The sequence below is a fragment of the Equus asinus genome, unplaced genomic scaffold (genome assembly GCF_041296235.1).
Source record: "Equus asinus isolate D_3611 breed Donkey unplaced genomic scaffold, EquAss-T2T_v2 contig_197, whole genome shotgun sequence".
NCBI lineage: Eukaryota > Metazoa > Chordata > Mammalia > Perissodactyla > Equidae > Equus > Equus asinus.
Genome location: NW_027224846.1, coordinates 1,607,993 through 1,896,350, shown reverse-complemented (window position 1 = coordinate 1,896,350; position 288,358 = coordinate 1,607,993). Strand labels below are relative to the sequence as shown.

At 41.6% G+C, this 288,358-nt stretch overlaps 2 protein-coding genes, 3 long non-coding RNA genes and 2 pseudogenes across 6 annotated transcripts; 4 read left to right on the top strand and 3 right to left on the bottom strand.

The window, feature by feature from the left end:
* The first annotated feature begins 13,096 nt into the window (after positions 1 to 13,096).
* On the top strand, positions 13,097 to 34,260 carry LOC139043296 (uncharacterized). Its single transcript, XR_011500387.1, has 3 exons — positions 13,097 to 13,236; positions 14,484 to 14,609; positions 34,124 to 34,260. It is a non-coding gene; the product is annotated as an uncharacterized lncRNA (long non-coding RNA).
* Positions 34,261 to 45,204: 10,944 nt separating this feature from the next.
* On the top strand, positions 45,205 to 47,966 carry LOC139043294 (ral guanine nucleotide dissociation stimulator-like). The gene is made up of 6 exons (XM_070503526.1): positions 45,205 to 45,400; positions 45,844 to 45,918; positions 46,505 to 46,537; positions 46,912 to 47,033; positions 47,239 to 47,330; positions 47,665 to 47,966. The coding sequence occupies exons 2-6, from the start codon at positions 45,901 to 45,903 to the stop codon at positions 47,724 to 47,726; spliced, it is 327 nt and encodes a 108-aa protein (XP_070359627.1). The 5' UTR covers positions 45,205 to 45,400; positions 45,844 to 45,900; the 3' UTR covers positions 47,727 to 47,966.
* Positions 47,967 to 62,989: 15,023 nt separating this feature from the next.
* On the bottom strand, positions 62,990 to 105,064 carry LOC139043291 (sodium/hydrogen exchanger 9B2-like; annotated as a pseudogene).
* Positions 105,065 to 119,365: 14,301 nt separating this feature from the next.
* LOC139043292 (dehydrogenase/reductase SDR family member 6-like) lies at positions 119,366 to 146,988 on the bottom strand. The gene is given in 11 exon segments (XM_070503525.1): positions 119,366 to 120,013; positions 122,579 to 122,671; positions 123,249 to 123,307; positions 126,957 to 127,070; positions 135,259 to 135,319; positions 140,933 to 141,041; positions 142,758 to 142,825; positions 142,827 to 142,855; positions 144,636 to 144,714; positions 145,577 to 145,668; positions 145,909 to 146,988. Coding segments are annotated over 10 exon segments (738 nt in total). The 5' UTR covers positions 145,649 to 145,668; positions 145,909 to 146,988; the 3' UTR covers positions 119,366 to 119,959.
* Positions 146,989 to 148,144: 1,156 nt separating this feature from the next.
* LOC139043293 (uncharacterized) lies at positions 148,145 to 198,292 on the top strand. The gene is made up of 4 exons (XR_011500386.1): positions 148,145 to 148,721; positions 195,547 to 195,702; positions 196,335 to 196,508; positions 197,547 to 198,292. It is a non-coding gene; the product is annotated as an uncharacterized lncRNA (long non-coding RNA).
* LOC139043290 (centromere-associated protein E-like) lies at positions 154,969 to 234,717 on the bottom strand (annotated as a pseudogene).
* Positions 234,718 to 284,318: 49,601 nt separating this feature from the next.
* Positions 284,319 to 285,698, top strand: LOC139043302 (uncharacterized). Of its 2 annotated transcripts, none has more exons than XR_011500391.1 (3): positions 284,319 to 284,511; positions 285,026 to 285,254; positions 285,554 to 285,698. It is a non-coding gene; the product is annotated as an uncharacterized lncRNA (long non-coding RNA). The 2 variants fall into 2 exon arrangements; XR_011500390.1 differs by having other exon boundaries at positions 285,550 to 285,698.
* The last annotated feature ends 2,660 nt before the right edge of the window (positions 285,699 to 288,358 follow it).

The window sequence follows — 288,358 nt, the reverse complement described above, 5'->3', positions numbered from 1 at the left end:
GTGTCATGTCCTCCCTTTGCCTGCCCGCATTCCCTCGCTGAGTCTGATGAATCTATCTTGGCCGCAGACACCCAATCCTTTCCCTCCCATGTGAGAGGGTTTACCAGTAATGACAGCTCCTTTCTTTCCCTGTCTTCTCCCTCATCCACAGCTTCACCATCATCTCTACCCAAAAGGAAGGTACACTTCAAGCCCACCCCTCTCATGTACCCTCCCTCGACTGCAGGAGGTCTCTGTTCAAACAAATCCCTCTATGTATCTTTGCTTCTCTGGCATTGTTTTTTTTTTATAGCAAGTCTGGTCCTGACTGCCCCTAAGGTCCCCAGGACTCATGATTGTCAAATCATCCTTTAAAGTCTGAGCAAGATCAGCTCCACCAACAATAGTTTCAGGTGGGGCCAGCCCCATGGTCAAGTGGTTAAGTTTGCACACTCCGCTTTGGTGGCCCAGCGTTTCACCGGTTTGGATCCCGGGCGCGGACATGGCTCATTCATGGACATCCATGTGTGCGTGTGTGTGTGTGTGCTGATATAGAGAGAAAGGGGAGGGAGGGAGCGGAGACAGAGAGAAAGTGGAGAGATATCGAAAATGGGTCAAAATACTAATGGGTACACCTGGATAAAGGGTATATGGTTGTTTACCATCCATGCAACTTTTCCACAAGTTTATCTTTAAATAAATACATTTTATAAATGGACCATTGGCTGTTGTCCCAAATTTTGCCTAACCTTTGAAATTTCTGGCTTTGATTCCCGCACCTGCCATCGCTAGCCTACCCAGACCCCAGAAGTGTGCAGTGGTGACTTTAAAACAGTTGTCGCAGGTTCTGTCCCAGGCAAGAAACCCTGGATCCTCTTTGCACATTTAAAGTGTGCTAACATTTCAACAGGGTTTCACAAAATACTGGAAAAGAGCATCCCCCCCAATTTTTTTTTAAAAAATTATACATAATATAAAACAAGAACCAAAGGAAAGAACAAAATATTCAACATGTGTACAGCATGAAACCCTTAATTTCTTCCTTATCTGGTGCCACTGGGTCGTCCGTCTTCTGGGGTTTTGTGGTGTGAGTTGGTTTGCCGGCACTGCCTCTGCTCTGCTAGTCAGTTACCACTCCTGCACCGGATTTCCGTCTTCAAAAATTGTGTTGACATCTTTTGTCATATCTTCTCCCCTTCTTGTCATCCTCAAGGGCCTTATTCTTTTTAAATCCTTTACTTGTTTTAGCAGCTTTATTGAAATATAGTTCACATACCATACAACTTCCCCATTTAAAGTGTACAATTCCATGATTTTTAGTGTATTCACAGATGGGTAACCATCACCACAGTCAATTTTAAAGCATTTTCATGACTTCAAAAAGAAACTTCATAACCTTTAGCTGTCATTCCCCTGTCCTCTCATCCCCCCAGCCCTAAGCAACCACTAGTCTACTTCCTCTCTCTCTAGATTTCCCTGTTGTGGACATTTCATATGAATGGAATCATATGAGGTTATTTGTGACTGGCCTCTTTCACTTCTGCATAATGTTGTCAGGGTTTGTGCATATTGTAGCATGTATCAGTACTTTTTATTGCCAAAAAATATTACATTGTGTGGATATACCGTAATTTATTTACCCATTCGTCAGTTGATGGACGTTTAGGTTGTTTCCGTCTTTTGACCGTTATGAATAATACTGCTATGGACATTTGTGTACAAGTTCTTGTGTGGACATATGTTTTCATTTCTCTTGAGTGTATAGCTAGAAGTGGAATTTCTAGGTAATATGGTAATTCTGTGTTTAACTTTTGAGGAACTGCCAGATGGTTTTCCAAAACAGCTGCACCATTTTTCATACCCACCAGCAGCATAGAAGGGTTTCAGTTTCTCGGCCTTCAAACACTTGCTATTATCTAACTTTTTGATTCTAGCCATCCTGTGTGTGAAGTGCTATCTCACAGTGGTTTTGATTTGCATTTCCCTGGTGACTAATGATGTGGAGCATCTTTTCATGTAATATTTTACTTTTGGGGAAGGAGAGGAGATAAAAAAGTGTTTGATCTCCTGTGTTTAACTCATCATACAGTAGCTCGTTTTAAATGTATTACAGGAAAGAAACTTTCTTCTAAATCTTTGAAAGCACTTGCATGGTGATGTGAAGTCCTTATCACATGTACAGTTTTCTCCTTCTGTGCTCTCTACGTGCTGCAGTCACTGTGTGACTGAGGGACTGCAACACCGTGCACTGCATTTGCTTAGGAAGATTCCTTTCTGCGTGGGGTGGAGGGAGGAGTTAACTCAGTGACTTCTCAGGCTTGACTACAGGGCTGAGCAGAACTGATGGCCAGAGCATCTGAAGCTCAGTGCGTTTCCTCCCCATGGCTCTGTCCATCTGTTTTGGGTCAGTGAGCTCCACAGGTAGTAAATGTCAAAGAAACGTGAGAGCTGTGACATGGGCACAAAGCATACACCTGAGAGACGGATGGCAGGATGTTCCCATGGGCTTTTGCCCCTTAACCGTACTGTAGGAGACGGGCCGTATCACACGTGCCAGATGATAACTGTGAAAGTGGGGTAAGGGGTACCTGGGAAGTCCCACTGCTCTTGTGCATGTTTAAACATTTCTGTAATAGAAAGCTTAAAATAATGAAAGAAGCTGGGTGTCTCCTAAAGAGAGGGAGGGGACGAGAGGATACCTGGCAAGGGGGCTCAGTCCGTCAAGACGAGGGTTTAGCTCTCTCAATAAGGACATTTCAGGAAGTGTAATCATTGAGGTTAGGAAGGAAACCTCTTTTCATATAACAGGAAAGAAGGAAAGGAGGAACGGGAAAAGGTTTTTGTGAAGGTTTATTGACGGAAAGTTCCTGTCTCCTGACTTCTAGTTCCTCTGTGATCAGTGGTCCAGCACATCTACTAAGCAAATGGAGACAGCCTAAATTTGAGGAAAGTGAAGGAGATTTGAAATAAATTTGAGTGTCCCTGGAGAGAGAATGGAATAAGGAAACAGCGACCTAAGCTCCATTTGTCTTGTTCTCATGTTAGTAAGCATGGGATAATTCTTTGTGGAATGAGTGAGTGATTTCCAGCTAGTGCTGGGGCTGAATTTACTGTGGCATCGGTAGACTCCATTGTGAGATTTAATCCAATAGTGATCAGTTAGTTATAGGAAGGCATTTCTGGGAAAGGCAGAGAGATGGGATTTTGCCAGACAGGCAGGATTAAAAGGGATTGGATGGGGCCCATTAGTAGCGGAGCTTTTTAAATGTTGGTTAGCTGACAGACCATCGAGTCTACCCCGGAGAGGGAGGAAATGTAAACAAGAGCTTGACCGACAGACAAGGAGTAAGTGGAAAAATGAAGGGCCTGGAGTTGAAAAGTTAACAAGGGGCATATGAATCAGAAGAATGAGAGACGAGGCCAAGGGGTGGAATGTCCGACTGTAATAATCTGGATGGCTGAAGTGTTCCTGGTGATAAGCTCTGCAGTGTGGCAGTAACTACACTGGAATGGAAGTAAAGGACCCTAAGGTGAGATGATGTAGAAACTGAGAGGCTGGTCTTTGGCTGGTCTATCCACATCGATGGTAGAGCCCTCCATGGCCGCCTCACCTCTTCAAGTCTCCTGCCCTGGGCCCCATCCCCCTCCCAGGACCTCCACAGAATCTGCATTCTTTCTTTGACCTCAAGTTTCAGACATTGTGGGTTCAATGGCATAACTCTGGACAAGAAGATACAAGTGTGGAGTGAGAGAGGCTGTAGTGGACACCGGTTTTGTTTTTGGTTTTTGTTTTAACACCTAGCATTCACAAGCCTTTCTGGGAAAACTACCTCCAGTGCCCTCTGGGATACTCACCCCATTTGTGTGGTGTGTGTGTGTGTGCGCGCGTGCGTGTTCGGTTTTGTTACAATAGTTACCATTATACTTGTATCTTTTCTAATGTCCTCAAATTCCTTTCCCTTACTCGGAGTCTTATTTCGTTTGTCACCTATATCTTGACCCCCTCTTATTACTTATAGAACAATCATTTTATTCTATTTTTCCCTTTTTCTCCTCCCTTCCATTTTTAAAATCATGTTGTTTTTAGAAAACAAAATTGGTATTTTATTTTTCCACCCTTGTAGCCATCTTTATTTTACTTAGACGTCTACAACTTAATGTATTTAACGCTCACCATCATAATGCTGTTTGAATTTTGCCCCAGTTGACACTCAGCCAATTTTTGAGTCCCAGTCTGTCTAAGTGGAGTTGCCTTTCCTCCAAACCCCTATTGTAAGGGTGGGTATGTGTGCAGTCCATGGTGAGACCCCCATATATCTGTAACCTGGTGCACAGTCTGGGACTCACCTCTGGTTCATGAGCTGCAGGTGTTCTGGGGGAGACCAGCCATGGCTCCACCAAGGCCGTGAATATCAGAGGCGGCACTTCCATCCTGATAGGTGAACTGTACACACTAAGGGCAAGATCTTGTATATTCCTATTAAGCATAGATGGAAGGAAGGCAGCAAGATCACCTTCCCCAAAGAGGGGGATGCCATGCCTGATGACCTCCCTGCAGATATTGTTTAGTATTCAAAGAACAGCCCAGTGCCTTTTTGGAATAAGGCATCAGTGTGCTGTGCAGTGCCTGGATCAGCCTCAAGGTGGTGATGCCTGGATCAGATTGAGGAGGGGGCAGGGGGAACAGGACAGGGTCACCATATGGATGATGAGGCATAAAGCTTTGTTCTACCAGCAAGGTCCTCCTTTCCCCTCTTCATTTTTTCTTCCCTCCTCGCTTACTCCAAGTCATCTTTTCCTCACTCTCCGCTTTATTTTATCCTGGGAGGTAGGTGGCTACCTGGTCAACATTGTTACTACTGGCAGCTGAGTGATGCTTTTGCTCTGCAACAAAATATCATTTGGCAGTCTGAAGAAATACCTACAGAGGGGAACCACTTCCCCCAGGTGCCTTTCCAGTAGGGAAACCTCAATGTAAAGTTTAAAGTATTCTTCCCTAACACATTAATATGACTCGCATGACAGATTCTTAAGCCGCGTCTGTGCTGTTCCTAGCCCCTCCCCCACCAGCCCAGGATCCACTGCAGCAATACCCTCCCCCACCCCCCAAATCCCATTCAGGGTTCACCCACCTGTGGGGTCCTCTGGTCACTGACCTCTAAATCATGATGAAGCCACTGTTTTTTCTTCATTGTTGTTTTATGAATTGCATACCTATTCTTGACCCTCTTCGGATAGAGAACACCTGTCTTCCCTACTCTCTGAAGGATGTAAAACATTCAGTGAGCGGAAGGTGTGAGCTGCTCTACACTTTCGTTAAGGCTAAGCGAAGAGGCAGGAGGCAGAGCCCACCTCCTCAAACTTCATCAGGGAGGAAATGGGCTTTTGGGGGCACGTGATATCTCTTTGTCAACAAGAGCTCCAGAGCACTGGTGACCTTTTAGAAGCCAGAGGAAGCAATCAGTAAGAGCTGAACTCACTCCTCCTTTTCCCTAAGCACAAGCCCTGAGTTACCTGAAACCCATGCCCCCAACACAGGACACAGAAAAGACATCACTATTATTAGAGAATCATTTATTGGGGAGAATTAATATTCTCCACAAGAAGGAATTATTTTGCGGTGGGAAATTTTCCGCTCTCGAAACGCTGGAAAAGCGTTTTCTGTTGACATAGAGACGGATCCCTAAACATAGTGCCTTTAGCAGTGGTGAGAACAGCTGGAGGCCCCTGGGCCGGCTTGACGCCTGCAGGTGGAGCTTGGATGGGGCACATGCTCCCTGCGGGGCACAGATAAGGGACGCTTCTGATCCAATAGCTGATCTTTAAACGCCATGACTTTCTGAGGGTGTCTGTTCTGGTCCCTGATCCGTCTAGAACATGTAGGATAATTCTGGCCAGCAAAGACAACTTCTTGGTGGCGGGACTTGGTGCTTGGCACTTTACAGGAGGGAGCCCTGTAGTTGGAAGGATGTCCCTGGACGGGCTCTGCCTGGGCCTGCTCTTCTGCCTTCTGGTCAGTTTTCACAAACTTCCTCAGGGAAGGAAGGGGCTCTTGAGGGCGGGTGACCTCTGCTGCACACCGCTGCCCCAGTTTCTCCACTGGGAACTTCCCAGGGACCGTCCTGGTCTTCTGAGCCGTGGTGGTCCCAGTAACGGCAGCTCTCCCTTTAACCAGGCCTCTGCTCTGTGCAGATGATATGGGGCTGCCCTTTTCCTGGGGATGTTCTTGGTTTTTGCCTTTTGTCCCAGGACGAAGCCATTGAAAAATGTGGTTCATCTTTTTTCTGAACAGACTTTCAGGAGGCGGCTGTGCTTTCTGTGATGAGGTCTGGGAAGACTTGCTCCCAAGCGTCTCCTCTGATGCTGTGATCTGAGTAGGGAAACTCTTTCTTGTAGGTTGGGATGTCCCCAACCCTGCATCCCCTCCACCAAGCTCTTCTTTGTTGCTGCCCGGAGGGCTCACTCTCATTGTAGCTGGTGGGAATTTCTTATCCTCGTACCTCTTTCGGTCTTTCTTAGGGACCCAAGGCTCCTGCCGCTGCTGCCTGCTGATCCCAGTGTCCTCCAGATGGACATGCAGCACCTGGGAAGCTCCCATGTCCACACTGGAGACACCGTGGGCATGAGTCAGTGAGGCCTTGTAAGTCAAGCTCTCTGAGGCAGGGGACCTGTCAGTGTGTTGGCCTTGGACCTGGCTCTGATTCCTCTTCTCTAGTTTCGACTTTAATTCCCTAAACAGATGTTCCTTAAGATCCGATGACTTCGGGTCTTGGGGAGCTTGTCTTTTTGGTGCAGGGCTTTCAATGGTCCCAGTAATTTCTATTTTACTGTGATTCTCACGTATCCTTTGGGAGCTTCCTGGCTTGCTGGTTGTCAACACATTAGCAGTTTTTGACTGCAGAGCGTTGAGCTCCTTGGCCCTGAATATGTCCCTGGCCGTGCTGTGCACGGAAAAGGGTTCCGACTTCATCTTTTTGCCCTGTCGCCCTTCTCTTCTATCACTGGGACTCACTCTCTCATCCTTTGTCTCATGTTTGGCACCAGCTTGCCTTGCAGGCAGCTCTGGGGGGCATCTGTTGCCTAGCTGAGTAAATTTCTGACTCGCTTTGCCTGTGATGCCACACGTGACAGGCAGATGAGTCTGCCTGGCACCCTTACTCCTCTGAACAACCTCTGCAATCTCTTGGTTGATACCAGAGGGTGATTATCTCGGCACCCCTTGTCCTTGCCTGCCCATAGGTGAAGTAGCAGGGCAAAGACGATCCAGGACCAGGGCTGAATTTGTTGTTTCTGCTTTTTCTTGAAGAACAGATTTAGAGCTTCCTCTATGGGGCTCGAAGCCCTCGGATTTGGAGTCCACTTCCAAAGTTGGGTTATTTGAGGGGGGACAGTAGAAATAGGTCAAGGACTGGGATGCAGCATCTTCCAATTTAAACGCCTGTATGGATTCAAGGACCCTGCAGGGAAGGCCCCACTCCATTCTCATACGAAAGCTTTTAATATGGGTTTCCATCATCTGTTGCGCACTGGAATCAATGAAGCAAAGCTCCTGGAAGGTATTCAGGGAGGAGTCCCCACCCACTGAAGGAGGCAAACTCCTCTGTGTTATTTGGGTGCGGGATTTGTCAGAAAGCAGCAATGTCTGCTTGCTGGCATGCCATGAACTGCGCACCGTCCCAGGGAGCCGAGCCTCACTGATTTCCTCAAACTTCTTGCTCAAATGTGCTTTCAGGACATTTTCAAGTTGTTTCTGATCTAGACTTTCCTCCAAGGCCCTTGAATTTTTCCCTGACAGACTTGCCACGTGACTATTTAGGTCTTTCTCAGAGTCATATGCCGGATCCTTATCTGAAGAGCTCTCTGGGTCACTCAACAGATGAGCTTTTGGGCCGTTCTCTGGGCCATGCCCCTGATCCTTCCCCATCTCCTTCTCTACCTGAAGCAGTTCTGAACCCCTCTCATTGAAGCTTTTGGACTGGCTCAATCCAACATTTAGATCTTTGTTCACCGAGATCCGTGAGAGTCCACGATTGCTCTCTGCCTTAGTTATCTCTGAGAAATCTCTTGGAGGCATCATCAGTGACAGACACTCACAGATCCTGCGGGGCAGGCCCCACCGGTGTTGGATGAGCCTCTTTCGAAGGTGATGTTCCAGTTTCTTCCTCAGCTCATCACTGAGAGGAAACTCTACGGGAAGGATGGAGATGGAGGCATGGGCCTGGGAGGCCCGATGGTAAGGAAAGTTGGGAGCTGAAGAACAAAATTCTTCCTGAGATCTTTGGACTACAGAGGGGGAACCCCACAAACTTTCCTGTTGCTTCTGCAACACTTTCCATTCCAGCTGTTGAATTTCAGATGAGGTGAGAGACTCTGATTCATCCTGGGGTCTATGGTGACACACTCCACAGATCCTTATCTGGGGTAGAGGACCAGATGGTAGGATTGGGAGTGGGGATTTAAGGTGGGCCTGGGACTTGACCTGAGTGAGAGGTAGGGGCTGGGATTGGGGCAGGGTTTGAGGCAAGGGTTGGGGCTGGATCTCAGGCAAGGATGGAGGTGGGCGCTGGAGAGGTACTGGGGATTCTTGGCCCATGGAGGCATTTGAGATGGTATTGAAAAGGAAGATTGTGGTGCAGTCACTTGAGTCACGGATAGCAGAGGGCAAGGACTCGCTGTGCAGAGATGGGAGACCCCAGAAGAGCTGCATACATTTTTCCTGTAAATGGTCCTCCCAGATTTTAGGATATGGGGGCTGCTCATGCATGTGCAGCTCCTTTGGTTTGCCTGCACTGCTCCAAAAAGGAAGGGAGAATGCTGAGTCACACTCATCAGCATTTGACTCTAGCATTTTCCCCGAAGGATTTAGTTGGTAGTCTGGCCTAAGCTTTTTTGGAAAAGAACCCTTCTCCTTCTCCTTTTCCTTCCACATCAGGAAATCCCTCCTCTTTCGGACTTGTCTCTCCAGGAGTGAAAGGACATGAGGGCTGAGAAATGAGAGGTTACCAGGCTCTATAAGGTTAGCTGTAGGGTGTCTCTCCAGAGAGGACTCTGAAGAATGGAGGGCAAGAAACTCTCGATTAAAATCACATGGTGCCAAGGTGGAAGGTGCTAAGAACAAGTCTTTGGCAGAAGCTTGCCACCAGGATAATTCTGAAATTGACAGGCTTGAATGGTCAGTGCCTCTGACTGTTGGGACATAAGTGGACAACCCACCAGGGCTATCTGGAGATGAGTTCTCTGGAACAGACTTCAATAAGATGGAAACCGATTTAGATTGAGTCACAGTTAAAGGGTGGTCTGTCGGTGGTGAGACAGACAGCCTTGGTGGTGTGTGATGACAAGCCAGTGAATCAGTGGGATTGATTATCTGGGACAAATTTGGTAAGGGGTTAATATCTTGGGAAAGGGTGCGGTCAAGAGAGAAGATCGTATTCAGAGACAGAGTGGCCTCTGGTTGGAGAATAGGACCCGTTGCCTGGGTGTCATGTGGTGGCAGAGGGGGAAGGGCAAGGGGTTGGGGTGGGGAACGGTCTGCTGGGAATTTGGACTCCAAGGGAGGAAAAGGCTCTGGTGGCATAGAGTGACCCGGTGGTGAGGGTGAAAGAAAGTCAGCTAAGGGTGTCATTGGGTTAGGTGAGAGGACGGAGGGGGGCGGTGGGGAAGGGTCAGGTGGAGGGGATGGTGTTAGGTCTCCTGGAGGGACTTCTGAGAAGGCAGAGGACAGAGTGAATGATGACTCAGTCCCAGAAGCTGTGGAAGCCAGAGAGGACACAGAGGCGTTATCATCTTCCAGGTCCTCCAGGAGCCGATTGATCTCAGCAGTTGTGCTATTACACACCTCACAGGAGGGGTCTGGGCATAGTAGTTGACGAAAGCGGGTGGTATCGAGAGGCCGGCCTAGGGGCCTGCGGGAGACAGGAAGTAGAAAACTGTAGCCCGGACCAGAACAAGGAAAGGAGGACCTGCTGGCCTGTCAGGGGAGGGGCCACCTGAAGCCTGCTGCCCCTTCACAATGCCCCACGTCTATGACTTCACCATACACTCAGCAGCCCTCACCCCAAGGCCTTCATTCACATACCCACTCCTATGGCAAACCCCTCCCATGACTACTGCAGGCTGTACTGAATCCCTGGAATTGCAGAGAACATGTCAAAGAGGGATCAGGAAAGAAAAGACTAGTCACCTTTTCAGAATAGAAATTAGCCTCCTTTTCTCCTCTGTTTCCCTCTGGTAATTTCTCCAACCTGGGAAACCAGAAGAGTGAATTACATGTAATAAAGGCAGAAGCATAGGTGTTACACAGGAGTCCCTTTAGGGGAGACCCTTGGGATATTAACGGGCTGTTAACTCTGAAAGCCCCAAGAACCAGTAGATGTGGTCAAACGGTCAATGATAATATTAATAAGGTTCACATGTGTTTGTTGCTTCATTTATAAAGTACTGTCACATACATTATCCCATGGGATGTTCAAAACCACCATGTGAGGAACATAGGTCAATGGTTACCTCGAGGAGTCTGATCATCCAGGAAGTCAACGTAGTTTCTACAAGGTCAGGAGACAGAAGTTCTGACTCTTGACGTCTCCCACGGCCACCCACTGGGCAACACCCATTGTCCAGGCCCATCACTGCTTCATGCCCAGAGCTGGGCAGAGCAGGAATCTGAGAAATGTCTCGGGTTCTGACTACCTTCCCATGAGCCTTTCCTCTGAGGCCTCTATCTTCTGAGAGGGACTCTATCTAGCGACTGACATCCTCAGAGACCATGGACCTGGGACCTCATGGAGAGGACAGGAAGGGTCACCCTTGGAGAGCTCAGGTGGGATAGGTGGAACCTTACCACTTGATGTTCCACCTCTTCTTCTCCTCTTGGCTCTGCCCTGACGCTGAGAACAAAAAGAAAAGAATGAGGAGCGAGGACTTAGTTGGCTTGCTCCTCTCTCTAGGAAACTCAGATATTCATCCAAGATTAATGTCACTCTCCATTTTTATTACTAGCACTTTGTGTTCTTTCCCTTTCTGAATTTCTAAAGGTGATAAGATACTTTCAATTTTTCCTTCTTTGAAAAACTCGAAGGAGGATTTTTGGCTAGAGTCCACACTTGATATTCTCAGTCAGAAGTCCTCTGCTCAAGGAAGGCATAGACTCTGAGGCCCACAGTCACATCTGTGCTTCCTCAGATAGGACCCTGTATCCTGGGACAGAGCTCACACTCCAGTGTCTGCTCAGAGGCTCAGCCCTGCTCTCCTGATCTGCCCAATACAAAGGACAGTTTGGTCGAATGACGCCCGACATGGGAACGTGACTCATGATCCAGTGTTGGGAACAGTGTTCTCCTACACAGATCCCAAACTCTCTAAATAACCTAATGCAGGGCCGTGAAATCAGTGATGGGATTTTATCCAGGAATCCTCCACCACACCCAGATGGTCTGTGAGTTTTAAATGGGAAACAGTCCCAGCTGAACCCCTAGTCCTGCCTGGCCTATTCCCCTAGAAGGATGATGTTCTATCCTCTATTCAGACTTGCCATCTTAGGAGTCTCTCTGGACCAACTCATTTAAAAATGTGGGACTAGAAATGGAAACAACAATAAAAAATCCCTGTTGGTGGCTTGCCCAGGGATCCTTACCTTTTGGTAGATTTTGGTTTTCCAGAAGGTTGGTAAAGATGGAATCCCCACCAGGAAGCACAGGAACAGAAGAAGCAACCACAACCCACACACGATGGTGAGGTTGTGGTCACTATCTAAGAATGTTGAGCAGATGCTCAACAACAACTCAATATGGCTATTCAGAAATGAGAGAACATTCCATTGACTGAACTCCATTTTCTGAATCGCAAGGCTGCCTGAGGCAACTGAGCTCTGAGAGTGTCCACACTTGCCTATAATCCCAGGCCTGCATCACAGAGCACTGAAGAGTCACAAAGGGTTTCAGAGGGTGGGGGAGGGGACATGAAGAGGGTGTGCCCATGGCCCCTTCCCCCCACCAGCCCAGCTGATCTCTCCATCCATCCTGGGCCCTCCAGGTCCCTCTGCCCTACCCTGCCATCCTATTTTCCAACTCTGTCCGTTCATCATATCATACAATTACATTAATGGAATTTTCTGCCTGTTCCACCTGTACTCCAGATATTGCCTGGGCCCCCTTGACTGTTTGGAGAGCTTGACTTTGGTTTCACCAATTCCACTGCCTCGAAAGTCTGAAATGCTCCCTGGAATTTTTGCTAGTACCCAGACATTTACACTCAGAATCATATATGTCCTCAAATCCATCTTTCCTTTAGAATGTTTTTGCCTTACATGAACCCTGATATAGAACTTAAAGTTCTTTACTCATTTGGTTTTGTGAATGTTGAATAACAAATTTTAGTTTCTTGCTTCAGTCAGCCTTTACCGTCTTCAGCCAGTGGGGCTGGCTCAAATAATTGAAATGAATAATTCATTATTCAACATTCACAAGACTAAAATCAGTACGGGCATACCTCACTTAATGAAAGGGACATGTTTTGAGAAATGCATCATTAGGCACTTTCACTGTTGTGTGAACATCACACAGTGTACTTACACAAACCTAAGTGGTAGAGCCTACTACACACCCAGGCTATGTGGTGCTACCCGTATGGGACCACTCTCATGTATGTGGTCCATTAGTGACCGAAACATCGTTAATATTGTTACATGGTGCGTGACTGTGGTGGATGACAATGACAAAATGGAGTACCATTTTCAAGGCTTCTAAAATGGAGCTGGGAGGCCATTAAGGAAGTGGGGCTTATGCTTGTACACCACATCCACCACCAGACGTTAACTGAACTTTTGAGCTTTACCTGACAGCAGAGGTCACATCTTGAAGTATTTCCTCATTCCAAGAAGGGGCAGTCTGCCTAGGACCAACTATGTTCTGGCAAGTCAGCTCACCCCATGCCAGAACCAGTCATTAACTGTTCACTGTAGACCTTTGTAAGCCTGTGTCCTTTCCTTTTATATACCCCTGCCTCCTTTGTCTTCCTAGGAGCACATTTGAGCTTCTACTCGAATCTACATCTCCTGAATTGCAATTCTTGAGACCCCAAATAAACTTTTTGGTTCTTTTGCAGTTTATGCCTCTTATTTGCTGACTTTACGTGGTGACAGAAGTGGGATCCCTAGCTACTGACCTTCAATTCTGGTGCCACTTCACAGACACAAGCAAGGTGCCTGCAAAGAATCTTTTGTGCTCTGTCGTCTCCTCCTGGTGGCTCTGGTTCCTGGTGGTAAGTCCTCCTGGGCCTGGACCACCCATTTTTGGTAGAGGTCCAGACTCTTTATGTAGGCGTCCTTTGATACTGGTTCTGGCCATCCTTCCATTGTCAGCTTTGTTAGAAACTTCTGTTTCTTTCACTCCTTTTCTGGGCCTTTGATCCTTTGGTAAGTTCATACAAATGAGAAGTCCATTTTCTAAGAGGACCACCGAAGAACAGCCCCACTCTGGGACTCCTGCTGGTTTTGTCTTTAAAGAATACAGACCTTCTACATGTAGATTTCTGTCCCACTGGGCTCAGATTACTCAGGGTGATTTAAAGCTTCGCTGGCCTAAATGGGGCTCCTTTGAAATACCTAAATTGGTTTATCTGTGCACTCAATTGGAAAAAGCCTATCAAACCAAACAAATAAAATGGGAAACTTTTTAAAATTGGTATCTTGAGGCCTCTAAATGAAACACTGAAAAGGACACTTCCTTGCAAGCCATAACAATGTCATAACTAAGAATTTCAAATGATTAAATGTAAATGCCATCGATAAAAGAATATTAACTCCTCCTGTATTTGTCAGGGTTCTCTGGAGAACCAAGGAGATTATCTATATATATATAATATATATTAATATTGATATATAATAGAATATATAATCCATTGTATCTATATTTAAATTCATTTATTTAGTTCTATAAATTACATATATACACATAAAATTTATATATAAAAGAAACTTTGGCCTCGCCCCTAACTGCCTAAAAGAATTTAAGACAGAAGGCCTGTTCCAGGAAGGAGCTGTCAACGTAGGGAACTCTAGATGTGGTAGAGAAGAAGGTACCTAGCCGGGCCCATTTTACACAAGTTCTCTCTCATTTGTTTAGAGATGGCCCAGCAAACATTTGGTTTCCTGTCTCCTTGTGAATCGGCTTCCTCCTCTTTGAAGTCCCAAACCATGACCCCCAACCCCGCGACTTTGTAAAATATCTAAACCCTAACCATAGAGCTGGCAGACACGCTGTAGACTGAGCAGCAGCATGAAGACCAGGGTCAACCTGATGACATTGTGGGTGGGACTACTGGCTGTTTGTCCACATCCTTGTCCTGGGTGCCCAGGAAGGCAGTCACCCAGCAACTTGCAGTGAGGTGTGGCGTGTGACTATGTTTCAGCCAATGCAATGGGAGTGGAAGTGGTGTGTGCCATTTCCAGGTTGGAACTTTTGAAAGCAGGTGTGTCTTCTCCGTGTTCCTTCTTTCTCCTTGTGCAGATTGGTTGCAGACAATGATACAGGCATCAGGAATGGCAGAGCCAAGAGACGGGAATTCATGGGTGACTGACACACCCTGTGGAAGAGAACCACCTGCCCAACACGAAACCCACCTTGGCCTGTAAGGTAATCACACATAAATTTCTACTCTCTGGTTATTCTTTTTCGGGATCTGCTTGTTATTTTCTTAACTATTATGGAAATATTTCAAATATGCAGAAGAGTACATAGTATGACCTCTATCTCCGGCCCCAATACCCAGAAAGAACAGACGTTAAATTCTGCCCTATTTGCTTCCGATGTTGCATTCATTTGCTGGGGCTGCCATGACAAAATACCACACGTAGGGTGGCTTAAACAATAGAAATTTATTTTCTCACGGTTCTGGAGGCTGAAGTTCAAGATCAAGGCGTTGGCCGGTATAGTCTCTTCTGAGGCCTCTCTCCCCGGCCGCTTCTCCCTGTGTCCTCAGACGGTCTTCCCTCTGTGTGTGTCTGAGTTCTAATCTTCTCTTCTTACGTGACTATCAGTCACATTGGATTGGAGCCTACCCATGTGACCTCACTTTACCTTAATTACCTCTTTAGAGGCCCTCTCTCCAAATACAGCCCTATTTTGAGGTCCTGGAGTTAGGACTTCAACATATGAATTTTCAGGGACATGATTCAGCCCACAACAATATCTCTGTTTTTAAGAAGCAAAATGTTGCCGTCACACCTAAAATTCACATTTCCATCCCGTTCTCCTCCCTCCCTCATCATAGGTATCAATATCCTAAAATTAATTACATTCTTTATGATTCCAAGAATATCCATGTGCATGGCTCCATTAACAAAAGATTACATTTTTATGCAGAGTCAAGACATACATGTGTATGTCTCCGTTAACAAATTCTTACATTGTTATGCACTTAAAAAATGTACAGGAACAGCATCACACTGCACATGTCCTTCTTTGATTGGCTTTGGGCTATAAATGGGGAAGGAAAAACAGCAGCCGAGGGTAAGAGAATAAATAAACGGCTTATGCATAAAAACCCAAAAGGACAGATTTCCAAGAGCATCCAGGTTGGTGACCACGTGCAGGTTCTGGGAGAGTGGTTACCTGGAGAGGGCGTGGAAGCTCAGTGCCCTTTCCCCATGTCTTGCCCTGTGCGTCTGTTCCATCGAGCTATTCCCGAGTCATATCCTTTTCTAATAAACAGGTAATCTAGTAAGTAAGAGGTTTCTCTGAGTTCTGTGAGCCACCCTAGCAAATTCGTCGAACCGGAGTAGAGAGTCTTGGGAACCTCCTACTGACAGCCAGTTGCTCAGAAGCATAGGCGACAACCTAGACTTGCTGTTGGCACCTGCAGTGGGGGCAGTCTTGTGGGGCTGAACCCTTAACCTGTGGGGTGTGATGCTGTCTCTGGGTACATAGTGTCAGAATCGAGTTGAGTTGTAGGACACCCAGCTGGTGTCCCAAGAATTGCTTGTTGGTGGGGGGGACTCCCCCGACCCACAACCCCACACACATTGGAATTGGTACCAGAACCTAGGAACAAACTGTGAAAGATAAGCATCTTAGCTTGGGTTCCCATAACAAAATGCCATAGCGTGGGTGACTTAAACAACAGAAATTTATTTTCTCACCATTCTGGGGGCTGGAAGCCTGAGAGCAGGATGCCAGCATGGTCAGGTTCTGGCGAGGGCTCTCTCCTCAGCTTGCATAAGGTCCCCTTCTCACTGAGTCCTCAGATGGTGGGGTGTGTGTATGCGTGTGAAGAAACAGAAAGAGAGATCTCTTCCACTTCTGATGAGGCCGCAGTCCTATCTGATTTAGGTTCCACCATTATGACTTCATTTTCACCATAATTACTTCCTAAAGACCTTGTGTCTGGACATGGTCACAAGGGGGGTCAGGGCTTCCATATATGAATGGTGGGGAGAGAGAATTCAGTCCATAGCAATAAATAAAGAGCAAATAAATAGAAACAAAGGTTTGGCATTTCTCTTTCTCATTTCCTTTCTTCCTGACTTTACTGTCTTGCTCTTTGTCTAGCTTCTTGAACAAGTAGCTCATTGGTTTCTAATTTTTCTTTTTAGATACGTATGTTGAAGGTATCTTTCTTCTAAGTATTGTTTAATTCCATCCACCAGATTTTGTCATGTAGTGCTTTCAGCTATAAATATTTCCTGAGTTCCATATGAGATCCCTTTCAATGCAAGGTTCTATAAGTTCCCAGCCATTATTATTATTTTCTCATCTGTCGCTCCTTTTACAAGTATGTAATGTTCCTCCTTGTCACCATGTTGGTTTTGTCTGGAGCTTTACCTCCAGATTTCTATAGATATGCTTTTTTATTGACAGGTAAAGGACAAAATGAGGAAATATTTTTGCTATATATAAGCATGGTATCTGTCTACACTCCTGGGACAGTGTAGACTTCTAATCTGTCACTTATCCACCTTTGTGAAAAGGAATTCTAATATTGGCTCACTGAAGTCATTTTGGTCAACAGCACAGGAAATTGGTAATATGTATGTGTGGGGACCTGGAAATGGCCACCCCAAGATATGTCTCTTTGGCATCAGGATTATTTGAGGCTGATTGCTTTTGAGAAACTGGGACAGGGAAGGAGGAATGGAACTTGCCCTTTGTTAGGGCACATTTACATTTGTAAGGTAAATCTCTATCTGTAAAAGTTGCCTCCCTCCCTGTACCAGGAAGAAGAAAGGAGATGACCTTCTCTCTAAAAACTCTTAATCAATACCAAAGGCAAGGACTTAAATCTGCATTTTATTGTGCTAGTCTGGTAACCTCCTGTAACTGACTTTCCTCCCCCTCCCAACGTTGGCATTTCTTAAGGATTAAGCATCTTTCCTTAGGCTAGGAACTGATTGCTGAGCTCACCTGTGACCGCCCAGCTCCAGACAATCGACTTGAGTCCTGCTATGCCCACTGAGATAGCAGACCCACTACCTGCTGTGTCCATCAAGTGCCGACAGGGCAATCTTGTGACTATTGTGGGAGGGACATTTCAATCACATGTGAAACACCCCATTTGGCGGTATATAACCACTATGTGCACCCCACTTCTTTGGTGCCCTTTCTTCCTTCGGGAAGAAAGGCACCGGGCCACGGTTCCTCATAAAGCTTTGTCCAATTTTCTCTTGCTTTTCTGTCTCATGTGAATTTAATTCGTTCTCCAGCCAGACGAACCCACATTTGGGAAGAGGAAATGTCTTCCTCCCCTACATATGTTTTCACCAGTCAGATAGTCCATGTTGTGCTGTATTCACAACAAACTCCTAAGTCTCAGCTAAAAATAACCAAGGTTTATTTCTCGAACATGCTCCATGTCATCAGGAGCTGGCTCTGTATTATCCTTGCTCAGTCTGGAGGATTGAGTAGATGGCAGCTAAAAGATGCTCGATCCAACTTCTTGCACAACTGCCAGGCAGGAAAAACACACTCCTACTGTTTGCCAAAGGTTTGTCTGGAAGAGACAGCCTCATTTTTGCTCAAGTTTCATTTGCCAAAGGCTCACAAAGTCACATTTGACTTTAAGGGGCCAAGAAGATACATCCCTTCTGTGTGCCAGAGAAGAGCCGACAATATTTGGTGAACGGCAGTAATAATAACTATACACTGTGCTCTATTGTGTCTTCCAAAGCTTATTTTTGCTTTTTGTTTGTTGATTTTTTCAAAAATTCCCTTCAGTTATGTGAGTTACCGTAAATCCTTCTAGTCAATTTCTTTAATAAGAAAACTGAAGTTAGCCAGAGTTAGCTTCTTTTGCTTAAAAAAAAAAACAACGGTCTAACGCATTAGACTTTGCGTTATAAATGTTACTGAGCAGCTTAGGAAAATGAACTTCAGTTTACACCTTGGGCTGGTCTTCAAGAAAGGGTACACACTGATTTTTGAAGGATAAGGTTTTAATAGGAAAAGAAGCAGGGCATGGCATGAGCCAATATTTAGATCCGAATAATTATTGGTGACTGCAGCATGTCAGGCAGGGAGCCAGCTGTTTTTGCATATGCTCTCTAAGTCAATTTTAATTCTTTATAAGAACAATATGAGGTGACTCTTACTATTCATCACTTATATATGCAGAAACTGAGGGTCAGGGAGGTGAAATGACCTGTGCAAAAGTCACTTAACTAGCAAATGATGGCTTTGTTTCAAGTCCATCATCTGATCAGGCAGAGGTGAAAGAGAAGAATGCAATGTGTGTTTTTGGGTAGTGGGTACTGTTCGGTTTGGCAGGACTGTGGGATACATGAAAGGCGGAGGGGCCCTTGAGTGCTAAGGCAGAGAGTTGGAGTCTATCAGGTAGGCAGTGAGAGGAAGGTTTCCGCATCAGAGAGGGCACTGGTGGAGCCATGCCTCAGAAACATTGATCTGCTATTGTCCTCTACGATGAAGAGAAATGAGGCACGCTGGAGGCCTGGAGACCAGTTGGAGGAGCATTGTAAAAACTCACATAGGCCTGAATGGGCATGGGTGTTGGCAATGGAAAAAGAAAAAAGTATTCTATCGAGTCTCCAGACGCCCAGGAAATTGCTGAACGAAGTCTGAGTTCTCCCTATGTAGATAGCTCATACTTTTCATTATAGATTTCTCAAGAACTTGCTCCCAGGAGAAACCCTGGATGGAGAACAAAACAGGTAAGTGCCCAAGTGAGAAATCTACAAAGCTCCTCTCCCCCAAAATCACCTCTTCCCCATCTGGCATGTCTGGTTCTGGCATGTCTTGCAGGTGGTCAGTCATGTCCATCACCTGGTTTCGGTGTGTGCGACACCTGTATCTGGTGTATCCGGCAGGTGTTTCTCACAAGACTTGTAGGTGGTTCAGACGTGTCCAGAAGGTGGTTCTCGCGTGTCGGGCACCTGGTTACAGTGTGCCTGGCATGTGGTTCAGGATTCTCCATCTAGTGGTTCAGGCTGGTCTAACAGGTGGTTCAGGTGTGTCCAGCCGCTGTTTCAGCTGTTTCTGGAACCTGGTTCTGGCCTGTGCTGGACCTGTTTCTGGTGTATCCATCATATGGATCTGGCATGTCCAGCACAGTGTTTGGGCGTGTTCAGCAGGTGGCTTCAGCGTACTGGGCGCCTGGTTCCATCGTATCTGACCGTTGGTTCCGTGGTGTCTGGCAGGTAGTTCCTGTGTGTCTGGCATATGGTTCCAGTATGTTCTGAAGGTGGTTCCGGCGTGTCCGACTGGTGGCTACCATGTGTCCGGAACCTGATTCCTTTGTGTGTGGTTGGTGCGTTCAGTGTGTCCAGGTGTTGGTTCCGGCGTATTTGACAGTTGGTTCCCGCATGCCTGGCGGGGGATTCCAGGCTGTCTGGCAGGCTGCTCTGGCCTTTTCTGGAAATTGGTTCTGGCGTATCCAGGACCTGGTTCCGGTTTATCCAGCAGGTGATTTTGGCATGTCCGGCAGGTTGTGCTGGCGTGTTAGGCTGGTGGTTCCGGCTTGTCTGGCAGGTGTTTGTGGCATGGCCAGCACCTGGTTCTGGCGTATTCGGGAGGTGGTTTCAGTGTATCTGGCACATGGTCTCGGCATATCCAACAGGTGGTTGCGAAGTGTGTGACAGGTGGTTCCTGTGTGTCTGGCATGTGGTTCTGGTACGTTCGGAAGATGGTTCCAGCATGTCCTTTGGGTGCTTCTGACATGTCTGCAAGGTGGTTCTGGCGTGTCAGTGTCATGGTTCCAGTGTGTCCGGTGGGTGGTTCCAGGTGGTTCTGGCGTGTCTGGTGGGTGCTTCTGGTGTGTATGGCGGGTCATTCAGGCATGTCTGTATGGTGGTTCCAGAGTGTGCGGCAGGTGCTTCTGGCATGTCTGTTGGCTTTTTCCGGCTTCTAAGGGGCCTGGTTCCAGTGTATCCGGCAGGTGATTTTGGCTTGTCCAGAAGGTGGTTCCAGCGAGTGAAGCAGGTGGTTCAGGCGTGTCCAGCAGGTGGTTCATGTCTGTCAGTGATGTGGTTCCGGCATTTCCAGCACATGGTTCTGGCACTCTGAGAGATGGTTCTTTCATGCCCGTCATGTGATTCTGGAGTGTCCATCAAGTGGTTCTTGTGTATCCGGCAGGTGATTTTGGCGTTTGAGTCAGATGGTTCTGGTGTGTCCTGCAGGTGCTTCTGGCACGTTTTGGACCTGATTCTCACATCTGCGATGGGTGGTTCCACCGTTTCCAGATGATGCTTCTGAAGTGTCCAACAGTTGGTTCCAGCATTTAAGGCAGGTGGGTCACACAAGTCCCGCCCGAATCATTCGGCTGAGGCACGAATGATTGTCCTTCCACATGCTTAGGAGGAGAGAGACAATAGGATTTTAACCAACCACTCTTTGGAAGTTAAGAAAAACTCGCTTTCCACAGTGCTCTTACAGCATACTGGCAACCTCTCATGCCGCCCTTGTGCATGGGTGGAGAGAGTGTTCACAAAGCAGCTATGGAAGAAAGGCCAAGTTTGCTCAGCAGAGTCCTACATTGCCCTAAAATTGCAAGGCACGAAACACTGCCTCCAACCCTCAAGGGGAGATGAGCAATAATCCATCTTGCTTCCAGCTCTTTAGGAAGCTGAGAAAGAACTCACTTGCCACACTGTTCTTATAGTGTACCTTGAACATCTCATACAAAGGCACCTGAAATGCTGTTTATTTGGAGCCCTTAACTCATTGCTTTAGAACTTCTGCTTTTGGGGCATTTCCATCTTGCCAACCCGGCTCAGACAAAATGCCTACATCTTCTCCTTAAGCAAGGAGGCTGAGGCCCGAATGATTGTGCATCCACATGCTTAGGAGGAGAGAGACAATAGGCTTTTAACCAACTGCTTTTGTGCACTGGAGGAGAGAGTGTCAGAAAGCACCTATGGAAGAAAGGCCCCTTTGCTCTCAGCCGTGCCCTACATTGCTCTAGAGGTGGAAGGCACAAAGCACTGCCTCCATCCCTCAAGGGGAGACAAGACACAAACCATCTTGCTTCCAGCTCTTTAGGAAGCTGAGAAAGAAGTCGCTTTCCACAGTGCTCTTATAGCATATTGGGAACCTCTCATACACAGGCAGCTGAACGCCATTTCCTCCCAGCCCTTAACTCGCTGCTTTAGAACTTCTGCTTCTGCCACATTTCCCTCTTGCCAACCCGGCTCAGGGGTAATGGCTACATCTTCCCCTTAAGCAAGGGGGCCAAGGCCCGAATGATTGTGATTCCACAAGCTTAGGAGGATAGAGACAAGAGGCTTTTAACCAACTGTCCTTGTGCATTCGTCGAGAGAGTGTCAGAAAGCCCCTATGTCAGAAAGGCCCATTTGCTCTCAACCATGCCCTATATTGCTTGAGAGGTGGACGGCACAAAGCACTGCCTCCATCCCTCAAGCGGAGACAAGCCACAAACTGTCTTGCTTCCAGTTCTTTAGGAAGCTGAGAAAGAACTCACCTGCTGGATATGCTTGAACCAGGCACCTTAGAGGCTGGAAAAACCCGACAGTCATGCCGAAAGCACCCGCCGAACACTCTGGAACCACCACACAGACATCCCATAATGACCCAGCAGACTCACCGGAAGCACCCACCGGACACACCAGATCCACCTGGAACCACCCACTGGACACACTGGAAACATGAGTCTGACACACCAGAACCAACTTCCAGACATGCTGGAAGCACCTAACGGACAGGCCGGAACCATCTTCTGAACCTACCAGAACCACATGCCACACACTTCGGAACCACCTGTTGGATATCCCAGAACCAAGTACCAGATACACTGAAACCACCTCCCAAATATGCCAGAACCAGGTGCCAGACACGCCACAAACACCTGCCACACAAGCTGGAACCACCATCCTAACACGCCAGAACAACCGGCTGGATACGCCAAAATCACCTGCCAGATACACCGGAACCAGGTCCTGGATACGCCAGTACCAATTTCTGGAAAAGGCTGGAAAATCTGCCAGACACGCCAGAATCACCCACCGGACATGTGGGAACTAATTGCAAGACAGGCCGGAACCAAAGCCAGGACACTCTGAAAGCATCAACCGGACAGGATGGAATCAGGTCCCAGACACACTGTTGCAACCTGCTGAACATGCCGGAACCACCTTTCGAATGTACCAGAACCATATGCCAGACACACAGGAACCACCTGCCAGACACCATGGAACCAACTGTGAGATACACCGGAACCAGGCTCCCAGTATGCTGAAGCCACCTACCGAATATGCCAGAACCATGTGCCAGCCACGCTGGAACCATGTGACGGATACACCAGAAACAGGTCCAGCACAGGCCAGAACCAGGTGCCGGACACGCCTGAAACAGCTGCTGGACACACCTGAAACACCTGCTAGACCAGCTTGAACCACTTGACAGACAGTCTGGAACCACATGCTGGGCACACCAGAATCAGGTGCCCGACATGCCAGAACCACCTGCTGGACACGCCTGAAGCACCTGCCAGTCTTGTGAGAACCACCTGCCAAGAACTCCAGAAACAGGTGTTGTACACGCCAAAACCAGGTGCTGGACATGAATGAACCACCTTAAAGAAATGCCAGAACCAAGTCCCAGACACGAGTGAGTCACCTGCAAGACATGCCAGAACCAGGTGCCTGACATGCTGGAACCACCTGCCGCTCACGTCGAAATCACCTGCCGGATACGCCGGAACCATGTGCTGCACAGGCGGGAATCACGTACCAGACATGCCGGGACCACCTGTTGGATATGCCAGAACCAGGTGCCTGATTCACTGAAACTACCTGCCGGGCACACAAGAACCAGGTGTCAGACAGGCCTCGACAACCGACAGGGCACGTTGAAATCACCTGCATGATACCCCGTAACCATGTGCCAGAGAGAATGGGACCACCTGCCGGACACACCGGAGCCACCTCTCAGATATGCCAGAACCACATGTTGGACACGCCGGAACCATCTCCCGGACAGACCTGAACCACCTGCTGGACACGCCAAAATCACCTGCCTGATACGCTGGAACCAGGCACCTTGGGTGCTGGAAAAACCTGGTAGACATGCCGTAACCACCCGCCACACACTCTGGAACCACCACACAGACATGCCAGAACGACCCGCCAGACACACTGGAAGCACCCACCAGACAAGCCAGAACCACCTGGAACCAAATGACGGACATGCTGGGACCATGACTCTGACACGCCAGAACCAACTCCCGCACATGCCTGAAGCACCCAACGGTCACGCCTGAGCCATCTTCCGAACGTACTAGAACCACATGCTAGACACTTCGGAACCACCTGCCAGACACTTCGGAACCACCTGTTGGATGTGCCGCACCCAGGTACCAGATACTCTGAAACCACCTGCCGTATACGCCAGAATCAGGTGCCAGACATGCCACAAACACCTGCCACGGAGGCCGGAACCATCAGCGTAACACATTGGAACAACCTGCTGGACACGCCAAAATCTCCTGCCGGATACACCAGAACCAGGTCCTGGGTACACCAGAAGCAATTTCTGGAAAAGGCGGGAACAACCTGCCGGACACACCGGAATCACCCCTGGACATGCGGGAACCAACGGCCAGACATGCTGGAACCAACACCTGGACACTCTGAAAGTACCAACCGCACACGATGGAATCAGGTCCTGGACACATGGTAGCCGCCAGACGGACATGCTGGAACCACATTCAGAGCGTACCGGAACCACATGCCAGACACGCAGGAACCACCTGCCAGAAACCATGGAACCCACTGTCAGATACGCCGGAACCAGGCACCCAGTACGCTGAAGCCACCTGCCGAATATGCCAGAACCATGTGCCAGCCACGCTGGAACCATGTGATGGATACACCAGAAACAGGTACAGCAGAAGCCAGAACCAGGTGCCTGAAATGCCAGAACCACCTGCTTGACACAGCTGAACCACCTGTCAGTCTTGTGAGAACCACTTGCCGGATACACCAGACGCAGGTGTCGCACATGCCAAAACCAGGTGCCAGACACATCTGAACCACCTGCCAGTCTTGTGAGTACCACCTGCCAGATACACCAGACACAGGTGTCGCACATGCCAAAACCAGGTGCCGACATGACGGAACCACCTGCAAAACATGCCAGAACCAGGTGCTGGACATGCTGGAACCACCTGCCGGAGACGTCGAAATCCCCTGCCGGATACGCCGGAACCACATGTCACATGTGCTGGAATCGCCTACCAGACATGCCGGGACCACCTGTTGGATACGCCGGAACCAGGTGCCTGATTCACTGAAACTACCTGCCGGACACGCCAGAATCAGGTGTCGGACACGCATGGAAAACACACAGGATATGTCGAAATCACCTGCATGATATCCCATAACAATGTGCCAGAAAATAAAGTACCTAGGATGTGTGAAATCCTATTGAGGCATATTCATATAATGCATTTATTATCATCTTTCTCACTTTTTCTGTTTTATTGTTATAATTTTTTTTTTTTGAGGAAGATTAGCCCTGACTAACATCTACCACCAATCCTCCTCTTTTTGCTGAGGAAGACTGGCCCTGTGCTAACATCCATGCCCATCTTCCTCTACATTATATGTGGGACTCCTGCCACAAAATGGCTTGATGAATGGTGCATAGGTCTGCACCCAGGATCTGAACCGGCAAACTCCAGGCCACTGAAGGAGAACACGCAAACCTAACCACTGTGCAACCAGGCCGGCCCCAAGTTTTCTGTTTTTTTAAAGCAATTTCAATTCTTGCATTTGTTTCACCAGCAGTGGTATCATCATCTTGGACAGTTTCCTCCAGAGTCACAGTATCTAAAATTTGGAGCATTTCTGTTGCTTGTTTGGATAAGTGATGTCAGAATGTCTAGTAAATCTTCCCTAGGAGAACTGTCTAAAAGACGTCTCAATTTAGCAACTGCAGGGACATGTATATTCAACATTTCAATCGATAGTAGTTCATTTTTGTAGAACTCTTCTGATAATTCTCCCAGCTTCTCTTTAGTTTTACAGGTGTTGAAAAATCCCTCAAGTCAGTCCAACAGTTCCACTTTAACAGCAGGATATGACTTCTCTTTTAAATCTGTACCATCTGCAAACAGCACAGGCGTGTGGTCAACAAAAGTGAGTGGGAATTGGGCTGGGTACTGCCCACAATCTGAACCATCAGTGCCGCGGCCCCAATCCTGTGCAGTGGTGGCAGATCCTGAGTATTGCTGGCCAGGTAGGTCATGCTGGGGATGAGACTTAGGATGGGGCTCTGCAGCCCTCGAGCAGGCAGCTCCACACCAGCTGCCAGTTGCAAGTCCAGTCCACACTGGGTGCACATGGGGGAGCTTGGAAGCAGGAAGCCATCTGGGTGAGCAGCAGCAGGAAGTGGCTGAAGAAAAATTATGGGAAGATGAGGGGAGAAAATGTATAATAAATAAAGCTTGCCTTGTTATGCAGATAAATCTCTCAGTTAAAAAACTCTCTAGGGGTTGGCCTGATGGTTCACTGGTTAAGTGCGCACGTTCCACTTTGGTGGCCTGGGGTTTGCCGGTTCTGATCCCAGGTGCAGACATGGCACTACTTGGCACGCCAGGCTGTGGCAGGTGTCCCACATATAAAGCAGAGGAAGATGGGCGTGGATGCTAGCTCAGGGCCAGTCTTCCTCAGCAAAAAGAGGAGGATTGGCAGCAGTTAGCTCAGGGCTAATCTTCCTAAAAAAAAAAAAAAAATTCTGTAGGGGCTGGCCTGGTGGCACACGGGTTAAATTCACACATTCTGCTTTGATGGCCTGGGGTTCACCAGTTCAGATCCCAGGTGCGGACCTACACAACACTTATTGAGCCATGCTGTGGCAGGCATCCCACGTATAAAGTAGAGGAGGATGGGCACGGATGTTAGCTCAGGGCCAATCTTTTTAAGCAAAAAGAGGAGGGTTGGTGGGGAATGTTAGCTCAGGGCTAATCTTCCTCAAAAAAAAAATTCTCTAAGAGTCATTCTCTTTCTGGTGCAGATGCTTTTACTAATGGAAATTTCCTTTAGAAACATAAATTTCCTTTCCAAAGAGGAAGTCTATCCTTCATTTAAAGCAGTCAAGGTGGAGATCAAGAGTTTTTCCTGCATCTGCTGGCTCTCGATTGCTTTTGGCTCCAAATAATTTGTATGTCAAAGTACCATACTTTGGGCATCTTCAGCATTCCTTCAAGAAGAAACAACTTGTTCTTGGAAGTCTCTGTCTCCTCCCCAACCCAGATGCACTCAAGCTGTTAGAGGCCAACAGCAAACAGGGTTCTGCCTCAAGAAGCTTTGGGGAAGCCTCTTCACCCTCAAAGGCCTGAGACACACGAGAGGGATAGATCACTGCAGGTTCTTCAGCCATTGAAAATAATATAAACAGTTCCATTCTCATAAATTTAACAACTTGAAAACAAGGAACAACTTACCAAAAATTTCAAACTAACAAAACTCAACCAAGATGATAGTATTTTCCTCAATCGGGCGCTGCTAGCCAAGCTTTTTGCCACAAAACTCAAGACTTGGATTCATGCGACACACCTGAAGAAAGCACAAACTCTGGGGGGAACTGCACATCATTTGGTGACTTAAAAATAAAGATTTCTCCAAATGGAAGCAGACAGTATCTGATGCGAAGGTTTCCAAGGTGTCTGGACCAGGTCTGTTGGAAGTTTGTCTGCCAAACCTTTGAGGATGACATGACACTTCAGATCATCTCCAATGCCTATGATCTTGATAACATGCAAACTTCAGGTAAAAAGTGCCAGAGAGTTCTCCCTCCTCTCACTCCGTGTTCCTCAAATGTGGCCACAATAGGTTTCCAATCTGTGTGTTTTTCCTCCAACCTGGGACATGACTCCCAGAGAAGCTCCTTCCTGGCCTCGAGGGACGAGAGGCTACTGAAAGTGGAAAAATCTGACTGCAGATCAACAGTGCTTTCAGAGAAAGATGGCAATCAAAATGGGGACATGTGAAAGTTAATAAACGGAAACGTAGTTGAAATAGTGTTGGAAGGCTAATAGAGGGAGTTCTCATGCCCTATGTCAAAGGCGCAGTGCAACAGGAAGAATAAACACATCCTCTTCCTGACCAGTCAGAAACTAACCCAAGGAGAGACTGTCACAACTCTGCCGATGAAAAGCCACTGCCCTCAAGACTGTGTCCAATAGCCCCCACAGTTTTCCCCACTCTGAGATAAAAGAGCTTCTCCTCTCTTCCTTGCTGGGTGCTCCTGCATGGCTTGCCATGGTTGCACACTCCAAATGGCTATTCTTTGCTAATCCCAGATAAACCAATTTTTGCCAGAGAAATAACTGGCTGTCTATTTGTTTAAGGGCAAGACTTGTTAATAGGCAAGAGATGGAGAGAAAACATTTGATACAATCCAACTCCTGTTTGTCATAAAATTTTCTAGCAAGTTTGAAATAGATGGAAACTACTTTCACTTGTTGAAGGTCGTCTACAGAAAATGCACAGTTGACTTCATGCTTAACAGGGAAAGACTAAATGATTCTCCCCACAATAAGGAACACGGAAAGGAATACCACTTTCACTACTCTTATTCAACAAAATACTGAAGCTTCTGGCAATAACAGAAGTAAAGGAAATAAAAGCCATAGAGTTTAGAAAGGAAAAAATGTAACCATTCCTAGTTTCATTGTTGTCTGTGTAAAAAAACTCTGGGAATCTACAAAAAAAAAAAATCAGAACTAATACATGAGTACAAAAAGTTCACCAAGTACAAAGTACAAGATCAACACACAAAAGACAATTTTATTTCTACAACTAATGATGAACCTGCAGATGATAAACTTGAAAATGCTGTATTATTTAGAACCACTCCGAAGAACATGAAATATTCAGGCATAAATTCAAGAACATGTGTACAGGATCTGATGCTGAAAATTATAAAATACCGATTACAGTGATTAAAGAAGATGCAAATAAATTGAGAGCCTTACTATTGTCAAAGACAAATGCAGCAGAAATTAGTTAAAGTGGTGAAAGCAGATTTTATTCAGTAACAGCTGACAGAAGCTGAGCTGCGCTCAGATTTGTACGGAGGTGAATCTAGAATTTTAAAGACGGAATGAAGGAGCAGGGTTCAGGGGCTCAGTAGAGTCAAAGAAGTAAAAAAGTACAAAGGTTGGTCAGTGTAACTGTGATTAGACCCACTGTGTTCGTTACTTTGCAGTTATCAAAGTTAGGATTCTATCCTCACTCAGAAGTTGAGAGAAAGAGGCTCTATCTGTCTTAATGATCGTATTTCAAAGGAGTGGCTCTTAGGTCCTTTAGAGAATTGTGAGAGATACATATCTACAGTTGTAAGCCCTCTTTAGTAAATACTCTAAGAAGGGGGATCAGAGGCCTATAATTGGGTGTTGACTAAAATAAATAGAAAATTTTTCTGTCAGCTTTGAGCTCTCAGGAAGGCATTTTAATGGTGGGCTGGAGTCATTCCGGTTACACAGACTTATGCAGCTAGAAGCCACGCCAGAGTTTGGTTGAGTCTCCTCCTGGTGTGGGGGTTTGGAAGGAGTTGTTATGTGCTGAGAATTCTGCAGTCCTCACCATGTTACTGGATAGAATAATGAGGACAGGTCTCAATTATCCCCAAATTGATCTATAGGTCTAATATTATTCTAATAAAAATTCCACCACAGTTTGTAGACAGAGACACCTTTTTCTAAAATTTATATAGAAAGGCACATAGCTGAGAGTAGCTAAAACAATCATGACAGGAAGAATAATGCGGCAGTAAACACTTTAACAATATTTAGTATTGCCTTGTACATACTGTAATCACAGCATCATCATTTTCATTGTAGGACAGCTACATAAATCAATGGAACAGAGTAGAGAATCCAGAAATGGACCACAGAGTTATACCCTAGTGATCTCTGACACCAAGAGTGAACCTTAATGTAAATTATGGACTTTGAGTGATAATGATGTGCCTATGTATGTTCATCAATTGTGAAAAGTATACTACTCTGATGAGGGGTATTGACAACAGAAAGGTTATGCATATGTGGGGGCAGGGACTATATGAGAACACTGTGTATTTCATTAAATTTTGCTGTAAACGTAAAACTGCTCTAAAAAATAACATCCATTGATTTTTTAATAGGCAATGCAAGAATACCTTGTAGTGATAAAACTGGTCATTATTTTAGCTGTGATGGATACAGAAACTTGCACATCTGATAAAATTGTACAGAACTAAATACACAGGAACAAATTAGTACAAGTGAAACTGGAGAAATCTGAATAAGATAGTGGATTGCATCAATGCCAACAAGCTGGCTGTGGTATCGTCCTATAGTTTTGCAGAATGTTATCATTGTAAGGAACTGGGTAAAGTGTACACTGGAACTTTTGGAGTTATTCCTTACAGCAGTGTAGAATCTACAATGATCACACTATAAATTTCAATTAAAAATAGTTGGCAAATGGAAAGTCAGTCTATGTTTTAAGTTAGGAAGTTTCATTAAATGGTCAGTCCCATTACTTTATAAATTGAATACAATGCCAATAAAAATTTTAACGAGCTTTTCTGTTGAGTTAGATAAATGATCCTACATGGAAAAAATAAACGCATAAGCTAAGCTAGGAAAATATGGACCAGGAAGAACTCTGAGGGAGGAGCTGCTCTATCACACGTTAAAAATATTGCAGAGACTGTAATGCGACAGGAGAGGATTGTCGCATGCACAAGAAGAGGACAGAAGGGAAAGGGAGGGAAGAGGGTGGCAGAGGTCAGGGGAGTGGGGGAGGGGTGGCCTGATTGGAATTTGTTGACACGGGGAAGCTGGAGCTCACTAAGTAGAAGGCAGGCATCCTATGTGATGGTTTAGGGAGCACATGTGGCTTTCTCTGGCGGTCCTGTGTTGAAAGCAGAACGAGAGTTTTGGAAACTGGCAGTTACTGACCAAGTGCTGACTGTTCTGTGCTGAATGCTGCAGGGGCTCTGATTTGGCTTCTTTGGATGTTTGCTTCCCACGTTGGGGGTCAGAGTTATACTGTCATATATGATCTGTCCTTTGTCCATTTGTATATTCAGTCTCAAAAAAACAGTTGGTGCACAAATTCATCAGTTAGCTCGTCATTAAAAAATAGTCTCTTGGAAAGTTAAACCTTCGAAAGTTAAAAAGATGAAAATGGTAAAAAGATGAAAGATGCCAAATAAGTTTTATAGATAAATATGAAGAAATTGAATAAGAATCTCAAAATAAAATGTCCAGCAGTTAAGTGTATTTACTTGAGAATATATCATGCAAACTATGTTTCAGTAGAGTGTCATTTTTATTATCAGCATAGGAGAAAAGATGAGTTATGGAAGGGATTCTGCTCATGCTCAGTTATTTCCTTTACTTAACATTAAATCTTGAATAAAGTATAATGTCAAGCTGACTCATTTACTCCTTCATTTTAAAAGCTGAAGACTATTTCCTTGGTTTTTAAATAATGAGGTGTAAAGGAGGGGGTGAGGTGTTGAAAATAACTTCCACTGAGATTGACAGTAGCAATTGCTCTTGATTTTTTTGAGAGTCGTGGGGTCACCCATCAAAGCAGGAATGCTATTTATGTTCAGAAATTAAGAATCTGAATTTTATTAGAAATTTTGACTTTTATGCACCCTCAAAAAGTAAACTTAGGAATTTATTTGAATTTTTAGCTCTGTTGAGGTATGAGTAATAGACAAAAAATGCACACGTTTTCTATATGTGTATTGATTAGTTTGGACATATGCATACACCCATCATATCATCCCCACAACCAAGTGCTGAACACATCCATGACCTCCAAAACTTTCCTTGTGATTTTTGTGTGTTTTTTTAAGCTTAGGAATTTCATGGATTTTAACCTAATGCTCAGATAAAAGAGGGAGAAGATGAGGTGTACGTTGTTTCATTGTGGTACCTTAAGACATAGACTTTCAACATACACATGACTTCTGGAAAGCAACATTTATTACTTTCACAATGAAATATTTTCTCCTATTTCCTTCAAATATATGGCCTTCTTATTCTACCCCCCACCCACTTCCTTTTTGAGTAGGGACTCAGGAGAAATTTCCAATGGTACTAACAAACAGGGTCCAAGGGGTGGCTGCCCCTCAGCCCTGCAGGCTTTTCCCTTGTGAGAAGCGACCACTTTGCACATGTGTGAGCCAGTGTGGAACAGGACAGAGTATGTCTGCAGACTGGTTCAGCCTGCTGAGCCCCTTTGCTGCTTCTAACCTATGGCCACGAAAAAGGCTAAATGGAGGGAAATTAAACTTTGATGTGTTGATGATTGAAAAGGAAAGTGCCTTGCTCTCTAAGGGATAAAGTCATTTGGAGGAAAATCAAATAACTATCATAGTTATTTTTTCCTATCTTATTTTTCCGCTGAAGCCACTAGATATTTCAATCTTTCTGACTTCCTAACAGAATCCAGTAGTACTTTCCTTTTCTAAGGCCAATGAACTGTTATGTAAGGGGCTTCTCTTGCTTTTTCCAAACCCTCCTGGGATTCTGTTTATCTACTGTTCGTTTTTCACCCCCTGCTTTTCAGATTGCTTTGTTCACTGTCCTTGTCAAATAAATGTGGCTCATTAAAATAAGCAGCATTAATATGTATCTCTTTCACTGCATTTTATCTAATACATATGCTGAAGATTTTCTGTATTCTGCATGTGAATCCTTTGTTGAATATTGGAACTGGGACAATCTCTTCGCATCCTGTGACTTGCAAATTCCCTCTTGTAATGTGTCTTATGATGAACCGAAAGCCTAAATTTTAGTGAATCCCAGTTTACCGATATTTCTTGTATGGAGAGTGTGTGTGTGTCTTCTTTGAGAAGTTTTTTCTACCCTGTGGTCCCGAGGATGTTTTCTTATGTTGTCTTCTAGAAGTTTCATTATTTTACCTTTCCCCTTTAGGTCAAAGTGTCCAGGAATTGAGTTTTGTGTGTTGTGAGGGTAGGGCTCAAGGTTTCCTTTACATCCATATGCCCGTCTCTATGAGTAATAACAGGCAGCATTGGGACAGGTGGACACAAGCCTGGGAGTTAGGGGTCCTGTATTCTCAGCCTTACCCTCCCTTTAAAGCACCCTCTGAACGTGGGCAGGTGACTTTCCCAGTTCTCCCTCCTCTCAGACTCCTTCCTTCCTCTCTTCCTCCTATCCTTCATTCCTCCCTCCCTCGCTCCCTCCATTCTTTCCTTCCTTCCTTCCATCTATCCACCCGAGCATCTGTCCAGGTATCAATCTGTCCAACTGTCCTCCTGCCTGTTCGCCGGTTTGTCCTTCTTCTCTCCTTCCATCCTCTTTCCTCCCATGTCTCAACTTCTCTTCCTTGTCTTTGTTCTTCCTGCTTTCCCTGTGACCCTCCATTTGTCCGCTCTTCCTCTGTCCATCCAGGTATCCCCTCTATCTGTGCCTCTACCTGTCTCTTTGTTGTGTCTCTCTCTTCTTCAAGCACACTGTCTCTCTTGGGTTCATCTCACTCACAGGCTCGAACATCCCGCTACTCACACAATCCCTCCTTCTGTCACTCACATTTATGGCTCACCTGTGAATGGTTGTCCTGGGACAGCCACTGTTGGAGTGCAGATGAGCCTGTGGGGCTTCACCCACTGTATGGGGTCTCTGTGTCTCCCAGACGACAGCCCTTTCCACAGCTCCTGAGCTGGGCAGCATGTTCCTGCCTACTTCCTCATTGCTTGAGCAACCAGAAGCCACCACAGGCCTAGGGGGCCCCTCTTCCTTCCCCAGAGGAGCTCTCTAGCCCCACACCTCAACTGACCAATTCTTACTGGGCAGCTGGGAAGCCGAGGTGTGCAATTCTGCTTTGAGGGCAAGCATGCTGATCACAAGGATTATACCAATATTTCAATCTGACGCAGCCCTCAGAGAGCCCCTGGTCTTGTGAAAGTCACAGAAAATTCTAATACAAGGTGGGATGTTTTGAGGAGAAGCACCTGGCATCCTTTGGGTGGGAAGAGCTCTCTGGAGGGAGTTTTGCCCAATTGGGGTCTTTAAGAAGGAGTAGGAGTTATATAGGGAAATAAGGTGTGGAGCGTGTTCCTGGCAGAGGAAATTGCATGAGCAATGGCCCTGTAGGCAAAAACAGCATAGTGTACGGGAGAAGTGACAGGAATTTGGTTTGCCTGAAGCACAAAGCCTAACTCAGAGTGAATGCATCAATGAGGCTGAAGAGTCAGCAGGAGCCAGATGTGCAAGGGCTTTGAGTGCCAGGTCAAGAAGTTTGAACTTAACCCTGAAGGCCTTAGGGAGCCATGGGTGATGCTAGAGCAGGAGTGTTCTAGTGAGATCTTCATTTCAGAAAAATGCTTCTAATGTTCAAGGCAGAGAACATCCTTTAGACAATGCATCCAGTGAGCATGTTAGGGTGTTGGTTCCGGTGAGAAAAGATAAGACCTACCTGGGACGTGAATGAACAGAAGGAATGCATTGAGGAGCAATCTGTAGGTGCAGTTGGTGTTACCGGAAGGGGAGGGAGGAGGAGCTGAGAGATATGCTGGCTTCAACTTGGATGAGCGCAGCATTGAGTGGTGGTTCCACTGGGAGCAAAGGCAACAGATGATACTGAGTTCAGGCTTCTGATCTGGTCTCAGCCCAGCTCTCAGTGATGGCCATCTCTCTCCCTCTCTTCTTGCAGCCAAGGGGCACGACCTGAAGGCCCTCACACTCAACTCCACCATCTCCAACATCCAGTATTTGACAGACATGAGCAAGAGCTCAGCCACATTGAACTCCACTGAGAGAGTCCTGCAGCACCTGATGAGACCCTGGTGCCAGCAGCTCCCGGCAGGATGAGTCCCAGCCAGGAGCACCCCACCTGCTGTCTCTCCTGCTCGTCCTCCTCCTGCCTCCTCCCCTGCTTGGATCCTTGTTCAAGAAGAGCAGCCTGGGCCCCTTGTCTTGGGCTGTAGACTGATCTCCCTCAGGGAAGTCCCTTTTCTGAGCATTTGAGAGTCATGAACACTTTTGGTGACCACCCCAATTATCACTCTTCCCACTGACTGCCAATTTGCTCCTCCCTCCCTCTGGCCCCCATTATCAGAGGATTCAGGACATCTCTCTAGAGTCCCCACATTCCTCTTTCCCCGGGCCTGCGGAGGAGGGGCAGCCTCCAGCATGGAAGCTGTCTGCACCTACCACCCTGACCCCATGGCTCATGATGGAGAATGTGACAGAGACCCCATGTGACAGAGAGCAGCATTCCTGGGTGCGGAACCAGCTGATCCACCATGTGACCCCGAGGGGCCTCTACTCCCTGGTCAGGGACAGCCTTTTTGTCGGTGGTGAGTGCTCGTGCTGAGCTGGATTGACAGTGATCGTTACTTATGCCTGTTCTGCTTTATTTCCTCTCTAACACGTCAGCCCAGGTTCTGAGTGGGGGACACAGAAACCACATATGTAAAAAGTTTCAACTTACAAACGGAGACTATGTAAATGGATTTGTTGATCCCAATAAAAAAAAAATGTGAACTATCTCACTATTAATTTTTATATAGATTGCCTGGACAAATGGTAATATCTTGGTTATAATGGGTTTAAATATCCCATTAAAAATTAGTTTCACTTGTTTATTTTTACTTTTTTAAATGTCAGTATTTAAAAAAAGTTTAAATTTCATTAGATAGAGTGTGAAATTCTACTGTTGGACAGCACTGTTCAAGACGTGAAAATAAAGCCCAGAGAAAGTGGTTAGGGACAACTTTTCCAAGGAAAGGAGTCAATCTGACCCACGTGGCAAGATGCAGACAACAGTCTCATACACACACACACACACACACACTTAGAAAGCAAGACCAACATCATCATAGAGTTGAACCACTACTTCTCAAGTGGCAAGAGCTTGCAGTCCTACATTGCTCTAAGTGGACGAACCTCAGGAAAGGAGCCAGGAGTCAAGAAAATTTACCAACCAGGAAGATCTAAAACCAGAGAGTAAAGGTCAGGATCTTTGGTGAAGTTCCCAGCAGTGGATTCTGTTAGAGACTCAATACATTAGCGAGAACTTTGCAAGAAGCGTTGTTACAGAACTCACCTATCCTTTCCTATGTAAAAGTACACAAGTTTCGTAAAGAATACTAGCTCCTGCCAATCAACGAAAAGATGGTAGAACACGAATATCGCCCTTGTAAATCACTCCTGGATTAGTGAGCCAGTCAGGGAACAGATGACAGTGCATTGCGCTGGACCTCATTAGGCTGATTCTGACTTCATGACCATCCTGTGGATTGTCTCATGCCAGGAACTCTAAAACATGCTGTCCCCACCACTCTTTTGCCACCAAGGTCCACCAACCAGACCTTGCTGACAAATGCCCTGGCTGGGCCCCTTCTGACCACACCTGGAGGACTCTCCACAAATCCTACTCCGTCACGGCGCTCTTCCACCTGCCACTGGCCAGGGAGGCATTTCCTCCAAGGCTGACACTCTGTGTGCCCAGCTCTGGGAATGACACGTCTCCCTCAAGTGAAGAAAAGGATCTGAGTTCAGAGCCTGTGGGCTGCAGCCATTAGGACAAGGCCTGGGGTTTGCTGTCAGACAGAAGAGAACCTGTGGTGGGTGTGGGTCCCAGGGTTCAAGAAGCCCCCGTGATTCCTGGATAGAATCCCAGAAGACGATGCAGGACGGAGGAGGGATGCTTGGGTGTGATTGTGCTTGGGAATGTCCATAGGGAGGCGGATTTGCCATTGGTAATGCCTTCAACAGGGTTGTTCATTCATCGATTCATCCTGTCTCAGGGAGTGCTGTCTACATCCTTCCAGCCCCTAGTCTCCCGTCTGGAGCAAACAGACAGCGTCAGAAGAACATTTACATTTCATTTGTAATGTATGCGTACAGGGCATGCAATGTGCTGGATGTTGCAAGTGTTTTGAAACATTAACTCCTTTAGCACTCTCCATATCCTCACAAATTAGGTACGCTTATCCTTCGTGCCAACAACAGATGAAGAAACTGAGGCACCAATGAGGTAAGTACTTTGCCCTCTACCAATATCTAGGAAGTGATTGAGGTGGAATTTGAACATAAGTTGTGGCTCCATATTCTCTGCTCTTAACCATGTTCTTTGCTCCCTATGACTTCACACCATGAAGACGTTGGCTCAGTGTATCCATTTTCTTGTTACACCCGGTAGCCCCACTCTTTGATCTCTGTCTGAAAAAGATGCTATTCGCATCAAAACTGTTGCACATACACAACCAAAATGACTTCTCCCCATATCCCATGTCCTGGAAAATACATAGAGAACATTTCAAAACATTTCTTGCCCAGGCTGGGAGTGCTTCTGGGAAATCCCACTGTTCCTGTAAGAAGCCAAGGGCAGGCTGGGAGCTGTGTCTTAGGGGAAAGGTGAGATCAGGAGATACTATGGGGTTACAAAATGGATGGGGGACCTCAGCAGGAATTGACTTCAGGATCTGGTGGTGTTTCAAGCTGGGTGCTAATTTTCTGGCTTTGGGTGTAGGGGCTGGTGCCGCATTCCAGGGAGAGGCCAGTCTCCCTGTGTTCTTGGGGAAACCAGACCCTTGAAAGCAAGGGAATGAGAATTTCCTTTCACGATGGACTTGGGAGGGGAAACATTCAGCCCAGAAGAGACAGTCATGATCCTGAGGAAACCAGAAGAAGCTGCCTCCTCGTCCGCCAAGCAGAAAGCCCTCCTTCATGGACTCACTTTATCCAGATGAGACCAAGAAGGAGGACATCATGAGATGCCCTTGCAGGTGGGAGACCTGTGACAGTGGAGCCTGTGCCTGGGAGGCTCTGAAAGGCATCATAGGGGTGACATTTGCTGTCAGCAGGGTGCCAGATGAGAGGCACGCCCGCTTGTGTCTGGGAACAGTTTGAGTGTCAGGGAGAAGGCACCGCTGGCGCAGAGGCTCACAGGAAGAAGTGGGTCTGACCAATGTCCGAAAGAGGGCAGTGTAGCTGGAAGGAGCCTGAGAAGAGAGAGGAGGGTAGATGGGGACAGGCAGGGCCAGAGGGCAGGAACTGGCAGACTGTGCTTTTCCCGTCGCTCTCTGATGACACTGCTCTAAGACATTGCACCTAGAAAATACAAATCCTTAACATCTCACAAATTCTGTGTGCCAGGAATGGGGCACAGCTTAGCTGGGTGCCTCCGCCTCAAGGTCTCTGTGAAGCAGGGGCTGCGGCTATATTGCGGCTCGACTTGTGGAGGGTTTGCTCCCAAGTTCACTCACATGCATGCTGACGGGGTTTGTTTGGACTGAAAGTCTGAGTTCCTGCCTGTCTGTTGGCCAATCATTCCCTCCGTTCTCTCCTATGGAACATCTTCATAGGGCAACTGAAAACATGCACACTTGCTCCCCCAGTTCCAGAGATATAAGATGCAGAGAGAGAGAGAGATGGAAACAGAAGGAGGGAAAGACGGAGGGGACTAAAGCCAATGAGTAAGAAGGAAGGGCCAGGCTTTTTGTTCTTAACCCTGGGTTGCAGGCCATCCCATCACCTTGGCTGCATTCTATTCAGAAGGCAGTTCCTGACCACTTGTGGTTCCACAAGGACGTGCACAGCAGAAGACAGTGAGCACCAGGAGCCATAGTGGAGGCTGCCCACTACATAGGCCGACACGAGGCACTTGGGTCTGATTCTAAGTCAAACAGGAGACCTTGCAAGGTTTCATGCCAGTGAATGGAAGTATCTGAATTTCCCCTAATTTCCACCTCTTAAAGGTGCAGACCTGGAAATGAGGCCCAGAGGGGCAGTGACTTTCTCAAGGTCACAGAGCTGGAACCCAGTCCTGTTTTGAGGGGTACTCCACACTACATCCCACCCCTTCTTGTCATTCTTTCATCTCTAAGTGTGTGCATCAGACACATGCAAACCAGACCACAGGTGTTGTTGCTATTGTCTCTTCTACACCTGAGGACGTCCCGAGGGAGATATTTCTGGCCTCGTCCCCATTGTGCAGGTTGGGTGATTGAGGAGGCCCTGGGAGGCCCATTGGCATTTCCAGGACACAGAGCTTGTAGGAAAAAAGAGGTCGGAACTCAGCTGCATGTCCTCAAGCTGGAACCCTGGTTCCATCTCAAGGTCCTGTGTTGGGATCTGTGCTGGCTATTTGTGTACAGTTCTGGAGGTGACATGGGCAAGGAGGGTGAGCAGCCAAGATCCCAGAGAGGTTTTCGGTGGGTGTGATTGAAGAAGGCGCCCAGGTAAGGGAAACTTGAGGAAGTGACCTCACTTCCTTGGAGACAGACCCCAACAGAACTTAGCACACTGGTCTCCAGGCGCCCACATTCTAGACATAGCATCCTATTGAGCCCACTTGAGTGGCGACACTGAAGACAAGAGGATGTTCTCCTGCTGTCTCCCGAGTTGTGGAGGCTCTGGCTTCAGGAAAGCCAAGAAAAAGAGCCTTTTCAGTCACTATAGACACTGGCTTGGCCCTCACCTGCACCGCCTCTGTCCAACTGGCAGGAGGAGCACTCAGGTAACACAGGGAAAGCCAACCGGGTTAGGCCACAACTGGATGCCACCCGCACAACAATTTGAGCCTCCTTGTGTGTCGGAGGGGAGTGAGAGATGGGCGGCGGTGCTGAGCGGGGACCCACACTGGGCAGGAGCCATTTGCTCGGTGTTGGAAGCCTGGCAGTGTGTCGTGTCCCCAGCCTAGGTGGTGGCTAGCAGGATGGGAGAGTGGGTGCTGGGAACCAAGCTCCTCTACCCATAGGTTAGTCCCGAGCCATCCAGGTGTCATCTCATTCCCTCCCTGGCTAGAGGTCTATGCAGATGCTGCTCGGTACCTGATCTGTGCTGGGGTTTCCTCCTGTGGCCAAGTCGAGGCATGCCCCTCAGGCCTCCCGGCCCGGCTCTCGGGCACTGTCTTTGCAGAGCTGCACGCAGGAGGTGGTGGAAGAGCTGACGGATGGCTTCGGGTACTCCATCTCCCTGGACAGGGACCAGCTGCACCGCGCCACCATCAATAACCAGGGCTGCTCTGAGGTGAGAGTGGGCACGGAGGGGTCTTCCCACCCAGGCCCCTGAGATGACCAGGGCCGGCCCAGAATCCAACCTCAAACTGCCGTTCTCCTGGGACCCTAACAGGGCTGTCCCCCATGAGTGTCCCACAGTCCCATTCCCAAAGGAATCTGGACTTCCGCTCCTCCCCACCAGCTGCATAGGAGGAGGGTAGGAGGGCACTCTTTGCATTTTCCTAGGAAGATTAGAGAAAACGTTGATGTCGTTGTCACTTCCCAATAGGCCCTGAGTATCTTTGAATTTCGCCTTTTTTGGAAAATGAAACCTCGATAACAAGGGTCTCCAAACTCCCTTTAATGTAAAAGAAATAACCATCAGCGTGTTTGAAAGTCAAAGGGATTCTCAGAACGTGTCACTGCCCTGTACACTGTTTCCAGACCTGGGAGGGGTGAGGTGGCCACATAACATTTCCCTCCAGGTCAGGGTCTGATAAAGCCTCAGGCAGTTACAGGGGATGTCCCTCAGCCCTCACTTTGGGCGGTTCTCAGTTCTGAGCCACAGGACCTAGAGAAGCCACTTGGCATGCCTAAGCCTCTGTTCTCCTCTCTAGAGAGGGGTGTCTGTTGAGGATTCACTGGGCTGGTGCTCTGCACAGACGGAGGTCTGTTGTCCCTCAGCGAGCAAATGGCCTTGAGGGAGATCAATGTGGAATCCTTCGCAGGACCAAAGTCAGATTGTGCTTTGAGAGCCCAGAACTTTGCTGAGTTGGGACCCCTGTCTCTCCTGTCGCACACGTCTGGGAGGGGCTAGGAGTTCCTGGGTCAGCTGCAGACCCTGATAACGCTGGTGGTTGGCAGTGGTGACCCTGACTCTGTGTCCCTCCTCGTCCCACCCAGAGTGAAGATGAGTCCACTCTGTCTGTCACTGAGGCCTGCAGGATGCGTGCCCTCCGGGCAGGCATGATGCAGAGGCTCTCAGAGACTGTGCTGCCAGCCTTCCCCAGCAGAGTCCTCTGCAGTGTCATCACCTCCCTCTGCAGCTACTCAGGCTCCAGCACAGCCCACCAGGTGCTGGACCAGCTGTTTCCCAGGTGACTGCCCGCCTCCTCCTCAGCACAGTGGTGACTCTGCCCACTGCCAGCTGTGTGTCTTGCCTTGGGAATGTCACTGCATCTCTCTGAGCCTGAGTTGGCTCCTCTGAAACGTGGGGTGGGAGAGGATGAACTTGCTAGGCTTCTCCCAGGGATGAATGGGATCAGCCCTCCAGGTGCTGCCCTGGTGCCCGGCTCTGCAGAGAGGGTGGTGGGCCATGCTGTGGTTGCTGGTGGTGATTATTTCTCTGTCCCCCACGGAAAGTAGTCTTCCTCTCCCTTCACTGGCTTGTGGCTTTTTGAGTTTGGAAAAGCACCTGGAGAGCACCCTGTCAAGGAGTTTGAGATGCCATCCAGCTGGTCCTGGTGCTTGTCCTTGGTGTAGCCACTTAGGGATCTCTAGGGCCACAGAGGGGCCACAGGCCCACTCAGACACCCGGGGTGGTTCTGGTTGGAGGTCATTCAACAATGTCTATGAAGGACCTACTCTGAGCAGGACTTCTGGACACACTAAGTGTCACTCAGTGACTGAAGCAGACAGCCTCCCTGGCCCTCCCCTCTAATCTGAGAGTCAGACAGTCACACTTGACAGCATTCACAGGTCCCATCTACCCTCCATCCCAGGCGATGCCCTCATCCCCTTTGGGACACATGGAGGCAGCTTGGCCCATTGCGTGCGGGATGCTGGAGGACAGGACCACCTCCCAAAGTGAGTGGTCTTTGGGTCGAGAAGGAGGGCCTCCTGTCTCTAGCAAACAGGGTGTGGGGAGAGGATGGAGGCTGTGGCCGGGTCAGGCCTGGGAGAACCCTGCATCTCACCCATCTTTTGATCCCCATGGGAGGGCTGAGTTCTGGTGGCTTCCACTCCGGCAGGACTGGACTCAAAGAGAGCTGTGCATGGGTCCCAGGCCCCTTGAGAATTGGAAGGGAGGCTGGGCTGCGTTGTCCCCAAGAGACCCACTCCCAGAAGAGTCCCAGCCCCTCCTGCCTCCCTTTCTCCACATCCACACCTTGTGAGCACCACCGCCAGGTCCATAGTAGGAGGTGTGTGAGCAAGCTGCTCCCAAATCTGCTGGAGTCTTCATTCCAGTGGCCCACATTCATGCAGGGCTTGGGTGGGCTCTGTCCAGACCCTTGGGGAGGAGAGTATCGGTGGGAACAAGAGACTCTCACAGACTCTGTGTTCAGCCTGCTGGATGAGCAGGCCTGCCACAGCCAGGACAGCCAGCCAGGGCTCAGGGCTGGGATGGGGCCCTCCTCTGGAGGGGGAGGGTCTGGCAAAGGGGCGCAGATGCTAACAAGAGTGCCTTGGGAGGACGGTGTTTAAGGAAAGGCCAGGCCACTGACTCTCTGGCCCATCTGCCTCCACGCAGTGCTATCTATTTCCTGCTGGGAACTTGGCTGGGCCAAGGGCAGGATTGCAGGGAGCCCCTGCGGTTTCCCTCTTGGACCCTGCAGCTGGCCACTCTGCACATCAGCTTTGGTGGCTCCCACGTGGAGGGCCATGCCTACCTTCTGCCAGGCCACCTGGAGCATCTCAAGGCCATTGAGGCCGAACGGAAAGGTGAGGGGACTGGAGTCTGGGAAGACTGTCTGTGTTGAGGTTCATGGGCTAGCGTTCCCTTAGAGGCAGTGGAGCCCTTCCTATCTTTGGAAAGGCACAGAAACTGTCAGGTGTGTGGGTGCAACTTTCTCTTTATCCTGCTCCAGAGCCAGCTCCAAAGCTCCTGCCACTTCCAAAGCCAGAGCCAGTGCCAGCCCCCGGGTTGGAGCCAGCTGCACCTCCAGTCTCACCACGTGTGGTAGAGCTGGAGCCAGCAGCCCCTGAGTCGGCCACTCCAGGACCAGAGCAAGGGCCACCATTAGAGGCAGCCCCAGAGCCCAGCTGCCCCCGGGCCGTGACCACCGAGGACCAGCTGCGGGAGGAGAAGCTGAACATCTTGGACTTCCCTCCCCAGCTGGTGGCAGAGCAGCTGACGAGGATGGCTGCGGTGAGCAGAGGAGCTCACGGGGCGGGTGTCCCCTGCCTTCCCGGTGCCATGAGCCGCCCCACACCTGCCATTCCCTGCTCGGGATTCCGATGATCTGGGTCCAAATCCCTGCTCCCTCCCTTATCAACACTGTGACCTGGGCAGCTTTCTTTCTCCCCAAGCCTTCACTGTCCCCTAGAGAACAGAGGACAGTAGAGATGGACACTCAGAGCACCTGCTGTACAGGGTGGCTGTGCCGGTGAATGAGGTGGGAGAGAGTGGAAGGTGGGCAGAGTCTGGCCCTTTGGTGGGGGATGGGCACTCACTGAAGTGCTGCCAGGTCCTTGGGTGGATCCCCCATCTGTGCAGGTGGCCCGGACAGCCTCAGCACTTAGCAGGAAGGTGATGTGTATTGACTCCAGTGGAGACAGTCAAACAAAGCCGGGGGTTGTCCCTGCCTCAGGGGGAATGTGCATGGGAATGGGGAGTGGGACCTCAGGGGCACTGGGATGGGTGGATGATGGCCCTTCTGGTGGGCATGTGTGGGCTGCCTTCTGGAGCTTGGAGGAAGTGAGACGGGGCTGGGAGCAAATGTCCCCTCCCTTCCCCACAGTACTGTGTCCGGGGTCATCCTGGACTGGGTGCATTCAGTGGACACAGACAAAACCCAGGGACTCCCACAAGCCTCAGGCCACATGCTCTGCTTCCTGAGCTCCAGTTCTGATCTCAGCCTGCTGGGCCTATGGGGGAATGTGGACGCCGAGCTAGGGTGCGGCAGGACCGGGTGACACTCCGAATTTTCTGCAGGAGCTGTTCAAGACGTTGGTGCCCGCCCACTGCCTCGGCTCCATCTGGTCCGAGTGCGACAACAGGGAACGAGAGTACCTGGCACCCACTGTCCGTGACAGTGTGATGCACGACAACACCGTGGCCAATTGCATCCTCGTCACCTGCCTTGGGGACCCCAGCATGACAGCGCGGGACAGGGCCAGGGTGGTTGAGCTGTGGATCAGGGTGGCTGAGGTAAGCCTTGGCACGCTCTGTCTGGATGCGTGGGAATTGCCTCTTGTTTCTCAGCTCTCAGGATTGAAGTCTGGGGTCTTAGTCCCTGGACTGTCCCTTGACCCTCATGCCAGGGCCACGTTGACCTTGACTTGAGGTCCCAGTGGGGACAAGCTCACTTCCTCCCTTGTGTTGAGCTACAAATCCTTGTGCTTGGCAGTGTTACTCATCGGGTGGCAGGTGTGCCCTCCCTGGCTTCCCTGGGCATGTGTCTCCTCCAGGACAGGGGAAGTCCGTGAGGGGACAGAAACCAGAGGCAGCAGAGCTTCAGCTCCCCCTCACGGCTCCATCTCTTCGCTTCCCCAGGAGTGTCGAGGCCTCGGGAACTTCTGTTCCCTCCACACAATCCTTTCTGCCCTGCAGAGCCCTGCCATTGCCCGTCTCCAAGACACCTGGGGACAAGTTTCCAGGTGGGTAGTGGGTGGTCTGCTCTCCAGCCAAACACCATGAGGGTGAGGTGGCCCAGGCAGCCTGATTTGGGCCGGCATGTCCCCCAAAGTCAGGTGAGACCACCTGGGAGACAGCGAACGCCGGGCACAGGGACTGACCTGGGTGCTGGGTCTCTGAGTCTCTCAGCGCCCTTAAGCCAGCAGTTCCGTCCCAGGGATTCATTTCCTTCCAGACCAGATCCTGGCTTGAGCCCAGGTGGAGATTCTCAGGTGTTTCCTTTGCAGCAACAGAAGCCTCTATGCAGCTGAAACCAACACTGTTCCAAAGAGATCTGTTTGGGACATCTGGGAATGGAGGCCCCAAGGGACAAGAGGAGAGGCCCCTCCGCAGTCCCATGGGGACCTTAGAGCTCAGAACACCCCAGTGAAATCCCTCATCCAGGCCCCAGGCAGTTTGGATCTGCTGGGTTCTCAAACAAATGGGATTTGCCTTCAAGCATCCCACAGTTTTTCTTGCTTGCTTGCTTTCTTTCTTTCCCCACCCCGCAGGGAGAGTTCTCGAACCTGGAAGAAGTGGGTCAGGAGAGAGAAACGCGTGAGCAGGGAGCTGCTAGTGCAGGTAACCTGGAGGCTGGAGATCTGGAAGGAGGCCAGAAGGAGAGGGGAGGGGAGCATCCTGAGGGGATCCTAGGAGGTGAGGCTATGGCAAGGCTTGGCCCAGGCTGGGTGTCAGACAGCCCTGTGAGGGTGGGGCAGGCCGGGGCCACTCGGCCAGGTCCCCCAAGACACCCTGCCCTCCCCCTCCCTGTCTGTTCAGCTGGGGTCTGGACGCACCCCTGGAGTCCAGAGGTGGGGGCCGTGGTCAGATTTGGAGCCAGGGCTGGGGTGAAGGCAGCGGGGACAGGGCCTGTAGCTGGCACGGGGAGCAGCCTCTCCCAGTGTGTCCTTGAGCCAGTCACTGCCCCTCTGGGGGCCTCCGTCTCCTCTTCTGGGAAGTGGAGGGAACTGATCAGTAGTGCAGACCTCCCAGCGAGGTGCTACCATCCAAGGGAGGACAGGAACGCAAGGAGATTTGTGCCGGCTCCTCCTCGAGAGGTGAGGGGAGAGCAGTGATGACACACAGATGACTCTGAGTGCTCAGGAGACTCCTGGAAGCAGGTGACATTCTCCTCACACTTTTCAGCTGAGGAAAGAGGGCCAGGGAGGCCTGGGCAGGCCCAAGGTCACACAGGGCTGAGTCCTGGAGCTGGGACTGGTCTAGAATCAGAGCACCCTGGAGGTGGGAGCAGCAGAGGCAGCAGGGGACTGGAGCCGATGGCCAGGGTCTGAGATCAGGGGCCTTGGGGGACATGCGGAGGGGAGTATGGGCGCACTGACCCTGTCCTCGGCCCCGACAGGAGGCGACCTCCGTGTTAAAGACTGCAGAGAGGGCCCGCCAGGGAGCCCAGGAGAGGCAGCGGCAGCAGGTGAGGGTGACTGTGGGGGAGGGGCCTAGGAGTCAGAGGAGAGGGGGCTCCCCCTCCCAGCTGGAGACCTCCCTCAGGAGAGGGGCCTTCCTCCTCAGGCGAATCTGCTGTGGCTGCCAAGCATGACGGGCCTGCAGTGGCAGTGAGCAGGAGGAGGCCTGGAAGGGCTGGCAGCAGGGCAGATTTGGGGTGGGGAAGGGCAGGGGCCACTGCCCCTGGGAGGGGCCAACAGCCAGCCCTGGGACTTGACTGATGGAGTTTGGTGTTCCTGGCGGGGAGCGGGGGAGGGAATTGTGTGTGTTGGGGTGTCCCGAGGATCCTAGGCTGCTCTGTGTGGGAGCATGGGGTGGGCAGGAGGCTGGGCTGAGGGGTTTCAGGGGAAGGTTCATGGGGGCACCTGAGAGCGGGAGCTCATCACCATGCCCATCCCGATGGCGGCACAGGGTGTCGTCCCCTCCCTGGTGACGTTCTTCCATTCCCTGGAGCTGCTGGACGTTACGATGGAGGATTATGTGGAGGTGAGTGAGCCCGGAGGTGGGTCCTGGGGCTCAGGCTCCTGAGGGTGGGGAGGAGAGAGTCCTGTCCTGAGCCCTGAGCTCTCTGCGTTTGGCAAAGGTCCTCTCAGCAGGGCCTCCAGCCTCATGTGGGAGTTGGGGTGTCAGGCCCATCTCCCCAGTGGGTGATGCAGGCTCTGCATAAGCCACCGTCCAGGTTCCCTGGGCTGCTGAGGCTCAGAGCTGCCTGACTGTGTGGCCGCAGGAGGTGGTGTCTGAGCTGGACTCAGCGTCTCCCTCTGGCCCTGCCAGTGAGGGAAGAGAAGTCGGGCCCCTCCCAGTCAGGAAGCACATCAGAGGCTGAGCTGTCCCTTCCTGCCTGAGGCCTGAGTCTCCCCACGTGTCATCAGAGAGGGTTGGGTCACAAGGTCTGTTGCCTCAGTTGCTCTGCGCCCCCTGCTCTGGAGCCCAGAGACTGGCCCAGGTCCAAGTCCGGGCTCTGGATGGGCCTGCCCACTGGCAGTAGTGCAACATTGCAAGAGGTGTGGACGGGGGCTAGTGCTGGCCCCAGGGGGCTGTTTCTGATGGACTGCGGCTGTCTGCTTTCCAGGGCAATGTGCTCAACTGTCGGAAATGGAATGAGGTAAGCGGCTGCGGCCTCCCGGTGGGGAGGGTGGGGGTTGGAAATCAGAGACCCCCCCCGCAGTGGGCAGGACCCCCTCTGGCCCAATCCCCAGGGTGGAACATTTATTTGCCCACTTCGATATACAGAGCTAGGGATCCTATGGCATTGGCGGGTGGGGGAAGGGCTGGCATCAAAGACTCCTTCCTGGAGGAGGAGCTATTTTGGGCCAAGTGTGAGAGCAGGCAAGCTCTGACTGGAATCGCAGGGAGGGAGGGCTCCCAAGTGGGCAAAGGCCCCAGACTGGCCCCTTGCCCCCTTCCTCACCCCCTCCACGAGCCCTGCAGGGTCCCCCACTCAGGCCCTGTGGGCATCCTGTGCTTGCTCTGTCCTAGCAATTCAAACTGATGGACGAGATCGAGCTGCTCCAGGAGGCTGCAAATCTGTACACCGTGCAGCCCGACGAGCACTTTGGGGCCTGGTTCCAGGCCGTGGAGCCCCTGAGCAAGGAGGAGAGGTGAGTCGGGTCAGGAGTTGGGGGAGGGCAGGGCAGCCTCTCTCTGCTGACCAGCTCCAGAGCCCATGGCCGTTGCTCCATGGTCAGCCCCTGATCTGACTGCATGGCGACCCCTGGGGCCCTTCGACCCCAGCTGCTGGCAGGCTCCAGGACGCACATGTGATGTGTGGCTCCTGAGAGCTCCCAGCTCCGCTCTGTCCCGTAGCTACAGCCTGTCCTGCCAGCTGGAGCCCCGATACCACTGGGTCAGAAAGATTCGACTCTTCTTCAAAGGCAAGAAGAACCGCTCAGGCCAGAGTGAGTGTCCAGACCGGCAGTGGCTGAAACCATGGGCTCAGGAAACATTCAGGCTGAGCGTGGGCCTGGGGAGGCAGACAGCTGGCCCTGGGTTCCAGCTCCACTGCTGAGCAGTCCCGTCCTGGGCGATTGCACTCACGTTTCTGGGACTGGTTTCCTCCTCTGTGAAGTGGGTGACGCTAAATATCAGCCCCTGTGTCAGGGACAGATGGGGTGCTGTTGGCTGACTGAGCACTGAGCACAGGGCTGGAGCACAGAGCGCAGTGGGGGCCGGGATGCGGTGTGCACTGTGGTTCCAGGGCAGGCCGCTCAGGAAATGCCTCTCTTTCTCCAGACACCAGACCCCCAACCAAGGGCCCAGTGGTGGTGGTCGATGACCCTCCTGAGACCAGCTGAGCTACAGCGGGGACACAGCGTTGATACTCAGGGTGCACAGGGCCACCTCCCCTGATTCTGATGAGGAGAACTTTGTGATCCGTTTCTTGGGGTCCCCTGTTGGCCACGAGGGAAGGCACCAACCCCTCTTCCCCCTCCCCCCTTTTGCCCAGCACCTATTTCCCTATTTGGCGGGGCCATATTTTGTTGTCAATGGTAAATGCTCCGTTTGAGTATTATATTAAATTGTTGCTTCTTTCTAATCCTGGGAGTGGAGGTGTGAGTCTTTCGCTCGCAGCGCTCATGGAAACCAGATCCAGAAACTCACATTCCTCCTCGAATTTAGAAATCTCCCAGAGTGAGCGGCTCAGTTTATGTGGAGAAGGGAGAAGTGCCAGTCCACTCCCTGGCTACTGAAGGACGTGCCCAAGTGCCCCTCCCGCCGAGAACAGGATCATTGCAGTGTGGTTCACCCTGTCCAGGAGCAGAGAGGGCCCCTCCGACCTCTTGGGACTAAGCGGTTGGAGGCGTTTTCTCAGGCAGAGCCACAACCACTAAGCTGGGCGTGTCTGTCAAACTAGCATGTGCCTGTCCCTAGCACACGTCCTGCCCAGGACAGTGGCTGCCTTTCGACACTCTGCCGGAAGAGGGAACATTTTCCCGGTTTCTCTTGCACACAGATTAGGACCTTGTTTTCTGATTCAGTCTCCGCAATGGCTTCAGCTCTAAGTGGGGAAAATACCGTCAAAAGCTCAAAACGTGCACATAGAGAGGACGAGGCCAGAGGAAGGTCCTGTGGACATGGACCATGGGCAGGCAGGACTCTTCCTTCTCGGGCCCACTAGGGGCTCCCTGTTCACCTCTGACCTAGACTGGATCCCCCTGGGCTTCTGGTCCCTGACTCCGAATACCATTTCCTGCTTGTTGCCTATCCAAGGGGAAAGCTGTGGGATGCAGCTTTTAGGGCCTCAGCCAGGTCTCCCTCCAGAAACCTAGTGCTCCCAACAATCTGTTCCAGAAAATATAACCAGAGACAACACTTTCCAACTCATCTTATGAGCCCAGCAGTACCCTAAAAGCAAAACTAGAGTTTAAAAGTAGGGAAAACTTGAGAACAGCAAGTATCAGAAATGAGCAATTACTGTCTTCTACAAATATTAGAAAACTGAAGCCAACAATGTAAAACAATCATACACCAGGACAAAGAGGAAATTTATTCAGGTATGCAAGGTTGTATCAGCATTCCAAAATCAAATCAATGTGCATCAATTCTGTGTTTGTGAGGCTGTATTCCTTTGAAGTCTTTGGAACTGTTGCTGTCTTTCAGACAAGTCTGAGTTTACATCAAAGGACATCAACTAAAAACAACTACAGTATAAATCTTTTAACAAATGAATTTGAGAGTCATACCCACAAACAGAATATTCTTTATAAAGAGCATTCAAACTAGATCTATTTTTTCTTTTTTAAGATAATGACTAGCTGGCATTATTGTTCAATCAGAAAAATACAACTCTGGGCAAAACTACTATTCCAATTCAAATAGACTTTGCTACTGTTAAAATTCCTATAGTATTTGGTGTTTGTTCTCAATAATCAGATATTATCTTGAATTTATATTCTTTTCAAGTGCCTAGATCTTGTTTCCACAATAAAATGGCATTCCACGGTTCAGAGTATGCTTTATATTATTCTCTTTCCCTTAGCACCAAACACATTGGTTTTTCTCACCTATAGAACAGTTGCCAACAACTTACCCAGAATCTGTTTTCCAAAACATGGCACAAACTATCTTGTCAGCTTTCTCTTGAGTTCTCTGGACCCTGCATTTCAGTCAATTAAACTGTTACATGTTCTCCCACGCATTATTTGTTTTCTTTTATTTGCTCAGAATACCTTCCCACCGCATCTCTTCTTTGTAAATGATATCTGTCTATCGCTTGAGGGTCACTCCAAGGAAAGCTTCCTGCAGGTGTACCACCAAACTGGCAGTCGTCTTCCCCTTTGGAATTCTTACATCATTTTGTCACTTGCTCTGTCTTCCTTCTCCCTCTGCTTGTCCCTTCTTGGTCTTCTTTACAGGCTTCTTTTCCTCTGTCCATTCCTCAATGCGCACTGAAATGTTAGACTTCCTCGGCATTCTGCCCTATGCCCTCTTCTCTTCTTGCTCTCCATACATTTCTTAAGCAATGTATTTCACTCCTGTGGCTCTAATGGTGACCAGTATGCTAATGAGCCTGGCCTAGAGAAGCTCTCTTGAGATTCTGACTAGCATATTTAACTATTCATTGGATATCTCTACCTGATTGTCTTTACAAGTATCTTAAGCTCAACATACGCACAACTGAATTCAAGACCTTTCCCCACCAAACCTATTCCTTCTTCAGAGAATTTCCTGTCTTAGAGATTGGAGCCACCATCTACCTAGTTGCTCAAACTAGAAACCGAGGAGTCATTCCTTCTATGGACTACCCCTCCTTGCTGACATCCACTGAGTTACTCGATCATGTTAAATCAGGCTCCTAAATATTTAAAAACTTTGTCCATCTCTCTCCATATAAATTGCCATTATTTCAGTCCAGGCCATAAGCACCTTTCCCCCAAAACACCATAAGGGCCTCCAGTCTTGGTCCTCCCCAGTGTAATTTCCACAATCCAGAGTAATCTTCTAAAATGTAGGGCAATTATGAGAACTTCCTGCTTAATATTCATCAATGGCTTCCCATAGAAGAAAAATGTCCAAATTCCTTAAACATAGCTTACAGAGCCCTCTGTAATAAGGGCTAACCTTGTCCCTGCCTATCTCTTCATTCTTCACTTGACATTCTAAACTTCAGGCATATGAAATTTCAGTTCTTCAAACTTGCCATGCATCACATCTCTGAGACTTTACATTCTGTATGCTGCCTTCTAACCCCACACCCCTGCTTTTTGCTCAGCAAACTCTATGTCAGTGTAAGAAGTCCTTCTTGTGGAAGCTCTCTTCACTTTGCATTCTTTTTTTTTTTTTTTTGGGGGGGGTGAGGAAGATTGGCCCTGAGCCAATATCTGTTGCCAATCTTCCTCTTTTTGCTTGAAGAAGATTGCCACTGAGCTAACATCTGTGCCAGTCTTCCTGTATTTTGTATCTGGGATGCTGCCACACCATGGTTTGATGAGCAGTGTATAGGTCCATGCCTGGGATCCGAACTTGTGAACCCCAGGCCACCGAAGGGGAGTGTGCAAACTTAAGCATTATGCCACCTGGCCGGCCCCCAGGATGCATCCTTATCATAGCATCTACCCCTTCTCACAGCATCCACCTTACTACTGTAATTGCTTGTTTAACTATTATCATTCTTTTATTTGACAAATATTCACTGAGAGTCCGCTATGTCACTGGTACTGCATTCTCCTCTGCATATAGAATTTAGTCAATTCAGGGTATTGTGTAAGCACATAAGGTATGTGGGAGACGGTCCAAGAAATGTCTCTTAATGACTTGCATTTCCATCTATTTCCCTACCAGTTTAAATTTCATAATCATTTCCGAGTTCTTTGAATTACCTAACACAGTGGATGGTAGATAAATATCTAATCTCATTAACTGTTGGATTTTAAACATATACAAACAATTTTTGCATTGTAAGAGGACTGCACCCAGCCATTACTTTCTACCTAGCAGAGTTTTTCTTTGATATCACTTTGGATATAATGGAGTGTAAACACTTAGGCAAACTTCTGCAGTGAAAAACGTGAGCCTCAGTATCAGAACAGTGTAATAATGCTGCCGCTTACTAGGCTGTGCCCATGGCCAAGAGCCTTAACCCCTCTGAGCCTCAGTTTCCTCATCTGAAAAAGTTAGTTACAAAGTCAAATGAGATATGAGAAAATAAAAGCATAGCACAAAATGTAAAGGGCTATCCAAATGCCATTATTACGATTGTTATTAGAGTGAACACAGATCAGGCCTCCCTGTCACTGGTCATCCCAGCTCTACAGGCAACGAGATTTCCAAATCTCATCCTTCACCTTCCCTTTATCATTTAAGAGGTAGGCTTCTGTACTTTAATAAACACATATTGATGGAAATGGTTAAAAAAAAAACACCCCACAACACCAGGAAAACCAAGCCAAAAAATTTAACAAGTAAATATTAAAGGGACAAGAGAGACAGAAGCACCAGCCTATGAAGTCTAGAATTTGGATATATGGACCAAAAAAAATCAGGCCACAATTACTTTTTTATTTTTATATTAACTAGAAGGGTAAGTGGCACAAAAGAGTAATGATCTGAATCACTTCTCAGTAAAATGGTAACCCACTGAGCTGCAAAGTCAGGAGATTGGGTTCAAGAACTAGTTTAGCTACGAACCTAACCACTAATCCCCAGGCAGTCTACCCACCCCACACTCTGGTCTTTCAGCTCCTGATCTCCTTGGCTCCTATCATCTTTTTTTCCACCCTATCTCAGCCACACACTCAGAAGGCCACAAATATCAAATGGCCACTCCATCGAGCCCAGCGATGCTACCATGCTCCTCTAGTATTACTATATACTGAATGTTTGTGTCTTCTCAAAATCCTTAGGCTGAAATCCTAACCCCCAACGTGATGGTGTTAGAAGGTGGGGCCTTTGGGAGGTGATTATGTGATGAGGGCAGAGCCCTCACGAATGGGATTAAGGCTCTTATTAAAAGAGACCCTGAGAGCTCCCTTGCCCCTTTTGGCCATCCATGGACCAGGAATTGGGCCCTCAGCAGACAGCAAATAGGCTGGCACCTTGATCTTGGACTTCCTAGCCTTTCGAACTGTGAGAAATAAATTTCTGTTGTTTAGGGGCCAGCCCCAGGGTTGAGTGGTTCGGTTCGTGTGCTCCACTTCAGTGGCCTGGGGTTTGCCAGTTTGGATCCGGGGTGTGGACCTATGATCAGGCCGTGCTGTGGCAGCATCCCACATAGAAGAACTAGAATGACCTACGACTAGCATATACAACTATGTCCTGGGGCTGTGGGGAGGAAAAAAGATAAAAGGAGGAAGACTGGCAACAGATGTTAGCTCAGGACCAATCTTCCTCACCAAAAAAGTATACTTAGAGAAAAAAAAATTCTTAAATTTCTGTTGTTTTATAAGCCTATGGTATTTTTATAACAGCGTCCCAGACTAAGACAAGTATGATTGCCTTCTGTCCTCCCAATGATTATTTTCTACTTTCCCTTTGCCCCTTAAACTGCCTACCCAAACATCCCTAGTCTCCTCTTACTGATCATGCTCATAATTCATTGAGAAAAAGTGAATCAATATCAGGCAGAAACTCTCTCACCTTCTAATCACTGAATCTACCCATCCACCTGCATCTCTACTTATACTCATTACCTTTCTTCCTATTACTGTAAATTTTATGTTCATATTTCTAAGCCAATACTTCATACAAGTTCTTTGGATCCTATTCCTTCTTGTTTCCTCAAAGACTTTACTCCTCTAATATACACATTCTCTGTTATACTATAATTTTTCCCCCTCTCTACTGGATCGTTCCCATCAGCCTTTTTATCCCCATCTTTAAGACCCTAATTTGACCCCACATATTCCTCTGTTACCTCCGTTTCTCAACTCTTCATAGTAAAGTATCTTGAGAAGTCTGTGCTATGTCCATTTCTTCACGTCACGTTTCGTCTTCATTGTGCTTGTCAGAGCACATCACCATATGTTGCCAAAATCCAATGGTCAGATCTCTTTATTTACGTGACTCTTCAGCATGTTTCAATACCATTGGCCATGCTTTGTTGTCTTGGCTTTTAAGTCATCATACTCTTCAGGTTTTCTTCACCAGATACTCCTTCTCCATCTCCTTTGGTTGCTTCTTTTCCTCGGCGTTACCTCTGATCATTGGAATACTCTACAAACACACTTTCTCTAGGTAGTTTTTCCTACATGCTGATGACTCTCAACTTTTATCTTTCGTCCCTTACACAGAACTCGACTCCCAAATTACTTTAGATTTCTAATAAGCACATCAAACTTAAGGTGAGCAAAACAAGAATATACCCCCCCCCACACACACACACACACACTATTTCTTCCCTAGTCTTTTCCATTTGGTAAAGGGCACAACCATCCACTCAAGCTCAAGATGAAAATCAGGAGCTCCCCTTTTTTTTCTCACCTCTATATTTAAAACATCATCAAGTCTGTAGGCTCTGCCTCCAAATCTATCTCACAGCCATCTACTTCCTACCGCTTTAGCCCAAGCTACTGTCCTTCCTTCCCTCCTGGATTACTGCAAGTGTCTTCTGCTACTAATCTGCTCCCCATCCCTATGACCCATTCACATGACAGGTGGAACAAACCTTTTCATAAAGTAATCAGATTACTCCCTTCCGAAACACTCTGTACTAGTTTCTCATCACACTTTACATACATTCCAAATGTATACCATGGGTATATTGCCATGGCTGATTCAGAGCACTACCTGATTTCGCCCCTCCCTATCTCTTCATGCTTATCCTGTACCGCTGTCTCTACATTCCAGCTACAGCGGTCTTTATGATGTTCCTTGAAAGAGTCAAGCTCTTTCATACCTTACGGCTTTTGCAATTGAAGTTCCCTTTACCTGAAATCCTCTGGCCCCAAATATTTCTGTGGCTGGCTTTTTTTAAAGATTTTTTAATTTTTTCCTTTTTCTCCCCAAAGCCCCCCGGTACATAGTTGTGTATTCTTCGTTGTGGGTTCTTCTAGTTGTGGCATGTGGGACGCTGCCTCAGCGTGGTCTGATGAGCAGTGCCATGTCCACGCCCAGGATTCGAACTAACGAAACACTGGGCCGCCTGCTGCGGAGTGCGCGAACTTAACCACTCGGCCACGGGGCCAGCCCCTGTGGCTGGCTTTTTTATATCACTGAGGCCAGCACAAATGTCAGCTCCTCAGAGAGGCCTTCCCTAACCAATCAATCTAAAGTAACCCCTCCCCTAGTCTTTCTCACTTCACACGGTTTTACTTCTTCACTGCACTCACCATTATCAACACTTCCTTGTTCATATATTACCTGTTTATTTTCTATCTTTGTTCACCAGAATTTAACCTCCATGAGAACAGGAATCTTACCAGTCTTCCTTACCGTTGTATTCACAACGCTTGGCAAAGCAGTAGATTCCTTAAAAAGATGTGACATATGCCCATCTCTGAGCAAGTCACTCAACTTCTCTGACTCATATTTGTGGGGCTACTATTGCTAGACTTAGCTCTGGGTGTCGGGATTACAAAGGTGAATAAGGCATGGCTCCTTGAGAATCTTATCCATTTATCTCTTCAACAAATATATACTGAATGCATATTTTACTATGTTCCAGGTCCTGTTCAATGTCATTATGTAGTTCCCTCTTCAGTAAAATGGAGTTTTGTTAACTAACTCTATCTCACAGAGTGTATAAACAGGATGAGTATGAAAATTATGCACAAAAAGAGGACTGCTATCAAAATGTTACCTTATATATTACTATCCCTGCACCTGCCTCTTTCTTTTTGTCTGGTAATGGGCAGGAGCTTATGACAAGAGAGAATCAACTGACAGAAACACAAGTATAAATTCTGGTACTCATAGAAAGTAACAAATATGAATAGCATTTCATAGGTTTTCATAATGTGCCAAACGACTAAGACGTTTGGCGCATTAATGTTTTAGATGTGATAGTAATCTGTTAATTTTCTGCATTTGTATTGCACAAATAACAGTTCTATTTACCTCCCTGCGAAAAACCAGGGAGTAGGGTGTGGCCTCCCTCAGTGCCACCGGGCCAATCGCCCTCTCCATCACTGCGTCTGATCTGTCACAGACTACAGGGCACACTTGGAGGGCGTCAGGGGCCTGGCGTGGGCCTGCAGAGCTCTTGGGCGGCCTCCTAAATGATGCGCCTGACACACGGTGCATGTGCAACAGCTGTCCCATCCTCTAAACGCACTGAGCTACAGCGCGGTCCACTGTGAGAAAGCCAACACCGGGAGCGGGGCAGGGTGAAGGAGCACGGAGGAGCGCTCTCCCTGCATCAGCAGCCAATCCTGGGCCACGTCTCCAGTCACAGGCGCGCGTGAAGGCTCCTGTGCAGGTATTCACTATTTGTACAACAGGCTGCGCTGAATAAAATGGATTGTGCGGTCTGGACTGACAGACCCGCTTTTTTCTTACTTGTGAGTACCTGTAAGACGAGAGAGAGGAGGCAGCGAACAGGAGCAGCGATGCGAGGGACGCGAGGGCGTGAAGGACCGAGTCGGGGGAGAGGAGGGGTCCGCGGCTGTGCCCCGCGTCGTGGGGAGAAGACGGGCGCTCCCTCGAATGGAGGGGGAGCGGCGTTCCCGCGGCCGCCGGAAGGGACCAGCGCGGGGGACGAGGCGCTGGTGCCCCGGGGCCTGGAAAGGGGCAGTGTCGAGAAAAATGGACCCTACCTACAATTCCTTTAGCATCCCCCGCCGCCCCAGGAGCGGCCCTGGCACCCAGCAACCGCCGCGGAGACCGCGCGCCGCTCTGGCAGAAGCCGCCAGGAGCGGACCTCTGCGAGGGTCACGGGGCCAGGCTGAAGGCCGCGGGCGCGGCGGGGGCGGCGGGGCGGGGCGGGGCGGGTGGCGGCGGCGGGGCGGGGGCGGGGCCTGAGCGGGCGGGCCGGCCTGCGGGGCAGGGGGCAGGGGGCAGGGGTCGGGGGTCGGGGGTCGGGGGCGGGGCCTGAGGGTGCAGGCCGGTGGGGGCGGGGCGGGGCTGGCGGCGGCGGCGCCTTCCAGTGGCTTGGCGGCCACCTCGGCCTGCGGAGGCCTGGGTTCCAGGATCACCTGGGACCGCCTGATGTGTTTTCAGTCTTTTCTGACTATTGACCTACTGGGTTATACAAGTCCAGGGACAGAGTTGACGTCACAGAGCCCGTTAGCCAAAAAACAGCGCCAGGGGCTGCACGTGCCAGAAGTAATTTATCAAAACTCAGATCGTATTTCCCCTTAAATCAGCTTAAGTATAGTGCAATCGTAAAAGGGCATAGTCTGTGGGGTCATGACCGTCAGGGTTCAAAGTTCAGCGCTGCCACTTTTTAGCTATGGGACCACCGGCAATTACATGATCTCTTTGAGCTTCGGTTTTCTCACTGTAAAGGATGTGGTGGTGAGAATAAATGAATTGATACCTGGCAAGTGTCTGGAATAGGGCTTGGTACAAAGTAAACACAATATCCTGTTATCAGTATAGAACCTTTGGCTTTTCCCCCCTCACAAAATAACCTTCATAGGAAACAAATGAAAGCAGAACTGCTCTGGTTGAAGGTGGGCCCAGAAGCCTTGATTTCTCAATCCCAAAGGTTGTCTATAAGGTTCCTCCAAGCTTCCTAAAATATAGACAAAAACAACTATTATGGGAGAATATCCAAACTTCTTAGAAGGACAAACTGCTCTTTTGTATCTAATTTTTCTTGTGATAATCCGAACTTTTCCTCCTGCAGACAGTACTCCTTTTTGCCTCTGTGTTTTTTCTAGTTTGTCTATCGGCAGTGTTCTCTTTCTCCTTTTCCTATTTATCACTTAAGATCTGATTCAGATTACAACTCTTTCTTGGGTGACAATGAGAAATTCTCTTTTCATTGTAACCCCCTCCCACCTTCAGCATGGTGTAGACATCTCAGCAAAGATGGAAAGTTATTTTCCTCCTTGTTTTAGAAGAGTAGACAAAGTCTTTTGTGCTTATAGGGTTAAACGCTTTGTTCTCATGGTAGGGAAAGGGAAAGCAGGTAGATCCCCAAGGATACTGGGAGGAAGGACCTTTGAGAGAAGTCCGATGACCTCCAGGGCACGGCTCTGTGCCTCAGATGCAGTGGACTGCTGGAGGTGAAGTGCTTCCGGGTCCATCTAAAGAAGTGAAGGGCACATCAACAAATGGCGTTTTGGAATTCTCACCAGGTCAGAGGGCTCAGGCCAGATTTGAGTTAGTCAACTAACACTTGTGATGTTACTTGCTCCCAAAATGGCATGAAGCAATTCCCACCTGCTACGGAGAACTACAGAAATTATTCATATAGAAATACGTTCAGAAATGTTTAAAAAATAATGTCCTTCATTTATTTAAGGACAATGTGATGAACATCTAATAATGGATTAAACAACATCTAAAGAAACATCTGATATTTTTTCTCGTAAAAAATTAACAGCAACTTAAAAATAATTAAATTGTTTATATTAGCATCAATGCCATTGAAAGCAAAAAACTTCTGAGGAACAAGGAGAACCTTATTCATGACAGCAGTTTTCAATAAATTTAATATGATGAAAATAGTTTTTTTTTTTAAAGATTGGCACCTGAGCTAACAACTGTTGCCGATCTTTTTTTTTTTTCCCCTGCTTTATCTCCCCAAATCCCCCCTGGTACATAGGTGTATATCTTAGTTGCAGGTCCTTCTAGTTGTGGAGTTTGAGACGCCGCCTCAATGTGGCCTGACGAGCAGTGCCATGTCTGCGCCCAGGATCCAAACCAGCGAAACCCTGGGCCACCGCAGCAGAGCACGCAAACTTAACCACTCAGCCACGGGGCCGGCCCCAAAAATAGTTTTTAAAATATCTTCTATATAAATGGTTCTGTACTTCTGAAAGCACTTCAATAAAAATAGAAATTTGGCTAATGATATATTTGGTATGAATTAAGTGCCAATCTTCTCTTCCAGTCTTACCTCTCACTAATTCTATCAACCTTAAGTGTCAATCATTTACTATATCCTAAGCTTTACTGTTTTTAAACTTTGCTAATATACTGGCCCTCCACCTACTTAACCCTTTCTTCACCTTACTCCCTAATATTAACCCACCAATGCAAACCATAGCCACCCTTGAAGGTCCAATTCAAGTGTCATCTCCTTTAAGAAGTTCCCCTCACTCAGACTCTGAATCCTTCCTTTGGATTACAGCTATTTGTACATATTTTATTTTCTTGTAAGGTTCTTGGAGGCAAGTATCATGTCTCATTCATATTTGTATTCCCCACAGGGTCAATCTCCCAACTAGAATACAAGTTCCACCAAACAGAGCCCTTGACTATCATGTTCATCACTGTATTCCCCAGCAACCATAATGCCTGGCACATAGTAGGCATGTTATGAGAATATTTCGAGTGAGTGAATGAATGGATTTTAAAACATAAGCTCCATGAAGGCAGGGATTTGTCTGTTTTATTCATTGCAAAGTGAATATTTGAATATTACCAGGTGAATAAATGATTTTTTTGGAAAGCTTAGCATTCATTATAGACAACAAAAATTCTTCAATCTATATATCTTCACGGAACTCAAATATAAAGTATTTATGTTACCTTTCACCCAACTAATTCAGTGGATGATATATCTTTCTGAAAATAAGACACCTCCCAAAACTGTAAGAGCAAAATTTAAAAGAATCATAAAATGGGTGTTTACATTAAGAGTAGTTTCAGTTTTCTTCTTTGCACTTTTCTGTGTTCTAAATTTTCTGCAATGGAAATATATTATTTTGTAATCAGAAAAAAATAATATTATTTTTAAAGAATGTAATGGATGAGATCATTTGCAAATCTATGGCTGAGGAAATTTTGAGGACACTCAAATCTCATCAGGGTTATTTGGAGTTAATACTTAAAGAGCTGAAACTTAGTCTGCTTAAAAAAAAAAAGAGCTTCTCAGAGGGAAGATGGATGACACCAGCCCTAGGAGAAAAGGGCACTGAAGAACAAGAATTTATTCTGTTTATCTAGCACCATCCTTGGAACTCTGACACCCCTGCTGTGGACTGAATTGTGTCGCAGCAAATTCTAACCTCCAGTGTGATGGTATTTAGAGGTAGGGCCTTTGGGAGGTGACTAGGTTTAGACGAGTCTTGAGGGTGGGGCTCTCATGATGGGATTAGTGTCTTATAAGAAGAGACCAGAGAGGCTGCACACTCTGCCCCAAACCCCTCTATTTCCCCACCATGTGAGGACACAGGGAGAGGAGGCTATCGGCAAGCCAGGAAGAGAGCCCTCATCAGAGCTTAATCGTGCTGGCACCCTCCTGTTGGACTTCAAGTGTCTAGAACTGTGAGAAAGTCAACGTCTGCTGTTTAAGCCCCTCCGTCTATGGTGTTTTGCTGTAGTAGCCCGCGCTGACTGAGACAGATGAAGCAGTCTAAGATCTGAACTCTTAAGTGGCAAGGAGTTTTCTGATACTGGAAGAGGATCTCCTGATTTGGTCAACAAACATTTATTAAATGCCTACTGTGTTCCATGCCCTGTGCAAAGTGCTGAGGATTCAAAGATGACCAAGGCAAGGCTCCCACCCCTAAGGGGCTGATTTAATAGGAGACAAACCTGTAAAAAAAAAAAAAAAACTGAAAAAAGGTTCTAAGTCCTCTGACAGAAGTGTGTGTAGGGTACATACAGCCTTCTTTCAGGCACCCAGAGGTTAAAGTAACCCTTTCTATCTGTGGTTGGGGTGGAGTAAATTAGCTTGGTGGGAGTCAACACTCTGTATCAAGTTAACTCTGAGTTCACCAACCAAGTCAAGAACTGTGACTTAGGATGTGGTGATGAACCTGAGACTTCACACGGTGAGCCCTGCAGAGGCCAGTACTGGACAGAGTCACAGAGATTTAGACAGTGGCCATCCACCGAGGAGAGGGAGGAAAGAGCTTGCTGCCTGCTGTGCAAAATGGAACACGCTATCGGCAGGGGCTTAGTGGGCTCTTCAACTATTTCTTCACACTGAAGTTCCATTTCTGATACTTCTTTGGGGACTTGGATATTTATAATAACATTCTCATTTACTTATACTAACTGTACTTTGTATAAGTTAGTAAGTATTCAAAGCCTGGTACTTAAACTACTGGTGAAGGTGGGAACGAGCGCTAACTGCTGTGCCCTTCGGTCTCACGTGCCCTTTGCTGTCCAGGTCCTCATCGTCCCCCATGTCCCAGCCGAGGCCACCCCCTGGATTAGCTGGGGGCTCCTGCTGCGAGCTCCCTAGCACTCCTGTACTTCTTGCCTCACAGCACTTATCACACCATTCTTCAATCTCTTGTTTAATTGTCTCTCTCTTCTATCAGACTGTCAGATCCTTAAGGACACGAACAATATTAGTCTTAATAATGTGCCTGGGTCACCAAAGCCCTTTAGTAAGTATTTGTTGAATGGATCTAGTTTCAGAGTCTGTGAAAGTGGAGGACCAGACGAGCATTCGGTTTATGGTACCACCAAGGGGCACCTAACCAACGAAGTGCAGTTTGAAACATCTGTCTGAACTTCGGCATGAATTAACCCAGTCCAAACTGACAGCACAAACACTAAGGGAATATATTACCATGGAGTAACCAGTGTCAGGCTGACATAAAAATTAAGCCTGTTAAGGCTTCATATTGTGTTAGCTTAATAAGAATTAAGCTAGTTTTGGACAGGGGTGAAAGTCATGGTGGCAGTGGCTGGAATGGTAGTCTAATGACGAGAGGAGTGGACAGGCTATATGCAGATCAGCTTGGTGGGATCAGAAGATTCTAATTCATTCATTTAATACGTATTTAATATCTCCTTCAAGATTAGCTTCAACTTCAAATTCTAGATTAAAGAGTTTAGATGGGAAGTGATAAGTAATAAACGCTTCAGGTATACAGCATGATAAAAGGTGTAAACTGTATTTAAACATGATTATTCTAGCAACTAGGCAGGAGTTGACCTAGACTAAAGAGAAACTTACGGGTGATACACAAAAGCCAAGATGGTCTGTTGAATAAGTGGGATAAAATATGACCTATGCAGATAAGCCTTTCTTCTAATATCATCTCTGTTGTCATGTCACAACGTCTGAAATTCCTGCCACAGAAGTCAGTTTTTTGGTCAAAGGTACTATCTTTAGAAAGCCCTTGTTAACATGCAAGAACATGCTACTAAGTGATGGTAACACCCAATACAATGGTACCTCTGACTCCCAAATCTGATCTTTCCATCTTCATAGGAATGTGAATGTTTATTGACAGACACTTCTCAGCTTCCTCATAGCTGGGTGTGGTTATCACCAATAGAAGGTAAGAGAAGAGATGTGTCTAACTTCCTCACAACTTTCTTAAAAATAAATTGCTTGCCTTGGACTTTCTTTTTTCCTTCTTCCTGAAGGCTAGAAAGGAGACATGGGAGAGATCTACTTCCAACCTGTGTCCTAAGCTAGGGCGTGGCGGAACATCAAGACAGAAGGACACAAATCGGGGCTGGCCTGGTGACGCAGCGGTTAAGTTCGCACATTCCACTTTGGCGGCCCCAGGGTTCGCTGGTTCGGATCCTGGGTGCGGACATGGCACCACTTGGCAAGCCATGCTGTGGCAGGCGTCCCACATATAAAGTAGAGGAAGATGGGCACAGATGTTAGCTCAGGGCCAGCCTTCCTCAGCAAAAAGAGTAGGATTGGCAGCAGATGTTAGCTAATCTTCCTCCGAAAAAAAAAAGGACACAAATCTCAGTAGACCTCATGAGCAGAGTAACCCTGTCAGCATCGACCAGGCAGCCAGTTTCATGAGAGGTAAATAAATTTCCATTTTCTTTTAAGTACTGTATTTCTTGTTTCTTCATTATAGCAGCTTAACTTACCCTGATTAATATGATATTCTTGAGAGTGGCATAGATTTGAAAATTGGCTCTCTGTCACCTAGAGAACAGGAAGAGCCTGAAGACGTGGGTCACAAGAAACAACTAAGAAAGGGCTAGACCAGGGCACGTCTTAGCGGGAGGCAAACTCAGAGGGGCCACTGAAGTGGGGGACTCTGTGGAGCCAGGCAGGAAGTTGAATGAGGGCTTTTGTCATCCAAATAGGTGCAAGAGGAAGAGCCAATGAAGATACTTTGTGTACATAAAAATTTTGGTGGGGCCAATCAGTTACAATACTTCACAGAAAGGTAGTAAGAGGGGCAGAAATGGAGAAGAGGCAGATTAACAGGGAAAGCGAGGGGAGAAACTGATGAGAGATTACAATGTATTTAAAAAGAAAAGAGGATCCAAAAACAACTCAAGGCATGAGAGGCTAGGTGGCCACGCATCATAAAACTGTGGCGGCAACAGTCACTCAGAGCGAGCTGTTGGCCAGCAGAACGCCACACCGAACTCGGTCTTTCCCCTGTTAATCTGATATCGTGGTAGTACATTAAAGAGTATTTCTCCCCACACAGATTAAGATAATGATGGAGTGTTTGAAGCAAAAAGAAGAAGATAGAGAAATCAGGCTAGAAATGTAGAACATTACCACCTACATGGAAAGGGTAATGGCTGAAAATGCTGTTTAAAGAAATAACCACACTTTAAGTTCTGTTACATTTTAAGCTTAAATATTATATATTTCAATATCTATCTTGATAAAAGCAGCCTCTGGTACAGCTTTCTAATCATATATTTAGCATTCTCTCTTTTCACCTCTAAACTTCTTCAGAGGGCTCTCCTCGAACTTCTCCATCATTATTTTGATGTGCAGCTTTCTGGAGAAGCCTGGGGCCCAGCAAACCAATGAGGAGACTTCCAATTGGGGCTGTGATGAGGATGGACAAAAATGCCACTGTCAACACATCCATTCCATATTCTTCTAATTGTTTCTCTCCATGTGACCTTGCTGTGTCCAAGGCCACGGATCCTATTGCAGCCTGTAAAAGTTTAATGGTAAAGTTGGACACAGGCATATAAGACAGGCACATAGAAAAAAGGTGAATTATTTTATCATTTGCAAAAACAAACTGCTTGTTCTTTTGTTCAACTAAGAAAGTTCTTTCTTTCAAAGTGTACTGCAATTGGTTTTGGTATTCTGAAAATTCTCCTGCCCTGGCATGGGGAAGGGATGGTGATTCATATGTACTTAGTTGCAGAAGGCAGGGTTACAAAAATATCAGGCAAATATATTTCAAAACACAAGGTAAATACAGCCTCATGATATAATTGACTATAAGACGATTCTGTATGCTAAATTCCTTATGAGTAAAGAAAGTCACTGGTCATCTCACTCTTTTATCTTCAGGAATCTGGAATTAAAAAAGAACAAGATGAAAAAGTGCAGTGAGCCCTGTGGCCGAGTGGTTAAGTTTGCATATTCCACTTCAGCGGCTGAGAGTTTTGCTAGTTTGGGGGTGGACATGGTACCGCTCATCAGGCCATGCTGAGGCGGCGTCCCACATAGCGCAACCAGAGGCACTCACAACTAGAATGTACAACTGTGTACTGAGGGGCTTTGGGGAGAAGAAGAAGAAGAAAAAAGAAGATTGGCAGCAGATGTTAGCTCAGATACCAATCTTTTAAAAAAAGTGTAGTGATACTTACTGGAAGATGGCAAAGTTTTAAATGAAAAAACATAAGAATATGTATTGCTATAGAGCTAAACTAATTGTTAAACATAAAGAAACCTGAAAGTGGTAGGCACTGTCAAAACTTGAAGGTAATCTTATTAGGTATTTGGTGAACTCTTTGCCTTAGGTCTTGGTGAAATGTTTTATTTAAAATTTGTCTACTGGGAAGTATTATGAAAACCTTCATTTTCTTTTAGAGGCAAAATGCCATATTAGTGCACTTGGGAAAATAATATATTAATCAATCTGGTTATTCCCTTATTCCACAAAACACAACAATGTTGTCCTCTAGGACAATGAATCAGAAGAGAGAATGCTGGTGTGGATGAGACACAATGGCAGAGACTACTAATTGCCCACAAATATCTGAATGCCCCTTTTCCCTTCTAAACTAGAACTCCTGAGTGTTAGCTGGTCACATTGCTGTCCAAACCAAGACTTTTTTTCATCCTTCTTTGCAACTAGATGAAGCTATATATCTAAGTTCTGGCCACTGAGAGGTGAGCAGAAGTGATAAATGCTACTTTTGGATTGTTCCCTGAAGAGAAATGGACACTTGCACATCATTCTTTTTCCCCTTCCCCCTGATGAGAAATGGTGAACTGATGGAAGGCACATGCTGAGGACAGTGTCACCCTGCCAGCTCTGGAGTGTCCATGCTGGACTGCTGGTGGGAGAGAAGGAAAAATCTATCTCACTTAGTCCCTGTATGTGAGGGCTCTTTGTTATTTCAGGTTCCTTGTACCATAACTAATTCAACATTTCAAGAATTCTTGGCAAGAACTGCACTCATTACAATGTATATTTCTCTTTCAGTTCTCCGTTGTGTGTGTATGTTTTGAGGTTTGTAGGTATGCTGATTTAAAATATATTGTGATTTAAAATATATTTCTTACAGCAGGTCATGGACCAAAAAGTTTGAAGAACACTAATATGGAAAAAAACATACAAGAAAGTCTTGTTTCTTAGGCAGTGGCAAAAGAAGAAAAAAGAAAATTCCATACAATACTTGCTTCACAGTACATACATTATTCACCACATCCAAGATAATTTCTCCTTATTATAAATTTGCTTTGACAGCAGGAAAGTGCTGTCTTTCAAATTTTAACCTTTAGAAACAAATCTTTCAAACCAAAGCTACTAGAGTAATTATTTTGATAGTTACCTAATAAAGTTACCAGAAGTAGTGTAGAAGCTGGAGACACTGAGGGAGAAACTATTCCACTTATTGTACCATATAAACCTCACAGTATTCTTAGCCATTATGTCCCAGACATCTTTCAAAGTCTGATGAAAAAAAAACTTCTCTGGGATAATGCCCAAACCTATAGCCACACCAAATCTGGCATATAGTTACAGAGCATACACAACCCTCAAAGTTTCCTAAATTAAAAATATCTGATTTTCATCTCATGAAATAGAAATTTACATATTTAAATAATTGCAAAATAATCAAGGATGCAACAGTTAAATCTTGTTTGCTATAATTAGTCTGAAAATATACAATACAATCAGGGCTATTTGCAACAAATGATAATCTATACAGTTCTAATTTAATTAGCAATTATAGGTATTCTACCAAATGCATGGTCAATAATTTCAAGCACCTGTTAGTGCCTTGTTAGAGTGCACAAATTTTGGGTCATGTGATTGAGACAACTGACAGGAAGTACAGCTAGTTTGAAAAATTTAATATTAACTAATAATCTAGGAAATCAATAAAGCATTTTCTGAGTTGTTTCTCAATAAATCTTTCTCCATTATATATAAAGACCGAGGTTGAGCATAACTGATCATCAATCATATTGACAGTGAAGTATTTCCAAACACTAACATGGGCCGCGCTATTTCTGTTTCACTCTCTTCTTAGAAGACATCAAAACGAAAAATCTCTAGGTGATTCAGAGAGCTCTGACTGATGAAAATTCAAACTCTTCCCTCCCTCTACTACTGCTTTCTAGTAACATAGGGATTTATTGGATTTTCAGTTGTACCCTGGAGATCTAAAGAAATTTAAATGAGCCATCATATTAAAGGAATCAGCATACCAAAAATAAAACTTTTAGAGTAGATTAGTAAAAATTCTTTTCATAAATCAAACTTTAGTTACTTTTGTTCACCAAATTTGGACAAGCCCTCTTATTCAAAATTTTAAGGGATCATATTGAAATAGGAGTTAAGATCCATCATTACCTGGACTGTGGCCTTTGGAAGCCATGCAAATGAAATAAATATCTTTTCCTTTATGTTAAAACCAGCAAAACACACCATCAGAAATGTAGTCAAAATTCGTATCAGTACTGCAATACCCAGGGTGGCAACACAAAGGCCTGTAAGAAATACTCAATTTTTAGACATAACGAAATACTGGGGAAGAAATGGAATCTCCTGATTATTGATTCAAAATTCTATCAACAGAAATAATCTAAAAACATTAAAAAATTAAAAAGACAAAAATGATTAGGCATAATTTGTCAAAACATCAATATTAAGGATCAATCAGACCATTTGTTTAAAAGAAGGTATTTGCCCTAAATTAAAGCCAGAAATTAACTAAATATATTTGAATTTCCACAAAGGAGATTTGAATGTTATTTATCTTATGCTTTATAGCAAGAACCACACTTTTTCCCATGTGTTTATTTAACAAGAATTTATTAAACTATACGCATAACAGAATTTGGACTAGGTTCTGATACCCAAACACGCATAACGTACAGACTTTGCCTCCATGAACTCCAAAGTCAGAGGAAGACAGAAACATAAAGAACCAAAAGGTGAGTGCAGTGTAAATATACCGGTAAGAGGGCGCAGAAGAGAAAAAACTTAATATTTTCATCAAAGTGGTTGAGAATTCTTTACAGAGGATAAGACCAGAGGTGATATTCAAAATATTTATCAGCAAGTATGGAGGCAATCAGGCAGTCAGAAGAGAGCTGGCTGGGCACTGACCAGTCAGAATAGACACTGGCTTCTACACCTGTTTCCCCATACTGGTGTGTGCACTGACTGCCCATCACCCTGGCTGATGTGTACAGCTACTTCGTTCAGTCCTTCAGAATCCTTTGCTGATAAAGGTAAGTTCATTCTGATTTGCAAAATAAGAGATTGTGACTAGGGCAAGGCAAGCTACCGGACCTGAGAAAGGCAAAGCTAAGGTGAGTACTAGGTAATAGGGTGGTTTTTGAAAAAGTAACATTTGTTGAGTTCTTGCTCTGTGCTAGGTTCTGTATTAAGCTTTAAATGCATCTCTTTACTTAATCTTTACAACCTGTGGAGTAATTATTCTCACTTTACAGTTGAAAAAAAATGAAGATCAGAAAGGATAAATAACTTTCTCAAGTTCAAGAGGCTGGTAAAACACCAGACAGACATTGCTTGATGCTCTATTGTGAATCTGCAACATGGTTTCTTTATGAAAAGGTTCTGTGGCTCTTTATTGGAGGGTATTTTTCCCAGCGTGGTAGATTTTCAAAAGTATTTGTTGCCTTAAGTACAAGATACAAAAGGGACGATCCCATTCCCAGGAGGGAGCAGTCTGGGGAGGATGATGAGGAAGCCTTGGACACACTGAGCCTCAAGTTTTGTGGGATTTACAAGTGGTGATGTCCAAGCAGCAACTGGCTATGTTGAATTCGAGATAAAGATTTTGCAATTACATAGTTTATAATCGAAGCCACTGAGTTTAGCTGAGCTCAGAGAAATGATACCCAGCGTGAAGTGTAGAAATCTTTTGAAAGAACTTGGAGGAAGAGCAGCACTTAAGCCATATATAGTGTAAAGGAAGACTCAGAGGGCACTGGAAAATGTAAAAATTCAACGTAAAAAGTGTTGTAAAGAGGTCAATAGCGTCCAATGCTGCTGAGAGATCAAGTCAAGTCAAGACTAACACGTATTTCGTGTATCCAGCAATACGACCGTGGTGAGGGCGGGGCTGGTTGTGGAATGGGGCAGAAGCTGGGCTGAAATGTTCTGAGGGAGGGCATGAGAGTTGAAATGGAAAAGGGGGACACAGTTACCTCTTTAGAAAAGTTTGAAAAGAGGAAGAGAGAGAGAGAGTGGTAGGTGAGGGGGGAAGTGAAATGAAGAAGGGATATATATATATATATATGTATATATATTTATTCAAATTTTGACTGTGGTAAAATACACGTAAAATTTACCATCTTAACAATTTTTAAGTGTACAGTTCAGCAGCATTAAGTTAAACACACACATTTTTGTGCAACCAATCTCCAGAACATTTTCATCTTGCAAAGCTGAAACTCTACACCCATTAAACAGCAAGTCCCCATTTCCCCGCCTAAACCCTGGCAGCCACCGCTCTCCTTTCTGTCCTTATGAATTTGACTCCTCTGGATGCCTCACAGGAGTGGGATCATGCGGGATTTGTCTTTCTGTAACTGGCTTATCTTACCCAGTGTAATGTCCTCAGGTTCATCTATGTTGTCACATGCGTCAGAATAGAAAGATACTATTTTAAGATAGGAGAGATTAAAATCTGTTTCAATTCTGCAGAAGAGAAAGCTGTGACAAGGATATCTGAAGATGTGTCAGAAAATGGGGAGACTCTGTGTGAGATCTAGAAGGAGGTGGCAGGGATGGGATCCCTAGTATGGACGGAATAATACTGTGATGCAAGAAAAGAAGGAAATAATGAGTACAGGTCTTTCTTGATGTACGATGGGGTTACATCCTGATAAACCAATCATAAGTTGAAAGTCAACTTTAAGTCAAAATATTGTAAGTCAAAAATACACTTTGGGCTGGCCTGGTGGCATAGTGGTTAAGTTCGCACCTGCCGCTTCAGCAGCCCAGGGTTCCCAGGCTTGGATCCCAGGTGTGGACCTAGCACCGCTCTCAAGTCATGCCGTGGCGGTATCCCACATACAAATTAGAAGAAGACTGGCACAGGTGTTAGCTCAGCGACAATCTTCCTCAAGCAAAAAGAGGAAGATTGGCAACAGATGTTAGCTCAGGGCCAATCTTCCTCACCAAAAGAAAGAAAGAAAGAAAGAAAAAGAAAAAAATGCATTTAATACACCTAACCTACCAAATATCATACCTTAGCCTAGCCTACCTTAAATGTACTAGGAACACTTACATTAGCCTACAGTTAGGCAATCATCCAATACAAAGCCTATTTGATAATAAAATGTTCACTATCTTATGTAATTTCTTGAATACTTACTGAAACTGAGAAACAGAAAGGGTAGAAGTGTATGGGTCGTTTGCCCTCATGATCCTGTGGTGACTAGAGCTGCAGCTCACTGGCGGCTGCCCAGCATCTCGAGAAAGGATCATATGGCATATCGCTAGCCGGGGAAAAGATCAAAATTCAAAATTCGAAGTATGGTTTCTAATGACTGCATATCACTTTCATACCATGGTAAAGTCAAAAAATCCTAAGTCAAACCATCGTCAGTCGGGGACCATCTGTATACGTGTACAAATTAATTTTTGAGTATGGTACTAAAAGTCAACAGTTTTAATATGATGGCTTTTGAATGTATGAATGAATAAAAGAATGAATGAACAAACATTTCTATCCCATGGATACATATTATAGAACTGCCTAATTATCTTTAAAATTCTGGCCCTTGATCAGGACAAGCCTAGATGAACATTCTTATCGTTGGAAAAAAATTTTAAGGCCTGCATTTTCTTGATAGTAGTTAAGAGCGACACTTTTCTTTACAAGCAACAATATTTAAGGCATAAAATTTACTGTCTTAGATTGACAAACATTCTTTTCTAACCAACTGCTTAAAAGATCAGTATTAACTTTTTATATAATTGTGACAATGGGAACCACCAAATATAAACCTACTACAGATACTACAACTGAATATAAAAAGTTGATTTTAGCAAAAACACTACTTTGAAATTCTCACCCACAGTTTCTGGTCTGAGAGATGCAATAGATACCTCTGCTCCAATCAGTCCAAAGAGAAGGGGCTGGAAGATATCCCAGGCCACTGCAATAATCTTTTCAACCTCTGCCTAAAAGAAACACACATACACATACAGGGATTTTTATTATGTGAAGTTAGAAGATCTAAGAATTTTACTAATTTGAAATCTGAGTCAATTTGACCTGAGATAGGCTTTATCTATGTGGCATCTATAAATAAGAAGGTAGCTAGAATACAGCAAAAAATTGCATAAAGATACTTCTAACAGTTAAGGTATTACATAAGGTGCGTTGGTGTTGGTTTGCAAAAGGATGTTAACTATAAAGAATCTCATCAAGTCATCTCAGGAGGACTTCGACTTCTGAATACATGATGTGTGTGTCCATAATACTTAGTATTACTTTATAGTTAATTTTCACTCAACAATATGATTAAAAGATCTTGTAATATTTATACATATATCTAGAAATGCACCTTATTGCTGCATAATAATGTATGATATGGAAGTACCATAGTTTATTCAACCATTTCTTTATTAATAGACCTTTAAGTTGTTTCCAATTTTATTTTATTATAAAAGAATACTGTTTATGACTATCTCAAATCATGCACAAAAATAAAATTCCGGTATAGTGAAGTGCTGTGCCAGTTATTAACTTACTGCCCCTCGGCTCCAAATCCTCCTTTCAATTGTTGCTCTGCAGAAGATGGAGCCAGGGGCTGGCCCAGTGGCCGAGTAGTTAAGTTCGCGCGCTCTGCTTTGGCGGCCGCGGGTTTCGCCAGTTCGAATTCTGGATGTGGACGTGGCGCTGCTCAACAAGCCATGCTGGGGTGGCATCCCGCATGCCACAACTGGAAGGACCCACAACTAAAAACACACAACTATGTACCGGGGGGCTTGGGAAAAATAAAATCTCAAAAAAAAAAAAAAAAGAAGATGGAGCTGGACCCTTTTAAGTCTTTCCCCTTTGCTAGCTGGACCATATTAAATTTTGCCACTAGAGGGCGCCCAAGAGCTACTCCAAGAGGAAGGCGCTCGTCTGGTTCGGTGGCTCCTCCTAGCAGGATGCTTCCGCACCGGGTCCTGCAGCCCGGGTGGCTTCTCCAGAGCCAGGCTCCTAGGGTGTATGGCGGCCAGCAGCACTCAGCGGTCAGCAGCTGCCCCCAGCCTCCTCCTCGGGTGATTTCATAGCCAACTGCCCTGGGCAACATACCACCCCATACACCTTTAGAGGGTAGATTTCCAGCAACTTCTGCAGGCAGGGTACCATGGTGACTTCTCTGCCATCCAGTGAACCAAGGCTCTAACAAGGCTTGGATTCTCAGCCCTGGGTGCCGAAGTAGGTGGGGTGGGGTGGGGAGGTGGAAGCGGATGCTGCATCTCAGCCCTAGGGGTTTATAGCTGCTATTCCTATATTCTTTAGGGGCCTCTTTACATCTTACAAGACAATCCCTAGTATGGTTAATAATAAGCTTTCCCTATTCCAGTTACTATATGGTTTCTCATTCCTTCTAAGACCCTAATTGATATAAGTACTAACTTTATAACACACAATACAAAAACCCTTGGAAAAGATTGACATAATTGACTAGAATAAAACGAAAATATTTTGTGGCAAAAGAAACCATAAAAAAGGATAGGTGACAAACCAGGGGAAAATATCTGTACTATGTGTAACAGAATAAGGAGCAATATCCAATCAATAAGAAACAGACATAGAACCTAATCGAAAAATGGGCAAGGCATACGCACAAGTAATTTGTACCAGAAGAAACACAAGGGCCAAAAAACATGAGATACTAAAACTCAGTAATCAGAGAAACACAAATTAAAATGATATACCATATATTTTTTTGGGGGGGGGAGCCATCATATTGGAAAAAAACACTAAAAAGTTTTAATAATGTCTAGTATTTATAAGACTGTAAGGAAACTCAGCAATTGGTAGGAGAGCAAATTGATAATGCTTTTTTTGTAGGGCAATTTAGCAGTACCCTTAACAGTGTCTAAGAATTTACATTTAACAGATTTTTTCAATCAACTAATAAGAATCTATGTTTTTGAACGACATTTTAACATTTTTTTACCATTTTTACACATCTAAGGATCTATACTTTCATTTACGTACTCAGCAGTTTGACAAAGGAGGATTACCTCGTTTCCCTATTTTCTTAATTTTTGTTATTTCTGGTATGTTTATTAAGGTGAAGATTCTATTTCCTCTTAGTTTATAAATGTTTAAAGACACCGTATATGAGGGGTTGGTTGATTTATTTATATAGTTCTATTCCTATATCATTATAAAGTTATGTTTTCACATCGTAAGGAATCAGATCATGACTGAGGTTCAAATTCTGCCACACACCAACTGCAAGCCACTCGCCTCTCAGCACCTAATTTTCCTCATTTGTAAAATGAGAGGTTTACATTAGATAACGTCCAAGATCCTTTATCACTTAATGACAGTGAATCGTCTGCCAAACTAAGGTCCAGATGCCACCCTTCTACATATCTTTAAATTTTACTTTTTAATTTAGTTTTTAGAGTATATCATAGCTAAAGTTCAGACTTTAGCTGATATCCATAGTTGTAAAGAACAAAAATCAACTCCATTAATTTTAGGTTACTTAGCCTTCTGTTGCCATGACTAATGGCTTAACAGAAGTCCTCGAAAGTATTTCATGTACTGAGAACTCCAATGAAAGCAGAGGCATATTGAGTTTTCTCTATCAAATTGTTTTTATTTCTAAACTTGGACAAAGGCCACAATTTGGTTTTTTTTTTTTCTCGCTGAGGAAGATTCGCCCTGAGCCAACATCAGTTGCCAGTCTTCCTCTATTTTGTATGTGAGCTGCTGTCACAGCATGGCCACTGATAGACAAGTGGTGTACATCTGCGCCTGGGAACTGAACCCAGACCACCAAAGCGGAGCATGCTGAACTTAATCACTAGACCACCAGGGCTGGCCCCACGATTTGGTTTTTGATTGTAATACTGTAGACTAATTTAATATCAGACATGGCCCTATATATTGTAAAACTTAAAGATGAGAGAGGAGCCACAATGTACCTTCTTGTGGGTTTTTTTGTAACTTCAAAACTAAAATGAATCTGTTTATAAAGAAAATAGAGGGGCTGGCCCCGTGGTGTGGTAGTTAAGTTTGGCACACTCCACTTTGGTGGCCCAGGTTTGCAGGTTCAGATCCCAGGCGTGGACCTACACCATTCATCAGCCATGCTGTGGTGGTGACCCACATACAAAGTAGAGGAAGACTGGTGCAGATGTTAGCTCAGTGACAATCTTCCCCAAGCAAAAATAAAAAGAAGATTGGCAATGGATATTAGCTCAGGGTGAATCTTCCTCAGGAAAAAAAAAAGAAAGAAAAAGGAGTCATCAAATAGGCTAAGTACAAAAGAAGACATGAGTTCAGAGGAATGAAGACTGTGGTGTCCACTGAAAGTTAAGGCCACTTTACCTATCTGTATGCACCATTAGTAAGAATCTTCAACAATGGAAATCACTTTCCATTATGGACAAAAAGAGAAAGTTAAGAGAAACAGAAGTTTCATCATGAGTTAAATATCTACTTAAGCTGACACTTCTCTTCTTAGAGAGAAGATTTCAAGATTCAGAAGATTGAAAATATATCAAGAAAAACATCCTGTAGCTGTTAAAGTCATCAGAAGAAGCACTGCATTTGAAAACAGATGAAAAATATAGATGAAAAAGGCCTTAAAAAAGTGAGTGCATTTGAATACAATAATGGCAAGATTACAAGGAAAACCAAGCAGGAAAGTATGAGATAATGTCAGAAAACTACAGGCGCAAACAAAATTTTATAAAATATTGTAGCTTGTCAAAGCATAATTCAACAACAATATAGCTACAGCACTGAGTTTACAAGTGTTTTATTTCCATTTTCCCACATAATAGCCACAATAATTCTTTAGTGATTATTATTATTTTTCTCAGTGTACAGTTGAGGAAACTGAGTATTAGAGAAGGTAAGTGACTTGCTTGGGATTACACATCTAGACAGTAGAATCTCTGGGACTGGAATCCCAATTTCCATAGATTAAATTTTATGCTCTTTTTATTACATTGTGCTGCTCAGAGATAGTCATAAAAATTATTAGTGTGTTCTGACTAAGCACTTTGCCTTATATAGATTATTTCACTTAATCCTCCACTCTACGAAGTTGTTGCTATTATCATTCCCCACTTGAGAGATATGGAAATCGAAGACTGAGAAGTCAGATACTTTGTACATGGGCATACAGCTACTCAGGTGTAGGGCTGAGCTTAATCCAGGAAGTCTGAGTGCTCAGACCCTATGCTACACCATGGAACAAGGAGGAAAAGCAGTCCAAAACCTGGACTCATTGATTTGGTGCCTCCAGAAGTAGGGACTTGCCTGAGTACTAAATTAGAAAAGATATGGAGAGTGTCTGCCATATAAGTGATTCAATGAAGGTTTTTTTACCCTGTCTTTAGGAAATCATTTTCATATACTCAAACAGTGTGTTTTCATCCTGGCTCTGCCACTTATTAGCTTGGTGACCTTAGGCACTCTATCTACTATCTCTAGGCCTTGGTATCCTCATTTGTAAAATGGGTCTCATATCTACCTCTCAAGGTTATTGCAAAGAATAAATGAGATAACATAGGTAAGATTTCACTAGGAAAGGAATCTTTAAGAAAAAATAAACTGAGGAAAGGTCATAATAAGAGATTGATAGATCGGACCACGTGAAACTATAAGATATTTGTGTGTTAAAAATGAACAATAAAAAAAGGCACAAAGGGCTAATATCATATATATAATCAGTACATTCAACTTTAGGAGATAATGGACAAAAAACCTATCAAAGAAAAAGAAAAAATACAAATAGCTAAATATATGAAAAAGCATTCAATTTTATTGTTAAGCAAGGAGGCATAAAACAAAAAAGATACCACTTTTGACTATCAGTAAGGATAAAAATTAAAAACAATAATATTCTAAGGCAGTGTTTCACAAAGTGTGGTCCCCAGGGAAGCAGCATCAGCATCACCTGGTAACTGATCAGAAGTACACATTCTCAGGCCCCACCGTAGTCTAACTAAATCAGAAATTCGGGAGTGGGGTCCACAAGTCCAATTTAACAAGACTTCCAGGTGGTGCTAAAGTTGGATAAACATTATTCTAAGCTGATGACGATGTAATGATATAGGTACCTCACATATTACTGGTGGAAAAGTAAATGGATACAACTCTAGAAAGCAACCAGTTTGGTAATACGTGTCAAAAACCTAAAAATGTTCATGTTATTTGACCCAAAAAATTTAGCATTAAGAATCTGCCCTAAGGAAACGATATTGGATTTCAGCATAATTTAAAATAGCAGAGACTGGTTTTAAAAAGCTTATGGTGCATCCACGTGTGTGTGTGTGTGTGTGTGTGTGTGTAAAGAGACATACATAGGAGATTAACCAGAGGTAAATATGAAAAAAAAAGCTGTCAGTTCTCTCTCCGGGTTTTGGGATTACATTGATCTTCTATGTAATCAGCCAGGCTGCTGGCAATTCAGGCAAAGTTATGGCAAATGCAGAAAAACAGATGATTTGTTTGGTTTATAACGGTCTTTTCTACATGACTCACATCCTCGTTTTCTGAAGAATCGTGTAACCGGAACTGGCCGGGCCCCCTCCCTTGTCTTCTGCGCGAGTGGCTCACGTCCACTTGCGGTGGGCACCCGTCTTCCCCTCGACGTCTGTTGCTAAAACTACTCTTTTATGATCTATTCCAAATGATATGGTTCCTTTTCACTGTTTATTTTTTTATCCTATCATTTATTAATTTACAAACAATCTGAAATTGCAAAGTTTGGAAGTATAATGTTTTTAATACACTTGCTATATGTTATTCGAATAGATGTCGAAACATAAAAACGTGCCCTGCACAATGATGGTATATTCTGGTCACTTTGGAGTCGATAAACCTGAGTTAAATCCCAGTGCCACTTTCTAATTTTGTGACCTTGGACATGTTATTTAAGTCCTTCTGACTTACAGTCTCTATAAAATGTAAATGGTAATATTTTTTCAAAGGTTTTTTTGATGAGAATAAATGAGAATATCCCCTCACTGGCTAGCACAGGGCCATACGGAGTGGCAATAAAAATTGATTAATTCTCTTCCCTCTTTTCACCCATGACAGTATAATATAATGAGTTGGTTGTAATTTTTGAAGACTTTTAAACAAGTGACAACAGAAAGCATTTACCTATAAAATTCAATTTGAAGAAACTTACTACAAGCATATTTGAGAATTTTCCTGTTGAATAAATGAAAGGAAATAAACCAAAATAGTTTACAGAGCTGTTGGCTTTAGGTGGAGAAATTACAAATCATTTTTTCTTTCCTTTTATCTGACTTTTAAAAAATTTTTCAAAGTTCTACAATAAGCATATACCGCTTTCATACTCAGAAATCAAATAAACTTTATTCTAAACAATATTCTCTTTGGTAATTTATTTTTTTAAATGCTAAAAAAGGTTACCATTCAAAAGTGAAGGGACAGTTTGTAAAATGCTAATGTCAGGCAAGCTCCCAGATGCTCGACAAGGGTCACAGTGCACACACAGTGGCATGCCTTCACGGAGTGAAGACTGCGAGCTCTGTCCCGGACAAGGGGGCCAGAGTGCTCCGAGAGCAGTGCGCTGGTCAGCAGCCCAGGCAGGATGGAAGGCACTCAGCAGTGAGCGCTCAGCGAGGAGCCAGGGAGCTGAGATCAGACCCGAGACTGAACAGCAATGTGTGATCACCTGCCTCGGCCTGCAAGGAAAGTGAAGCCACGGAAAAGCAAATTTTGACAAGAGCAAATGTTTACAAGAGATGAGGGATGATAAGAGGACCCAATTTATACTGGGAAGTTTATGTTTTAGCTTTCCTCTTGTCAGATGTTAAGTTACGTGAAATCACAAAGGAGAATTTAATAATACGGGTGCTGCTAAGGAAAAAAAAGTAGACCTGAAATAAGCCTTACAGCCAAGCCTCCCCAGGAGGACGCAGCAGCCCTGGGCCCATGCAGTGCCTGCAGCAGGGCTCTGCAGAGCCTTGCTCCTTGCCTGCAAAGCCCAATCCACTGCGGCCTGCTTTCCTGGGGCCTCAGTCCCTTATCTACACAAGGCTCCAGGCAGCCCCACCAATCCACCCTCCTCTACAGCAAAGGGATGCCCAACTGCACATGTCTTGCCTCCCGAGAGTGAAAGCCTCCAACGGAGTGCCATGTGCCCACAGTGAAGCCCTGCCTCTACAGACCTCTGCAGAGACCGCTCACCTGCAGGGCACTGCACACCCAACCTCAGGACTGATAATCAACATATATTTTTCATGTAGTATTATTTTAAGCTGAATTATTTTCAACAGTTGTCTTTGGTTTTCCCAAATGATATATGTGTATTTAGTTTAGGTCACCCACATCTAATTTCTTCATGAAGCAGAATAGTATATGATCCTCTCAAGTTCAAATCCATAAAAATGTACCTTGAAATTAAATAAATGGCAACCAGCTAATTTCCATAATACACATAAAGGAAATGAATAATTTTAATGATCTTGAAAGTCAGTAAGAAAAACAGACAATCGTAAAAAATGGGCACAGGCTTTTGAATAAACTGGCTAGTAAATATATGACAAGATGATTAGCTCCACTTGTAAAGAAATACAAATCAGATCAATAATGAGAAACATTTTTCACCTGTCAGATTAGCAAAATATCTAAAGATTGAAAGTACACAGATCAGAAAAACAGATCCTTTCACAAACTGTTGGTGGGAATATAAATTGGTACTGCTGTTTAAGAGGGCAACTCAAGGGGCTGGCTGCATGGCTGAGTGGTTAAGTTCGTGCACTCTGCTTTGGCGGCCTGGGTTCACCAGTTTGGATCCTGGGCACAGACCTACTACACACCGTTTGTCAGGCCATGTTGTGGCGGCGTCCCACATAGAAGAACTAGAATGACCTACAACTAGGATATACAACTACGTACTGGGGCTTTGGGGAGGAAAAAAAGAGGAAGATTGGCAATAGCTGTTAGCTCAGGGCCAATCTTCCTCACCAAAAAATTTTTAAAAAGCATACGTTAAAAAAAGGGCAAATTGATACTATCAAAAGTATCAATGTGCATACTCTTTCATAGAGAAATCCTATTTCTAGAAATTAATCCTATAGATACACTCAAAGATATGCTATATTTTGTTGATTTTAAGAAACACACTTTTTCATTTCTGAAATTAGGAAGTGATGTCATAGTTTAATTGGCAGCATTCTTTTTCTCTCTTGGTGGCATGTAAAATAATGGTGCTTCTTAGACTTGATAGTGTCTTAGTGGTATATGCAAGGATATTTTATTGATGCACTTTTTGTCTTGGCAGAAAATTAGAAACAATTTAAATGTCTGTTAAATTAAATTTAGGCAGGAAACTGGTTAAATAAAGTACAGTACAGCTATACAATGCAATACTCTGCAACCCTTACAAAGAATAAGGGAGGCATCATGGAAATATGACCATGATACATTTTAAGTAAAAACATCAAGTTATAGATTGGTATGTAACAGGAAAAAAGGAAGTGTATGTGTGCATTTGGGCATACATTTGTATATGTACAGAAAATAGCTCTTATGATTAATTTTATTAACTTGATATTATGAAAGTATCTGGAAAAAACTAATCTAATCAGAAAGTAGTCATGAGAAGAAGAACTTAAAATGAAATTCACCTTTTCACTGCTCCATCCCATGCCTGCAAGGAAAGCCATGAGCAACGTACACAGTCCTCCTGACCCAGGGAAACCAAGATACACACTGCTGAACACCGACAGCACAGACAGCCCCAAAACAAGGCACTCCCGCTTCCATACAAGTTTGTCCTTGAGGAGAAAAAACGTGGATTAGCTCAATTATTTCATAGAACTGATTTTTAATTATTGATTTTTCCATATTCAGGACTTAGTAGAAAATAAAAATGTCTGTATCTGTGCACATAAATGCATGACATAACATTTACTTTCTTTTCCTTAACAAAAGTAGAGTTAGCATGTGTACAAACGCAGCTTCCCCGTTCAGGAACCTCAGTGAGCCTCCTCTGAAGTCATTGACGCAGAAGTCCGCAGGGCTGAACGGAGCAGCAGAAAAGAGTGTGTGGGCTTTGGAAGTGGACAAATTAGGGTTAAAATGCAAGCTCTTTCCCACCATTGGCTATGCAGTGGCCATATTACTTAGCCTCTCCAAGCTTTGTTTCCTCCTCCTTGAAAGCAGTTACATCATGGGGTTTTTGTGAAGCTTAAAGATATGATATCTCTATTATTTTTAGGTTCTCTATTTACTCTTTAATGTGATGCTCTCCAGTTCTTCTTTCTAAATCTTTGAATACCAAGAAACTCTAGGTGGCTGTAGACTGAGAGGAGTCTGTGGTGTTGATTTTTAAAATCTAAGCAATGTGCTCCTCTCTTTCGTTACTTGTCCCTGTTCAGCCTTTAAACTTCTTGATTGCTTTAGAAGGCAGCAGGTCCTTAGAAGGGTTCGACTGGAAGCGCACAGGCCCTGGCAGTGGATGAACTGAGTTCATACCCAGCTCTACGGCGTTCTAGCTACGTGACCTTGTTTAAGTCATCTCTCCCTGAGCCTCAGCAGTGAAATGGTCATATTAAAGGTATTCTCTTCATGGGTTATTGTGTGGATTGCACTAGATCAGCGCTTCCCAACAGAACGATCAGTGATGCTGGAAATTTCTATGTCTGTACTGTCTCTGGAAATGTCCTGTGTCTGCTGGAGCTGCATGTAGATAGTCGCTGCCCTGATGAGCACAGCGGGACTTTACTCAACTCACCTGTCATTTTATACACAGTAAGCAACAAAATGTAAGCCATCATTTTTCTTTGTACTTTGTTGCATAATTAGAAAATCCTTGAATTTTCTTTTATGCATTCATAAAATCTTTTACAGACTATTTTACTTGGAGTTTTTTTGCAGCACAATAAAAATTCAAATCAACATACATTCTGATAATGCAAACATTAATTTTCTTAATTAAAGTTTTACTTCAGTTAAGATTTGAATTCCATTCAAAATGCTCTGAAATCTCAAAATAACACCAATTCTTTTAGAAAAGAAAAGGTTTTTATATGTTTACCTATCAGAAGAGACTAAAGAGGGTAAAGGAAAACAAACAAGCCTTTGTTTCTCATTAAGAATCACTATGTACAGTAAAGAACTTCAATCTACTCGGTGAGAAAGAGACTATATTTTAATGAAATGTTAAGGTCTATCTATTTGATAGTATTAGAATCTAAGGTATTTTGACACTAAAACCGTGGGCCCAAAGAACCATTTTATATCTTGATTTAGTTGAGTATTATGAATAATAATAAAAATAAAAAATAAATTAATTAAAAAAATAAGACTTGCGGGGCTGGCTGGGTGGCGCAGTGGTTAAGCTCGCACGTTCCATTTCGGCGGCCCATGGTTGGCCAGTTCGGATCCCAGGTGCAACCTATGCACTGCTTGTCCAGCCATGCTGTGGCAGGCGTCCCACATATAAAGTAGAGGAAGATGGGTACGGATGTTAGCTCAGGGCCAGTGTTCCTCAGCAAAAAGAGGAGGATTGGCAGCAGATGTTAGCTCAGGGCTAATCTTTCCTCAAAAAAATGAAAATAAAAATAAGACTTGCATATCCTATTAGTTTGGAATTCATGTTATTTGTTTTACAGTGCAAGCTGAAGTGTACAGAATATAAATAGGAGAAGAAAATCCCAGGACTGCATTAACATCTTCAAGGTTTAGCTGTCTTCCTAAGCCTCACAGACAGCACTGACAGAGCAGCAAGCAGTTTTAAAATGGGGGTCATTTGCTAAATCACGTCCTTCACATGGCTCTGAGGGAGTGTTCCAGAATGTTTTCCCGTGACATTTTAGAGCACGACTTTCCCACAGATGGTTTCCTTTACCTGGTCACTGCTTGGGAAGTACTGAATAAAAAATCCAAGAAGAGCCCCAGCTGCCACACCAATTACTACCTCCAAAATGCCTCTGAGGACATTAAAAACCGTGGAACCTTAGACACACATAAAAAAAAATCTTCAGTCAGAACTCTAAATCCATAAATACAAAGACTTTACTTCAATCATCACACAAAGCATCTGATTACACAGAAGGAAAAGTTTACAGATATTTCCTGCTCTCCACAGTCTTAAATATATGTGACTTAAAGTGTCTAATAAAATGGGCCTATCTTATAAGAAAGGTATGCATTATTAGAGATAAACTTCAAAATAGGCATAAACTATGATTTGTGCACTTTTTTGTACATTTACTTCAAAAAACTTTACCTAAAGGGCCTAAGAAAATATGAAAGATAAAATTCATGATTCAGAGCTAATTGGTATGATATGCATAGGCTGGGTGAGTAGACTGATCTAGTTTTCAAACAGCCATTTAATAGCCTGATTTTTTTTTGTGTGAGGAAGGTTGACCCTGACCTAACATCCGTTGCCAATCTTCCTCTTTTTACTTGAGGAAGATTGTCGCCGAGCTAACATCTGTGCCAGTCTTCCTCTATTTTATGTGGGACACCGCCACAGCATGGCTTGAAGAGCAGCGCTATGTCCGTGCCTGGGATCTGAACCCACGAATCCTGGGCCACTAAGGCAGAGCACACGAACTTAAACCATTACCCCACAGGGCTGGCCCTACGAGCCTGATTTTAAAATAACAAATGTACACTGATTTTAGTAGGTTTGATATGTATAGAATACAGGAACTTAATTTGAGAATTAAAATCAAGAATCTTTTCTTACTATGATGAGTGTAAAGGACTCATTCCTTCTTGAATGTTTATTCTAAAAGCAAACTGAAAACAAATTATTTTTGAAATTGCTCTTAGAAGAATCTTTATTTCTTACTCAGCTTCTTTGAAATAATAGAGAGGTAAGTAGAACCAATATTTTCCCCCATATCATACAGAACTTAGGAAACTTTAATTAAAAAAACTTTGTGAACACATTGTGCAGAAAATTATATTAAAGTTGCTCAAAGGGGCCGGCCCAGTGGTGCAATGGTTAAGTTCACACATTACGCTTTGGCGGCTAGGGTTTGGCAGTTTGGATCCCGGGTGCAGACATGGCACCACTTGGCAAGCCATGCTGTGGTAGGCGTCCCACATATAAAGTAGAGGAAGATGGGCAAGGATGTTAGCTCAGGGCCAGCCTTCCTCAGCAAAAAAGGGGATTGGCAGCAGATGTTAGCTCAGGGCTAATCTTCCTCAAAAAAAAAAAAAGTTGTTCAACACATAAAGCCCTTCTTCACACACTATTCTAAGAAAAAATGTACTAACTAGTTATTGTGGGTTTTTGTCATTGTGGTTTAGAGTACACAATATGTCACCCCAAATATGCCACTGGGGCATAAGGATTATTCTGAGTTGAAGGCAATTGAGAAGAAGCAGATATAAGAAAAGCTCTCTGCCCTCTCACTATTTGCCCAAAAGCAGGACATACATTCATAAAGGTGTCCCCTCTCCTTTTTACCAGGAAGGACAGAAGTTAATCACTGAGACAACTTGGGACACTTATGGGCCCTTATCAGCCCCAAGACAGCACCAGAGGAATTCACATCACAAACTTTGCTAAAACAAGCCCTTATCTACCGTTAGGTCCCCATATGTTTCTTTTCCCACAATTTGCTGCCTCTAGAAGCTCAAAGCTCCTTTATCTTGTGCTTCTCCACATAATTATTGTTCTTTGCTAAAATGCTGAACAAGCCCAAATTCTGACCGCTCCTTTGACTTACTCATCTTTGAGGTCTTGTGTAAGCACAATGCACACGTTAATAAACTGTTTTTCTCTTGTTAGTCTGTCTCTTGTCAGTCTGATTACAGGGCCCCAGTCAACGAACCTGGTGTGGGAAACGGTTTTTCCTCCCCTACAGTTTCAATTATCTCTTGTATTTAAAAAAATGATTACCTCTGTAGTAGTTTTATTTAGCTAGGACAGCTCTCTATTAGGTAATAGTGTGACTGTCAAAAACATTTATCTGTGATAATAGTATACGTTGCAAGATATTACAGTAAATAATTTACTATAAATGTGTAGAAAGTAACTAACCACTTTCAGTCTCCCGTATAGTAAGATTGTTTAAAAGAAAAAAAGACTTCTTGGGCCCCACCTCTGAAAATTCTGATGCAGTAAGTCTGGCCGGGCCTGGGATCCACATTTTAAAGAGGCTCCAGGTAGCTCCTATCCAGATGGTCTAAGGACTGCATTTAGTAGGGCAGGGCAGAGGGTACAGAGTATTGTCAAGTAGGAAGGTTCTTCAGGCTAGCCCCACCCCCACCCCCACCCCTCAGATTATGAAAACCCCAGCAGCCGCTCCCCACGGCCCTCCCTACCCTGCTCCTGTGTGATTTTAATGCAAACTCTGTTGCTCTAAAGCTGTGGTTTCCATTCCCAAAGATTATGATTTAAGTGGCCTAAGGTAGGGCCCACATATGAGTATTTTTAAAAAGTTCCCAGGTAATTATAGTGTGCAGCTGAGGCTGAGAACTATTGTTTTAAAGGTGTATACCAGGAAGCAGGGAGAATGTACGATTGGACAGGTACAGTAGAGTTAAAATAGAGACAAGGGTGTAGATTCGACCTAATTGGTAATAGAGAATCCTTGCTGGTGCTTGAACAAGAAAGTAAGACTATCAAAACAATGCTTTGAGAAGATTAATTCACCAGTGATACACGGTGGGGACTAGACGTAAGGCAACTTCAGGGTGTGGGAAGAGGTGAAGTACTAGGTAATTGGCATACGTCAAATATAGTCATAAAATGGGAGGATAACCATGGGGCAGAGAGACTGAGAACACAAGACTTTCTAAGGTGTGTTCCCACTAAATAATCTGAAGCTAAACTTAGCCCACAATTACATTTTGTCAATAATATGAAATTGCAAATCTTATCTTCCAGTCTTGGAAACAGATTAAAAAGTGAACTTAAATGTGTGCTGTCCCAAAGGATAATAAAGGTGTTGAATAACAGTAGGGAAAAAATGCCTTAAGTTCCTGTTTTATTACTACTTAAAACAAAATATGTCTGTATCAGACAGTTATTAAGTATTAATAAGATACACATTAAAATAATTATTTCCCCTAAAATGTTAAAGACGAGAGAACAGAAACTGTCCCTCCCACTTGGACTACTTTGTCCTTTGTGCTCACTGAAACACCTGCTCACCCTCTGTGCGCAGTCTCGAAGGCTGACCCTCCCGGGTGGCTGCATGCAGAAGCTGTTCTCCTTCTTTCGACTTTGCTCTTTTGAAGCCCCCTCACGCACCTACCACAGTACTTGAGCATTTTATATTTAGAGGGTGAAGGGAGTAAAGACAAGAAGCCACTGGTTTCTCCTTAGGTATAGAACTAACTCTTGGAGTTGCTTTTTCTATTTTAATTTGCCTTAATCAATTATCAAGGAAATATGCCACACTCACAACATCATATCTATGTCGCTAGAGCATAAGAGAACAGCACACATGAACTGATCAGTTTACCTGTGGAAAAGGCCATGCCCAAGCACGTGTTGAAGCCAGTGGTGGCCAGAATGTCATCAAAGCTGCCAGCAGCCATGAGTAAGGTCGGGACACCTTTTCCAACACCATAGCCCCCTTCCTGCAAAAGGAGCATTGAAGGCACCACCACAGCTGGAGACACAGCACCTAAGACAAAACTAAGCAGGCAGCACTTTAAATATTTATGATAGCATCTTCTTCATTATTACTATTATTAGTGAAATTATAATAACCTCCACTCTTTCAGAGGTTACACTTTAGACAATTACAGTCTTTCAAAGGCAGTGAAGTCCCAAACAGAAACACACGCACAGCTACAAGTTCTACAGAACACTTCTTCTGAGCGTGGCCATGGACAACTTGCGTTGGGACTACGCAGCCTGTCTGAAATCTGTGTTTACGGCTGGTCTGGGAGACCTAATGGGGTGAGGCCCCAGGAATCTGCCTTCTATCTAAACAAAACATCCACGGCATGAGGTTTGAAAAACACGGCCATGGACTTTTTGGATTGGAATCCAGTGATGCGAGGCCTTCTATCAGGACCTGGCATGTAAAAATCAGACAACAGATTAGAAGAGGAAGGCCATAGTGACAGTAACAGTGACACTGATAACGGCAGCAGTAGGATAGCAGAAAGCATTTATGAAGCTCACTATGTACCTAACACCATTTTAAGCACTTCACATATATTAACTAATTTAATCCTCACAACCACCCTATGAGGTAGCTACAATCATTATCTTTGTTTTGCAAATGAGGAAATGGAGGCACAAAGAGATTAGGTAATTTGCCGAAGATCATATACTGGAAAGTCAGAGCCGAGATTTAAATCTAGGCAGTATAGCTCGAGAGTGTTAACCGTGAGAAGTAAGTAGTTCTTACTTCTTGCCTACTTATCAGCACCAAATTATTATTATTTTTTTTAAAGATTGGCACCTGTGCTAACATCTGTTGCCAATCTTTTCTTTTTTCTCCCCAAAGCCCCCCAGTACATAGTTGTAGACTGTAGTTGTGAGTGCCTCAGGCTGTGCTATATGGGACGCCAATGCCACCTCAACATGAGCCGTGGGGCTGGCCCCAACACCAAATTCTTACCAAGTACTTTCATATTTATTTACTTCTTATGGCTCTTAAATCTTAGAAGAAGGAACCGGGGGCTGTCCCAGTGGCATAGTGGTTAAGTTCATGTGCTCTGCTTCGGCGGCCCAGAGTTTGCTGGTTCAGATCCTGGTGTGGACCTATATACTGCTCATCAAGCCATGCTGTGGTGGCATCCCACATAGAAGAACTAGAAGGATTTACAACTAGGATATACAACTATATACTGGGCCTTTGGGGAGAAAAAAAAAGAAAAGAGGAAGCTTGGGAACAGATGTTAGCTCAGGGCCAATCTTCCTCACCAAAAAAAAAAGAAGAAGAAGAAGAAGAAGAAGAAAGAACTAACAGCAGGAGGAAAATACAGCAGAACAGATAATCATAAGAGCCTGGTGAAAGGAGGAGGAGGCCTGTGCTAGGTGTGGATCACCGTTGAGCATTCGTTATCCTTTGTATGGACTTTGAGGAGAGATCTGGCATCTCTCACTGGCATGGAATCAGGCATAATAAAAGTCTATTACTTCCTCAATAGTTTAAATTATTATAAAACTGTCAAAGTTAGCACCTACAAAGACATACACTATATTTTGAAGTTATAATGTTTATATGCTGGTATATTAATAGTCATAATATTATGCTGGAATATCTGTATTGTATTTTCTGATGTCCTTACGAAAATATTATGCATTCACTTGTATAGCGTCAGAGAAAGTCCTAAATGTCCGTGTGTATTTTCATACGACAAAGAAAAATCATTACCCCAGTATAAATCCCCATTGCCACGGCAAACCCATTAGGAAGTGGGCAAGAAGAGCAGATGAGCATGCCTCCACAAGACAGGGACCCATGGCTAATCTTACACAGACACCCTTCAGCTTCCTCAGGGCCTGAAATATAAAAATAGACATACGAAATAACCCTCTAAAGACACACAGAGAGAATGACATTAAATGCTTTTTCTTCAGTGTTCAGACTGTCTGGATCATCCATCATGAATTTTCCAGGTAATGAGTTTTATTTAACAAACATTTCAGTGTTCTAAGTGTTTTAGAGTTGGCTTATTAGTCCTCATAGCAACCTATGACACAGGGGATAATATTATCATCATTGTTTAGATTTTCTCATCCAAAAAGGCACAAGTTAAAGCTGTTCTCCAAGATCATGAAATTAGTGAGTGGTGGAGCTTGGTTTGAGCTCGGCCAGGCTGCTTTCAGAGTCTGTGCTCATAACCTCCACACTAGCTGATCTAACCGTCTCGGTGTTGGCCATATGTATAATTTGTGGCCCCAGAATGAACCGGATGTAAAGGCAATCCTCAAGAACATTCATTCCTGCTTTCAAAAGCAAACACGAAAAAAGCACACTTTGAGACTCATTCTGTATGCTAGGCAGTTTTCTGAGCCAGCATAGTTAGTCCTAAACACTCGTATAGGGCTTTCCACACCAAAAATATGATGTCTTCTCTCTCACAACCCTTATTTATAACTACGGCCTGTATCTCTGTCAGAGAAAAGGGGAGCCTTTATTCTTGGTGCTGTCCCTAGATAGACAGTAACTCCACCTTTCTCCAAGAGAGAGTATGGGAACATCTTTTGGGGACAGTCCTGTATGAAATAAATTTCATTCTGTCGTTCTGAATGCTGTGCAAAGTGTCCACATCCATTTCCTAAAGCTCAGTCATTCTAAATACTTGCAATATTGGAAGAACAAAATTCCAAGTCAATAATTAGAAATTTATACTTCAATACCTGTGGATCAAGCCCAAGGCCAGCACGAACCAACATGACAGATAGTGCTATGCTTCTCAAAGCGGAAGACCACTTCTGCTTGATCTGTACGTTATCATTGATGACAGGGATATTTCTGATGAGAAACCCAGCAAGCAGCATGCCTGGGATGGAGAAATCAAACAAATCTTTAGTTTTCAAATACAGAAAATATTTTCAGTACTTTAAATGTAGAAGAGACTATCCCAGGATTATAATCCCAGGAACCACTTCTTTTATGCTTAGTCCTTAGATGAAATTATGTCAAACTTTTAATGAAAAAAAAAATTACAGGAGCTAAGAAAAGGCTTTAATATGCAGATAAAAATGAAAGATTAGAATAATTAATAATTCATTAATAATTGAACCTGAAAGAGAGAAACAGGATGTAGTATTTGGGTAGAAAGTATGATCAAATTCTGAATATAAAATGTTTTAATACAAGGCCCAATTCAGTCATCTCTTTGTATGCAAACAGCAGAAAGATTCTAAAATTATTTACCATGCCAGATTACTTGAAATATCAATACCTATATGGGCTCTATTTTACCTATTTTCAAACCAGATAATTTAATAAAAAACATATAACCTGCTTTGCAAAGGCTTAGAAGTGAGTTATCATGAAATAGACATTGTTCTGTCATGTCAGCTGGTGGCTCTTCTTTCCTTCAGCCATTCAACATTTATCAAATGCCTTCGGTACTTTCGACACTATAGTAGGTATTAGAGATATTGCAATGAACAAAGGCTCAGTACTATCCCTCAACAAGCTTTCAGTCTATGGGGGCAACCTCAATTTTATGGAAGCATGAGGAGGCCTTATACAAGCTGAGACAAGGAAGGGTGAGTCAGCAGGGGCCAAAGAAGGGGAAGGGGAATGAAGAAGGGGCTGGAGAAGTTGAGAAGTTTCTGGGAGAAATAACAGTTTCTTCCAAGGTATGAAGGGAAAGTGTGACACATTCTGGGAACTGCAAGTAGTTGAGTGTGCCTGAGGAAGCCGGGTAGTTTGTCAGAGAATCCTGCCCTCCCTGATACCACATGCCCAGATAGGGGAAGGATTTCTCCTCAGAGACTGCAAGCCGTCCACACTCCGTTCTTCTCCAGCAGGACTCTTTTCTTACCACGTCCTTATATGGACCACACTTCAAAGGACTAAATAAATTTACTAACTTTGGGTTGTTTTATATGTAAGCTATAAGAATAGAGATGAATTACAAGTATAGCTTTTTGTGACTTGTTCCAGACACCATTAGGCAAGGAAGCATCTCTTCCAGGCATTTCTCATTGCTGCCATTTAATCTAGAAGAAGTTATGAATTCTGCAGTCATGATCTTTCTAGAATTTTTGAAAGTAAGAACCAGCCTACAATAGCTGTTTTTAAAAGAATAATAATATATTTGCTCATGATAAAATTAAACCATGACAGACAATGTAAAGTGACCAGTACATGTCCTACCCCAAGTGCAACTTTCCAGCTTCATTCCCCAAAGGTTTCCACTGTCCAGAGTTTTCTGTGCCCTTCCAGAAAGTTTCTCTACCTATTAAAGCATGCTTCTCTGTGTGTGTGTACGTGTGCTCTTTTGCACTGGACACAAATGAGAGCATGTTTAAATACCATTGTATAATCTGTTTCTTTTCCACTTAATAATATATCGTGGACATATTCCCAATGATGCACATATATATTTGCCTTGTTTTTTTTAATAGTTGGAATAGTTTCTCGTTGTGTGGAAGTACCATAATTTTTGGACTAAGTAAGGGACTTGAAGGAACTTTCCAGACTTTTCATTACAAACAGTGCTGAAATGAGCACAGTATTTATTAACTGCATGCCAGACCCTTACTCTACCCTGGTAATGCAGAGGCGAGCTACACCAACATGGGCCTTGTCCACATAGAGCTTACATATTTGTAGGTTTGTGCAAGTATATCCATAGGATAATTCTTAGCAGTGGAAATGTTAGGCTCCAGGGTACAGTGTATATCATTTTTATAGATATTAATGAATTACCAGCCAAAAATGCTGCACTAACCTTACATTTCATTAATTTGTCAACAGTTCTTTACTGAAACTTAAAATGTGAATCTAAACCAGCCCTAAATTGATTATAGCATACAACTACCTGAAATCAAAAGGAATAATAGTCTAATAAGAACTCACAAATATGTAGGAGTTTCTTTTGGAGTTTTGGAGGGGATGAAGGAGCATTTTTCATTTCTGAGATGAATGTACAAACAATTTCCCTGAGACAGTTCTGTTTGCCGATGGCCTCCGTTGATGTGGCCACCTGACTGTGATTAGGAAGGCGCCCCCTCTGGCCTCTGAGCCCCTGGGGGGGCCTTTCCCTTGGGTGTGGAGAAAAGAATACCTTCTTTGATAAGGAGTATTCTTCTTTCCTCCTTAATTTCTATTACGGAAATTTTTTAAAACATGCAAAAATTATCAATACATGGCCAATCTTATTTCATCTACTCTCAAGTTATTTTGAAGCAAATCATTATTGAAAAAAATTTCCAGCAACCCAGACCATCAGCAAAGGAAACAGTGTCCTAGGAAAGTTGTTTTCACATTCATTTTTGGAATAAAAAATGCTCCTTCATCCTCCATCTCTGGCAATTATTTCAATGAATTTTTAAAAATATGGAATACGCAATCACCACACGTGTCTGCCTTAACAAGTCTTCTTTATGGATTCAGATAATGTTTCAGTTTTAGATACTGGCCCTAATACGCTAAGAGCCAGTAAACTTCTGTCACAAGCGTACCACTATAGAAAGGGATGGTAAGACACATTACGTACGTGACTTTTAAGAATGATTTCAGTGACCTCAGGAGATTTCATGTAATCACAAAGCCCAAGGATTTATCATTTTGCAACATGTGTATTTTGCTTGTTGCAATAACAGGCATGGAGTGGAAAAGAGAAGGATGAGGTGTAAAGGGCCTTTTCATGGCGTCTAGAACAGTAGTCCTCAACTTAGGTTGCATATTAGAATCACCTGGGGAGCTTTTAAAAATTCTGATACCCAGGGCTACTCCATTCAATTAGTTCAGAATCTCTGGGGTGGGTCCCAGGCATCAGCTTTTTAAAAAATTTCCCAGATGATTCCTACGTGCAGCCAGGTTTGAAAACTTATGATTTTTCTGTGGAAAGTGTGGTCTTTGAGCTTATTAGAAAGGCAGAATCTCAGGCCTCACCCCAGACCTACTGAATTAGAGTCTGCATTTTAACAAGATCCAAGGTCATTCTCTGGATAATAAAGTGTGAGAAGCTCTGACTTAGATGCAGGGGTTAGTAAACATTTTCTGTAAAGGGCCATACAAGAAACACTGCAGGCTTTGTGGGCCACATGGTGTCTGTTATAAGTTCTCAGCCCTGCCACTGTAGTATAAAAGCAGCCACAGACAATATGTAAATGAATGAGCATGAGTGTGCTCCAATAAGATCTTATTTACAAGAAGAGATGGTTTGCCAACCCTTTATCATAGCACACAGGCATATTTAGAAACAGCCCCCCTTTTGTTTTTTGGTGAGGAAGATTTGCCCTGAGCTAACATCTGTGCCAAGCTTCCCCTATTTTGTATGTGGGACGCCACCACAGCATAGCTGACAAGGGTGTAGTCCACAGCCAGGACCGGAACCCACGAACCTGGGCCACTGAAGCAGAGTGCACGGAACTCAACCACTACACCACCGGGCTGGCCTAGAAACAACCCATTGTCATAATAATTCAATTAAAAACTTTAACAAAAAGCACCCATGATAAACAATATGAATTAAGTGAAATAACTTGAATTTTACCTAAATTGAAAAATATATTGAGAAACAGTGTAGAGTAAGATGTAAATAATTCTACTTCTTTTTACATTTAGTTTCAATTGCTCACCACAAATTCACAAGAAAATAATTTTGGTCTATGTTAACCAATCCTGAGGTCCTCACTAATAGAAAAAAATTTTTACTTAGGAAATGTGTGTGTGTGGGGGGGTCTGGCCCTGTGGCTGAGTGGTTAAGTTCATGCACTCTGCTTTGGCAGCCCAGGGTCTCACTGGTTCGCATCCTGTGCACTGACCTAGCACCGCTCATCAGGCCATGCTGAGGTGGTGTCCCACATAGAGGAACTGGAAGAACCGACAACTGGAATATACAACTATGTACTGGGGGGCCTTGAGGAGAAGAAGAAATAAAAAAAAAAAGAAGATTGGCAACAGATGTTAGCCGAGGGCCAATCTTTTGAAATAAAAAAAGGAGATGTGTGCAAATATGCATGTGTAAAAGGTACATGGTTTTTAAATAAAACTTAATGATTTATAAATCTGTGAGAAAGGGACACAAAATGTCTTTTGTGGTATACTGAAAGTAGTACACTGAAATTTTGTAATATGGAATTTTTAAAAGAAACATTAAAGATATAATACCTAGTTTTAAGACTAATTTTTACGTGTCGTATCTGCACAGTTCTCATGGCCTCTGGAAGAATAGTTTTGTAATACATGTTGGAACTTCACTCGTTTGTCAATGATGTGAGTGACTGACAACATATTAAGCCCTGGGCTGCAGCATTTGCTGATTTCTGTATTACAGATACTTCTACCAGGGCTGATGTTAACCTACCAACCTGACGTCATTGAACGTGGAGCTGGGAACAGATGGGCAGTGACACACCGTGATATAGTATTTCCATAATCTCAAGAGGAGAGATAAGAGGAAAATGTAGTAAAATAATTAAGAAGTGATTGGTTTTGAGTATTGCTCTTGTGTTTAATGCAAGTTATTTAATTGTAAGTATATATAATTTAATTTTCAAATTGCTGTTTACCAACTGGCTCATAAAACTCATCACAATTTAACAATCAGCTTTAAGGGCCAGCACAGCAAATACAGAAATAGTTTATTCCTTTATTTCCCAAACTACTATTTTAAAAATATGATTTACTCTGAAGGACACAGGAAGTGTTTGGTACTTACCAAGAAGAGGAGGCAGTGGAGGCAACGTAGGTAACTTAATGAGCCCCAAAAGTTTCCCTCCAAAGATGGCACAATAGAACAGGATTATAATTCCAAATAGGTTTCCTCCAGGAAGACATTCACTGCCAGTAATTGACCACACTACAGCCCACAGAAGAACAAGGATGGTAACTGAAATAAACCAGGAAAACTTCTATCAATAAGTTGTCATATGTCGGTTTTGATATAATCTAAAAGTTTTTAAAAATAAATACTGAATACACATACAAATATTTACAACCATGTGTAAGTTTTGAAGAACACCAGTGATATGAACAACTGGGTAATTACCAACCATCTGAAGAAATAGGATACTACCAGTGCCTTGAAGGCACCTCTGTGTTCCTCTTAATCCCATCCCCCATCGCCTTCCACACTGCTACAACTACTACCTTGAACTTTTTTTCTTTTTACCATTCCCTTATTATTCTTTTTAATTTTACTATAAATATATCAGTAGTTAATAAAAAGAGAAACAATCACTATCTTTAACCTCTTCACAGGAGCATGAGAATACTTGAACAACCACACTCCCCTATTTTAGCTCTGCCTTGAATTAAACATTAGCATTGTTTCTCTTCTATGTTGACGTTTGTTTAGAATTACTCAGATACTTACCTTTTTGGGGGGGCCATCATTCATTGTGGCACCTCAAACCTTTCCTCTGGGACAATCATCTGGTTACCTGAAGTATTTGCTTTAGTAGAGGCATTTCTGTTAGAATGCAAAATATGTTTCCCTGTTTCAAAAACCTTGTGTTCTACAAAATCAGACACTGAAAACAAAAAGACTTATGGGAAAAACAGAGTTGGAGCAGACGACCCAAAACTCAAAACTCAAAACTTGTGACCAAAGCACTAAAAAACAGTAACAATTCTAATACAGTATCAGCACAGTTAAATCTCTACTGACATCGCATCTAAAGTCAGTCTCTTCTTTGCAGACTTAAACCCTGGAACCACACTTCCTTTTTCCCGAGATGTAGAATCTTGAGGGCATTTGCTTTAAATAGAGAGCAGCTCCATCAAAATCTTATGCAGATTGTAGCTTATTCATCAAACAAAGGTTTGTTTGTTTTTAACTGAGGGAAAAGTGTTGGCAGCTTCTTCACCTGTACTGTCAGCTTCTTCATCCACGTGTGGTTTCATTAGATAGCTTAACATTGTGGGAAGTTTAAAAAGTCTTTGAAGCCCCTAAACCAGCAACTAACTGCCCAAAAAGAACGCACTTTCACAGAGATTTCAGCTTTTTAAAAGGTCCTCAAGTTGATAAGGCTTTATCTTTAATTGTAAGAAAACATCTATCTGATTTTTGTTTTCAATTCACTTTGTATTCACTTGCTATTGCTTGATGATGAAAAATACTAAGGTGACAGGAAAAATTATGTACAAAAATGCAAATTCCATCTGGCACTCACACAATTCCCTATTTACCATCGCATAAGAGCTAATTGATGGTACAGAAACTCTCTGTAGCAAAGCATGTTATGTTTCTCATAAGGCTCTGTTGGTAGTAAAGTCTTAGTTTTGTCTGAAATTATCTTCATTTTCATTCTTAAGACAGAGTTTTTCTGCATATACAATTCTAGGTTGAGAGTTACTTTCTCTCAGGTCCTTGAAAATATTACTCTTTGGCTTTCTGGCTTTCATTGCTGCTTTTACGTCTAATTTCTGCTTTTTTAGGGAATTCTTTTTCTTTGGCTGTTTTTAAGATCTTTTCCTTTTCTTTGGTTTTCTGCAATTTCAGTTTGATGTATTTAGGTATGACTTCCTTTCTGTTTGCTTGGGATTTAAGTTTTTCACTAATTCTGGAAAATTCTCAGTCTTCATTTCTTCAAATATTTCCTCTTCCCCATTCTCTATTCTCTTTTTCTGGAACTAAGATCAGACAGTCATACTCTTCTCCATGTTGCTAGCCCTCATTTTCACATTTTCCATCTTTGTGTGAACTGCATTCTAGATAATCTCTTCAGATCTCTTACTAGTTCACCAATTCTCTTGTCACTTAACCCACTGCTTCATCTATCCACTGAGTTTTACATTTCAATTACTGTACTATATCTTTCATTTCTAGAAATTCGACTTGGTCGTTAGCAAAATGTTTGTTTATTTTTTAAAAATAGTTCCTTGTTTTGTACTTATATTTGCTATCTCCTCTTTAATTTCTTTACAGATACCAAAAATATTTTCTATTCTATTTTCTGATAATGCAAATTTTTGAAATCTCTGTTTCCTTGTGCATGTTGTGATCTTTTAAAATTTGTTGTGACAGTGACCTCTTCCTTGGAACTTTACCTTTGGGGATTGTTGGAGCCTTAGGTTGAATGTGAGTTTTCCTGGATCGGATCTGCATTTGCTTCTACCATGTGCTTAGAAGCTTCCAATCTGGGATCACTTTTAGATATATTTTCAGCTTGTGTTTTTTATGTGAATTTGGAGCACAGATCAGCATGGAGTTACACATTTTTAGTGGGACGCTCCTCTCCCCCAGCCAGCACCATAGTTGAGATAGGTGTGGGTGCAGGCCCCATCTGCAGCTGCCACGCTGGGCTCCAGCTTTGTGTGGGTGAGGGAGGATGAATGCTCCTGAGACTTCTGCCCACCTGGACCAGCTCCAGCGCAGCCCCCTATGCTCTCAGGGCCTCAGAATGACTCTCAAGCTCACAGGTGTTTTGCAGAAGCCTCCAGGGTGAAGGCCAGCTTGAGTGCATATTTATCTCCTCTGCTCAGTTTGGTTTTGGTGTCCAATGACTTCCTGTTTTCTTCACAGAAAAAAGGTACATTTAAAAAGACTTAAAATACTGTTTTCATCTTGGCATAAGTGAGAGAATTGTTCACTGAATCTTGTCTACCATACTGCTAGAGACTGAATCTAATGCCCCAGTTTTTACATCCTCACAGAATTCTTCCTGATTTTCTAGGCTTATGATGATGTTACAATGAAATAAATAACTTAAGGCCTTCAGTATTTTCCAGTTGGCTATAGGGGCTGAAATTTCTATACAGTATTGAAGGTATAATGGGAAAGTAGGAATTACCAGCTACTAAATTTTACTGTATCACAGCATGAACCTGATTTTATACTAAATTCAGCAAGGTAGTTTTCTACTTCAAGACCACTTTTAAAAAAAATCTCTAATTTTCCTTTCCTCTCCCATACTCAAAATTCAGTTCTAAATACACAGTAAATATATGTGTATAAGGTTTCTCTAAATCATCTTTAATTTAGTTAATAATTTACTTCTCATTTATGATTTTGGAAAATCATTTTTTCACATGTAAGATTGACTTCTTAAGACAAATACTTATGTATTCTGAATGGGCACAGGAAGGAGTACAGGAAAAAGCCCTCTTGTGAGCCTCAGGAACAGAAGTACAGAAAACAAGAGAAGAGGCGCTCACACACGTGAGTCCACTTCTCAGGCAGCTGATGGACAACGATTACAGAACTCAAAACAGTGAGTCTCCAGACCACATCGTTCATTTACACCTTTCCTATGTCAATCTGTATCAGTTTTCCTGTAAATGTTTTAACTAGAAATGTGCCATAATTTGAAGGGTAAAAGTTTAAAAAAATAATAAAAAGGACAGAAAAGGTATTAAATTATCTGTTGCCTTATGAACTAGTGTACATTTTGGAACCTGGTTTTCTCCATGTGTTTTAAATAAAGTTTGAGATTTTTTTCTCATGCTAGTTTAGAAAATTAACTAATTTCAGTAAAAACATATCCAGAGTCTAAAGTATAACATACCATTGTTCCAGTTGAGAATGGTAAAATGTCTTTCATTTTCATTTCGTGAGCTTCAGAGCGTACATACACACACAGGTACATTCACACACTTCTTTTTTGAACAAAAAACAGCATTACTGAATCTGAACATCCATTTATTAATCAAATTGATATCAGCTTAATGTTTGGCTGCCTCCAAAGACCAAATCCATTCCTAAAAGACAAATATACCCCAACTCTAACAATATCCCAAATTGTGCTGAGATAAATTCTCAAGGAAAAATCTTCCAAATATTTTGTTTTTTTAAAATTGAGATTCGTAATAGTTTGCATCATTGTGAAATTTCAGTTGTACATTATTTCTTGTCTGTCACCACATAAGTGCTTCCCTTCATCTCGTGCCCACCCTCCAGACCCCTTCCCCTGGTAACCACTGAACTATTTTCTTTGTCCGTGTGTTTGTTTATGTTCTGCATATAAGTGAAATCATATGGTGTTTGTCTTTCTTAGTCTGGCTTATTTCGCTTAGCAAATAATACCCTGCAGGTCCATCCATGTTGTTGCAAATGGGAAGATTTTGTCTTTTTATGGCTTAGTAGTATTCCATTGTATATATGTACCACATCTTCTTTATCCAGTCATTGGTCGTTGGGCACTTGGATTGTTTCCATGTTTGGCTATTGTGCATAGCGCTGCAATGAACACAGGGGTGCATATGTTACTTTGGATTGTTGATTTCAAGTTGTTTGGGTAGATACCCAGTAGTGGCATAGCTGGGTCACATGGTAGTTCTATTTTTAGTTTTTTGAGGAATCTCCATACTGTCTTGCATAGTGGCTGCACCAGTTTGCATTCCCGCCAGCAGTGGATGAGGGTTCCCTTCTCTCTACATCCTGTCCAACATTTGTTGTTTTTGGTCTTGGCAATTACAGCCATTCTGACTGGTGTAAGGAGATATCTCATTGTAGTTTTGATTTGTATTTCCCTAACAATTAGTGATGTTGAGCGTCTTTTCACGTGCCTGTTGGCCATCTGTATATCTACCTTTGAAAATGTCTGTTCATATCCTCTGCCCACTTTTTGATCGGGTTGTTTGTTTTTGTTGAGGTGTGTGAGTTCTTTATGTACTTTGGATATCAACCCCTTGTTTGATAAATGATTTGCAAATATTTTCTCCTAGTTGGTGGGTTGTCTTTTCATTTTGTTGATGGTTTCCTTTGCTTTGTAGAAGCTTTTTAGTCTGATGTAGTCCCATTTGTTACCTTTTTCTTTTGTTCCCCTTACCCGAGTAGACACGGTATTCAAAAAGATGTGGCTAAGACCAAAGTCAAAGAGTGTACTGCCTGTTTTTTCTTGTAGGGGTTTTACGGTTTCAGTTCTTACATTCAAATCTTTAATCCATTTGGGGTTAATTTTTGTGTGTGGTGAAAGATAATGGTCTACTTTCATTCTCTTGCATGTAGCTGTCCAGTTTTCCCAACACCATTTATTGAAGAGACTTTCCTTTCTCCATTCTTTGCTCCTTTGTCAAAGATTAACTGTCCATAGATGTGTGGTTTTATTTCTGGGCTTTCAATTTTGATCCATTGATCTGTTTGTTTTGGTGCCACTACCACGCTGTTTTGATTACTGTAGCTTTGTAGTATGTTTTAAAGTCAGGGTTGTGATACCTCCAGCTTTGTTCTTTTTTCTCAGGATTGCTTTGGCTATTTGGGGTCTTTTGTTGTTTCATATAAATTTTTGAATTCTTTGTTCTATTTTTGTGAAGAATGTCATTGGGATTCTGATTGGGATTGCACTGAATCTGTAGATTGCTTTAGGTAGTATGGACATTTTGACTATGTTTCTTCTTCCAACCCATGTGCATGGAAAATCTTTCCATTTCTTTACATCTTCCTCAATTTCTTTCAGTAATGACTTATAGTTTTCAGTGTACACATCTTTCACCTACTTGGTTAAGTTTATTTCTAGGTATTTTATTCTTTTTCTTGCAGCTGTAAATGGGATTGTATTCTTGATTTCTTTTCCTGCTAGTTCATTGTTAGCGTATAGGAATGCAACTGATTTTTTAAAATTGATTTTGTACCCTGCAACTTTGCTGTAGTTGTTGATTATTTCTAGGAGTTTTCTGGTGGATTCTTTAGGGTTTTCTATATATAGAATCACATCATCTACAAATAGTGAAAGTTTCACTTCTTCCTTTCCAATTTGGATTCCTTTTCTTTTTCTTGCCTAACTGCTCTGGCCAAAACCTCCAGTAATATGTGGAATAAGAGTGGTGAGAGTGGGCACCATTGTCTCGTTCCTGTTCTCAGAGGAATGTCTTTCAGTTTTTCCCCATTGAGTATGATGTTGGCTGTGGGTTTGTCATATATGGCCTTTATTATGTTGAGGTAATTTCCTTTAATACCCATTTTATTGAGAGTTTTTATCATAAATGGATGTTGGCTCTTGTGAAATGCTTTCTCTGCATCTATTGAGATGATCATGTGATTTTTATTCCTCATTTTGTTAATGTGGTGTATCACACTGATTGATTCATGGATGTTGAAGCATCCCTGCATCCCTGGAATGAATCCCACTTGATCATGGTGTATGATTCTTTTAATGTATTGCTGTATTCAGTTTGCCAATATTTTGTTGAGGATTTTTGCATCTAAGTTCATCAGTGATATTGGCATGTAGTTTTCCTTCTTCGTGTTGTCTTTGTCTGGTTTTGGTATCAGGGTAATGTTGGCCTCACAGAATGTGTTAGGAAATGTTCCCTCTTCTTCAATTTTTCAGAATAGTTTGAGGAGAATAGGTACTAAATCTTCTTTGAATGTTTGGTACAATTCTCCAGAGAAGCCATCTGGTCTTGGACTTTTGTTTTTTGGGAAGTTTATGATTACTCTTTCAAGCTCTGTACTTGTGATTGGTCTGTTCAGATTCTGTTTCTTATTGATTCAGTTTTGGGAGGTTATATGAGTATAGGAATCCATCCATTTCTTCTAGGTTATCAAATTTGTGGGCATACAGTTTTTCACAATAGTCTCTTATAATCCTTTGTATTTCTGCCGTATCTGTTGTAATTTCTCTTTCATTTCTAATTTTATTTATTTGAGCCTTCTCTCTTTTTTTCTTGTTGAGTCTGGCTAAGGTTCTGTCAATTTTGTTTATCTGCTCAAAGAACCAGCTGTTAGATTCATCAATCCTTTTTACTGCTTTTTTAGTCTATATTTCATTTATTTCTGCTTTGATGTTTATTATTTCCCTCCTTCTGCCGACTTTGGGCTTTATCTGTTCTTCTTTTTCTAGCTCTGTTAGCTGTATGTTAAGATTACTTATTTGAGATTTTTCTTGCTTGTTGAAGTGGGCCTGTGTTGCTATGAATTTCCCTCTCATGACTGCTTTTGCTGCATCCCATAAGAATTGGTATGTTGTATTTTCATTTTCATTTGTCTCCAGTTATTTTTTAATTTCCTCTTTGATTTCTTCAATGATCCAATGGTTGTTCAATAGCATGTCCACATATTTCCGACTTTCCCAGTTTTGTTCTTGTGGTTGATTTCTAGCTTCCTAGCATTGTGGTCAGAAAAGATGGTTGGGATGATTTCAATCTTCTTGAATTTATTGAGGCTGCCTTGCTATCCAACATATGGTCTATCTTTGAGAATGTTCCATGGGCACTTGAGAAGAACGTATATTCCGCTGTTTTTGGATGGAATGCTCTATATATGTCCATTAACTCCATCTGGTCAAGTGTTTCATTTAAATCTGCAATTTCCTTGTTGAATTTCTGTCTGGATGATCTGTCCCTTGAAGTAAGTGTGGTGCTGCGGTCCCCTACTGTGATTGTGTTGCTCTTAATTTCTCCCTGTAGGTCTGTTAATAATCGCTTTATGTACTTTGGTGACCCTGTGCTAGGTGCATATATATTAATAAGTGTTATGTCCTCTCGATGGAATTTCCCTTTTATCGTTAAATACTGCCCCTCCTTGTCTCTCATTGTCTTTTTTAACTTGAAGTCTGCCTTGTCTGATAAAAAGTATGGCAACCCCTGCTTTCTTTTGTTGGCCATTAGCTTGAAGTATTGTCTTCCATCCCTTCACTCTAAGCCTATGTTTGTCTTTGTAGCTGAGGTGCGTTTCCTGGAGGCAGCATATTGTTGGGTCTTGTTTTTTAATCCATCCAGCTACTCTATGTCTTTTGATTGGAGAGTTCAGTCTATTTACATTTAGAGAGATTATTGTTATATGAGGGCTTAATGCTGCCATTTTATCTCGTTTTCTAGTTGTTCTATGATTCCACTGTTTCTCTTCCTTTGCATTTCTGACTGCCATTTCATTTTGTTGGTTTTCCAAGAGGGATTTCTCAGTTCTCTCTCTTTGTGAATTGTGGTTTTGCTCTGATTTTTTTGTTTAGTGGTTACCGTGAGGATTGTATGAAAGATATTGGAGATGAGACAGTCCATTTTCTCATAGCCTCTTATCGCCATTAACCTAAGCAAGTTCCTTCCATTTCCTCTCCCCTTCTGGGTAATTGCTGTTACACAATGTTCTGTTTTTAATTTCCTGAGTTTGTGGCTAAGTTGAAGTGTTTATCATTGCTTCTGATGCTTTCTTTCCCTTTCTCTTTTAAGTTGTAATTGAGTCTTTACCTTCCTATTCTGGTAGAGAGCTGCAGGTTTCTGATCATGTCTGTCTATTTACCTTCTTGCTCAGAGCTTTGTAGACCTTCGCCTTTTTGTTGCCAGTGTGAGGGCATCTTTAATTATTTCTTGTAGGGGAGGTCTGGTGGCAGTGAACTCCCTCAGCTTTTGTTCATCCGGGAAAGCTTTCACTTCTCTATTGTATCTGAGGAAAAGTTTTGCTGGATAGAGTATTCTTGGCTGAAAGTTTTTGTCTTTCAGTATTTTGAATATATTATTCCATTCTCTCCTAGCCTGTGAGGTTTCTGCTGAGAAATCTGCTGAAAGCCTGACGGGGCTTCCTCTGTAGGTTATCTTCTTGTACCTTGCTGCTCCTAATATTCTTTGTTTATCCCAAACTTTTGCCGTTTTTACTATTATATGCCTTGGAGAGGGTCTTTTCACATTGATAAAGTTGCGCATACGATTAACTTCGTTTATCTGTAAATCTGAAACCATCCCCATGTTTGGGAAGTTCTCAGCAATTATTTCTTTGAATAAGCTCTCTGCTTCTTTCTCCCTCCCTTCTCCCTCTGGGATACCTATAATCCTTATGTTGCTTTTCCTAATTGAGTCAGATATTTCTTGAAGAATTCCTTCATTTTGAAAAAATCTTAGTTCTGTCTCCTCCTCCACCTGTAGAATTTTTACATTTTTATCCTCAAGAAGACTAATTCTTTCCTCCATAAGATCAATTCTATTTCTTAATGATTCTAGATTATTATTTGTGTTTTTCATATCCAGAATTTCTGCTTGATTTTTTTTATAGTTTTAATCTCTTTGGTGAAGAGATCCATTTTGTTGCTGGGCTCCTTGAACTGTCTTTCTGTGTTTTCTTGTAAATCGTTGAGTTTCCTTATGATGGCTATTTTGAATTCTCGGTCATTTAGCTTGTATATTTCTGTATCTTCCATGTTGGTTTCTGGAGAATTGTCATTTTCCTCCTGGTCTGAATTGTTGCTGCAGTTTCTCATGGTGTTTGATGAACTAATCTTTTGTTGTGGCATTTGTGGTATTCTTAGGATGCAGATTCCCCCTGTTACCGCTAGCGGGGAGCAGGAGTAGTGTTTCTGGCCGTACCCCATCTGCTGGAAGCTGTGGGGGTATTATGGGTGCTTGCCCCAGCCTGGGATGCATTCAGGCACTTGTGTGGACTGTCCTTGTCAGGCGGGGCTTCCTCACTAGGCTAGGGCCACTCTTTGGTGCCTCAGGGGCACTCTGAGCTCCCCCTCTCCACCGGAAAGTGATCACCAGTGGGCTCAAAGCTACCTCACCTATTCCCACAGCTGCCTGGGACATGTTCCCTCTTTGGGAGCACTCATGTGTGCCTGGAAGTGTTTGTCCCAGCACAAAAATCTGCTGAGGTCCCTTATGATCCACAGTCCGTGGTGCTACTGAGCTTGGTGGGCAGGGCTTCCAGGCAGAGACCTGAGCTATGGCTGCTCCTTGACAGCCCTGGGGCATGGTGGGCTCCCCCTCCCCGCCAGGAAAGTAAGTGCATGTGGGTTCAAAGCTGCCACACCTATTCCCACAGTTGCCTGGACTGGTTACCTCTTTGGGAGCACAGCTGCACTGTGAGCATTCATGCACACCTGCGAAGTATTTGCCCCAGCTTGGAAATCTGCTGAGGTCCCTGTTTACGATCTGCAGTCCGTGGGGCTGCTGAGCTTGGTGGTCAGGGCTTCCCTGCTGGGACCTGGGCTATGGCTGCTCCTTTACCGCACAGGGGTGTGGTGGGCTCCCTCTCTCCACTGGGAGATCAACCACGAGTGCAGGCTAAGGGTTACCGCCGCCTCCTCTTATGGTTGCCCTGCTGCGTGTTCCCACTTTCCAGGTGCTTGCACCAGGTTGGAGTGTTCGTGTTGCATGCACAGGGTTAGCGGGGAGAACAGGGTGTGCTCACCTGTCTCCATCACTTCCTGGGGGGCCAGTCCACCCACCCTCAGATTTATAGCTGCGTGTGTCTCTCAGGCATCCTGTTGTGCTGTGTGGGTTTCCTCTGTTGGTCAGTAAGTGTCCATTTAGTTATAACTCAAAAGGGAGAGCGAGGAAGGGACTAGCTCACTCAGCCATATTGCTGACGTCACTCCTCCCAAATGTTTTAAGTAATAGCAGCTCTATGGGAATAAATTGAATTGCAAACGAGGATTCTTCCTTATAAAATGATGTGACATTTGGAAGTGTAGCTGTGTTGGCTTAAACCTTAGTTGCATTACTTAACAGTAATAACAACCAACATTTATGTAATGCTTTTCTGTTTACAACTGATTTCTCAATCACTTTTCTCATTGGAGGTCTAACATAATCCTGTGAGATTACTCTGACGCAGAAGAGGAAAAGGTCCTTGATCTCTGCTCTTTTCCTCTTTCTGACAGCTGGAATGGTGGTGACCACAGTGCTCTTGGAAGCCCTCCATGTTGAAGATGGTGGAGCTTTTCAGCCTGGGCCCCTAGTGACTGTGTGGAGTAAAGACACATACCATTGTGAATTGTTCACCCAGTAATTTTTTTTTTTCTTTTAAGAAGGGAAGCCCACCCGTTTCTACTCTCCCCTTTTTTTCTTTAAGATTTTATTTTTCCTTTTTCTCCCCAAAGCCTCCTGGTACATAGTTGTGTATTTTTAGTTGTAGGTCCTTCTAATTGTGGCATGTGGGACGCCGCTCAGTGTGGCTTGATGAGTGGTGCCATGTCTGCGCCCAGGATCTGAACTGGTGAAACCCTGGGCCACCAAAGTGGGGCTTGCCAACTTAACCTCTCGGCCATGGGGCCGACCCCTCTTTTTTTTTTAAATATGGTTTTAAGGTATCCTTTTTTTGGTGAGAAAGATTGGCCCTGAGCTACCATCTGTTGCCAATCTTCCTCTTTTTTCTTGTTTTTTTCCTCCTCAAAGCCCCAGTACGTAGTTGTATATCCTAGTTGAAGATCTTTCTAGTTCTGCTGTGTGGGACGCTGCCTCAGCATGGCTGGATGAGGGGTGCTACGTCTGCACCCACGATCCGAATGGTGAAACCCTGGGCTGCTGAAAGGGAGCATGTGAACTTAACCAGTACACCACCTGGCTGACCCCACCTAGTAGTTTTTATGTGTGAGAGAAATAAACTTCTTTTTGTCCTTTAAACCATATTATTTGAAATCTTTCATTATATGACAACTTCATCTTTTACCATCTTTCTGAATTCACCCGTACCATTTACATACCATTTGTTATCACTCTATCCAGTAAACCATGTGGAGGCAAGCAAATGTTTGTCTCAGTCTTTGCAAATGAGTTGATTCAGTTGGTGTTTCCTGCAGCCTTTTTTCACTGCTACTCAATAGGTTACTTCCTTCTGTTGGTTCATTTCCCTCTGTACCTTTGAGGTTCATAACTGTCTCCTCCTGTGTTTAAAGCAATTAAAAAAATACTTAAAACTGTATATTTGCTGTCCATTTTTATACTCACTGAGCCACCACATCACGAATAAAATTTCCATTATTAGAATTAAGGGTAACAGTTCATAGGGGAAATATACAGCTTCATTTCTAGCTAATCAGCTACTGCTTGGAACAAGAACTCTCTTAGGGGTGTTTACCACTGAGCCACTATTGTAGCATTATAAATGCCTGAGTCACATACAATGTCATTACATTTGCAATACTGTTTAAAAATTAGCCTATTTAAGATATGATTCAAAGCAATAGTTGGTAAATATATCAAAGTGGTTCAGAAAAAAAATAACTATCTGTGATGAAAAACAATTCACATTCATTCATCTACTTAAATTTAAGCAATAAAAACAGAGAGGGAAGAAACCAGAAGCATTCTAGGGTTTAGGCTGCGAACACAAAGCATTTCACAGGCTCTCTATTTCTGCAGTTTTATGTAGGGCTAGCTGCTAAAATGACTGGGAAAATTGGTAGTCACACCTACTGTACAAGCTTGGGGATTAAGAATGGGAGAATTGTTAACTGAGTGACAGAGAACAAAGAGGACACGTTGCTATCATAGATTTGGAAGTCCCTTCCTTAAGGAAATGGTTGAGACGGTCTACACTTGATCACAGATTTACCTGGGTTTCTTGATCCGTAGAGGCTATGTTATTCATCTCTGTGGATGGTGCCAAATCTTCATGTTCAATTGTCTTATCTTCATTCTCCATGATTGATAATTAAGAGTAAGATGATAGAGGGAAAAGGAACAAGATCTGTTCTGAAGGAGAAACAGTATAGATATAGAATAGCAATTTGGGATTTAAATAAATGAATCAGACAGCAATTTGAGCCATTTAAAGGAATGAATTGTACTTATTTTTCCCCTTAGAACTCTGAATGGCTAAGATATTTTAGATTATTCTTAACTTTCAATTGCTAATCTTTTCTTTGATTACAATATATTATCCTATTGCTTATCTACCTTTTTATCTCTCTTAAAAAAGCCCTTGTTGACCATCGTATGTTCATGATTTCTCTCCCATCCTGTTTTTTGAGTTATACTTTACACATTCCAGGCAATATTACTGTTAAATTGTCCTCTGTAATGGGCCAACTTGATGAAGCAGGAAAGCTCCAGGTAATTTTCCAATGTTGATAGAGGAAATGAGTCACCAAAGAGAAATCTATGGACTCCATCATTTTCAGAGAAACCAGAGTCACTAATTCCTGCCCGGCTCTTATTTCTGAATTAAAGTAAAAAAATACAACATTGATTGAGTAGCCACAATGTCTTAGACACTATAAGTGCTATGGTAGTCTCCTGCTGGTTATTATGGGTAACTCAAAGATTGCCAAAACACATTCTTTGTTTTCCATAGGCTTATGGTATGCCAGGAAACATAAACTTATACCAAGTAACTAAAAACTTGTAGGGCAGACCTACAAGGTTGGCTTCGTAAACACCCACTTCAACCTTTTCTCCCCTGGCTGCCCAGGGTATAGAGGCTGAAAAGCCACATAATCCAATTCTTAGCCATGTTTGCAGCTAGAGGTAGCCATGTGTCCCAGCTCTATGTAATGAGACATAAGTGGGAGTCCCTGGGAAGGGCTTTCATTCCCAAATAATAAGGGAAGGACTTTTGAGAATCATACTGTTTACTTTTCACCTCTAACATTTCCCTTTCTCCTTCCTTGGATGCAGATACACTACCTGGGGGACAGCAGCCCTCTTTCCACCAAGAGAATAAAAAGCCTTATACCAAAGAGAGTACAGAAGTGGAGTGGGTTCCCTGATGACATCCTTGAGTTGCTGCATCAGTCTTGGGCTGCCAAGCTTTGAGGTAATGGTTTAAACCACTATTAGTCAAGTTTTCTTTTTACTAGTAACCAAAGTTATTCCTAATGCAACATGTATGATGAATATTATAGTAGAGGTACAAACTACAAACCTAGGTAAGACCAAAGGAAAAATTATGTAAGATAAGGGAAAATCTAATTCAACACATATTTAAGTGCCTAATATGTGCCAGGCACTATGCTAGGCCATAAAGACAAAGATTAATTAGACAGGACTCCTGCCTCAAGGAATCATTTTCTGTTTAACAAAGTGCCAAGATGTTTGAATTTAAAATTTCAAAGAAAATTATATCCTTTCCACCACGACCACCATCACCACCATTTTTCTTCCTTACAAAACACAGTGTTAGCCAGAAAGGCATCTCAAAGAACCTTCAGCTTGATTTTTATTATGTATAATAAACATATGCATATATGATGACATATTATATATATGTATATATAATTTTTTGAATTAAAAAACTTACTCCAAAATTTAGACTCATAATGAGAAAGAACAGCATTTTGACAGGAAAATGTTGGGCTCAGAAAACCCTTGTCTTAAGGGCATAGAAGCATGAAAGCCAGTGGGGTGTGAGGGAAACTTTGCTGCTCCCACTTTGCATGTAGGAGGAGGCTGAGAGTAACGGGGGAGGAGGGTAGAGATTTGGAATATCACGTCCAAAACCATGGGGCTTGGCCTTTACCCTCTGTAGAGAATGACCCTTCATCTCAGAGTAAGTGACCAGGTCTGCTGGCTCTGGAGTTGGACAAACCTGAGTCTGAAGTTCAGCTCCATCATATACCAAATCGCTTAGCCTCTTTCTAACTAATTCCTTATCTACAAAATGGAGACGAGTAGTTCCAACCATGCACACGATAAGCATCCAACAGTGTTGGTTATAAGCCACTCATATTCCTTCTCTCTAATTATCATAAATCTCTAAGAATCCTTCTGCTTTTCCTATTAACCTTGAAGAATTTATTACTTAAGCCCATTGATTTTCTTTGACCATATTTTTTACTTCTTTCTGTCAAGGCCAGCTTCTTGATTAGGTGGATGTAACACTCACCACTGTCATTTCTTCACCTTTTTCTTTAGTAGAATTACATAGAAACTCTTGGGCAGCGCCACTAGAACTACCTCCACCAAATTCTCAAAATCAGCCAATTATGCTACTTACGAAGAGTATTTTTAAACAGCCAACAAGTACAACTGATTATTTCTAGTAGAGATAAACTATTAACTAAAATGAAGCCTTTGAGAATTTATTTTATTAATGTTATTCTGGTCCTTTTTAACATAAATGATCAAAACTTGGTGTGTTGCACAGTATATGATATTTGTGGAAATACATAGTTTTGTGTTTCAAAAAAATTTCCCTATTCTCCCCTAAACTCCACCATGAATGCTAAACTACTTATCTGCAATCAGAGCAGTATTACAAAGAGGAAAGGTAAAATAAAATGCCAGTCTTTTAGTAAGTCCAGTAAAGCAACTTACACCTGCTCAGCTTTGTTTATTCTCTGCTGTTTTCATTTCCAAAAGAACACGTAAGCTATCGTCAGAAACCCACTTAAATTTAGAAAAATCACAAAAATGTAACTTTTACTTAAAGCAACTGTGTTCATGGCATTTACTGTTCATAGTCATTGGATCTTAAAATTACAATAGTATATCACCTATTAAGAAAGCAGTTTTGGCAAAGAAATCAGAAAATATGCAGAAATGACTTTTTTTTAAAGACTGGCACCTGAGCTACCAACTGTTGCCAATCTTTTTTTTTTTTCTGCTTTTTAACTCCCCAGATTCCCCCCAGTATACAGTTGTATATTTTAGTTGTGGGTCCTTCTAGTTGCAGCATGTGGGACGCTGCCTCAGCGTGGCCTGATGAGCGGTGCCATGTCTGCACCCAGGATCTGAACCAGCGAAACCCTGGGCCGCCGAAGCAGAGCGTGTGAACTTAACCACTCGGCCACAGGGCTGGCCCCCAGAAATGACTTTTGAAGGGCCAAAAGAAATGTGATGAAATCCATTAAAAAGTAGAAAGTTTATACCCCTTACTCAGAGAGAGGCTCTCCAGTCCTCATTCAGAGCCCATTAACTCTTATTTTGAAAACAACTCTAATGACTCTGCTCATCTGGTTTCCAAACCCTCAGAAGATAAGACGTTATAAACTAAAACAAACGAATGAAGAGATTGTAAAGAAGCAAACTGACAACAGCACGAGTGACAGCTGACAGTGAAAGAGATGGAAAAGAGCAATCTAGGTGTACAAAACGTGGGGATAAATGTCTTTTCCACAGGAGTATTTACAGTTTTGTCCTGCCAAGTGTCTCTTCCCCTCCTTTTTTGGCAACAGCACACTAATTTTCTCTTGTGGAATCCACAGCTCCCCTAGTCTCCATCCATGGTTCATGTGAGGCTCACGTCATCCTCACCTCCCCAACCCCCTACTGCACCAATGTTCCAGAGAGGGGGACAGGCCTAGACAATGAGGAGCTCCTTCCCTGGTCACACTGACTGTTCTAGGCATGAGCAAGTGACTCATACCTGGCTAATGAGAGTCAGCTTTATGGTGTTTCCTGGAATCACTGGGAAAGAGCTTGCTTTCTTTTAGAGTTGCTAAGCCCAGACTTGCTGTTGACAATCTTTGTGACATATAAGAAAAGCCTTCCAAAGAATGATCATAGAGCAAAGCAGATTCTGAATATGCAAAGAGAGAGAGAGAGAGAGAGCTCCAGATTAATACTCATATTGTTGGTACACCTAGAAGCAGCTCCTTTCAGTTAGATGAGCCAATTAATTCCTCACCAGTTCGAGCTGGGTTCCTGTCACTTGCCACCAAATGCATCCTTCATAAGAACCTTCATACCTGAACTGCCCTGAAAGATCCCCAGTATTATAAGAGATGTTTAGAAAGGTGATTCTACATCTCCAAGAAAAAGAAAAGAAAAGAAAAGAAAATGATGTGGAGATATTTTCTGTTATTAAAGGCATTAAAATATATAATACAATTTAGAGATTTTCTTTAAAGAGAATGTTAAAATAAGCAAAAATCTGGTATTCAATAAAATAGGTGTCAGTTATCCAAAAAATAAATTTAAGTGAAATGCTCTTTTTTTAAACAATGTTGGTTAAATAAAATACTCTAGTTAATGGACCTTAATTATTTTTTCATTGTGTTCACGGAAGACTTTTGAAGTCCTCAGTCCCAGGGAAGGTTTAAGAGAGCTGTTAAGCATCTGAGATGCTGAGTATCTGGGATGGAAAAATGAAAAAGTGGGGAAATTCAGAGAAACTAGGTGGTTTCCAAGAAATTAAGAATCACAGGGTAATGGTATAAAAAAAGTTGGAAAGGTCTTTAGAAATATCCTAGTCTAATCTCTTTAACATTCAAATGAGAAAACTACTGCCTAGAGAAGCTAAGTAACTTTTTCAACTAATAGCCAATGTCAGCCAAGCCTCACAGTAAAACCGTGTAAAAACTTGTGAAATGAGTTGGTTCTTTAATCTGTATCATTGACTTCATGCATCTCTACCAAATCACTATATTATATTTTTACATTTTTGCTATAATATTTTATTTAAAATCCCACTCATATATACTCATAGTTAATTCTAAGTTTGAAAACACATTCCACAAGAAGTTTGAAAACATCTTCTACAAGCAAATACAAATATTTTTATTTTCTACCTTGTATTATGTTCAGCTTTACTCTTTCCCATTGTTAGAAATGTTAATAGAGTTTATTATGAATAAAAAATTGTACTAACCTAAATGGTTGTACAACATTGGTGACAAAATGAATGGAACAAGAACTTTTGTCCTATTCTCATGACAAATATTATTTACATATTCTCAATTAATAGTTAACTGGCTGACACCTTGCCACTTAACCATGTCTTAAGATTCTAAGAATTAAGGAGGTTTTCTTTTAAAAAAATCCAGTTAAGCTGAGAGGCTTTGAGAGATTTTTGTTTATCAGAAAATTACACTGAGAACTCGGAAGATATTTTAGATAAAAGCGCCTATACACAGAAACAAGTTTTTTTCTGCTTCTCCATCAAGGTAGTGCCTTATTCAGACTGATATCACAACCTGTACACTATATTAGGAAAAAAAACCTATCCTGCGTCAAATGGTGAAATTTTATAGATTTCATAAATTCAGTAAATAACATGAATTTAATCAAATTCTGTGACTCAAATACAGATTTCAATAGAAGAAGGAGGTTTGACCTGAGCCCAGGGACGTGGCTGCTAAGACCATCTGCCTGTCCACTTGCATGTAGGTCAGTAGGTCAGGTGTCACCTGCATACACACGCCAACGGCTGCTGACTCTCTAGCATTCTTAATATACAGAATTTCCTACAGGACTGACCCAAACACTTAGAAACAATCTTGGCTCAATTTGAGCTTTGCTTTCCAGTATTATGGATATATGCCACCAAAATCATAGAGCTGTGGACCTGAACAGTTTCCTTAGTCTTTCCTCCAAACCTGAGAGAAAACTGCACATCAAGAAGATGAGCAGTTCTGTATATGAGTATGGATGTAAATAGAGAAAAAAGGTCTGTTAATAGTAGTTGCCTTTGGGGTGGAAAATGGAATTGAAGAGGTTGAAATTTCATTTTCATTCTCTATATTTCTGTACTGTTAGGATTTTTACAAGAAGACTTTCTTACGCAATTTAAAATACATTGAAAAAATTTATGCAATTCTTAAAGCTTTAGAGAAAAGGAATACAGCTTTCCTTGGTAACACTATTTTTCAGAGATAGAATCTCGTCATTTGACTTTAGGTAACTTAATCCCACCCGCTACAATTTAAGGTCATTTTTGTTTTTGTGGTTAAGAAAATGGAGAACTGCCTAGAATCTTCTACAGCAGTTTTCAAATATTTCTTAAGCCAAAAATCTTTCACCAAATGAAACCTTTTCCTGAAACCCAACAAATGGGACAGAGAAAAGGTGGAGCTGAAGGAGCCTATCACTTGCCCTGCTCCTTCTGGCAAGTGAAGCACAATTAAAACCCTTTTGTAAACACGCTTTCACATAGAGGAGATGTTTGTTAAATCAGCCTTCTCTTTTTCAGGTTATCTTATTAATCTAAATGTTTAAAGGTGCTTTCTGCGGGCTGGCCTGGTGGCACAGTGGTTAAGTTCACACGTTCCACTTCGGTGGCCTAAAGTTCCCCAGTTCGGATCCCAGGTGCGGACCGACATGCCACTTGTCAAGCCATGCTGTGGCAGGCGTCCCACATATAAAGTAGAGGAAGATGGGCATGGATGTTAGCTCAGGGCCAGCCTTCCTCAGCAAAAAGAGGAGGACTGGAGGCAGATGTTAGCTCAGGGCTGATCTTCCTTAAAAAAAAAAAGTGCTTTCAGTAATATTTCAGAGGAAATAAAAGAACTATGATTTGCAAATGTCCAAAGGCTTACTGCTATCGACTGAATTACTGCTAAAAGATCATTACATGGATAAAGGCTGATTATTCCTGTTGTTTGTTGTCTGTGATATGGACTGTCCAACATTTACTGGGATGTTCTTATTGAGAATTTACATATATTGTTGGAGTACAATATGTGCTGTATTCGTACATTTGAAGGAGCATCTCCAGGACTGTTCATGAAGCCTTCTATAATGATTACAATGATAAACATCACCTACCTTCGGGGTTTATCCATTCACGTGTTGAAAGGGGGGGTTCTCAGTCTCATGCAGTACTTCTATATAGAACATACAGAAACCTTCCAGTTCCTGGGTCCTGCTAACCAACTCTGATCTAAGGCTCATTTTCCAAAAGGAGCACTGCCCAGCCGTGACGAATTCAGATCAAGTGAAGAGTAGGGCTTAAAATGTCCTTGATAAATAAGTACTGAAACGACTGAGAATGTTTTCCTGAACAAGAACGACCTCATCTGAAAGTGTTAGCGTGCCAACCACATGGGACCAAGTTATCAGAGAAAAACAACTGCTCTGCTGTTTGGTTAACTGATACAGACACGTAAAGTAAAACACTGTATAATGAGATATGAATGAAAGGAAATTATCCCTAGGTAAGAAAGGACCCAGTACTTGCTTTTCTCCTTTGTAATCTCTCTCCTCACCTAGGAAAAAAGCATTTAATTGAAAGTTTAAAATATTATTTCTAGGCCTACTACAATCAGAATCTCCAGAGACTGAACCCCCCAAGTGTGGCAGACAGGACTTACTAACTACCTAAAACCACTGCTCAGGCATGCCGGTGGGGCCCTCCTCCACCCCAAGGGGTAAATCACAACTGGGCTAAATCAATCTCTCTAACACCATTCCTCTCTGCCGGCTGGTGGTTCAGAGCTGAGCGTAATTCACTCTGTCCAATGAAGTTTGTGAGCAAGGCTATTGGAGGCCACTGGGTAAGACTCCTAATAAAAAGACAGGGAAGCAAGAGAACCCTCTCCTCTTTGTGCCTTTAAATTGTGTGTGTGTGTGTGTGTGTGTGTGTGGAAATGGAGCTGTGGAGGGGCACTATGTTTCTTGGAACTCTAGCAGCCATCATTCACCCATGAAGAAAAAGGCAAGATTGGCTCATAGAAAGTGACCTAGAGCCTGATATCACTGGGGACCGAACAAACCCTGGACGCGCTTACCTTCAGACATCTTGTTGTGTGGGAAAAATTAAACCTGTATTTTTGAAAGTAATTTTGGCCAAATATCCTGTTACTTGCAGCCAAAAGCACCCTAACCAATCCAACAGGTGATTCTGACGCAGAGCCAGCTCTGAGAAGTTCTGATGAGGAGCAGTGATGAGGGACCTTTGGCTCACACATATCTATCTCCCTAGCTTCTTGACATGGTGCAAAATCTTCAGAGGACACACAACCAGAACACTGCCTTTGTATTGATATATCTCAACAAATAAACCGAAAATAACAATTTTAGTAGCTAAAGACCAATACCAAGGTTTTTAGGACCACCCTTTTAGTCAATAGAGATCATATACATTGTAAAGTTGTATATTTTCCCTCCCCATCCCTGAAGTTCATTTGTAATATTTGAATATCGAATTAAAAAAAATTGGGCTTATAAACATGTGATTGTTTTCTAAATTTCTACCCATGAAACAAACAAAACAGTAACACAACACCACTACCATCCCTGCCTGCACTTCCTTTTTGCTCTCTCTACTTGGTAAAATTCTATCAGTCATTCAACATTTAACTTACAAGTCACCTTGTCAATTAGTATTTCCTAACTCCACATAGACTAGCTCTGTCCCTCTTTCTTCTCTCTGAGGACTCACTCACTTATTTGACAAACATCTATTAAGCTCTTGCTATGTTCTAGTCCTTGTGCTGGGGATTCAAAAGTAAACAGTCTGACATAGTTCCTCTACTCAGAGGTTAAAACCTAATCAGAGAATGACAGATCATTCCTTAAGCAACCATAATAGAATGTAGTAAGTTTCAATTTGGGGCACATAAGACAGCAACCCCATCACTTCAAAATCAGTGACGTTCATCAGACTTTCACTGGATAAGATACCAAGATGACTGAGATGCAGTCTCTATTCTTTAAGGGAGGCACAGAGACTGATATGTGTTCATCAAACCAGTTTCCCCTGCTGCCTGCGCACACAGGTATTTGACATTTCCTAGCCTCTCTTGCAAGTCAGTGTGGCATGTTACTGAGCTCTGGCCACAGGACGTGGGCATGAACAATGTCTGCTACTTCTACTCTTCACTTGTAAGAAACCTCTCATGCAGTCTTCCACATACCCTCTCTTTTCCTGTCCATTGCCTGCAAACTAAGGACTCGACGGTCTTAGGGGATGGCACAGCCATAATATAAAAAGAGTGTGGGTTCCTGAATCACTGAGTAGAAGGCCACTAGCTGAACACCTGATTGAACTTTCCATGAGGGAGAAATAAGCTGCCTCTGTGTTGTTACTGAGATTTTGAGTTTATCTGTTATAGCAGCTAGTGTTACCTCAAGGTAATTTAATTGTGATGTGAGAAGTACAGTCACATAGTTAAACGGAGAAAGGAGGTATTGCCTACTTGGCTGGGGTCAAGCCTTGAAAGAGGACCCACTCTTGTGAAGAAAATAAAGACCAGTACAGGCAGAGAAACCACAGGATTAAAGGATGAGAGGTGAAAGAGAATGTGTCTGTAGGGAACTCTGTGTATATCTGCATCAACTACACCATAAACGGCAAGATGCGGAGTGGTTAGAGGACAATGGGATTAATCCTTACTGTAAATCCTGTGTCACTGCCTCCTAGTTGGGCCATTTGGGGCAAGTTACTTAACCAGTACAGATAAGTTTCTTCATCAGTAAAATGGTGAAAATGCCTATGTCACAGAAAATCTTAAAAAAGTACTAAGTACATCATGCAGTCCCAAAATAGTCCCCTCAATGCTTTCTCCTCCTTTTATAGGATTTTCCCTGAGAAGAAAGCATACATGTGCTGAAGGGACACTGGTAAATTCAAACCTTTCAGTCCTTCATGTAAACCACAGAAAAATAAAGGAATGGATTTCGAAAAAGGCAAAGAGCTTTTATGATATCAACAAGATATCTTTAATAACTTTATAAAGCTGTTAAAAACTCTTTAGAACTTATCATAATTGTGCTTTCTTTAACATGCAGGATACATGACTCTAAAAACACTGAGAACACCACCGCCTCACACAAGTGCATATACAGGCAGCTCCATTCCCCACATACTGTGTTCCTAGGCTTTGTGTGCAAAAGATGTAAACCCTTTCCCCTAGAGGAAACATCTGTTCTATCATTGGGGTCTGTGAGCAGCCTATCAATTATCAATAGGACTAGGAAACAGTTGGGCATGAACCAGATACTCAACAATTTCTTGTTACAGAATACATTCTGTAAATGTTTTAAATGAAGAAGGCGTTTACATTATATTTGTACAGCAAGAGATGTCAGAGATAATCTAGTCTATGCGTAACAAACTCAAATACCTTCAGGGATAAACTCAATGTGGGGTCTGCAGCACCCGGTGAGGGCACAGCCCAGCTGAAGGCATCAGATCACTGCAGGCCCCTGGGCCTCATCTCATGTCTTCACTTCCCATCAAAAGAAACTGAAGAGATTAGGTTTAGATGACTCTTGGAGGCTACAGAGCAAACATATTAATGAGTCAGCGCAGAAAATAGAAACCACTCCAGGTATTTTAAGCAGAAAGAGATTCTACAGGGAATTGAGTGAACTGTTCAAAGGGCTAGAGAGCAGGGTCTACGCTGGGCCTCCAGGAAGGACTTCTAGAACACTAGTAACTGAACCACTGGGGAATGTACTATTTTTGCCTCAATCAGGAGACCCCACAGGGACTACAGCGTTCAAGAACAACACTGTAGCTGAGACCCAGAGAGGCTGGGATCTGGAAGCTGCCTGGACAGAGAACACAGAAGATGTTTCCCACCTCCCTCAACCACCTCCGGACAGCCAGAGAGCTGGTGCTTCAACACGACAACGCTGACCTGGCTGTCCCTGCTGCTGTAAGGCCCTCCCAACACCCACAGTTCTGGAGACTGGACACTCGCATCTCCTGCACCGTCCTTGTCAACAGAAATTCGCCAAAAATAGCAGGGAGATGCCTCTGCCTCATCCCTGCCTTCGAAATCTCAGGCAAGTCATCTACTTGCCAGACGCTAATTTTACATCCAGAACTCTACCTGCGAGGGAGTCTAGGAAATACTTTAGCTTTCCAGTTTCGCCTGTACAAAGAGGCATACAAGAAGCAAGCAGGAATGGATGTGAGGGCCAAACTTCCACATCCAGGATAGCAACTTTTGGTGTAGGCCCCAGGGCTCAGACCTACATCATCGACCTTTTCCCACTTATTCTACAATGCCTTCTAGGGAAATCCTCAAAAAAGGAAAAAATTAAAAAATAAAAATACAGGCAAAATATGCTGGAAAATATATTATGCGATTCAGTCACTTTGCTCACATCATTAGCATACCATGAATCCACTACCTAATTTTTTGTTAGGTATATTCTGATCCATTGGATTTTGAGTTACTGAATGGCAGAAACTTTATTTAATTCATATTTGTATCTCCTGTCCCCATGCCTGCGTGGCCCAGAGAAGACACACGGGTACTTGCTGAATTGAAACGTTACATTCTTGACTTGGAGAGAAACAGTAAACTAGAATTTCACGAGAGCACTTTGTAGCAGCAATAACTTCAGGCGGAGGCCCCATTAGAGAGATGGAGTGGGGTTGAAAAGGGCTTTTAGTCTTTCAGTGGAAACAGAGGTTGACTTGTCTCAGTAGGGTATCTGCCTCTCTCTATCCACTCATGTTATCCATTTCTTGACCGGAGGCTAAAGGAAATGTGGCTTCCTGCTGTTAATCTTCTAGGGCAACAAGTACACCAGCTTCTAGGGTGAGATAACAGGCTGCTGCCTGGGAAGTACAGTCACTTGACATGTTGATAGTTCTGAGAAATGCGTTCTCGGGCAATTTTGTTGTGCAAGCATCAGAGTGTACTGAAGCGGAACAAAATGTGTGACCCCAAAATGTGTTCTTTCAACATGAACATTATTTTAGGATTATTTGTAAGAAAAAAAAGACTCAGAGGTTTTTCTTGTTACCTTCACTTTAAGCGCCTAAAAGTGATACAAAAACCTGTCTCAGGAAGCGAGCTATGTCACCTTGGTGTGACAAGAACGAGGCAGTAGAGCGGGAGGAGCCTAGAAAAGCCTGTTTGCTGGGCTCCCCTCTGTCTTCTGTTTCTGCGTGGCCAAACACTTGTTTTCCAAATGTTTGCTCCTTTTCTCCTACCTGTGAACTGCCTTCCTACCCTCTGAAGCCCCTGGCTCTCCCCACCCCCAACATCTTTTGTCTTCAGCTGAGGATGGCATTTAAGGCGAGGGCCTCGGCCATTTTGGCAAGTTACTTGTTTTCCTGGGTTTCTCTCGTGTACACACGCTATTAGGCTTTCCTTCTCCCGTTAGAGTCTCTCGTGGCGATCTGATCATAGAGCGGCCAGAAGAGCCAGAAGGCAGAGGAGCATCTCTCCGCGCCCCGCAGCGCGCACGCAGCCCCGGCGGCAGAGCCCGCACCGCCGGCTGCAGGGCCGCTGACGCCCCCGCGGGAGGCCCGGGCAGCACGGCCGCCCCCAACTCGACAGTGGTGCCGGCTCCAGCGGCGGCGTCTGGGCGCAGCGGCACCTCGGCCCACAGGAGCCACACCCTCCGGTTGTTTTAAGAACTAAAATAAACGAGAGAAACCCACGGCAGCAACAACTAACAAGTGAGCGCGCACACAGCCACGCACCCCAGGGCCGCGCCCGCCTCCGCGCCCCCGGCCCGCAAGCCCTGAGGCCCCGCCGGTTCCGCTTACCCTGGTGTCTCAGGGGCCCAGCTCGCGGCCCGCGGGGGGCCCGGCTGCGCCGCGGCTCAGGGACGGGCGGGCCCGCGGGGGACCCGGCTGCGCCGCGGCCCAGGGACGACCGGGCGGGCGCCCGCACGCATCGCCCCAGGCGGCGCCCCGCCCTCTCGGCGCGGGAGACCCGGGCGGGCCCGCGGCCTCCACGGGTCCGGGGCTCGGCGGCGCGGCGCTGGCGGCCTTAGGCGCTGTGCGGGCGGGGAGCCGGCGGGAAGGGTCGGGCGAGGCCGCGCGGGGAGGGCGGGCCGGCAGCCCGCGGCGGGGAGCCCGGTTCCCGGGCCGTGCCGTCGCGCGCTCCGGGCGCACCGCGGCGCGTCTTCTCCGAGGCGCCGCGAGAACAGGACCCTTGCAGCGAGCTGCGTGGCGGGCGGCTCGTCCCCTCGGCCGCGTGTTGGCTCGAGCCTCCCGCTGGCCCGCGTGGATGCTGCGGTGCCGGCGGCAGCCCGCGTCCCTCCCCTCCCCTCCCTTCCGCTTCGGGTCTGCCTTCCCTGATCGACCCCGCCACCCGAGTGTGAGCCTGGGCGCGCTCCCCTTCCGGGGCATTTCCATGTCCTTCAGAAATAAAGAATTTCTTACCTGTTTTTTTACTCCTTTAAGCAACTGCCAGTTTTAATCACCGCTGTTCAGGCGAGACAGACAGTGTCCAGGACCATCCCCAGCAGACAGGAGCCGCTCCTCCTGGTCTCTCAGGTGCTCCTTTGTGGACAGGATGGAGGAACCCAAGTCCCGTCCCATGACCTGGCTCAGGCCGTCTACAATGGTTATTTTCCTACACTGACTTTTCCTCCCTAAAGCTTGAAAGGCTTCTGGTGACATCCAGCTTCCTCTTACCACAGGAGTGAAATGTATTTTTCCTTTTCTTTCAGTCATATGCTCCTCATTGATCCATCAACCTGATTAATTAACCTTACTTTAGAGAACATGAACTTTTGGGCTCCAGTTTACTTTTATTGTTGACACTGTTTTATAGTTCACAGTTAGCTCTGAGAGAACTGACCCTGAGGGTCATGTGTTAATGTTAGAATCCACTGCAATTATTATAACAAAATGTTATCCTTTCATTGTCCATTAAAAATTTCCTTGTTAATATTAATTAACATTCTAAGAGAAAAGACTGCTCATTTATTATCTATATGTGCATCATACCATTTGGTCTTTTGAGGTAGCTACAAATAAAAAACAAACACAAAACGCTAAAACTAAAAGAACAAGAAAAAACTTCCTAGTACTCTCTCATACATGAATTTACTTGAACTTTTTCTTGGAACTTTTATTTTCTTTAGTTTTGTTTCCTGTTATATGATTCATTTATATTTATTTATCCAGAGACTATTTCTAAGTTTTATATCCTCCTGTCTGTTATCCTGGAATTTGGTGAAGAAATCTATACTTAATCTAAAAAATATCCCTCAAACTGATGATACTGCTGATGCAGATCAAGGCTGCCCGCTGGAGAGAAGCCCAAGGCGTCCTGGCCTACATACCCATCTACATCATCCTCCGGGAAGCACAGGACATCCTGACCTCATTGATCTGATTCTTACCCAAAGTTCTAGGACCACCCAATAACCAGACGCCACCTGCAAAGACACCATTTTAACATTTTTTTCATGATCTTTCCTTTGTCTTGTAAAGAAATAACTCACATACCTATGCCTTATAAATTTAGCCCTACCCTCAACCCATTGCAGCCCTTCACCGCCCCTGGGTCCTGTCCCCATGCTGCAGCTCTTCACCGCCCCTGGGTCCTGTCCCCATGCCTGCAGCTCTTCACTGTCCATGGGTCCTGTCCCCATGCTACTCCATTCTCTTAATAAAAGAGCACTTCTGCCAGACCTCGAGAGTCCAAGAAATCTTTCTTTTGACTCCTCGGCTCGCCAAGCCTGCATCACTGCGTTAGTTAACTATTATGTTTCTTAGGCTCATGTCAAATGTCATTGTTTATTTTAATAAAGATCTTTTAGTTAGACTAAGAAAATAGTACTTAATTCCAAGTGCTAACATCCATTAAGTATAAACACCTGATGATTATTTTTATTTTATATAACAGACCAACATATAGTTCTGAATATTCTATAGTTCTTTTAACATAAGTTAGTGAAGCCAAACTCCTTCCTACCTTTGCTGTTCATTTATAACGGTGTAAAAATTTTAAATTAGTATCCACATACAGACCAATGCAGACCTGAACAAAAACATCTGAATATTGGGAAATAGAAATGAATACACTTTTCTTTTAAAAAACTTACTTTTTTCCTTCATATTTTAATTTTATATGCTTACAAATTGAGGCTTATTTTAAAAACTATTCTTTTGCAGTGATGTTATTAAGCTACAATGATTTCAAAAGAGATTAAAATATTTAAAGAATCAAATTCTTGTGAACAATGACATCCTTAAAAAGGGCTTGTTTTCATTAATATTCCATTAATACGAAAGAGATGATGAGTGAGTTTTCTTCATAGCCGGGTTTACAGTGTATAGGAAGGGCCTGCCTTCCCAGCAAGGAGATCCTGAATCACAAGCTCCAGCCTCCATCAATGATGACAGGATTACCTGTGATGTAGGCAGACTGTAGTGATAAACACAAGGAGACCCAACAATTAGCCAGGTTTAACACAGGTTGTGTTTCTTCAATTTTTGTATGACTGAGATAACTAAACAATTTACTCTCCTGGTAACAGGAAACTTCACTTAACAAACAGAATTTAGGAAAATTAGAATTAAGTTTCGGGTGATTTAAAACTTCTGAGTGTTCTTGTGATCCAGAGCTAAGTGGCCTCTAGCTGGTGTTTGAGCATGTATCACATTCTACGCAGGGGCTATTAGGTATTTGGTCTCAGAATCAGAAAATTAAGCAGTTTGGTGATATATACCCATTCTCCAAATTAGGATAAAGTCGAGGCTAAAATAGTACACTTTAATTTTGAGACTCAGAACTATTCTAAACTAGCTGAGTTTTATGCCACTAATAAACTTTTGAACATAATCAAGTGTGTCAGTCATAAAGTGGTGGTGTCAATTTACAAATAGAATTGTTTTAAAAGATGGTGTATATTTAGTTGGTCAACATACACAGGTAATTCCACGAACTGGAGCATGCTAAATGTGTTTTTAAAATTTATGTGAATACTAATAATTATCTATTGAACTACAAAAAAATATTCTATACTAACTTCAGACATCTAAATCTGTGTAAAACTAAAGGAGTTAAAAATATTACTGTTTTTTCCCCACAGAATTTTTCATTTTCTAAAGAATTCAAGGTGAAGTGATCCTTGTGGTAGAGGTTTAACAGTCTTTTAACTTAAACATGGATAATAAAGACTCAAATTTGTGTTCTTAGTTTTAAACTCATCTAAAGCCTGAGACAATGGAAGAGGCAAGAAGGAAAGACATCATAATAGAAGAACAGAAATTTTTTTTTTTTAGGAAGAGTAGCCCTATGCTAAGATCTACTGCCAATCGTCCTCTTTTTTTTTTTTTTTTTTTGCTGAGGAAGACTGGCCCTGAGCTAACATCCATGCCCATCTTCTTCTACTTTATATGTGGGATGCCTGCCATAGCATGGCTTGACAAGCGGTGCATAGGTCCACACCTGGGATCCAAACCAGTGAACCCCTAGCCACCAAAGTGCAGACTGCAAACTTAACTGCTGCGCCACCAGGCTGGCCCCAAGTTCAATATATGAAAACGGATCATATAAAGCAGATAAATCAGTTTATCAAGAAACAACCCCAATTCCCTCAAGTTTTTTTAAAAAGGCAAGTTCTCTGTTTTATATATGGACTCCTCTGGTCTCCTCTAAAAGGCCAATGGTCCTTTTGTTGCACATTTCAAGCCAGAACATTTCTAAATATTTGGTAACTTAAGTTCTGGCTAAACAAGGACAATTTAGCTTATCAGCAGTACCTCAAAATCAAGTGAGCTCTTCTGAAGATATAGATTCAGAGAAATCACAAAAGCCAATGTATGCTCCATTAATCAAATGCCTAGCAATTTCCCCAGCTATTAACAGCTGTTGTAATAGTTCTGACAAGTAGTAACTGCTCTGTCACTAAAACATTTCAACCCTTCTATCTGCCACATTCATCAACCACCTCATGTGCACCAAATCACTGTAAAGAGGAGCTAAGTGGCCAGTGACACACCTCTCTCCTGCCTGCTCCCTTTTCCTTCTTTCTGCTCACACGTTAGTTTCCAGGGCATGTAACATTTCAAGACATAACATAGGGGGATATTCTTGTGCTCTATTCCTTATAAATGTAGTTTCTGCCTTCACAGTTGTAAGCCATTTAAAAATATACAATAGCCATTAAGGAAGAAACTGGGGGGCTGGCCCGGTGGCGCAGTGGTTAAGTTCGCACATTCCGCTTCTCAGCGGCCCGGGATTCGCTGGTTTGAATCCTGGGTGTGGACATGGTACCGCTTGGCATGCCATGCTGTGGCAGGTGTCCCACATATATAAAGTAGAGGAAGATGGGCACGGATGTTAGCTCAGGGCCAGGCTTCCTCAGCAAAAAACAGAAGGACTGGCAGTAGTTAGCTCAGGGCTAATCTTCCTCAAAAAAAAAAAAGGAAGAAACTGGTTACTAAATAGATGCAAAGTGGAAAGAGACAGAATTAGGAATTTCCATATATGATGACAAACAGTAAAAATTCATAGGAAAAGAGTCAGTGGGATTCTTCTAAATAAGTTTCCAGTAAAACTAAGAACACCAGATGCCAATTCTGTGTCTCCTGGACACAATTATATCTGGTTAACTCTCTCCCCATTTCACCTGAAGCTCTCATGATTTTGGAGGTTCGTTTGATTTACACTTAATCAAGGCTTCCCCAACTGTAATTTTTGAAAGTAACTGTTTCTCATAAAATTGAGTGATTTAATTTTTTTCCATCCTCCATTTTATTTGCTACAAGATTTGGTGACATATAAACTTGAATGAGGAAGAGTTAGTGGCTCAGATCAAAGTGGTCTTTCTTTGAGCAAATTAAATCAGAACTTATCCCTACCTCGTAAATGCAGCAACTTAACGATCATATGCTGTAACTCTGTAAAATGACATTACTTGATGAGCAAAAATAGCGGGCCAATGTGATTGAGAATAATGACCTCCCTGGGAAGAATAGCGCTTACTTCATCAGAAGCCAGGTACACGCAGAGCAGGGCTATTTCTTCTGCGGTTGCAAATCTTCCCGTCCTCTGTCTCTTCAGGAAGTCGCTCCGTGCCTGTGACCAGACACCACACCAGACATCAGTGGTGTGAGCTAAAGTATGAACTCACTGGCAGCTCCTTCAGGAGGCAAAGCAAGAGAGATCTACAGAGGCCACTGGCCTGCTGCCTCGATTATTCACGCATGATACATGAGAGTATCATTAATATTATTAACTGTGGGCCACGCAGGACTATGGTGACTCCTACGCTGCTCAAACTATTTGTGTTATACTAAAACCTACAGACACTGTGACAGATCAGGAAGTTAATCTTAAAGTAGAGGGTTTTTAAATTTTTCTGAAAATGTGGTGAAATATACATAATATAAAATTTATCATCTTAACCATTTTTAAGTGTACAGTTCAGTAGCATGAAGTGCATTCACACTGTTGTGCAACCAATCTCCAGAAGTCTCTTCATCTTGCAAAGCTGAAACTCTATGCCTACTAAACACTAACTCCCCAGGCCCCTCCCCCAGGCCCGGCTACTACCCTTCTACTTTCTGTCTCTATGCATTTGTCTACTCTGCGTAAGGAAGAGGGCATTTTTTTTAACTAAAAGATTTAAACACATTTAAAATAGGAGACATACCTCTTCAGGGTTTGGTCTGGCTTGTATTCTTTCTTGCAGAGATGGGGTATCAACGGTTCCTAAATCAAAGGGTGACATTCAGCTTGGTTACTTACTTAGACTGAAAAAGAAATTGGCAACTCAACTTTAAACTTCCTTTCCGTAGGATACAGGTACCAGAGAAATCCTGTCCATAACTTGGAACAGCAATTTCACCTCTTCTGCCTGCCCTTTTATTTCATAGGCTTATAACTTCTTTAACAGCATTTCCATGATTTTTAAAAGCACAGACTACAATTCACTATGACACTAGGCAGGGACTCTGAGTGAAACACCAGCATTTTAGTCGCATTACACTGACATGATACTTTATGGACTGTATGCAGTTTTACAGGTATTATCTCAGTAATCCTCACAACAACCCTGAGGGCTAGGTAATATCACACAATTCTTTACCAGTACAAGGACCCACATTGTCTCAATGATCTCAAAACCATTCTTTGCTGTCACGTTCACTCTGAATCCTCAGGGACAGCTCCATGCTTGTCACAGTCCTTGCTTCTAAATTTTCCTCATTATCTTGCCAGTTTTCATTGGCTTCAAATTCCTATTTTAACATTGTTTCATGTTTTTCATTGAAAAATATAATTTACAATATTTTACTTAAAAAAAGAAAAATAAGAATGACACTAAAATTTTTACAACCCCACTTAGTTCACCTTCCTACAGAGCAAGTTCCCCAGACTCTTTTTGTTAACGTATGTAACCTGTAAATTCTCAGGAAGCCTCTTTCTGACTGACAGTACTCCAGGAGGCCACACGGTCTTCCTACGGTCACGGAAAATGATCTGCAGTCATCCTTCAGGTCCATCTTTAGAGCGGGCTCCTCACAGCACTGCAGATTTGAGGTCTGCTCAGAAATAATTCCTTAATTTTATGACCATTTGCCATTTCTCTGGAGAGGCTGGGAAGCTTCAAAATTTGCACTTTCTGACACTTTTCTGTCTAAGAACCCTTTCTTTAGCTTCTTTCTCCTCTCACATTTTACTCGGAGGGGCGGCACTCTCCCCACTCTGGGAGGAAATTGCCTTCGCTACATTGCCTGGTTCATTAGAAACATTTTATACCTTCCATGTCACTGCAGCCAATAGTGCTGATAAAATTTCTGAAACCACATAACAAAGACCCCCTTGTATCCAGTTTCAGACAACATTTTTTTTTTTTAAAGATTTTATTTTTTTCCTTTTTCTCCCCAAAGCCCCCCGGTACATAGTTGTATATTCTTCGTTGTGGGTTCTTCTAGTTGTGGTATGTGGGACGCTGCCTCAGCGTGGTCTGATGAGCAGTGCCATGTCCGTGCCCAGGATTCGAACCAACGAAACACTGGGCCGCCTGCAGCGGAGCTCGCGAACTTAACCACTCGGCCACGGGGCCAGCCCCTCAGACAACATTTTGCTTACTTCTCTCATCAACAGCCTCCTTAAAGTCCAAAATTTCACCAGCAGTGTGCTCAAGATGCCTTGAGCTTCTCTAACACTCTCCTCAAAATCCTTACAGCTTCTACAGCTTCCTCCCACTGAGGAAAATGAGCGTCACATCTTACATGTGGCCAGTATGAATGGCCATTAAATGAGAGCTGTGGATCAAGCCTATGCCTTCTGCTTCATTCCACTGTCACCTGACTCTGCTGTGTCCATGGCACAGGCTGACACACCATGCTACTGTCTACCCAAGTCGTGCTGACCAGCTGTGACTCTACAGCCATCAGCACCATCCCACACACACTCATTCTCCATCATGTTTCCTTCTGGGACTGGCTCAGTGAGTCACAGCTAGTTCCTTGTCCCAGAGAATTTGATAACATATTTTCCAATCTTCTGAAAAGGCTAGCTGCTAAAACAATCACATTTTCCAAATCATTTTGCCATTTATTCCACCGGGTAAATGGTACCAAGAACAGCTAGGCTCAGGTATCACCAGTTTGTATGTTAAAACCAAGTGAAACTGTCTCTTCTGTATCCTCCTGTTTCTTAGTGCTACCGATGTTTACCTTTTTAGTCCAAGAAAAATTATACACAACACCTCCATAAGGGGAATGCTGTAGCTTGAAAGTGACAAGAAATTTTCACATATTGAGGTATATGGGGTAGCTATTTTGGTTTAAAACTGATTTGGCTTGAACTAAAGACACCTGACTTATAGCCTATCAAACATCTGCCTTAACCATTAAAGAGGGCATTATGCATTATCTCAAAGTAAAAGAAGGCACTCTTTGAAGATAAGGATGCACACTTCCCCTCCTGTGCCCACCAGTATCAGAACTCTTTAAAGATAAGTTCCCCTTCCTGACATCAGGGTCATGTTGACCTGCTTGCTAATTTGCAACTGAGTATCTCTCTGAAACTTTGATGAATATGTATCCTGGGTGTGTTTTATGGATGTTCTGTGTTCTAAAAAGGTATAAAACTGTACTGAAAACCATGCCTCTCTGGAACGCTTTCTTCCTTTGTAGAGACTGCCTGATTCAAGTAAAACGCACCTTATCTTTCTTATCTATAAAATGGTTATTGGTTATTCTGTGTCAACAAAAGGTATATAGTCGTCTTCCCTCTTTAATAAATCAGTGGTTTTCAACCTGAGGGGAGACCAGGCTGGATTACATCAGAATCTCCTGTGGGGCTGTCCAGCCTATTCCCCGTCAACTCCCCCCCAGATCCTAGCATACCCTCCAGGTCGTGAAAGGTCCCACAGGGAACTGCAATGCTTCCCCTCCTCAATCCCCACACCAGCTGTGAACTACTGAGAAAAACCTGGATCCTGGATGTTCATTTCATTTCTTTCCAGAGAGGAAGTTAGTAATTCTTCTTAGGTAGCCTATATTCATGTTGGTCAGTGGAACCAGGTGAAAGGGCATATCTAATTAATAGACACACCTACAGATATTAAGAAAATGAGAAGTCATTCCTAAGAAATAGGTTATTGAATGCTTTAGTTTGGACACATTGAATGTCCTTGCTACTAATAAGTTCTGCTTTTCTCCTTTCTTTTATGAGCGGTCAGCACATTTGGGTGAAGAGCCAAACAGTAAATATTCTTGGTGTTAAGAACCATTTGTTTTCAACTCTGCTGTTGTAGGATGAAAGCAGTCATTGCCAATATAAGAAGCAAACTGGGTGTGGATGTGTTCCAATAAAACTATATTTACAAAATAGGCGGTGGGCTGGATTTGGCCTGCAGGCCATAGTTTGCTGACTCACTTTGTATAGCATCAAGGAAGGTATTAATCCCTCCTTTTTATCCCTGGGCCAACCCAGGTGATTTCCACGGCAGAGCCCCTGTGTTCTGGGAGGCTCCTCTTACTTTCTTCCGCTGTCCTGTGAGCATGGGCTACTTTTCATCTTCCCCCCGACACAGTCATCCCTGGTCTGCTTCCAAAACAGTAAGCCCTGGTGACTCATGTCTCTTAACCCAGTGGTTTAGAATTGCCGCCACGTGCATGAGCAGCATGTAAACTGTTTGCCTCAGTGGCTTATTCCTGATGACTTAGGATCTCTCTCCCAACTGACTGTTAGACTGTTACCTTAACAGGATGGGACTCTTTCCCTTTTGAACTTGTCCCAATGACAGGCCACAGTAACAGGTAGTAAACAAGCTTATGGAGATCTCTCTCACAGTGGCAAGTGGGATGTCACAAAGGACAATTTCATAGCCCTGTGGAGCCTAACTCACCTGGACACACACAGTTGCACCTGATCCCCTGCTGGATGAAGTCTGCAGCCACGGACTTTGTGAGGCCAATCACGGCTGCCTTGGTTGTGCTGTAGACACATCTGTTCACAACTCCTGAGGATGAAGAGAAGGTTCGACAAGTGAAGGAATGAAAAACACAGTCTCCTCTAGAAAGGGAACACAAATTAGTGTCCCCAGTAACCAGTGTCATGCTTCCTCTCACCCCACTGTTTTTTAAAAATTGATATCAGGTTTTCTCCCTTAATAGGGTGAGTTTCTGAATTTAGGAAAATAGTATCATTATCGGCACAACTCAACTGAGACTCAGGTGTTGAGATGCTGCACTTAAATGACAAGTGGTTTTAGTTTTTCATCATCAGCTGGGAGAAACCTTAGGCAGATTCCAAAAGAAAATTAGGAGTGACATCGGCATCATGGTGGAGTGAGCTGTTCCCTTTGTCTCTCCCTCTTCGAACTACAACTAAATGGTCATTCATTGATCAGCAGAAGATACCCACACAGCACCTCAGGATGCCTGAGAGACCTGCGCAGCTATACATTTGAAGGGGGATGGACTACCCCTGGAGAGGTGGTGGAGATAGGTGAGTACTCTTCTGGTCCCCCAGCAGACCTGTACACGCATGCAGCTGCTCTCCCAGCTGGAGGCCCATAGTACTGCTGCAGCCCCAAGGGTGGGAGCATGCCTCGGTGTGACCACAGGAACAGGTGATGGCAGCCCTGAGCCCCCGCATGATCGCTTTCTCATCTGGTGGGAGAGCCCAGAGCCACTGCAGTACCAGGGAATGGCTAGGCTCAGACCCAGTGGGGAGGCCCTGCCCACAAAGCACTAATGGCTGGTGTGACCTAGGAGCAGATGGCAGAGGAGCTGTGCACCCAGGCAAACAAATTCCCAGCTGCCTTGAATGCCCATAGTACCACTGCGGCCCCAAGGGGTGGACTGCAACTCAGTGGGACTGTGGGAGCAGGCAGCAGCCCTGAGCTCCTGCATAATCGCTTTCTTGTCTGGTGGGAGAGCCCACAGGGCCTCTGCAGTCCCAACAAGTGGCCCAGGCTCGGACAAGCAGGGCTGACAGGGATCACGGTGGGCTCAGATTACACAGGTGCTGCCCCCTCTCCAGTGGTGGCAGGTGGAATGTATGACCAGATACTATCAGTATGCAAATGCACAAATCCACCCCATTGAATGGTATGAAGTATATTAATACTCCTGACCAGAAGGAAAAAGACAAATACTCAGAAAGCAATCCTGAAGGCACAGAAGTCTACAATCTAAATGACAGAGAATTCAAAATGGCCATCATAAAAAACTCAATAAGTTATGAGAACTCAGAAAGACCGTTCAATGAAATCAGGAACAAAATTAATGAACGGAGAGAATTCTTCACAAAAGAGATTGAAACTATAAAGAAAAAAACGATCAGAAATGTTGGAGATGAAAACACAATAAATGAGATAAAGAAAAATTTGGAGACCTTGAATGACAGAGCTGATATTACGGAGGATAAAATTAGCAATTTAGTGAACAGAAATACAGGTATTCCAGAGGGAGAAGAGAAGGAGAATGGAGCACAAAACTTGTTCAAAGAAATAATAGCTGAAAACTTCCCAACCCTGGGGAAAGAGCTGGAATTAGAAGTAAAAGAAGCTAAGAGAACTCCTAATTGCATCAATGTAAAAAGACTTTCTCCAAGGCATGGATTAGTAAAACTGGCAAAACTTAATGGCACGGAAAAAATACTAAGGACAGTAAAGCAGAAGAAAATCACCTACAAAGGAAACCCCACCAGGCTTTAATTGGATTTCTCAGCAGAAACCTTACAGGCTAGGAGAGACTGGAATGATATATTAAAAATTCTGAAAGACAAAAACTCTAAGCCAAGAATACTCTATCCAGCAAACATATCCTTCAGATATCATGGAGAAATAAAATCTTTCCCAGATAAACAAAAGCTCAGGGAGTTCATTGCCACAAGGCCCCCTACAAGATTTGATCAAGAAGGCCTTCATACCTGAAAAGAAGAAGAAAGGGTTTACACAGCCTTCAGCAAGGAGATAAACAGGCAGACAAAATCAGAAAACTGCAACTCTTTATCAGAACAGATTAGCATAACATTAAAGATGAAGGGAAGGAAAATATCAAGAATAAATATAGTCTCATCATTTTAACCACAAACTCACAATACAAAATGGAACAAGTTGTGACAACAATAATGCAGAAGGCGAAGGGGAAAGGGATGGAAACTGCTTAATCAAAAGAGATAAGAGTCTATCAGAAATGGACTATCTCATCTATGAGATCTTGTACACAAAGTGCAGGTTAACCACTAAAAAAATCACAACTGAGACACAAATGATAAATAAGCAGAAAACTGAGAAAACCATCATAGAGAGCCACCAAACTGAATCATCCGTCTGAAATACACGGGATAAGAAAAAGGGAAATACAGAACAACTGGGAAACAAGTGATAAAATGGCAGCATTAAGCCCTCATATATCAGTAATCACTCTAAATGCAAATGGATTAAATTCCCCAATCAAAAGACATAGAATAGCTGGATGAATTAGAAAACAAGACCCAACAATATGCTGCCTCCAGGAAACACGTCTCAGTTCTAAAGACAAACAAGCTTAGAGTAAAAGGATGGAAGACAATACTCCAAACCAATGGCAAACAAAAGAAAGCAGGTGTTGCCATATTTACAGCAGACAAAGTAGACTTCAAGATAAAAAAGACAATGAGATGGGGCCAGCCTGGTAATGTAGTGGTTAAGTTCACGTGCTCTGATTTGGAGGCCTAGGGTTCATGGGTTCAGATCTTGGGCGTGGACCTACACATTGCCCATCAAGCCATGATGTGGTGGCATCCCATATACAAAAGAGGAAGACTGGCATGGACATTAGCTCAGGGCCAATCTTCCTCACCCAAAAAAAAAAAAAAGGCAATGGGAGACAAAGAAGGGCAGTATATAACAACAAAAGGGACACTCCACCAAAAGGATTTAACACATATGTGTATGTAACCCAGGAGCACCAAAGTACATAAAGCACCTATTAACTGACCTAAAAGGAGACATTAACAGCAACACAGTAATAGCAGGTGATGTTAACACCCCACTTTCATCAATGGATAGACCATCCAGAGAGAAGCTCAACAAGGAAATAGTGGAACTAAATGAATTACAGACCAGACAGACTTAATAGATATATATAGAACACTCCACCCAAAAGCCAGCAGAATACACATTCTTCTCAGGTGCACGTGGAACATTCTCAAAGAAGGACCACATGTTGGGAAATAAGGCAAGCCTCAATAAATTTAAGAAGATCGAAATCATATCAAGCATCTTTTCCAACCATAATACTATAAAACTAGAAATCAACTACAAGAAAAAAGCTGGGAAAGAGATAAACATGCAGAGACTAAACAACAACCTACTGAGCAACCAATGGATCATTGAAGAAATTAAAGGAGAAATCAAAAAACAACTGGAGACAAATAAAAATGAAAATACACGATACCAACTCACATGGAATGCAGCAAAAGTGGTCCTGAGAGGGAAATTCATGGCAATATAGGCCCACCTTAACCAATAAGAAAAATCTCAAATAAGCAATCAAATTACGCCTAACAGAATTAGAAAAAGAAGAACAAAAAAGGCCCAAAGTCAGCAAAAGGAGGGAAATAATAAAAATTAGAGCAGAAATAAATGAATTGAAACCAAAAAAACAGTAGACAGGATCAATGAAACTAAGACCTAGTTCTTTGAGAAGAAAAACAAAATTGACAAACCCTTGGCCAGACTCACTAATTTTAAAAAAAAGAGAGAAGGCTCAAATAAAATTAGAAGTGAAAGAGGAGAAATTGCAATGGATACCACAGAAATACAAAGAATTATAAGAGAATACTATGAAAAACCATATGCCAACAAATTGGACAATCTGGAAGAAATGGATAAATTCTTAGACTCATACAACCTCCCAAACTGAACCAAGAAGAAACAGAGAATCTGAATATACCAATCACAAGTAAAGAGATTGAAACAGTAATCAAAAGTCTTCCAAAAAATAAAAGTCCAGGACCAGATGGCTTCTCTGGAGAATTCTACCAAACACTCAAAGAAGATTTAATACCTATCCTTCTCAAACTATTCCAAAAAATTGAAGATGATGAAATACTTCCTAACACATTTTATGAGGCCAATATCACCCTGATCCCAAAGCCAGACAAAGACAACACAAAGAAGGAAAATTACAGGCCAATATTGCTGATGAACATAGACGAAGAATCCTCAACAAAACATTGGTAAACCAAATACAGCATCACATTAAAAGGATAATACAACATGATCAAGTGGGATTTATTCCAGGGATGCAGGGATGGTTCAACACCTGCAAATCAATCAATATGATACACATTAACAAAATGAGGAATAAAAACCACATGATCATCTCAAGAGATGCAGAGAAAGCATTTAACTAGAGCCAACATCCATTTATGATAAAAACTCTCAATAAAATGGGTAGTGAAGGAAAGTACCTCAACATAATAAAGGCCATATATGACAAACCCACAGCCAACATCATACTCAATGGGGAAAAACTGAAAGACATTCCTCTGAGAACAGGAACGAGACAATGGTGCCCACTCTCACCACTCTTATTCCACGTAGTCCTGGAGGTTTTGGCCAGAGCAATTAGGCAAGAGAAAGAAAGAAAAGGAATCCAAATTGGCAAGGAAGAAGTCAAACTCTTGCTGTTTTCAGATGATATGATTTTATATATATAAAACCCTAAAGAATCCATAGGAAAACTATTAGAAACAAGCAACAACTACAGCAAAGTTGCAGGGTACAAAGTCAGCTTACAAAAGTCAGTTGCATTTCTATACTCTAATAACAAACTAACAGAAAGAGAACTTAAGAATACAATCCCATATACAATCCCAACAAAAAGAATAAAATATCTAGGAATAAATTTAACCAAGGAGGTGAAAGACTTACACAATGAAAACTTTAAGACGTTAAATGAAAGAAATTGATGATGACATAAAGAAATGGAAAGATATTCCAGGCTCATGGACTGGAAGAATAAACATAGTTAAAACTTGCATACTACCTAAAGCAACCTACAGATTCAATGCAATCCCAATCAGAATCCCAATGATGTGGAAATAGAACAAAGAATCCTAAAATTTACATGGGGCAACAAAAGGCCCCGAATAGCCAAAACAATCTTGAGAAAAAAGAATGAAGCTGGACACATCACAATCCCTGATTTCAAAATATACTACAAAGCTGTAGTAATCAAAACAACATGGTACTGGTACAAGAACAAGCACACAGATCAATGGAACAGCACTGAAAGCCCAGAAATAAACCCACACATCTACGGACAGTTAATCTTCGACAAAGGAGGCAAGAACATACAATGGAGAACGGAAAGTCTCTTCAATAAATGGTGCTGGGAAAACTGGACAGAAATATGCAAAAGAATGAAGTTAGACCATTATCTTTTGCCACACACAAAAATTAACTCAAAACAGATTAAAGACTTGAAGCTAAGATGTGAAACCATAAAACTCCCAGAAGAAAATATAAGCAGTACACTCTTGGATATCAGTCTTAGCAGTATCTTTTCGAATACCATTTTTACTTGGACAAGGGAAACAAAAGAAAAAAATAAACAAATGGGACTTCATTGGACTAAAGAGCTTCTGCAAGACAAAGGAAACCAGGAACAAAACAAAAAGACAACCCACCAACTGAGAGAAAATATTTGCAAATCATAAATCCAACAAGGTGTTAATTTCCAAAATAGACAAAGAACTCATACATCTCAACAACAAACAAGCTGATCCAAAAATGGGCAGAGGACACGAACAGACATTTTTCCAAAGAAGATATATAGATGGCCAACAGGCACATGAAAAGATGTTCAACATCACTAATTATTAGGGAAATGCAAATCAAAAGTACAATGAGATATCACCTTTTACCTGTTAAAATGGCTATAATTACCAAGAGAAAAACCAAAAAATGTTGCAGAGGATGTGGAGAAAAGGGAAGCCTCATCCACTGCTGGTGGGAATGCAAACTGGTGTAGCCACCATGGAAAACAGTATGGAGATTCCTCAGAAAGTTAAAAATAGAAATAACCATACCACCCACCTATTCCACTACTGAGTATTTATCCAAAGATCATGAAAACATGAATGTGTAAAGATATATGCACCCCTATGTTCACTGCAGCATTATTCACAATAGCCAAGATGTGGAAGCAACCCAAGAGTCCACCGACTGATGAATGGATAAAGATGTGGTATATATACAACGGAATACTACTCAGCCATAAAAAAGACAAAATTGTCCCATTCACCACAACATGGATGGACCTGGAGGGTAATATGCTAAGCAAAATAGGCCAGATAGAGAAAGACAAACACCATATGATTTCACTCATATGTGGAAGAAAAACTAACACATGGACAAAGAAAACAGTTTAGTGGTTACCAGGGGGAAGGGGGTTAGGGTGTGGGCACAAGGGGTGAAGAGGCACCATTTATAAGGTGCACAGAGTTCATTGACCTCCCCACCTTCCAAGGATACTGGGCCTGGGCCCTACACAAAGGAATGTGTCTGGGCTCAGGGCCACTTCGGCCCTGACTCTAAGGCACAAGTTACAAAGAATGAGTCCTGTGTCATGTTCCTTGTCTGGGCTGGCCACCCTGACGGGCACCTGACAGGACTTTAGAAACATCCTATCCATGGGAACGAAAAAGATAGAAGCACCCCATCTGTGGGAACAAGAAGAAATAACTCAAAATATCCAAATGTCTAAAACCCTGAGTCAGAACCCAGAGAAACCTTAGGGTAAAAGGGAGTCACAGGCATAGAACAATTGGGAGTCTCACTGAGGAAAGGACACCTTGCCTCAGACCCGGACAATCGGCACTCCCACCCGCCGTACAAACTATTGGGACTTCCCCAGCTGATTGTGGTGTGGATGTTGTAAGTACCGATTTGTTGTTCTCCCTTATGCCCACTCCTTGTTCTGTTTCCCTTTATCCAAAACCTTTGATTGCTGAAACAACCAAATAGCCTTGGCGGTGCCTGTCATTCCTTGCCCTTTGCGGCTGCGGGCAACATATGGTGACTGAAAAATAATAATGCACAACTGAAACTTCACAGTGTTATAAACTATTATGACCTCAATAAAATAAAAAAGATAAAAAAAGAAAACTGGCGCAGTGGTTAAGTTTGCACGTTCTGCTTTGGCAGCCTGGGGTTCGCCGGTTTGGATCCCGGGTGCGGACACAGCACCGCTTATCAAGCCATGCTGTGGCAGGTGTCCCACATATAAAGTAGAGGAAGATGGACATGGATGTTAGCTCAGGGCCAGCTTTCCTCAGCAAAAAGAGGAGGATTGGTGGCAGATGTTAGCTGAGGGCTAATCTTCCTCAAAAAAAAAAAAAGAAAGAAAAGAAAAGAAAATTAGGGTAAAGCAAAGCAAAACAAAAGACCAAGAAGCTTAGGCATTTCTTTGCATTTCTCTCTCATGCAGGCTTAATGTGTGTATCCTCGCAAAGAGAAGGAATGTTCTCTCAGCAGTGGCTATTTCTTTTTTTGTTTTTTTTTTTGTAACAGAGCTTTGTATGAAGTGCTGTGACAATACGGGAAGTAACTCTGCCTGTGGGCTTGGGGGGGTGCTTCACAAAGACAGTTGATCTGGGCCCTAAACGAGAAGTCAAGTTGAAGGGCCAGGATTGCAGTGCAAGATGGAGATAAGGGCACAGTCTGGCACACATGGATTTTCAAGTTTAAAATGAAATAGCTGGGGCCAGCCTGGTGGCTCAGTGGTTAAGTGCGCGTGTTCCGCTTTAGTGGAACTATCACATGGTGGAAGACGTGTGTTTGCCTGAGCCTCTCCCCACTCCCCGTTTTGGACTGTGAACTCTCTGGGGGCAGGGGCACACAGTAGGTGTTCAATACATTTTTGATTAATCAAATGAATAAATGTTTCCTTCTCCCACTTTGATCTCCACTGCCATATCCATTAGAAGAACTAAACGGGAGAGCACAAAAAACAAACTTTCATTTAATGTCACTGGATCACATGTAAGGTGAAAGGACTGGTAGACAAGGAACTTAATACTAATTTTAAAAGAGCAGTTTTGAAGTTATGGGTAAGTTTTATCATATCTGCTATGCTTGTTTCCAAAACCCTTAGCTTGTGAAGATTATGAGTATGTTCATCACAACCCCCAGAGGAAAACAGACTTACCTTTGATGCTGGAAGCCACAGAGGACATGTTGATAATATTGCCAGATTTGTGAGCAAGCATCTGCCAAAATAAAACAAATAATAAAAAAAAAAAATGCCACTCTGCAGGCTAAAAATACTACCTCTTTAAAAGATCTGCATTTACTCTGGGTTTGCAGAACCATCTTATTAGCTGTTAACATGAAGTACTATTAAGCAGTCTTAACAACCTCCTCATCACTGCTGGGAACTGATGGCAGAGTACACTCTCACTGGCAAGAACATCTCCCAGGGGGACTACCACCTTCCCTGTCACAAGAGTATCAGCAAGACCGAGGATGAACTCTAAGCCAGTGCAAATGAATGTTCATATTTACTGTGTTCCTGATGTTAGAAAACTCTTACTCCAGTGAACACATTATTTGATGAATACCTACAGTGGCTGGGTATTGTGTAGGTCCAGGAGATTCAAAGATAAGTGACACAGTCCCTGCCTATGGAGAGCTGCCAGTCTGACTGGGTGGCTGACATAATCAGCATCCAGAGACAGCATGGGCCTTCACAGAGAACAGGTGGTGGGTGGTAGGAAGGGGCCAATCCACTGTTGGACACTCAGAGGAGGGCTCCTAGGAGGAAATATGTGGGTCGATTTTTGAAAACTAGAGTATTAGTGTAACCGTGGGCCCTCCAGGACCAGTTCAACTGACCCCGTCTTACCAACAGAGTAATAAGAGTGGGTTTTCAGGAACTGAGAGTCCCCCCTTGTCCAGTTCAGGCCAGGTAAGACCACCATTCCATCAAGTGGGCCTGCGCAAATGCCTGTTAAGTAATCTTTTTGACATCAAAGGGCTGAAAACTCCACCCTCAGATCATGCCAACATCACCATTCTGTGAATATGCGTCCTATGAAGAGCCATGGAGCTGACTGCACTTGCACAGATCATCACTCACCTCATTTCTCACCTCCAAGTATCCGTCTCCACCCTTCAGACCACCCTGCCCTTCATCCCATAAATTTTGCCCCAAGTCCTTGATCAGGGAGACAGATCTGAGAGAATACGCCTCCTGTCTCTTTGCAGATCAAGCTAGCAATAAAGCTTTTTTCTTTCCCCAAATCTGATGCTGTAATTAATTGTTTTTTTTCTACGTGCATTGGGTAGGAGAACCCCATTTTTGTGGAGTAACAGTCAGAAAAACAAAAGAGAAGTGTGTTTTAAGGAATGAGAACCATAGGTATAAAGGTTCTATTATGGAACTGGGGGGAAGGGATGGGTCTGGCTGGAAGGCAGGCCCTGGGAGGAAAGAGGCCTTAGAGGCCAACAGGGACTAAATTTAGGAATTTGGGATTTCCCCTGAAGATAAGGCAGGCCTTAGTGCAGAGGAGGAGCGGTATGTCTAGATCCGGGGATTACAGGTTCCTCTGGCAGCCTATGCTGGAGACGACTGGAAGCTGCAGTAGTGGTTCGGGAAAGGAGTGGTAAAAGCAGACACAGCAGGCAGAGCTCAGTCCATGGCCACATGCACTGATGGCAGCCTCCTGTCAAGGGCAGTGTTTCCTAAAAATACGTCCTGCAGGATTTCCCCACTCAATTGTGAACTTTGAGAGAGGAGGGTCTGGGGCTGTGTTGTCCTCCTAGACAAGGGGCACAGTAGGCGGTCAATACGTTTTGATGAATTAAGATCTCCTGAGGTGCTAGTTTAAAGTGCAGATTACTGGGCCCTGCCCCAGACCTAAAAGAATATATAATGAAACAGGCTGCTATGACTTAAAAAATGTTTTGTTTTCAATGAACTTACACTTTATTAATTATAACATATACGTATGTTTTCAAGATAATATTATGTACATGCAAGGGCATGGGTACTCATAAACGTTTTGGAGGAAGAAGCAAGAGGTTGAGAGAATGGGCCTAATGGGCACTAACTTTTCATGGAAGTCAGAGGCTGGGAGGATGACTATAGAGAACAAGGGGAGATGGTGGCCACGAGAGAGTGGGGAAGAGTTCAAATAACTGCCAGGAGGAAAAGGGAGAATATCAACTAGAGAACAGAGGAAGGAAAACCAGGATATACTCTATCATGAAAATCAAGTGAAGTTTCTAAAAGAGCAGAGTCTTGAGAGGCAGTGTAAAGGGTCTAGAGAAAAAAGTCACTTCCGTTGGGGTGAGTTTCTCCAGTAGCTTTCAGACAGAGGCAGGAATGGAGACGGTGAATGATCGAATGGATCAGGGATGAGGCTGCCAAGATTATACATCTCTTTATGGTCATCTTCCTACTTTCCGTTTTGATACTTAGCTACCAATCATACTAAAAGCAGAGAGTCTGAAACCAGCCTATGGCATGGTGCTGGAGACAGCGAAGGACACCGGGAGAGGCTGAGGTGACCCACCAAGTCAAGGAAGATGGAGGGGAGAATATATTTAACTCAACTTGTGTGTCTATAAAATAAAGAGAATCATAATGAAATGGGGTCCTCATAAAAAACACTAGGAAAATTAGTAGAGTAGAATGGTGTTGAAAACTAAGCCTTAAAATTATTCTTTCTTATCCATTTTAGCAAATAACCCATTTTACTTTATTGTTCCAGTTTTATTGAAATATAATTAACATACATAATCCATTTTTAATACATACAGCCCAACTTAATATATAAAAATGGGCTATTAAGTGAGTTCAGTCTCCAACCTTCTGAAATGCAATAATCTCTCAGGCAAACTAGAATTTCACGCCTAGAGATGCTACTGCTGCCCCAACACTGGTACCATACATTCGGCTGGGCCTGTCTGCTGATTCTCCAGCCCAAAGTCCTTGCCTCCCTCCATGCTGCCTTCCTACCCCCAGCTCAGAACCTGCTGTCCCGTGTGATGCTCCCTCTGCCTGCCAAGCAGCAGCCCTCTGTGGCCCATAAAGTGGAGTGTCTGTACATAGTAAGGCCACATAGGACTGATCTTCCAGAAGCTCAGGCAGGGCTACAAAGGTCTCTAAAGATCTCCTCTAGCTGTATCTAGTCAGTCCCACTCTGACTCAGCTCTTCTGTCCCCATCAACCAGAACTCAGCTCCTAAACTTGGCAGACCTTGGCTCCTTGGGTCTTCAGTGATTCCATGCCTGACCCCAACCTGGACTGATAACCTAGATTCACTTACTCATTCAACCAACATTTGCTAAGCACTTCCGTGTGCTAGGGACTCTTCTACAATACAGCAAAGGAGGAAAAATCCCCAAACATCCAAGCCCTCCCCAGATCCTTGCCGTAATGGATCTTCTTTTCTAGTGGACCTTGGATTCTGCACTGACCTCTTACAGAATCTTCAATTTGTCCTCTGCCTTTTGACCGATCTTTCAGTCTTGGAATGTCTATCCATGAACAGAAATTTCCTACAAGTGTTCCTATATTTTGACTACCTGACCTTGCAGATCTGCTTGGACTCCAAATCCTGGCTTCCTCTGGAAAGTTCTAACTGGGTATATGTGTGTCATGGTTAACGAACACAAGAGGATCCTAGACAATTACTGCTGGAAGGGATTGTGTAATCTATCACCCTCATTTTAAACAGAAGAAACATGGGGCTGGCCCTGCGGTTGAGTGGTTAAGTTTGCGTACTCCGCTTCGGTGGCCCAGGCTTTTGCTGGTTTGAATCCTGGGTGTGGACATGGCACTGCTCATCAAGTCACACTGAGGTGGCATCCCACATGCCACAACTAGAAGGACCCACAACTAAAAGTACACAACTATGTACCAGGGGGCTTTGAGGAGAAAAAGTAAAAATAAAATCTTAGAGAAAAAAAAGTAAATAAATAAATAGAAGAAACAGATGCTGAGAGAGCCTAAGTACCATCTCCTAGGGCACCTGGCGAATTAGGGGCAGAGCTCAGGCTGTGCCGAAGGTTTTTTGACACCAGAGTCTGACCTTGGGGTCAGGTTGGTTAGGGTCACCTTAACAAGTGGCACTGACTCCTTTTGATTCCCCATCCCACTGGTTAATATTTTGGGGGATTTTTTTCTTTTCGTTTTTTACAAACGAGTGTCATTGTTTCATATGGATTATTGTTAAGGTGCTTTAAATCACAGGCAAACTCACTAATTTGCAAATTATTGTTCGATATTTTAAAAGTTAACACTTACAAGTGTAAATTTCAGCTCCACTGTGCCTCACACCTACGTTCCTCACTGATACTCGTGAAGCACTGCAGACACGAACAAGCTCATTTTACAAATGAGTCTCACACGTCTCACCAGCTGTGACGGACGCTCTCCCCTTTTACCACAGCCTCTGCTTCTCCCCAAATCCTGTGTTAAGGACCAGCCTTCAAAAAATGCATCCAAGTTCCAAATAACAGATTTTCATCACCTCCAGATAGGTAAAAAAGGCAATTTATATTTTTAAAAAATTTGCTAGTTCAACAATCTGTGGGCCCACCCAAAGATCCCTTCTAGGCACTAAACAAATAGATTAAAAACAAATTCCTTTGTTACTAAGTCAATTTCTCTAACTTTCCTTTTAGCATTCATCTGCATCCTTCTTGACGTTAGGTTGAATGTTCAGAGCAAAGTATCAGTCCTGCTGAGCCATTAAAAAGCTCTTCTCCTGTCCCGCACAGGGCAGCATTCAGTACTCCAGTCATCTCATCCAGCAGGGATGGATGGAAAGAATGGCTCTTCTGCATTTCACTAGGATTTAATTTACAACCTTGAACTGAGCTGGTTCTGTACACAGTCAACCCGTCCATTGTCTGAGCCCGTGCTGTCTGCTACTGCTGGCTTACAAGCTCATTTGAAGTCAACATTTTTCATATTTACACCTGTCTCCCCTAGAGCACCTGGTGTGGTGCTTTGTATCAAAAGGTACTTAAAGCTTATTTGTATAACAAAATGAAAAACATTGATGAGCTGTGTGAAGGCTGGAGAATTCAAGGGTGGCAGACTCAGGAGGAATACTCTCTCTTCAGCACATGCTGTCTCTCACCTCTCTGGAACTTCAGTGGCTCAGCTAAAGACAGGAGAGTAAGGAGGGTACTCAAGGTACAGAAAAGCAGTGGGGTACATCCATCCTGAGAGCGTGTGCCTAATCTTAGCTCTAACCACTTGCTAGTTATGTGATTTGGGCAAGTTACTTAACCTCCTAGTTTCTTTCTCTGTACAGTGAATGGGACAAAGTAGTACCTACCTCATCGGATTGTTCTGGTCCCACAGGCCTCCTGCTGTCCCTCTCCCTGGAAGCTTCTCCCCAAACACCTGAATGGTTAGCTCCGTTGCTCCATTCAGCCTCTATGAAAATCTCACCTTATCAGTGAGGCCCTCTGGGACCTCTCTAATAACTGAGCTTTTTTTCTCTTCATAGTACTTATAACTACCTCACATGTTATATGTTTATTTGATTACATATTATCCTGTCTCACCTCTCCAAAATGGAAGTTCCCTGACAGAAGGGACTTTGTTTAGTTCTCTGATTTGTCTTCTGCACCTAGAATGGAGCCTGGCATGTAGAAAGTGCTTAATAAATATTCTTTGAATGGATGAACTGGAAGGTCAGACGAATTAATTTATACTAAATGCCTTGGTATTTATGTTCACTACATGTTAGTCATTACGTTAACTACCATTACTCTTCAGCACATGTGAGGATTCTTTCTGGATGCCCAGGATGGAGACCTGGAGACTAACGTGGTGGTCATCCTGGTGGTGGTCACCTTACTTTAGGAAGAAAGGCCTTGATCATCAGGTACATGCTGCGGACGTTAAGATTCATTGAGAAGTCCCAGTCTTTCTCCTCACAGTCCAGGATGGTTCCATGATGAACAAAACTGGAAGAGTAATTAAACAATGGGGAAAAATTATCATTAAAAACGATTTCTATTCCACTTCCTTTTCATTTTTATTTTCATTTATTGACTTAGACCATTGTCCCTTCCCTAACCAAGACTTTTAACAATTCAAACATAGTATCACTTGGTACATTAGGTAAGTAAGTGTCTCAACAACTTAAGGTAAAAAATTCATTATTTGAAAACAAGATCCTTCTTTTAAAAGAAGGCGGCAAGTGTCTGGAGCCCCCAAACATAAGAAGCTCTATACCAAATGCACAGGAAATATCAACGCCATTACAAACAACTGAGGACACTTGCCCCAGTGGACTCTGATTTCAAGAGCAGCAGTGCCCTCAGGTGGCAAGAACTTATCATTCTCAAGGGAAATCAAAGTTGCAGGGAAAACAAGTATCTCACCATCTCAGGGCAGCAAAGTAATATCGCTACTGTACAGTTCTGACATACTGAGTAAACAAAGCAGAACAAAAGAAAACCCTCAAAATAGCCTTTGCTATTTTCCAAGTCACATTTCCTCAAGGAAGCTTTATAACAATGGGGTCCTAATTGATTTCACTGTCCCCTGGACCAAGATTATGTAATTACTTATAAAATATTGTCAGTTGTGATTCCCATGTACCACTGTACTTCCAGTTCAATCAAATGACAGCAAGAACCACATGCTATATTTCTATATCCCTTACTTTGCTGAAAATTTAATAGATGCTCAAAAAATAATTTTGCTAGTTGATTTTTTCATGGTTCTGAATATATTCTTCTATGAAAGATGAGCAGATTATTTATAAAATAGATAATCATAAATTGTTGCTTTAATTTCCATACATTGTAACACATGATAAACTATGAATAGACAGACTTTTTTCATACTGAAACATGATTAGGAAGAATCATAAAAATACATAAGAAGGCTCTAGGATTTTTCTATCAATGCCACAGTATAAACGTTAACACCACACAAGAAAAGTGGAACATCAGACTCTATCTACTTAGTCCTGCGTAAGCCTCAACTGTCCTCATCTCTACTGTCATGCCTGAAAAGGGAGAGTGAGCACAAGCACTAGCTGCTCCACATGGGGCTGCTCCAGCTCCAGTCTCTCATCCTTCAAGCATGGTTCAGCAAGTTTGGTACTACTCTATCAAGTTCAATTAAGCCATTCTCTTTGTGCTGTATATAAAGCAACAGAGTGAAACTTCTTTTGCTGGGATTAATTGTCCTAATAAGAAATGCTGTGCTTGGGAGGTAGAAAGAACTTGCCAGAATGTTGTGCCAACAAATGGGGAACATTCGCATTTCAATAAACTGAGTACTCAGTTTTTGGCAGATATACTTTGCCTTAAAGACACTCCTGGAAAACAGTTTTTAATTTTATTTTATAAGTCTTAGTGGAACATCAGTGACAAGTCCACTGGTGTGAGCCTGTCCCCAGCCTTAGGTAGATCAACAGCGTTGGATTGGTAGCAGTTGTCTTGAGTATCCTTAAGTGCCTTTAGGCCCCAAGCACATGTCAACTTCTATGGCTGTTTTACTTGCTGAATCTTACTTGTAACAAAAATTCTGTCCAAAATCCAGCTTTATTTCCTAAGGAATATATTAGGGTTCACAAAGAATAATTTGGCCATATTATCAAATTTCTTTTAATAAAAGACATAGAAAACTTTCTGTGAGGAGAATGAAATTAAAAAGTTATGAATTACCCAGCAACATTAAAGAGAATGTCAACTCTCTCAATTTCATTGGCAAACTCATCAATTTGTTTTTTTTTTTGTGACATCCAGGACTCGAGTCTGAATACCTGAAACATAAAACAAGGGAAACTATTTACTTATACCCATAAAAAATGTTTAGTCTTGTAGATGTAGCTGCTTTGAAGTACAAAGATTACAGTATCTGTCCATTTTGCCTTCATAGGATTGTTGACCATTGGTAGGGTCTTAAGAATCTTAAGAATCTCATTAATAAAAATCTTAAAATCCTCCCCATCCTGAACTCCCAATAACACACCTCTCTTTCCCTCCCTTTCTCTTCACTCTCTAAATTGAATACTAAAGGCCTTTTCTGAGAAAAGACTTTACAGTGAAGTATGATCTATATTAGATGCTTCTCAGTGAGCCAGCAGTAATAACAGAGCGCAGGCTTGCTCTTTCCCCAGAGGTGAGTCACTGCCCCAGGAACACTGAATCCTATCTGAGTGAGGGGTAGGGAAGGGCAGGGCAGTGAGACAGGAGACTGCTTCCATTTGTGCACTTTACCTTCATGTCAATTCCATTATTTATTGGAAACAACTTTGTCAGTCAAGGGTATAATCACTTATTTCTGCACTAAATTGCAAGGAGAAGAAATGAGGGGCCAGGAGAAGGGATGAAACACTTGAAAGCTAGACATGAGAGATCCAGCATTGGATCTCAGAGACACACTGTAATAGTTACTAAAAAACCCCAAACATTCTCTAATAAAAGAAAGTCACTATTTTAATGTTTTTAAAAAAAATATGGTTTATTATTCTTTTATAGATATAGAAAGAAAAGATTATAAACATAGAAAAGGAGAGAAAGGGGAGAAAGTTTTGGGAGGACTTTCTTCCCTTAGTACTTTTTCAGTACAACAGCGTTTTTCTGACTTGGAGTTAAAATTCCCTATTATTAAAATTAAATAATTTTCCAATAATAAATAAACAATCCAATAATTAAAATAGCATAGTCTAATTCCGTTCATGAATTCAATGTGCTAATTTGCATTTGATTATATAACCTGTTCTATTTTGCTGGAAGAATTAACTTTCAAATGAGCTGTCTGTTCTGATTTCTTTCAGAGGAACTCTAGTTGAAGTCCTTTGATGCTGGAGTTGAGTTCAGTGTGGTGCAGTAAGGGGTGATACACAGCAAAATAATTTGCATAATCTCTTAGGGTTTCTGATCATATGTGACTTTAGGGCTGAGCTGTCTCCAATATGGTAGCCACCAGGCACATGTGGCTACTAAGCACTTGAAATGCAGCTAGTCAGAACTGAAATGCGCTGTAAGTGTACAACACACGTGAATTTAAAAGATTTAGTATGAAAAAAGAATGTAAAATATTCCATAAATTTTTTTTATATTGAGTATGTTAAAATGGTATTTTAGATATATTTAGTTAAATAAAATACATTACTAAAATTAATTTTCATCTGTTTCTTTTTACTTTTTAAATGTAGCCACAGGAAATTTAAATCACACACGTGGTTCACATCATTTTCCTACTGGACAGCACTGTGCTGAGTAGGGCACAGAAGTGAAAGTTGTCATTAAAAGTTAACGCAACAACTGTTAAATTTCACATACAACTTTGTAATTAGGTACTGAATCCTTCAACATGCTGGATAAAAAAAATTTTAAGTATACAACTTTTATATATTTAAGTATACAGATTTTTGTCTGTAGGTTCACAGAATATAGATTTGATATCAAAGAATCAGGCTCTAAGAAGAAGGCCGGTGGAGCTGACCAGCCAAGTAATTTTCTTTCAGCAGACGAGTACTGTTTTTTATAATACCTTATGGACTCTGAATCCCAAGTTCAAGCTGCTGAGTTGCTTACCCGGGTACTTTTCCAGTTCTTGAAGTTTGGACTCATTGATATCTGTGGCTATGACTTTGGCACCTTCTCTTGCAAAAGCCTGGAAGACAACACACAAATGAATCCTTTGTTTACTTGGTTAAGCTGCTCTCATGAATAGAAAATCCTTTAGCCTTTTCTCCCTTTATCTTATTTTCATTGTTTTCCTTATACATGGGTGGAATTTCAAACTATCTAGTCTCACTTAGCCCTTCCCATTGTTATTTTTATCATTAATTAGTACAACATGACATACATTGTGCTTGTCATCTGACTTTGTCCCTTTTAGTAACATCAAATACAATAGTGTTTTTAAAAAACTAGGATTCTGTTATTAACACCTCTCAAAATACTACTATTCTGTGATTTGACAGCCTTTATTCCATTTCTGAGCAGGTGACTAAACCCAAAATAATGAGAAAAATGGGTTATTTCAACACTTTTCCTCCTAAGAGTATACTAGTGTATTTACAAATATCAAACTAATCCTACCGTTACAGTTAAGCTGCATTATTAGCTCAAGTGAGGACTATAATGTGCAAGAAGCTGCTATAAATTACAAGGTAAAGGTAACCTGATAGTCTTAGAACTCTGGAGTCCTATGTCTGAACTGAGGTGATTTCAGAGGGCTATGTACTCCTTTAGGCCCGCTGTAACAAATTTATTACAGTGCAGAGAAACTGAGGCAAAGAAATAAGTTCTCAGCGTCAAAAGTTATGAGACGTCACATAATAAATATGTGAGGTAAGCCTTGCTTCATCTGCCTGGGATCAAGAGTAGCAACTTTTATTTTTGTAACTTAAGACAACAGAAGCACAAAAGCCAATAAAAAAAAGAAGTAGAGCAGAATTAAACAGCCATGGGATCTGTCCACGTGATTCAACACCTCCAAAGGCAGGAAGCAAACAGAGATAGTAACTTACTATGGCAGTGGCCCGGCCGATCCCCTGAGCAGCAGCTGTCAGGACGATGACCTTCCCATCAAGTCGACCCATAACGGAACCTGCGGTTTAATCTACAGACACGTGTATTTAATGGCATGCACTGTAGACATGGTCCTATGCAGTAACATCTAGAATGAATGGTTCAATGTACTCCTTTAAGAACCTGAAGATGGCACCTCAGCACAAATATTCCCACCATGAGAATTCTCCAAGAGCGCCCACTCTAGATACCTAGCTTTGTACATCAAAACCATTTGGCACAGCCCACTCAACTGATACTCAGTAAGAGACAGACATTGGACTTGACCCACCTTTCGGTTTTTTGAGAACCCAATGCTGATCCAGAAGGGGTGGAGTCCTCCCCTGCCCATCCTCCCCGCTGTGCCCGCACGCACTGCTATGCCACTGGGCATGTCCTTCCTGCTTTCTGTCCTGTAAACTTCCGTTGGGTTTGCACCATCAATCATTTCTAGTTTGTTTATTTATATTCTTATTTTTGCAGGGGAAGATTCGCCCTAAGCTAACATTGAACCAGGAGGCTGAAGTGGAGTGCACCAAACTTTAACCACTAAGCCATCAGGGCTGGCTCTCATCTGTGGTTTTTCCTTGTCCCTTGGAAAGATTTCACCATCGGCCTCAGAAAGTCACTGAACAAAAGAACCGGAAAATCAAATCATGTCCAATACCCCCATTTTACAGATGAGGAAACTGATGTGGCCTGGTCCAGGTGAGAGAGACAGACGAAACGCAGGCCTCCCCATAACGCTGCCGATCCTCTTCTCAAGCTTAAGCCGGCGGGAGTTAACGCTTTAACAGCCACAGTCAGTCACTTCTGACAGGCAGGACTGAGACACTGTGACCGGGGGAAAGGTGGCATGCATCAGGTCTGACCAGTGCCGACTGCAGGGCGCGCGGAACGGCTAGTGCTGAGGTCGGGGTGGCGAGGAGTCAAACGATGATCAAATGAGGTGGTCTTCAAGGAGCCAGGCTCTCTCCCCCATCCTGCTGTTCTCAACGTGTGCCTCTGACCTCGCGCCAAGTCACAACATGGCTGCTATGTCCCAAGGCACCATATCCGCATCCGCGCCAAAAAACACCAAGGGAAGGAGCAAAAGCCAAAGGTCTTTCTACCCAAGAAGGAAGGCCTGCTCAGAACCCCGGCCCACGTTTCACCCGCCAGCCCTAGCAGCCGCGGGGGCCGGCATGTGGGGGCGCCGTCTTCCCCCCTCAGGATGGGAAAGGCAGGGAAACGAGCTGGGAGGGCGTTGAGCGAACGCACTCAAGCAGCACGCGCGCACACACACCGCGCCCGAGAAGGCGCAGGCGGCTTCTCCGGCCTGGGCCCCTAAGCCCTTTCCTCCCGAGCCCCACTCCGTGCTCCTCAGCCAGGCGCGGCTCCGCCCGCCGGGGGCGCTCACGCGGGCAGGCGTCAGGCAAGCGGGGGCGGGGGGCGTCAGGAAGGCGTGGGCGGACGCGCGGGGGGGTGTCAGGCAGGCGGGGGCGGGCGCGCCCGTGGTGGGGGGGCGGGGCGGGGTGGGGGTGGGGGGGCGTCGGGCAGGCGGGGGCGGGCGCGCCGGGGGGCGTCAGGCAGGCGGGGGCGGGCGCGCCGGGGGAGGCGGGGCGCGGGGCGAAGGCCCGAGGTGTGGCCCGGTCTCGCGCGCTCCTTCCCGCGTCCCAGCCGGCGTCGCACCCGGGCCTCCCACCAGCCGGTCCAGCGGGCCTCGTGTCGCCCGGACCCCTGCCGTCCAGCCCTCGGCCGCCCGGGGCCCGCGGCGTCCACGCGCGGACAGGAGGCGGGCGTTCCAGGGGGTGCCCCGCCGTCCCCGCCCCTGCCTGGGCGCTCGCTCCCTCTGCTCCCAGCGCTGCCCCGAGCTGCCGGCGCCCGACTCCGGGACCAGCTCGCCGCTGCCCGAGGCGCTCCGACCGCGGCCGCCCTCGCCAGCCACCAAGAAGCCCAGCCACTCTGAGGCAACGAAATTTTCACTGGTTTTCCCCCTTCTTACACGAGAGGTTCATACTCACTTTAAACTTGGGGAGAGTTGAGATATTTTCAATATGTACTTTAGGAATGAGAGACTCCAGGAACCTTTACCCACCCCCAGTCCTGAGCGTGCGGATCAAACGCTGTGACTTGAGCCCGTGCGCCCCGCGGCTCTGGGCGCCGGGCTCCGGGCGGCCTCCCCGCCTTTCTGGGCCCGGAGTTTGGAGCCGAAGGTTTACTGTTAGGTCAACTGCACTGCCACGCTAAAACAGAGTTTTTGGGAAAATGAGTTGCAAACATGGCCTGAAATGGTAAATTCCAACATGAAAAGCAAACGTGATGGCTTTCTTACTGTAAACACTGGAATCAAAGTGTTAATTTTTCGTTATCAGAGGCAGAGCATTTTCGGGAATTCTGTCTTCATGAACCCGGAAGAAAAATGTTCACTGAAAAATCCTCTCTTCTTTGGTTATTTTGAAAAACTTAAGATACCAGACTTCCAAATGCACCCTAATCCTGATCTAACTGCTAAGATTTCCTGAAATAAGTAACGTGCAGAGCAAAGCAACACATAAAAATTAAACATTTCCTTTTCCCAGTCCATTTAAAGTTTCATTGAAAAAATACCAGGAAATCTTACTTTAGAGTAGCAGCAGGTGGATGGCGTCCTCCAGGTCACTGCGCGAGCGGCAAACGGAGACCGACCTTCGTGCAGACAAGTCAGGCGCTTAATGATGAATGCTGGGATGTGTAGTTCAGGTTTCTTCCGAGTTTGCTGGTTCTGTTTCCTTGAGTTTTTAAGGATTCGCACATTGGTATACTCAATGTGTGTACGTGCTGCCGTCTAGTGGAGCTCAGGTCGAACTGCTAACTCCGAGTAAACGGTGAAAAGCGGAAAAAGCCCCCGCAGCATGCTCAGGACTGGAAACCACTCCCTTGGCTTTGACCCCTCTCAGTCCCTGTCGTTTGTGTCTACTACGTGCCGTTCTGCGGTGTTCAAGATGGAATGAGGCAGAAGTCGCATGTGGAAGACGGCAGAGCCGCGAAACAGAAGGAGCCCAGGTCACTGAAGATACTAGAGCCTTCTCTCCTGGCCCTTGACATGATTGCTGAGAGGGCAGCACACGTTCTCTCGCGTTGAAGGTATGGTTGTGGTTCTCTTGTGACGCGCCGTCTCTTCTAACACTAATACACGCTTAGTGGCGGAATGCAGGCGTCCTGACTGCACTGGCGGTGGCGTCAGGGAGCAGGTTGAGCCTCAGTGGGAGTGTGGAGGCTTCAAGGAAAGAACATGCTGGGTAAGAGCAAAAAGCCAAGTCTGGCTGAAGAGAACAGAGACACAAGAAGGAAAAGAAAGGACTGGGTCACGTGAGCCCTCTACACTAGGCTTCGTAACTCCAACTTTCTCAGGCAGGTAACTGAGCAGAGTGAGTGTGTAGGTTGTTTGTGCACGTGCTGTTTAAGTGGGTTCACTCAGCACCCACCCAACTCACTTTCCCCTGCCTCCTACACTGTAAGGGTGATAAATAAATGACAAGCAGTAGGCTATATTGGAGGATATGAGGAAGCCATTTGGTTTGAAACTAATTTGACCTGACCTTGTTTTTCCAGAAAGGTCTGTTGAGCATGCATTGTACATCTGCTTTAAACGCTTACAATGTCCCAAAGACAAGAACAATGCCCTTAAAGATAAGGAGGTAGCTTCCCCCCACATCGGCATTTCCTTTAATATGCATCTCTCCCTAAACTAAGGATTAATTATGGACCTGCTGTGCTCACTGTGTGACCACCCACCTTGTGACCACTGACCTACTGACCTCTGACCTGCTGGGCCAGCAAAGCATCTCACGATAATTGTAAAAGGGATATTCCTGCCATATATGATGGATGCTCTTTGTTCCAAGACTGTGTATAACCACTCGGTACACCCCACTTCTTTGGTGCCCTTCCTTCCTTGGGGGAGGAAGGCCCCAGGCTAGTCCTCAGACCTGACTCATAATAAATTCACCCCAATTTTGATTTGTAGATTGATGTGGATTATTTGTGTCAAGGGGCTGAAAACAAAACTCTCAAATTGCCAGCTTCCTTTGCTGCTAGGGTTGGCCAATGAAATGTGGGCTGGAGTTTCTGAGGAGGCCTTTCTTCTTGGATAGAAAGGCCTTTGGCTTTTGCTCCTTCCTTTTTTGAGGGGGGGGGCGGTCCTGGAACGTGGATATGATGCCTTGGGACCTAGCAGCCATTTTGTGACTTGGTCTGAGGTCAGAGGCACACACTAAGGACAATAGGGAAGAAAAGGAACCTAGTTCCTTGAAGACAGGCTTAAGACAAAATCCCTAAAGTAACTCCTCTGGACTTCTTATGTGAGAAAAATAAACTTTAGTCACTTTTCAGGTTTTTTGTTCTTGGAGCTAAGTGTATCCGTAACAGTCACAGTGGTTAAGAACAGACTGTGGAGTCAGAAAGATGCAGGTAAGTCCCACATCTTTCCCTCACCAGCTAAGTGAGTAAGTTACCCAGCTGACCAAACCTGTTTCACATCTGTAAAATGAAGGTAGGCATAGCACCTACCTCAGGGATGTTGTGAGGAGGAAGGACTTGGCATGTACAATAGTTGTTACATTTGTACTTAAAAATGTGAATGATTATTAGAAATTCAATTATAATGGATGGTAAAAATTACCCTTAAAGATTTTTTAAAACCCTGCCCTAGTTTCTGCTTGTGTTCACATAAGGTCTTTGGTAAAACTGTCTCTCATTGCCCCACTGTAGCTTCTAACACTGGGTCTAATGACTGTAATCACACGCAGCTGTGCTCCTTGTGTTCCTAACAACATCTTTCCTTTCTTTTTTTTTTATGCTTTTTTTTTGGTGAGGAAGACTGGCCCTGAGTTAACATGTTACCAATCTTCCTTTTTTTTTTTTCCTCCCCAAAGCTCCAGTACATAGGTGTATATCCTAGTTGTAGGTCATTTTAGCTCTTCTATGTGAGACACTGCTACAGCATGGCTTGATGAGCGGTGGTAGGTCCACACTCAGGATCTGAACCAGTGAACCCCACGCCACCAAAGCAGAACATGCGAACTTAACCACTTGGCCATGGGGCCAGCGCCAATACCTTTCCTTTGACTTTTGAGGATTTTGGAATAGACTTTTTATGAATATGAGAGTTCCCTAATCAAGGCCAACTCAGGTACCTCTTTCTCGATGCAGCTGTCTTCAGCCTCCCTTTATTCACAGATCTTCAACAATTATGCTTACTCTACGACCGCCTAAGTCACATGGTATTGCAGATATTTGCTTACCCCTCTGTATAGTCAGTGGACTAAATTTGTTTAAGGTTAGGGACCATATCTTTTTCACCCTTACATTGTGATCAGCTCATATTAAAAGTATGAGTTATTTGTTTTCCAGCTACATGAGTCCCACAAAGTCAGTGCCTTTCGGTGCCTAGACCAGTGATCAGCACACAGTAGAAGGTAGTTAAATATTTGAGTATGAATGGCAGGCTCTCAATAAGTTTCCTGAACATGATTCTGCTAGCCTCTCAAGAAAATGTTTCCTATGAACAATACTGTATTTTGTCTTCTCTGGTCCTGACTTGACTTTTCAGATTTTAGCGTCGTCTGACCATCTTACTGCTTTTTAACATTCTCGCAAGTTTCCATTGCTAACTTTCATCATTGTTCCTTCACAATCTTTCATCATGACACTGAAACTCAGGTCATAAGAGTTAAGCAACATTCTGAGGGAGACATCAGCAAGATGGAGGAATACAAAGTCCCAGCTCTTCTTCCCTGACAGAGACACTGTCTTAACAGCAATACATGGACCAAAGTATCTTTGTGAGAACTTCAGAAGCCAGGTAAGAAGTTGCAGTCCCCTGGGTAAGGGCAAAGCTAACAACTTCCACCCTGAAACTAGGCAGAAGAGCCCTTTCATTTTCCCTGCGACCACCTCTCCCCCAAGCCAGCACAGCTCACCCCTGCTTACAGCTCCTCCATCGTGAGGAGCAGGGGAAAGAAAAGAGAGGAAAATTCATTCACAGTTCCGTCTTTTTGGAGAGCTGCCTGAAGGACTGGTTTCTGTCTCACTTGACCCGAACTGCTGATGGAACTGGCATGGTCTGGCACCAGACAGAGACTAGCGTGGCTCAGCACCATCAGGAGTAGGTGCCCAACTCGAAGCTTCATCCTCGGGAGGGAGGGAGGGAGGAGAACAGAGCGTGTGTCTTATGTGCCAGCGTTTTGGAGGGCTGCCATTGGGACTGGTTTCTATCTCACCTGATTTGGGGTGCTGATGGGAGCTGACGTAATTTGGATGCCTGGGGGCCAATGAGAACAAAGGAGAGTGGGGTGGCTTCCTGCTGCAGCACCAAAGAAGCTGCAGTACTACAGACAGATATTAGAGGGAGCAAGAGATTATGAGCTCCTGAAAAAGAAACTGGCAAACCTCTCTAATTGGCAAATCACACACACAAGCCTAGAGAGTCACATCTGCCCAAAAGCTTTCAGAGGGCCCACAATCTATAACTGGGCTGACTGATGAAGGTCTTCCCCTGTATGAAGCAGCCCATAAAGACTGGAAGAGGTGGCTATTTTTCAAATGCATAAAAGTCAGCAAAAAAATCAAAAGGCACACAAAGAAACAGAGAAACACGATGCAATCAAAGAAACAAACTAAATCTCCAGAAACCAACTCCAAAGAAATGGTGACCTATGAATACCTGACAAACACTTGAAAATAATAGTTTTAAGGAAGCTCAATGATCTACAAGAGAACACCAATAGACAGCTAAATGAAATCAGGAAAATGATGCACAAACAAAATGAGAATATTAAAGAGATGGAAACTATAAAAAAGGACCAAACAGAAATTCTGGAGCTGAAGAATACAAATAACTAAAATGAAAAATTCACAGAGGGGTTCAATAGCAGACTTGATCAAGCAGAAGAATCAATAAGTTGAAACCAGGTCATATGAAATTACTCAGTTAGAGAAGAAAAAAGAAAAAAGAATAAAGAAAAGTGAAGAGAGCCTAAGGTACTTATGGGACATCAGCAAGTGGACCAATATATGCATCATGGAACTTCCAGAAGGAAAGAGAAAGGGACAAAAGATTTATTTGAGGAAATAATGGCCAAAAACTTCCCAAATCTGAGGAATGAAAGATATCCAAATTCAAGAGTTAAGCAACATTCTACTAGACTGGATATCTGAAGACTGATCTTATATATATATATAATTTCTATTGAGTTCATAAGAGTTGACATCATTGTGAAATTTCAGTTGTACATTGTTTCTTGTCTGTCACCACGTAAGTGTTCTCCTTCACCCCCTATGCCCACCCCTCACCCCCCTTCCCCTGGTAACCACTGAACTGTTTTCTTTGTCCATGTGTTTGTTTATATTGCACATGTGAGTGAAATCATCTGGTGTTTGTCTTTTTCAGTCTTACTTCCCTAAGCATAATTCCCTCCAGGTCCTTCCATGTTGTTGCAAATGGGATGGATCCGTCTTCTTTTAATGGCTGAGTAGTATTCCATTGTATATATACCACATCATCTTTATCCAATCATTGGTCAATGGGCACTTGGGTTGCTTCCAGGTCTTGGCTATTGTGGATAGTGCTGCTATCAACACAGGGGTGCATATGTTCTTTGGATTATTGATTGCAAGTTGTTTAGGTAGATACCCAGTAATGGAATAACTGGATATGGTATTTCTATTTTTAGCTTTCTGAGGAACCTCCATCTTGTTTTCCATAGTGGCTATACCAGTTTGCAGTCCCACCAGCAGTGTATGAGGGTTCCCTTTTCTCCACACCCTCTCCAACTTTTGTTATTTTTAGTCTTAGTGATTATAGCCATTTAAACAGGTGTAAGGTGGTATCTTAGTGTAGTTTTGATTTGCATTTCCCTGATGATTAGTGATGTTGAACATCTTTTCATGTGTTTCTTGGCCATCTGTATATCTTCTTTGGAAAAATGTTCATATCCCCTGCTCATTTTTTGATTGTGCTGTCTTTTTGTTGTTCAGTTGTGTGAATTCCTTATATATTATGGAGATTAACTCCTTGTCAGATATATGATTTGCAAATATTTTCTCCCACTTGGTGGGCTGTCTTTTTGTTTTGATCCTAGTTTCTTTTGCCTTGCAGAAGCTCTTTAGTCTGATGAAGTCCCACTTATTTTTTTCTTCTGTTTCCCTTGTCTGAGAAGACCTGGTATTCAAAAAGATCCTTTTAAGTTTGATGTCAGTGAGTCTACTACCTATATTTTCTTCTAGGAGTTTTATGGTTTCAGGACTTATCTTCAAGTCATTGATCCATTTTATTTTTGTGTATGGCATGAGATAATGGTCTACTTTCATTCTTTTGCATGTGGCTGTCCAGTTTTCCCAACACCATTTGTTGAAAATACTTTCCTTTCTCCATTGTATGTTCCCAGCTCCTTTGTCAAAGATTAGCTGTCCATAGATGTGTGGTTTTCCTTCTGGGCTTTCAGTTCTGTTCCACTGATCTGTGTGTCTGTTTTTGTACCAGTACCATGTCATTTTGATCACTATGGCTTTGTAGTACACTTTGAAGTCAGGGATGGTGGTACCTCCAGCTTTGTTCTTTTTTCTCAGGATTGCTTTAGCAATTTGGCGTCTTTGGTTGCCCCATATGAATTTTAGGATTCTCTGTTCTGTTTCCATGAAGAATGTCATTGGGATTCTGATTGGGATTGCATTACATCTGTAGATTGCTTTGGGTAGTATGGACATTTTAACCGTGTTTATTCTTCCAATCCATGTGCGTGGAATTTCTTTCCATCTCTTTATGTCATCATCTATTTTTAAGACTGATTATATTTTTAATGGCCTTAAAGTCGTTTTATTACCCAGGTGAACATACCTACTACTTTGCAATACTCTTATTCAGTGGAGGAGTGAACATCGTAGAGAATCAACCTGCAGCTCTGTAATCATGTCTGGTTTGGGTGCAGAGGAGAAACCAAACTCCCAAGGGACAGGCCTGAGGGACAGCGTTATAGGAAGGCACAGTTTCACTTCACCCTAGTGAACCTGTGACAGTGTGTTAAGGTAAGGGAAATAACCAATTCATAGACTTTAACAGTGATGGCTATGATATAATTAATAATCTCTCCCTTTGAATAAGTCTTCTTACCAAAGAGCCAAGAATGCCTTGAAATCACTAACTCTGTTCTAAACCTTATGCAACTTGCTGTTTTATATGGTTTTTCAAAGTCATATGATATAAAAGTACTATCAGATACTCTCTAAAACCACAGTTCTTAACCTCTTATAGAGTAACAGACCTCTCAGAGAGTATGTTATAAGAAAGTAGGGACCCTAGTATCCTAGAAAACTGAATCCACACACAAAAGATAAAATTTCAGAGGTTTTACAGATTGTGTGAAGCCCATCCATAGATGCTTTATGTGTTGCGGGGAGCCCAGGTTTAGGAATTTTGTTAATTAAATGATGCTTTAATTTATGTATTATCTAAGTCACATGTGGATAACGAGATTAATGAAAATGTATACATTTTATGTATACACGGAAAGACTGGAAATTTCCTTCAATAACTTTATTCTTCACAAAATATATAAATAAATAAAACAATTCAACTTCTAAAGTATTATCACATTCAGGAAGAAGGCAGTCTATCACCATTCTAAATGACTGGAATGCCTCAATTTCTAATGGCAAAGTGCAAACTGAATTGAAATTAAGTTGGACTGTGACATCATTGCCAGGGATAGAAAAATAAAGTAACAAATACAGTCATTTCTAAATAAGGAACACTAGGCCCCTAGAAAAGTGACAGCAGAGTTTACTGAGTCTTGCACTCGGGCACAGCTTGTCCTGAGGAGGCGTGCCAAGGGCCTGGCTGAGGATCCACACTCTCTGCTCCAGCAGTTTGTTCTTCTGAGAAAAAAATAGAAAGCAAAAGTCATCTTATTAAAAAACACGTTTGGTTGCAACACAACATACAGCTTATATACAGTTTACCTTACAGCTGAGGTAATGTTTTCAAATTGATAACCCATTATGTTCTCCTGCTGTTCTTTAACATCTTTCAACGGCTTCCTCTAGCATGCTCCCAGGATGAAGTAAAAATTCCTCTCCACAACCCACAAAGTCCTGCGCATCTGGCTCTTCTCTCTCTGGCTTCACCGACTTCACCCAGAGGAACCTGTGTGCACTGCGCTCTGGCCACACGTGGTTTTCCAACCCTTCCCCTGGTTACGGTCTCTCCCAGCTGGGCCGACCCTGTTCCCTCTGCCTGAATCGCCTTCCCCTCCCCTCTTTGTTAAGCTAACTCACCTTAACCTGTTAGATCTCAGTCCCCTTCTTCAAGGAAGACTTCCTTATGTTCCTAAAACAACCTATTAAAAACTCATAGGCTTTTGAACTCTAGAACTGTACCTTTTTGACTACTTGATCACCGTCTATACCCACTAGACTGTGAACTCCAGGAAGGCAGGGGCCATATCTGGTTTGGTTATCAATGTACCATCAGGGTGCAATATGTGACACATAGGTGGAGACCAAAAATTTCTGTTCATTGAATGAATATGTAAATGATATAAGTCTATGATCTGGCTTGTGTAAAATGAATATAATGCTACTGGAAATACTGGACCATTGAATTGATAAGAAGGTCTTTTGCAGTAAAAGTAGTTATGTTTGTAGGATGGTGTCTCTCTGTGTCCTCGAGAGCTGCTTGTCTATCTGAGGGAAAAGTTGAAGGTTCAGGAGGCAGAATAAGACTTCCCTCGGGGTAAAAAGTGATTTCACTTCAGTGCTGTGCTTTGGAGAAACTTCTCACAGAGACAGCAAATGACATCTCTGCAGTGCAGCTTCTCCATGACATCTTCTCTTGTCTAAACTTGCCCTTTGGGGCCACAGGGGACAAATGAGTTCCAACCGTTATCCCCGATCCCCAAGTAACCAGTATATTTACCCACCTGGGCGGAGGCCTAGACTTGAGTTATCAAAATAGCGAACTGGGTGAGGTGCTGGGAAAGACTTTGATCGGCCATCAAAAAACCAAGATTTCGGTGAGTCCTTTGGCACAGGATCTTGTAAATTCCGTTCCTTGCATTGAGAAGGCGTATGCTGTCTCTCTTGAGAAGCTGGTCCGGTCGCTTTAGGAGACTTTGGAGAATTCTCACAAGTCACTTCTTTGTGAGCTTCTCTTTTAAGAGTTCTCTCCTTCCACATTTTGACCTCATTGGAAAGATGATGATTATTGCTTAAATGTGGGGAAAAATAAAAGAGACTGTAAGACTGCTCAATTCCAGAAATATATTCATATTTACATAAAATTTTTTTTCTTAATTGTGGTAAAATATATGTGACATATAATTTACCATTTTATCATATTTACATTTTAATTTCAACCTAATGCTTCCTAAGTTTGGATTATTTCCACAGTTCAGAAAATGAAATGAGGTCAATATAAATTGAAAAATTGTACTAAATCTCCGTGATCACAGAATCTTGAAAAGTATGATATTAGGTTTCAAATGAATCAGTGATGTCGTCCAGCATGGTTTATCTACTGATACTCTGTGGCAATAATTTGATAAGTTAGTCTTCTGGATGGATGAATCTTTAATGTACCTTTGTTATTTTAAAAGATATATTACACTGTGCTTTTCTGGATTACTTATAGTGTTGCTTCCCACAGGAAATGCTGCCTGCATTTATTCACTCCTTCAGAGAAGCCTGGGAAGCAATCCTAGGCCCTGCTCTCCTTTCTTTGATCAGTCAGCCAAGTGTGTTGATACAACCTCACACTTTTGGGTTCCCCCCCATTCTGCTCTAGCAGCTAGAGACGCCGTATGAGCTCATTAGGCCCCAGCTTAAAATCCTCCAGTGGTGGTAATCCTCCCGTTACATTTAGGAGACCACCCCAGCTGCCTCAGAATGACCTGCAATGTGTAATCTGGACCAGTGGCCTCTGGCATCGCATCTTGCACTTACTCTGCCTCATTCTGTATGCTCTGGCCACACTGCATGTCTTTCTGTTCCACTTTCCTCTTTGACTCAAAGCCTGTGCACATGCTGTTCCCTCAGCCTAGAAGGCTTAGCCATCTCTACTGTCATCAAGCCTAACTGCTACTCATTTTCAGATCTACTCTTACATATTAGTTTCTTGATCACCGCCCCTCCCCACATCTAGATAAGGTCTGATCCCTCTGTTGGACCCTTTCATAATGTCCTGTTTGCTTTTTTTGTTGTTTAATAGCCTCACACAGAACAGTAGCTATTTGCATATTTATTTAATGCCTATTTTTCTTCTATTGCATCATTAGTAAAGATTAGCACAAGATTCTAATCTTTGGTAGAAGCCAATTAATTAAATTTTTTACAACTGTTTATAAAGGTTAATGGGCTACAATAATGGACCTCAGGGATTCTCCTTTGAGTAAAGCCTCACTGACTTGGGCATATTTGTGGCATATTTAAGCTCCCCTCAAAGATCTTGGTTTACTTTTTGGTTCTTGGCTTAGTTAAAAACAGGCTTAGCTAAAATCAGTTGATGGGCCAGCCCTGTGGCCTAGTGGTTAAGTTCCGGGCACTCCACTTTGGCAGCCTGGGTTTGGTTCTCGAGTGTGGACCCACATCACTCTGTTAGTGGCCATGCTGTGCTGGCAGCCCACATACTAAAAATAGAGGAAGATTGGCATGTTAGCTCAGGGCGAATCTTCCTCAGGAAAAAAAAAAGGTCAGTTGATGGATAGCAAACCTCTGGAATGGTGCTACCATATTCTCATTCCTTTTAAAAAAGACACATTACATGAGCTCTAAAATTTACTTCCCCTATATGTGTGAGGGGTTGCCCACTGCAAAAAATATATATGCATGTGTAGGCATCATCCTCTCCCACACGTACCACCATAAGCATAATTCCTGTATCAGGTAAGCAGATCTTACCTTAACATTTCATTCCTTTGCTTTGTTAACTGTTCATTTTGCTGCTTTAACTTAGAAATTTCCTTTTCTAGCCGTATATATTCACTTTTCAAAATAAGAGCTTTTGTGCTTTGTACAATGCCGCTGCCACCCCCACAGGTTAAGGGTTTCCTTGAAGGCTGAGAATCAGTATGTTCTGATATCACTGTGGGAGGCAAACACACAGACAGGTGATAATTTTAATTATCTCCAAAGTTCACAATAAAGGAAACATTAGTAAGTTCAATAAATCACTATAAAAAACAAAACATCTCAGCACCATCTCCCTGAACGTCACCCTTGACTTCCTCCTCTTCCCTCACCTCCTATGCCAATTCCATCATGGATTCTAAGTATCTGCGGAACCCCTGCTTCTCTCCACCCACTATCTCCACCACCACCACCTGCTAGGATCACTCACGGTGACGGCAGCAGTCGGAGCTGCCCTTCACTGTCTACTCTCGACGCCAGTGGGGTCCCCTGGAGGGCTGCTTCCACCACACAGCGTGTGTGGGGTCCACCCCAAGGCAGTCAATGTGCTCCCAATACTCAACACGTATTTGTTAACTAAATAAACCTTAGACTGCTATTAAAGAATATACTATCCAGTATTTTACACCATATGTGTACAAGTAATGTAAAGAACTGTTTTGTAAATTTTAGGTAAAATTGCATAAAAGTGTGAGGTGCTTAGAAAGTGGAATGATCCACTGGGTCACTGACTGTTTACAAGGGAGGGGCAAGATGAGTGTGGGGAAGACACTCAATGTCCATTTCCTTTTGAATTATTCTGAATTCAGGTACAACACGTACCTGAAAGTCACAAATTAGAAGGAATCATCCTGACCCTTCTCTAACAACAAAAGTTCTATTTTTACCCCTTGAAGTTTTCCAGGTAGGAGCTGCAATTATCCTGCAATGGACACTAGGGCAGTTCAAACTAAACAAGCACCAGACAATGCGTGGACAATAATACACACAAACATCATCTTGCATTTGCCTGACATTTAGAATTTTCAGTGTGCTTTCACACACAACTTTTAGCCTGATCCTTACAAGTCTATATCCAATCTAGAAGGTCAGGCGTTCTCCTCATGATTTCACAGGCTGTTAAGTGAGGGCAGTCAGCTTAGAGAACTGTTCGTGACGTTATTTCGATGCTGGACCCACTACACAAAGCTGCCCCAAGTACTGTTCAGCATTCTCTCTTTTCAAATGAAACATAAGAGACAGAAATATGGGAAAAGATACAGTTTGAGGAATGTATATGCAGAAATTTGATGATTAGATTTGAAAACTGTATCTAAGATAAGTTTCAAAGAGTTTGCCAGTAAGCATCAAGTCTGTATTTTCAGTACCAACAACAAGTAGGATAATATTTACTGTATACTGACTATGTTTTTACAGTGCACATGGTTAAAATCTATTAAGATATGCTTGTGTTTTATTGGGAAGGGTATGTCTACCTTGACAGGTAAGTCATTCTTGTATACTACTGAAGGTATCTTCACTAATATGTAAAGATCTGATAGTGCACAGGTTACATTCATAGTTTTTAAGAATCTATAATGGATAAATAGTTGAGATTACAGGAAACTTAAGGAGGTATCAAAGGATAAATATGATCTCAAAGAATTCATTTTAAAAATAGTTCTTTATAAATTAGTGATTAACAGGTTTATTCTTGACTGTCGTATATATAGTAGCAGTCTTCAAAATGTGTAAGTATACTGAGAAGTAAGATGGAAAAAGATCTGGAAATATCAGCATTTTCTACTTACTTGAAGTATCTTGGGCCTGCTGATTTCGTCTAAGATTTTCTCTCAATAGCCTTATAACTTCTTTTTGATGTTCTACAGTGGCTTTTGTACAAGTAATTCTATTAAGAATAACAACAGAAATATGTAAAAGGCCAGCAACTAATTTTTAATGGAAGAATAAACAGAACTGCTGTCAAGAATTTTCTGATAAGATACATCACATTGATATGATATGCATAAGCAGCAGTAGGTAAGCCCTCACGATACCCCCTGGTATCATGCACTTTATAGCCATAAATAACACCATCAAATTGGAAGTGTTCTGTTTGGCTGCAGGGGCAATTTTTTTTTAACATTGAGAAACCAATTCTTTTAAAATTTCTGAAAGCCCAATAGGTATCATTAACTGGATATTGAGCAAAATTACATTCAGGGGCACCATAAAACAAATAATTGGGTTGTTATCATGAGGTCCTAGAAACCTCTTGAAGGTACAACAATTACCAAAGCGTAAAACCAAAAGCACCTTCCTGTATATACTGTAAGGAAAGCACACTCGACTGCAGCTCTGATCTGAGGTGACACAGTCAGAGGTCACAGTCTGCTCATTGCACCCAGGAGAAAAAGACATTCTGTTAATTATTTGCTTGAGTGTTAATTGGCAATGCTAAATTATGAGACTTTCTGCCTTTCTTAGAGACTGAAAGTATCTGCTGATTCTATTCTATATAAAATTGCTTTGCATTTATTTAAAAAATTTTTTTTCTTTTGAGGAAGATTAGCCCTGAGCTAACATCTGCCACCAATCCTCTTTTTGCTGAGGAGGACTGGCCCTGAGCTAACATCGGTGCCCATCTTCCTCTACTTTATATGTGGGATGCCTACCACAGCATGGCTTGACAGGTGATGTGTAGGTCCACACCTAGGATGGTGAACCCTGGGCCACCGAAGCGGAATGTGCAAACTTAACCACCGTGCCACTGGGCTGGCCACTAAAATTGCCTTTTTAATGATGCTCCACTAAAACCAACAGTCCTATCAATAGAAGGCTGGTTAGAATGCATGAAGATTCAGAGTGCGACTTTTTGGGCAAAATTAGATATCATCATTAAACATTTATTAAACATTTACAGGAAGAATAAAAAGTGTGAGGAGTCAGAGGTGACATATTAATAAGTGGCAACATTATATTTCTAATTCAGTTTCCTTGACTCTCTGTTTAATGTTCTTTTCATTATGCTATACCACAAAGAACTTTAGGCATGCTATTGTATATGGTACTATACATAAATAAATCAATAAAAAGGGAATATGCTCTTGGGCACTAAGTACTACAATTTAAAAGGAAATAAAACCTTACACAAAAATACAATAGGAAGAACAAATGAAATTAAGAGAACCAACAGAAACCTTAGACAAACTGCTAAAAACACACACACGTTCTTAATATTCACTTTCAAACAAAAAAGGCCATTTTTAAGCTGTTCCTATATGATTGAACAAGAAGTATCCAAAGACATAGTATGTCAGTAATTGATCAGAATTGTGCTTGTTTTCAAAACCTTTGCATACATAATGAGAATTTAATAACTTTAAAATCTGTAGATGTTTGTATTTATTTTATAAAAAGCAATAACAATATCTTAATATATTTTAAATTTATACAGTTTAGAAAGGAAGTTTAAGCTACTAAAGTCATATTCAATTAAGACAAAGACATACTCCTTTTCAAACTCCTTGGCATTTCTCATCTTCTCTAGGTCTATTTTCACCAGCTTTGTTTTGAGCTCTTCAATTTCTTCTTTATAGGGCTTAGCTCCTAAAGCAACTTTGTCCTAAAGGTTTTAGAGAAAAGAGAAATAAAGTAATTTTAGAGCAGTTTCAAAGACTTGTTAACTACCTAATATAGTAGGAACATTTTAAAACAGCAAACTCCAAACATATGAAAAGGAGGAAAGGCACAAATTTTAACCCTAAAATGAGTAACAAATAGATATTTGATGTGAAGTACATGTGAAGCTATTGGAAGCTAATGTGTAATTAGAAAACCTATGACTTCTATTTCTTAAAACAAATATTTTTCCCAATTAAAAAACAATATACTTAAACAAAATGAAACAGAAAGGTTGAAACGAATGAAATGGGTAGATAAAGGTAAATCAGGAAAATAAGACAAGAGATGAACAGTAATATAAATATCAAAGTAGAACTGAATTCAAGGCACAAAATATTATATAACATTATTGGGGATATTCTGTACTCAAGGTTGGTTCAATCTAGCCATACATCTACTTCGACTCAGAAAAAAAATCAGTCATATATACATACAAACATATACAAAAATCTTTTTTAATAAATAGGTTTAACTTTTTAGAGCAATTTTAGGTTTATAGACAAATTGAGCAGAGTACATAGAGTCCCGGTAATACCCGTGTCCTCCCCTAGTTTCTCCTATTATTAACATCTTAGTGTGGTATGATTGTTACAAATGATGAGCCAATATCGATACATTATTAACTGACGTTCACAGTTTACATTAGAGTCTATTGTTTGCATTGTATAGTCCATGGGTTTTGACAAATGTATGACACGTGTTCATCATCACTGTATCATGCAGAATAGTTTCACTGCCCTAAAAATCTCCTGTGCTCCACTTATCCATCCCTCCACCCTCCCCCAGAACCCTTAGTAATCATTGATCTTTTCCTGTTCGCCTAGTTTTGCCTCTTCCAGAATGTCATACAGTATGCAGTGTTTTTAGATGGGCTTTTTAAAATTAGCAATGTGCATTTAAGGTTCCTCCATGTCTTTTGTGGCTTGATGGCTCATTTCTTATTATTGCTGAATAAATCATTCATTTCTTTTATTGCTGTTACCACAGCCATACTATGGATTACTATTATATATTGAATACAAAAATAAACCCATCTAAATAGGGACCCAGAGAGCTCTTCATTCCTCTAGGCGTTACCCCCAGTGCCTATAAAAACATTTGCACACACACGTAGTTAGCAAAGACTAAAAAGATGCAAGCTTCCATAGCTGAGATGCTCAGCTTAAGGAGGTTGCTGACTAGGTCAGATAAGCCCATTCTGGGAGGAGCCCAGTATTTGCTCAGTCATGGCACCAGTAAAATACCCTGGCTTTCTGGACCAGATGCTGATATCAGGGACTCCTTGAGCATATGACTGGCTGGAGTGGTGTCAGTTTTGTAAGAAACTGCCAAACTCTCTTCTAAAGTGGCTACTGTACCACTTGCATTCCCACCAGCAGTGAGCAAGAGCTCCTGGCCCCACTCCTTGCCAGCATTTAGTGTAGTCAGTGTTCCGGATTTTGGCCATTATATTTTGAGATACAGTGGATGTACAGTGGTATCTCATTGTTTTTTAATTTGCAATTTTCTAATGACATATGATGTGGAGCATCTTTTCATATGCTTATTTGCCATGTGTGTATCTTCTCTGGTGAAGTGTCTGTTCAGATCCATTGCCTATTTTTAAATCAGGCTGTTTGCTTTCTAATTATTGAGTTTTAAGAGTTCTTTGTATATTTTGGATAACAGTTCTTGAAAGATATGTGTTTTGCAAAGATTTTCTTCCAGTCTGTGGCTTGTCTTTCATAGGGCAAACATTTTTAATTTAAATGAAGTCCAGTTTATCAATTTTTTTCCTTCATAGATTATGCTTTTGGTGTTGTATGTAAAAAAATGTCAATGCCAAACCCAAGGTCACCTCGATTTTCTCCTACGTTATCTTCTAGGCATTTTCTAGTTTTGTGTTTTAGATTTAGGTTACAATCAATTGAGTTAATTTTTGTGAAAGGTGCCCAGTTGTTCAGCACCGCTAGTTGATAAGACTACCCTTTTCCATTGAATTGCCTTTGCTCTTTTGTCAAAGATGAACTGACTATATTTGTGTGTATATATTTCTGGGCTCTCTATTTTGTTCCATTGATCTATTTGTATACATTTTGATTTAAAAGTTCAAAGAACTCTAAAAATATTTATTCATTTATGACACCTAAAAGAAAATTTCAATATATTCTAAAAATGGAGAAATTGCAGTAATTTTTTTGCCACAATATAATGAAATAAATTAGTCATATATAACAGTTTTAAAACAATTCTTGAGTAAAAGAAATTGAAATTGGAAATACTCTCTTAGAAATGAAAGACAGTGAGAATTCCTTATTTCAAACACATGACGTGTGCCCAAGCTGCACTCAGAAGCGCTGACAGCCTTAAACATCCTCTAGCCGCCTGAGGAGTCTGAGCGCCTGTGTTCTCAGTGAACAGCACCTGCTCATCCTATTTTAGATGGAGTCTGCTGAGAAACTTTCTTTGCTCTACCAGAAAAAGAATTCCTTTGAGATTCTGATTTGAATTACATTAACTTTAGAAATTAATTTGGGAAAAACTGATGGTTGTACAGTATTTAGGTTACAACCTAGGAAATAGCATATTTCTTATTTTAAACCACATGCTCTCCTATATTTCCTTTTAGAGTTTTGTTGTTCTTTTCATATATGTTGCCTCATTTTTTGTTAAGGTTAGTCACTTGAGCATTTTATATTTTGTGCCAGTTATAAATAAGATCTTTTTTTCCCACTGTGCAGGATGTCCCTAAAGTACTAGCACAGTTTGAATTTTTAACAAATTTACTGCTACTTGATATAAATAATTTGTAAAGATACAACAGAGGAAATGTATCAAGATTTAAACAAAACTGTTAATGAGTCATTTGTTCAAATTACTTTCTTCTATATTCACTTAATAAACCCTACATTATATTGGACAGCTATATCCAGGTGAATTAAAATAGTGGTGAATAGGTTAAAAGTTAATATCTTTGCATTTTACTATGCCAAATCTCGAGTTAAATATACTGTTGCATTTTATAGAATATTTATATAAAATACAGAAACAGATTCTTAAAAATTCAAACTGTATAAAGATTTTATGGATACCCTATACTTTGCTTTCTTTCCTCATGGATGCTGTACAATGGCATACTCTATTATATTATCTAAATGGTTACTTTTAGTATGCAGGAAAGATATTCCTCTCTCCATAGACACCTGTACCAATCTATACTGAGTGTGGAGAAATTTGTCGCTTACTCCCTTTTTCTTGAAACACTAGCTTCACTTATATGAAGAAACTGGAACCACTCTGTTGCCCAGACCCCCTTTTCTTTTTCACTCACTGGCTGCTCCATCTCAGTATCATTTGGTTACTCCACATCTCCTCTCCATTATGCTTATGCCCTCGTCCAGTCTCATGATTTTTATATGCTGATGATTCCCCAAACTTAAACCTCTCGCCTATATCTTGCTCAGACTCAGATATTCAATTGCCTAAGTCATATCTCAACTTGGGTGTCCCCAGTGGGCATTTCCAATTCAGCATGTCCAAAACTGAACTTTCCTGGTTTCAAACTTCCTCTTCTGGCAGTCTTTCCCATTTCCGTATGTAGCAACTCTATCTTCTTGGCTGCTCAGGCCAAAAACTTTGGAATCATCTCTGACTCCAAGAAATACGAGAGGTACGTGTTTGGCTTTCTCTTTGATAAATTGAATCTAAATATTTTGCAAAAAAAAAGAAATATGAGAGGAAGAGACATGTGCCACTTCTGGGCCAGAGCCTTTATGAGTACAGATTTTAAGACAATTTTTAGCTTCTCCATCTTGTCCCTTTTCTGTGAGCCTGAGCACGGACAGCTTACAACTGGGCTTTAACCATGCAGATGAAAACAGCACCAAGGAAGTGCTGGAGAAACAAGATGGGAGAAACGGGGGCCTCTGAATGACCATGTGGAAAGGAGCCACTTGCCAAGCTGGAACCCACACTTTTACGTGTGAAATAAGCTTCTGTTTTGTTTGAGCCATTGCATTTTGTGGTTCCCTTTGTTGTAGGAGCTGGCACGTCACTAACAAACACGCCTTCCTGGATTCTATTTTCAAAGGGCAGCCTTTAAAAATTTAAGTCAGACTATATCATTTTGCCAAAATCCTCTGATGACTTCCCATCTCATCCAGAATAAAACCCAAAGTGCTTACAAATAGCTTTCAAGATGCTTTATGATTTGGCTCTCTGCTACTTCTCACCTATTTCCCCTTCTATCCTTGCCCACGCTGCTCAGGAGACGCTGGCTTTCTTGCTGTTTCCTTGAATACATCTCAACTACTTCTGTGTTGCGGCCTTCGCATTTGCTACTTCTTTTGCCTAGAAGGCCCTTCCCTACCAGACAGCTCACACCATCACTTCGTCATCTTAATTGTGCGGCTCTCCTCAACTCCCCTTACAAAATCACACTCCTACTCACACCCACTCTCACCCTGCACCTATATACCTCTGTCTGGCTTAATATTTTTCCATTGCACTTCTCACCGTTTAACAAACATATATACTTGTTTATTTTCTGACTTCATGAAGCAGAATGTAAGCCTCTTCAAGGAGGCTTTATTTTTTTTCCATTGCAGTACACATGGCATCTAGAACAATGACCAACACGTAGTAGGTATTCAACAAATACTTGCTGAATGAATAAAAATGTGATCATTTAGTTATTTAAAGTATTAAAAAATTACTCTCAAAGATTTTAAAGCTTTACAGTTGATTTTCTTGGTTTTTAGCTATACTAACAATTTCTAAAAACAAAATTAAGATTATTTTCTCTTGCCTCTCTGTTTCATGTCTCATTGAAAGAACCAGAATTTTTAGAACAATGTTAAATAATGAAAAGAGTAAGCATTCTTGGCTTGTTTCTAATTTTGGAATGAAGAGAAGAGACACTGGAGCAGGAACAGTGAACAAAATGCCTATTAGGATCCGACCCAAGTAGCAGAAGAGTGAGAAGTAGCTGTGGCTCAGACGAGGAAGGAAGGCTGTGATGAAGGAGGGTGCGACTTGTGTAACGGCATTCAAGCTCAAAAACATTTCAACTCTGCTCTTTCTAGAGAAAACAGGTTAGATTAAGCCCATAGGCTACCAGGTGGGACTCAATAACAGGGGATTAAGTAGAAAAAAATATAATTTTAAAATGTACTTATCTAACAGAGTATTAAATATTTAGATAAGAAGCATATTTTTTTGAAAAATAAAAAGAAAGTCTCAACAAGAAAAAAACCAACAACTCAATTAAAAAGTGGGCAAAGGATCTGAACAGAGATTTCTGCAAAGAAGATATATGGATGGCCAACAGGCTCATGAAAAGATGTTCAACATCATTAGCTATCAGGGAAATGCAAATCAAAACTACAATGAGATATCACCTCCCTCTGATCAGAATGGCTATAATTAACAAGACAGGAAACAACAAGTGTTGGAGAGGATGTGGAGAGAAAGGAACCCTCAAACATTGCTGGTGGGAGTGCAAAGTGGTGAAGCCACTATGGAAAACAGTATGGAGATGCCTCAGAAAATTAAGAATAGATCTACCATATGATCCAGCTATCCCACTGCTGGGTATTTATCCAAAGAACTTGAAAACACAAAGGCATAAAAGATATATGCACCCCTATGTTCATCACATCATTATTCACAATAGCCAAGGCTTGTAAACAACCTAGGTGCCCATCAAGGGACGAATGGAAGATGTGGTATATATACACAATGGAATACTACTCAGCCATAAGAAATGATGAAATCTGGCCATTTGTGACAACATAGATGGACCTTGAGTGTATTATGCTAAGTGAAATAAGTCAGAGGGAGAAAGTCAAATACCATATGATCTCACTCATAAGTAGAAGATAAAAATGACAAACAAACACAGAGCAAGAGAGACTGGATTGGTGGTTACCAAAAGGGAAGGGAGGAGGGGGAAGGGCAAAAGGGGTGATTAGACACACGTGTGGTGATGGATAATTGGTCTTTGTGGGGTGAACATGATGTAATCTACACAGAATTCGAAATATATTATGATGTACACCTGAAAGTTATATAATGTTATAATCCAATGTTACTGCAATAATAAAAAATTAAAAAAAAACATATTTATGAAAAAATGTTTCAATATACTACTAGAGATATACAAACATACATCCTCTACATTTTTGGCATTCAGAAATTAAAGTGAAAATAAAAAATTTCCTTACTTTGAAAAGTAAAAAAATTAAAAAAAATTAAAAAAATAAGATATATTTTAAACTGTCAAGAATATTTATGTTTTTTAAAAATAATTTTTACAGGAAGATGAAAACAATCATTATTTGGCATGAAAATAAACGTATGCATTTATTTATATTTATTATGCATAATTTATAAAATTATGCCTTTATTTATAAAATGAGTTTTAAGTTACCTGAAGTACTTGGATCATTTCTTTTGTTTTTTCAAGGCATTTATTTGATTCATTAACTTGTGATTGAAGTTTTGCTATTATATCATTAGTCATCTCAAGCTCTTTCTGTATCTTTATAATCTTGTCTTCCTTTTGCATGGCAGTTTCTTTAGCTTCACGTAGTGAAGTTTCCAGCTCTTGAATCTTCTATTAAAAAAAACACACATATATAAGGTGTGCCTTGAAGACAGAATCACAGTTTATATGAAACAAAGATCATATATAGGTATTAATCTTTCAGATTGCATCAACATAGGATAGATGGAGACTCCAAATGTCACTCAATTTATACATGTATTATTTTTTTCATTTAGAAGCTGATCATTTAGGACTAAAAGAGGCCCAGATTTTATATAAGGTTAGTACTTATTTTATTTACTAGTTATCATGGTGCTAAGCATATTAAATAGGCACTTACATTTTAAATTAACACTACTTACAGAAAGTATATTTGTTAATTGACACTTTAGAGGAATACATGTAACATATCTTTCCCTTTATTTTTATTACCTAGTTTTTATGCTGAAAAATACAAGTATGTGGAAAAATCCAAAGGCATATAATTAAGATTAAGTTCCCCCATCTCAGAACCCCCACTGACTCTAAAGCGATGACTACTAAACTCTTTCAAGTGTATCCTTCTAGAAATTTTCTATATGTATCTACGCATGTGAATATACAGTTTACAAAAACAGTAAGTCACACACACAATAGTGTGTAAGAAGAAAGTTCACACAGAATAGCGTGAAAGAAGAAAGAGCCAAAGCAGGACTGCATTCAAACATGAAGAAGACAGATATGACTACAGAAGAACTATACAACTTTAATGTAGACCATGAAGACACTGAAATTGTTAAAGGTTTTGTTTCCCTTGGTTCAGTCATCAGTTTAAATGGAGACCGCAGCCAAGAAATCAAGAGAAGACTGTGACTCAGAAGGGCAGCGATGGAAGAATCAGGAAAGATCATCAACAGTAAGGGAGTATCATTAGAGACCAAGGCCAAGATTATCGACATCCTCGCATTCCCAATTACTATGTGTGGGTGCGAAAGCTGGACAGTGAAGAAGGCTGACAGGAAAAAATGGACTCATTTGAGATATGGTGTTGGAGGAGAGCTCTACAGATACCCTGGACTGCCAGAAAAATGAACAAGTGGGTCCAAGAGCAAATTAAGCCTGACCTATCTCTGGAGGCAAAAACTGTAAAACTGAGACTATCCTACCTTGGGGACATGATGAAAAGTAAAAGGCAGCAGGAAAAGAGGAAGACGAAATACGAGATGGAGTAATTCCAGAAAGGAAGCCATAGGCGTGAGTCTACAGGAGCTGAGTAGGGCTCTTGAGGACAGGATAATGGACATCACTCATTCATAGAGTTGCCAGGAATCAGAGCTGACTCTACAGCACATAACAACAATAAATATATACTTCTGGTTTTTTGTGGGTTTTTATTGCTGAGGAAGATGAGCCCTGAGCTAATATCTATGTCAATCTTCCTCCATTTTATATGTGGATTGCTGCCACATCATGGCTGCCAATGAGTGGTGTAGGTCCGTGCCTGGGATCTGAACCATGAACTGGGCCGCCAAAGTAGAGCATGCAAACTTAACCACTATGCCATGGGGCTAGCCTCCTGCTTTTTAAAAAATTAAAAATTTTATTTTCACTTGATAATATATTTTCCAGATCTTTTCATTATCAACACATAGATCTCTCGCATTTTTGTTTTCATGGGTAAATATATCCTATTTCATGGAGGTACTATAAACTAGTTAACCTGTCACCTACTAATGAACATTTAGGTTATTTCCAGTTTTTTATAAATACAAAAATATCTTAATTTGTTCATAATATAAGACTGTTCACATATACACACATGCAGGTTTTCCTGGAAAATGTTTCTTTTTGGTCCACCTGGAATTTACTTTTGTTTAATGAATGAGGTAGGAGTCCAGACTTATTCTTCTAAGATGGCTAGTTGGTTGTTCTGATTCAAACATTAAGCAGACTATCTTTCCCCCGAGTTGACTGCTCCTACTGTCATGCACTGAATTCTCCTACTTGTTTGGGTGGACTGCCCAACTCTCTGCCTGCCCCACTGCTCTACCTCCACATCACTGACCTGCTCTGTGCTACTCTGATTTGGCCTAATTATCAAACTAATAACATACGATTTATTATCTGATGGGGTATTTCCTGGGGTCATTGAAAATGGGATTTCCTTGTGCTTGTTTATCTTATTGCTTTGGAAGATGGGTTTCATATTTCCACTATTTTTACCTCTACAGCTGACTGAGGTCTGTAGTGATCAGCAAATCAATAAACTCTATATTAGTGATCTTCTAGTTTCCACTAGTAATAATTATTAAACTGGCAGTTGATGTTTTATTATAAATATTTATTTTGGTAAAAATGCTAAGTTGTAATTCACTCGGGTTCCCCACTAAGACGTGTGTGCTAACAAAATAAAACAGCATGTTTGCTGTACAGATTCCCAAGTAAGGGCAGTTAATACAGTTATTGGATTATTCAAATAATGTACTGATTCTTGGGCACAGGTTAATCTGTATAAGAAATTTATTATACTTTTAGCCTCTTCCATTTTTGTTTTGATCACATTAACCAATATTAAAGACACTGATGATAATTAGAGAAAAGCTAAATTGCTCTTTCTCTCTAAACTAGTTTGGTACTATAGACATAGATTATAATTTAATAGAAAGTCACATGATTTAGAAAACTTATAATGTATGGTAATAACACCTTAAGTGGTATACATACCTATTAATCAAATTAAGGCATGAGTTACTTCTATTTTATAATTCAAAGGTAAGATCTTATGTAACATGTAGCTTTATAATTAGTTGAGTGAGCGCCCCAATAGAACTATATTTAAAAAACAAGTCCATCATGCATGTTCCCTAATACCTTCAATACTGTGATTTTGCTCTGAAATGTTACATATGATACATCTTTAACTCTACAATGAAGCTGCAAATTGAAAAACATCTTATAAGAAATCTCATACCTCTGTGGTTAGTTGTGTAGCTCTTGATGTGACATGAAGATTCTTATCGCCTTGTGTAGTAGGATTAACAAGGGCACCAGATGTTCGAGAGATCTTCAAAGTTTGATAGTTTTTCAACAGTTTTTCATTTTTCTCTTTCACTGATTTCAGGTCATGTTCCCATTCTTTGGTGATGGTCACATTTCTTTCCTCAAACTCTGTTGATTCATTTATTATAGCCTATTGAGTAGTAAAGACAACACTATAGCTTCTAAAATGAATTACGTATTAAAAAAACCACTATGGAAAATACTAGAGTTCTAGGACAAGGCATATGTTGAAATTCATTATTCAGAACATTCTAGAATAGTACTTTAAAAGAATGTGAACATTCTTTGTGGCTTGCACCAGTTCCTGACATTTCAGAAGACGCTGGATATTGATTATGAGAATAAAAGAAGAATAAGGACTAGAGAGGATTCATATTGATTTGCAAGATGATAATCTCATTCTATTAGATCAGCACTGACATATGAAGAGGAATCTGAAGAACTGGTCAGGTTAAAATCATTATGTATGTTATGACATATATAATGTCATATATAAACATTAACTGACATCTAATAGCAGAGCATACCCAGTAAACTTAATAACAATCTATTTTCCTCTTTCATTTCAAACCTCAGTGTTTATAAGGAAAAAAATTTACTGACTTTTCGTAATCTGAAAATCTTCTATTTCCGTGCAGGGAGTAACAGCCAATCCATACCCTCGTTACATCAAAGGCTGACTCACTCTGAAATTGCTTCTATCATCTTTTTACTTCCTATTCTTATGGGATGTACTTTTTGCTCTCATCATGAATGCCTTCTTGGCCTTACCTGTATCTTTCTTTGTGGCTTTATGGTAGTTCTGTGAGATGCAGATCCTAAATTAGTTGTGTTCTTGCTGGCACCCTGGACTCTCCTTGGTTCTGGACTACTGACCCCACACCACACCAAGTTATCAATTGCTATGCTCAGATGGTGGAAGAAGCCACATATCCATGCTGATCCACAGAGCAGAAATCTCTACTTTCTAACCACAAGTGAGCCCTCAATATTATGAGAAAAACACTGAATTATATGGAAATTATCTTATCCCAAACACTGGTTTTATGCTTTTCTTCATTGATTGTGGACCATTTTTTTTTATTTTAAAAGCTCATTTACTGTTTTGCTAGCTTGGGGTATTCGACAAATGGGATTCACTATCCACAGGAAAACCTTTTTTAAAAATGTTATCTACATTTCAATGTGATTTAAGTATAGTTTCCAGATGAAATTAAAGTGTCAGGAAAGAACTACCCAAACAAATGAAATATAAAACCAGTCTTAGGAGCTATAATATTAATCTAGCTCCCTTTGCTCCAACTGCCTATATAACAAGCAACTTTCTGATTAATGACAATTTTACCAGGTGTATGAGGTAGAGATTACTTCAGAAAGCCGAATGAATTTTCTCATCAGTGGAAAGTAAAACAAATTAATAAAACTGATCTCAAGCAATCTTGGTTCATATGAATCTGTCCACAAGGGCTGGTCACCTTGGGAACAATGATACAAACCACATGTTTGAACCTCACAGTTGAAGGATCAGCACGTATGATAGCAACAGCACCGAGGTGAGAAGCACAAGGCCTCACTAATTAGTGGACTAGAGCTGTCTTTGGCTTGACCACAGGTGCTGCCCACAGCCCTGAAACAGGCTAGCATCTCACCTTGTTTGAGGATACTTGGGGGAAAAGGCTCAGGTCCTACGGAAGCGAGAAAGGACAGAGGAAAATGGCAAGATTTGAGGTTTCACCAGTGGAAATGGATTGTTATACTGCAACATTTTATTATCTTCTTTACAAGTTGATATATTTAATTACCTTAAGGAAGCAAAATGTGTTAGAGGAAGAACACATTTACAGTCACTCTTTTTCAAATAAAAAAATAAAGAAGCATATACAAATAAATGAAAGAAAATATACTTAAAATTAAGTTGCTCTAAGTCTTTTTAAGAATGAGGCAGAAAAATTAAAGCAAACAAAAAAAAAGAATGAGCACCAAAAAAGTACTACTTACAATTATCTTTTTATTATAAAAGATATTCACTTCACAAATCCTATCATTTTCTTTCTGGATGCCATTTTTAAGCTTTTCTATATCAAAATGAGTATTCAACCACTCTTCCAAAAACTGGGTCATTTCTTTCCTATTACTCAGTACTTGTTGAAATTCCATCTTTACGCTGTGGAAGTCACATTCTGAAAAATCTTTGAGAATTTCCTGTGTGAAAAATAAGCATTGAATCTCCTGAATCTTAGGAAAGTTTTTATCTAAATATCAGACAAATATCATAAAAAGGGGAAAATAACCTTACTGAACTTTCACTTCTAATATTTTGAAGTAAACATAATTCTAATTTATCCTCATTATATTAGAAATATAATTCTAATTTAAATAATAAAATTTTGGCAGTATAGGCTATGTAACAGAGGCACATCTACAAATTCTGCCTTTTGGCATTTTTAAAACCTGTTCGAAACTATGAATCTGTGACAGTGTCTGAAGTGCTTCTGGATGCAGCTTTTCTGTGCATACAGCAGGCCTTGCATGCATACTGGGAACTGCAGGGGCCTCACACTGCTGGGTGAGAGCAGGACACTCCATGTGGTGTTGCTACAATACAAATGTCTGTGACTCCCAGTCACAGATCTAGGAAGTTTTAGAAGGCATTTGGAAACTTATTCTGGCCTTCCAAGAAATCCTACTTGCTGATATTAAGTCTACTTTTCTATATCTGTGTAGTTCTGAAAGGAGGCTAGTCTATGACTTGGCACTCTTTACATCTGGCCAGCTGTCATCCTGCAACCTATTTTTTTTCTCCCCAAAGCCCCAGTAGTACATAGTTGTATATCCTAGTTCTAGGTCCTTCTGGTTCTTCTCTGTGGGACACTGCCACAGCATGGCCTGACGAGCAGTGCCAGGTCCACGCCTAGGATCTGAATCAGTGAACCCCAGGCTGCCAAAGCAGAGCACAGGAACCCACTTGCTACGCCACCAGGCTGGCCCCTCTGCAAGCTGTTTTTAATTTCATAAATGAAAATGACTCTAAGCACATGAAGAGGTACCTTTCTATTTGATAAAAAGACTTAAAATCTAATTAAATCCATTTTAAATAAATCATACCTCAATATGTAGATCCATTTTCTGGCTCAACTGGAGGTCCCCTAATTCTCTGGATGGTACATCATCATCTTGTTGAAGATGCTGCATTTTACTTAGCAGTTCATTTTGCTTTTCCACTTCATCAATAAAAACCATTTCAAGTTTACTGATGGATTCATGTTGTTCTTCCTTTATCTTTGTAACATAGCTTAACACATACTTGCAGGAAAACATGAAACAAATTGGGAAATGAAACTTTTATCACGTTTAGAGGAAGTTCTAAACTCTCAAGACTAAGAGGTGGGGCGGCTTGTCTTGTTTGTCTCTATCCTCTGAGGAGTGAGGAAGAAGGGAAGAACCTCTCTCTATTCCCAAGTTTCTACTCTCAGCGTCTTCGGAGAGTGACTTCCAGACCTCTAGTTTCTTATTTCTGACTTCCTTCTGGAGCTACCTCAGGGATGTCCTACAGTTACCTCAGATTCAATATGTTTACAATGTAACATGATGCCTTTCCCTATAAACCCACCTTTTTCTATTGCCTCCTTTTGGTTAATTATATCACGCAGTTTTCCCAGTGAGATTCATTTCAACATCCTCTCCTGCCTATGTCAGCTGGGTGGCCAACGTGAGTGTGCCCTGCCTCAGGACTTACCTGTCAAGTGTGGCTTAAAGGGGACAAGAATTTGAATGCCCTGGTTCTATGGACCTCATGAATAAGTTCTGGATATCTGATTGTTAGGCTTTTGAAGACTATTAGAGCCTGAGGGGCAATCTACCTAGGTAGGGAAGATACCGCTTCCTACTTCCTCAACTTCCACCATTCCTTAACAATTTACAATCTGGCCTCTTTCCTAACCACTCAACTAAAACTGCTCTGACAAAGGTCACCAGTAAGCTCTATTGTCAACAATTGAGGGGATCTCTTCATTCATGTTCTGGCTGTCTGAAGCATCTGACACTCTTGACCACTTCATCTTTGACACACTCTCCACCACTGACTTGACCAATGGCACTTTTGCTCAGTTCTCTCTTATCTCTCTGACTTTTCCAACCTCAAACTCATGTGTTGCTCTCTTTTCTGCTACTGCCTCTTGAGAACTGATCTTTTCCAGAGTTCTCTTTTATCTTCACTCTATTATGCTTCTGGGTGGCCTCATTCACACCTGTTGTACTATCTATCACCAAATGCTGATGGATCCCACATCTTTATCTGTGGTCCTGATTTTTCTCCTGACAAACCTCAGATTCACAACTAAAAGCCTACTTGGTTTCTCTTCCTGGATGTTCCATTATAGGTATTTCTATCTCAAAACATCTCAAATTAAACACCAGATCTCTCCTCCTGCCTCACCTGCCTTCTCCCTTTCGTTTTTTCTTTCTATCAGTTAATGGCACCACTATCCACAAACCCGGCTAAGCCCAAATCCTGGGGCTCAGTCTGAACTTCCCTCCCCTCCCTCCACTGTCAAGCACATGGACCTACTATTGTAAACTGCCAAATATTTCTTTAACTTCTTTCATCCTTTCCATCCCTATGAATCCTTCCCCCATAGTACTGTCACCCATCACATCTCATCAGGACAATTGTAACTGCCTCTTGTCTCTTCTTTCTGCCACCAGGCTTATCATCCCCTGCAGACTCATTTCTTCTTTGTCTGTAGTGAAGTCTCTACAATGGCAACCTGATCACATTACTGCCACCACTTAAAATAACTGTCCAGTGACCCCTCCTCATCTCTAAAATGAACTCTAAGCTTTACTGCTTGAGCCCAGCTTCCAGTCCAGTCTTGTCTTCAACTTGTTCTCCAGGACATTGTCCACTACTGCACTTCTCACCTGTTCAAATGTCTGCCTCACCCACTGGACTAGGAGAGATTTAGCGGTTGCTCATCTCTGTCTCCCCAGCACCCTGACACATTGTTAAGGCCAAAGGCAGAGCTCAGGTTTTGTTGAATGAGCAGGTCCTAGATGCACTGAGGATCCTTCACATGCTATTCTCAGACCCATGCCATCTTTAATTCAGTAGCAAATGTACTAATTAGCAAATACACCAACTCCCAAAGCAGGACTTAAATATACTGGTTTGTAACTGAAATTAATGGCAATATTTACAAAGATATTACTAAAACAGGTGGTACCTTGAGTTTCTTCATGACTCTGTGGAACTCCATGGAACATCTCTGGTTGACAGTGAGAAGTTTCTGAATCTGTCTGGTTTGTGGATGTGGAAGTGAGAGGTTTGCTTTTACTCTAATTGAAAGCTCTCTTTGGGTTTCAATTTCCCTCTCCAAGTCAAGACAGAGTCCATTTAAGCACTCATAATGACTATCCATCTCTGTGTATCTCTTCAGAAGCTCCTAAAGGCAGTGAGAATTCATTCAATTTAATAATTCATTCTACTTTAACAATAAGTAGTCCTAGCTCTGGAATTGTAACAAAATTTATGCTTTAACACTTTCTATAGGGCAGAAATAAATTGAGACTTTTGTGTATAAAAAACAAAAAGAAAATGTTATTGTCGATTTTGGATTATAGAAATAATTATAATCATTGTGGAAATTTAAGAAGTTTAAACTGTAGGGGAGGAAGATATTTCCTCTACACGCTCTAGGTCCTTCTGGCTGGACAGCGAATTAAATTCACATGAGACAGAATAACAGGAGAAAATTAAACAAAGCTTTATAACATGTATACATGGGAGAGACCCAGGAAAACTGAGCAACTCACCAAAATGGCGGAAGCTCTCACCTTAAATATCATCTTCAGCTAAAGACAAAGGAGGATGTTGTGGGTAGGGGGAGTCAGTATGGGAGGTTACCAGACAAGTACAGTAAACAAGAGTAAGGTTATTATGCAGATTTAAGTCCTTGCCTTCCGCATTGATAAGAGTTTCTAGAGGTAAGGTCATCCCCCTTCTTCCTGGTACAGAGAGGGAGACATCTTTACAGATGGAGATTTCCCTTACAAATGGAAATGTCTCTTACAAAGGGTAACTTCTACTTTTCAGAGTTTCTCTCATGTCTGCAGTTTTTGAAAGTAACCAGCCCAAAATAATCTTCATGCCAAAGAGATATATCTTGGGGTGGCCAATTCTAATCCTCTATAAAACAGCTATAACAAAGAAAACCAGAAACAACCATTGTTATCATTTTGATACATTTTCTTTTAGTCTTCTAAACATCCATGATTTGAATGAACATTTACAAAGTTGGAAGAGAAATTTGCATGAATTCAATCTAGTATGTATTGTAGCTCAAGGCTGAATGCTAGCTTCTGTTGACAATAGGTGGTGTGAGTGAGCAGATAAAACTGATGAGGATCAAGGATGCCTCAGGGAGAAAAGCCCAAGGCTTCCTGGCCTACATACCAATCTATATCATCCTCACAGAAGCATGGGACATCCTGACCTCATTCAATCTGATTCTTACCCAAAGTTATAAGACCACCTGATAACCAGACTCCACCTGCACTGATACTTTTTTTACCTAATTTTTCCTTTGTCTTGTAAAGAAGCAACTCACATACTTATGCCTTATAAATTTAGCCCTACCCTCAACCCATGTTTGCAGCTCTTCACTGCCCATAGGTCCTGTCCCCATGCTACTCCATGCTACTTCCTGAATAAAAGAGCACTACTGCCAGACCTTGAGAGTCCAAGAAATGTTTCTTTCGACTCCTCAGCTCACTGAGCCAGCATCAAAACGAGTGACAACAAATCACATGACCTACGTTCTATTATCTGCCTAGAATCTGAGATTTCTCACCTTTTATCAGAGTTAGAGTTCAGGTTCTAGCCCTGTCACTTCCTGACTGGGGAAATCCTTGAGCCATTCTCCCAACTACAAAATGAAGACTACAATAATTTCCACAAAGTTTTCTAGGGAATTAAGTAAAATGTTAGATAATATCTAAATATAACCTATAAAATACATACAGACACTATAAATTAAAGGAAATAAAATTACATTTGTAGAAATGCTTCTATACCCAAGTTTTAAACTTAGACTTGGTTTCAAATCCTAATTTTACCAATTTACCAGCTGTGTGACCTTGGGCAATGACTAAACTTCCTCCTGGGCCTCAATTTCTTTGTTTATAAATGGAACAATAAACTCTGTCTCATGAGGTAAAGCACCCAGTCTAGTGCCTTGTGTATGGCAGACACCCATTAGGCCTAGGCCCAGCAGCTCAACTTTCTAGAGACCAGACAGGTGACAAGCTGGTCAGGGCACAGGTGGAAGAACACTTTACATTCAATCGGGTATTAACATATTTAGTTCAGGGTGCTAAACAATAGAGTAAGGGGCTTCTGACAATAATGAGCTCTCCTTTTAATAATTTAAGGAAAACCTAGATAGATGTTCATTAATCTGGGATGTTGGAGAGGGGATTCTTGCCTTTGGTCTTAGGAGGAATCACCTTATGGTTGGAGCAGCACTGTCTAGTCATTCATTTGTACTTTTAATAAATACATATTGAAGGCTGACTTCTGTCAGGACTGTGCTAAGTGATGCAGCCATAAACAACACACAGAAGTCTTTAGGGATCTTGTGTTCTAATAGGGGTGACAGTAAATCCTGTTGGCTTTACCCTCACTACATGTTCAGAATCCACACACTTCTCACTGCTTCCACTACTACCTCTCTGGGCCAAGCCATCACCATCTTCGCATGATTACTGAAATTAGTCTTTCAAATAGTCTTCCTGCTATCACTTAATTTTCAACACAACAATCAGAGCTATCCCTTTAAAATGTAAGTCAGACCATGTCTCTCTTGTGGTCAAAACTCTCCAGTGGATCCACATCTCGTTCAGAGTAAAACCCAAAGTCTTTTAAAAGCCCCACAGCCTGCTTCCTCCTGTTAACTCTGACCTCGTTTCTCATTAGCTTTCCCCCTTGTTGATGTTGCTGGAGCCCACTAGGCAGCTTCTGCTTCAGGAGCTCTGTCCTTGCTGTTCTCCCTGCCTGTTCTGCTCTCCACCAGATACCTGTATGTCTCAACCATTGACTCCTTTCAGGTATCTGCTGAAATACCACCTTTCCAGTGAAGCCTCAAAGTCATAAACCCTACTGTTTTTTTTCAAAGATTGGCACCTGAGCTAACATCTGTTGCCAATCTTTTTTCTTCTTCTCCCCAAAGCCTCCCCAGTACATAATTGTATATTCTAGTTGTGAGTGCCTCTGGTTTTGCTATGTGGGATGCTGCCTCAGCGTGGCCTGACAAGCGGTGCCATGTCTGTGCCCAGGATCTGAACTGGGGAAACCCTGGGCTGCCGAAGCGGGAGCACAAACTTAACCACTTGGCCCCAGGGCCGGCCCCAAACCCCACTGTTTTGTTTGTGTATGTATGCATGTATGCACACACATATCTGTACTAGATTATGAAGTTTAGAAGAATACTGAGCATTATCTATTCATTCCATAGAGGTGCCTGTGACTCCACAGGCCTTTGGAAGGGCCCCAATATTTATTTGTAATTTGAACAGGGGCACTTACTTTTATCCTAAAGCACTTTTCTCTCAGGCTTTCTGTAAGGTGCTGTTTTCCATCACATAGCAACATTTTTTCATATTTTAATACCTCTTTGATGTTCTGTTGGTCCTGCTTGGATGGAAAGAAATAAACAAGGCTTCAGCTATAACTCCATTCATATATAATGTCTAATCATTTACTTTTTCAATTACACATTGTACATTATTTCAATAATGGAATCAAATATTATACTTGTAACACAAAAAAATGTAAAAACTGGTCAGAAAATGAATAATAGTATCATGAAGTCTTTTAGTGAGTAACCTCAACTCATTGGGGAAAAAAGTGGGAGAACCACATATTTTTTGGAGACAGAATCTGTTCCTGTAACCTTCATAGCTGCAAATTAGGTTTTAGATTTATCTCTGGTTCCTACTCTTCCAGATCTCTGCATTAGAATAATTATTGCCAACTAAACATGCTAGCACGACTGTCTGTACTGTCCATGGTGCTCCAAGCTCCATTCATATATTCTTCCCAGCACCTTGGACCAGAAAATTCATACCCTGCCTACATTTTGTATTTCTGACTACAAGTACAAAACAAAACATTTTCTCCCATTTGTTTATCTTATTTACTGCAGTACCCAGAAGACTAATTGTTCAATGATTATTGGTTGAATGAATTAAATCTCTTTATAAATTTAGTTAGGGTCCACATAAATATGATTCCCAAGTGTCTGATGTTTCTATTGAGATTGCAAATGATACTGTTTTCCACTTTATTCTTTCTTCACTATTGAAATATGAGAATGAAAAAGATTTTTATAGATTTCATAAACTTTCTTATTGATCTGAAGTTTACATTACTTTTTAGAGGATTCAGTTCAATTTCTTTTTTTGTATTCATCTTGCCTTCTTCCCTTCTAATGTCACTAACAAGAGCCCACGTCTAACCCTATCAGGTAGAGATAGAGAGATGGGCTATTTAATCTTTTGTAAATCGAATCCTTCAACTATTTCTCCATTGAGAATAATGCTATTTCTTGGTTTAAAAACTCTTTTAAAATTTCATTAAAGAAAATAGTCTGCTTATTTAACAAATTTTTTCTTAAAAATAAAGAATTAAAATGGTATTTTCTGAAATAGATTTTAGCTTCTTTTAAAACTGTACTTGCCTGTTTGTGTGAAAAGTTATAGTAATAGTTTTCCCATTATCCTCCGTTTGTAGAAATTTCCCGGAAAAAAAAAGTAAAAACATTGCTACCCTTTTCAAAAAAGCTTGTTTCTTATAAATAGTTACTAGATAGGGGTAGATTCTGAACTCGCTCTAGCTATCATTTCTCTTAAGGTTTCTCTGAATTGGTCTCTTTCCATTTTTGAGAGACTTTTATGCTCCTTAGCTCATCTCTCTCCTTAGCTACAATTCTTATTTCTTCAAGGCTTTCATAAAGTTTCTTAGTCAAGTGTAAGTTATCCATTTCCACATTTTGCATAGATAAATTTTGGGCCTCAAACTGCTTCTTCAATCCTTCCGTTTCATTCATTTTTTAATGAGTTTTACTGACATCTTCTTTCACTTTAAGAAGTTGAAGCTCTTTTTTCTGAAGTTCTCGGATCTTGAGATAATTATAAAACAAGTTAGAATGCAAACAGAACTCCTTCAAGGACGGAAAATAGTCTATTTGTTACATACAAGCACATATCTATGTCTATATATCTATTTCTATCTCCTTGCTGAGTCTACAAATAATTTTGGACACAACTACTCCCAAAAGAATAAAACAACAATACCTTTTCCTGTAATTCATCTTTTGCCTTATTTAAATCCTTTTGAATATTTGAAATCTGGGTTGTCTTTTCTGAAACTCTCTCTCTGAATTTATCAATAGTTTCCTGGTGTTCTTTCAAATGCATACGAGCAATTTTCAGTTCTTGTTGTGTTTCCAGATCCTTTATTATTAGAAGAAATTGAGAAATATGATAATATAAAGGCACATTATCTTTTCTTAATGATGAACTAGTTAAAGTAAAAAAATGCATTCTCACAGTTAAAAACCACCAACACACCACCCCCAAATCAGAACAGTATGGAAGGATAGAGAGTACAGACCCTGTCCCTCACCTCGCCCATCCTAGTCCTGCTCCTTGTTGAACTGGCTGCTTGCTCTTCTCCTTTCAGACCCCTTGGACACCCTTCTAGATCAACGTCACAGAAAAAGTGTCCCATTCTTATGCTTAGTGTTCCCTTATACAGACAAACCCCACTTAGCCAGTGCCTTATGGCGGACACTTGGATTGCTTTTAGCTTTTGTTTACCACAAACAATGCTGCAGTGAATGCTGTTGTATTTCTGCCCAAATGTGTGAATATATTGGTTGGATAAATTCCTAGGAATGGAATTGCTGTAACAAACGTATATGCTGATAAATTTTTAATAAGATATTGTCAAACTGTCTCCCTAAAAGGCTCTAACATTTACTTTTTCACCAACAGTATCATTTATTTAAAAGAGAAGGAAGCTTCTTGTATTAAAAATATGTGTGCTGGACAGGAAGAAAGAGTATAACTCACTCTAGCTATGGTTTCTTGTAGGTTTGCCTTCAGTTGGTCTCTCTCCAGTTTGAGTGCCTCTTCCACTTTTCTTAGATTATCTCTTTCTTTCATTACAGATTTCATTTCTTCAAGATTTTCATGAAGTTTCTGAGCCAAGTTTAAGTTTTCCGTTTCTATTTTATCCAGAGTTAAACTTTGGGCCTTGAATTGTTTCTTCAATCGCTCTATCTCGGACATTTTTTTCTGTGTCTCACTGACATCTTCTTTTAACTTAAAAAGCTGATGTTCATTTGCCTTAAGTTCTTGGATCTTATCAAGATAATCATAAAATAACATGTCAGGATACAGATGGTTTTTAAGACAAGTATAAAGAATAGTTTCTAAATTGATTAAGACAATAGGCTTCTAATGTCACTCATTAATATTCTGCATAATTCCACACAGAATTTATTTTCTTTTGAGATTATATACGTAAGTGTATATATAATATACACACAAGTGTGTACATATGTACATATACACACAAGTGTACATATATATACATATATATACTTGTGCATATATACACATGTATATAGATGCACTCGTACATATACACATAAGTGCACTAATCTTAAGTGTATAGTTCAATTATTCTTGACATATGTTTACATCTATGTAATAACAACCCAGATTAAAATATAGAACATTTCTAGCACCCCAAAAAGTTCCTGTGTGCCCCCTTACTACAGCCAACCACTATCATGACCTTGGTCATCTTAGGTGACTTTGCCTATTTTTGAACTTATAAACCACAAGGTGTAAATCCATTCTCCCAGTGAAAGGCATCTGAGTTGTTTTCAGTTTTTCACTATTATGATTAGAGCTGCTATGAACATTCTTGTACATATCTTTATGTGGAAGTATGCGTTCTTTTCTCTCAGGTACATACCTATAATCGCTGGGCCACAGGCATGTACATGTTCAGTGTCAGTAAACACTGCCAACGTGTCTTCCAATGTGGCTAAACTATTTCATATCCCCAGAGGATTATAGGCACAAATAAGTCAGACAGCCAATCAAATAACCCTCCCCTCCCCCCATACCTTTTCTTGTAATTTAGTGTTTGAATTTTCTAAATCCATCTGCATATTTGATATTTCATCTGTCTTCTCAGAAACAATCCCTCTGAGTTTATCAATAATTTCCTGGTGCTCCTTCAGATGCATGTGAGCAATTCTTAGTTCCTCTTGTTTTTCCAGATTCTTCATCATTAGAGAAATTTTGAGAACAGTGACATATCTTAATGTTAAAATGTTAGTATTTTTTTAATGAAAATAACATATTTTCTTAGTAAAAATAATAAAACTATTACTTCTTACTCTGTATTTTTGTTGTTAGAAAGTGATAAGCTTTTCCTCCCCGTCCCCACCTCCCACAGCCTGCTTCCACTTTCCAGAGGCAAACATGTTATATGTGCACTATTCTACAGCTTGCTTTTCCTCCTAAGAGTCATTCTGGGCTTTCCATATTAGGACGGTCAAATCTATTCCATTTTTTTATTAGGTGTTGCATAGTATTCTGACATATTGCTCTTGTTTACCCAGTTTCCTTCTGATGGACATTCAGATTGTATCCCATTTTTTATTACAAATTGCTACAATGAACAACACTGTGGTGTATATATGTGTATGTATATATATATATTTCTTTATCTTAACAATTGATTAAGTATACATGTAGGATAAAGTCTATGAAGAAAATATTGCTTACAGAATTTACAATTTTCAAGAACAATACCAAGTTACGTGCCTAAAAGTTTCTATCAGTTCACTCACACCAGCAGCACCATCATGTGAAAGCAGGGCTCACTGCTGTCAGCAAAGCCCACGCTTCCTCACGAGGGAGGGAAGGAGTATCGCTTACTGTAGCTTCCGTCTCTCGCAGGCTTTCCCTGAGCTGCTCTCGCTCCGTTCTGAGGGTTTCCTCCACTCTTCTGAGGCCATCTCTTTCCTTAGCAACAAGTTTTATTTCTTCAAGGTTCTCAAGATGTTTCTGAGTCAATCTGAACTTCTCTGTTTCTATAGTTTCCAGAGTTGAATTCTGGGCCTCTAATTGCTTCTTCAATTGCTCTGTTTGATGCATATTTTCCTTGAGATCATTTTTTGCCTTAAGAAGTTGATGTTCTTTCTCCTGAAGTTCTTGGATCTTGAGATAAGCATACAATAAATTATGATATAGATAGATTTGATAAAAAGCTAAATAATAGTTTCTAAATTAATAGGCAAATCTTTACTTGTCTCCAATTTTAGGCTAACTCATATCTTGTTTCTTTACACAAAAGACCTGATTCAAACTCTCAGCTACTCAGATAACAACTTTAAAAAAATACCTGTGCTTTTAAGGCAGTATTTGTGTTTTCTAAATGTATTTGCATATTTAATATTTCATCTGTCTTCTCTGAAACAACTTCTCTGAGTTTATCAATAGTTTCTTGGTGTTCTTTCAGATGCATGTGAGCAATTTTGAGTTCTTCTTTTGTTTCCAGACCCTTTATTAGCATGTGAAGTTTAAAGAATATTTTAACAACATCATCTCAACACTGCCCCCCTTCCCAATTGGCTCAGTTTTAAGGAAACACAACAGATGAAGAAAAGGGTCTAACTGACCTTAACTTCAATTCTTCTTATGTATTCTTTAAGTTTCTCTCTCTCTACTTCAAAGGACTCTTGTAATTTCTGTAGATCATTTCTTTCTTTGGTTATGGATTTTATGTCCTCATAATTTTCACGGAGTTTCTGAGCCAACTCTAGCCTCTCCATTTTCATACGTTCCAACGTTAATTCTCGGTTCCTTAATTCATTCTTTATATTCTCCACGTCATTCATCTTTTCCTGCATCTTACTCATCTCTTCTTGTACACTAAGAAGTTGTTGCTGTTTTTCTTGGAGTTGTTGGCTCTTAAGAAATAAAGTTTTTATTATTACCATTTTGCCATATTATCTTAAAATTCTTATGTAAAATGTACTTTGCCAAACTGAGAGAATCATTATCACAGCCCTGCACACTACCCTAGTGGAAACAGACAAGCAGCACTGAAAGTAAAGCAGCTTCTAGGCATAGTGTCTGTACTGGGCTGAAGAGGGTCCCACCCAAAATTCAAGTCTACCCAGAACCTCAATGTGATCCGATTTGGAAAGAGGGTTTTTGCAGATGTAATTAGTTAAGGATTGAGAAGATACCCTACTGGACTAGGGTTGGGCCCTAAATCCAATGAGAATGTCCTCATAAGAGACGGGAAAGGACGCACAGAGACACAGAGAAGATCCTGTGAAGATGGAGACAGAGATTGAAGTGATGCAGCTACAGAACAAGGACTATCGAGGACAGCGGGAGCCACGGATAGCACAAGGCAAGGAAGGACTCTTCTCTAGAGCCTTCAGAAGAAGCATGGTCCTCCGACACCATGATTTTGGAATTCGAGAATCTAGAAATGTGACAGAATAAATTTCCATTGTTTTTATGCCAGCAAGTTTATGATAATTTGACACAGAAGTCCTAAGAAACTAACATAGTGTCACTTGGTTAATCAAGGAGGCAAAGTAAAAATGCGAAAAATTTAAAAAGAAAAGAGACTGACTAAATATATAGATGTACCTGGCAAATAAACTGTAATTCCTCATCTCTTAAAACCTTTTTGGATAATTTATTTTTAGTTCCAATAAGGTCTTTAGGGGATGGCCCACACAAACACTGAGGCATTAACTTTTACATAAGCCTATTGATATCACCTCTTTGGGAGGAGTATGAAATAGACAGGAGGTTTTAGTAAATTCAATTAGGTTATAGTGAAAGGGATGAGAATTAAGAGAACATATATTAGGAAAAAAACATTCCACAGAAGCACAATGAAAACACTACGCTATTTATAATGCATGTAGCACTGTTCTTAGGATAAACAGAAAGATATCAGTGGGTCCATTTTAGAATTACTAGAGCAGTACAATTGTTCTAACAGTCTTAGCTCTTACACAATTATATTACAACAGCACCTTACTTCTAAAAAAGAAATAATTCAGGAACTTGCAAACATCTAAGAGATGGTAATAGTGACAAATCTTAGAGTTTAGAGAATGACTAATATAGCTCTATATAAGGGCAGGAGCTTTGTTTTACTGACTAATGTATATCAAGTGCCCAGAACAGTGCCTGGCCCACAGTAATGCTCAATAAATATTTGATGAATGAATGAATACATCATGAGTAGTTTAGATGAACCAAGGCCCCCTCTCATTGAAAGACTCTAGGATAATATAATACACACAAAAGAGGTTAGCTAAGATCCTAGTGTGAGTTCAAACTGTCCAAAATATTAGCATTGAGAGCTGTTCATTTGGGAGGTACATTCTATTTCTGGAATTTAGGTCTATTAGAACCAAAATTTATCACCAAAAAAAAAAAAGTTTAGTCAGGAAATATGGCCAGGAAGATAACTTTAAAAATTCACCTTTTCCTTTAGCTTTTCTTCAACTTCTGCCAGTTTCTCACAGGTCCTAGAAAGCTCTTTCTCTTTCTTTATGGTACAGTTCTTTTCTTGTGCAACTATCTCTTGTTGCTTTTTAAGTTCACCTCTAAGAATTCTTAATTCTTCCTGGTTTTCAATGGTCTAGAATTTTTAAAAAGTTGAGATTAAATGACACTAGCTTACATTTAGGAAATCAGGTAAAAATCAGCATTTACCTCAGCCTGAAAATGGAGAAATCATGGCAAACTATATTGGAAAAGACTAACTTAAAAAGAAAGTGAGTCTATTTTGATCATGTAAATGCCAAGAATCTGCTTTCTTATGCTGTTTCTTTATTGCTCAACTTACATTCCTACCACGAGAATTAGAACTGGATTTAGTATTCCATCATAAGAGGTTTGCTTGTTTTCTACCCTGAAGCCAAAAGAGACTGTTTCTAAGCTTTCATCGATAGACGATGAGACTGCAGGTTATAGGCTTTTCATATGCTGGGATGGCTTTGATTTTGAGCAAGCTCAAAACAGCAGCCGTCCTTTGCTAGCATGAATTGGACTAATCTTAGTTATTATGCTTAAAGAGTGACATTCTCAAGTATCAAGACCAAAAAACATTACAAGACAGATACCGAGAAGAAAATACAACTTTTGTCTGTACTCTTATTTACATTCAGCTCTTTGACCAAACAGACAATCCTAAGAAACATGGAAAATTACACAAAAGGTCAGGGTCTACTGTGATCCATAGCAAACTTCTGAAAATATTAATTTCAATCTATTACACATTAGATTGCCCCCACATATAGAAACAAAAACTAAAGTAGGTTTGAAAATATTGGCAAACATTAACAATTAAACATGAAATTTAAGAAAAATTACAACAGCATAAATAAAATAGAAACACTTAGGAACCAATTAACAAAATATGTCCAAGATCTGTACATTGAAATCTATACAACACATCACTGAGAGAACAGTTTATAGAAAGATACACAATAAGCACATAAAAAGATGCTCAACATCTTTAGTCATTAGGGAAAGGCAAATCAAAACAAGGTTACACCCAATAGAAATGGCTAAAATTAAAAACACCAATAATATGAAGTGTTGGTGGGGATGTGGAGCCATCAGAATTCTCTTAATGTGCTGATGAGAATGTAAAACGGTGCAACTATACTTTGGAAATCAGCCTAGTAAATTCTTACCAAGCTAAACATACATCTCCCTATGACCCAGCTATTTCACTTAGATCCATACTCTAGAGAAATAAAAAATATATGTTCATAAAAACATTTGTATGAGAATGTTTATAGCAGCTTTATTCAAAATACCCAAATAGTAGAGATAACTCAAATTTCCATCAATACAGGAGAAAGGCTAAACAAATTGTGGCCTATTCATACACTGGAAGACTACCAAGCAGTAAAAAGGAGTGTAGAAAGAAGTGAGACAAAAGAGCACATGCAGTGTGATTCTATTTGTGTGAAGTTCTAGAAGAGACAGTGAGCTGAGGTGGAAAACATCAGGACAGTGACTATGTGGGGCAGAGGATGAGATCAGGATTGCCTGGGTGGAGGTGGGAGGGAACTTGCTGGGGTGGAGAGAACACAAGTAGAGACATTTGTCAAAAGTCATCACACTGGACACTCACATCAGATACATTTATTGCATGTAAATTATACCTCAATAAAGTTGTAAAAATCTAAAACATACAAAGACAAAAACACATTGCTGAATCTCACCATTCCAATACTGTCCCTCAGGTCAGTCTTCAGTTGCTCCTTTTCTGCAGTAACCCTCTCTAACATTTGTCGCAGTGCTGTTTTCTCCTGTATTAAAGAAAATATCTTTCTCTGTTGTTCAGTTAGCTCATTATCAACATCTGCAATCAGCACTTGGGTTTTTTTGGCTTCCAAACTCTGCTTTTTATCTATGCCAACCATCTAAAATATTAATACATTACAGAAGAATTTCTTAGTAACAGTTTTAATAATAAAAATAGCCAAACTTCTATTACTTATTATGTACCAGGCACTATTTTCACACAGTGACACATTTAATCTTCCCCATAACCTTACAAGGTAGGCACTATTACTATCTCCGTTTGACAGGCAAGGAAACTGAATCCCAGAGAGGGTAGGTCACTTGCCCAAGGTCACTCAGAGAAGTTATCAGACTTTGAATCCAAGTGGTCTGGTTCCAGAGCTCGTGCTCTTGTGCCTGTTCACTGGTAAGAGCTATGTGGACAGCTATAGATAATTCACAACTATCTTCATGTACGATGGGTTAACCTGGCTTTATGAAGGAGTAAGCCAGCTTAAACTCTCCCTCTTTATTTCTTTCCTTCAAAAGCTGGAAACCATAACTTATGCCCTACTACTAACAAATCTTTATTTTCAGAATTTTATTATAGATAAGAGGGCAAAAGAGTTTTGTTAGAAACATATTTCATATTATAGTAGCATAATTCACCTTTTCATATTTTTCATATACTGCTTAAGAAAAGCATGTTATATAAATCCATTTATCCATAAATAAGTCTTAACCAAAGGTAACCTGATACATGGACTCCTTGGTAAAAGGAGACAAAGATTGATGTTACCAGTATGAAATTAGGGTATCACCATATAATCCTATACTAGCCCAGTAAAAACACTCAGCTGAATATTGGTCACAGATGTTTAAAAAGTTTTTATAATAATCTATATTTAATTAGAAAAAAAAGAAAAAGAAAAAAAATCATCCAATGACACCAACTTCACACAACCACTATTAGAATTTGGGAATATTTCCTTCCAGAGTTTCTTCTATTAAAAGAATTTTTTTAACATTGCAATTATGACTACTTTACATATAAGATCCTTTTTAGTTTTTCTTTCCCACTTAGATTAGATGATATGCATTTTCCCATGCTGTTACATAATCTCCAAATTATAATTTTTAGTAGTTGCTCAATTCTCTAGAGTGGATACAGACAAACCATATTTCATTTGGTTAGCCCCTTCTTTTTGGCAATCTGCATGAGCTTCTACAAGGATGAGCAGAGAGCTAACTACAACTACAGGAGAAATTAAGGCAGGAACACAGAGTCTTTGGGATTAGTCAGTCAGCTACTATAATTCAGAATCTTGCATCTTTACTCCTAAATATGGAAATGTACACAAAACAAAGCAGATTGAGACAAAGTGCAAAACTGAACTCAGCCTAGAAAGTATTCCAGCTACCATGGTTATGAGCAAATCTAATAGGTCTAATTATTAAATAAGGAAAAAAATTGTGTCCTTTATATGAGAATAAGCCTACTAATCACAAAGTTTAAAATTTCTGTTGAGACACACTAGAGAAACTCATTTCCAGAGAGAGACACATCAAGCAGGATTGAAAACGGGCACTCCTAGAGGCTTCATGATAGACCTACTAGGCTATCATAGGCTGCCCTGTGGTGCTCTGATAAACAGGTTTATCTGGAAATCCCTAGACCCACTGCATTATCCTCATGGGTGATTCCAGCATGAACACGATTTCACAAGACCAAGCTCACCTCATCATTGCATCCCAGATTTCAGAAACCCTGATGAACAGAATGGCCCAGGAGAATTTCCAGTTAGACCCTTTTATCAACACAGATGATTCCAGCATGAACTTAATACCACAGACTGGCTGGTCCAGTGAGTGTAACTCTCCTTTTCCCTCACTCCGCCTCTACTGCTCCTTCTCATGGGGCCCTGTGACTGCATTTTGCATTTGTTTAAAAGCGGCTACTGACTGTGCATTTATTTTCAAAAAACTATTGAAAAACCTTTCCCCTTATAAAAGTGGAAGTTATAAATTTTAAATCAAGGTCAAGTGCCTTTGGCCCATAGTTGACCCAAAATATAGATAAACTGAGAATACAAGATATAGAGCAAGTGAAAATGCTTTCTAGGAAAGAATGACTGAAGCATAGGGAGAGAGGAAGAGAAAGCTCCTTTTCCAAGGCAGGAATATTGTACCCCAGAGTAAATGGGAAAAAAGAAGCTCATTATATAGAGTAATAGTATATAAAGGTATATAGAGGTTTCTTTACATAAGTTGGATCTTACTGAATTGTTCTTTAGTATGTATCTGTTTTTATTTAATAATGTATCCTGGAAATTTTCCAATTGTAGATAATGTCTACTTTAAAGAAATTCCATGACTATACAAAACTCTATTACATTTCTATACATTAACAATAAACAATTAAAAAAGGAAATAGAGAAAACAATCCATTTACAAAAGCATCAAAAAGAATAAAATATTAAGGAATAAACTTAACCAAGATGGCAAAGGCTTGTACAATGAAAACTACAAAATGTATCTGAAATACATTAAAGACACAAATAAATGGAAAGACGTCTCATGTTCACAGATTGGAAGACTTAATATTGTTAAGAAGTCAATGCTACCCAAAGCGATCTACAAATTTAATGCAATCCCTATAAAATCCTAATAGTGTTTTGCAGAAATAGAAAAATCCACCCTGAAATTCATATGGAATCTCAAGGGACTCCAAACAGGCAAAACAATCTTGAAAAAAGAACAGAGTTGAGGGTCTCACACACCCTGATTTCAAAACTTACTACAAAGTTATAGTAATCAAAACAGCTCAGTACTGCCATAAAGACAGATATATAGACCAATGAAATAGAAAACAGAGCCCAGAAATAAACCTTTGCATATGGTCAAATGATCTTTAACAAGGATGTCAAGACCATTCAATCATAAAGGATGGTATCTTCAACAAATGGTGTTGGGAAAACTGGATATCTCATGCAGAAGAAAGAAGTTGGGCCCTTACTTTACATCATATAAAAAAGTTAACTCAAAGTAGATCAAAGACCTAACCATAAGAACTAAAACTGTAAGATGCTTAGAAGAAAACATGGGAGAAAAACTTCATAAAGTGGATCTTGCCAATGATTTCTTGGATATGACACCAAAAGCACAGACAACAAAAGCAAAAAGAGATAAACTGGACTACATAAAAACTACAAATTTCTGTGCACCAAAGGACACAATCAACAGAGTGAAAAGGCAACCTAGGAATGGGAGAAAATATATGCAAGTCACACAATTGATAAAGGGTTAATATCCAGACTATATAAAGAATGTCTAAAATTCAACAACAAAAATCAAACAATCCAATTTAAAAATGAGTAAAGACTTGAACAGACATTTCTGTAAAGATATACAAATAGCCTACAAGCACATGAAAAGATGCTCAACATTACTAGTCATTAGGGAAATGCAAATAAAAACCACAATGAGATATCATCTCACACTTATTAGGATAGCTACTGTGAAAAAAGGAGAAAATAATACGTGTTGGTGAGAACTTGGAGAAATTGGAACCCTTATGCACTGCTGGTGGGAATGTAAAATGGTACAGCCATGATGGAAAACAGTATGACAGTTCCTCAAAAGATAAAAAACATGATCCAGTAAATCTGACATCCAAAAGAATTGAAAGCAGGGTCTCAGAGAGATATTTGTACACCATGTTCATAGCAGCATTATTCCCAACAGCAAAAAGGTGAAAGCAATCTTCAGTGCCCATTAATGGGTGAATGGTTAAACAAAATGTAGTATATACATACAATGGAATATTATTCAGCCCTAAAAAGGAAGGAATTTCTGATGTATGCTGCAACATAGAGGAACCTTGAGGACACTATGCTAAATGAAATAAGCCAGTCAAAAAAAGACAATATACTGCATGATTCCGCTTATGTGAGGTACCTAGAGTAGCCAAATTAAGAGAGATAGAAAGTGGAAAAGTGGTTGCTAGGGGCTAGAGGAGGGAGGGAATGAGGAATTGTTTAGTGGGTATAGAGTTTCAGCTTCACAAGATAAAAAGAATTCTGGAGATTGGTGGCACAACAACGTGAACGTACCTAACACTACTGAACTGTTTGCTTAAAAATGATAAAGATGGTAAATTTTATGCTATGTATATTTTACCACAATTAAAGATACAAAACAAACAAAAATAAATTTATACATATATATATATATATATATATATGAATGACTACTACTCCAAGCTATGGATGTATGAAAGATTATTTCACCATTCTCCTATTGGTGAACGTTTTAAATTCCCAGTAGTAATTATTCTGGATTAAATAGTATTAAGTATAATAACAATGAAAAATAGTATAAAAAATTCTGACATATAAAAGGCATTTTTGAAAAGTAGAAATGCATTGTAAATAAATCAGTTATATAAAATTACAGGCAATCCCGTTATGGACTGAATTATGTCCTCCCAAAATCCACATGTTGAAGCTCTAAGCCCCAAAATGACTGTATTTGGAGAGAGGGCCTTTAAGGAGAGTAATTAGGGTTAAATGAGATCATATGGCTGGGGCCCTAACCCCATAGAACTGGTGTCCACTCCAGAAGCAGAAGAGAACCAGAGCTCTCTCGGCTCACACACAGAAGGGCCATGTGAGGAGAGGTGCCATCTGCATGATAGGAAGAGGGCTCACAAGAAACTGAATTTTCTAGCTCCTTAACCTTGGACCTCTAGCTTCTACAACTGGGAAAAAGTAAATTTCTGTTGTTTAAGCTACTTAGTCTATGATATTTTGTGATGGCAGACTAATATACCTCCCTTTTAAAAAATCATCATTAGCATCCTAGCCTTTCTTGTATATAATTAAATAACAAAGCAGCTCTTCTCCCCAGGTTTCAGGACAAAACGAACCATGCTGCCTAGAATAAGCTGAGATTTAAGCACAGCACAGCTCTAGAAACAGACATGAACACGACACACACATCGATAGTGAACTCTCAACTAGTACACAAAATCTGATATAAAACAAATATTTTACCCATAAGTAATAATAAGCACTCAATCTTTCTTACATTCTTAGAATTCAGAGGGGCTTTTAAAGATGTTTAAAATACACCAGGCCTCGGAAAATATCAGCTCAAAGTTTGAACTAACATTTTTGCCTTTTCCTTTTCCAACTGATTGTAAGCAGTTATATCTGAAGTTATTTCAAAGACACTAGGGCTAATCTTGTAAACTGTTGTTAGTTATTCACTGTGAATAATCAATAAGATTGAGGTCACCATTATGTACTTAAGTGTCTGAAGTTAAGGAGAAAGCTCACATATAGTATATGAAAACTCGAACAGAAATACCCTTTACCTTTTCCTGAAATTCATCCGAATTTTCTCCTATGTTTTCCTCTATACGCAAATTCCTGGAAGTTTCCTCAGAAATTTTCATTTTCAGTGTGTTAACTGTTTCTTGGTGTTGTTTTAAAGACTCAAGAGCATTTCGTAATTGTTCTTGGGTATCTATGTTCTTTGTCAGAGAAAGGGAACACAATTTCAATTAGAATAATGTGAAACAATGAAAATAACTTTATAGTTACTGCTTGATCATAAATAATAACTGATGGCTCCTGAACGTCTTGAAGAGGCTCTGAGTTTTCAGTTTACTCTGTCAAAGCCTCACCATGGTCACGGTGTCCTGAATGTCACTTCTGAGCTGGTCCCTCTCAATCTGCAGGCTCTCTTGGAGCTGTTTCAGGCCATCTTTTTCTTGGGTTAAGGTTCTTACTTCTGCTAAGGTTTGTTGAAGTTTCTCAGTAATCAGTGCTTTCTCCCTTTCAACAGTTTGCAGCCTAGAATCTCTACTTTCTAATTGTTGCTTCAGCTCTTTCACTTCATTTAACCTTTCTTGACTCTCAGCTGTTTTCTGCTGAAGTTCCTGGGTTTTGTAAGAAAGCTTTAAAATAAGAAAAAGTTACTGTGAGAAGCAGAGCATTCTGTGGCATCTATATAGAAGCCAAACCCCAGAAAACTAAAGACCATTTCCATAGAGGGTGTGTTGTACCAACCTCCATGTTCAAAGCATCCAAGCTTAAACCAAGTGTTTGAGCTTCTTTAGAGAGATTTCCTATGTTCTGACTCATTCTTGCATTCTCCTCAAGGACCATCTTATACTTTTGCTCAGTTTCAACATGTTGATTTTTAAAATCTTGGAATTCTTGATCAGTTCTTTTATAATTCAACTGGCTAGCTGCTAGGTCACTTTTAGTTTTCCCAACTTCTTCAAGTAAATCTTGAATTCTACTCTCTTTATGAACTACTTCAGAAAACAATTTGTCTTTTTCTGATGTTATTTTACAGAGCTCTTCAGATTTGTCATTTATCTACGGAAAAGAAATAAAATTTAGCTATGTTAGCAATATAAGATCCACTACAGCAGTTATCAGGAAAAGAAAAGCTTTATCTGCAAAAAAGAAAAAAGACATTGAAATTAAGCACAGATTTGACTGAGGAAAGGTAATATTTTTATTGTCACATCTTTATAACAATATATTATCCTGCTTAACTTTACCATCAAAGTTTTGTTTGGGTTCTAGTAAGGATTGAGTGGAGAAGAAACACTTAATTAGGATGTCTTTATTTCCTTATCTATCATTCTAAAGTGTTTTCTAACTTTATGGTGTTTCAGGCATCTTATGGTTTTTCTTAGAATTTGACTTATTATTTTCTTTCTAAAGGCTTTGAATGCAGCTCAGATTTCCAAAAACTTAATCCATGAATAATTTAAATTTTAAATAACTTAAATTTAAACTATTATTTAAGTAATTAATTTAAACCAACAATATCCAGCTTATAAATAGTTTAATCATTGTGAAAGATAAAGGAGAAGGAAGTGGGAAAAAGAGAGGAGAGCCAAAGTTGAGACAAAGGAGAGGGAGCGAGACAGTAGAGCTCTTGTAACCACAGGCTCAGGGTAGGAGGCAGGTCTGTGTAACTCAGCTTTTAGATCCATAACTATGTGTTGGGCTAAAAAACAGCATGTACTTTAAAGAGTTTTTAGGATGACTAAATAACGTTGCTAAAGTTGTTTAGCATGATGCTCACCATGTAGTAAGTACTCAAATTCTTGTCCTTTTTATTTCTTTCAGAAAGGCAGAAAAAGGAAAGGCTGGCAGAAGGTTTCCGGAATTGCTCACTAGGCTGCAATATTTACGTCAACCTCTAAAACTTCATCAATGCCACCCTCTTTACCTCCTTACTCTCCTTTATTCAACATAGTGATATGACCACAGCAACAGCACCAAAAAAGATAAAGACTAAGGGTGGGCCATCAATCTCTGTTGAAAAGCACTACATCTGAGGACTATAGAAATGGCCCCTACATGGATCTCATTACTAAGTATACTGTTACATATTCTTTGAAAATGTTCCTAACAAGCAGGGTCAAATGTTTACAGTCTCTTCACTGTTACTTTAAAACAAACTATGGCAAAATATTTAAGGCAATATTGCAAGGGTTTTTATTTCAAAGTAAGAGTTATTTGCTTAAAAACATATTTACCTCTTTCCTTAGCATTTCTACTTCTGAGGGTAAAGATTTCAACTCTGAGAGCAAATTAACTTCTTTATGCAAAGCTTCATTTTCTTCAACTTCTTTATTCAGTTCTTTCTGGAGATCAGTAATCTTTCTTCCTGATTCCAAATTACAGAGCAAATCTAGGATATTTTTGGTAAATTAAACAGTTTGCAGTTATTGGGACAATTTAAATTACATACAAACTTAGATTACTTAATCAGATTATATAAAATTTATTAAAGAAAGAACCAGTGTTGGTCAACAGGTAATCCAATTGTTAAAAGTTCTTGAATCGCCTTTTTCAAGATCGGGTCCAATTCATTTGAAAAATAATTCTTAAACCTTTATAATTTGAAGTCCATGGAAACACTTATAAATACTGACACCAAATGATATTGAAATTTAATATTAGGCTACTTACAAACATCAGAGAACAATGGACTTTTAATCATTGGAATGGAGGTGCAAAATCCTTTAGGCAGTTGGATTTGCAAAGAGGTAAGTCTGAAATTATAAAATACCTTTTGGAACTTTTCCATCTATAAGGCAGGTGAGTTTTGCTATTTCATTAAAAGAAGATTGTAATTCTTTCTCCAGATCAACTTGCATTTTCTTCTTTGCCTCCAACTGCCTTTGATATAACTGAATATCATTTTCCATTTGCTTGCATGCACTTGCAAGTTCTTTCTATGAGAGAAACAATACAAATTCACAAAAATGTAGTGATCATTACAACTGCTTTATTATAAATATAACAAAAATCACTTACCATTTTCTCTTTCAGCTCCAGATTTTCACTCCTGAGACAGGCTGCTTCTCTCTTGGCATCGAGGGCTACAGCCTCAGCATCGAACAGAGTCTGTTTCATCTGTTTGAGGTCTTGAATGTTTTCCTATACACACAACAAAAAGGATTTCCTGAAAGCTAACTTTCTTAGAGTTGGAAAAGACTTTAGAGAACACACACACAGATGTCATTCCTAACAAATCAAAAATGGTGAAAATACGTTAATCACCAAATTTTTTTTAGGATAGATGAAAAGAAATGACATTTTCGAAAATAAAAATATTTTTAAAAATTCTGGTTATCTTTTTCCAAATTATAAAAGCACTATATATATAGAAGTACTGTAATTTAAGAAATCTGTTATTGTTTAAAAAAGATTAACACAATTGTTGCTCAGCTAGCCTGTTAAAGTTTCCTACGTATTTTTAAATTATTCTCTCCAAAACATGACAGGTGAGCAATTAATAGTTAAAATTAAGAATATTAAATCACAAACTGAAAAAAAAAAGACAAACAATCCAAAAGAAAAAGAGAGAAAAGATACGAACAGGCAACTCACAGAAGAGAAAATATAACTGATAAATACATAAAAAGATCCACTGTGTCATTTTTAAAGAGAAGTAGCATTTTAACATGACTTTAGCTGACATGAATTCAACCATATGTCCTTGGGAAAACATTAATGCATGAATGAATGAATGAATGAATAAAGAGAAAGAAATAAAGAACAACTTTTAAAAAGTGGGCAATTCTGCTTGCCACTCTGTCAGTAGACACTCGAAGATTATATGAAAGTACCTTTCTTCCCAGGGCCTCCAAACAGTAACAACACTTTTAAAAAGAATCATTTGTGATTAATAGAAGGTAACAAAAAGTACTCTGACAAGTTCAAATGAAAACAAAAGAACAACAGAAACTAAGATTAAAAAAATTCTAGCTAGTGGACAGCCCCGTGGCCGAGTGGTTAAGTTCACGAGCTCCACTTCAGTGGCCCGGGGTTTTGCTGGTTCGGACCCTGGGTGCGGACATGGCATCACTCATCAGGCCATGCTGAGGCAGCATCACACATGCCACAGACAGAAGGACCCACAACTAGAACATACAACTATGTACTGGGGGGCTTTGGGGAGAAGAAGAAGAAAAAAAAAATGATGACGACGAGTGGCAACAGATGTGAGCTCAAGTGCCAATCTTTAAAAAAAGAAAAAAATTCTAGCTAGAAACTGTTGCCTTTTAAAAAAGGGTGTTAAAAACTAGAATCAGATACTTTCTTGAAGTAATCAGGTGGATTGAAAGCAAATAAAAAAATTTAACAATTTCACCATGAGATTCAAATGTTACTTAATGCCAAGATCTGATATCTTGGCTGAGATCAACTACATACTTCTTCATGCATTTGTATAAAACAATTGAAAAAAATTAAAATGTTTTTTGAATTACTGGTTTTTAATGGAAGCTCACTCCTAACTTACTTACATGCACTCAAAGAATGATGTCCTCAACTCTCTGAGCGATTCTTTATCTGTAGAATGGCAATGATACCAACAGTCCCTTTCCCATAGGGTTACTGATAGGATTAAATAAAATACTAAATGTAAAACAACTACAACAATGCTCGGCACACAGTAGGCTCAACGTAAGCATTTGCTATGATGATGGTGATGGTACACTATAAATGCCAACATGATTACACAACAAAATAAACCTGATTTTTACCGATGAGTATGACAAGTCCATGTTCACATTTTCTGATTTTTGAGTGTCTATGTATTTCTGTAGCTTTTTAATCTGGTCTTCCTTTTCTCTAAGCAGCTCTACTTTTGAACTTAGTTCATTCTAAAAGAATCAAAGGAGAGTGAAACACAATTTAATTGGATCTAAATTCTAAGGGATTAAAAAGAATTTACATTTAATAGTTTAGACAGTAAAATTTAAAAGTTGATACTTAAATATAATTCCTTCTCTTTTCTGAAATCATGTTCAATTACATATGATGTATATTTTATAGCTCTAGTCCCTTATCAACAGAAATATCAACATAAAAGCTCACCTCAAGATCTTGATTATACACTTCTGCATGCTTAACTAAATTCTTTATTTAAGTTGGAAATTTCATGAATTAGTTGCATCTGTAAGAGCATGTGAACAGGCAACAGAGCAAACCAATAGTTAAACAGAGCAAAAAAAAAAAAAAGACAGCATTCATTCACTGCTTCAGAATCACCTAACACAGTAAGAAGGGCTGAGAGATAACTGTTCAAGCTACTGCAGCAGAGCACCTCATTATTTAAAAATACAAAAACTCTCCCAAAAGACCAAACCCAACTAACCAAACGAAAAATCCCAAAACCCCACAAAACAAAGAAGAAAACCTCAGCATAACCCAAATAACAGTTACATCATCTGTTAATAAAGTTACAATAACATCAAAAGTACATTAGTAGGCATCACTTGGAGGAGATGAACTGTAATCAAACTTTTAAAAAACATTCTCTGAATAGATTTTTGTTTTGGGTAAGTTAAATGCATAAATGTATTTACCCCGTAAGATTTTTTCTTCCCATGAATTAGCCATTTAGCTTTACACTGGCGTGCTTGTTAATGCGTTGTGATCTGGAATGCAGGTTTGGATTAGGCTGGTTCCATGTGGTGCTCACCAAAGCTACAGAGGTATGCACAGCATTACCAACTATCTACCCTGTTGGTTTATTCCACAGGGAATATTGGAAAGATGATGTTATCGCTTTACATTGTCCAACTGTCTAAAAGTATAAAGAATACTTAAAGATATAAGTATTTCTATTAAAGTTTCCTTTCTATCAAAATAGCTATAGCATTAACTATCTCAGTACCATAAACTTTTGTGTTCAAAACAAGTAAACTACAATTTCCTAAGATAAACATATTTTTCCTTAGAATTATTTAATCTTAATAATCAGATGAGTCCTTAAAGAGTAAAAGCAAATTCTAGTAGAATGCAAGCGACTGGCTGTTTCCATCCTAAACTAGTTTCAGATTTCAGACTAGTGTTGACGTTCTTATTTTAGGGCAGTATCATCCAACAGAAATATAATGTGAGCCAAATTTGTAATTTAAAATTTACTAGTAGCCACATTAAAAAATAAAACAGGTAGAATTAATTTTAATAATACATTTTATTTAACCTAATATATCCAAAATATTGTCATTTCTTCATGTAATCAATATAAAAAAAATGAAATATTTTACATTCTTTTTTCATACTGAAGTCAATTCAGACTGGCCCCAATTCAAGTGCCCAGCTGCCACATGTGGTGAGTGGCTGCCCAATTGTTTGGCAAAGTTTTAGACATTTGTATAGGTTGTAATTTAAACTGGCTTCATCTTTTACCTCTTCTTCTCTGTTTCTAACTTTCGTGCAAGAAAGCTGCCTATTTCTAATTTTTGTGCAAGAAAAGCACATTTACCAAAAAGAAAGAACTAAATGATCATTCTTAATTTTGGAAAATATTTAGAAAATAAAGATTTAGAAGGAAAAATTCTCCCACTTCTCATTTGAAATAGCACTTCATTTGAAGTATTGGTTCTCATAAACAGAAAAAGATGAAGCAACTTTTGTAAAGATCTGAGTGTAACCTTCCAATAACATATTGTTTAAGATGCTGAGCATAAAGTGTACAATACGATCAAAAGTTAATCTGTTGCTGCTTAAGAAAACAATGTAGATTTCAGCTGTAATTTTCCGCAGGTGAAATGAAATACTTAAGTTCTTAAGACAAAAATCTCCAAGTTGTGAAAATTATAAAATTAAATAAATCAAGTTTTTGTCTTAAGAACTTAAGTATTTCATTTCACCTGCTGAAACTTAGAGCTGAAATCTGCATTGTTTTCTTAAGCAGCAGGACTGAAATTTCTCTTGTTCCCTGAGCTTGATGATACTGACCTTATTTCTCCCTCTAAAATCACTATTTAAACATCCTATATTATGATATTCCCACTTGAGAATTATCCACAGCTTTGGTGATTTTTGGTGAAACCCTTTGGCAAACCAGAGCAATGACATAGGTCCTAAAGCCATAATTTGACTTTTACTCTTTTTTGGTTAAACTTTTCCCCAAAATATATGTTTTGGAACATATTTTACTGCATACACATAAACTTACAATATTTTCAGTTTAAAATGGAATGGATATTGTAAAACTGTCTTTGAAAAGAATAAGTTTTTATTACTTAATCTTTTATGTTACCTTACAGAACCTAGAATTTCAATTTATGTCCAAGAAAAACTGAAGAGAATAGGATTATTTTCCCCTTTGACTGTGGTTAAAAAAGAAAAAAAAATCCAGATGTGAGATTCAAGTCATACATTCTGTTATTTTGTAATCTTTTTGAGTGTGACAATTCAGTGAGCTTCAGTTTTTACTAATTGAACATATAAATGACGTAATAAGAAATTAGAGAAATTACTGATACACTTATGCCCGAAGTTAATTTTACGTCATATTATTTATAATAAGAAATACACAAAAACTTAGATGAAATTTTGGAGTTCGAAGGGGCCTTGGCAAGCACCTGATCTAACCTCAGGGGTGGAGACGCGCAGGAAGGAAGCCCTATGAAATTCGGTGCTTGCTCAAGGCCTTGTCAATAATGCGTGCCAGGCTTGAATCCGCAGTGAGGTCGGGAGCAGCAAAACTGGGGCTTAAATCCATGGAGTCTGGCCCCAGAGAACCTGTTCTTAACCACGACGCCAGACCACCTCCTCTCAATAAAATCCAGTTTTACTGACTGAAATCCACTGTTTTTTTCATGACATTTTGCATTTTGTCAATATGAGAATATTAAAAAAGGTAAAATGAAACTCTGGAGAACTTACAAACTTTTGCGTCTTAGGATATAATACCTATGAAATGTAGGATTAACTAATTTGTAGGTAGAATGGAAATAACATATTTGGCACAGGATTCTTTTTTCCTTTTAAAAAGGAAAAGAGGGTGAGAAACTAAACAATGACACAGAGGAAAAATGATTGTGTCCCTTTGGGCTATTCATACAGAAATCTGAGAAGCAGCTGCAAATTAACTCATACTTTAACCACACCAAACACTGGCTCTTAATTTTGGAGGGAATCACAGATCACTTCACAAGTATGATAACAGCTATGGATTCTCGTTCCCAAAAAATGAGTGAGTTCAAAACTTCTGCAAAATAATTTCATCGTGTCTATAAACTCTAAGTAAACGACTCTCTGCACTAAGAAATCTCTTGAATCTTTTGGACAATTTCTGTCTCCAAAGTCTGATGATTTGGGGCTTAGGTTCTCTTAACATGTAGCCTAACATTATACACTGAGAAAATTTAACTAATCTGTTTCATTTCTAAAAATTCCATTAAAACTACTTGATATTAGTTATACTAATTTTTACAATAACTCTCTTATGGAAAAAGAAACATGCAAAATCAGCTTTCCCAGCTATTCTAATAATGTTCTAACTACTTAGGTACATACTTTCTAAAGAAAATGAAGTCCATTAATATGTAGTATCCATACATAAAACATTCACTAGATATTAAAATTCATATTGGTCTCAGAAGGAAACAGCTATGCTCTAGGCAGCAATTCTGGTATACTCAATAAAGTATTGATAACATACAAATTATCAGGAAATAATTTCTTCAAGATTAATTCATCAATAGGCAGATTCACCAAACCTGCTCAAAGATGTTTTTGATTCCTTCCTCTTCTTGCACACAAGCACAAGTGAAACAATTATGATTTAACTATTTTTAAAGCAATATAAATGAACTGATTATTTCTTAAATTCTCTAAATTGTGTGTACAAATGGAAAATGGTTGGGTTTTCAATATATCAACCTTAGAAATAAACATCTTTAAGAAAATGATACTTTTAAAAGTGTGGTTTTAGGGTCCAGCCTGGTGGTGTAGTGGTTAAGTTTGTGCACTCCATGGGTTTGGATGCCAGGTGCAGACCTACATAGCACTCATCAAGCCATGCTGTGATGGTGTCCCACATACAAAATAGAGGGAGACCAGCACAGATGTTAGCTCAGGGACAATCTTCCTCAAGCAAAAAAAAGAGGAAGATTAGCAGCAGATGTTAGCTCAGGGCCAATCTTCCTCACACACACACAAAGTGTAGTTTTAGTTTAGTTTTGTGTTTCCACATCTTTTCATCTTTTACCTCTTGATCTTTTTCCGCTTTTCTTTCTAGAGCCTCAAATTCATGCAAACCATTCTTTTCTTTTAATTTCGATTCCATTTCTTCATTTTCTCTTCTTAGTTGTTCATAGTCTAGTACCAGACTATCATAGTTAGCACGAAGTGAATTCAACTCACTTTCTAAGTTTTCCTATTATAAACAAAACCAGATTTTCAAGTCAGAGAGGATTCAAGTTCTTTGTTTTGTTAACTAAAATCTGGATTAGTCAAATAATTCATTTAACCTTGAATCATTTGGTAGTTTGGGCCATTCTCCAATATCTTCCCAATGGTCTAGCTTGATCCACAGCATAACAGAAGGTCTGCCTTTTGGTAAACTAGCTAACATAGAATAGAGGAAGACTATTTTCAAAGAGATAGAATTAAAAAAGAAAGAAAGAAAGAAAGAAAGATCATATAAACAAATGCTCTGCCTGTGCCTGACTTAAAATTCAGTCGGGAGTAGGAGTAGGGCACATAATGGGAAGTCATCTGACCACAGATCCTTAAGCTCCTTGGTAATAAAGCTAATAATGTAATTCTCCACCTGCTTGACTCCTGTTTAATTTCTCAGACAGCTCTGAATTTAGGAAGTGACACGGAGCCATTATTTATTGACTTCTAAAACTCCAACGGCTGCCAGGCCTCACCGTGCTGAGCAGAGGCCTGTTTCTGCTTTCTGTTCCATCATGAGGAAGAGTAAGCCATGAGTTAAAAGAAACTAAACCAACACTAGGGATTTGAAAAAAACAACAAACCTTCCAGAGTGTTTTAGGGACACAAAAGCATATAATTCCCCATAATAATTAATTATAAGAACCATTACAACTAATTATAATGGTTAGCTAATGATAATAACAATTCCCAAGAATCACTGCAATTTTATTTCAAAATTAAAATGAAATTTTCTTTAACAAATACATTTATATGACTATGTTATATTTCTTTGAATATTAGCAGCCTAGAAAGCAAACATGGAATCTAAACTTACTAAAGTATTCACTACAGTATTCCTTATTTCTTAAAGTTTTCATAAGACTATATAATTTTATTTACTTTCATTTTTCAGCATTATTTGGCAATATTACCCTTCCCTGATACACCATTCTACTTTATGCCTGAGAATTTTGATACTTTTAAAATCAGCCCTTTTTACCTTCAAGGGATGGCCCAAGGCAAAACAGAAACTTACCAAAAAATCATAGATACCAAGATCTGCTGGTAAAAACTAGAAGCAAAGGTTTACCTATTACCATACTTTAGGAAATGTTTAGCCTCTCTCTGTATGCCACAGTTACCAACGAGGAGTGTAACAAGTTGGGGAAGCCTTAATAAGAACCTCAACTACTACTGAAACAGTCAGAGCTAGAAATGTGCCACAACAGCAAACATCAATAACAAATGAATTTAAAGAAGAGTAAAAGGATAATGTTCTGTAAAATACATTTAAGTTACCTGACTTAGTAGTTTTGTTGCTGGATTCCACTCTGTCTCAGTTAATGTATCAAGAGTGTTACTGAAAACATCAGACTCTGAATAGAGAGCTATAATTAGGGGGAAAAGAAATTTATCCATAAACATGTTATTAAGTTTCCTAAAACTCAAATTAAAGATTAAAAAAATTCTGATCTGAGGTAATAAGCTCAAATTAGTTAATATGTGCTCACAGTATGAATGCCAAGAATATATAAACAGATGTGATCATTTATATACTCGTGTGAATTAAGATCACTGGTTAGAATTAGTGATAAAATGTAGGATCCTTAGTACAACACATTCATGCACGGCATAAGGACGTTTCAGTCAAGGACGGACTGCATATACAACAGGCGTCCCACAAGATTAGTACCACAGAGCCCAGGTGTGTAGCAGGCTGTACCACCTAGGTTTGTGTAAGTGCACTCTGTGATGTTCACACAACAACAAAATTGCCTAAAGATGCACTTCTCAGAACACGTCCCATCATTAATCAACGTGCGACTGTATAGGTTAAAAGGACAAATTCTAAATTTGAGATTTAATCATTGTAAGCAGATTTTTAAATGCCCCTAAAAAATACTTATAATGTTAGAGACAAACTTTGCAACAGATTCCTGTGTAAATGCTACCCTTTCAAGATTAGCAAAGTTTAAGCCAGACATTATATGGGTACTAACTTAATGAGCAGTGATTAAAACAAAAACAAAAAATAAAAATATCTGTCTCAAATGTTTCAACTACAGCACATCATTCTTAAGAGATCTGGAAAAAATAGAGAACTTCATCAATGTTCACTTTCTTAAAATTACTTATTTTTATCATCGTAATCACATCTAAAATACATACATTTTATTTAACTGTGTTTATCACATTAACTGAGTTATAAATAAAGTCTCTCTTTATAGGGATACTTTTATAATTAAAAGTAGTTGAAGAAGAACTCACATTCATCAATTTCTCCTCCTAAAGTTAGAGCAGACTTATGTGTCTTTGTTGTTACATTCTCTGGTACATTAAACTCATTTACATAGTTTGAATCCTTCATTTTGTTAATTTTGCCAACACACCAAGTGACTCTTCGTTTTTTTTTAGCCTAAAGAAGAAGAAATCAAAATTACCTCACACACATCTGGCTCAAACATCATAAAACAAGGGAACTAGTTTCCATTTTTAACAACCATTGACTTGGTAGAATTCTTATTCAGCCTAGTTTAATATCTTATCAGTCTAAGGACATCCTGAGATAAGAAAACATATTCAAACTTTTCAAATTAGTGTTAACTTCATAATAAATTTGATGAAACTATTATTTAAATTTCATTTTGTATTTGAAGGCTTACTTACAAGAATTTCTGCAAATTTACTGAAAGGAATTAGTTAAGTATCAATCCTTCAAGTAATCTGGTGTTACAGAAGACAGCACAGCCACCAACATAGTGACCAAAAGCACTTCTGGGAACCCAGCCTTAACTGGGAAGGAACAGACAGGCAGCCCATTTGAACTTCCCTCAGCAAGTAAATCTTCCACAGGGCCATTCCCATGCCAATTCTTTGCCAGTTTATAAAGCTCACGATCCAACCAGCGCTCCTAATCTTGTTCCTTCCGTTCTCCCTTGGGACTCTGTTCCCTCAGGTATCTGTTCATCTGTCGTCTTCACTACCTTCTTCCACTGGGCTTTAAGAATGCTCAAGCCTCTGTTTTCTGCTTTTGATTTTTTCAAAAACAAACCCTTCACTCCTTCCTTCTCTCTAGCCAACATTTTCTTTTAGTTTCTATGTTCTCTTCTTCCTCGTCTCTCTACTTCTTCCTCATCCCTCCTGGGATACCTCTGTCTCCTGGTTCTTGTCCCACCCAGCTAGCTGTCCTCATCACTCACTTGGCTTTACTGCTTTCTCTTTCTCTGACCACCGCCTAAGTGTTTTTCCATATTTTACAGGTATATTCCTCTCTTGTCCCTTTACTAGAACAAGCATTATCTCATCTTTTTTGATCCTCTCAACAATCCTCTCTTACTACATCCACTTTATAGATGCCTGAGTGTCCAAAAAGTTTACATGAGTTGTGTACAGTCATACAGCCAATTGGTGGCTGAGCCCATGCTTGTAACTTCAGACCTTATCCACCACCCATTCCACTGCGTTGCCTGTCAAGATTATCTGTTGTCCCCAGAATATATGGCTTCTGCTTGAAATGGCCAGCCCTTTCCACAGCCTGCTCTGCAAAAGCACATTCATATATAAATCCTTGATTCCCATGACCTTCAGCTCAACTCCATTCGCTCCCAAAGCCACTGGACCCTGTCATCTGAAACTCATAAACCTAGAACTCCTTCCACCCCAGTGATTCAGTTAATCCCATTATAGCTAGTTAGCTTAAGAGGGACATCTAGTCTCTTGATCCACTGTTTTCTTTCTGCCAGCTACCTTTGGGCTCTCATCCCATCATCTTAGATTCTATAGATCACCAGTTCAATCACATTTTGGGGTCAATGGTCTCAAACTATTAGACCCATTCTGTGTTCCCCACACCTATCCTATCACAATGTACACTCAGATGAATTACACTGCCATCTGAGCTTTTATTAGCCTCCTGAACACTGTGTGGACAGCCAGAAGACTGGCTACCAACATCACCTGGGCCCTTAAGGCTGCCTGGCAAGACTCCTTGCCCCCTCGTTGGCTTTCTTTTCCATTCCCTACAAAGGCGAGACTATTTCAAACCCTTAGCAGGTCTACAAACTGTGTCTCTACCATCTCCAGCCACCACAGAAGAAAAATTAAACCTCCTATTTCACAAAGAAAATACAAGCCTAAACTTACAAAAGCATTACTTGCATTGATTCCTACCCTTTTCCTCTGTCCTTGTTATAATGAAGGAGTGTTTCTCCTTCTATCTAAGGCCAGACCCTTCTACTGTATTCAAGATCCTACGCCTTTGGGCCATCTCAGCCTACTGCAAGGTGGCTTTCATTCCCAATACATAACTCAAATTGTTTTTGCAAAGGAGCTTCTTGTTTCTAAATCCAAAAAGTTTTAGTCTATATTTGTCTTATTTAACTTCTCAGCAGAACGTGACATCACTGACATAGAATGTGACCTCTCTATGCAACATTCTCTTCTTTTAGTTTACCACGTTCACCTGGTTTCTTTCTTAACTCTAGAGCTAAACCTGGGCTCCTTTAGGCATTCCTCTGTTTTGCTTTTACCTAAAAAGTTGTTTGGGAGGATCTTATCTTTGGCCCTCTGTTCTTTTCATTCTCAACATGCTCCCAGAGCAAGCTCATCCATTCTCACGACTTTAATTTGGATTTGCAGTAGTTAATGCCCAAATTGATATCTCCATCCCAGATCTTTCACTTGATTTTCATATATTTGCATTTTCAACTGCCTGACACCTTAAACTAGAGCTGACCCAAATAAAACACTGGACAGCTCCACTGCTCTTCACTCAATGTTCCTTAACTCAACAAATACTGCTACCAGCTATCCAGCAAGCCCAGTAATGTGTGCATGTCATTCTAGATGCTTCCTTCTCCCTTTCCATGTCCCCATGTTGAAACAATCACAAAGTTCTGTCGAGTCTGTCTCCCAAATAGCTCTCCAATTTACCCATTTTTTTTCCATCTCCAGAGCCACAAGCCTTGTGGAGGCCCAATCAATTGTAGGTACACAGTAGCCACATCTTTCTAAACAGCAATTCCAATCATGTTACCTACAAGGCTTTCCCATATCCTTAGCATAATGCAATGTTCGAATCCTACAATGTGGTTTAAATGCCCCTGCCACCAGAATATTTTAAGTCCAAGAAATATGTTTTCTCACGACTCCAAGCTTTTGTACATGTAGATGTCTAACCGGCATACTTTTCCCTACCCCTTTCCTTGGGCTGTTTCCTACTCATGGCTGAGCCAACAGATGGTTTTGATGCCTTCCATTTACCTGGTATGGTGGACTTAAAGGTAGCGTCTATTAATAATAATCTTAACAGCATACACTTATTGAGGATTTGCTGTATGGAGAGTATAGTGTTAAGCACATTCTATATATCACTTCACTTAATTGTCACATCAGTCCTATGAGGTGAGGATCAAGCTTTCTCACAGATAAGGAAACTGCAGCAAAAAGTATTTAAGAAAGGGCCCAAGGTCGAGAGTTAGGAATTGACAGAACTGGGATTCAAATCCAGAAAGTCCAGCTCCAGAGGCCATTCTCTTAACCATGACACTATCACTCCCCAAAACATCTGCTGGATAAATAAACCCCTACTCTGGTAAAAACAAAAGCACACAGACTGGAAGCCAGAATTTTGATTACTATGTTGATTTATAGTCTAGATAAATTTTCCTGAGATTACTATTTCTGTTTCATTAAATAGAAAATATTACCACATACTCTAGACACCTGTGGTTTCCAATCACCTAATCAATTTCATTAGAATTTCATAAGAAGTATAGTGCAAATAGATTCCTTGACTACATCCCAGACTTTCTGAATTAGGATCTCTTCATATGGGAATCAGGGTTAAGTATTTTTAATGAACGTTCTAGGTGTTGTTGAGGTATAGGCAAATACACAAAAGGTTCTTTCCTAAAATATACTGTATCAAAGGATAAGAAACACATAGCTATATAATAAGCATATAAGAATACCAATTCTATTCCCTATATATCAAGTTTAAGCTGTCATCTTTCATAAAAAAAATAAGACCCATATATGTGCTGCATACAAGAGATGCATTTCAGACTGAAAGACACTCACAAACTGAAAGAGAAGGAATGGAAAAAGATACTCCATGAAAATGGCAATGAAAAGAAAGCTGAGGTAGCAATATTCATATCAGAAAACATAGACTTTAAAATAAAAACTGTAACAACAGACAAAGCGCACTACATAATGATAAAGGGAATGATCCAACAAGAATATTTAACATTTACAAATATCTATGCACCCAACATAACAGCACCTCGACATATAAAGCAATTATTAACAGACATAAAAGGAGAAATAGCAACACAATAATAGTAGAGGACTTTAACAATCCACTTACACCAAAGGAGAGATCATCAAAACAAAAGATCAATAAGGAAACGTTGGCCTTAAATGACATATTAGACCAGATGGACTTAGTACACATGTATAGAACATTCCATCCCAAACCTGCAGAATACACATTCTTTTCAAACGGACATGGAACATTCTCCAGGACAGATCACATATTAGACCACAAAACAAGTCTCAATAAATTTAAGAAGACTGAAAAAATACCCAGCATCTTTTCTGACCACAATGGTATGAAACTAGAAATCAACTACAGGAAGAAAATCAGAAAAGCCACAAATGGATGGAGCTTAAACAAAATGCTATTGAACAACAATTGAGTCAAAGAAGAAATCAAATGAGAAATCAAGAATATCTGGAGACAAATGAAAATGAAACTACGACAGGCCAAAGTCTATGTGATACAGCAAAAGTGGTTTTAAGAGGGAAGTTTATATCAATACAGGCCTACCTCAACAAAGAAGAAAAATCCCAAATAAACAGTCTAACAGTGCACCTAAAGGAACTGGAAAAAGAAGAACAAAGCCCAAAATCAGTAGAAGGAAGGAAGTAATAAAAATCAGAGCAGAAATAAATGAAATAGAGACTAAAAAAAACCAGGAAAAAAAATCAATGAAACTCAGCGCTGATTCTTTGAAAAGATAAACAACATCGACGAACCTTTAGCTAGACTCACCAAGAAAAAAAGAGAAGGCTCAGATAAATAAAATCAGAAATCAAAGAGGAGAAATTACAACAGATACCTCAGAAATACAAAAGATTATAAAAGAATACTATGAAAAGCTATACGCTAACAAACTGGATAATCTAGAAGAAATGGATAAATTCTTAGACTAATACAACCTTCCAAAACTGAATCAAGAAGAAGTAGAGAATGTGAATAGACCGATCACCAGTAAGGAGATTGAAACAGTTATCAAAAACCTCCCAAAAGATAAAAGTCCAGGACCAGACGGCTTCCCTGGTGAATTATACCAAACATTCAAAGACTTAATCCTATCCTTCTCAAACTCTTCCAAAAAATTGAAGAAGAGAGGAAGCTTCCAAATTCATTTTACGAAGTCAACATCATCCTGATACCAAAAGCAGACAAGGACAACACAAAAGAAGAAAATTACAGGCTCATATCACTGATGAACATCGATGCAAAAATCCTCAACAAAATACTAGCAAATCAACTACAACAATACATTAAAAATTTCATACACCATGATCAAGTGGGATTTATTCCAGGGATGCAGGGATGGTTCAACATCTGCAAATCTATTAACGTGATACACCACATTAACAAAAATGAAAAATAAAAATCCCATGATCATCTCAATAGATGCAGAGACAGCGTTTGACAAGATATAGCATCCATTTATGATAAAAACTCTAAATAAATTGGGTATAGAAGGAAAGTACCTCAACATAATAAAGCTGATATATGACAAACCCACAGCTAATATCATTCTCAATGGAGAAAAACTGAAAGCTATCCCTCTAAGAACAGAAACCAGACAAGGATGCCCACTGTCACCACTCTTATTTAACATAGTATTGGAAGTCCTAGCCAGAGCAATCAGGAAAGAAAACGAAATAAACAGCGGTCAGATTGGAAAGGAAGAAGTGAAACTGTCACTAGCTGCAGATGACATGATTTTATATATAGAAGACCCTTAAGAACCCACCAAAAACTTCTCAAACTAATAAACAAATACGGCAAAGTTTCAGGATGCAAAATCAACATACAAAAATCAGTTGCGTTTCTATACACTAACAAGGAAGTGGCAGAAAGAGAAATTAAGAATATAATCCCATTTACAGTTGCAACAAAAAAGAATAAAATATCTAGGAATAAACTTAACCAAGGAGGTGAAAGGTTTGTACACTGAAAACTATAAAACATTGTTGAAAGAAATTGAAGAAGATGTAAAGAAATGGAAGGCTATTCCATGCTCTTGGATTGGAAGAATAAACATAGTTAAAATGTCCATACTTCCTAAAGTAATCTACAGATTCAGTGCAATCCCAATCAAATTTCCAACAACATTTTTCACAGAAATAGAACAAAGAATCCTACAATTTATATGGAACAACAAAAGACGCAGAATAGCCAAAGGAACCCTGAGAAAAAAGAACAAAGCTGGAGGCGTCACACTCCCTGATTTCAAAATATACTACAAAGCTATAGTAACCAAAACAGCATGGTATGGCATAAAAACAGACACACAGATCAATGGAACAGAATCCGGAGTCCAGGAGTCCAGAAATCAACCCACACATCTATGGACAGCTAATTTTTGACAGGGGAGCCAAGAGCATACAATGGAGAAAGTAGAGTCTCTTCAATAAATGGTGTTGGGAAACCTGGACAGCCACATGCCCAAGAATGAAAGTAGACCATTACCTTACACCATGCACAAAAATCAACTCAAAATGGATTTAAGACTTGAATGTAAGACCTGAAACCACGAAACTTCTAGTAGAAAACATAGGCAGTACACTCTTTGACATCGGTCTTAGCAGCATATTTTCAAATACCATGCCTGACTGGGCAAGAGAAACAATATAAAAAATAAACAAATGGGACTACATCAAACTAAAAAGCTTCTGCACAGCAAAGGAAGCCATCAAGAAAAGGAAAAGACAGCCTAACAATTGGGAGAAGATGTTTGTAAACCATATATCAAAAAAGGGGTGAATATCCAAAATATACAAAGAACTCATACATCTCAACAACAAAAAAACCAAAAACCCAGTTCAAAAATGTGCAAAAGATCTGAATGGAGATTTCTCCAAAGAAGATATACGGATGGCCAACAGGCACATGAAAAGATGTTCAACATCACTATCAGAGAAATGCAAATCAAAGCTATAATGAGATATCACCTCACTCTTGTCAGAATGGCTATAATTAACAAGACTGGAAACAATAAGTGTTGGAGAGGATGTAGAGAGAAGGGAACCCTCATACACTGCTGGTGGGAGTGCAAACTGGTGCAGTCACTATGGAAAACAGTATGGAGATGGCTCAAAAAATTAAGACTAGACCTACCATATGATCCAGCTATTCCACTCTTGGGTATTTATCCAAAGAACGTCAAAACGTGAATGCGTAAAGATACATGCACTCCTATGTTCACTGTAGGCTTATTCACAATAGCCAAGACTTGGAAGCAACTTAGGTGCCCGTCAAGGGATGAATGGATGAAGAAGATGTGGTATATATACACAAGGGAATACTACTCAGCCATAAAAAAGGATGAAATCTGGCTAATTGTGACAACAAGGATGGACCTTGAGGGTATTGCTGCTGAGAGTAAAAAGTCAGAGGGAGAAAGTCAAACATTGTATGATCTCACTCACAAATAGAAGATAAAAACAACAAAAGACAATCCCATAGCAACAGAGATTGGATTGGTGGTTACCAGAGGGGAAAGGGGGAGAGAAGAGGTTGAAAGGCATGATTAGGCACATGTGTGGTGATGGTAATTAGTCTTTTGGTGGTCAGCATGATATAATCTACATAGGAATTGAAATATAACGATATACACCTGAAATTTATATACTGTTATAAACCAAAGTTACTGCAATTAAAAAAAACAATAATAAAAAAGAAGAAGAAAAGAAGCTGTTGTCTTTTAAATTTTACTTTTAATTCCTGTTGTGATGTGAGGGAAGAAGAGGTCACTAGCATTCGTGTTAAGTTTTGAATTTTCTCAATCTGCACTTTTTGAAGCAAATCTTTTTCTTCCAAAAGTTGGGCCAATTGGTCTTTTTCCATTGCCTGGGCCCGAGTCTCTAAAGAAACCTAAAGAATGTAATATTGGGTTACGTTAATAAATGTAGGTAGGTTTTAAAACCTTGAAAGTATAGTTTAAAAAAATATAAATTTGTATGTGAGTTTTGAGAATTTTTCTTTTCTTTTTTTTTTTGCTGAAGAAGATTCACCTTGAGCTAACATCTGTACCTATCTTTCTCTTTCTGCTTGAAAGGGATTTGCCCTGAGCTAACATCTGTGCCTATCTTCCTCCATTTTGTACATGGGACAACAGGACAGCATGGCCGCCAAGTGGTGTAGGTCTGCGGACGGCAACTGAACCCGGGCTGCCAAAGTGGAGTGCAACAAACTTAACCACTAGGCCACAGGGCTGGCCTGAGAATTTTAATTTTATTGAAATAAAATATGCCCTACCTGCAGAACACCAATATGCAGTTACCATAATCAATAATTTCTCAAACTTATAATAGGGTAAAATATACATTTCTCCTCATGTCACTATTCTATATGCCATGTATAAGATTATATCAATGCTGTTAAAGCAATTCTATTAATTGACTAAAAATATATAAATAGGCAGAGAAATCATAAAGCAGAGACTTGAATACCTATAGCAAAGGAAGAGAGATCCTTCTAAGACCGCCATTTGACATTTTAGGTCATTTTTAAAAAGATCAGTAAAATGTAAGTTTTTTACAGACTGGGGACCATGATGGTTTAAACAAACAAATGGTAATGACAAGCAATTATGCTATCTTATTAGATTGCTATCTTAGGGCTAGAAGAGGAATTCAAGATAATGTAAAATGAAACAAAGTAGTTTTAAACACTATTCATGGTCTCTCTTTTTAACCTAATTCTCTGTATTTGTGACAGTTTTTATCTCTTAAAAAAACGTATCTCTACTTGGCCCATTTGAAAATCTCAAATTTTGCCCTTTGGAAATGAAAAACAAAATCTAAAATAATTTCAAGAAACCAAATCTTGCAGTTTATAGTAAAGTTTTTACGGGTTGATTTCTCCTTAGTTAAAAACTATTTGTTTTAAATTTAGATTGTAGAACTCAGATATTGAGGATTTAAGAGTCTCTGGGCATGTAGGCAGATCTCAATTCTAAATCCATCTCTATTCTTTACTGAAATACACAGTTCATACATACCTCCTCTAATTGTTTTTTAAGATCCATTATTTCTTTTCTATATCTTTTCAGGAGAGCTTCATCACTAGACACCTCATTGACATAAGGAGTATTCTTCATATATTTAGCAGTGCTGGCAAACTGGGAAAAAATACAAGAGTGTTAAACGTTGACACCAAAAGATTAGTTTAATTAATATTTAGGTTTCTTGTAATTTTCTTTTGTAAAGAAACATCAGTAAAAGCTTCCCAGGTGGCTTACAGCTTCTGAACACACAGCATTCTACGTCCCTGTAACAATGTCCATAACTTACCTTTGCCACTAGTCTTCAGGAGGGTCAGAGAAATATCTTGAAGACAGATGCCAACAGAGAGTCTACACACCCTGGCTCACTGGAATCCATCTACTCCTCAAAGTCCAGGGCAAATGCTCCCTCTGCGCTGAAGCTTCACTTCCAGTCAAAAGCACCTCTCCTTCCTTTGAACTCTGTCCTACTTATTAGCCACTTAACTTTTAATCCAAGGAAATCACGCTGGAAGACAGGTCTTATCTTCACTATAAGACTATAAATTCTGTGAAGCCAGGAACGCTATCTCCTACCTTTGTTTCTCTGACAGAACCTTGATCCAGCGCTCAATAGCTACTTAAAGTGATGTTTCTTAGAGCATGAGTGTCAAAAGTAACTTTAACTGGGTACGTGAGGGTGCCCATTAAATAACACTGAACCCTTCATTGAGACAGCTATTCTACTGACAGTTCTCATTCTTCTTTTCTTTTGCAAACAGAAAATACAGGCCTTAGGCTCAGAGCAAAGGCAGGCAACAATTTGTTAGCAGGAACTTAAGAATTATTTTGTTATAAACACGCACACCCATTTTTTGGGTCACCTTCTGTTTGTTCCAAGTGATAACCAGTTTTTCATTTATGGGACTGACAGAAAGTTTCCTTTTATAATAAGTTAAATTTAAAAAGTGAGTTATTTAAGAAAAAATCAAGTCAATTTCAATAAAATATTGTTGGATGTGGCAAAAATTGGGGAGGCAGGATATGAATGATTGAAGTTTGGGAAGATTAAGGAATGCTATTTAGTAGACACACCAATTTTATTTTAACAGGTATGTTATGTCAATTACAAAAAATTACACCTAATTTTAGTAGCTAATTTTTCCTTCTGAAAGATGATTTCCCCCATATTGATTCGAGATAAAAATCAAACTCACCTGGAGAGTAGTCAGGGTTTCATCCAAAGACACTGGAGTAATTGTGCAGATAATGCGTGTTTTTGCATTTCCTCCCAAGGAATTCTGGAGAATTCGTGTTAATTTGCTATCTCGATAATTTATGAAACCACTTAGTGAGAGATGAGTTTGGGGAGAAAAAGAGTAAAACTTTTTATATAACAAAAGTGGTTTATTTTTAACGCAGAACCTTAAATTTGCTACAGTTTAAAAAATTCATTCTTTACTGGTTACTTGAGGCAGAGCAAAACTACTAACTAGAAAATATTTAAAATATAAAGTAAATTTAGTAGGTCACGGTCATACATATAAGAAGCAACGCATGCTCATAGAATCACAGAAGCTTTTGAACATACAGGGGTATCAGTACATTTATTTGAGTGTCACTGAAATATCATAATTTTCAACCTAATGAAAAACGTAAGCATTAATAGGTAAATGTACAATGGGACAAACTTACCCAACTTGTCCATCACTAAGTTTCTTGATCACTTGTCCCAAAATAAATAAGCTACGATTTATATTACAGCCTTCCTTGAGTCGCACACCTGCATTTATTAAATAAATAAGAAAACAAATTGGCCCCTGTACTAGATGATGAACTTATTTATCAGTAATTTATGGGAGAAATTAGAAATTGCAGGGTCAGATGCTACAGTCTGTGCTTCAAATTAGATCTGCGCCCACCTTTCCTCCCACTGCTGACAGGCGCCCTTCCCTTCCTCCCACCCATCACGTGAAGCAGAAAGGCTCTCACCCAAGAGAAACAGCTCGAAAAAGACGACTAAGAAAAGAATAAGAATGCAGGAAAGCCCATGTCTGCACCACGTCCTAAAAGAGCTCCTCGAACTCCTCAATTCAAATCTATTTTTCCAAACCTCCAATACAGGCAACTAATGACGTGCAACCAAGTTAGTTCCTAGAGGTTCACAACCAAAAGTCCTTATTTTTAAACTGTTAATATGCTCACATGTCTTAAACGGAAGTCTACTGAAAAAGGTTTCTCTCACTTTATTCTCCTTTCAACCAGTTCCTATCGCTCTAACCAAGAACTATTATTAGTTTATTCTTCTAGAGATTTTTAGAAATACAAGTTCATACGTATTAATTTTTCCCCTTTCTTCTTTACATAAATAGTAACATACTATACACACTATTTTGCACTTTGCTTTTTTCACTTGGCAATATATCATCTATCTTATTGGTAAACATTGGTCTTTTTCACTCTTTTTTACAGCATAGAATTCCATTGTATGGATGTATCAGAATTTATTTACCTAGCACCCTGCTGAGGGACATGCAGGTGTTCAATCTGCCATGTACACAAAAAATACTGCAACAAATCCTTCTGAACAGCAGTTATTGCACAGGTGCGTTATTCAGCTATTGCTGGAATACTGCTGTTTAACAAGCCAGCTTAAAGCAACAGGCATTTATTTCTTGTTCACAGGTCTGAGGATCCACTGGTGTGGTGGGTACAGGCCACACTCAGCTGAGTGTCTCTATGTCAGGCTGCAGGAAACTAACACAGAGAGAGGCCTGACATCTTTATGGTTCTGAAACTTCCCATCTAAGTATGCGTTTTCATTTGTCTCAGTGTTTGGTTACCTCTTTCAGGTCTGTTTTAATGTTTTCCTTATTTTGGTCTTATACAATTTTTGTTGAGTTTCTTCCTAGGTATTATGCCTTTTAAGTCATTATTGCAAAGGGGGTCTTTTCGTACATTAAATATTCCAACCGGCTGTTGTGTTAGGAGGTGCTCATGTCTATAGATTAATTTTGTATCCTGCCACTTTTCTGAATTTCCTTACTGATTATGGTGTTCATGGGACTCTCAGGAGCTTTCCAACTATAAATCCTGTCAACGACAGAGTTTCATCTTTTTAACTAACGCTACAGCAGCACAAAGCAGATAATAAGCCAGATAAGGAAGCTGCTTTTTCTGTTAAAGACTTTTATCACAAAATTATCATTACTTTATTAGTCTCTAAAATGCATGGTGGCACTTTTACTCTGTTAAAGAACAGGAGGACTTTCAGACCAAAATATTTCATGAGTTTTCATTACCTTCAGCACCTGTTTGAGCAGCTCTTTCACTGCCTGCAAGATCAACCAAATTCTGCAGGAGATGAAAATAAACCTTTAGGAAGTGTAACTTGAAATAATAAAATCCAAAGTACTGGAAGAACATTTTTAACCCATGGTTTATCTGAACACCCCATCTGTTTCCTTGTTTCTCACCTCACTATTTAAGCCTTCCCTTGTCTGAGTCAAACTGAGCTCAACATCTTGTTCCTTCTTTATAATACCTCCTCCATAATGCTGCCAGAATAGGTTCACTTTCCTACACAAAGTTCGAAATCTTACCATGGTGAATACGATTCTTTATAATCCGGCACTTGTGTTGCTCTAGCCTCATTTCTGTCCATCAGTTACTCTTAACTCTGGCTGAACTACGGACTATGCCCTCCACACCATGCACAGCTACCCTTTGCCATTCCCTGTGTTTCGCTGATTCTGATGTTCTAGTCTGCCCCTACTCTTCCTTCACGACCAAAGGCAACTGCCACCTTCCCAGTGTAGCTTTGTCAACTTGATCCTTCCTTCCCTATACCGTGAATGAATTGACCTTTCAACGGTGTACCCAGAGGTCTTTATAGATATGACTGGTTATTATAACACTTACTGTGTTGAGCTAGTTATTTGCGTCTCTGACCACACTGTAGCATCTTTAAAACCATGGGCCTCTCTTCCATTTCACAAATATTGTTGGAAAGAACTGACTGCCTGTCGTGCTGCAGGCAGCACGTTAGGTGCTAGGGATATGGCAGCGCAACAGGCAAATGAGGACCCTGCTCTCAGCTTATGTTCTGCACAGGGTGGGACTCGGGGAGGAGGAAGTTAGTGAGAGGAGAGAAAAAGACAAACAAATAAGAAACATAGCATGTTAAGCGTAATACAGACAATTTAAACAGAGTGTTAGAAGTGGGAAGAGGAAAGGACAGGACAGGCTCTTTGGGCAGGATGGCAGGGGAAGTCCCCCAATTCAGCTAAGATCTGGAAGGACGGAGAAGAGGGAGCCAGCCCTGCAAAGACCAAGGGAACCATACTCCAGATTAAAGAACAACCAGCACACCAGTCACAAAGCAGAAATGAGCTTGGTGTGTTCAAGAAATGGAAAGGGCAGTGTGGCAGAGTTGGTGAAGGAGAGATGGGACAAGATAGGGTACAGAAGCGGGTTTTTGGGATGCAATGGGAAGCCATTGGACGGCTTTGACAAGAGTGACATGCTTGACTGAACTTCCTCAAGGGTCACCTGGGCCCCTGGGGGGCAAACAGATTGGAGAGGGGCAAGACCGTAGCCAGGAGCCCAGTTAGGAGGCTGGGGCAGGAATGTGAATGGAGACAAGGCGGCCTGGACTAGGGAGGTTGCCATGGAGACAGTAAGTATGGAGGGATGTCTTCTTTACTCTTGTAATCTCAGAGCCCAGTCCTGGGCTCAGAACACTGTAAAGCCTCCGCAAATATTCTTAATGCATTAAAAGAAAGTCAAAGATTTAAATTATTTGTCTCTGTGGAGACCTCCAGTGATGAGCAGGTGATTACACACTTCTGCTTTGGAGTCCTGTCTCAGATACTTCTTTCTTTAAAACATTCAAAGAAGTCTCACCTTTCCTGTGTAGTATCTACCACAGATGGCCTAGATACATAATAAAGGGGTGAAGTGGTGGTGAAGGCAGCATGAACTTAGGTATAAAGATGGGAATAAGCATTAGTGTTCAAAGATACCAAGTGGCCCAACCTATCCTTAAGAGAGGAGTGCACATGGAGCAGAAGGACGTCAAGTTAGACTGGTTAAGAGTGGCCAGATCTTGTCCAAGGAAGTGACACGACACAAGCTTAGTGACATCAGAAATCTGCATAACAGACTGAAGAAGCAAAACCAGGTCATGGGGGCCAGGTCCAGGGGAATGATACAGTAATTCAAGAGATGAGGACTTGAGTATGACACCCATGGAATGCTAAAGGGTAGCATCAATAAAAAACGGGGATGACGGGACAAAAGAGAAGGCAGAAAAAGATGAGGTGAAACTGACTTGGGTTTCCAGCCTAGGTGACCAGGATAACACTGATAATACTGGAAAAAAGGAATATTCACCATGGTAGGAAGAAATAACTTGGTTTTAGACACACTAAAATTTGAGATATCAGTGAGACACACCATTATAACAATCTTTAGGAAGATATGAATTAGAACTCAGAGCTCTAGACAAAATAAATATATGGCTGTCATCAAAAGACAAATGTGAACCAAATGTCAGAGGGCAACGGGGAAGTAAGAAAGGCCACAGAACACGCCTGAGTTTTTGTTAGAAAGGTAGGGAAAAGAAGCCACAGAAGGGAACAGAGACGGAGCAGAGCTAAGAGAACCTGGATATTATTCTCCCAGAAAGGCCAGGAGACACTCAGAGACTCCCTCCAAAGAGCCAGAAAATGACTCTGGGGAAGACTTCTTTCCAAGAAGATACTTAGAGTGAGCGGGAGGCTGGAGGGCTGGACTTGATGATATCTAAGGTCGCCAGATAATAGAACATCAAAGAACACAAGAAAAGTCACCAAATGGATCACTGAATATGTCAAGAGTATTAAAGCTACATTATTAAGAGAAAAGTTAAAAATTGCAGTGAAATATCACAGGCCAGGTTTGGAAAACAAAACAGAAGTTAGGTTTTGTGGGGTTTTTTATTGTTAAACTGAAGAAAGAATAGGCTATTATAATAGACATTATACTGTGTAGTAAAATAACTGGGGTGAACTAGAATTAGATACTTGAGTGATTTTTCAAAATCTCAAAGTGAATAAACATATTATAGATTTACTCGTTTTTTCCCTGAAGTTTTCAAATAAAATAATCTTTATTTTTTAAAGATTGGCATCTGAGCTAACATCTGTTACCAATCTTCCCCCCCACTTCTTCTTTTCCCCAAAGCCCCCCAGCACACAGTTGTATATTCTAGTTGTAGTAGGTCCTTCTGGCTGTGCTATGTGGGACACCACCTCAGCGTGGCCTGATGAGCGGTGCTGGGTCCGCACCCAGGATCCAAAGTGGCGAAACCCCAGGCCTCCAAAGCAGCATGAGAACTCAACCTCTTGGCCACGGGGCCAGCTCCCAAACAGAATAATCTTAAATCGTATCCCACATCAAGCTAAAGAATTTAGGTCCTGAAGACAGAGAATAAAGTAATAATGGTAAGGAATAGGAAGGAAGCACAAAAACAGAGAGAATTGATACAGCGCAGCAAGAAGGAAATGGGAGGTTTACTTATGTGGTAAGGAGTGTTTGCATAATGCTTATGTTCACTCATTCAACAAACAGGTATTGAATATAAACTACATACGATGTGTTGGGGCTATAAAGATGAATTAGACATTACTCTTCCCTTCAAGCGATTTACAGTCTAAAACATTGTGCTCATGGACGGGGTGGGTGGAGCAAAATGGCGGGGTGAGGTGACCTGGGACTCTCTCCCCTGCAAACTACAACAAAGGACTGAAAAAAAACTGAATTTCAGCTAATAAACCTAATGCCAGGAGATCAGAGACCTAGAGTATCAAAAAGACGGAGGACAGAGACCCTGCTGCTGGCCTCAGAGGAGCTGGAACAGGGTAGGAGAGAACTTCGCTCCCTCCCCTAGAGTCTGGGATCACTGCCGCAGGTGAGGGAAGGAGTCGGGGAGGGGCCACGTGACCGGGGGATTGCCCAGGACTCCTGCCACCGGTATAGTGGAAACCCGCTGATGGGGGAAAGCTTCCGTGTGTGGGGACCCCATAAACCCAGGGCCTCAGGAGACCAGAAAACAGAACTGATCCAAATCCAGATCGGCGAGCCAGAAAAACAGCCCCTCCCCCTGGCAAACAATGCTGGGTGCTGCCATCTTGTCCGAAGGCGGAGAGCTCAAAACACGCGGCTCTCAACCCCCATATAGTGGCAACAGGCTGTAACTGCAACTCAATTCTACCACCATGTGAAAAAACCGCTCCTCTACCATCCAGCAATTTATAAAAGCTCCAGACCAGAAGGAAAACAATAAAAACACAGAATTAAGTCCTGAGAACTTAGAAATAGGTAAACTAAGTGAAAATGAGTTCAGAGCAGCTATAATCAAAAAACCCAATGAGATAGAGAGAAAGATAGAGAAACAAGCCAACGAGTTCTGGAGTTACTTCACAAAAGAGATTGAAATTATAAAGAAGAATCAAACAGAATAACTAGAGATGAAAAACACAATGGACCAGATAAAACAGAATACGGACTCCCTGAATGCCTGTGTAGACACCAGAGAGGAGCAAATTAGCATAATTGAAGATATACAGGCCGAATGGCTCCAGACAGAGGAAGAAAGAGAACTAAGAGTTAAAAAAAATGAGGAAAATCTCTGAGAGATAGCGGATTCAATGAGAAGAAAGAATTTATGGATAATAGGAATTCCCAAGAACGTGGAAAAGGAAAATGGAGCAGAAAGTGTTCTTAATGAAATTATAGAAGAGAACTACCCAAATCTAGGGATTGAGGGAGAAATGTGTGTAGAGGAAGCTTTCAGATCTCCTAGATTTGTCAATGTGAAAAGACCTACTGCAAGGCATATAGTAGTACAAATGGCAAAAATGAAAGACAAAGAAAGAATACTCAGGGCAGCAAGACAGAAGTAAATAACCTACAAAGGAACTCCTATCAGACTTTCAGCAGATTTCTCTGCAGAAAATTTACAAGCTAGGAGAGAATGGAGTGACATATTCAAAACTTTAAAAGATAAAAATCTTTAGCCAAGAATACTCTATCCAGCAAGAATATCCTTCAGATGTGAGGGAGAAATTAAATCTTTTCCAGACAAACAAAAGTTAAGGGAATTTGTAACCAAAAGTCCTCCACTACAAGAAATCCTCAAGAAGGCTCTCATACCTGAAAAAAGAAAAAAGGGAGAAAGGGGACACAATCCACAGAGTAGGGAGACAGATAAATAGAACCAGAATAGGATAGCAAATATTCACCTATAGCATTAGGACAAAGGTAAGGAAACTACCAAAGCAAAGTGGATCTTATCACTCTAACTACAAACTCATAACACGAGTTGGAATAAGAAATGAAAATAACGGGGCTGGCCCTATGGCCAAGTGGTTAAGTTCGCGCGCTCTGCTGCAGGCGGCCCAGTGTTTTGTTGGTTCAAATTCTGGGCGCAGACATGGCACTGCTCATCAAATCACGCTGAGGCAGCGTCCCACATGCCACAACTAGAAGGACCCACAACGAAGAATATACAACTATGTACTGGGGGGCTTTGGGGAGAAAAAGAAAAAAATAAAATCTTAAAAAAAAAAGAAATGAAAATAATAATTTAGGAGGGGAAGAGCAAAGGGACTAAATTAGTCTAGGCCAAGTAAGTAAGAGACCACCAGAGAATAGACTATATTATACACGAGATTCAAAATACAAACTTCAGGGTAGACACTAAACTAAAAAACACAACAAAGCCACAAAACATAAATAAGGAAAAAGCTAAGAAACCCAGCATAAGAAAGTGCAGTATTAAATGGGTAGGCTAAAGCACACAGGAAGACAAACACAGGAAAACCAGATAACGAGCAACAGATTGACAGCATTAAGTCCACATGAATCAATAATCACTCTCAATGTAAATGGACTGAACTCTCCAATAAAAAGACACAGAGTGGCAAAATGAATTAAAGAACAAGATCCAACAATTTGTTGCCTCCAGGAAACACACCTCAGCCTCAAGGACAAACACAGGTTCAGAGTGAAAGGGTGGAGGACAATACTTCAAGCTAATAGCAAGCAAAAAAAAACCAGGTGTTGCAATTCCTATATCAGACAAAGCAGATTTCAAAATAAGACAGGTAAAGAGAGACACAGAGGGACAATATATAATGATCAAAGGGACACTTCATGAAGAAGAAATAACACTTATAAATATCTATGCACCCAACACAGGAGCACCAAGATTCATAAAGCAACTATTAACAGACCTAAAGGAAGATGTTAAAAACAACACAATAATAGTAGGGGACCTCAACACCCCACTCACATCAATGGACAGATCATCCAGACAGAAAATCAACAAGGAAATAGTGGAGCTAAATGAAAAAACAATTGGGCTTAATAGACATATATAGATCACTTCATCCTAAAACAGCAGAATACACATTCTTCTCAAGTGCAAATGGAATATTCTCAAGGATAGACCATATGTTGCCAAACAAGGCAAGCCTCTACAAATTTAAAAAAAATTGAAATAATAACAAGCATCTTCTCCGATCATAATGCTATAAGGCTAGAAATTAATTAGAAGAAAAAAGCTGAGAAAGGCACAAAGATGTGGAGCCTAAACAATACACTACTGAACAAGCAATGGATCGTTGAAGAAATTAAAGAAGAAAAAATACCTAGAAACAAATGAAAATGATAACATGCCATACAAACTCATATGGGATACAGCAAAAGCTGTGTTAAGAGGAAAATTCACTGCAATACAGGCACATCTTAACAAACAAGAAAAATCCCAAATAAGCAATCTTAAACTACACCTAACTGAACTAGAGAAAGAAGAACAAACAAAGCCCAAAGTCAGCAGAAGGAGAGAAATAATAAAAATCAGAGCAGAAATAAATACTATTGAAACAAAAAAGGCAGTAGAAAGGATCAACGAAACAAAGAGTTGGTCCTTTGAGAAGATAAATAAAATTGACAAACCCCTAGCCAGACTTACAAATAAAAAACGGGAGAAAGCTCAAATAAACAAAAGCAGAAATGAAAGAGGAGAAATAACAACAGACTCTGCAGAAATACAATGGATTATAAGAGAATACTATGAAAAACTCTATGCTAACAGAATGGATAACCTAGAGGAAATGGATAAATTCTTAGACTCCTACAATCTCCCAAAGCTCACTCAAGAAGAAGCAGACAATTTGAACAGACCAATCACAAGGCAAGAGATTGAAACAGCAATCAAAAACATCCCAAAGAATAAAACCCCAGGACCAGATGGCTTTCCTGGGGAATTCTACCAAACTTTCAGAGAGGATTTAATAGCTATCCTTTTCAAGCTATTCCAAAAAATTAGGGAGGATGGAACACTTCCTAACACATTCTATGAGGCCAATATCACGCTGATACCAAAGCCTGACAAGGACACCACGAAAAAAGAGAACTGCAGGCCAATATCACTGATGAACATAGATGCAAAAATTCTAAACAAAATTTTGGCAACCCGAATTCAGCAATTCATCAAAAGGATCATACATCATGATCAGGTGGGATTCATACCAGGGACACAGGGATGGTTCAACATCCGCAAATCAATCAACGTGATACACCACATCAACAAACTGAGGAATAAAAACCACATGATCATCTCAATAGATGCAGAGAAGGCATTTGACAAGATCCAACAGCCATTTATGATAAAAACTCTGAACAAAATGGGCATAGAAGGGAACTATCTCAACATAATAAAGGCCATATATGACAAACCCACAGCCAACATCATACTCAATGGGCAAAAACTGAGCACCATCCCCATGAAAACAGGACGAGACATGTATCATCACTTATTTAACACAGTACTGTACACACTTATTTAACACAGTACTGGAAGTCCTGGCCAGAGCAATCAGGCAAGACAAAGGAATAAAAGGAATCCAAATAGGGAGGGAAGAAGTGAAACTCTCGCTGTTTGCAGATGACATGATCTTATATATAGAAAACCCCAAAGAATCCATTGGAAAACTCTTAGAAGTAATCAACAACTACAGCAAAGTTGCAGGGTATAAAACCAATTTGCATAAATCAGTAGCATTTCCATATTCTAACAACGAACTAACAGAAAAAGAACTCAAGAACACAATACCATTCACAAAAGCAACAAAAAGAATAAAATACCTTAGGGTAAATTTAACTAAGGAAGTGAAGGACCTATATAATGAAAATTACAAGGCCTTTTTGAGAGAATTGGATGACGACATAAGGAGATGGAAAGACATTCCATGTACATGGATTGGAAGAATAAACATCGTTAGAATGTCCGTTCTACCTAAAGCAATCTACAGATTCAACACCATCCCAATCAGAATCCCAATGACATTCTTTACAGAATTAGAACAAAGAATCCTAAAATTTATATGGGGCAACAAAAGACCCCAAATTGCTCAAGCAATCCTGAGAAAAAAGAACAAAACGGGAGGCATTACAATCCCTGACTTCAAAACTTACCACAAAGCTACAGTAATCAAAACAGCATGGTACTGGTACAAAAACAGGTGCACAGATCAATGGAACAGAATTGAAAGCCCAGAAATAAAACCATACACCTATGGACAGCTTATCTTCGACAAAGGAGCAGAGTGCATACAATGGAGAAAAGAAAGTCTTTTCAACAAATGGTGCTGGGAAAACTGGAAAGCCATATGTAAAAGAATGAAAATTGACCATTCTTTTTCACCATTCACCAAAATAAACTCAAAATGGATCAAAGACCTAAAGGTGACACCTGAAACCAGAAGGCTTCTGGAAGAAAACGTAGGCAGTACGCTCTTTGACATCAGTATTAAAAGGATCTTTTCGGACACCATGTCTACTCAGAGAAGGGAAACAATAGAAAGAATAAACAAATGGGACTTCATTAGACTAAAGAGCTTCTTCAAGGCAAATGAAAACAGGATTGAAACAAAAAAACAACCCACTAACTGGGAAAAAATATTTGCAAGTCATATACCTGACAAAGGCTTAATATCCATAATATATAAAGAACTCTCACAACTCAACAACAAAAAATCAAACAACCCGATCAAAAAATGGGCTGGAGACATGAACAGACATTTCTCCAAAGAAGATATACGGATGGCCAATAGGCACATGAAAAGATGCTCATCATCACTGATCATCAGGGAAATGCAAATCAAAACTACACTAAGATATCACCTTACACCCATTAGAATGACAAAAATATCTAAATCTAATATTAACAAATGTTGGAGAGGTTGTGGAGAGAATGGAACCCTCATACACTGCTGGTGGGAATGCAAACTAGTGCAGCCACTATGGAAAACAGTATGGAGATTCCTCAAAAAATTAAAAATAGAACTACCATACGATCCAGCCATTCCACTACTGGATATCTATCCAAAGAGCTTGAAGTCAGCAATTCCAAAAGTCCTATGCACCCCAATGTTCACTGCAGCATTATTTACAATAGCCAAGATATGGAAGCAACCTAAGTGCCCATCAACAGATGAATGGATAAAGAAGATGTGGTATATATATATACAATGGAATACTACTCAGATGCAAAACAGAACAAAATCATCCCATTTGCAACAACATGGATGGACCTTGAGGGAATTATGTTAAGTGAAATAAGCCAGTTAGAGAAGGATAATCTCTGATTCACTCCACTCACATGAGGAATTTAAAAATGTAGACAAAGAGACCAGATTAGTGGCCACCAGGGGAAAGGTGGGGTGGGGGGTGGGCACAAAGGGTGAAGTGGTGCGCCTACAACACGAATGACAAACAGTAATGTACAACTGAAATTTCACAAGATTGTAACCTATCATTAACTCAATAAAAAATAAATAAATAAATAAATAAATTCAACCCACCATTTGGGAGAAAAATTGCAATTAAGGGGGAACAAAAAGTCCCAGTATCTACGGACTGTTAAAATTAAATGATAAGAAAGACCACAATGGTTTCTCCTGTTGCAATAAATTCTTCAGATCTGTAGAATGCCGCAAACCCCCTCAATTCATTTTAATTTGCTTTCACTGACACGCATGTCCAACAGAACAGTAAGAAAAAAGAAAAAGAAAGAAAGAAACTACCTTGGGGGAAAAATAAAGTTTATTGGAAGAAACACTCCATTTGAAAACAAAAAGAAACTCTGGGTGAATCAGCATATGATCCAACACAACTTGGAGGATGCATGGGAAGGCCTGTGCTGTAAACCAAAGAGAGTGCCATCTACAGAATGCATACTTTGAATACATCGTCAACAGTGGCAACATTTCCATCGGTTAAATAAATGTAATTTTTTTTCATTAAAAAAATAAAAACCATAAAACATTGTGCTCATAATATAAAACGTATTTTTTTATTGTACTTAAGAACGAACTTGAATATGTGATTTATTTTTTAACCATCCCATCTAGGTTTCTGTTGATCTCACAAGTCTCAATTCTACTGGCTGAGACTAAGTTAAAAAAAAATCACCAAATTCCAAGATTACTTTAAGTTTTAAATGTAGATTGGAAAAAAAACCCCAAATCCTCTTTTGTTACTGGTTAGGAAAGGCCTCAACTCCTACAACCATTACATCTAAATTTTAGGAGATGGCAGCCATAACATAACAGGAAGAAAGACCCCCGAATTTTTCCTATATTTTAACTAGTTATCTCATGCTACCGATAAGAATAAACTACCAATTTATAGATGTTTTTCCCTATTTAGTTAACAGTTCTTATGAAACCAAACATCCAGCAGCTGAATTAAATTTTGCTTTGGCCCATAGAGTACATTAGCAGGGTTTACCAATACTCACCAAATGGGACACCTTGACAGATCCTTCACAATTAGAGGGTTCACCTTTCTCTCTACTTTCCAAAATCTAGACAGAAAAGGCAACTTGTAGAAAAATTAGTGTCTTCTTAATTGGAAAGACCAAGTAGAGAGAGAATTACCCACCATCCTAAAAATGGTATGAGAACGACTGCTCCTTTGATTCATCTTTGTGATTCCATAGTGTCTGTTCTCTGTAAAAATGAGTCATATTTCAGCGGCATATATTAAAATCCAAAGAAAAACATTAACTTTTACTGTAGCTTAAAAGTGAAAAGTGTGATTTGAAGCCTAAATACATTCAAGTGAATAGTTTTTACTATTCTACAAGTGTTTTGAGGAAATACAGCATAAAGTCTTACTTTCTCCCTTTGTGATCCACTTCAAAGCCATTTCTGGTGTATAAACAACTTCTTCTGTGAGATCAGCCACATATACATTCCTCTGAAACAAGGTTAATGATGGGAAGAGTAGAGAAATAGAAGTCACTTAAAAGTGTGCATCTCAAGAGAAGGTGCAAACTATTACAGAATTAATTTGTAGAAGTTAAAAGTAGAAAATGGAGAATATTACTCTGTATAAAAATAAGAAGTAAATCTATGATATTTACAATTTATATCCTATACAAAAGCACACCAAATTCTAACCTGATACTTCCATCTTGTTCTTTTGAGGCCCTTACACAAAAATATTACAACTGTCAACATTTCAAAATGATACACATCACTTAAAAGATGATCTCATAAACATTTAAGAAAGAAAACAAAAAACAAATCACAGAAACAGGAGACATTTTAAAAAATAATGGAAAGTAAAGGTTAATGTTCATGAACTATAATCCCAATAAGTAACTGTATTGTTTGAGCCACTGTTACTCACATTGAAGTCTTCCCGAATTATCAAAGGCTTCATTTTTTGAGTGTCACAGAGTAAGTCTGTAATGGTTTCATTGTATATCTCCATGTAGGACACACGTAAGAGAAATTCCCTATCAGGAAACTAGGGGAAAACATATGTAAAAACATCAGAGATCACCCAGTTATGAAAACCTAATACTGAATGTTGATGTGCTCATAATAAACATTAAAATATTCTTTGAGAAGTTATCTTTGTAAAACAAACAAAAAAAATCCTATGGTTCTATATTGACAAAAGTAAACACAAAAATATAAAAGCATTGGGGCTGGCCCCGTGGCTGAGTGGTTAAGTTCGCGTGCTCCGCTGCAGGCGGCCCAGTGTTTCGTTAGTTCGAATCCTGGGCGCGGACATGGCACTGCTCATCAGACCACGCTGAGGCAGCATCCCACATGCCACAACTAGAAGAACCCACAACGAAGAATACACAACTATGTACCGGGGGGCTTTGGGGAGAAAAAGGAAAAAATAAAATCTTTAAAAAAAAAAAAGAAATATAAAAGCATTGTTTCAGAAATAATGAAAAGTATGGCATCATAAAATTCGAAGAAGAGGGTGCCCAGTCCAACTCTCTAAGCTTAAAATAAAACCCTACAAACAGATGTTCAAATAAGAACATTAAAAATCATTAAAACAGTAAGGAAAAAACAAATTGAAAACCCGCCTTAACTGATTAGGTTGCCTATCCTGGTCTTCTCACCACATCTACCCTCTCCTGCTCCTGAACGATCACGGACAGCTCCTCAAAGGCAGGGTTAAGATTTCTTGTTCCTCAATGCCTGCTTTGTGACAGGAGCAGCACTGCTTCAGGATTCAAGGGAAAGAATGAAAGGACTCTAAGCTCTAAAGCAAGGCTGTGGGGAAAGCAAATGTACGCTATGCCTTTCTTCCTTCCCCGTGGATAATCGAAAGAGAACTGTAAACCTGCTTCCTTCCACCATGACAAGAGGTGACTGCTTTTACCCGTATGTACCGGAAATTTGGCTATTTACCTTCTTAATTTTTTGGAAAATGTCATGAATTGCCCTGGGTATTACTCCCAAATAATCTTTTGAACCCATCATGGTATATGTTTTTCCTGAAGCAGTCTGCCCATAGGCAAATACAGTACCTGGGGACACAAAAACACACACACACAAAGATTGAAAAAGCATCGAGAGTATGTAAAACTATCAATACTGTTGAACACACACCCAAGACTAAATAAAACGTTTCTGCAGTGGATACAAACCATTGTAGCCTTGTATGGCAGAATCTATGATTGGTACTGCGATTTCCTCATACACATTTTTAGTAGATTCATCACTGTCAAAGACACGATCTAAAAAAAAAACCACACAAGTTAAACTAAACAAATCAACTGTGTTTTCACTTTGAATTAGTAGCTGCCCAAAGAAATAAAATTGTCAGGATATGGTATGATAAAATATTTAACTCACAATATTTTCTTCAACTTATTGGTCCTCTGAAAATACACTTCTCTATAAAGTAAAATGTGCTGGTTCTCACACAAAAAAACACAAGTCAGCTATCTTATGTGCTTTCAAGAGGCAGTGAGGCATAGTGGCTGAACCTGGGGATCTGGAATCAGACTGCCTGCAAATCCTGGTTCTGTCACTTACAAGCTATGTGACCTCGGGCAACGTGGATGATGTCTCTGTGCCTCACTTCCCTAACCTGTAAAGTGAATATATATTATCTTCCTTAGAGAATTACTGTGAACATATGGTTAATACTTAGGAAATGCAAACTATTACTATTCTTTGAGAAATTTTAGTGTTTATAACATATCTAGCAAGAAGGCCTGGCTCAAACTAAACCAAGAAACACAGACAATTGGAAGAAAAGCACCAAGCCAAGCTGAAGTGTTACAGAGAACAGCTGGTTGGCTGGCTGCTGAGGGCTGGGGTTAGGTAGCACTTGCCATGATGAATCCACCAGTCCAGGATGTGGTCTCTCCTTTGTTGGTGCATCAAAAATGGACCACTCTCTCAGTGGTGGGCTCACATTAGAAAGCCCCCAAGAAATGGATTTGTCAGTCAGGAGGGAAATGTATCAACTGTCTTGAGAAATTCAGTGCTCACACGGCTTGCACCATGACCAACATCTGCACTTGCAGGTAGAACCCTATGGAAAACCAAAGTGCCATCTGAATGCTGCCAGGGGTCAGGAGTTCAGGGCAAGGAGAGATGGCAGGATGATTCAAATCTTAATACCAGCTGCTTCAGACAGGTAGGTGAGTCCAAACCCCTTGTGAGCATACACAGCTACTGAGAACCTGCAGCACTTGAGTCAGAATGCCTGTGTATCCCTTGTTCTTGGTTTTATCATCTCGGGAACATACTGTTCTACCTTTTAAAAATTTATGTTGATACTATCAAATAGTCCTTTACCAGGAATCATTTTCTATTCTATACATCTTTACTCTAAAGGCTTAGATATTGGCTTTCTAGCATAACACTAAGTCAACAACCTAATCACTCTCACTCCTAAGGTTGTTGAGGGGACCTTACTGTGCTTTGTGGTGCCTACGTGGCAGCATGGCAGTGTGGCTGGAACACAGATCTGACTCCTCCATTTGCTGGCTGTGTGATTTGCGTTTCAGTTCCTCATTAAAATGGGAAGGTACCTATCACATGGGCTTGTTAGGAGGATTAAATGAGTTAATATATATGAGGTGCTTAGAACAGTGTCCGGCACATGGTCAGCACTATACAGAATGTGCTAAATCAATACACAAATCAGCCTGGCCAACCTTGAGGGCCTCCAAGTCCTTTTGCCCTAGCTAGCTCTCGCTCATCCTACAGGTGCCGGGTACCTAAGCTAGTTAGATCCCCTGCTAGAAACTCCCACAAAGCCATGTCATCATAAGTGTAATTAGTAGTCTAAAGTCTTTCTTCCCACCATATGACAAGCTCCACAAAAGGGGCAGTAGGTACCCGCTGTATTCTAGCCAAGAAGGAATATCTTCACTATTTATTCTTTAAAGAGTTTTCTTGAAAATAATTGTGGAAAGAATATACCTAACTGAAAGATCTTAAAGATGACTTGACATTAAGCAACATATTTTGGGCTTACGGAGTCTTAGGCCACAAATACACTAATGAATAAGAGGAAAAATGTTAGTTTCAGTCATAAGGCATTATGACTATAACTGTGTTTTAAACATCAATTCATTATCTTACTTATCATAAAGGATGGATGAGCAATTTTTCAAATCTTCCACTGAAGCAGTTTACAGACGGCTTAGTCTTATCTTTAATGTCAAATCCAGTATTCTGGATAAGCCTTTTGTACTCTTAAAAGGAAGGATAATATGTTTACTTTTGATGCTATTATAAGCTTACCAAAATTGAAGGATTTACTTCCATCAACTTGATAAATAGCATTATTGTCAGTTTTCCAGTAAACTTGCGTATCTTCTCTAAGAGCTTCTTCTCTAAAAGAATAAAAACAGTGCATTTTATAACTAGTTTTGAAGTCTGTTATATGAAAGATAATTTAAAAGATTTCGTCTTCTGAAGAATATTTTAAAGGATGGTAATGACCTATACTATAATTGGGAGAAATGTGGAAAGTCCACCTTTAAGGGGTCACCACTTTTCAATGGGGCTTCCCTGACCTCCTGCCCTCTCACCGGAGCGTCCCTGGGAAGGTCTTCACGCCCTTCCCCCACCCAGCACTGTATGCTGAAAAGATACATTCAAACGCAACTCCGATTATCCTTCTTGCTTAACATCTTTCAAAACCATCCGAAATCCTCAACACACGGCACGTGAGACTTCGATCATGTTTATTTCTCTCTTCAACCTTTGCTTCCTCTGACTTCCTATATACACCCTAACTCAAGACAAATCAACTATCTGAAGGTTCCCCGAAGAGAAGAGATTTAATCCCTCTGTGCCTGGAATACCCCGACTTCCGTTTCCATCAAGTAACGTAACTATTCTTTCTCCCTGAAAAGTGTCAGGACTTTCCTGACACCAGCCCTGCCCGTCTCCCACGCCGTCATCTCGCTGTGGGGCTAATGACCCCTCCGGCACACTCCCCACCTGCCCGTCACAGCACCTGTCACAGTGTCGTGATGGTTTTGTTCCGGAGCTGTCTTCTAACGCATTAGATAATGAGCTCCTAGACAAGAGGGAAGTCCTCGTCTTGATATTCCCCTTTATTTAACACAGTAACATTTAACACATATTTCTCAAATGCAAAAATGTGTTAGTATTCTGAGGGAGGGGCAGAGACTAGAGAAGCAAACAGACATCATTTCTTGCCCTTCCTGCTCTCTCTATAGGGTTCATGACCTCTGTGTCTCCTCCTCTAGAATGTAAGATCCACGGGGCAACGACGGTAGTGTCTACACTGTACCAAAAGGAAAGAATTCCAAATGGGCGAATATCAGGCTCGCAGCGTCCTGAACGCTGAGCCAGCCGCCGCCGGAGCGAAGCCTGGGCGCAGCGAGCAGCCTGGGCCTCGCGCCCCGGGACACCGGGCGGCCGGGCCAGCGGCCAGCGCGCAGGGAGCCGGCTGCGCAGCGTCGAGAGAAGCCCCGGCCGGCCCGTCTCTCGCCCGGGCCGGGACCGCGCACCAAGGGCGAGCGGCCGAGCTGCCGACGGCCTACCTGCTGTTGAGCGGCCGCAGGCGCACGCACACGGCCACCGCCGCCTCCTCCGCCATCCCGCCGAGCGCCGGCCGGCTCGCCGCCCGCGCCGCCTTAAATTTCAAAATTTCCGCGACGCCGCGTCTGATTGGGCGGCGGCCCCGTGGCGTCACGCGTCGTCCCCTGCGTCCCCGGACGCTCGCCGCGGGGGAGGCGCGTTTCCAGCGTCTGGAGCAGAGGCGGCCACGGGGCGCGGAGGGCGGCTGTCCTGGCGGCAGCGGAGACGATGGCCGTCTGCTGGAAGCCTCTGGAGGGCGGGCAGCCGGTTAGAACGCCGTCCTTCGCCCACCCTTGAAGACTTCGCAATCGGTGGGAAAACACGGCAGAGAAATTTTTTTCCACAATCAAAAGAGAATTACCACCTTTAAACAGTCATACTTTTTCCTGTTTTAATCTAAAAACCCTTAAAACGACAAGAGTTGAAAGTTACTACCCAGCCCAGAAACAAAAGAATCTTGTGCTCCTTAGAAACTGTGAGTTTTAGGTTTTTCCTCTTTCTTTTTGTTTGAACTCCTGTTCCCATTGGCTGTAAGTTCCTAAAAGGTTGACTTAGGAAAAGAATTATTGAAGAGTGGAAAAACTCACTTAGTAATGAGCTCAAACTTTTATTAGCGAAAGTGGAAAAGTGATTCTGAATTCTTTCCCAGAAATAGTGCTTGGTTTTCCTTTGTTTTAAATATGTATCCCAGTAAAGTATTAACATTTTCTTTAGGCAATTTCATTTCCTTTCAGTCCTTTTCTTAGTTGATTTAAGAAGCATCAAGAATTATCTCCTTTCTCTCACCAAAAACATGACCTGCAGTTGCTAATAATTGTTCGTTGTTTAGGAGTAGAAAACACTATTGATTTAATAAAACTATTTTGGAAGGTAATTTGGCAATATCAAAAAATGGAAGGCGCATGTACCCTTTATGCGAGCAATTCTGCTTTTAAGAATGAATACATATATTTGAATGACTGTGCAAGGACATGTATATCAGGCTATCAGTTGCGGCATTGTTGACAGTAGCAAATGACTGAAAACACATTAAATGCCAATAAATATGTTAAGTGGTTGACATTGTCAAGGAAAATAATCCATAATCAATCTATAAATGAAAATTTGGGTGAGTTTATTCTGAGCTTAAATCTGAGGATTATAACCCAGGGCCTTTCTTCCCAAAGGAAGAAAGGGCACCAAAGAAGTGGGGTGCACAGAGTGGTTATATACCCCCAGAGAGGATGTTTCACATAGGATTGAAATGTCCCTTTTACAGTAGTCGCGAGACTGCTCTGTCCGCACAGCGATTGATGGAAACAGCAGGTAGGTCTGCTGTCTCAGTGAACGCAGCAGGGTGGCAGTCTGTTGTCTCCAGCTGAGTGGTCACAGGTGAGCTGGGTGGTCAAAGGTGAGTGCAGCAATCAGTTCCTAGCCTAAGGAAAGATGCTTATCCCTAAGGAAATGCCAATGTGGGGGGAAGTTGCACCTTTATCTCAAGGGCCTTTGTTCTTGCCACAGGAAATGTCTAAGCAGATATGCAATGCGTGCTCAACAGCCACAGTCAGGCCCTTTTGGAAAAAACAAGGTCAGGCCGAATTAGGTTTATACCAAATGGCTTGCTCATATACTCCAATATATCCTATTGCTTGCCATTTTTATTTGTCAAACACAAGCTGGGAATGTAGTCTCGCTTTCTGGTTGGAAAGAGGAGAGTGGATTTTGGTGGACTGCCATCAGCCTCTGCAACACTCTGACTACCTTAGATTTTCTCTGTAACCTAGGTTGCTTTTCCCTTCCTCTCATACATCTGTATTCTATTTGACACTCATCCATACTCAATTTTAGCAAGTTTCTTTTTTTATGAAGATGTCATAGACTTATTGAAGCTGAAAGGAACCTTAGAAATATTCTCATACAATTTTCTCATTTTGTGGATGGGACAATGGTGAATTACAAGATAAATGATTTTCTAGTGTGGCATAGCTTATAAATGGTGGAGTTGGACTGACCCAAGCCAGTACAGTTTCCATCTGCCACTGAACTCCTGTGTAACCATGACTAAAAGGAAAGGGACACTATGTCTGTAATCATTGCAGATAATTGTTGCAAGATTAAAGACTTGTGCTTTTGAAATTAAACACTGTTTATCTATTAAACAAAAATTACTCCTGTTGAAGGGGATGGAATGATATAAATATACATTGCAATTAATTTTATATGAAATTCATAAAGTAAGTGAGCACAGGTAAGTATTTCAAATTCATGTATATTTGTAATATCAGGAGCTCTCTGACCCCTAAAATTTGCACCATAATCAAGAAATGCCAAACACTATGTGAGGCCATGCCTCCCTCTGGAAGGACCACAGTGCCCTCTGCAGCTTTAGCAGAAATGAATACAGTTTGGGGGAAAAAATAAGGAGAACACCAACATGCAAGTATGTGCAATTAACATGCCTCAGAAATTCACTTTACCTTCTTGAATTGAATGAAGATATTTATGTAAAGATCATATTTTAAGCAAAGTATACTACAGCCTGTATAGCAGGTACCTATTTATATAAAAAGATATGCAATACAGAAAAAGATACATATAGGTCCATATCTACAGATTAATTTGAGGGTAACACTCTAGGAAATGGCACAGTTGCCTTTGGCGAGACAAACTGGCACTCAGGGATCAGATGTGGGAATATTTACTTTTCACTGTGCTTCTTCTTGTACTACTTAAATTTTTTATCACATGCATGTATTAATCTTTCAGGCAAGAAAAAAGTTAACCAACAAAAATTTTAATTACCACTTAGAGCAATAGCTTGCATCCAAATTTCAAGCCTCCCTCTCCAGAAGTTCCATAACTGAAGTTCTTTAATCTGTTCAAAACAAGACAACAGGCCCAAAATGGAGTCACTTATACTAAGCCCCACGTCATCAAACCAAGACTTAACTTAATTACAGGTTCGGCTTTCCCAGAGAAGGAACTTTACACCAGTCAACCAGGAATCACCCCACCAGCACTAGTTAGGTAATCTGCCTGATAGGCCCCTTCCATCCTCTAAAGGAAAGTGACTTTTCAATAACTAATTTGCTTGCCTAGTATAACTTCCTTGTCCCCACTCCCTTCAGCCTATAAAGGTTTTTCATCTTGTACAGCCCCTCGGGGCTCCTTTCTACGTGCTACATTGGATGCTGCCCAATTCAAATTGATTTTTGCTCAAATAAACTCTTAAAATTTTTAAGTATCCCTAAGTTTGTCTTTTAACAGTTCTGTACCTGTTGACAGTCCTGGTGTTAAATGAGGGAACTGAGGGAGACCCTGAAGGTGCCTGCCCCCGAGAAATGAGCAACCAGGTGGGTGTGTGTGGAGCCCCTTGAGCTCACTGCTTTCTCGCTGCCTCTGGAGGTGGTTGTTAAGTCCTTCTGGGATCCTAGCTCTGCAGCTCTTGCATTATGAGTTTTCAAACTTTATTTGAACATTTCTTTTTCCAGACTGGGTCTGGAAACTGACGGGAGTCAGATTGGGTCCGACTTACAAGCTGGGCGGTACAGGGGCGGGGGAGGGGGTGGCTGGCCCTGTTGTCCAGTGGTTGGGTTCACGCCTCCGCTTTGGCAGCCCAGGGTTTCTCGGTTCTGATCCTGGGCACGGCGGTGGCACTGCTGGTAGGGCCATGCTGAGGTGGCGTCCCACATGCCACAGCTGGAGGGACCTGCAGCTGAAGGTATACAAGTATGTACCGGGGGGCTTTGGGAAGAAAAAGGGAAAATAAAATCTAAAAAAAAAAAAACCTGGGCTGGGTCTGGGTCTGGACTGGACGTGACTTAAGCTGGACTGGGTCCAGTGTGAGGCCTTGAGTGGATAAAATTTTCTTTCAAGGATGGGCAAGTAAGTTAACCTTACCAAAGACAGTCTTGAATTATAGTGGCCATGGTGGAGAACTTTTAACCTAGCTAAGATTATCCATTTAGAAGATGCCCTGGTGAAAAAGGGGTCTCAGACAAACACAAAACACGAAGAGGGAAAATTATTTTTCCTCCTCTACTGTGTCTGGTACCAGGATGAGGCCTGCTGGGACACCCCACTCGCTCCAGAGCCTGCAGACAGGATCCAGGAAAACTGGTAGAAGCTGCCAAAGGGTGAGAATTCTTACCAAAGTCACCCTCCAGATCTCTATCTGTGGTGCCTGGTTGAGAGAGGAAGGTAAAATTTCACATTATTCCTTCTATTCCAAACTCAGATTGGCAGGACAAAACATTTGTAAGAATTAGATCTTGACTGAAAGTATGAATCTGCTTTCAGGTACCCATTGGTTGTTGATCCTTTCCCTCCTAGGGATAACTATTGCCTTATTGTTTGTCTCCTTTAGTGGCCAGAGAAATTGGCCTGGCAATCATCGGGTTGTGGACCCCTACAATAAGGCAAGACAGAAATGTAGGTTGCACTCCATCTGCAGCTAGATATGGCTGGATAGAAATATGGGTTGCACCCCATCTGCAGCTAGATATGGCTGGACAGAAATGTGGGTTGCACCCCATCTGCAGCTGGACATGGCTGGACAGAAATGTGGGTTGCACTCCACTTGCAGCTGGGATTCTACCCACTGTTGCCAGCTCTCAGGGGAATTATTTCTTTCTTGCTTTGATTATCTTGGAGAGTGGCTCTGGATCCTGAGAAGGTAGTATCTTTTTTTCCTCTTTGAGGACACCTCTTGTGTCCATGGAGTTGTTCAGTACTGCCAGGAATATTTACTAGTTGCCCTGGCTGAAATCTGACAAGATATTCAAAAGGATTTTTTTAAGTATCTCTATGGTCAAAAGTTGGCCCAATAAGAAGCTGATATTTAGAGCCTGATAGAAAACAATTTTTTTAGGCCTTCTCCCCTAAGCTAGAATGAAACTATATACCCAGAGGGAAAGAAGAACATTCTGAAATCTTTGTGGAAGAATTTACTAAAATATTCCAAAGACACACAGCTCTAACTCTAGAACATAGGGATCTTTTGTTTTCCATCTTAGTTGATGATCTTCTCCCTGATATAAAGAAGCAAACTGAGGATAATGTGCTTGGTAGATGGGGTCCCTCCTTGATATTAATCTGGTTGCAATCCCATTCTCTGAGAAATTAAAAACAACCATACTTGTCTTACAAATTGAGTCTTTACAAGAACAGAAATGTGGATCTAGAAACAATTCAAAGCCCATCTCTCTTTTTTACCAATCCAAAACTCCGATATTCATCTCAGAAGGCTTGCAGATATTCTAAAGGATCTGGGCTTCAGAAACAAAAGTCCTTCTAAGTGGAACTTGTATTCTTTCTCTGTGCCTTTTGAAATGTAAATATTCTACCTGGTCTTCTCTAGGAACCAAGGTCATTCATATCAGAAGAAAGAAAAAGAAAAGGCAATTTTGAAAACTAGGCTTATTGAAAATCTCTTCCACAAATAATAGTAAAAAGCTTTAGCCATCTGAGCAGTTAATTTACTCCCTCTGCCAGAAACACAACTTGGATGAAACTGATTTTTTTTATAAACTAGTGAGTCTTGCATTACCATACCTGTCTCTCAGCTAAAATTTTAAAATAAAAGCTAGGAGATCTTTGTTTGATCTGTTTGCGTGTTTATGTTTGTCTATGTATGTATGTTATAAATCTGTATTTTTTTCTACCTCCAGATGGTATTAATGAGGGTTTTAGGCTGGTTAATTTTAAAACTGAAGATGAGAAGCAGGCTCCGAGGAGCAGGAGAGGAGTTTGCTTGCCCTTTGTTGGGAAACATTTACATTTGTAAGGGAAACCTCCATCTGTAAAGATGCCTCCTCTCTGTGTCAGGAAGAAGGCAGGATGGCCTTATCTCTGGGAACTCTTAATGGGGAAGGCAAGGACTTAAGTTGGTTACTGTTTGGCAACCTCATGTAACTGATTTAGGGTGGTGGCTTCTGGCCTTTACTGAATCCGATTTGATTCTTATCTAAAAGTTGTGGGACCACCCAATGGCCAGACCCCACCTGCACTGATAACATTTTAACTTTTTTACATGTTCTTTCCTTTGTCTTGTAAAGAGATGGCTCACATACCTATGCCTTAAATTTAGCCTTACTCTCCACCCATGTTTGTAGCAGAAGTGGCAGCAGCAGCTCCTCTTGCCCATGGGTCCTGTCCCCACACAGCAGCTCTGACTGCCCATGGATCCTGTCCCCATGCTATTCCACACTATTCTCTAAATAAAAGAACACTACTGCCAGACCTTGAGAATCCAAGAAATCTTTCTTTCGACTCCTCGGCTCACCAACCCCGCATCGGTATTGCCAAAATTAATTTGTAAAGAGCTCTATTTAGTTGGCTTAAAGGCAAACAAGAGTTTATATAAATCAAGTGTACTCTCAAAAATATAGAAACTAACCCAAATGTTTTTCAATTTCATGTGATCTAGAATAATCTTCAGTAAATAAAAGCTAGTTTAAGTTTTTTGGTTTAATTAAAACAGGCATTTCTTGAGAGTTATCAGCATTAAATATAAAACTTTTATTCTACCTAGGTTTAGCAAAAGTCAAATAAGCTCATGTTCTCTCTGTTACAGAATTTGTCAGCAAGAAAGATAACTTAAGATGATGATTAGCTGTGTAATATCTTGTGAAGTTTTAATGACTAATCTAAGCATAATTTTTAGGAAGCAAATGAATTAAATAAATGTAATAAGATAAAAGTTTATAAGTGAACTTTTCAACAATAATTATTCTTTATAGTATATCTATTTAAAAATAGTTTCCAAAATCTTTTTTGGTAACTTGAAACCTTAAAGTTATACTGAAATATGTTAAATAATGGGTATTAATTGAACGTCTAGATCATTTCCAAATGAAATAAAATACTGAAACATTAATTACTGAACATAGGTTTATCCACTTTTGGCTTCCTTTTACAAAGTAACTAAAGATATTGTGGTCTATTAGCAAGGAATGTGTCACAATGTTTTGTGCCACATTGAAAAATTCATTGTGAGGAAGATAAACTTCCAGAAATTATGAAATGTGTTTACAAATTTGCCAACTCACAGAATGCTTGTGTAATAGTCCACAATTGCTTACTTCTTAGTTATCACTAGAAATAAAGGATTCTAAGGGCTAAGAATTCTAATAAATACATTTAATTAAAACTATTTAGAAATAACAAGAGTGGAAGAAAACAATGCATATGAAAAGTAGGTAAGGAAAGCAAAATGACTGATTGTTCCAGAACGAGAAAGAGGAAACAGCATAGGATAAAATCTGAATGGATATCAAAAGCTATAGGTTTGTAGAAAAAGGAATCTTGGGAAAGAAATTTTATGTGTTCGGCATGGATTTATTTAAGTTTTTTAACAATGAATTTTAATATCAAAAGTGCACTGGTGCAAAACTAGAATTTGGTTTCACTCTGTTAAGAGAACAAAGTTTTCTTAGACTATGGTCTGCCCTTGATAAGAGGTTGTGAAAGTTTTTGTTTTTTGGGGTTTTTTTGTTTGTTTGTTTGTTTTACCTTTTGGTTAAATCTAACTGGAAAGCTTGAAAGCAAAGATTTTGTGTCTTACCAAAATGATTTACTGTGCTTCACATTGTCTTTATTAGGTTTTTGATTACTTAAGAAAACCCAATCTTCTCAATATTAAAAAAGCTAAGTTTTGTTTACAACTATGTAACCTTCTGTATTAGACTTTAAATTTTTCTATTGTCACTTTGGTTAAATGGATAATGAAGTGTTATTTCATAATGGTTTGTGATCCCAAGTCAATGGTTCAAACTTTTAGATGTTTTGACAACTTCCCCAAATCAGACTCTAAGTGGAATCTTTTTGAATGCAACATAACTTTAAAATTTCTCAGATGGCCCCTGGAAAAATCTCAAAAGATTTGTCTTTCACTTTGTAAAAGAGAGATATTAAACTAATAGGCTTATTTGGTATGTTAAATTACAGCAGAAGAGGGGCTGGCCCCGTGGCCGAGTGGTTAAGTTCGCGCGCTCTGCTGCAGGCAGCCCAGTGTTTCGTTGGTTCGAATCCTGGGCGCGGACATGGCACTGCTCATCAGACCACGCTGAGGCAGCGTCCCACATGCCACAACTAGAAGAACCCACAACGAAGAATATACAACTATGTACCGGGGGGCTTTGGGGAGAAAAAGGAAATAATAAAATCTTTAAAAAAAAAAATTACAGCAGAAGCATTGTCAAATAACTGATGATAAACACTCTTAGATTATATTCGTATGACACATGTTATTAATATGTGTTCTAGAAGCCATATGAAATTCCTAAAAATCTGATATGTCCTGGTATAATGTTATCAGTTGTAATTCCACTAATTGTCTTAAAATGTCGTAGGTCACAGACATAACAAAATTTCCTTGTCAATTCCATTATAATGAACTCTGATCAGATCTTTAACCATGGGGATTTTTAAGTCTTTTGTCATTTCCAAACAGATATTATTTTACTCTAATGCTTTTGCAAAAGGAAGATTCATGGAAAGGACCCTACCAAGTACTCTTGGACCATGACTCCGCTGCCAAATTACAAAGTGTCAAAACTTGGGTGCACATTTCACAACCGAAGAAAGCTCCACCTGACATCTGGTCCTGTGCAAATGCTGGAGACATCGAAATCAAATTAAGTAGGAAGAGCAGTGGCCAACATCGAGGTAGATGCTTCCTCCCAAGATGTCAGATCGAGAACGTCTCTTTCCAGTCCTCCTCCCCTCTCTGGCCTTCCTTTTCCTAATTTTTACACCATGAATGTCTTTATTTTTGTTGTTGCGGTTGTTCACGTTTTGTCTTGCTCTGGCCTGGAAAAATAATATCATTGTTCACACATCTCAGGCCACTGCAGAGGAGGGTACTCCCACCTCAACATGGCTGTTGGATTTGCCACAGTGGTGTTGACCCTGCCCTCACAAACTTCTCCCTGATTTCCAATGCCTCCATTTCTCGGGACAATCTGACTCCTTTCTCTATCATGCCAGACTCTCCAAACCTGGGGGTCCATTTCCCCGCTTCTGGTTAACAGCTCCAAACCCAGGGGACCTTGCTTCTAGGCTCTGTACAAAGAAAGGGACACAAGATAAAGGCAACCAGAATAAAACCACCCATGCAGTCTACAGTCCCTTAAGTTTTACTCACCTCCATGGCTGTCAACTTTCTAGTCCTGAGCCACAGACAAAAATTGGAATTGCCAGGAGGCATCCATGATTTAAAAAGTTCACTTCCTTCAGCAGATCTCTACTCCCCTGGCTAGGAGTAAGTGCAAATGAGGCTATGTTCAGGAAGCTCTCCTTAACTCTTGAAGATATTGCAATCCAGTCTAAATTAGATGATGCTTGATTCAAATCAATTTTTGCTCAAATAAACTAAAAAATGTTAATATGCCTCAGTTTATCTTTTAACAAATATCTTTGCCTTCCCTGACCACTCAATTTAAATTAAAGTATAGCTTCCTGAACTCTGTATTATCTCATTAAATACAGCATAGTATCTTCGCAATTTAGCTATGAAAAATTTGTCTATATTAGCCCACAGCTGATTAACCAAAACAAAACAAACGACACAGAAACAAACTCTTAGAAGCAGACAACAGATTAGTGATTATCAGAGGGGAAGGATGTGGGGGCAAAATGGGCAAAGGGGGTCAATTATATGGTGATGAATGGAAACTACACTTTTGGTGGTGAGCACGCTGTAGTATATACAGATGTGAAATTATTATGTTGTACACCTGAAACCTATACAATGTTATAAACCAATGTTATCGCAATAAAAAAGAATAAAAGTGGTGAGAGTGGGCATCCTTGTCTTGTTCCTTTTCTTAAAAGGATATCTTTCAGTTTTCACCATTGGGTATGATGTTAGCTGTGGGTTTGTCATATATGGTCTTTATTATGTTGAGGTACTTCCTTCTGTACCCATTTTATTCAGAATTTTTTTTATCATAAATGGATGCTGAATCTTGTCAAATGTTTTCTCTGCATCTGTTGAGATGATCAAGGACTTTTATCCCTTAATTTATTAATGTGGTCTTTCATGTTGATTGATCTGCAGATTTTGAACCATCCCTGCATTCCTGGAATAAATCCCACTTGATTGAGCTGTATGATCCTTTTAATGTATTGTTGTATTCAGTTTGCTAATATTTTGGTAAGAATTTTTGCATGTATGTTCATCAGAGATACTGGCCTGTAATATTCTTTTTTGGTGGTGTCCCTGTCTGGTTTTGGTTTCAGGGTAATGTTGGCCTTTAAAATGAGTTAGGAAGCATTCCCTCCTCCTCAATTTTTTGGAAGAGTTTGAGAAGGATAAGCATTAAATCTTCCATGAATGTTTGGTAGAATTTACCAGTGAAGCCATCTGGTCCTGGACTTTTATTTTTTGTGAAGTTTTTCATTACCGTTTCAGTTTCCTTACTGGTGTTCTGTTTATTCAGATTTTCTATTTTTTTCATAGTTCAGTCACAGAAGGTTGTATCGTCTAAGAATTTATCCATTTCTTCTAGATTTTCTAATTTGTTGGTGTATAGCCGTTTGTAGTAGTCTCTTATGATCACTTCTATTTCTGTGGTATCAGTTACGGCTTCTCTTATTTCTGTTTTTATGTATTTGAGTCTTCTTTTCTTCTTAGTGAGTCTAGCTAAAAGTTTGTCAGTTTAGTTTATATTTTCAGAGAACCAACTCTTAATTTCACTGATTTTTTTAGTCTCTATTTCGTTTATTTCCCCTGTGATTGTTATTATTTCCTTCCTTCTGCTGATTTTGGACTTGACTTCTTCTTTTTCTACTTCCTTTAGGTGTAAGGTTAGACTGTTTATTTGAGATTTTTCTTGTTTCTTGAGGTAGGTCCCTTTTTGCTGTAACCTACCCTCTTAGTACTGCTTTTGCTGCATCCCATAAATTTGGTATGTCTTATTTTCATTTTCACTTGTCTCTCTGTATTTTTTTATTTCTCCTTTGATTTCATCATTGACCTAATAGTTGTTCAGTAGGATGTTTGGTCTCCACATTTTTGTGATTTTTTTCAGTTTTCTTCTTGTAGTTGATTTCTAGTTTCATACTGTTGTGGTCAGAAAAACTGTGGCTTGGTATTATTTCAATCTTTTAAAATTTATTGAGACTTGTTTTGTCTCCCAACATGTTTTATCCTTGAGAATTTTCCATGTGCACTTGAGAAGGATGCATATTCTGTTCCTTTTGGATGCAATGTTCTGTATATATTTATTAAGTCTATCTGGTCCAATGTGTCATTTAAGGCCAATGTTTCCTTGTTGACTCGCTACCTGGATGACCTATCCATTGATGCTAGTGGGGTATTAAAGAACCCTACTATTATATTGCTTTCAATTTCTCCCTTTAGTTCTGTCAATAGTTGTTTTATATATTTTGGTGCTCTCCCATTGAGTGCATAAATATTAATTAACGTTATATCTTCTTGAAGGAGTCTCCTTTATCACTATGTAATGTCCATCTTTGTCTCTTGTTACCTTTTTTAGCTTCAAGTCTATTTTGTCTGAAATAAGTATGGCTACACCTGCTTTCTTTTGGTTGCAATTTGCTTGGAGTATCTTCTTCCATTCCTTCATTTTGAGTTTATGCTTGTCTTTAGAGCTGAGATGGGTCTCCTGGAGGCAGCATATTGTTGGGTCTTGTTTTTTAATCCATCTAGCCACTCTTTGCCTTTTGATTGTGAATTCAATCTATTTACATTTAGGGTGATTATTGTTATATGAGGACTTACTACTGCTATTTTATCTTTTGTGCTCTGGTTGTTCTATATTTCCATTGTTTCTTTTCCCTTATGTTTCTGCTTGCCATTTTAGTTTGGTGGTTTTTTTGTGATGTGTTTCTCAGTTTCTCCTTTTGTTTGTATTTGTGTGTCTGCTCTAGATTTTTGTTTTGTGGTTACCATGAGGTTGTATACAATGTCTCAGAGATAAAATAGTCTTTTATCTGTTGATAACATCATATCTTGATTTGCCTATACAGGTTTTCCTCCTCCCCTTTTATGTTTTTGTTGTCTCAAATTATCTCTTTTTATGTTGTGAGTTCATTACCATATTGAAGTAGCTTTAGTTATTTTTAATGGTTTTTTCTCCTTTAACTTTTATGCTACAATTAAGTGTTTAACACCCTATTCTGTAATAGCTTTGAAATTACCTGGTTCTCTCTATTTATCACCTTACTCAAAGTTTTACCTTTGCCTTTTCATTTCTGGTAGTAAAGCTCCTTTCAACAGTTCTTGTAAGGCAGGTCTAGTGGTGGTGAACTCTTTCAGCTTTCATTTGTCTGGGAAAGTCTTTATTTCTTCTTTATACCTGAAGGATAATTTTTCTGGATAGAGTATTCTTAGCTGACAGTTTTTATCTTTCAATATTTTGAATATATTGTTCCACTCTTTCTTGGCCTGTAGAGTTTCTGCTGAGAAATCTGATAGCCTAATGGGGGTTCCTCTGTAGGTTACTGTCTTTTCCTTGGCTGTCTTTAAAATTCTTTCTTTGTCCCTGTCTTTTGATAGTTTTAATATAACATGTCTTGGAGACAGTCCTTTTGTGTTGAGATATTTAAGTGTTCTATTAGCTTCACATACTTATATATCCAGTTCTTTCCCTAGGTTTGGGAAGTTCTCAGCTATTACTTCTTTTTTTTTTTCAAAGGTTTTACTTTTTTTCCTTTTTCTCTCCAAAGCCACGTGGTACATAGTTGTGTATTTCTAGTTGTAGGTCCTTCCAGCTGTGGCATGTGGGATGTCGCCCCAGCGTGGCTCAATGAGTGGCACAATGTCCGTGCCCAGGATCCGAACCAGCGAAACCCCAGGTTGCTGAAGCAGAGTGCGTGAACACAACCACTCAGCCATGGGGCTGGCCCTTCAGCTATTATTTCTTTAAGTAGGCTTTCTGCTCCCTTCTCACTCTCTTCTCCTTCTGGGATACCCCTTATCCTTATGTTGCTTTTTCTAATAGAGTTGGATATTTCTCATAGAATTTCTTCACTTTTAAAAAATCTTAGTTCTCTCTCCTCTTCTACCTGCATCATTTCTAAGTTCTATTTTCAACGTCTCTAATTTTCCCTTCCACATGGTCTGCTCTATTTCCAGTGTTGTCTACTGTCTTTTTCATCTCATTTTTTGAGTTCTTCCACTCCAGAATTTCTGCTTGGTTCTTTTTTAGAATTTCATTCTCTTTGATGAAGTACTCCTTGTGTTTATTAATTTTATTTCTGAGTTCATTGAACTGTCTTTCTGAGTTTTCTTCTAGTTCATTGAGTTTCTTTATGACAGCTATTCAGAATTCTCTGTTGGTTAAATTACAATCTTCCATAACTTCAAGTTTGCTTTCTGGAGAATTGTCATTTTCTTTTTGTAATAACATGTCACCATAATTTTTCATGGTGCTTGAGGAGTTTTTCCTCTGCTGGTGCATTTGTAATAGTGAGTATCTTGCTTATTCAGGTAATGCTTTGTTCACTTTGATTCTGAGCTGCTTCTGGTTGTATTTGAGAACCGGTACTTTCACCCTCCACTGCCTCTGTTAGCAGTGTCCTTGGTGCCCTTGTTGTGCTGCTTGTGCCTCCGATGTTGCTGGTGGCTTGCTGCTGCTGGTGTCTTAGCAGTAGCAGGCATCACCACCAAGGTCCCCAGGCTGGCGTGTCCCTCTGCTGCTTCCAGTGTTACCTGGTTTGTGGGTTTTCCCCTGCAATGGGGGCAGGGAGAGAATGAGGCAGGAGCTGGGGACATGGGCACTTCTGCCACATCTGAAGTTGTTGGGTCCAGAGGTGCTACTGCCACAGGTGAGGGGCCAGGGTTCAGGCACTGCTCTAGCTGGAGGGGACTGGAGTCACAGGCTCCACTGCCATTTCTACCTGGCTCTTTGCAGATTCATGTGCCACTGTGACTAGGGGGGCTGGAGTCACTCGTGCTGCCTCTACTGCTGTTCCTGGGTTTTCTAGGGGTGCTGGCACCACCACTACTGGGGGTTCTGGGTTTGCAGGCATCATCGCCACTTCAAGTGGGCTGGGGTCACAGGTGCCACCACCAAGGGTAGGTCTATTTTCTAACTCAGTCCTCCTTTCCAAAGGAAACTAGGTGTATTCTATGTATCTTTCCAGAAATTACATCAATACAAATTTATTGAGTGATTGAATAAGCAAAATTTTTAATTGAATGTTTACCATACCCCAAGAGTCTTTCTAAGTGCATGGAATAAGGAGTAAACAAAAACTATGTCTTTAACCTCATACAGGTGACACTCTAGTGGGAGGAGACAGATAATATATACACAAATAAATACATAGATATTATGTCTGAAAGTTATAATTTTTTAAAAGAAAAAGAAGAGTAAAAAAACAGAAGTGGCAGACAAGAGAGTTGCTATTTTGTACTGAGTTCTGAGAAGGTGACATCTGAGTAGATACCAGAATTAAATGGAAGAAAAAAATTATGGCTATCTCAGGTAAGGGCCTAACAGGCAGAGAATAGCCAGTGCAAATCCTTTAATTAAGAGGGAGCCTGTCGGGCCAGCCCTGATGGCCTAGTGGTTAAAGTTCAGCATGCTCCACTTCAGCAGCCTGGGTTCGGTTCCTACGTGTGGAACCACACCAGTCATCTGTCAGTGGCCATGTTTGGTGGTGGCTCATATAAAAAAAGAGGAAGATTGGCAACAGATGTTAGTTCAGGGTGAATCTTCCTCAGCAAAAAGAGAAGGAGACTGACTAGTATTCAAGAAAGTGCCAAGAGACCTGATGTGGCTGGAGTGGAGAGAACAAAAGGGAGAGTGGAGGTAAGGCCAGGGGGTAACAAGGGGCAGGGTTATGGTGAGGCTCGGGTGACAGTGAGACTGTGGGTTTATTCTGAGAAAAATTGGGATGGGTGGTCCTGGGCATCTTGAGAGAGGATTAACATGACCTAACTTTCATTGTTAAAGGATCATTCAAACTGGTGTGGTGAGAATAGACTGGCAGTGGGGGTGGGCAAAGATGGAAACATGGAGGTGAGTTCAGAGAGAGATGATGCTGTTTGAGATCAGATGGATAGCAGAAGTTGTGATAACTGGTCATATTCTGGAATATTCTCAAGGTAGCCACAACAGAATTCTCAGGTGCTTTGAAGGTGAACTTGGAGAGAAAGAAGTTAAGCAACAGGACTCCATCGTTTGTGGCCTGGGTAACCAGAAGGTTGGACTTGCCATCAATTAAGATGTAGAGAACTGTGGATTGAGCAGGGGAAAACTGTGGATTTGAGGGGAAGATCATGAATTTAGTATCAGACATTTTTAGTTCGCAGTATCTATTAGGTATCCAAGAAGGGAGAAATTAAGACCTGTTTGCTGATGTGACTGGTTTAATTGAACAGGGGAAATGATGATGCAAGAGAGAGAAGAGTATGCAGGAAGGGGTAGGATCCAGTGCACCGGTGGGGAGACTGTCAGAGTGGAAGACGGCTGTTCAACTTATTGCAAGCTAGAAGATGAGGGAAATGGGCACAGACAAGTGGGTGGGTAGACAGGCTGACAGGAGTCAGTGCAAAGTTTCTTCTGGCTGCTTCTACTTTCATAGTGAAATAGAAAGGAAAATCTTGTTGGAAGGAATTAGTGAATCCATTTTCACTCCCTTGCTTAAAATCTTCCATAGGCTTCCCTTCACCAATAGAATAACATACAAACATTTCATCATGGCCCACAAGGCCCCACAGGACCTGGCGCCATCTACCTCTCTCCACTGCCCAAAATGTTCCAGCTATGGGGGCCTTCTTCCTTCAGTGCCTCAGACACATGGCAAACTTACAAGCTTGGGTTCTTTGACTTACTTGTCCCTCTGTCTGGTAAGCCCTCTCTCCCACCTGCTAAGTTTGGCTAATTCTTATCATATAGGTCTCACCTCAAAGGTCCCCTCCCTCAGCCTTTCTTGAATACCCCATCTAAAGTGGCCTCTCTTCTCATCATGTTATTTTACTTACATGTTTATTCTGTATTGTCTGCTTCTTCCCTCACCCCACCTCCACCTTATCACTCTCTCTCTCCTCTGATCTGGCTTTTCCTCTTCTCACCACCACCTGATAGAGACAGAGATAGAGATAGGACTAGAGAGAGAGATTTGTGCACTATCCATCGCCCTCAGAGAATCATAGTTCTATGAGAGCAGGTGCTTTTCTATTCTATTGACCAGGTGCCTCCTGAGCCTAAAATCACATCTGGCACATAGTACGTGCTCATTAAATATTTCTTGATGAACATAATTGGAAAATTAAGTGAAAAAACATATGTAGAGCATATAACAGAGTGCCTGGCACATAGTAAATCTTCAGTAAACGTGAGTGGCTACAATGACAACATAGACAACCATGTCAACAACCATGAGCACAGTTGTGGAAGGCTGATCCTCCTCTGTGCTCTTGAACAGATTCCTTTCGGGTCATCAGAGACTTTCTTTCATTAACTGCACATCCCTTCCTCCTCTTCTCAGGCTGCTTCCTTTCAGCTAAGTATGTGCAAAGTTTTCCCACTATTTTTAAAAAACCAGTTAAAACACACTTTTTTTAACCTTTTATTCTATTAGACATAGCCAAATATTTTCACAGTTTAGCAACTAAAATTGTAGTCCATACTAGCTCACAGTTTGTTAACCAAAACACTTCTTGAACAAGCAAACTCGTTTATATTTATTGTTTTTTTCTATTAACTAGTTTCTTTAAGTTGAATGAAACTACTTAATATTTGCATAGTTAAAATATTAATCATTATAAAATAGTATACTGTAGTCCCTCCTTATCTGCAGGGGACACATTCCAATACCTCCAGTGGATGCCTGAAATCACGGATGGTACCAAACCCTAAATATACTATGATTTTTCCCATACATACATACCTATGATAAAGTTTAATTTACAAGTTAGGCACAGTAAGAAATTAACAACAATAATTAATAATAAAATAGAATAATGATAACAACATATTGTAATGAAAGTTACTATTGACCTTAGCAACCTCAGCATATGACTTTTTTTCTTATTAAGTAAAGAACTTTCACCTTTCCACTTAAAGGAAACAATTTATGGCTTCTCTTTGGCATTTCCAAATTGCCAGCATCATTACTCTTGCACTTTTTTGCTATTATTAAGCAAAATAAGGGTTACTTGAACACAAGCACTGCAATACTGACAGCTGATCTGATAACCAAGATTGCTAATGTGACTAGTGGGCAGGTGGTGGGTACAGTGTGGACCCGCTAGACAAAGGGATGGCTCATTTTCGGGGGGAGGGACAGAGCAGGATGGCGTGAGATTTCATCACAACACTCAGCATGGCATACAATTTAAGACTCATTAATTGTTTATTTCTGGAATTTTCCATTTAATATTTTCAGATCGTGAGAGACCTTAAGTAACTGAAATCACAGACAGCAAAACCACGGATAAGGGGAGACTGCTATACAATAAAAGATTGATCCATTATCAAACTCTCCAAAGTAACTAGGCATATTATGTGTATCTTTCCAGAAATCATGTATGCTTATCAAGACATATAAATGTCCTTTGAAAATATCAAATACGACCCTACCGTGCATACAATTCTGCACCTTGGGTTTCTTTCAGCTAATAAAACATCTGGGATGCTTTTCTAAAGTACACATAGGAGCTATATCACTCTTTTTACTGGCTACGTAGTGTTTCATTGTATTGATAAAATGTTGACAAATAAAAATGGCAAGCAATAGGATATATTGGAGTAAACGAGGAAGCCGTTTGGTATAAACCTAATTCGGCCTGACTTTGTTTTTTCCAAAAGGGCCTGACTGTGGCTGTTGAGCACGCATTGTATATCTGCTTGGAAGTCCCTTCACAGCTACATGGCTGCTGAGTTCAGCCAGTATATGATTTCGTGACAGGGGAGAGGCAGGCTGGGTGAAGGCCGTGAAGTGCAATGTGTGTAAAGGAGCGTACCAGGATGATCCTAAACAGCTACGGGTCAGAGCGTTTCTGCACACTGTGCTTTCCTTGAATGGATGTTATAGGTATTCACTCCCACCTCTGGTGAAATGTTTAAAAGCTCTCCTAGTAAAGTGTCCCTTCCAGCTCCTGGCAAGCTGAGCTCAGCAATAGTTTTCATTCATCACATGTCCTTGAGCCTGGGTGTAAACTGCTTGGCACTGAATTAAAAGTCACTTATCAAGAAAATCCTAAAGAGCCACAAGCAGGAGAGTTCCTTGACCATGTGACCTCATAGAATGAATATACAGATAATCTGTCTCAGCTGTAGTGAATGGTTTTAAACCTCTCCTTGGGAGTAGACTTTTCACAGCTACAGAAAGCTGAGTTCACCAGGAGCGTGCTTTCATGACAGAGGAGAGGGAGCCTGAGTGAAGCCCCTGTCCTTCCATGTGTGAGAAGGCACTTAACCAGGTGATCCAAAAAAGCTACAGGCCAGAGATTTTCTGCACAGTGTCCTTTCCTTGAATGGATATGATAGCTATTCTCTCCCAGCTGTAGTGAAACTTTTGGTAGCTCTCCTAGGAACATGTCAATCCCAGCTCCTGGCAAGCTGAGCTTCTCAACAGTTTTCCTTCACTACATACAAGTGACAGCCTGTGCGTAGACTGAACTGCAATGTGTTAGAAGTCACTTTTCAATAGATGTTAAGGAGCCACAAGCAGGAGATTTTCTCCACCATGTACCCTCATTGAATGAACAGACAGTTCATCTGTCCCAGGGGCAGTGAGTGCTTTTAAATCTCTCCTTGGAAGAAGTCCCCTCACAGCTACAGGCAACTGAGATCAGCAGGGAGATGCTTCCATGACATGGGAGAGCCTGAGTGAAAGCGGTGAACTGCACTGTGTGAGCCTTACCTAGGCGATCTGAAGCAGCTAGAAGCCATGGCGATTCTGCAGAGTGCACTTTCCTCTAATGGAGCTTATAGATATTCTCTCCCAGCTGTAGGGAAATGGTTAAAAACTCTCCTGGGAGCGCCAACCCCGCGGCCGAGTGGTTAAGTTCACGTGCTCTGCTACGGTGGCCCAGGGTTTTGTTGGTTCGGATCCTGGACGCAGACATGGCACTGCTAATCAGGCCACATTGAGGCGGCGTCCCATGTGCCACAACTAGAAGGACCCACAACTAAAACATACAGCTATTTACTGGGAGGATTTGGGGAGAAAAAGCAGAAGAAAAAGAAAAGATTGGCAACTGACAAATAAAAATGGCAAGCAATAGGATATATTGGAGTATATGAGCAAGCCATTTGGTATAAACCTAATTCGGCCTGACCTTGTTTTTTCCAAAAGGGCCTGACTGTGGCTGTTGAGCACGCATTGCATATCTGCTTAGACATTTCCTGTGGCAAGAACAAAGGCCCTTGAGATAAAGGTGCAACTTCCCCCCACATTGGCATTTCCTTAGGGATAAGCATCTTTCCTTAGGCTAGGAACTGATTGCTGCACTCACCTTGGACCACCAGCTCACCTGTGACAACCCAGCTACAGACAACAGACTGTCACCCTGCTGCGTTCACTGAGACAGCAGACCTACCTGCTGTTTCCATCAATCGCTGTGCGGACAGAGCAGTCTCGCGACTACTGTAAAAGGGACATTTCAATCCTATGTGAAACATCCTCTCTGGGGGTATATAACCACTCTGGGCACCCCACTTCTTTGGTGCCCTTTCTTCCTTCGGGAAGAAAGGCCCCGGACCATGGTCCTCAGATTTCAGCTCAGAATACACTGTGTCAAATTTTTACTTATAGATTGGTTATGGATTATTTTTGTCAACACAACAGCTGTTAGCTCAGGTGCCAATCTTTAAAAAGAAAAAACTCTCCTGGGAAATTTCACTTCCTGCTCCTGGCAGGCTGAGTTCAGCAATAGTCTTTCTTCCTCACATAAAAATGAGAGCCTGTGTGTAAACTTGAACAGGAACTTATCAAAAGTCACTATGAGATCATCCTAAAGAACTATAAGCAGGAGTTTTTTCTCAGCACTGTACTGGATGTTACAGATAATGTGTCCCAGCTGTAGTGGCAATTTTAAAAGAAAATTTTAAATCTCTTCTAGAAACAAAACCTTTAACACCTACCAGGAATCAGAGTTCAGCAGGAACATTCTTCTCTTTTTTTAATTTTTTATTTATTTATTTATTTTATTGTGGTAACAGTGGTTTATAGCATCATACATATTTCAGGTGTACGTTGTTATATATTTTTATTTCTGTGTAGATTACATCATGTTCACCACCCAAAGAGTAATTACAATTCATCACCACACACATGTGTCTAATGACCCCACTTGCCTTTCTCCTTCCCCACTTTCCCTCTGGTAACCACCAATCCAATCTCTGTCTCTATGCTTTTGTCTGTCGTTTTTTAAAATCTTGTACTTATAAGTGAGATCACATGGTATTTGAATTTCTCCCTCTGATATTTCACTCAGCATAATGCCCTCAAGGTCCATCCATGTTGTCACAAATGGCCGGACTTCATCATTTCTTATGGCTGAGTAGTATTCCATTCTGTATATATACCACCTCTTCTTTATCCATTCGTCCCTTGATGGGCAACTAGGTTTCTTCCAAATCTTGTCTGTTGTGTATAATTCTGTGATGAACGTAGGGGTGTGTGTATCTTTATGCCTTTGTATTTTCAAGTTTTTGGATAAATATCCAGCAGTGGAATAGCTGGATCATATAGTAGATATAGTTTTAATTTTTTGAGGCATCTCCATACTGTTTTCCATAGTGGCTGCACCAGTTTGCACTCCCACCAGCAGTGTATGAGGGTCCCCTTCTCTCCATATCTTCTTCAACACTTGTTTCTTGTCTTGTTAATTATAGCCTTTCTGACAGGAGTAAGGTGATATCTTGTAGTTTTGATTTGCATTTCCCTGATAGCTAATGATATTGAACATCTTTTCATGTGCCTGCTGCCCATCTGTATATTTTCTTTGGAGAAATGTCTGTTCAGATCTTTTGCCCAGTTTTTAATTGGGTTGATAGTTTTTTTGTTGTTCAGATGTACGAACTCTTTATATTTTTTGGATATTAACCCCTTATCAGATATATGGTTTGCAAATATCTTCTCCCAGTTGTTAGGTTGTCTTTTTGTTTGGTGATGGTCTTCTTTGCTTTGCAGAAGCTTTTTAGTTTGATGTAGTCCCATTTGTTCATTTTTTCTATTGTTTCCCTTGCCTGATCATGCATGATACTTGAAAATATGCTTCTAAGACCCATGTTGAAGAGCATACTGACTGTTTTTTTCCAGAATTTTAATATTTCCAGGTCTTATGTTCAAGTCTTTAGTCCATTTTGAGTTGATTTCTGTGTATGGTTTAAGATAGTGGTCTAGTTTCATTCTTTCGCATGTTTTCCCAACATCGTTTATTAGACTTTCCTTTCTCCATTGTAGGTTCTTGTCTCCCTTGTTGAAAATTAGCTGATATAATCCATAGATGTCTGGGTATATTTATGATCTCCTGATTCTGTTCCATTGATCTGTGTGTCTGTTTTTGCCAGTACCACGCTGTTTTGGTTACTAGAGCTTTGGAGTATACTTTGAAATCAGGGAGTGTGATATTTCCAGCTTCGTTCTTTTTTTTCTCAGGATTCCAATTGCTTTGGGGTCTTTTGTTGTTCCATATAACTTTTAGGATTCTTTGATCTATTTCTATGAAAAATGTTGCTGGAACTTTGATAGGGATTGTACTGAATCAGTAGATTGCTTTAGGAAGTATGGACATTTTAACTATATTAATTCTTCCAATTCAAGAGCATGGAATATCTTTCCGTTTCTTTGTGTCTTCTTCAACTTCTTTCAACAATGTTTTCTAGTTTTCAGTGTACAGATCATTCCCCTTTTTCTTAAATTTGTTCCTAGATATTTAATTCTTCTTGTCATAATTGTAAATGGGATTATATTCTTAATTTCTCTTTCTGCTACTTTATGGTTAGTGTATAGAATTGCAACCGATTTTTCTTTGTTGATTTTATATCCTGTAAATTATATTCATTTATTATTTCTGAAAGTTTTTTAGTGAGTGCTTTAGGGTTTTCTATATATAAAATCATGTCACCAACAAATAGTGACAGTTTTACTTCTTCCTTTCCAATGTGGATCCCTTTGATTTCTTTTTCTTGCCTGATTGCCTTAGGTAAGTCTTCCAATATGATGTTAAGTAAGAGGGTGAAAGTGGACATCCTTGTCTGGTTCCTGTTCTTAGAGGGATAGATTTCAGCTTTTCTCTATTGAGAATGATATTAGCTGTGGGCTGGTCATACATGGCCTTTATTATATTGAAGTAGTTTCCTTTTATACCCATTTTATTCAAAGTTTTTATCATAAATGGATGTTGTAACTTGTCAAATGCATTCTCTGCGTCTATTGAGATGATCACATGATTTTTATTCATTTTGTTAAGCGTGGTGTATCACATTGACTTGCACATGTTGAACCATCCCTGCATCCCTGGACTAAATCCCACTTGATCATGGTGTATGATCTTTTTAATGTATTGCTGTATTTGATTTGCTAGTATTTTGTTGAGGATTTTTGCATCGATGCTCATCAGTGATAGTGTCCTGTAATTTTCTTTTTTTGTGTTGTCCTTGTCTGGTTTTGGTATCAGGGTGATGTTGGCTTCTTAGAATGAGTTGAGAAGGTTCCCCTCCTCTTCAATTTTTGGAAGAGTTTGAGAAGGATAGGTATTAGTTCTTCTTTAAATGTTTGGTAGAATTCACCAGGAAAGCCATGGAGTCCTTGACCTTTATTTCCTGGGAGGTTTTTCTTTCTTTTTTTTTTTTTTTGAGGCAGATCAGCCCTGAGCTAACTACTGCCAATTCTCCTCTTGTCGCTGAGGAAGACTGGCTCTGAACTAACATACATGCCCATCTTCCTCTACTTTATACATGGGACGCCTACCACAGCATGGCTTTTAGCTAAGTGGTGCCATGTCCGCACCTGGGATCTGAACTGGTGAGCCCTGGGCCGCTGAGAAGCGGAACGTGCACACTTAACCACTGCACCACCGGGCCGGCCCCATGGCAGGTTTTTGATTAATCTTTCAATCTCCTTACTAGTGATTTGTCTACTTAAATTCTCTGTTTCTTATCGATTCAGTTTTGGAGGGTTATATGATTCTAAGAATTTGTCCATTTCTTCTACTTTATCCGATTTATTGACATATAGGTTTTCATAGTATTCTCTTATAATCTTTTGTATTTCTCAGGTGTCCATTGAAATTTCTCCTCTAGATTTCTGATTTTATTTATTTGAGCCTTCTCTGTATTTTTCTTGGTGAGTCTAGCTAAGGTTTGTCAATTTTGTTTATCTTTTCAAAGAACTGGCTCCTGGTTTCATTGATATTTTTTAGTCTCCATTTCGTTTATTTCTGCTCTGATTTTTATTATTTCCTTCCTTCTACTGATTTAGGATATTTTTGTTCTTCTTTTCCAGATCCTTTAGGTGCACTGTTAGATTGTTTATTTTATATTTTTCTTGTTTGTTGAGTTTCACCTGTATTGCTATAAACTTCCCTTTTAGAACGAATTTTGCTGTATCCCACAGGTTTTTGCATGTTTTATTTTCATTTTCATTTGTCTCCACGTATTTTTTGATTTCTCCTTTGATTTCTTCATTGACTCAATCATTCATCAGTAGGATTTTGTTTAATCTCACCTATTTGTGACTTTTCTGGTTTTCTTCCTGTAGTTGATTTCTAGTTTCATACTGTTGTGGTTAGAAAAGATGCTTGGTATTATTTCAAGCTTCTTAAATTTACTGATATTTGTTCTGTGGCCCAGTATGTAATCAATCCTGGAGAATGCTCCATGTGGATGTGAAAAGAATGTGTAGTCTTCAGTTTTTGGATGGAATGTTCTGTTTATATCTACTAAGTCCATCTGGTTTAATGTGTGGTTTAAAGCCAGTGTTTCCTTATTGATCTTCTGTTTGGCTGATCTGTCCATTGGTGTAAGTGGAGTGTTAAAATCTCCTACTTTATTGTGTTACTGCCTATTTCTCCTTTTATGTCTGTTAATAATTGCTTTATATATTTAGGTGCTCCTATGTTGGGTGCATAGATATTTACAAGTGTTATATTTTCTTGTTGGATTGTTCCCTTTATCATTATGTAGTGTCCTTCCTTGTCTCTTGTTACAGTTTTTGTTTTAAAGTCTATTTTGTCTGATATAAGTATTGCTACCCCTGTTTTCTTTTCTTTGCCATTTTCATGGAATATCTTTTTCTATCCCTTCAGTTTCAGTTTGTGAATGTCTTTAGGTCTGAAGTGTGTCTCTGGTATGCGGCGTATATGTGGGTCTTACTTTTTTATTCAATTGTCCACCCTATGCCTTTTAATTGGAGCATTAGTCCACTGACACTTAAAATAGCTATTGATAGATATGTACTTACTGCCATTTTGTTACTTTTTTATGGGTGTTTTAGTGGTTCTTCTCTGTTCCTTTCTTCTTCTCTTACTCCCTTCCCTTGTGGTTCGATGACTTTCTTTAGTATTATGTTCGTTTCCCTTGTTTTAATTATGTGTGTATTTACTTTAGTTTTCTGGTTTATGATTACCATGAGGTTCATACATAATAATCTATGTATATAGAAATCTATATTGAGTTGATGGTCTGTTTAGTTTGACGTCTTTATAAAAACTCTTCTCTTTTATTCCTCTCTGCCCACGTTTTATGTTTTTGATCATATCTAACCTCTCATTTTGTGTGCATGTATCCATTATCCTCCTATCATTGAAACAGGGAATTTTAGCACTTTTTTTCTTAGATTGGCATCTGAGCTAACAACTGTTGCCAATCTTCTTTTTCTTTTCTTCCCAAAGCCCGCCAGTACACAGCTGTATATTCTAGTTGTGAGTGCCTCTGGTTGTGCTATGTAGGCCACTGCCTCAGCGTGGCCTGATGCGTGCTGCCATGTCTGCACCCAGGATTTGAACCAGCGAAACCCTGGGCCACTGAAGTGGAGCACAAGAACTTAACCACTTGGCCGCGGGGCAGCCCCAGCACCTTTTCTTTAGACCTTCATATTCTCTTCATAGGTGGTATCTTCTAACTTTACTCTATTTTTGCCATTATCAGTTATTTTATTGCCTCTTTTTTTCTTTTGATAATTTTCTAATTCCTATTGGTGGTCTTCTCTTTCCCACTTAAATAAGTCTCTTTATCATTTCTCCTGAAGCTGGTTTCTTGATGATAAACTCCTTTAATATTGCTTGTCTGGGAAACTATCTCTCCTTCCATTCTGAATGATAACCTTGACAGGTAGAGTATTCTTGGCTGTAGAGTTTTTCCTTTCAGCACTTTAAATAGATATATCATGCCACTCCCTTCCATCCTGTAAGGTTTCTGCTGAAAAGTCAGCTGATAACCTTATGGGGTTTCGTTTGTATGCCACTTGTTGCCTTCTTGTGGCTTTTAGGATTCTCTCTTTCTCTTCGGCTTTGGACATTTTAATTCTAATATGTCTTGGTGTGGGCCTCTTTGGGTGTATATTGTTTGTGGCTCTCTGTGCTCTTGTACTTGGGTGTCTGTTTCCTTCCTTAAGTTAGAAAAGTTTTCAGCTATTATTTCTTCAAATAGATTCTCTGCCCCTTTGTCTCTCTCTTCTCCTTCTGGGACACCTATAATATGAATGTCATCAGTGTTAGTGCACTTCATGTTGTCCCAGAGTTCCCTTAAACTGTTATCATTCTTTATAATCTTTTTTCTTTTATCTGATTAGCATGGGTGATTTCCTCTAGTCTTTCATCCAGCTTACTGATCTGTTTTTCTGTATCATCTACTCTGCTATTAAATCCTCTAGTGATTTTTCATTTCCAGTATTGTATTCTTCTTTTCTGATTTGTTATTTTTTATATTTTACAATTCTTTGTTGATATTCTCACTGTATTCATCTATTCTTCTCCCAAGATTAGTGAGCATCCTTATGACTTTTTACTTGAACTCTTTGTTAGATAGATTGTTTATTTCTTTTCCATTTAGTTCTTTTTCTGGGGTTTTGTCCTGTTTCCTTGCTTGGAATATACTCCTTTGCCTCCTCACTTTGTCTCTTTCTCTGTGTATTAGGTGGGTCCACTACGTGTCTTGATCTTGTAGAGGTGGCCTTATGTAGGAGGCATCTTTGGAGACCCAGCAGTGTGCTTCCCTCTTGTCACCAGTTCCGAATGTTCCAGGAGTGACCGCTGTGTGGGCTATGTGTGTCCTCCTGTTGTGTCAGGATTGCTCTTGCCGTAGGTGCCCAGGGAGTCTAGGTTGTGCCCCTGGCTGACTGGTTGTAGTGCTCTGCTGCGTGTGGCTGATATGGACACTTAAGTCTGTTTATTGGCTTTGGGGAGCCTCAGTAGAGTTGAACAAAAGGTCTAATAGCACATTTCTGTTGCAGGTTTTCTGTTAAGCGGGTGGGTCCAGAACAGAGCTGATCATGAGGCTCAGGGGCTTACAATTGCTGCAGGACTTTGGCTTGCAAAAATGTTGTCAGCTCTCTCAGGATTGCAGCTGTGTGGGGCTGGCACCAGGCATGGGGGTATCCAGTTGTTCCAGGCTTTGGAAGGATGGGCCAATCCCCTATGTGGCTGTTTGAGAAGCACAGGCCTTCTGCCTCTGATAAGCCCCATGGCCCACAGGTCCACATCCACCCTCAACACAGTCCTGGCCCTGTGGACACTTCCCAACTCCCTGGAACAGACCCAGTCATTCCACTTTAGAGCCACCCACACACTCCACCAGTGCCCCACACTCTCCACCCACTTCTCATGCATGCCCTTCCCCACAGAGGCAGGGCCACTTGCCTGCCTGCAGAGGATGCATTTACAGAGTCTATGCAGGCTTAAAAGTTGCTTGAGGGCTTGCTGTGGGTGAGGCCAGTCTCTAGGGTGGGCTGTCTGCCCTGCCTGAGCTGGATTTATTCTACACTCTAATGGGTGGGGCAGACTCTGAGCTAACAGGCCAGGGGAAGAACTCCAAGGGCATCTGCCAGCATCTGTGTCAGCACACCTGTACTAGGTCACGATAAAGGCTGCTGCCAATGTCTCAGTCCCTGAAGAGGTCTTACATCTCACTGAGGTGCACCCAGATCCTATCAGGTGAGTCTCTTTTTACCAAAGGACCTTGCACCTTTCTTTCTGGTAATTTTAGGTTGCTTTCCAAAACAGGGAAGTTTGTGTGTGGGCCTTTTGAGAGCTGGCTTTTTTCTGCTTCTGTCCAATAGCTTTCTAGGGATATTCCTCATTGTAGTTAATAGTCAGCAAAGCCAGGTATTATAACACTCATTTCAGTTGTACTGAGTCTGAAGGATGCTTATAGGGGCAGTGTTCCCCTGGTCAGGTACCCCACTCCTCTGGGGAAGACTGCACACCTTAGGGCTCCTCCCACCCAGTGTGAAGCTTTGCAGCTCACAAAGTTGGCTGTTTTCTCTCCAGACAGGAATTTCTGCCTCAGTCAGGAATGTCTCATGATGCGGGGCTTCCTTTTACCCAGTTTTCAGTTCTTTCTTAGGGGTAATTGCTTCAAACACAGTTGTAACTTCGTTGTGCTCATGGGAAGAGGTGAGTTCAGAGTCCACCTACAACACCATCTCGACACCACTCTCCTCAGGAACACTCTTTCAATAAATGTGAGAGAGAGCCTGAATGAAGGACTAAAACTGCAAAGATTGAAGAGGCAACTGTCAAGATGATTCTCAAGAGGGAGAAGCAAGAGTTTTCCCCACCACCGTACTCTACTCGATGGATGTTATAGATATTGCACAGCTAGAGTGAGAAGTCTTAAATCTCTTCTAGACACAAAACCTTTCACACTTACCAGGAAGCAGAGTTCAGGAGGAGCATTCTTCCAATACATGTGAGACAGAGCCTTAGTGAAGGGCCTGAACTGCAATGTGGGAAAAGACACTTGCTGATGATCCTAAAGAGCTAGAGTTGAGAGCTTTTCTGCACAGTGCACTTTCTTTCAATTGATATTATAGATATTCTCTTCAAATTGTAGAGAAATGTTTAAAAGCCCTTTTAGGAAAATATCAATATGACTCTGAGCAAGAAGAGCTCAGCAAGAATTTTCCTTCATCACACGTGAGAGCCTGTGTGTAGCCTGAATGGCAATGTATTAAAAGTCACTTATCAAGAAGATCCAAAAGATCTACAAGCAGGACCTTTTCCTCACTGTATACCCTCTTTGAATGACGTTACAGATAACCTGTCCTGGCTGTAGTGAAGACTTTTCAATCTCCCCATGGAAGAAACCCCTTCACAATATGGGCAGCTGAGTTCAGCAGGAACATGTTTCATGCAATGGAAGAGAGAACCCGAGCGAAGGCTCAGGACTGCAGTGTGTGAGAAGGCACTTAGAAGGACGATCCTAACCAGCTACAAGCCAGAGATTTTCTGCACAGTGTACTTTCCTTGAATGGATGCTATAGATACTCTCTCACAGCTGTAATAAAATGTTAAAAAGCTCTCCTAGGAGAGGGTCACCTCCAGCTCCTGTCAAGGTGAGCTCAGCAATAGTTTTCCTTCATCACATGAGAGTGAGAGAATCTGTGTAGACTGAATGGCATGTATGAAAAGTCAATTATGAAGACGATACTAAAGAGCCACAAGCCAGATATTTTCTACACAGTGTAACCTCATTGAATGAAAGTTACAGATAATCTGTCCCAGCTGAAGTGAAAGCTTTTAAATCTCTCCTTCGAAGCAGCCCCTTCACAGCTATGGGCATCTGAGTTCAGCAGGAAGATGCTTTCATGACCTGGGAGAGAGCCTGAGGGAAGGCGGTGAACTGCAATGTGTGCAAGAGCCCTTACTAGGACCATGCTAAACAGCTACAGGCCAGAGATTTTCCGCACAGTGTACTTTCCTTGAATGGATTTTATAGATATTCTCTCCCAGCTGTAGTGAAAATTTAGGAGCTCTTCCAGGAAAATGTGACTACAAGCACCTGGCAAGCAGAGCTTAGCAATAGTTTCCCTTCATCACATGCGATCAGAGCCTGTGTGTAGACTGAACTGGAGTGTATTAAAAGTCACTTATCAAGAAGATACTAAAAAGGTAGAAGCAGGAGGTTTTCTGTGAACCCTCATTGAATATTTCTTACAGATAATCTGTCCCAGGTATAGTGAAAACTTATAAATCTCTTCCTGGAAGAAGTCCCTTCACAGCTATGGGCAACTGAGTTCAGTAATAAGGTGCTTTCATGACACAGGAGAGAGCCCGAGTGAAGGCGGTGAACTGCAAGCTGTGAAGAGGCACTTTCCAGGATGATCCTAAAGAGCTACAGGCCAGAGATTTTCTGCACAGTGTACTTTGCTTGAATGTGTGTTATAGATAATCTCTCCCAGCTGTAATAAAATCTTAAAGCTCTCCTGGGAAATGTCACATCCTGCTTCTGACAAGGTGGTTTCAGCAATAGTTTTCCTTCCTCACATGGGTATGAGAGCCTGTGACTAGACTGCTTGGCACTGAGTTAAAAGTCACTTATGAAGACAAAATGAAAGAGCCAAAAGTAGAACGTTTTCCAATGTGTGTGCTAGCACTGGGTGAATGTTACAGATGATCTGTCCCAGAGAAAGTGAAAGGTTTTCAGTCTCTCCTTGGAAGATGTCCCTTCACAGCTATGGGGAGCTGAGTACAGCAGGAACAGGCTTTCATGATGTCGTAGAGATCCTGAGTGAAGGCCACGAACTGCAATACGTGAGGCACTTACCTAGATGATCTGAAACAGCCAGAAGCCAGAGCTTTGCTGCACAATGTACTTTGCTTGAACGTGTTATAGTTATTTTCTCCCAGCTGTAGTGAAATGCTTAAGTGCTCTCCCGGGAAAATGTCACTTCCAGCTCCTTGCAAGCTGAGCTCAGCAGTAGTTTTCCTTCATCACATGCGATCCGAGCCTGTATGTAGACTGAATGGCTGTCTATTAAAAGTCACTTACAAAGATGATCTGGAAGAGCCACAACTTGAGAGGTCATGTTGGAGGTGTAGGGGGACTTTGAACTCTCCTCCTCCCACGAACAGAACCAAGATACAACTTGAACTGAAAAGTGGATAAAAAGAACCCCTGCTTCATGAGACTTTCCTGACTGAGCCAGAAGAGCCAGAATTTCCTGTCTGAGAGAAAAAAAGCCAACTTCCTGAGCTGCAGAGCTTCACAGCTAGCTAGGAGCAGTCCTAAGGTGTACAGCCTTCCCTGGAGGAGTGGGGGACCTGACGGGGATTGTTACCCCTAAAGCATCCTTTACATTTAGCATAACTGAAAATAGTGTCATAATATCTGATGTTGCTGGCTATTAACTACAACGGGGAATACCACTAGAAAAGTTACTGGACAGAAGAGGCAAAAAAGCCTGCTTTTAAAGGGCCCACACACAAACTTCCCTGTTTTGGGAAGCAACCTAAATTCAGAAAGAAAGGTATAAAGTCCTTTGGTGAAAAGAGACTCACCTGATAGGCTCTGGGTGCATCTCTGTGAGACGTAAGACCTCTCCAGTGACGGGGACATTGACAGTAGCCATTATTATGACCTAGTACAGGTGTGCTGACACAGATGTTCCAGATGCCAGTGGAGTTCTTCCCCTGGCCTGTTAGCCCAGAGTCTGCCCCACCCACTAGAGTGTAGAATAAATCCAGCTCAGGCAGGGCAGACAGCCCACCCTAGAGACTGGCCCCACCCAACCGCAAGCCCTAAAGGAACATTTTGGCCTGCATAGACTGTGTGCCTGGATCTTCTGCAGTCATGTGAGTTGGTCCACCTCTGCAGGGTAGGGTGGGCATGAGGAGTGGGTGAAGTGTGTGCGGCATTGGTTGAGTGTGTGTGGGCCTCTGCAGTGGGGAAACTGGATCTGCTCCAGGTGATCTGGATGTGTATATGTGCCAGCACTGTATTGAAAGTGGGTGTGGACATGTGGGCTGTGGGGCTTATCAAGACAGAAGACCTGTACTTCTCAAACAGCCACATAGTGGATTGGCACCGCCTTCCAAGGCCTGAAACAATTGGGTAGTCCTGTGCCTGGGGCCAGGCCCACTCAGCTGCAATCCTGACAGAGCTGACATCAGCGTTGCAAGCAAGAGGACTGCAGCAGTTTTAAACACCTGAGCCTCACAACTGGCCACACTGGGCATCTACCCACTTAACAGAAAACTGCAACAGGAGTGCGCTATTACATCTTGCATCCAACTGTGCTGAGGGCTCCTCAACCCTGGTAAACAGATTGAAGGGTCCATACCAGCCACATGCAGCTAAGCATTACAACCAGCTGGCCAGGGGGACAGGCTAGGCTCCCTGGGCACCTGCAGCAAAAGCAACTCTACCACCACAACAGAAATACACATGTAGCCCACAAGGTTCACACCTGGAACATTTGGAACTGGTGACAAGAGGGAAGCACACTGCTGGGCCTGAAAATGTGTCTCCTACGTAAAGCCACTTCTCCAAGATCTTGAGACATAGCTGACCCACCTGATACTTAGCTATATATGCTAAGAAAGAGGCAAAATGAGGAAGCAAAGGAGTACATTCTGATCAAGGGAACAAGGCAAAACCCTAGAAAAAGTACTAAATGAAACAGAAATAAACAATCTACCTGACAAAGACTTTAAGCAAAAAGTCATAAGGATGCTCACTGATCTTGGGAGAAGAATGGATGAATACAGTGAGAATATCAACAAAGAATTGGAAAATATATAAAAAGAATGAATCAGAAATGAAGAATACAATACTGGAAGCAAAAAATTCAGTAGAGGAACTCAATAGTAGAGTAGGTGATACAGAAGAACAGATCAGCGAGCTGGACCAAAGAATAGAGGAAATCACCCAAGCTGAACAGATGACAGAAAAAAGAATAGAGGAAATCACCCAAGCTGAACAGATGACAGAAAAAAGAATTAAAAAGAACAAGAACGGTCTAAGGGACCTCTGGGACAACATCAAGTGCACTAACATCCATATTATAGGTGTCCCAGAAGGAGAAGAGAGAGACAAAGGGACAGAGAATCTATTTGAAGAAACGATAGCTGAATACTTTCCTAACCTAAGGAAGGAAACAGACATCCATGTATGGGAAGCACAGAGATCACCTAACAAGATAAACCCAAACAGGCCCACACGAAGACACATAATTAAAATGTCCAAAGTTAAAGAGACAGAGAGAATCCTAAAAGCCACAAGAGAAAGGCAACAAATGACATACAAAGGAAACTCCATAAGGTTATCAGCTGACTTTTCAGCAGAAAGCTTACAAGATAGAAAGGAACGGCATGATGTATTTTCTGCCCCCTCCCACTCACCATTTGATTGTTAATTTGCTCTTTTCATCCTGGCTATGTAATGCCTAATACCCCTTTGTGACTTGTAGCTCTAATATAGTATTGAATTCTCTCATTTTAAAACTTGCTTCTCCCATCTCCTTTTATACAGAACAGAAACTGCTGTCCTGAAAGCATGAACTAAAGGGATTAGAATTATTCTGGAGGTCAGGTAAAATCTTCCCTGAAGACATGACCAGACAACACAGCTCTCCAGAGGAGAGCACAGGGGATGTGATGGAGAGGGAGCAGAGGTGTGGGTGAGAGAGCAGGGTTGTCAAGGACCCTCCTTTATTTTGGGCACACACAACCAAAAGGACAAATGTCATTCACTCCAATGTGGAACAGTTCAGTGCCATGATGGAGAGAAATGAATAAGAGCTCCAGGGCCTGCTATGTGAGCTTACATTCTAGTTGAGGGAGGGAGACCATGACAAAGCAAGGGATCAATACACAAATAAGGATGGATCAGATAGCCGCTGTGCTGAGCTGTGAAGGGACAGCAATTGGTGACATGGTAACTTTAGACCTCTCTGAGGTGCCCTAACTGAAATCTTCATAGCAAGAATAATCAGTCAGGCCAAGATCAGGAAAAATGTCCCAAGGTAGAGAAAGAACTGAATCAATGGCACTAAGTCAGGATAGGGACATTGCGTGTGTATTAATCAGAGTTCTCTTGAGAAACAGAACCAGTAGGAAATATACATAGGAAGAGGATGTCAGAGAAAGAGACTATAAGAAATTGGCTCACATATGTGTGACCAAGACAGGAGAAGACAGCCGGACAGAGAGAAGGACTTCCCGCTTGCTCAGCCTTGTTGTTCTGTTCTGATCTTCAATTGATTGGATGGGGCCCACTCACATTAGGGAGGGCAATCTACTCTTCTCAATACCAGTTCAGATGTTAATCTCATCCCAAAATATCCTCATAGTCACACCCAGAATAATGTTCACCCAAATGGGGCACCCTGTGGCCCAATCAAGTTGACGCATAAAGTTAACTGTTGCAACATGTTCCACAAGAGTGAATGAAGCTTATAAGGAATGGGGAAGATGCTACCAAATGAGGTCAGTGAGGAAGAAAAGAAAGATTCCCACCCCAATAGGCCTTGGAAGTGAGCACAAGTTTATAAGTGCTTTGAAATTCCACGGAGAGTTTTACACTAACATTTTCCATCTTTTTATCCCTGCGGCACAGTTGATAATATCTTCAAATCTGGCTTCCAGTTCACTAATTCTTTTGTATGTGCTTAGCCCACTAGCTGAGTTTATAATTTCAGTGATGTGTCAATTCTACAAGTTTCATTTGGTTCTTTTCAATTGTACCTTTTTGGTAATCTTTCATCTTGATGTCAATACAGTCTTTTGAAAATGAGACAGTAAATATATAGATTTTGTCATTTTCAATTTTCAATCTTGAGGATCTGCTTTGTTTTTCCTTTTGTTGTTCTCATCTTTTATTAACATATTGACCGGCTTTGGATTGTTTCCTTAAATGTTTTGTCAATAGAAAAAACTTGTTTTAAAGTACATTCCTGTAGAATAAATTTTATATGTTTTCTGTTAGACATCTTCAAATTTGGTACACGTAAACTAACATTTTTAGTCCACAAAGGTAGTGTTAATTCTAACCTAAAACTAGAGTGAGTTTGTTATATGGGAAGTGGGAGACAGTTGGGTTTTATTTTGTTCCTTTTGGTGAATAAAAATGGTAAAGGAAGAATTCCTTATCCTCCTTCTCTGGATCGAGATTTTTCTGGCTCATCCACTGGGTTCCTGACTTCATGCAAGAAAGGTCTGATCCTTTCTCCACATTGGTCTATTTCCTGCCTTGTGGACACAGCCTGTAAAATGCCTGCCTCTCACCCACAGAATAGGAGAAAATATTTGTAAATCACATATATGATAAGGAATTAATATCCAGAATATATAGAGAACTACTAAAACCCAACAGCAACAACAAAAGGTTAAAAATTGGCAGAAAACTTAAATAGGCTTTTCTCCAAAGAAGATATACAAATGGCCAATAAGCACATGAAAAGATGTTCAACAGTTACTAATCCTTAAGGGAATATAAATCAAAATCACAATGAGTTACTACTTCCTTAGGATGACTACTGTGCAAAAAACAGAAAACAAGTGTTGGCAAGGTTGTGGAGAAATTGGAACCCTTGCGCACTGCTGGTGGGTATACGAAAAGGTGCAGCTACTGTGGAAAACAATGTAGTGGTTCCTCAAAAAGTTAAACATAGAACTCTCATATGATCCGGCAACCCCACTTCTGGAGATCCATCCCATCTCTCTCTCTATCTATCTATCTACATATAAAGAATTGAAAGCAGGGACTCGAATAGAGTTTTGTACACCAATGTTCACAGCCCCATTATTCACAATAGCCAAAAGATTGAAACAACCCGTGTTCATTGATGGATGAATGGATAAATAAAATACTGTATATACTGTGAAACAGAATAAAGGAAACCTCATTTGAAATGATATTGGGAGGCCAGAAGGGGCAGCCCTCATGTGCTACCACTTGATATCAATTACAAGAAGAATCATCAGTTACAGACCCCAACAGGAAAAGATGTCCATTGCATTCCCAACAAGAAATTGACTACCCCAGCAACTCAGCCAATGAGAAATCATCACTGTGAACTCTTGCTTTCCACCAATGGACTTTTGTTCAAATCAAACCCTCCCAAATCACTCCTCTTTCTCTATAAAATAGCATTCCTCTCCTTTGTGGGCTGGACTTGCCTATGGCTTTTGCTTGTCCTGAATTGTAATTCCTCTGCTATTCCTGAATAACCGCCTTTTTTATTTTCTTAAATCAAGAGTACATAAAATGGAATATTATCCAGTCTTAAAAAGAAAGGAAATTCTGATACATGCTAAAACATGGATGAACCTTGAAGACATTATGTTAAGTGAAAGAAGCCAGACACAAAAGGACAAATACTGCTTGATTCCATTAATGTGAGGTACCTAGAATAGTCAAATTCACAGAGACAGAAAGTAGAACAGTAGTTACCAGAGGCTGGGGGAGGAGGGAATGGAGAGTCAGTGTTTAATTGATACAGAGTTTCAGTTTGAGGGGTGAAAGTTCTAGAGATGGATGGTGGTGATGATTGCACAACAAGGTGAATGTATATAATGCCACTGAACTGTATACTTAAATATGGTGAATTTTATGTTATGTATATTTTACCACACACACAAAATGCCTGCCTCTCAGCTTCCATAGACCAGAATTGCTCCCAAGACCCAGAGTCAATTCTGAAATATATTTCTGGATTCACACTGTCTCCTAATTTCTGGCTTCTCTGGATTTTCTTTGCTTGTATCATCAGAGTAGTAAATTAATTTTTTTTCTGTATCATCACTTAGGAAAATACAATAGGAAATATCTCAGAAGAAATCTAGTCCCTCTTATTGCCAGAAACAAAAGTCCATTTGCATGAGTTTAAAAGGGTAGGTGAAATAGTTATACTGATGTTTTTAAACAATTGTGCCACCCGTTGAGGACAGTAGATGTACAAGAGTGGAAGCAGAGAGGTCAGAAGATGTCTTTGCAGTTTTTTAGGGAGATATGACAGTCCCTGGGACTAGCCTGGCAGTGTTGGCATTAGAGGGACGTGGTCATTTTGCAGATTTAGTAGGTGAGATATATTGAGTAGATGTGGTGGACGAGGGAGATAGAAGAACCATGGATACTATCTGTATTTTCATGGATTGTGGTACCATCTACTGAGATGAAAATTACCAGAGAGAAGTAAGTTGGGCATGGGAGGAATCTTGAGTTGTTTTTCTCAGATTACATTGGAAACACATATTTGACCTCCTTGGAGACGATGAAATGGTTAGTTGGATGGGTCTGCAGCTCCAAAGCTGGAGATGTGGATTTGGACATCATTAGCACATAGCTAATGCACACAGCCAACCGTCTGACTGGGTGAGGTGAGCTAGACCAAGTATGGAGACAGAGAAAGAAGGGGTCTAGGTCAGAGCCCTGAGTAACTCCAAAGCTTAGAGGAGCCAGAAAGTGCCACTAGTTTCTTTCCCAGATGCACTCCCAAGCACAAACACTGATCCTTCAGATCAGTTTTATAAGCACATGCATATCCTTAAAATTTTTTTGACTTTTGATTGCGTGATTAACATTTGTGTACAGAACTTACTCTGCAGCTTATTTTTTTTGACTCAATAGTATGTCTTGTAGATCTTAACACACATATTCTTGTACCAATACAATAATAATCTTAGAATATTTTTTCATAACTTGTATTGCAGGACCCTCTTATTTTTGTTCACTCCAAGAATTCTTTGTTCTCCTTGCTCTTTCACTCTTCCATATGTAGTTTAGTATTAGCTGGTGAAGAGTCAGGAAAAGTGCTTTTTTTGGGAATTGCATTCAACTAACATTAATTTAGAAACAATTCACACTCACAATAACATTCTCTTCCTAGTTACCTAGGAATAGTACTCATTTTATTTTGTACTATTTTATACACTTTTTTGTTGTTTCGTAGTTTTTTCTCCCACAAATCTGACATGTTTCTCATTCAGCTTCTTCTTGGATCTTTTATATGATTGGTTCCTATTGATAGGGTTCAGGGCAGGCTGCTCCAAGATGTGCCACACCGGTATGTGGACTATTTCAAGCTGAATGTCCCTCTGTGCCAGGAAGAACCATTGCTGGTTGTCGTGTCCCATGTTGGAGGTAAAGTACCTAGTGGTTGGAAACTATTTAGGCCACATTTGAGTACCAAGGAAGGTTAGGAGGGGGAACTCTGAGGCATTTCTCATCTGAAGTCTATGTTTCTCCAAGGTCATAGGTATTGGAGTTCATCTCAAAGTGCTGAGATAACATCACCTTATTGGGCACGTAATTTTTACAGAGGTTTGACAGGCAAAGGGTACAGAACTTCACAACAGGTTTACAGAGCAAGATGAAGAGCAACACTATAAGCCTAGTTCTCAGGATAGTTCTAAACCAGAGCCCAAACAGGAAGGCAGTCAGCTGAACAGATCAAAGGACAATGGGCTAAGTGAAATTAATGGTAGCCAATGTGCTTTCTCTCTAATCTTATGTAATTGGGTTTCTACGTCCCCAGAGGCATTTATCCAAGTGAACAGGAGGTGTTCACCACAGCACAGACATCTTCTTGCTTAGCAAGTAGATAATCAAGGGCTATATGATTATCCAAAACTACCTCAGCCAATGAGTTAAGCAACCTTTGCTGAGCTGAAATTGCTTTGGCTGTGGAATCAGCCAGTTCTGCTAGTGTCAAGGAGAGATTTCTGGTCATTTTTTCTCTGGCACTCACTCTGATCCATGGGAAGAAAGCTCTGCCCACGGAGGCAAACCCAGAGTCATGCAGACCTCCTGGAAGTTCTCATTTAAAGGAACTATGGAGATTCAATGGGAGAGACCAATGAGAGCCCTCTGATTCATTATGCAGAGAGAACAGGACAGTGAATATGGCCAGGGCACACTGTCCTTGTATTCTCCAGCTGCTGTCAAAGCAACGAGTTGTCCAAGCATAAAGGCCTTTACTGAAACCTCCACAGATAACATAAATCAGGGAGTGTAAATAAGCTCCCAGCACAAATGATATCATCTACAGACTCATTCACCAACATAGAGGAATTAGCATTGTATAACCAAGGCTCAGATAGTATGTTGTTAGATACTGAAAGGTTGCCTAAATACATGGGCATGTTAAGAAATATGCAAATGATTCAACTTACATTGATGGTCCCACAAAATTTTTCATACAAATATTCAAAACATCTTGTTTTCTCCTCCCAAGGATGGATTAAAGTAAAGCAAGGACAAGTTTAGGCGAGCATAGCATCCTGACTTGGCAAAATGGACCAGCAGAGCAATTTAGACAAACAGCAGCATCTGGAATCTCAGTGAAAATACTTATAGGGTGAACTAAGGGGTCATTACTGTCTTGAACAGACAGAGGTTTTTGATGGTAAACCCAAAAATCAGAGAAGTTTCCCTCTTTTGAAAGGGATTGGGAAACGTGAACAAGGGCATTGTCCTTCCAGGAAAGGGAAGGAGAAAATAAATAAGAAACAGCAGTGGGATGCGGGTATATACGAGTGGTCCGGTCATCTTGGGAAACCTGTCCGCCTCAGATGTCAGCTGCTTCTCTTCCTAGCCAATTTGATTCGGAGATCCCCAGGGTTTGCACAGGACCAGATGTCAGGTGGAGCCTTCTTCGGCTGTGAGATGTGCACCCAAGTCTCAAGTCCCTGAAGTTTGGCTGCCTTCTGGTGGTCAGGATGGCCTGGTATAGTCCCTTCTAAGAGTCTCAAGGGCAGTAAAATTGGGAACATCACTTTGGAGTGTTGTATCCAGACATTTAAGGAAACAGGAAGAATTTAGGATCCAATTTAGCTTACAGGTATAACAAAACCTTAAAGGCAATTAATAGGGCTAGAATTTAATATCTATACAGGTGAAAACAGAATTTTTTCCTCCACAATTAGCTTGGCTTTTATTAAAGGTAATCAAAGTAAAACTAATTTGTTTGTATTAAACTCCGCCTGATTATTTATATAAATGAAACAAGGATAGTGATTGACCATATAAGCTCTTTTTAAAGATTGCTTTTCTGGAACCTTGTAAGCAAGGTACTATGCTGATTTTTCAAGCAGTTTCTTAAAGCCATCAGTCAGGTCTGAGTCTATGTACATTTTTCTTAAATATAACCTTCTAGTCAAAGCTTTGGCTTGCGCAATGCAACCAATGTTTCTAATTGTGTTTTGTTACAAGGAGAACAGATCTTCACTGAGCCTGTGCAAATACATATATCATCACAAAAAGAATACTTAAAAGTCCCTAAATTCTGGAGGGATCAGGTAGAGAAAAAAAATGTTTCAACCTTGTTGCAAAGATACACTTTACCAAAATGTTGTAAGTTATAGATTGCTTAAAGTAGAGGAGAAAAAGGGGTCGTTTACATCTGGAAAACAAAACGTCAAAGCAATCAGTCTTCCACTCGAGTTCCAGAAATTTCCACCCAGTTCAGAGTTATGATTTTAAAGTTGTCAAAATCTGTGTTCCGGGGTACTTGTCAGTCTTTTTTCAAGAATCTCTTTGAAAATGGAACATATTTGTAGAAGCATCAGCGTAAAACAATAACTGACTGTGACTGACAAAAGACTTACAAAAAGGCAATGGGTAAATACAATTGACAAGGAAATTTGGGTATTTTTTGATGTACATTTTAGATAGTAACTAGAACTGCAGTTAATAACTTTATAATAGGACATATCAGATTTTTAGGAATTATATACAATTTCTACAACACATTAGTAACGTTCACCCATACAATAAACCTAAAAAGATTTATTATTGCTTATTTGGCCATGTTTCTCATGTAATTTGATATATCAAATAAGCCTAATTAGTGTAATATGTCTCTTTTTATAAGGAGAGGGAATAAATCTTTTGAGATGTCCGAGGTGCCACTCAGAAAATCCCAAAATTATATCCAGGTTGAAAAAAACTTCATTTAGAATTTGAATATTTTGGGAAGCTTGTCAAAATAGCAAAAGGTTTGGACGCTTGACCAAATAGGATCACACATCAGTATAAAATAATATTTAAGTATCTATTTGACCAAAGTAACAGAACAGGTTTCAAAGGCAAATAAAAAAGTCGCGTGGTGATAAGCAAAACTCAACTTCAACCCTAAGAAGATTGAGTTTTCCTAAGAAAGTAGAGACCTAATTTTAAAAAGCACAAGAAATCATTTTGATAAAACATAAAATCTCTGTTTTGTAGGCATATTACTTAAAGGCAAAGAAGCTTTCCAAATCTGTTATCACGAGCAGACCAATAGCCCAAGAAAACCTTGTCCTTTCCATAGAAAAGAAGGCCAAGTTTTAATTTTGCATCACCTTATTTTAGTATTAAAGCTCATTTTAATAAATTCATTTTAATCTTACCCAGCCTGACCACACATTAAAATTCTTTTCACAAGATTCTTTTCCATGAACCTTCTACAGCTTTCTTTTTACATTTAGATTTTGTCCTATGATTCCCTCTTTCCCATTCCAAAATAACCAGCTTCTTTTTAAGACAAAATTACTTTCTTTTTGCTCAATAAAATGCATTTCCAATCCTTATACCTTCTTTTACCGAAAACACATGCTACTTCCCTTGCATACAGGGGTGTTTCCCTTTTTATTTCTTGTAGCTTTAGTTACATATATTAGAATTCTTAACCCTTAGAGTCCCCAATTCCTGGTAAAAATTAAGAAATAAGAAATTGTGAACTATATTAGCATTTTGTGGCTTAGCAAACCTAAAATACCTTTTATAAATTTCTAGAAACATTGCCCTTTTTTCTGTGGAAAATTTCTCAGCATGGCATAGAACTTGTTCACTAATAGACTCAAATATCTTTAGTTTTCTGCCACAGGAAGCCAAAATGAGATAAACTTATCTTCGGTAATTAATGTTTTGGTATTTTGTTTAGTTTGGAAAATGATTTAGGGATTCGATGAGTAGCCATTATTTAGTTTAACTTAGTATAAACTTTGATCTCATTTACATTTATTTTAATTACTTGCTTTAGCAATCATGCTTGGAGTAGACATTAAACAGCCAACCATCATCTTGTTACTTTCTTGCTGACAAGTTTTGTAGCAGACAGAGACAGCATGAGCCTACATGACTCGTGAACCCAGGCAGAGAGAAAAGTTGCACGTTTGCATTACACCCAACTAATGACTCTGAAGATATGCCTACTTTTTATTTACACCAACAACCTTCAGCCAGCTTTTATTTACTAAAGATTAATTCTAGATCACATAAACTTGAAAAGCATTTGAGTTAGTTTCTTTTATATTTCTGAGATTTAGGAATACTTAATTTATAAGTAGTTAATTTCAAGCCAATTAAATTGAGCTTTTTACAAGTCAATTCTAGTAACATCATTTGGAGGTAGAAAAATATCACATCTCTATAACATGCATACATAGACACATAGACAGACACAAAGAAAGATCTCATAGCTTTCATTTAAAGAACTTTAGACATGTCTCAAAAGAATAATCGGATCCAAGCTGTATTTCTGGCAGATGGACTAAGGTGAAGTTTAGCTGTTCAGAGACGGCTGAAGTCTCTTACTGAAGGTTTTTATTTGCATCATTTTAGAGCTACTTTTGGAGTCATTTTGTCTATCATCAAAAGTCTAGGGTAGTTGATATTTAAACTTTTCCTTCTAGTTTTTATTGTTCCAGTTAACTTAGAAATAGCAAAAGGAGTTAAGCTTTTGAATCCTCAGAGGTCTGATTTTAAAGGGGCAGGTTTTTGCAGAGAGGAAGAGCGGAAGGTGGCATCTGGGGTGGAGCCTGAGACTGGAGTCTGGGAAGACAAGATGGTGCCTGAGACAGAGAAAGGGGGAAGGGAGCAGGAGGCTTAAGAAACCTTTTTGTTTTCCCTCAGCTTTTTAGTTGTTTTGGTGAATGTAGACAAGATGTCTAGTAGTGAGGCAATTTTAGAGCTTTGTGGGTATCCAGTGAAAATACACTTACCATTTGTTTTGCTTCATTTTAGAGCCATGGTCTTCCAATATGATTTTAAGAAAAGCTAGTTTGGGGAGATTGAAAGTTCTCCATGATGGCCATTGCAATTCTGAACTGCTTTTGGTCAGTTCATCCCACTTAGTTAAAAGTGCACATATAGAGGCCCACAGTTCTTAAACATAACCCGGCTGGCATCCCTGAAGGAGGATTTCCCTCAGAACATTTAGATGACTGGGATCCCATTTCCGAAATGTCCTCTGAAAACCCAAGAAAGTCTCTGGAGTCCTAGCCCTGAGCCCTGAAGGAATCTAAAGACAAAAGAGTTGCTGTATTCCCAACCCTGATTCCAAAAGGAACCTGAAAACCAAAGAAACCTCCAGGAAGTCAGCCAACTTTGAGCAGTCCCACGAGTCCTTCTAGGAGGTGAAGTATCAAACCTGACTGTGATCTGGAGGACCCCACCCTTGGGCCCACAACACTGATGTTCATGCCAAATCCTAGACATGAATGATGCCAGCAGCTCTGTTCATCACTGCTCCAAGCTGGAAACCACACAATGTCCTTCAAAGAGCAAATGGCTAAACATAGGGTTGGGGGTTAGTTGAACAGTGGGTGGAAGTGGAGAGAGGTGTTGGGAGACACATACCAGAGGAGGACTGGGCAGGACCGGGCAATGGATTGTGTGTGATTTGGGGAGATACAGGATGAGGACACACTTCTGGAGTTTGGAAAGAGTGAGGTCACCAGGTGAACAGGGATACAGTCCACTCAGCGGGGAAGCCTGGGGCACGGCCCAGATGACGCTGAACAAACTTTTAGTGTCAGATCATTCTTGGAATGTAATGTTCAGGCAACACCCAAGCCAGAAGATCAACCAGGCAGTTGTATGTCTGATTCTGGGTGGAGATAAATCTGGGGTGCATAAGCACTAAGGTGGTAATGAATGCCTTCAGAATGGATTGGATCACCCAGAGGTTATTTAAAACAATGAAAGCATAGAGATAAAAGATTACGGCCCTGAGTTGAGCATGGGAGCACTTCAATTATTAAAACCCAGGCAGATGAGGCTCTGCTGGCAAACATTCCTGCGGAGGAGCATCCAGAGAGGTAGAAAGAGAAGGAGAAGATTCTGGCATCAGGAGCAGAAACCAGAGTGTCCTCAGAAACAAGGAGGAGCCCATCCCCACTTCTTTGCCCCTGTCCGCCCCAGAGCCAGGCAGGTGCTGGTATCCCAGCCCCTCAGTCTCGCTGCTCCACCCTGACCTGGGGCCAACCAGGGTGGGTGGGACCCCAAGCCTCTAGGTCATTGGCCTCTTCCATATACCAGAGCCCCTGGAGATTCAGTGGGCTGTCCCAACCCTCCAAGACCTGGGGCTGGCAGTCCTGATCTCTGGGCCAGTGCAGTCCTGCTCTGCAGGAGACTCAGGCTGCTTTCCCAAGGGAAGGATATTCCTGTCACATGGCAGGGATGAGCCAAGGGGGCAGCATCCCTTTGCACCTGGACCCCATCTTACAAACTTTGAGTGCCCTCCACTCTGGAGAAACAAGATGACTGATGCTTCAGGCCCCACTGGCCTACTGATATCCACTGCTCTCATGGGAGGCATGAGCTCTCATTAGGTCCAGGGTTACCCAGCAGGCAGGGGAAAGACACACACAACACATACACTCACACACTCCCCAAGGGCCAGTTGGTCCTCCTGCTGGGGCCCAGCAGTGGTGGTAGTAAAAAAAATTTCAGGAGACCATCGCTGCCACTTCTTGGTCCCCTAAGCTGTCACCCCCAGCTGATTCAAGTTTGTTTGTTTGTTTGTTTGATGTTACCACAAATTGAGAGCTTGGAGCTTCCTAATCTGCCATTGCATTTTATTCTTTCTACTCCACTCCTTCTCCAGAGCACACAATCATAATTAAGAAAACAATATTATGCATATATTGCATTTGGCTTTCAAACTTGAACCAAGGTTAGTAAGAGAGGGAAATTGAGTTGTCTTTGTTAAGAGAATTTTATCTTTTTTTGGTACTATCAAAATGTTCAAGTATAGTCTATAAAAACTTTAATATGTTCAAAATTGAGAAACATACATAAGTGGTTCCTCATTGCTGTCTCTGGTCCTATCCTCTCCCCCCACCTCCAGGCTGCAACTATTTACTGGGGGGCTTTGGGGAGAAAAGAAAAAGAAAAAAAAAGAAGATTGGCAACAGATGTTAGCTCAGGTGCCAATCTTAAAAAAAAATATTGATTTAGTTGGTACTTTACAGATTACAAATGCTGTTATATATGTAAACTGTGAAATGAAGAGTTGGTCTTCTCACCACATCCTCACATGGTCTTTCCTCTGTACACTATAGCTTATAAAAACTTTAATATGTTCAAAATTGAGGGACATAAATAAGTGGTTCCTCATCGCTCTCTCTCATCCTATCCTCTTCCCCCACCTCCAGGCTGCACAGCCTCCACTCCAGCTCTTGTGACACTGGACTCACCTGCTGAAACACCTACCTCCCCACTGGTCTAGGAGCTTCTGCCCTCACTCATCTCTATTGCCTGTGTTCACACATATGTAAGGCCACTGCAGCTACTAACATGGTAAGTGAGGGAATTATTTCTCCACTGAGCCACTGGATGAGAAGAAAAACTTTCCCATCTCTTCTGTGAAGACACAGCCTCAATGGAGACTAGAGCAAGTGAGTGTGAATGCTGGGAAGATTATTTCCACACCCATCCCTCACCTGCTGCACGCCTAACAGGGTGGTGAACATAATGGACACCAATATTTCCCAGGGTGTTTAGAGGATCCAGGCCCGAAGGAGAAACCCGACCACTTGGCAAAAGAGGGATCAATCCAGGAATGAGAGCAAGTCCCTTCTCACCTGTTGTGTCATTGTCAGGAGCTCAGCTGCCACCCGTCCTCCTCTGTGTCTCATCCAGGAACAGTTTGAAAACTAAGCAGATAAAGCTGATGAAAAAGAAGGAAGTCATGAGAATCCAGTCTTTAAAACAAAAGAGAGACCACATAGGTAGGGAGTATCGCTGGATACACCAGGCACGAACCCCTGAACATTCACCTGGGAGTGGCCCCCACCCAGCCCAACCCACAGGAATGCCCTGTGAATGAAGACCAGCAGGGAGACCCTCTCCCCTCCCAGGGTCAAAAGTAAGAAGGCTTTGGTGACTTCGCACATAGGAAGATAGCAATATCCCCATTTTACAGATAACAAAATGAGCATCGGGGGTGTTATGGGCTGGACTGTGTCCCCCTAACTCACATGTTGAAGTGCCAAGCCCCACTGTGTCTGTATTTAGAGACAGAGTCTTTAAAGAGCTAATGAACATTAAATGAGGTCCTCTGGGTGGGGCCCTAACCATAAGACTGGTGTCCTTGTAAGAAGAGGAAGACACACAGAGGAAAGACCATGTGAGGACGTGGTGAGAAGGCAGCTGTCTGCAAGCCAAGGAGAGAGGTCTCTGGAGAAACCAACCCTGCTGACATCTTGATCAACTTTCAGCCTCCAGAATTGCGAGAAAATACATTTCTGTTATTTAAGCCCAGTTTGTAGCATTTGGTTAAGGCAGCCCTTGCCAAATAATAATAGTTTTAGACTTTAATTAGACCTCCTGTTCATAGTTGTTATTTAATTTTTAATTCCTAGGATTAAAACCATATCCTAGGAAACCCTCACAATTGTCACATGGGGATTCTTGTCTCCACAGCAGCACACCACTCTGGAATTTATGGGTTAATAATTCTTGGTTAGGTGCACCCGATTGCTTCTCCAACACCACCCCAGCCCTTTAGAGCCCCCACCCTCCCTGCTGTGCCCTGCCACCACTCTCTGGATGCACCTGCCTTCAGTCCCCTTGGCTCCTCCACATGTGGGATTCAGATAACATCAGAAATTCAGCCCTAGCTCTGCTTAACATGGCCTCGGACATGTGGCCAGGCTCCTGTGGTATCTCTCTCTCTTTTTTTTTTTTTAGGATGATTAGCCCTGAGCTAACATCTGCTGCCAATCCTCCTCTTTTTGCTGAGGAAGACTGGCCCTGAGCTAACATCCATGACCACCTTCATCTAGTTAATATGTGGGACACCTCCCACAGCATGGCTTGCCAAGCAGTGCCCTGTCCGCACCCGGGATCCAAACCAGCAAACCCTGGGCTGTCAAAGCAGAATGTGCGAACTTAACCTCTGCGCCACCGGGCCGGCCCCTGTAGTATCTTTTTAGTGGTGAGTGGAACAATCTAAGGACTCATGTCAGTGACTCTCATTACACAAGTCAGGCACTAACCCCTCTCACCCAGGGAAGAAGCAGGAGTACACACATCACAAGTCTAGTCGTGTCCCATAGTCCCCACAGGGTGGACAGGCGGAGCAAACAGAGAGTGCAGGAGTTTAATTTGGGGGAATTGAGTTGACTCCTGCAGATATCTTAGTGAAATGCTAGCTAGAGTTCCGTCTTAGTCATTAGCATTGGCAGAAACATTCTTCACCTCACAATTTACGTATATACATATATATTTGTAAACTGTAAAGTACCACCTAAATCAATATTTTTTTAAAAGATTGGCACTGGAGCTAACATCTGTTGCCAATCTTCTTCTTCTCCCCAAAGCCCCCCAGTATGTAGTTGTATGTTCTAGTGGTGGGTGCCTTTGCTTGTGCTATGTGGGACGCCACCTCAGCATGGCTTGATGAGCAGTGCCATCTCCGTGTCCAGGATCCAAACCGGTGAAATCCTGGGTCACTGAAGTGGAGCACACAAACTTAACCACCTGGCCACGGGGCTGGCCCTAAATCAATATTAATCATTAACTACTGCAAGGTCAAATACTGATAATGTGTCAGGAACAAGGATGGCTTAAAACACTTTGACCCTGGAGGTCCCAAAAAGAGAAAACATTTCTCGTAGCTTTAATTGAAACCCTGCGATGGGGATTTACATGTATTTGCTTCTTTAACCTCTACCATAACCCTGCTAGTTATAGACAAGTTATTCATTTTATAAGTGACATGAGCTAGGTTCAGAAAGCTTGATTAAAATGACAAAATCATGAGGCTAGAAAATGACAGAGCCAGAACTTAAACTTAGCTCTGCCTGTCTCTGAATCTCAAATTCCTAAACCCGGTGGTCTTGAGGGGTGGCCCCCAGACTCTAGCTTTACCTGGATATGTCACCTCTCAGATCAGTGATCAGAGACACCTCTTCTTATCACAGTGCTTCCCAGTGCAGCCTATTTACACAGTCTTCCATGCCCAGGTTCTCCCACCGCAGAGGTCCTCAAGGGTGCTCAACCAACTTCCCCAAATCAGCCGCAACTTTCCTCTGCTTTACATGTCAGTTTCACCACGCAAAAAAGTCTCAGGCCCCTCTGACCTTTCAGCATGGCTGATGACCAAGCCTCAAGCCCACAGGATAATACTATCTCCCCATCCCACAGCTGCATCTGTCATAGCCCCCACTGGGTTTTATAACTGACATTTATCACTTGACCCAGGTGGCTGGGACAGCTGGCCTCCTTTGGACAAAGCAGGCAAGCTGCAGGGTGCTCCTCTCCTACTGCCCCGCATGTATGCACTCACGGAGAGGGCCAGGGGAGGGCCAGTATCAGCTCACAGTCACAGATTTCTCACAAGGTTAGTGCCTTAGGGAACAGGAGAGCATGGCTTTCCTGACTCCAGAGTTGAGGGCAGTACCTGCTGATGGAAGGGCATGCCTGATGAGTTCCCTGTCTGTTCCCTAGGGTGTCTGCCTTGTGTGGTCACACTCCTTTGGCAAGCTGTTCTCGGCCTTGTGACTTGACGAAGTCTTTCCCTCTCTGGGTGTCAAAAGATTCATTTGTGATGAGAGGCAGTGTCTGTCAGAAGAACAAATGAGGCCTGGAATGAACCATCAGGCAGAGGGACAGCTTGACTGACTCTGCGGTCTGTTGCAGGCAAAGAGGGTGAGAAAACCACCACTGCCAAACAATGCAAATGGGCCCTTGGAAAAGTAGAAGGGGATGTGAGGCACAGCTGAGGGAAATGGGGACCACTGCCTTCACTGGCAAATGATCACTGGAAGAGTGTGCCCCACACCATCAGAGCCCTGCTGACCCGATACTCAGCCATCGTGAGGGTCACTGCGAGGCCACAGGCACCAGTCACAAGGCGTGTGTAGTTGGAGTGATGGGCTTAAATAAAGGCAAGAGGGCTCCTAAAGGGGTGAGAGTCAGCAGGAACTTTGGGAAAGGTCAGGGACTTGGGGATGGTGTGAGTGGTCCATGACACTCTCCTCAGATTCCCAAGATGCCAGGTGTCTGGATTACAGCCACCTCCACACCCCACCAAAGCAGCCACTGCCACCCCCCCCACCCTTTCTCTCAACACTGCCAATAATATCTCAGCATAGGCCCAATAGAGCGGTGAAAGCTGGGTCCCCAGGTCACATCTGTGGCCTCTGAACCAGACCTGGTTTCATGGGGAAGGGGGGCATGAGGCAGGATGAAATCCACTGAGGCATGGGTGGTGAGGATCCCTGAGTCCCATTCCAGTGTATGGTCATGGCAACTGACAATCTCTGGACCACAAGACAGTCCTTCCAAGACCAGGCCAGAGGCAGCCCGTTCCCTGGTCCCAAAACCTGGGGTACCCAGCTCCTCCCAGGGCAACACAGGAAATGATGGAAGGCCTATCTCACCACTCACATCCTTCTCCCCACCACTGCCGAGACAATCAACCTCCCTCAGGAGGAAGGACATGGTCGGCAAGGACCCGGATGAAGCTGGTGCTACCTCCCATGTCAGGCACATGACATGCACAGGAGCTTCCTCCCAAAACAGGGGCAATGACACCTCCCAGAAAACCTTCAGGACTCAGGGCCCTTTTCTCTGTCCTTGCCCCACTGACAGAGTCTTGGCCCAAATGAGTGGGACAGTCAGCCTCCTTTGGGTATATCAGGCAAGCCCTAGGGTGGTCTCCCTCCGCCCCTCCTCGGTAGACTCAGGGAGTGGGCCAGGAGAGGGCTTCTCTCAGCCCTTCTTGTCAGGTATCTCCCAAGGGGAGCACCCTAGGCAGCAGCAACGCGGGCTTTCCTCAGTCCAGAGTGGAGGATGGGAACCGCTGATAGGAGAGCATGCCTGTGGGTTTCCCCTTCGTTCCCTGGGTGGCATGCCTGTGCTGCCACACTCCTTTGGCAAGCCTTTCTCAGCCTTCTGACTTGACACAGCCTTTCCAACTCCTGGGGAAGAAAGGTTCATTCGTGATGAGAGGCTGTGTTTTTTCCAGCAATAAGTGAGGATGGGGATGAACCAGCTGGCACAGGGAGAGTCTTGCTGCCCTTCTGGGTCAGATGTGAGCAAACAGGGCTGGAAAATCTCTTCCAAGGAGGCAGCAGTGACCTGAGCAGAACGGGGGAAGGGGATGTGAAACACAGCTGAAGGAAAGCAGGCAAGCCAGAGTGCACCTCCCCCTGTGCCCTGTGGCTGTGCACTCAGGGAAAGAGCCAGGAGAAGGTGTCTCTCCACCCTTATTCTAGGATTTCTGGCAAGGGTAGTGCCCCAGGCAGCAGGACATCAGGCTTGTCTGACTCCTGGAGCTGAGGGTGAGTCCTGCTGAGGGAAGAGCTTGCATGGAGGGCTCCTGGTTTGCTCCCTAGGTGGCCTGTCTGCCTTGCACACTACTGAGCAAGGCATTCTGGGACTTCTGAATAGACAGGGCCTTTCCTCCTCCTGGAGTCAAAGGGTTCATTTGTGATGTGGGGCTGTGATTTTTCTACCAGTCACTGAGGCCTGGAATGAGCCAGCTGGCAGAGAGACAGCCTGGGTGTCCTCCCCTAGTCGTTGTTGGAAAACAGGGTCAGAAGGCCTCCCCCGTGAGAAAGCCAGCAGCCACCTGAGCCGAAGGTCAGAAGGGGAGGTGAGAAACAGGAGAAGGAAAGGTGGACCCTAGTTCACCTTTGAACATTTCTACCCCAGGAGGAGGGAAGACTGTGCCTAGTCTGTCAGAAGGCCTGGAGCTCCTTGCAAAGAAGAGCGGCACAGCAGACTGGCCACCTACGTAACGGATGGGGCATCCCCCCAGGTAAGTGCTTGCACTGGGAGGACCCACCCACATGCCACTCTGGGGCAGAGGGAGAGGAGAACCCTATAACTTGCCGACTTTCCCAAAGAGGGCCAGCCAACGCAGCCCCTTGAGCCAAGACGGTGTCCATGGGACTGCTAGGAAGGAAAGAGCCCTGGGTCCAGAAAGTTTTCGGTGAAGGGTCATCAGCTCTATCAGAGGTAGAAGCTGCTGGAATTCTGGTGTGCCCGACCTGGGAGCTGCTGCCCGCCACACCCGGGTCCTTAGTGCCCTGCCTGGGCTCCCCAGGGAGGATGCCAGACTTAGTCTTGGCCTTGGCCTGAGGGATGCCTGCGGTGATGGGGGCGTTCCACAGTTGCCTGGGCTTCCCTGGGAGAGTCAGAGATCCCTGGGTGGTGGCCTTATGGAACGGGCCACCTCTGGCCAAGTCTAGGGGAGGGAGCCGCCTCAGGGTCGAGATGGGTGGTGGCCAGCATCATCCTCACCAGGAGCAGCCCTCGGGGATCTTTCGCAGGGATTGTGTCACGCCCCGCCTTCCCCGTCGGATGCTATCCTCCTGCACCCAGATCCAGGTTGGAGGCCACGGATGACGCCTGGAAACTGCCTTTCAGCACCCTGTCTGGCCTTCCCTGCGCCTTGTAGGGCAGCGGTGGGAGAAAAACCTGTAGGGACGGCTGGACGTTGGCTTCGTGGGCTGCCACGTGGGCATCCAGAATCTTGGGGACCTGAGGAGAGGAGGGCAGGTGCACCCATGGCCTCTCTACCTCCCCGACCTGACCTAGGGTTCTGACTGACTCTCACGACTGTGGGAGCCCTGCTCCCTGGCCTGAGGACCATTCCTCCCACTGTGCATGCACGGGTGGGAGGGAGGGGTGGGGGGAGGAATCCGGCCTCTGGCCTCACTGGGAGCCCCGCACTGGGTGGGGGGGATCTGGCGGGGTGGGGGCGCCCTCTGGCGGAGGCCCCGTGCAGCTGCCAGGGAGCTGGGGTTCCCACTTCCTTCAGGGCTTCTCATGACCCTTTCCCCTCTCTGCTCAGGTAGCTGCTTTCCTCCTTGGAAGAGGTTTTCTGGCCCTGTTTGCTCCCAACTGACCCAGAAGGGCAGCAAGACTCCCTGTGCCAGCTGGTTCATCCCCATCCTCACTTATTGCTGGAAAAAACACAGCCTCTCATCACAAATGAACCTTTCTTCCTCAGGAGTTGGAAAGGCTGTGTCAAGTCAGAAGGCTGAGAAAGGCTTGCCAAAGGAGTGTGGCAGCACAGGCATGCCACCCAGGGAACGAAGGGGAAACCCACAGGCATGCTCTCCTATCAGCGGTTCCCATCCTCCACTCTGGACTGAGGAAAGCCCGCATTCCTTCCGCCTAGGGTGCTCCCCTTGGGAGATACCTGACAAGAAGGGCTGAGAGAAGCCCTCTCCTGGCCCACTCCCTGAGTCCACCGAGGAGGGGCGGAGGGAGACCACCCTAGGGCTTGCCTGATATACCCAAAGGAGGCTGACTGTCCCACTCATTTGGGCCAAGACTCTGTCAGTGGGGCAAGGACAGAGAAAAGGGCCCTGAGTCCTGAAGGTTTTCTGGGAGGTGTCACTGGCCCTGCTGGGGGAGGGAGCCCCTGGGTGTGTCATGTGCCCGACATGGGAGGTAGTGCCTGCTTCATCTGGGTCCTTGCTAGCCATGCCCTGCGTCCCAAGGGAGGTTGATTGTCTCGGCAGTGGTGGGGAGAGGGATCTTCGTACCTCACAGAGACCTCCCCTAATCTAAGAGATGCCCTCTGAACTCAGAGAGACCTCTCCTGACCTCACAGAGCCCTCGCCTGACCTCAGAGACACCCCATCTGACCTCACCTGGATCTCCCCTGACCTCACAAAGAAACCCTCTCACCTCACAGAGACCTACCAAGACCTCACAGAGACCCCTTTCTGTCCTCAAAGGGCCCTCCTATGACCTCAAAGAGACCTACTCTGATGTCACATCCTCCGCTGAACTCATAGAGACCCCCTCTGACCTCACAGAGACATCCCCCTGACCTCACAGAGATGTCCAACATCACAGACACCCCATCTGATCTCATAGAGATGTCAAGTGACCTCAGAGACCACCTCTGACTACAGTGACCCCTTCTCTGACCTCAAAGAGAACCCTGGTGATGACACAGAAACATCCCCTGACATCATAGATTCCTCCCCTGAACTCAAAGACCTCCCTGACCCCAGAGACATCCCTGATCTCATAGAGACCTCCTGTGACCACACAGAGAACTCCTCTGAAATCACAAAGACTTCCTCTGACATCAAAGAGACGTTAGCTGACCTCAGAGACCTACTGTGACCTCAAAGGGACCTCCCCTGACTTCACAGAGACCCCATTTGGCCTCACAGAGACCTCCTCTGTTCTCAAAGAGATGCCATCTGACCTCACAAACTCATCCTCTGGTTTCATAAAGACACACCCTGACCTCAAAGAGACCCCACAGAGACTTCCTCTGACATCACAGGGACCACCTTTGACATCACAAAGTCCTTCCTGACCTCACAGTGACCCCCTCTAACCAAACAGAGACCCCCCTGACCTCACAGAGACCTCCTTGATCTCACAGAGGTCTGCTCTGACCACACAGAGACCTCCCCTGACCTCACAGAGAGCCCTCTGACTTCACTGAGGCCTCCTCTGACCTTGCAGATAGCCCCTCTGACCATATACATACCTCCCTTGCCCTGATGATGACCCGCTCTGACACACGGAGACATCCCCTGATCTCACAGAGACCTCCATGACCTTGCTGAGACCCCATCTCACATCAAGAGACCTCCCTAACCTCACAGAGACCAACTGTGCCCTCACAAAGACCTCCTGTGACCTCACTGAGAAACCCTTTGACCTCACAGAGACCTCCCCACACCTCATAGAGACTCCCTCAGATGACACAGAGACCTCACATCACCTCACAGTGATGTCCTCTGGGCTAGCAGAGACCTCCTGCGAACTCAGATAGACCACTTTGACCTCAGAGAGAACTCCCCTGACCTAAAAGAGAACTCCCTGACCTAAAAGACCTCCCCTGACTGCACAGATACCTCCCCTGAGCTCACAGAGACCTCCCTGACCTCAGAGACCTCAGTGGCATCAGAGACCTCCACTGAACTCAGAGACATCAAGTGAGCACGAAGAGACCTCTCTGATCTCAAAGACACCTCCCTGACATCAAAGAGACCTGTGTGAGGTCACAGAGACATCCAGTGATGTCACAGAGACCACTCTGACCTCACAGAGACCTCATGTGACCTCACAGAGACCTCCAGTGACCTCAAAGAGACCATCTTTATCCTCAAAGAGACCTCTCCAACCTCACAGAGACATTCTCTGAACACACAGAGACCTCCCTGCCCTCTGAGACATTCTCTGATCTCACAGAAACCTCCCCTGACCTGGAATAGACCTCCCCTGTCTCACAGAGACCTTGCCTGACATCACAGATACCTCCCTGTCTTTGAGGACCGCTCCTGACCTCAGAAAGACACCCTCTGATCTCACAGAGACCTTCCCTGACCTATAGAGACCCACTTTTATCTCATAGAGACCTCCCCTGATGTCACATAGACCTCCCCTGAACTCACAGAGGCCTGCCTGAACTCACAGAGATCTCCTTGATCTCAGAGACCTCCCATGACCTCACAGATACCCACTCTGACCTCACAGAGAGCTGATCTTGCCACACAGAACTTGGTCTGACTTCACAGAGACCTCCCCTGACATCACAACATGCTCTCTGACCTCACTGTGACAAGATCTAATCTCACAGAGACCTCCTTGAAATCACAGAGGTCTCTCCTGACCTCACAGAGACC

What these genes read in the sequence shown, in the direction of transcription:
- LOC139043294 (XM_070503526.1), top strand. An exon ending in CCCCTGAGCAAGGAGGAGAG is followed by an intron (nt 47,034 to 47,238) that starts GTGAGTCGGGTC and finishes TCTGTCCCGTAG; the next exon opens with CTACAGCCTGTCCTGCCAGC. An exon ending in GAAGAACCGCTCAGGCCAGA is followed by an intron (nt 47,331 to 47,664) that starts GTGAGTGTCCAG and finishes CTCTTTCTCCAG; the next exon opens with ACACCAGACCCCCAACCAAG.